We start from the raw sequence: 288,358 nt of genomic DNA, 5'->3' as shown, positions 1-288,358 counted from the left end.
TGTGCCACATAATGTTTAGAATATTTGACTAAAATTTGTTTATATATATGACATGTTTAATAAAAAAATATTCTTGTTCGTTTATGTGGACCACGCGTGCAAATTTTACAGCGGCCATGGCGCAATGCGTGTAAATAGGCCTTATTTCCTGCAGGCAAAGTTTGAAGCCATATTAACGGTGGGGGAAATCCTCTTGAATATTGTCGCTAGGAATAAACACTTCAGAACAAACGCTATTCTTGTAAATTTTTTACGTGTATGAGTAGTTAATGGTTTCTGAAGCTGTATCGGTACAGTGGGGAGTTATCGGCCAATGCAGCATGCTGCATGTCGGTCAGTTCCTACCAAGTAAACCTCAGTTCAGTGGTTCCCAAAGTGTGCGTCAGGTGCACCCTGTAGAGTCCAGATATAAAAATAAATACAGTTACTCTATTAAACTACTTCATTACTGATGCACTGCTCTCGTAGTTAACACATAATTATTATGTGTTATTTGAACCACGGGCGTATATCCCGGAGTAGGTGTGGGGAGCAGGGACCCCGTGGAATTAATAAGCTCCTGACTGAAGGGGCCCGCTTGCTCTTGCAAAACAGTTACTGTGAAACGCGGTGGATGAACGTAAACGTCAAAACCACGTTTTATGGGAAAAATTTCTGTGCATTATGAAGTTTCCTGCTTATTGCACGCACACAGGCAAAGGTATGTGCAGTGTACAACGGACATCCAGAGATGACTTGTTTCGGTTTAAACCCACGCGCACAACTGTCGGCCGAGCGGGCTTCCTTGAGCATCCTACAGATATGCGCCCTTGGTTTGAAATCCACGGGTTCTGCTCGAGCAGTGATGCAGTTCGGCACGGCGCTGTGGTATCAAGCCTGAATGAACACAACGTATTTTTCATTTTATTTTTTTATTGCATAGTATTTTTTCTGTACTATTTTACTTAATTGTTAGTACTTTTTTTTCAGAAGTTTGTGTATGGTGCGCCGGCAATTATTTGTAGGATTTTAAATGCGCCCCCGACTTCAAAACGTTCGAGAGACTCTGTTCTATGCAGTATCTTCGCCGCGGCAAAACACGTGCTGAAGGCAGCGAACACTGATCGACACGAGGTGTTCGAGTCCAGGCGTGGACTTAGAGTCGCCTTCTTCCAGCAGTTGTAACTATTTGCATGCATCGTTTTCCCTAAGCAGTTGCAAAAAAAAAATAGCGTTTTTGTGAATTAAATCCCAGTTCTCACTAAAACGACGTTCAATGTCCGTAACATCGGAAGGCATAGATTTGGTTTGCAATTAAAGGGAATCAACATTTTATTTTATTTTTATAAAGGCAAGGGTCTATTACAAAAGTATATTAATAGGATGAAGAACAACCTAGATGAAAACCTTATGAAAGGAATTGTTGATAAATTTCAAATAGTTTCCAATTTTTGGCACGAATACAATTCATTACTATGATTTTCAAAAGTGAATGTCATCATAAGAATTGATTAAGGCTACAAAAGTCTTATCTAAACTTTACCGAAATTTTTTATTAGGTATCATTTTACAAAATATTTAGTTTGCGCTTCCGATAAAACATTATCTAGGGATGTTCACTAAGGTTATTACAAAAGTGCTAGGTTGAAGCCTGTAGAAATCTAATGAACTATAACTGTTACTTGAGAGATACTAGTTAGAAGTAATCAGACTTATAATAGAACATAGTGTCAGCGACAGGATGATTGTGTTTGCAGCAGGCATTAGGAGAATTTAGTTACTTAAGTGACGACATAGTACCAGTCAAATCGTGGTGAAACTCAACAAAGATGGCTACATAGCTTGAAACCACCCCCACAGTTTGCCATGAAAGCACCTTTGACTTAGGTATATGTCAGTGTCGAGTTGTCTGAGATGAACAAAGAGTAAACTGGAAAGTTTGAAAGCACAAGATGTGATATATCTCCTAAACGAAATATTTGTACGAAATTATAACTACATTACGTACATTTCCAGGCGCTTGACACTATAGCATCGGAAATAAGTGGCAAAAATTCAAATGAACTCATTCAGTTGCCGGCCTCTTATCGTTGAACGGAACAATTCTGGTTCCAAAACCAGCCGAGATTCAGAGTCAGCAGTCTCGAGTCTCGAGCTGTCCGAAGGGACTGGAAAGATGGGAAACATACCGTACTCGGTGGGACTTCGCCCGCAAGAAGGACTTCCAGAATAACCGAACAACGGACAACAGGCCAAGCCTAGAATGGGAGTCAGCATTTCAAAAGTTAGTGGAATATGGTGATAGGAGGATCGTCAAATAATATGGCAGACAAAACGTAACGTGTTCATCAATTCATTTCATTGCTATACTTGACTGATGTTGGATACAAGTGGACTTCGTCTTTCGAGATTAAAAACGTACTCAATGGTGAGTGGACCTTAAGTCCTTGTGGCAAAGGACCTCTGCACTGTAAATAAATCCATTTTAAATTAAATATTCTGTAAACTATTTCAAAAACTTTCTTTTTGCCAAAGTAACTGTTTGTTAAAATTGGCACTGAAATTGGTTAAGCTGGTTTTAGACAGCTTAAAAGATTTTATTTGATAAATTATTTTTGAGTTATGAACATATTTTAAACTAAGTTAACTTAATCACGCATTTGTTAGTTATTCTTTATTAACATTTTAACATCCACGCTCTGAATGAACCAACCATGGTGGCAACCTCTACATGATTGAATTGTAACCGGTTGAATCAGTTTTTTTATCGCATGATCTGCGCCACATTGGTTAGACGCCTAACACATTGGCGGGAGGTTAGTTTTTGTATTGTGGAAACAGTTTTAATTGGCGGTATTTAATGGAAGTGACTGTGTTTAACGACTTACAATCATCAGACGTGGTCAAGCACCATTTCCTAAATGTTTAGAAAGTGACACTTTGATGATAGCGAGGTAAAAAAAATGACTTCAACTACGTCACAGCATGCCATCTCCGGACAATTCCAAAACTCCGTGGTACCGACCAAAAAGAAAAAAAGTCACGTGTTTGTAAATTGTCTTGTGCCACTTTTAGGTAAAATTTAATGTAACTTTAAAATTTTAAATTTGTCATGGAGTTAAAATTTTATCAAATTCTAATATTTTATTGGGAAATTTAATTTTGGGGTGCTTCACCTTTGTTATTTCAAGTATTTCTGCCTGAAAGTTGCATTCTTCACTATGGCACCATCGCTAGGCGTCGGTAGCCTTGGAGTTGTTTAATCACTGCGCTGCGTTCGCACTTCCTGCCGTTCTCTCAGCCCGGCATCGTGCCGCCTTCTCGCCAAATTATTGCCAACGCAGTTTGCACTCTCCTCGCTCCAGTCCTACAGCGCGCTTCCCTTGTCTACTTTCCTGAAGTTCTGCAGCGTCCCGGCTTAGGCACACGTATTATTCCGCTCGGTTTTTTTTCTTTCTTTCTACCAATCATCCACCCCCTTCTCACCCTGAAACATCCCGATTTTGAACCGCACTACGTCCTGGACTACTTTCGCCCTCCAGCGGAAAGACTTTACGTGGTCGGCGCCCTCTGACTCCCGCAAAGACGCATAGAGAACTACTTCTTCCTCCGCCGCGCCAGTCGACCTCCCCGTGCTCGTCGGTGTTCCGTGTTTCCAGCGAGTCATGCAACAATTTGCTTGAATACAATGTAGTCACTTAGCTTCAGGAATCTTTCCCAAAAAACTTCATCCTCCAGCTTAAGTAGTTTAACTGGTTGGCTAGTTTATTTTCGTCGCCTCTTGTGTGTGGATGTGTATGTGTGTTGTGCTCCGCGCCAACATGGCAATTTCATGTGTTCTTGCGCTGCATCTCTGTCTGTTTCCTACATAGATTGAATTTTTCTGTACTTTTTACAAAAGATTCCTTTGGAAACCAGTTGCCAAAAAATAGTTTGTAATACTTCAAGAAGTATATTGTAACTTTGTAAAACACATGGCTATGGTTTATTTTTGCATATATGAAATAAGTTTTTCCAGATAACACGAAAATTTGCGCATAATTTTATATTTTAATTGTTTTTTAATTCAAGCACAATATTTGAACCGTGGAAAAGAAAGTCGGATATTCAACAATTTGACTTAATTTTTTTACCGTGCTTATAAATGTGTGCAGTTAATCCTGGTAAGTTATTCAGGAAACGGGTTATAAATAAATAACTTAAACTATTGGAGGTACTGCGACAATACAAAGCATAAATGCCCGGGTAAGAATTCGAACACTATTTTGCAGGGATACAGTTGATGAGGGTGGAATTTTGAGCCCCGTAACTTGGACAGAAGACCAACCGTCGGAACTTTTAGTTTCGCAGATGGCGTGCCCTCCCGGCAACGCCCCGCGCGGCTAGTGTCATGTGACCTGGAGAGTGTCACGTGATGCGAAGCAGCCACATGACCCAGATATAGTTCCTGCGCCACTATCCCTCCACCCGCCTTTGAACCCTGTTCTGGAAGGCGAAGGCGGTTGGCGCCAAGGAGTATAGATAGCGCTCCCCGCGAGTGATACAGGGCAGACGCCGCCACACTCCGGGAGTGAGGGAAGCTCTCCGCCGTAGAACGTCCCTACGCCGCCTTGACCGTTGCTGCCGCTCTACAGGCTGTCACGCTGCCCGACTGCGCGCCGACTCGACATTCTGGACTTAGGCTCTGAACTGGGTGAGAACCACCTCCCTTATGTTGTGACTTCAGACTTGGCTCAATCGCCTGAAGCAATGGCAGACATCAGGGTGATAGCGTATCACCAAATAAGATAACCCACCTGAAGACTAATTGATGAAACTCGTCGTGAGAGTTCAGGAACTGTTTGGGGCGAATGGTTTTAAGAAACTGGCTCTTTGGATTTGGATGCTATTGGATGGGTTGAATAGCACATAGAACCTAAAAGGTCTCGCCAATTTTACTCACCCGGAGAGTGAAGAGGAAGCGAGTAGAACGAGGTTGCTTGTGCTGAAGGGCATATGTAACAGGAGCAGGCAGCAACGACGTGAAGTGGCAGGCTGGCATGTGACTGTTACCCGAGATGTAGATAATAATCAATCAGCGACAAGTGACATGTGTGTTGATTCCGAGGAACGACTTGCAGTGTTCCTGATACGTGATCGGGAGCGCCGTTGTGTATTTGGTAAGACAGCGGGAGTGAAGGCCCTTGCTAAGAGTGTAACAGGAGCAGCGAAGTGACACTGGCCAACGAGAAGCGGAAGGAGGAGTGTGGCCACGAGCTGTAGTCATCACAGAAGGTGTCCCGTAACTGTTCCTCGCCGTCAGCGAAGCCCGGGCTGAGTGCTGTAAAGGGGGGAAGAGCACTACTCGGCAGACGAGTCCCCGGGAGACGACGATGCACCGCGGGCCCGGAATTGGACGCCATCACACGCATCTCGAGGCGAGTGACTATTGGAACTAGTCCCAACACTTCCAGGGGGATTTTTTAGTTGTTATGTTAGGCGGGCGGGAGTGGACCTGACCCTGCGGGGAAGGTGATTGTCCCCTAAGGTGTCGGAGCTGTTGCCGGCTCTAGTATCCGAGACATGATCCAACAGGTTCACGGAATGGGTGCAAGGATGCGATTAAATAGCCTCTCCGCACCAAGTGGCAATCCTCTGCCTCCACGTGGGCACCGCTGTTGAGGCGAATCGAGGTGACTATTGTTGGGATGGGTTTCCTCAACCTCTGGTCATATCATCGCATTAACTGAAGAGGACAATGCCGGGCGTAATCCTGCCGCAGTGCATCCTCAATTGCATGTATGGGACCTGAAATGGTGAATTGGCTGAATCTGTGGGAACCAGCAGATGCGTTTGAAACCTTTCTGAGGGGTTCGACTGCCGAGCCTCGGCGTTTCGGCCCCAAAGGGCCCCATAGTGAATGGATCAGACCCATGGAAATGGAAGGACCAAGAAGGGCACCGAAGTTTTCGGGTGCACCTGGGCTTAAAAAAAGAGCTGTAAACTTGCTCGACTAGGTGTGATACGTTCCCCTAGTCCAGTGGTCGGGGGAGGTACCGAGGTAACCCCGAGGTCCCTCCAGTCCACGCACGACTGGACTGTCATGTCTAGCCAGGGCTTCCTGCGATCGCAACCGGATGAGTTCAGGCACGTCCGGGCCTTAATCTGCTGAAAATCTGTCGGGCCGAGGTACGGCAGGTCGGAGGGTAACCGAGGAGACGAGGACTTCAAGTGGAGTAACTCTGAAGAGTGGCAGTCGGTTAGCTGCTGGCGAACGGTCTGCCGAATTGACGCCAAGTTGGTAGTAGTACGGGAAGAATCCATGAAATATTGAATGGAGACCCGTTGAGGTTTCCTCTAGACCCAGGATTCTGATTGGGTAGGACTCGTACTTGGTAGTGGTGCTCCGATCGCTTGGAGAAGATTCCAAGGTTTCTCTAGCCCTATGCGGAGTCGACATGGTGAGCGACTACACAGCTCCAGTACTAGCCTGGACAGCTAGTAGAGGTTGTATAGGCCTTTACCGGACCATGGGTTAACAGGGTGTTTTGAGGAGTCCCGGTGTGATTTGGGAGATCGGGGTAGGCTTCAGCAGTGCTGACAAAGTCTAAAGGCTAAGCACACAGCCAGCTGTCTGGTTAGCTGAGGTAGGCAGGGGTCTAATGTGATGACTATGCTGGGTTGCCTTAGTCTGGTCATGGCTGAAGCTCTAACACCTTCCTGATCAAAGGAGGGAGTAATCCCTTGACATATTTGTCTTAATATTACTTGTTCTGGAATGTATAAAAATTGATCTGTAAGCCGATTTCCAATCTACCCTGAAGGGCGCATATTTTGGAGGACAGGTTGAGGGTGCCGGCCATAGGTTGGAACGCAGGTGTTATGTAGCCCTAGCCTCTGGTCATAGCTGAAGCTATAACACCTTTCCCGATAAAAAGGGGGAGCAATCCCTTGTACAGTTCTTTCTCTATTACTGGCTCTGGAATGTATAATACAGATCTGTAAGTCGACTCCCAAACGATCCTAAAAAGGCGCTTATTTGGGAGGAAAAGTAGAGGTTGAGCCAGCCTTCCGGTCGGAAAACACTGTTATGTTTTAGTTGTGTTTATATATGTTGATTTTTTATATTGTACATATGACACAGGAGATTATAGAGTAAATTATGTTTGTTCACGTCTCATATATATTGTGTGTCGCATGCGCAATTTTTTTTCCAATGACTAATGCACCATGTTGTAAGAATAAGCCCCAATTACATATTTTGTCAATTTATATTTAACTTTGACGAGTACTGCTCCTCCAGCACAATGAGCCAAGTTTGCGAAGCGGGTTGTGTTATATTAGGTGCAAAGAGCTCCAGTATTGTTTTCTGGGCTCATATAATGTATGGTAAAGTATTTCATAATTTTGTTATTTTTTTATATTAGCTAATGCTTGTATTTATTTGCGCACTCTTTTGTTGGCAGTTTGTCGTCAGGAAGGAGCGCTCGTGCTTTATACGAGGTGTTCACCGAAGCAAAAGAATGTGTGCTGTTTTTAACACTTTTTTGTGAAATAATTCAGTTGCAAATGTCTGTTAATAAATGTGTGTTTCTCTCAACACAGTTTTTGTGATCGCTTGTTTTATGTAAATGTACAAATTTACAAATATCATAAATATTTCTGTTCCACTAAAAAATATTACAGTGTATGTCTTGAGGACATAATCCAAGCACACATATTTGGTAAGTGGAATCCTTTTATTTGTTTTAAAAATCTATCTCCCCTTAAGTACTTTATGTTCGTAACAGTTTCGAATATTGCGTGTCTGTTTGGTGTTGCGTCTAACCACTGTATTACTCTGTGATGTAGTGGGTTCGGGAGTTAGTTCGTGAGGTACGGGCTCGTGAATACCAGTTCAAATATACCATCAGTAATTCCTTGTGTTACTTTCCGGATGGTGTTCCATCTTCATCAACTTCTATTGAGTCCCGGACTTCATGCCGTCTACACCGTATCCTTATATTCCCAGGCTAAGGGAAATATAATATAATATTCTTTGTTTTAATAACTACGAACACTTAAACTCTCCGATAGGACTTTAAATTTTGAAGAAAAAAAACAATATAAAATTTAAAACGCTAATTAAATTTATATTCACATGTAAAGATACATATTGATTAGTTTCGTTTATTCTATACATTTTCTGTATCCATTATAACTGCTTTATAAATACGTCTATAACTTTAAAAATTGGACAATATCAGATAAAATCGAAAATTTTTACTGTTATTTCTTAAAACCTGATAATATAATTTAAATCTTCCCACAACTAGTTTCAAAAGAATCATAATTAATTTTAAGGTGGTATTGTGAACGCCTTCTCAACATCTGATGTTATGCTAATAGTGAATGTTTTTTTTTTTCAGGGAAGACTACAGTTCACAGGAATGAGAGCCACACCTGAACAGTTCCGAAGCTCTCCAAAGTTTGCCGAACGCTCGTGAAAAATCACCACATCATTGCAAAATTTTAATATTTTATGCTCATAGAGTATTTTAAATAACGCTTATCTAACCTAACCAATCTTTCATTTTCAGTTACGATAACCTAACCTATCCTCCCGAGAAAAAAAAACTATTATTAATTACACTGACCTAACCTAAGAATTTTTCTTCGGTACACTTCGGAACTGTTCAGGATGAGGTTGTGGCGTTCTTCCGTGTGAACTGTGGGTTATAATTTCCCAGTATGGGTCCAAGTTTTGTACCGTGTAAGTACTAATAGTGAAGAGGGGCAACACGCCGCCAAGCGGCGCTGCGCGAGAGTGACGTCAGCGTGCGGACAGCGAGGGCGGGTGGTCGGCGGCGCTGCAGGTCGCGAGCCGAGGAGGACTGGGGCGACCCGCGGCCAGGGCGGAGCGCGGCCTGCCGTCCCACGAGACCAGCGGGACTGCAGAGTGAGTCACTTCGGTGCAACTCAGTTTCATGCCGACAAGAGAACTCGCGCCATCACGTCCGCGCACTCTTAGACATTACAGTACTTTTACAGACATGTCAAAGAAGAATTCGCCTAAAATAAACGAAGATTTCTTCGTAGTTTCAGATAGCCGGATCTTCGTTATAATCTTCGCCGTATTTAAACTTTAGAGCTCCGTTTTCTTATGAACGGGGTAAACACGCACTTGGAAGACATAAGAGGGTTTTCCTGCAAGTAGTCTTTAAAACTTTTTGAAGTTTTGACGATACACAAAGATTATTCTTGTAGATTCATGCTGAAAGTAAGTGAACTAATTGCCCACCAATTTACGAATATCCTTAGATAATTTGAAAACAGCTATCTTAGTAAATATAATATGAAAATTTTTAACAGTGTAGCGCGTTAGATGTTATGTACGCACAGAATCCTCTTTGAAGCTCTTGCAACATTTTTAGCTTATTTAAGAAGAGGAATGTACGAATCATCTAACTTGTTTGACGCTTGTGGAGCTAACGATATTTGGCATGTGAATATGGTTACTACGTGAGTAAACGTGTGGTAACGTATTTTAACGAATACTTGTAGCAGTTGTTTGTGCAAAGTATTAGCAACTGCAAATAATATTTCACGCACTAACTTTTATCATAATGGTTGCTCGTGGTTTTAAATGATTTTGCCCGTACCGGAGGCAGTGTAGTTTTTTTTACCTCGTTTTTATTAATTTGGTTTCTTGTCTGTCTGTTTGTTCGGTACAAATTTGTTTGGTTTTGATGGTAAATGTCCCCGGATTCGTGCCGTTAGGCTACAGGCATAACAGTACAGTGTTGCGGGATGCATAACGTGGTACTTGCAGGCGGTGCCTACATTACCGACTGCTCAATAATGTGGAGGGCGGGGTAATTTCATAAAAAAAAATAAAAATGGGTGCGTGTTCTTATGTACGCGCGTGAGAAGTTATACTTCTTTGGAATCATCAAAAATAGTTTTTAATGGCATGCAAATAATTAATTACAATAAAATAATAAAAGGGCTAGAAAAATATAGTCAACAGTCAATAAAGTTCAGTTTAAAATTGAAAAATTGAATAAATAAAATTGAGAGAATAATAAATATATATGACATAATTTGTACTAAATATTTTAAGATTATTAACTTTAAATATTTTTATTGATTATTTAATATTTAAAAAGAAAATGAATAAATTTAATAATAAATTCAAAAATTTAATTTTATTTTTTTTAAATATTTATTATTTTCTTAATTTAATATTCACTTTTAATTTTTATCATAAAGTTTTCATTAAATTTGTTCATTTATTTTTTTATAAATATTTATTATTTATTTATTATTTATTCAATTTAATGATAATAATTAAAAATTAATATTTTAATTTGATGTTCGATTAAAATTTTTATCACAAATTTTTATTAAATGTTTTCTTAAATTTATTTCTTTATTTTGTAAAAATAAAATAACCAATAATTAATATTTAACATTAATAATTTAATAATATTTAGTATTAATTATATTAAATAATAATATTTTAATTTATATCAATAAATAATACATATGGATAGTTAATATCAATTATATTGGAGCACTTGAAAAAGTATATACATAAGCACAAATTTTTTTACTAATATTTACTAATAGTAAATAATGTAATCAAAATATTCAATTTAAATCACTACTGAATATAATTTATTAGTACATATATAATTCGCACTTAAATGAAACTAAAACACGTGTTGTGAATGTAGAAACTAGAAACATGTGGATAAATATTATAAATATGAAAACAGTGATCAGAGGCGACGAGCGTGCCAAAATGCGCGACTAATAGAGGTTATATTGCTATTTTGTTGGTAGCTTCGCCATCCATTGAAGTCTCCATCGAGGGCGAAACAGCGTTCGTCGTGGTTTCCTGTACAGCCAGCACTACCGGCATTAAAGTATCTTCTGCTGATGGTACCACGTCTGTTGAAGTCTCCTCCAGTGTTGACGTCAGGGTTCCCGTAGTCGATGGTACAACCTCCATCGAGTTCGACGTTAAAGACGGTAAATATGCCATCGAGTTCTCAAGAACAGGTAACTACACGACATATGCACCAGAAGAAACTAACTAGATGATCCTTACACCGTCGACGACAGTAACAAATTGAGCGACCTACAGTCTAGGACTCGCTTATATACTCAAGCCCGATCGATTAATTTGAGGAAACAAACTACTATTATTATCCCCAGCACGCTGAAATTAACTGCCAATAGTTGAATCACGCAGATGTAAGTAAGCACTGGTCCCAGTACACGGAGTGGGCTCCTGTCCTCGACACGCTGGATGCCCCGGATAGCTGAGTGGTGGATCGGCGGGGAGGCTCTTTGTTGTCCATAGTCCTTGAGAATGTCTGCAACATGGCTGGCTGGAACGTTGGGCTCGACATTGTTTTATCGGACGTGGTCTTAACTAAAAAAAAACAGTTCCTAATCTGGAGTCACAATGCCGTGACGGGCCCGACACGACAGGCCAATTTCGTCGTGACGTCAACACGACGAAATACGCGCCCCGACGACCCACAAGAAGTAGATTCTATTTCTCATTTCGCCCTGTCGCTGTCGTGTCGCATGACGGAAAGAAAAAACGGAAACATTACAGAACTAAAATTACAAAATATTTACCTTCTGGTAAATATTTACCTTTGGTAAATATTTATGTTGAAAAACTGAATATCATTTTACGTTTGGGTACACTTTCACATTTGTAGTGTAACTTCAAATGTATTATGTTTATTTTTTATTTTTAGCATAGCTAACTGCGATATTAAATTCTGTCCCTCATCAAAATATGTACATTTTGGTTATTTATATTTAAATAGACGTAATCACACATTGTGCAATATATGACTAAATGTAACATAGTGCAACATAAATTTGCAACATAGTGGTACAACATTTTGATTGTCATATAACATCTATGGTTGTTTAAGTTTTGAGCAGCCATCTTTTTTTCTTGTGATGAAAGTCTGGCAACTTTGAACAATCAGTTACAAGGTAAGAATATTACTTTTATCGCTTTAAAATAAATGTTGTGTATCATTATTTGTACCATGTTTTTGCTCTTGAAAGTCATAAATCACTATAATTATATGAAATTTATTTAATACAGTGGTTATTTAAGTAGGTATCATATGAGATACATTGGGCACTATCAACATTTTCAGTATTTTTAGGTTATAAATACATTTCCTAAATAAATCATTAAACATAATTATAGTTTTCAAATCCCAACTTGTAGATTCAGTCTTTCTCTATTTATAACGTAATCTAAATACGTTTTATTAGAAACCTCTGTATTATACATCAGTACAAGCAAAAATAAATTAAAAAACACAAAAATCAAAACAGATTGTTTATTATTTGTTTGTTATTATCGAAAAATGCTATTCTGATACAATATTCTTTACAGATGAGTGAAATACCACACGAGATTGAAGATGAAGATCTAGAAAATAGTGATGATGATCCAGACTGGTTGCCTAGTAATCAAAACAAGATCATGAATCAGCCAGAAATACTGGCAGATGACGTTACATGCAAGTAATATCCATATAATTTCTTCCTTTTTTATTTTTGTTAGGTCTAAATAATAAATTATGTTTTTGATCTTCCTCAGATGATGATTCCAGTGACGAAGTCTACCAAAGCCCACAACCTGATTTAGGAAGTCGGCATTCTCCAGCAACACAATAGCATGATGTTCAAGGAAACAACAGCAAGAAACCTCCACCCATTTGGGAGTACACACCAGTAGAGCCAGAGCATTTACTATCAAGTACAGATTACTTCCGATATTTTCTTGATAATAATATTCTTTCTTTTTTTTTGCTGATCAATCAAATCTTTACAGCATTCAAAGAGATGCAAACAAGCCTCTGAATACAAATCCAAACGAAATTAAACAGTTTATAGGCCTTTGTATTTACATGTCAATTTATGGTCTTCCAAGGTCACGTTTGTATTGGTCTGCAAAAACAAGTGTAGAAAAAATTCAGAGTGTAATGCCACGAAATCGATGGGAACAATTGAAAAACTAACTTTCAATGATAACTCTAATATTCCTCCAAGAGATGATCCAAATAATGACAGGTTGTTTAAAATTCGTCCTCTGGTTGATTCTTTGAAACAATCTTTCAATGCCTTACCTCTGGATGATCAACAACTGTGTGTAGATGAGCAAATCATACCTTTCAAAGATAAAAGCTCATTGAAGCAGTACACTCCCAAAAAACCGCATAAGTGGGGCTATAAGCTATTTGCTCTGTGAGATTCACATGGAATATTACATGATTTTGACATTTACACGGGTAAAATTTCGCATGTGCCCAATATTCCAGATTTGGGTGCAAGCTCAAATGTGGTACTAAAGTTGACTCAAATTATTCCAAGTAACCGTAAATACCTAGTGTACTTTGATAACTGGTTTGCTTCACCTGCACTTTTTGTTGCCTTAGGCAAAAAAGGAATCGGAGCACTAGGCACAGTCCGGCTAAATATATTTCACGGACTAATGTTTACTCCTCACAAGGAGTTGAAGAAAAAGGGCAGGGGAAGTTTTGAGGAGAAGGAGACAACAATAGAAGGAATCTACCTGAGAGCAGTCAAGTGGTTTGATAACAGAGCAGTTACACTGGTTTCAACATATGACTCTGCTGAGCCTGTGGACACAGTGACACGCTATGATGCAAAGATACGAAGTGAAACAACAGTTCCTCGCCCCAGAATAGTGAATAAATACAACCAGTTCATGGGCGGTGTGGATCTTTTGGATTCCCTTATTACGTACTACAGAATTATGATCAGGTCAAAGAAATATTACTTGAGGTTTTTCTTTCACTTTGTGGATTTAGTTATTGTTACATCATGGCTGTTGTATCGCAAAGACTGCAATGCACAATGGATTGACAAGTAGTTAGTACCAGACCTACTAGAATTAAAGGCAGATGTGGCTGAATCGCTCTGTAAAGAAGGTAAAGACATGAAGAAGCGTGGAAGACAATCACCATCTGGCAATGAGGTTGACAAAAGTTTTCACATCAAAAACAAGAGGGGACCAGCAGCTGCAATTCCAAACTTTGAAACAAGGTGGGATAGCATTGAGCACTGGCCATCTTTCTCAAAAAAAAAAAGAGGCAAAGATGTAAACATCCGACATGTAAAAATTTGTCAAGTGTTGTATGTACTAAGTGTAATGTAAATTTGTGTTTTTCACAGGGACGAAACTGCTTTATGCAATTCCACATGTAATAATGTAGGCATAGTGTGTGTAATATTATGTAAATATAAACTTATGGACCTATTCATTTGAAATGTCAACATTGTAGGACTCCAATAATATTTTGTAATTCTTAGGAATTTGTAAACTTTATTAGGCTGTAGTTAGTTTTCAGCTCTTAAATATAGCTGTTTTGTACATCGTATCTTTTTAGTACCTATATATAATGTAATGAATCTTGTGTATTGTTTTATGTACGAAAAAAATATGTTGTTGACAAAGACAGACCAGGTTTGTACAATTCCCACTTCTAACTAAAGAATGTAAGAATAAAGTAGCTGTATGTAAATTTGTTATTTTTAGTGTGTATCTACTAGTTTTAGTATGAAGTACCATTCATGTGGACTGTCTTTACTGAAATATTATAACAACAATAGAAAATATCAATTCCAGATTTGAAAACTTTACTTCTAAGGAATATTTGTAAATACTGTAAGGGATTTTGATATTTAATGTTTTGGCTGTTGTGTAGCTCTTGTAATGATTTATATTAATTATTTGATTACAAGTAACATTTGTTAAGACAATATTTTTCCTTTCCTTTCCCAACTCACCAAAATTAATACAAACATTTAAGTATTAAAAAAAATGAAGTGAATGCCCATTGTATCACTTGTCATACAAACACTAGTCCAAAAATATTACAAAAATTCATATTAAATAATTAGCTGCTAAACAAAAATAAAACGCCATATTTTTTTTTCAAGTATTTTAATATTGCTGGGCAGCAAGGGGTTAACCGTAACGTCTTATATGGATGCGGTGCCCGTATTATGTACACGGCACATATTTTGGCCTATATGCATGCAGTAAGAAAAAAACTTTAAAATATACAGAAAGTTTTCCATATGACAATTAGTAACAAAAACAATTTTCCATTTATTACTATGTATGAGATTTAAAATTCAAGGTTTTGCAGAAATATAACGGCTTTGAGCAGTATCCTTCGTTACAACCAGGCACAATACAAGAGCGAGCCATGGTTTGTTATCTATAGCTGAATCGGAAGGAAGCCGCTGTAGATACTGTGGCAAGGATTTTGTCATGAGAAGGAATGCTAGACGTCATGAGAAGAATGATTATGCTAGAAACCCACTACGCAACATGTTAAGCTGTAATCGTTGTAGCAGGTTGTTAACACGAATTGACAGCTTAAAAAGACATGGTAGAACATGTAAAGTCAAGACTACTTACGGTACAGAGGACACCGATGGATCCACTAGACTAAATAAGAGTGATCTGCATTATGACAATAATTTTCCTTGTCCTGAGCGTGATGGTATTAGCTCACCCGATCGTGAGGAAGAACATAAATTAAAGGATGCTAATGGCTTCGGGAAGACTGAAACTAATGGAAGTATCAACACCGTGAATAGTGAGAATACATTCAAGCCTATATTCAGTATATCCTCCATTATTTGTAAAAATGATGGACTCCTAAAAAGGAAGCATGAAGACGATAAAGACACTTCGACATCATCGATAGCGAATTCATACGGTAATCTGGGTGAAGAGGATGTCTTCTACAGTGATTGTTACAGTGACTCTGAGGCTGTTGACAAAGGTATAGACTGTGATGAAGCACCTAGAGCTGACAAGATCGAAGAATGTGGCGATGTCTTGAGACCGAAACGATGGAAACTTCGTGTTATAATAAATAAATCTGATAATGCTTATTATGATCACTGGGACGATTGTGATATTAAAAGTATTTATAATAAACAAGCAAGTAAGATGGTGGTAGAAGAGATTGATTACACATCATGGAAAGATCCAAACATATTGGTTGACCGGCTAAGACTTCTACATGGCTCGCTTTGTGCAGGAAACTATCCGTGCATCAAAGAAATATCCTTCATACTCAAAGAACTGAGGAAAGCTGGCTACATACAATAATGGCTTCTTTTACTTGTATTTGTGTAATGTTGAGAAGTAATAAAATATTGAAAGTAAAAATTTAATGTTTTTATTTCTTGTATTCTGATTTCCAACTAAGCCTGTGTGTGTTTACGCTACTGTATGTGTGATCATTACGTTTCCTGTGTGTACTGTGTGTACGTTCCGTTTCCTGTGTGTACTGTGTGTACGTTCCGTTTCCTGTGTGTACTGTGTGTACGTTCCGTTTCCTGTGTGTACTGTGTGTACGTTCCGTTTCCTGTGTGTACTGTGTGTGCGTTCCGTTTCCTGTGTGTACTGTGTGTACGTTCCGTTTCCTGTGTGTACGTTCCGTTTCCTGTGTGTACTGTGTGTACGTTCCGTTTCCTGTGTGTACTGTGTGTACGTTCCGTTTCCTGTGTGTACTGTGTGTACGTTCAGTTTCCTGTGTGTACTGTGTGTACGTTCAGTTTCCTGTGTGTACTGTGTGTACGTTCCATTTCCTGTGTGTACTGTGTGTACGTTTAGTTTCCTGTGTGTACTGTGTGTACGTTCCGTTTCCTGTGTGTACTGTGTGTACGTTCCGTTTCCTGTGTGTACTGTGTGTACGTTTAGTTTCCTGTGTGTACTGTGTGTCCGTTTAGTTTCCTGTGTGTACTGTGTGTACGTTCCGTTTCCTGTGTGTGTACTGTGTGTACGTTCCGTTTCCTGTGTGTGTGTACTGTGTGTACGTTCCGTTTCCTGTGTGTACTGTGTAATCATTACATTTATTGCGTGTAAATTGCATGTATTGCGCGTAGATTGCGTACATTACGTGTTGGAGCTGATGGAGCTGTTGGAGCACTTGCAGCTAATGGTCAATTGAAGCATAGGAGCAAAATGTAGATGGATCTGATGACGTGAATTGTAGCTCTTGGAGCCTGGCGTATATTGGAGAGATCGATTTTTTTTTCCGATCAAATGATCCTCTTTTTTAATTTGTAGATTTGACTCTAGTATTATTGTACATGGTTCTTGATTTGACTAGCGTATTATTCCAATACGGTGCATGTATATAAGCGAGTCCTAGACAGCAGGACGCTCAGTTTGTTTCTGACTACGGTGGTGTAAGGATCACCTAGTTTGTTTCTTCTGGTGCATAAGTCTTGTCAATTAGCTGTTCTTGAGACCTCGATGGCATCTTTACCGTCTTTAACGTTAAACTCGGAGGTTGTACCGTCGACTACGGGAACCTTGACGACAGCTACGATGGAGAATGTGCAGATCCCGTTGGCAACGACGACGTCAACATTGGAGGAGATTTCAACAGATGTGATACCACCATCATCCGAAGTTTCATCATCAGCAATGGATTCTTCAACTAATGAAGAGCGTACATTGCGTCAGTGCAAATACTGTGACGCATCATTTACTATCACCTCAAATGCTCGCAGACATGAGAATAGAGAATGTGCTAAGAACCCTTATCGAAAAATGTTTGGCTGTATTAAGTGTCGCAAGCAATTTACAAGAAATGCTAATTTGCAGCAACACTTGGAGACATGCAAAGGACCTGTTGCGCGGCAGAAAGTAAAGGTATCGGTGCAACAACGATGCATCGATGTGTATAAGAGCATGCCTGGAAATGGTACGTCGGCGACAACGTCAGTATCTGGATCGAGTCTGAAAGGTTCGTCTTCATCACCGCGGTATCCTTGCAGCTACTGTGATACGTCGTTCGCATTTTCCCATGATGCACGAAGACATGAGCGGAGCAAATGCATGAAGAATCCTTCTCGCATGAAGTTTCGCTGTGATGAGTGTTATGAATGGTTTACTCGAATTGATAATTTGCGACGACATTCGAAAAACTGTAAAGGTGAAGTTCGTGCGCCTACTGCTGAACTACCTTCAGAAATTTCGACTCCTCGCTTTAGATTGGAGACTCGTAAGCGTACAAGCAAGAAAACAGATGCGCAGCAACCGATTGCTATGGCATCTGGGCATGGAACTAAACCTAAGACTGTGATCGGTGCTCTGCAGGTGAATGATAATGGCTTCTACTTGGCGCAGTCTGCATTTCGTGGAACATTGAAAGACTACTATTATCTAAATACGTTAGGTGAGTCGAAAGACATTTGTAATTTTCTTGATGATATCAGACAGAACATAATCAATCAGCTTACTGATGACGTAGCAACAAACGGACCTTTGAAATATAACTTGTGGTTGGACTGTATATATGGAAAGCCATATCCGTTTGATGACAAAGAGAAGACGTGTGCATTCAAGACATCGGCAGCAGTAATTTACAGTTCGGACGATGTGAAGCAAACTGTTAAACACGGTATCCAGAAACTTTGTCAAGAAGAGGAGGACTATGTTAGTAAAGGTTCTGGTTGGTCTCTGTCTAGTATAAGCCGATTGGAGCTAAGAATTAGTCATTTCACACCGATGCGGAACTAATGATTATAAGATTGCTGGCTTTTGCAACTGATCCTGTAGTAGAATAGAAATTATGTAATAAATATTATGTTTGTAAAAGAACTTGTGGTGTTTAATTCCTTGAACCTGACACTTTTCTGATATTTAAATTAAATTTATTTTTAGCTTCGTTCAGAGATCGAACCAAGGAAAGGAGCGGATCAAATCAATATGTAAATTAATGAGTGATTTTTTTAATGAATTTTAGAACTTTTCCCGAATTTCTAGCTAAATATTTACGGATTTTCAAGATGGCGGTCAAATTTCAAGATGGCGGGGGCACCTCGGTAATAAATGTTTACTGCACTCTAGCGGGTAAGAATTAAACTAACATGGCGTCAGCGCACTCTAGCCGACGATACAATTATGATGGCTTCCAGCATCGAAGACAAGATGGCGGACATGACGTCATACTAGATGACGATATATATGCTTTGAAAAAAAAGTGGTGGGAGTCAGTCTGCTAGCACCCACCATGGGGGAAGGATCGGTCGCCATTTTTAATTTTTTTTGCTCTCACCGGGTTCGAACCGAGGACTCCGAACTCCGTGTCGTAAATGTATGATTTTTAAATATTTTTTATTAAAGTTTTATTATTTTTTTTTATAAATTTTAAAAAAAATTTCATTAAAATCGGATAATAAATAAAAAAGTTAAAGATGGCGGCTGTAACGAAAATTGCAATGGTGACGTCTTTATTCAAAATGACATATTCCATGATGACGTCAGAGGCTTATCAGAGGCTGTAGACATGGATGCTTAAGCCTCTATATGGACATTTCTAGCCGCTGGGATTTTTAAGGACTAAAAACGGGAAATTTTCCCTCGAAACGGGAATTTTTCCCTCGAAAAGAGAAATTTTTAATTTGTGGAATTTTTTGAGAATTTTTGGCGGAATTTTTTTCCACACAAATGTAAATTTTGAGGAATTTTGGGCAATTTTTGCCCAATTTTGGCGAATTTTGACCCGTTTTGAGGATCAAATTCAAGGTCAAGGTCAAATGTCAAGGTCACAACCATCCAAGATGGCCGCCGTGACGTCACAATCCAATATGGTGGTCGGCACCTCGGCACCTCAGCCTGAAGCCTGCGCCAGTTCCGGCCAAACTATACTACTTAGTAAGTTTAAGAAAGAATTTCGGCTTTAATCTCCAACCCAGACGCTCGTGGTGCGCTGGGGCCGAGATTAAAATTCGTAGAGAATATTTTACGTTTTTATGTCTTCCAGAGCTCAAAATGATATGTTATTGTGGCCCCGGGCACGAAATTTTATTTATAATTCATTAATAATAACACCCCTCGCGATAAACAAAGGAAAATATGTATTAACGAGGGTCTGGTTGCCGCGGAAGCAGGTAGATAGCACGAGTCGTTCGGTTCGCGTCCGTCACCGTAGACGAAAGCACCGTAGGGGAATAATATTATTTCCTTTTAATAATACAATTTTATAACAAATACGCATCCCAAATACACCAAACTTATTTAGAATGTGTTACAATATTTTTTAAAACATTGTTCAAATTATCCCGGGTGTAATTTGTATTATTATGTGTGACTGTAAAAACTATTGTTCGTACAAAATCGTATTTGAAAATTCAACATTACCTTTAAATAACCGTACCGATTGTGCTGAAAATCGGTGGACGATCGTTAAATTACATAATAGTAATAATTCAAACGACGAAAACATGATTGAAAAGTCAAATCAATGGTTGTTCCAATCGAGTGGAAAGAGATGCTGCGCAAGCGTACAATGAGCGTAACGGGACACATCGTAGTGGGACAATGTGCGTTACGGGACACTTTTTCGTGCGTGCAGCCGGATTTCATCGATTTATTAGACGTCACGTCAAAATGTTATTATTTTCTTTTTTATTTTAGTAAGCTTATTATCACGGATGAAATGTTAATTGTCAAACCATTGAAGAGTAAACACCTAAATACCTATCATAAATATTTCGTACTCCTGAAATCTGGAACTCCTGAAAATTCGAAACTCAAAACTGGATATATCACCCCAAATGAGTACAAAAATGTATTGCGCTGTGTAATTACTTTATTTTTCAAAATACCATTGCTTAGGTGCTGGAAACAGATATTTTAATTTAAAATAAGAAAATATAACACTGACTTTAATTCAGAGAAAAGAAAGTTTCTGGGCATGAATAACACTTATAAAAGTTTATCTAGTATATTATATGTATATATATATCAAAGGCGTAAAAGTAAACGTCTAAGAGGTTAGAATACGTGGACTTTGTATTATGAGGAAAATTTTACACTTATGTATATTCTAAGTAGAAGGTACAAGACAGAGCATATATAGCAGACACAACAATTTTGATTCCCAATAAAGCTAAAAAGTGTTGGTTAGGTATCATGATATATAAACATAACATATCTGAATTCCCTTAATCAGGAGACGATACATTTAGCACTACAAATTATAATTTAACATTAATGTAATCTATATTTTTTGGATTTCACACCTGAGATGGTAACAGTGGGGTGTGTTTGGTTTCATTGCGTTAACGGATATCGCTGTCCTCACAAAATCAAGAACTGTTAATTTTTCACACAGGAATACATATTTTTATTTTAAAATCAAGATAAGCCTGTTTTTATGTCCTTGAACACGATAATGATAAAAGCCAAAATTGTATGTTTTGTTTTATTACGACTCTTAGCGGCTAACCTGTTATTTTACTTTTATTACAGTTGAATACTAGGTGGACAATCAACTTTGAAAATTTCATATACATTTGATATACTTCTCGAATCATCATTTTGAAAACTAGTTTATATGTAACGCCAGTGTATTACGAATACAGTTAAGTGTCAGCTAAATAGTGCATTGAAAACGCGTTTAAATGCAAATTATATGTAATGTAAGTAGGTAGTTTAACATTGAAAGTGGTATTTTATTGGTTGCAAAATTCTGTAATTCTCTACCATGTGCGGCTTTTAAACCAGCGGTTTTACTGCTTAGTGTAAGAGAGCTAACGTGTATACTTATGTTCATTGTGATAAAAAAATAAGAAATCTAATGTGAGCAAGTTTTCCAGTACTCACTAGAGATGTGTTAAATCTAACTTCGGTAACGAGCAAATTCATTTGTTCTAATGTTGCAAATTCACTTATAATACGAAACTATGACACGACATTTAACGTAGAATGCTTTAAAATAATACCGAACGTGATAAGTATACGCAAATAGTGCTTTAAACCAAATTTCTCGACGCGAATCACACGTAGTTTCTGCACCCGCCGTTAGAATTTTCTGCAGGATGAGTTACGTCGACTATCGAATCATTCAATTTGCAGACAGAAATTTTAAACCGTATAATAAAACGGTGCCGATAAAAGCGATAAAAGACTTGATAAAATATCAAATGCCGACTATTTTAGACAGAGAATTTTATTAAAATACTGCCCATTAAACAGTTAATACTATAAAGTTTCCCTTTGGTTTTGTGAACTTTGGATCGCGCCATCCGCCATAATGCTATAACCGTGGTTACACATTTCCGTTCCAAGCGAATTCTGTTCCATTTACGAAATTACTCCACCAAATGCCGTAAACCGAGAGCAGAGATGTTACACATCAAAAACTATTGTGATTGCCAAAAAAAAACATTTTGCATGTGTCCACCCTGCCATCTACTGCGTAGCAAACAAACCGCAACTCAAAGCCGTGTGGAATGGGCTAGCGCGCTCTGGTAGTTGGCTCAGCCAGTTCAGTCACCGAGGTGCAAGTCACTCGGCTCATCATCACGACTCATAAGTCACCGGCAGAACTGTCAAATCTGTCAAATCCACGCGATGAAAATGCCCGTGCGTCCATTCTGTTTACGTTTGGTGGTCCGCCTGGTTCGTGGGCATTTTAGCTCGATGCACAGCTTGTCGAATGAACCATAAATCACGGTGCGCGCGAAAGCTTGGACGGACGAGGAGCAATAACATTTCGTCACCTCGGCAATGCGCCTGGGCGCAGAATGCTTCTGACAGCTCCATCGCCGGCCCATGAGGTGGTCGCTGCGCGGCTCGGCTGTGCCTGCCAGGGCGCGCGCTGTGCGGCGCTGCAGGAGAAACCACGCCACTGGGAAACCACTCGATGTATCCGAGTGGTTTCTGTTTCAGAAATTCATTTTTTTTAATGGGCTGAGGGCAGATAAGTGGTTCTGTTACCGTGTTTCGTTTGAAAACTGTATTTTTAGGAAAGTGAAAAGGAGCTAAAACGCGTGTTTCCAGAATACTTTGTAGGCATAAAACACCCACGCACAGTTTCTCGAAAGCACTAAAGGATCTTACATTACACCTTCACCTTCATTTCTCCTCCAAGTTATGTTACGATCAAATTTCATAGTTGACCCATGCACGACAGGAAGACTGCGCGCCAGTCCACACAGCCTTGTGCTTAGAGGCGACACCGCGCTAGAAGCACCATGTTTTCGGAGGCCCGAAGGCCAACGCACCCGCCTTCCGCCCCTCCCAAATGTGCGCCCTTTAAGGATAGATTGGGAGTCTGCTTCCATATCTGTATAGTCCAGGACCCCTTCCTACTGAACTACCAGATCCAGAAAACATGTCCCCTCCACCACTATGGAACCCATAGTGGCTTATTAGGAACCTGTAGACTGAAATCCCCACATGGGGTTATATGCAGGTAAGGGTTCAAGTCAGGCACATTCACAGTCCAGCAAAACCAACACCATAGTATATATATATAAGTCCATTACATGTCCTTTATATGCCATTATATTGATTATATGTCCATTACATGTTATATATATTGATTATATTCCTTATATAGATTATATATCTATTATACACCCATATACAAATTACCGGACATGCTTCAGCGCCTGCTACCCATCAGCCATCCAGGTTTTGCCATAATTAGAGGACCATCCACTGGGGCCAGGTCCCCCATTAGGGCCCTGACTAACCAGTAGGTAGTCAATGATCCTGTGCGTGCTTTATCCAGGAGTACATTGTCCAAGTATCTCAGTAGTAGTTGAATACTACTCCGCTGACAGTTGCAAGGGAGAATGCTCACGGAGCCAGTGGCTCAATTTCGTCTGCCACTTGAAGTCTCACTATGACTCTCCGAGCAAATTCACGGAAGAGAACCCAACTCTCTTTCCGTGCCACCACATTTGCAAGGTCGTAGTCACACCCAATCAGACCCAGGTGGAACTTCAGCTGTTCTAGAAGATCCTCAACTTTTTCACAATCATGCAGCACATGTCTGACATCATCCACTGTGTGGCAGTGCCCACACAGCGGATTCTCTGCTAGACCAAATTGGTGTAATTTGGCCTTGAAGTTACCATGCCCAGTTAGAAGTTGAACCGTGGCCCGCGTCAGTTCTATATGTTTGCACTGAATTCGATCTTGTACATTCGGGAAGATCTCATAGGTATGCCTACCTTTTTCACTTGCTTCCCACTTGCGCTGCCACTGCCCCATGGTCACTTCTCTGAGCCTTATGTGGTCCTCCGGCCTGAGGGTGCCCGCAGCTTTCAGGGCAGCAAGCTGCCCTTTTTCGGCCACGAGCAGATCCAGTGGGATCACCCCAGCGAGAACCTGCAGAGCGTCATTGGATACGGTACGGTAGGCCCCGGTAACCGCAAGAAGGGCAGCACGCTGCGCCGACTGCAGTTTCCTCCTCATGTGTACCAGTCCTGAACGATGCCACCATGCAACTGCACCGTAAGTCATGATTGGGATGAACACCCCCCTATACAGACATGCCAGCGTAGGCGACGATAGGCCCCGGTTGGTCGGGGACAATCCTCGGAGGCGATGAAACATCACCACAGCCTTTTGGGAAACGTACTCTAAATGCTTAGCAAATAAGAGCCGATCATCCAGTAAGACTCCCAGATACTTATGAGTGGTGGTAAATTTTAGGCGCTCACCCCCCAGGCTCACTTGTGGGTAGTGAGCCCAGGCCCCGCTAAACTTGCCCTTTAGCATCATACATCTGGACTTTCCCGATGAGAACCGAAGTTTCACCGAGTCAGCCCAGGATGAAATCTGCACCAAGATCTCATTATACCGCCACTCAAGAGCAGCCCTGGAACAACCTGATACGAGAATAAGTCCATCATCAGCATACCCAAAGATCTCGCAACCCTCAGGCAGCCGGATCCGGAGGAATCCATCGAACAGTATGTTCCACAACAAGGGTCCAAGCACGGAGCCCTGGGGGCAGCCCTTTGACAAAGTCTTTTCTACTTCCGCATTCCGCAATTCCACCACAGCTATGCGGTTGCGAAAGTAGTCACACAACAAGGAGTAGAGGTTCTGAGGACACTCCAGCTCTCTCAGCCGGCAGAGGATCCCCGGCCACCACGCAGTGTCAAAGGCACTGGCGATGTCCAGGAATATCCCCATCAGGTATTTTTCCGTACATCGCCCCACACTGCTGAGGAGGTCATGCAGGGCGGTTTCCGTTCCAACACCCGATCGAAAGCCGTACTGACGGATGTGCAATCCCCCCACTTGCTCAAGGTGGTGGGTAAGCCGCCTGTTAACTAACTTTTCGAGAACTTTCCCCAGGACTGGCAGTAGTGTGAGAGGCCGGTATGATTTTGCATTAGCCGGGTCCTTCCCATCACCTTTGTATAGGGCTCTAAGGATGCCCTTTTTCCAGGTCTTCGGAAATTTACCCTCAGCGAGGGATTTATTGTATAACTGCAATAGTTGTTCTGAAATCCTGGGGTAGACTCTCTTAAGTATTTCTGCCGTTATTTTATCGTGACCAGGGGCTTTTTTGTTTTTCATGCTATTGACTGCATCCGTAAGCTCTTCCCTGTTGAAGGGAGGAGTGTCCTCCGCATGGTATGGTTCTAAGATGTTCATTCTGGTGTGCGTATGCAAGTTGCTCTCTCCGACAAGGGAGTCGTCAGGGAGAAGCATTCCCATCATCTCGACAGAACTCTCCACTATATCCGTGCTGAACTGGTTACCTATGTTCAATCCATGCATCGCACTGGCCACTCGCCGTCTCTGAGCAGCTATTCTGTATACTATTCCCCAGGGGTCCCTGTTACCTTCAGTTTCCACAAAACTTCTCCATGACTCCAGTCTGACTTCCCTTACTCGGTGGTTATATTCATGGCGGAGCTGACGATACCGCCGCGAACCCTCCTCACGATCTGCTCCTTGCAGAGAGGACAGCCGACACCTAGCTGCCCTCAATCGTTTACGTGCACCTTCAAGTTCGCTTGACCACCAGGGATTTCCAACGCGGTTATTTTTGCGTTTCCTCAGCACAGCTTCAGAAGTTTCCTGTATGATCTTTGTAATTGCTTGTGCTCTCTCATCGACTGAGTCAGATTCCAGCCTCTCCTGATACTCCTGCACCTTCTGCAGGAGTACTTCATCAAATTGTTTCCAATTTGTGTCCTTGTGAATGTAACAGGTCCTAGGGACAGTATCAGTAGCAATATTAGTAGGAAAAAGGTCTACATAGAATTGAATCATTCAATGGTCACTTGAGGTATGATCTGTTACCTCCCAATTTGTAATCACTCCCCAGGCACGTTCCGTGCATGCTGTAACATCAATAAATGTCTCGCTTCCTTGGGCCGAGACATATGTGGCCATCCTCCCAGGCTGGTTTACGATATGCAAACCATGTGCCAAGAGAAACCTGTCTACCTCCTCTCCATTCCGATCTACTACAGGTGAGTGCCACAACTCTGATTTAGCATTGGCATCTGCACATAGTATTACTCGCTTATTTCCGATACTTCTAAGTATCCTATCCCAGTGTTCCAGGTGAACTTGGACATCGTCTGAAAACTTGAAGTAGGAGGAGACCAGGTATATCTCTTCTCGTGCAGACCCAGTCAACTGCACCACAATATATTTACCCGAGAGGTGGCCACATACCAGCATATCTAAGGATTCAGACTATTATCGCTGCCTGGGGGTGTTCTCCTATAAATACCTTTCTTCCTGTCAGGCCTGGCAGATTTCCGCCTACAGAGTACGGCTCCTGCACCAACGCAATGTCAATCTTATTTTCACGGCATACAGCTTCAAGCTCAGCCGAGACAACCGAAGAACCCCGCATATTAAGTTGTGCACACCTAACCATAGTCTATGCGAGAAGCCTCTAAGGCGGTCATCTTGACCAGAGTTGGGCATGTGCGGGCAGTAACCTCATGATCAAGATCAGTGAGGTTCTCTCGCTTACAATTGGCACAACAAACCCTCGTGGCCTCGCACTGCTTATTAGAGTGCCCTTCCTTTCCACATCGACCACATGTTTGCGCCTGCTTGCAACTACCGGAAAGATGTCCATATCTCTGACATTTATAACACCTCAGTGGGCTCAGAAAATCTGCAACCCTACAAGAGGTGTAACCCAGATAGATCCTTCCCATAGAGATCATAGTACGTCTAGTTCCTCGATTGCATTGTAAAACCAGATGGACCTCCTCTTTTTTCCTGTCTCCAATCATCCTCCTGATTTTGAAGTCCCGCTTAAATTCCTCACAGGTGCCATCAGCTGCGCTACAATTCTTACTATAGATTGTTTCAGCCACAGCTTCATTTGCCAGGTTTCTTGGCACATCATAAATTATGACCGAAGGAAGAAGCTTCCTTGGTTCATATACTCGCACTTCAGAGGAATCCTTGAGCACAGTTCTTATGTGCTTCAGTGTGGCATCATCTCCGGCTTCAACCAGCACTCCACCTTTGGCGACCGGCCTAATCGCCTTTATCTTGACATCTTTTTTGGTTTTATCCAGACCACCAACCAAGGCTGCTTTGGTTGTTTTACTTGGTGCAAGTGTGTCCACCGGATAGACTACCAACACTTTCTTGACAGGTTGGATGGGAACAGGTCCAGCAGAGGTCTTAACAACTCGGGACGATCCTGGTTGTGATACATTCATCCCCCGGGCTGCAGCTGCATATGAGAGCTGCTGTTCAACTGGAGCCTCAACACATGCCTCACTCCTGCCTTCAAGACGGCCTGCCAGGAAGAGGTTTGTATGGACCATGCGATGTATGATCATCTGGAGTACTTCGACCCTGCTATTTATCTCCAGAGCAACCTCAGGTTGAATAAGATCTTTATTATTCAGAATCTTCGATAGCTCCCCAACTATCGTGTTTGTGGTCAGACCCAGCTGACTCAAACTAAACGGACCTTCCACTATGGTCGCACCCTCCTGAGGTTGATCACATGGCTTTTCAGTGTTCACCATGGCGGGCGGACACTTCGGATCATTGGTAGATAGTCCTCCATCATCGGACTTGCCCTTTAGATGCTTGTCCCTAGGATGAGACTTCCCCTTACCGGTCTTTCCAATACAAACTTTCTTGGAGGCCGTCCTGCTCCTTGTCCCCACATCGTGATCTGATTCTGAGCTCTCTGTGGGGCCCTCCCGCTGAGTGCCACCTTCAGGCGATTTGGAATCCTGGGAATTACGTTTGTAAGCCCGGCCCCTCTTCACCATCCAGTGCCCCGTATGGGCTGGAGCCTCCACAGTTCCAGTTCCTCGGTCAGGCTGGGATGGCATGGCTCTGGGCTCCCTTCCCTCACCAGAGGCCAGTCCCATTTCCTGGGCCAACTGTTCCAAGTTGACCTTAGACCGCGTGGCGCTCATCCACGCGGCCTCACAGATCGCCTCAGCTGCACGCTTAGCCGTGACAGGGAATCCTTTCGGAATTATGGCAGTGATAAGCACTGACTGATAACCCGCCTTCGTTACCACCCTATACCACGAGGAGGTGGTGCTCGATCTGTGTGCGCTTTGCAACAACTTCCGAAAAACACTTTGCCCAATCCGTCAAACACGAAGTTCTAGGAAAGACAAAGCTGCTGCGTGTGGATTTAATCAGGTATCTCCGAAAGCGCTTGTAGAGCAAATAGGAGATACCCGGAGAAAAGAAGCACCAGCGAGCGTCTCACTTATCATCCCGCCTCACTAACACTGTACACCGCTGACTGAGCAGGGCCTCTTACGGTGAGATTAATCCCCGCCATCTTGGATTCCTCCAGTGACAAGGCCGGGTTCAAATATATACACACGTTTACAGGGTTTAGACCCGTCTAATTTCCTTGCTCTTGTGGTGTACTTGAATTGTTCGGAGAAGTGTACACTTGTTGGCCTCAGCAGACGATATAGGTAAGCCAGTTGAAAATTTTGTTTATTATACTGGACGAATCTAAATTTGGCCGGCAAACTACGTATGCAAGTTCATCACGAAAAATAAGTTGAAAAATATGTACGACTTATGATCTAAAGCACTTAAATCGCCTTTGAATTCTAAGCTGAACAACTGGGTTCTTGTAGTTAAAAGAGAAATGGCTTACGATGGAACAATAATCATATTCTAATGTTCAATCGTACAAACTTATACAATGACGTCAAAGCATGTCGTTGACGTAAAATATTTTCATTTAAATAAGTGGTAGTATTATTTCCTATACATTTTGGAGACAGACGCTTTAGAATAATGTGGCTTTTAAAAGCAGATTATTAATATGTGTGTCAAAAATAACGAAAGTTTTTGCTTTTGTTATACCTCTAAAGTATATCGTTTCGAGAAATCCTAATATAATATTAGAACGAAATACGTACTCTAAGGCCTGGCACCTATGCATCACGCACACACTCACCACTACACATGTAGGAGTTGCTCCTAACCAGGGGCATTGATTGTTAAGTGAGGTATGAGCAATTTAAGGTACTTAAAAAAACAATTAATTAATAATAAACCTGAAACAATCACAGACAAAAATTAGTGCACTGACACATCTGCCATATATCAACACTAGAGGAACAAAATGTTTCCACTTTGATTTGTTAATAAATGTTTTCCTTCAAAGAATTTAATAATTGTGTGTGTGTGTGTGTGTGTGTGTGTGTGTGTGTGTGTGTGTGTGTGTGTGTGTGAGGGGGTGTGTGAAATATGCTTCGCTACAATAGGAGATTTGGGTTCGTTTACTGTCTGTTTAGTCTTCAGATTTGGTGTGTTATTGTACTCGGCACAAATGATGAGGGCTTGCGTTAAAGACATACCTATATCATAAGATTATAATTATATAAACTTCTTGTTTTATAAAATCTTTAAATGTATTTTAATAGCATATGTTATATATGGCATGAATAAAGGGGCGTAGTCTAAAACATATATGTCATAAGGTCATAATTATTGTCGATTTTTAATACGTATTTTAATAAAATATGTAATGATATATGATACAAATGAAAGGAATGTATTTTAAAACGTACCTATGCAATTATAACATATATTTATAATTTTTTATTACAATTTTCAGTTGAATGAATTAACTCCACATACATAATAACTTTTAACCAAACTTATTAATTTATTAAAAAACTCGTAAGCATTTAATGATTTCTGAGATATTTTATACAGATAACTCTAAAAGTATTTAATATTTACTAGTGGCATGGTGGCAGAGCGGGTAAAGGCATGTATCTTCGATTTCTAATGCGTAGGTAAAGCATCATCGATTGCGGCTAGTACTTAAAAGGGTGAACACAATTTTGATGAAACAATAAAATAAAATGCTGGCTCCAGTTGCGGCTGTAAACATTCTTTCACTTGAGTGTAGACGAACTTGGTAGTGGTACAGGGCCGGCGCCAGGCCCATGCGGCACATGCGGCCGCATGTGGCGCCACGCGGGCAGTGGCGCCAACGGAGCTATCGGAAAAAAAATTACAAAAAAATTTTAATTTATTTGAGCAAAATAGTTTTATAAATAAATAAACGCCATGAACATGATTATAATTTTATAAAAGCTAGAGTGTTTCTGTTTGCTAATACAGCAATATGCGAGCATCGGTGGTGATGCGATGGCGATGACTCATGTGGTGGTGGTGCGCGCCGCGCGGTGCTTCCCTGCTTTCCTGTCACAACGTGAAGCCCTCCCCACCCTCCTCCCGCTGCCCCCGACCCACCGTAAGTGCCTGCTCACTGCACCGCTCAGTCTCAGTGCTAGTGCTATCTGTCAACTCGACAAGTGAATGCACACGCCACTGTCCAGTTTGATATTATTATTGTGGTGGTATCATGGCGGACAAGAAGAAACCTACGGGTACTTTTTATAGAAAAAGAAAAAAGGACATGGAAAGAGAAAACGAAAAACAGGCGAAAGCAATGAGTAAATTTTTTGTTAGATCTGAAGTTGGCTCTTCCGTAGAGTCTGAGTCTCATAAGAACGACACCGCAGAACAACAAACAATGCAGGTAAGAGAGCAATTATTATATTTATCTGTACTTTTAAACTAAACGAAAAATTAAGTTTTCTCCATCTTACTTACAAATTTTCTCAACTTTTGTTGTGCATTTTCTATGGGATGATTTAGTATCCAACATGTGTTACACGTGTTTCAGGATTCTGATTCCGAGGAAACTTTGGTTATTCCATTACCCAAATCATCTAGACCAACTGTTCAAATTGAATCTGAGAACATCGAACAACATCCACTGCAGGTAAATTTGAATATATTTTAGGTGCTTTTTGTTCAATTGTTTCTATATTTGGTAAGTAGCCGATCATGAAATCGTAGCTTATAGCACACCATTAAGGGAGGATGAACAAAAATTATTTTTTCAAAATTCGTTTTTAACTTTATTATTAATGTTAATCCAAATCAAAAAACGATGTAAAAAAATCACAACAATTTTTATATTATTACACATACTTAAAGTGCTGATTTTGACCCTCTCGGTTTCCGACTAGACTTCTAACAAACATTTACAAACAGCTGTTTTAATAGAGTGGCGGGGGGTTTTGTTTTGTTATTGTGTAGCGCGGGCGAGATGACTGACTTCCCTCCCTGATCGCGAGCAAAGCCTAAAATTGATCCTAACCATATACTTTTTTTTATTTGTAGTTTTACAAGTTACGAATTACGTGCGTTCCCTTGCGTTCCGGCACTCTTGGGAGGTAAGGGAACGCCGTTATGTTGCGTTCCCACTGAAATTAACCACTGTGTTGATGTGTTTTCAGGATTTTCATCTCAAGGAAAACAGGAACGATCTTGACGACTGTGGAGAATGGCCGGCTAAAATCACCGATGACATCCGTCAAGTTCTCGTCGAGAAAGGCCCTGTGCAGGTTAAACATTTTAAATTTCCTGTTGACCATAAATCTGGCAGACGCTTCACAGTTGCCAATTATAAACAAAAATTGTCAAATGGAGAAGAAATCGACAGAGAATGGCTCGTGTACTCAAAATCGAAAAATTCAGTATTTTGTTTCTTTTGTAAACTCTTCAGTAATGAAGTTATATCTGTTTCTGGAACAGAGGGTTACTCTGATTGGCAAAACATGTCAACATTCTTACGCCAACACGAAAAGTCACCTCATCATATAACAGCTGCCATTTCTTATCGAGAACTTTCCCAGAGATTGAAGTCAGGGAAAACCATTGACGACGAAAACCAACGCATCATAAAATCAGAAACAGAGCATTGGTATGAAGTTTTGAAGCGACTTCTTACTGTAGTGCAGTTCTTTGGAGCTCAAGGATTAGCTTTTCGTGGCACTAATGATAAGATTTTCCAAGAAAATAACGGAAACTTTTTGAAACTAGTGGAGCACATTTCCAGATTTGACGCTGTTCTCTCTGAACATCTTCGCAGGATAACTTCGAAAGAAACTCATGTACACTATTTAAGCAAAGAGATACAAAATGAGTTCATAGATGTACTTGCTCGTAAAGTTAATGAATTCATCTTAAGTGAATTGCATAAAGCTACCTACTATTCCATCATTCTTGACTGTACACCTGACGTTAGCCACCAAGAACAGATGACTCGAGTAGTCAGATTTGTTCACGCTATACCAGGAGAAAACGCAATAATCAAAGAATACTTCCTTGGGTTTCTGCAAGCGCTTGATACATCTGGAGAAGGACTAACAGCTCTTTTGTTGGATGAGTTGTCAAAAAGAGGAATAGCTTTAAACAACATGCGAGGCCAGGGGTATGATAACGGGTCTAACATGAAGGGAAAACATGGGGTTCAAAAAAGGATCCTAGACCTCAACCCAAGAGCCTTCTTTGTCCCTTGTGGAAGTCACTCACTAAACCTAGTAGTAAACGACGCTGCTCTTTCCTGTACTGTAGCCGTGAACTTTTTCAGTAACGTTCAAGAGATTTATAACTATTTTTCGGCATCCATCCATAGATGGGACATATTGAAACATCACGTAACAAATTTAACAGTAAAACCTTTAAGTGAAACCCAATGGGAAAGTAGGATTGACGCTCTTGAACCTCTGCGCTACCATATTGATGAAATATACGACGCTGTTTACGCAGCCTCTACTGATGCCAAGATTGATGTTTTTGGAAAAAATACAGCCACTGGTATTGCCAAAAAAATAACAGATTTTCGGTTCCTTTGTTGCTTGATCACATGGTATGAGGTTTTGTTCAAAATAAATTTGGTAAGCAAAACCCTTCAGGCAAAAGAAGTCAACCTGCAGAGTGCCATGACCCTAATTGAAAGCGTAAAGTCGTTTTTGATCAAATTGAGAACAGAAAATGGATTTAATAATGTTGTTACAGACGCAAAGGAGTTGGCTGATACACTCGGAATCAGCTCTGAGTTTCCTAATGAAACGGTAGTAAGGGCAAGAAAGGTTAAACGTCAATTTTTGTATGAAGGTGTCGATGAACCAATTAAGACAGAGACAGGAAAAGATTCTTTCAAAATAAATTTCTTTTTTGTGATTCTCGATACAGCCATCAGTTCATTGTCCGAGAGATTTGATCTTATGCACAACCATAGCCAACATTTCCAATTTCTTTATGACTTGAAAAAATTAGAAAATGGTGAAGAAAAAACTATCAAAGGAAATTGTCAACGTTTGAGCGAAGTACTGATGAAAGAGACATTAACGCAGAAGATCTTTTTAAGGAAATATCAATATTAATTCCAATGTTGTCACAAGAAGAGAGCTCCCCTCACACAACACTGAGCTATCTCACAACAAACAGATTAATAGACATATTTCCAAATGTTTTCATCGCGTTGAGGATTCTACTAACATTACCAATATCAGTGGCCAGTGGAGAAAGGAGCTTCTCAAAACTAAAAAGAATAAAAAACTACCTTCGATCTAGCATTTCACAAGAACGTCTTAGTGGTCTTGCCACATTGGCCATTGAAAATGAAATATTGAACACAATAGATACAGATACGATTTTAAAGGATTTTGCAAAAGCTAAATCAAGAAAGAAAGGTTTTCTGAAGTAGAACACTGCTGATGAACGAGTGTAGTTAGGAAGTTATGAGTATGTTGATGATGATGACCTTATTAATTGTTTTGTTATTGACTGTTCAAGAAACTGTAAATAAAATAAGATAGTTGTATCATAAATTTTTAGTCTTTATTTCCTTTGTTTTTATTACTACAGTAGGCTAGTGTGTATAAGTATATATATATATATATGCGTTTGCACCAATATATGAAGTCACTAATATGTGTGTGTGTGTGTATATATATATATATATATATATATATATATATATATATATAGGCGCCAAATCCAGATCTCGCATGTGCCGAAAAAACTCCTTGCACCGGCCCTGTAGTGGTATGAACTTTCGCCTTGAGTCACGAGCAGGTGTAAGCGGGGTATGCATGAGTTGTCTGATAGTAACGGAGAGTTTGGGAGCTAGTAGTTCGAATCCTCATAGTAAAAGATGGCCGCCGTGACACCACTTCACTATTCACCACGGTTTATTTGAATATCCGAATGCCACCATCCTATATGCATGTGACTATAGTTAAGTGAATATAGGCGAGCTGGAGAAAAGTTCAAACCGGCAGTCGGGAGTATGGTGTTAGATTGCGTAACGGTCTGCGCAACGTTCAAGGGTCTTGAATGATGGTACGTGGTTCAAGGTCATCTAAGATGGCGGCCGGCTCCCAGCTCCCAACGCGCAACCGGGTGCCCCCATACATACATACATACATACATAATACACCTACTCATAGTAGAGGATGTAAATAATACGAATATAATTATCACTAGCTATCCAAAGAAAAAATGACAAATATGATACCAAGGTTGGCGGAGTTGGTAAAATCAAAAACATAGGATATGCATAAAACTGTAAGTTCATTTTGGATTCAGCACTAAGCAGTACACAGCAGTACAATATAAACCAAAACTGATTAGTAATGGCTTCTGTTACAAGTGTAAATTTAACTTAAAAAATTGAAATTCTAAACGTGGGAAAATATTTGTGAGTAGAAGCAGATAGATGCCCCTTTAATCGCCCTAAAATTTCTTGCCTGAGTGGGCCCTAGGAAGCGAGAAAAAGCTCTTAGTAAAGATTTTAAAGTAGAGTTTGAGGTATATTGTTGACTTATTATCTGACAAACCGCCGGCTAGTTTTCAGTAACCACTATTTTCGTTTATTTTATTACGTTTTCATTTGTTTAGTTCTTGCAATATTAAACGATTAATTACAGAATTAAAATATATTTTATATGAATGTATTTATTAATAACATATTAATTATAGTAAAATTTATGTAATTTGTTAATAAATATATTTAAACAGGAATTTTTTTTAATGATACATTTTGTTAAATTGTATTTTTTTGTAGAGCATGGTTTGTGAATTTAATTTTTGTCCTTCAACAGCAACGTTTAACAGACGTTTAGCAAACATGAATTTTTTGTCCTTATATCCCCATTTGATCTTTGTTTAATTCTCTTTTGTGTGTTTAGAGCACATGGCTCTGACAGCTGTTTCTAATCCCCCGTAGTCAGCCTTTTTTCATACAGTTTGCAACAATCGCTACAGTTGTGAACAGTGTCTCTCAACGTGTCTGAAGTCATTTGTCATAAAAACGTATTATTTTATTGGAAAATGGAAACCCAACAAATGGAAATACAACAAATGGAAATCCAACAAATGGAAACCCAACAAATGGAAACCCAGCAAGAATTTTATACTAGGAAAGTGATTAGTGTAAAAACTGGAAACTGAAACTTTTGATGAATATTTATAAAAAAATTATTTACCAGTGCTCTTCATTACGCTTTTTTCAATTTATAAATAAAAAGGCATGATCACGCACTATATTCCTGGGTCTGTGGGTCCTGTATCAATAGCTATGCATGAAGCAATTGCACAGCAGGTTATTGACATTTTTTCTCATCATAATATATGCTCACAAACACGTTTACTTTATGCGGTTATATTTGCAACAGGTTCCTTCTTCAAGTAAAGACGTGAACGACGATGTTTACGATCCTGAGGAACATTTCTCGGCGAGTTTCTTACTTTGGTGTCATTGGCTGATAAGAAGAAAGTCATATGGTTTGCTTATGATCGTCAAAAATGGAAGTTCTCATCAGTAAAATCAAGATTTCCGATCTTGAAAAAAAATATATGATCTTCAATTTCGGACAGAACCTCAAACAAGGTGGAACTATAAATGACAAATCTTTATTTATCGACTCCGAAACAAGGAAAATACTTCAGGATGTCCGATGCTGTTATGAACAAGTGACGACGAGAACATTACAACAATGGGCAATGACGGTCGCATTCCCACATTTCTCAGAAAAATTCAAATTAATTGCTAGTGATACCTGGGTAAAAAGGTTCAAACGCAAACATTTAATAAGGCAGCAATAAATCATCAAAGTCGCCAGCAAAAAATTATGTTGCAACTTTGGAAGTAAAGGTGGCAGCAGCAGAGCAATATTGTATACAGACGAGACATATAATGCCAAAATTCAATCTTGATTATATAATTAACACTGACCAGACAAGATGCCAGTTCGAATTAACGTATAACACGTCACTGGATTGCAAAGGTGCACAGAACTTTTTGGTGCAAACAAACTCAATCTCTCCACACACTTACACAGCGCAGTACAGTTTAGCCAGTTCAAAGAAACTGTTACCCCTTGTATGATTATGTATGCAAGAGCCTGCCAATAAATTTCTTCCTCGAGTTGCTGGTACTCTCAATAAATTAGAAAATAATACAAAAATGTTGTCTTTATTTGCTTCAAGTCAGGAAAACTAACAAAAGAACTTTATGCAATATTCTTGGAAACAACATTAAAGCCATATGTTGCTAACGATAAATTACTTCTGTTGGTGGATTCGTGGAGTGGCCAAGCAGATTTAACATTGTATGTTAAGACATTGATCAATGAGCAAGGTGAAGTAATGTGCACTGTGTAGGTCATTCCACCCAAATGTACTCCTTGTGTTCAACCCTGTAATGCATATTTCTATCGCAAAGTCAAAAATTTAATTATGAGACTATAAAGTGCCTCTGAATTTCTACAACAACAGTAATAGTTATCGTCAAGAGATGATGCAATTAAAATATAGTTAATCGTGCACCTGTTTTCACCCTTTATGATCCTGTATGCTTGGGTTGCATCAAAATTGAAAAGAGGAAATACCTTCATTTCAATACTTGAATGTTGTATGCTTTCCGTTGAATAATATTTCGGAAAAATGTTGTTTAATAAATGCTTTCATGAAATATTTATGGTGGGAACAATATTTATGTTTTAAAAATTTATTTGATGATTATCAACCTAAACAAAATGTAATATTTTTTCCGATAGTAGGTAAATAAAAAGCAGCGTAGATGGTTAATTGCTAGAACTTTTGTAAATGTTACTTTTATTTTAAACTTCATCCGATTACATAATATAACTGTTTATATGTGTTTTAATTCTGTAATTAATAGTTTAATATTTCGAGAAATAAAAAATGAAAAAAGAAAGACCACCGACAGCAGTGGGTGTCGAACCCTAGACGGAGGATTGCCAGACAGCGCGCCGGGTCGTTGCGTCAAGCCACCGACTTGAAGACGCATGAATAGGCCCTCAAACTCTACTTTAAAATCTTTAAAGAGCTTTCTCTCGCTTCCTAGGGCCCACTAAGGCGAGATATTTCAGGACGATGGAAGGGACGCCTGCCTGCTTCTACTCACACAGTTCAAGCCAAATCGGTGAGGCCCGACTCTGACCCTCCCCTTGTGAGTCAAATATTCAGTTAGTGACATGTTAATGAATTGTGAACCAGAGGAATGCCGAAGTAATCACCACCCAGTGCATTTGAATTCCTTGCAAAAACAAATAAGCCTAACTATTCTTAGAGCAGACGACGTTGAGCGATTCAACAACTGAGTGCGGGATGTCCGTGGATCTTCCAGAAAGCAACTGCCACTATTCCACCGTCGTGAAGCAGAGAGCGTCTCAGGACCCGCTCCGGGTCTGACAGCCGCTCGACGCGACCGGAAACCCCCGGTCCCTTACCTAGGACAACGTGCCTCAGCTGGCGACTGCGTCACGGCAGCCCGGATCAATCCCGCCCAGGAGGACTGCGTTCTTCTCAGGGGCAACCAGGCGCAGTTCTCGCGACTAACACGAACCCTCCCCTCTCCCCTAGCGCAGCCTTCACGTGCGTTGTTTTGGAACTCCTATCGACAGACTGTCCTATGCACGCTCCATATGGGTTTGCCATTTACCAACAGCACTAAACCCGTAAATAATTTCCCAGAAACTTATACTTAACGAACCTTTGAACAGGTTTCTGTTTCGTGCAGAACACTTAGTGGTTTTTCTAACTTATAAATGATTCAATTTTCACAATCGATTAAATATTTCAACCATGTGATACGAAATAAGCGCCTTTTTTTTTCAAAACATACTAGAATCGTGCCTATTGGGCGGTTGATCGCAGCACAAAGAACAAACGACGTTTCTGGTTTGTTGTTCGTGTTGGGAGTAAATCGATTGATAGGCTTTTTGCGTTGAAAGTGGTGTTGGGAGGAAATTGAGTAATCTGGTATTTTTTACAGGTATGGATGTTTGGTGAAGCTACTCATTTCATAACTACATTCTGTTTTATTTTTGTGCTGAACTAAATTATAATTGCTTATTTCTGTTGTAGTTATTTTATGCTTTGGATTTTTCAAAACAGATAGGCCCCATACATATTCCTACGTTTACAGCAAAACATTTACATGCAGATTAAATCGAAATTGTTTTGTTACCGTTATAGAACCTCATAATAATCTGTTTGTAAACTTGGGAAGAAAACTATCCTCGTAAAGTTAAACTTTAACATAATACTCTTGGGTTATTCGTACTTCAGTAATGCCTGTATTCATATCGTATTTAAAAATTGTACAGCACATTCTGATCTTAGAAAGACCAATCCATCCGCGGTAAAAGACAAAGTGTACTTTAGATTATTGCTCTTCGATGAACATGACTTTTGAAATATTTTTGGTTATTTGTGTGAATTATTTCAAAACAGAAAGCAAGAAATATTTAGTTAGTTCTTAATTACTTTTAAGTTCTTAATTAAGAGTAATTATATTTCACCATCTCAGCTTGTTGAATATCAGGAACAGACAATATTCTGCGCGTGCCTCTTAATTAACGAAATTTTTCTTGTGCATTCACATTGTACGTTTTTACAGCTAGCAGCCACAACATTAGATTTTCTCACTTATTTACACAATTAATTCTTATACGCTTGAAAACCTTTAAATTGTACAGAAAACCCAATTTTAGTTTTCAAGCTAGTCTATTTAACATAATTCTTCTTCATTATTTATATTTGTTAAATATCATTTTATGTGAATTATTTCTTACCCCATGTGGCATTACAGTTTTTTTTGCTACTGACAAATTTGTCAACCCATGAGAAACATACCTAGGACTGTCTATTGTTAGCATTTCCAAAATTTGTGTTTATGATTACAATATATCTACAGAAACAAACTAGGGGCTTCAAAACATTTGATTAGACAAAATCATGGTTTCCTATCGCCTAGCTTCAGAAAAAAAAATTAAAAATAAATAATGTCTTTTTAAAATTAAAATTACACTGCAAACTGGCGATTAAGAATAACAAAACAACAAAATTTTCTCTTTGTACATATAAATTAAATTATAAAAAAGCCACCTACACGCGAAAAACTTAGTCTTAAGTTACAAACAAGCACAGATAAAATAGTTGTTGTCAAACATGGCAATGTATTAGCAGAAATGTGTGTAAATCATTGAAACAAATCCGTCAAATAATAAAGACAACACAAATAGAAACTCCAGTAATGTCTTTATATCAGTTAAACTATTTCGAAAAACAGTCAATACTTCTTCAGTGTTTTTATTAATAACCTCGCCAATTATTAAAGTGAATAAATAAACCCGAATTAACGATAATTCTTTACTGGTTGCAGCTAACAACACCTCTCTAATGAACATTTAACTATGATCACTTAAGAAACCTTCGTTCATGTGACGCAGCCAGAATATTCGAGCAGTCCGTTGAAAAAAGAAACAAAACTTTGAATTACATGTAGGTACAAACGATCATCTAGAACATATTTATTCACTTGTATCTGGGAGACGTTTTTTCACAGACACATTCCATTCGAACACTTTTAACCGCCACATTAAAGACTGTGATTCAAGTCTGCAGTATATTTTAGTTACTAATGTAATTGGAATGCAGAATTTTCTTTTTACAGATTCAGGTTTGAAAATGATCGGAGAGTAAAATAAAAACTCGTTTAGCGCTCGCGTTTGTGCATCATACACACGCACGCTGGTGATTGTTCAGGAAGTGCAGGTGACTCGAACATTGTCGCCCTGTGAGGCGGATCAATACGGTGTGCGGGAGGAACTTGGTCCTCTCGGTGCTGTAGGTCAGCAACTCGCGCGCGGACTGCCGCATCCTGTTTCAAGGACGAGGATCCTCGCGGGGGAGGGTCCTCGCATCCCCCCACCCCTGCCTTCCCCCCTGATGACTCGGCGCACGCCAGCCCCTGGCACGGCCCGAGCTACACCAGCGCCACGCGGGTTGCGGCGCTTGCGCCCGGAAACACTCACTCCTGCATTCACTCCGCCCTCGCCGGCGCTGACGTGTTCCTCGCTTCCCACCCGGGAGGTTCTGGCGGGACAGCGTGTCCCGTTAGACCGCTTTGCTCGCTTTCCTTCCAGTCCAGCACGTAACAAATATACTGCACCACACCATCGCACAAGTCTTACAGTTTTCAAATGTTTCCCGAAGAAAAATACTAAGCATGCTCTTAAAACTACACTGAAATCTAGTTCTACAGCTTACGCTCTAAGTGACTAAATAATACTACATAGTAGTGAAGCAGAGTCATCTTCAGCAAAGGCCCGTCATTTCAGAAGTGTAGACAGTTACCTTCAGCCGCGTGTACACTGGTGAAGCCCAAACTGAAAACTGTTTTTGTGAAAAGCTGAGAAGACAAAATTGGTGTGACTAACGGTTGCACTTCATGCGATTCAAATAAATAAAGAAGCATTTTATTTACCTTTGCACCCGGTGCGATGCAAAAAGAACTTTTTTTTTGCAGGTTGTGTGCACAATATAAAATGCAGTCAATGTTTAAAAGCTAGGAAGCACAAAAGTGATAAACGAAGGGAAAAAAATGTAAAAAAAAATTATGTCAAAAAAGGGGGAGCTGCGAAATGAAATGAAATCCCACCAGGAGATACTCGGAGCCTGACTCCTGGGGGGGAGGGGGGACTTGGAATATGTTCGTCAGTAGGCCCTACAGCCCCCCCGCTCGCACGCACTTCGCACGCCACTGAGAGTCGAGCCTGGAGTGGGCCGGCGCTGGCCGCCGCGGGAGTTATATAGCGAGGAGCCCTCGTGTCGCGCCACTTGGCCTCGCTGCTACGCCTGAACTGCGGCAACCAGCCCGGCTCGGCATTGCAGAGGACCGGCGAACTCGATATTCCCCCTCCCCCCGGCGGCTCCTCGACGCCTTCACCGACCTGCCCGCCATCTGGCGGCGGTGCGCCGAAATGCGGCGCTGCAGCCGGCCGGTCGATACCTCGGCCTGCGCCGCAACTTCCCCCTTGACGCTCGACCGGCGCGTTTGCTCGCGGGCCGCGGAGAACAGGTCAAGCACGGATAATTCGCCGGGGGGACACGTGGCGGACGTTGCCGAGCGCCGGTGGGCTTATTCAGGGTCATTCATTCCGTCAGTGCTCCACGCATCACACCTCATCGTCTCTACTGACCTCGATGGTCACGAGAAGTTAGGCCCTAGAATATATTTCACTTTTAACACACACACTCACACACACACAGACACACACACACATACACACACACACACACACACATATATATATATATATATATATATATATATATATAAAATATTCACAGGCGCAGTTGAAGAACGAAACAAGTACGATACAAATACTTACCAGAATATGAAGATAAAGGATTCAAACTACATATTTTAGGCCAAAAATATTTTTGAAAAGAAATTTTAAGCCTATAGTTGAGTTAATGTTTTTAATTTTAGTGACGTTTATTTTCCGGTTACATTTTCAAATTTCAGCAAAAAAAAAAATTGTATTTCAATGAAAAACAGGTTGATATATGAAAGTGACAAAAAATTAGTAATGTTCCATGGTAGAAGCTAAACATTTTAAAGTGATTCAGAAGATTTTCATGGACGTACGCCACTGCTAGTTTTAACTGCATATCATAGAGAAAGTGAATTCTGTATGTGCTGTCTATGTTTGTGTTTAACATTTGGCATTGGCTGATTTCGGCTTGTGGTTTCTCTATGACATACAGTTAAAACCAGCGATTGCGTTTGCCCATGAAAATCTTTTGAAGCAAGCTTCCCCATTGCAAGAATCATTCAAAGAACTTTAAACATTTTGAAGTATTGTAGTAGTACACTCATTAAAATAATTTGGATGCACAACTAGTTACTTCCCGTTCGTCTCGCGCGCTCGCTGGGCCCCGTGACGCGCGCCACGAGAACTGCGGGTGGGGGGAGGGGAAAGTGACGCCCGGCCTTGGGGCGGCGCTGCGCCAGCCACGCGCCCCTGACCCACGCCAAGGTCAACGCAGGAGCGTGGGGTGGGCCCCGGAGCGAGCGTCACGTGCGTGGACCCCGCGCCGCCTGGCCGAGGGCTCCCGCGGCAACACCGCCCCGTCAATTGTATTTCAGTTTACCGGGAACATCATTCCAAAAGCTGGGATGGTTGTAGAGCGTTTAGCTACCAGACTTCGGGCTAGAGGAGGCGCATGATTAACTGACAAATATTTTGTAGACTACAAAATGGTCGAGATAAAGCCGAATAGAATTTTTTTTTTACAATATCTACTAATATTCTAAATTTATCCGTTATCAATAATAATATTTTCAATTGAGATATTTATCACTCAGTTTCTAGTGAGTTCGACTACATGCTTGCGTAGAGGTCGTGATCTGTAAGTAGTATACAAATGGGGCTCCGGGCACTGGGTTCTGGGTGAGGAGCTGAGTGTACACCCGCCATCTTGGATTTTGACGTCACGGTGGCCATCTTGGATGACATTGACCTTTGACATTTAATAATTGCCCAAATTTGCATAAAATTCCTCAAAATTCGCCAAAATTTCCATTTTTTTTAAATTCCGCCAAAAAATCTCAAAGCTGACTGAAACAGTTTTTTGTATTTTTTTATTTTTTTGTTTTATTTTTATAATTTTATTATCCATAAATAGTTTCTGTGAATTTTCTGATATCGAAGAAAATGTGTGATGGTTTTCTCCGTGTGCTCCCGATTATACTTGTCAACATTAAGATGGTTTTCTCTGTGTGCTCCTGATTATTCCTGTGGTTTCTCCAAGTGCTTCTGGTTGTTTCTGGAAAACCGAACAATACATGAAGGATTTTTTACTTAATGAGTCATGTCATTTTATTCAGAGTTAAATTTAATTAATTGAATTTGTTACTAAATCATCACTTGTAAAACTTGTATCAGGTGTAATTCAAACGAAAATACCATTACTCAGTCATATAATAATATGCTCTGAGACATATGAGAATCACTAATAAGCAAGACGAAATTCCTTCTCCTTGGTGCATAGCGAAGCCATCCTTCTTTTGCGATCGTTAGTGAGCATCCTGAATCCCACATAAAATAACTAAATAATATTTACCTGTAAGCAGCATGTGGTGTCATCTGTTGACAAGAATCGACACTACTTTAAACAGGTTATTTTGTAGGTATGAGATAAATTAACTTTCGCCACTGAATGGTGCTATTGTAGCCAGTTAGAGACAAGTAGTCTCGTGTCCTGGGAGCTTCGTAGTCCTGCAGCCTCGCAGTATCGTAACCTTGTAGACTCGTAATCGCGTAGTCTCGTAACCTCATGGCTCGTAGTCGCGTAGTCATGATGCATTGGAGCCTCGTAGACTTGTAGCTACGTAACCGAGTAGCCTTGTAAACATATAACATAATGCTTCTGGAGCAGTTGGAGCCAAAGAGAAAATTCCATCCATCGAAGAAAGATGCAGCAATTGGAGCCTTGTAGACTTGTAACTTTGTAGTCAAGTACTCATGTAGACATGTAGTCCTGTAGTCTCGTATCTTCGTAGCATCCTAGTTTTGTAGTCAAATAGCGCTAGGCCTAAGACTATTTGGAGTACAATACTTTTGACGTCATTGATTGTTTGAGTCAAAGACAGTTGGAGAAAATGACTGTTGGAGGTATTGTATCCTAACGTAAAATTAACGAACGCAACCTACTGAGTCGAATGATCGTGAAAATGTGTGTCCTTTTCGTTAGATGTGCTTCCTTTTCGATGAATGTGCTTCCTTTTGTTGATTGTGCTTCCGATTGTGCGTCTTTTCTATGATTGTGCTTCCGATTGTGCGTCCTTTTCTATGATTGTGCTTCCTTTTTTGGTGAATGTGCGTCCTTTTCATTGAATGCTTGAACTGCGTGAACGTTGTGTGGTCATTGCGTACATTGTGTGAACAATGCATGTATTGCGCGTCAATTGCGTGAACATTGCGGCTTCGTACCATTTACTGTGTTTACTGTGTGTAATGTGTGTACTGTGTACTGTGTGTACTGTGTGTACATTGCGTACATTGCGTGTTCATAATATTTGTCGAATTTGCTTCTAATGAAGTTACCTTATTTTTGTGTGCTTTTTTTTAATGTTGTTTTGTCTCGAGTATCATAGTAAAGGTTCTTGTTTTAAATTAATCGATCGGTCGCGGGTATATAAGCGAGTCCTAGACAGTAGGTCGCTCAGTTTGTTACTGTCGTCGACGGTGTAAGGATCACCTAGTTTGTTTCATCTGGTGCATAAGTCGTGTAGTTACCTGTTCTTGAGAACTCGATGGCATCTTTACCGTCTTTAACGTCGAACTCGATGGAGGTTGTACCATCGACTACGGGAACCCTGACGTCAACACTGGAGGAGACTTCAACAGTCGTGGTACCACCAGGAGAAGAAACTTTAATGCCGGTAGTGCTGGCTGTACAGGAAACCACGACGAACGCTGTTTCGCCCTCGATGGAGACTTCAATGAATGGCGAATCGCCAACAACTAACGAACATCGGTGCCGCTACTGTAATAAGATTTTCTCAAACATCAGCAATGCTCGTCGACACGAGAAGAGAGAATGTGCTAAGAATCCTACACGCAACATGTTTGGTTGTGAGAAATGTCATAAGCAGTTTGCCATAAAAAATAATATGAAAACGCACATGAAGACATGTAAAGGTGCTGCTGTGTGGTAGAAAATAAAGGTTACTATACAACAACGATGCATTGATGTTCATAAGAGTATGTCTAGAAATGGTACAACTACGGCAACGTCAGTATCTGGATCAGGTCTGAAAGGTTCGTCTTCATCACCACTGTATCCTTGCAGCTACTGTGATACGTCGTTCGCATTTTCCCATGATGTACGAAGAAATGAGAGGAGTAAATGTACGAAGGATCCTTCTCGCATGAAGTTTCGCTGTGATAACTGTCATGAATGGTTTACTCGATTTGATAGTTTGCGACGACATGCGAAAATATGTAAAGGTGAAGTCCGTGTGCCTACTGCTGAACTACCTGCAGACATTTCGACTCCTCGCTTTAGATTGAAGGCTCGTGAGCGTACAATCAAAAAAACAGATGCGCAGCAACCGATTGCTATGACGACTGAACATGTACCTAAACCTAAGACTGTGTTCGGAGCATTACAAGTGAACGATAATGGTTTCTACTTGGCGCAGACTGCATTTCGTGGAACGTTGAAAGACTACTATTATCTAAATACGTTCGGTGAGTCGAAGGATATTTGTACTTTTCTTGATGATATCAGACAGGACATAATCAATCAGCTTACTGATGACGTAGCAACAAACGGACCATTAAAATATAACTTGTGATTGGACTGTCTATATGGAAAGCCATATCCGTTAGATGAAAAAGTGAAAAAGTGTGCATTCAAGACATCGGCTGCAGTAATTTACAGTTCTAACGATGTGAAGCAAACTGTTAAAGCTCGGTATCCAGAATCTTTGCCAAGAAGAGGAAGACAACGTCAGTAAAGGTTCTGGTTGGTCTATGTATAGTACATACCGATTGGGGCTTAGTATTAGTCATTTCACACCGATGCAGAACTAAATGTTTATGAAATTGTTAACTTTCGCAAGTGTTTATGTAGTAGGATAGAAGATATGTAATAAAACGTATTTTGAAAAAGAACTTGTGCTGTTTTATTTTAGAACCTGTTACTATTATGCTAAATTGATGTTATATTAAATTAATTTTATATCGTCCAGGGATCGAACCAAGTTTCGAATCAATCATTACTTCAATGAGTGAATGTTTTGATGAATTTTGGATTTTTTCCCGAATCTCTAGCTAAATAATTACACGATTCCAAGATGGCACCCAAATGTTAAGATGACGGGTTTCACGGTAATAATAAATGAATACTGCACTCTAGCGGGTTAGAATAAAACTAGCATGATGGTAATGCACTCTATAAGACGAGTACACACACAAGATGGTGTCCTCCAGCAGACGAAAACCAGATGGTGGCAATGTCATCTAGCATGTGGTAGCTCCTGGTAGCATGTACTGAACACAAAATGTCGGATCCATGATGGTCGTCAAGGTCAAAGTCAAATTTCAAGGTCAAAGTCCAATTTCAAGGTCAAGGTCAATTTTCAAGGTCAAGGTAAAATTTCAAGGACAAGGTCAAAGTTAAATGTCAATTTCAAATTGCAAGAATATGTCAAATTTCAAGGTCAAGGTTAAATATAAGGTCAAGGTCAAAGTTCAATGTCAACAGTTGAGATCAAAGGTATGGTGATAAGAAAATTATACTAACATGGCATCAGTACACTTAGCAGACGAAAACAATATGGCGACCTCTAGCGGACGAAGACAAGGTGGCGGACATGACGTCATACCAGTTGACAATATACACCTTGGTATTGGTGGTGTGAAGTATTCTAGGTAGCTTCCATGGAGGAAGGATCTGTCGTTTTTTAAATATTTTTTGCTCTTGGTTTCGAACCATGGACGGGAATCGATCTAATCAATCAGTATTCTAAAAAGGTAATTTTTTGATGAAATTTGAACATTTTTTCATTAAAATCTGATAATAAATATAAATTTTCAAGATGGCATCTTTAACGATAATTGATACAGTGGTGACATAATTCAAAATGTCGAGTGTGACGTAAGACGTTTTTATTACTTTTTATTGAGAAGTTTTTAAATACAGTAATTAATTACTGGTTTACTCTCACCGGAAATCGAACCGACGACCAAATTCTTTTTGTAACTAAACATTTGATGTAGGCAATTTTTAATTTTTTTTTTTTTTTGGAATTTTTCCCGAATTTCTAGCATTGAAATTATGGATTTTCAAGATGGCGGTTTTAACAAAACATGAAACTTTTTAAAAAAAAATTGTTAAAAATTGATTTATTTATTTTATAAATTTTAAAACTTTTTTCATTAAAATCGGATAATATATATAGATTTCCAAGATGGTGGACATTATGTCATACTTGTTGACGATATATATACATTGACATAAGTGGTGGGAGGTTAGTCTGCCAGCGGCTTCCGTGGAGGAAGGATCGGTCGTCATTTTAATTTTTTTTGCCCTCACCGGGTTCGAACCGAGGACTCCGAGCTCCATGACGTAAGTGTAAATTTAATTTTTTTAATATTTTTTTATGATATTTTTTATTATTCAATTTGATTGATTAATTTTTTTATGAATTTTAAAAATTTTCCCGATTTTCTAACATAACAATTACAGTTTTTCAAGATGGCAGCCGTAACGGAAATTGCAACGGTGACGTCATAATCCATGGTGACGTCAGAGGCATATCGGAGGCTGTAGACATGGATGCTTAAGCCTATATATGGACATTTCTAGCCATTGGTATTTTTATTGACTAAAAACGGAAAATTTTCCCACGAAACGGGAATTTTTCTCTTAAACATAATTTTTCAGATTTTTTGGCAGAATTGTTTTCCAAAAAAATGGAAATTTTGGCGAATTTTGAGGAATTTTGGGCAAATTTTGAAGATCAAAGGTCAAGGTCATCCAAGATGGACGCCGTGACGTCAAAATCCAAGATGGCGGGAGTACACTCAGCTCCTCGCCCAGAACCCAGTGCCTGGAGCCCTTATTTGTATACTACTCCTGTACAATATTTTTTTCTAGATCATAATCGAACAATATAACACAATTAAAACTATGTGTTTTTGATGTGTAAACGTCTTAGCTCTTAGTAGACGGCATTTCATAGGAGTGATTTGATGAATGGAACGTAAGTCGATTGGAACGTAAATATGTAAACATTTTCTGCCATCTGTGGAAGTCTCAGAAATCTCGAAAAGATAGCAGGCCCGCGTCATTCATTATTATATATTAACTTTCGCGAACAAGTACTAAGCTTACTGTTGTGCCAACTTAACTTTATAAAAGTACAACTATTCTTTAATAATTTATGCTAAATTTTGTAGACATAAAAATGAAAAATGACAACTTAAAAAATATACATTAAAATTTTGACAATCCTTAGTTAACATTGAAATGAAGAGGCAGGGCAGCGTTCTTCATGCTTTAGAGACACCACAAATTGTTAGCCTACTTATATTCGACGCCATGTTGAATAAAAAATCCTTTTTGAATAATTTTTACTATTAAATCTTAAATGTTTAACCAGCTCAATAAAGTTAATGTTTGTACGGAGTATTTACAGACTGATATCTGTCATACATATTCTTAGTGTTATAATATGTGTTTTAAAAGGTTTCAGATTAATTTTTATTTAATGTATCTATTGAAGTGTAACTTTTGGTTTGAAAAATACTTCATAGATAGTGCCGCATTCGTAATCCTTTAGAGACCCAACAAAATGTTAAATATACTTGACGCCATGTTTTTTCCAAAACAATTTTCCTGGTTAATAAATTATAATAGATATTTTTTAAGTTGCGATTTTGTCTTTTTATGATTATTCAAGATTACAAAATGTATTCCAGGATAGTTTCACTACCATAAAGCTTACTTTGGCATACACATACGCTTAGTACTTACCCTGATGTTCACGAACGTTAATATATACGGGTGCATATTTCAATACGTGGGTCCACAATATTGACGACATCTTCGTGCCTACAGCAGATTCAACGTGAATGCGCACTGGACTTTCAACCTGTTAAATTTCCGTTGTGTAATGCGTGCTTATTTCATTTCATTTCTGGTGCATATAAAAATTACTCCTTCAACGCGCCTAAAGAAGTATAAACCCGAAAACGCAGGCGATGCTAATTATAGTCTAAGGGAAAATGTCACAGGTTCAACATCAATAAGACATGCGACGCGTTCGGTACTCCTGTTGCTTGGCTAGCCCTGGGAAATGAATAGTACCATTTTGTTAAACATAATTATAGTTAGATTTTATAAAGGGGAAACCTTTTCAACGCTTTTTTTTAAATAAAATTTATCATGCTTGGCTTTATTTTAAAGAATACTACTTTAAATTTCGTGTCCGAATTTCGTATTATAAGTTGATTTGCAACATGACCAACATGATAACTCATGAGAACACCGAGGTTAGATGTTTACACATCTCTGGCGAATATCGAAAGACTCGCTCGCAATTTCTTTCTTTTGTGTTTACCATTGACCCTCTAACACTATATTATTGTTTTAAATATGTACTATAAATACGTGAAATAATATGTACACTTAAACACTGGGTTTGATGAAATTTAACTTACGCATATAATGTGCACGGATGCAAAACAGACTATGCTCGGTACGTTTAGTGCTGCAGTGCGATGAGAAAAAAGGGGGAATATGCTAATCACAATCTTTGTCCAAGAGGATTCGGGGTCCCTGTCACCCTGACCTCGGGTATCGGGAGTGCGTTGGAGCAACACCATGTGCCCGCCAACAGACATAACGAACTTTACCCGACAATTAATAAGGGAGGACGGCTGCTTTTAGATTTTAAAATAATAACAGGGTGATGAACAAAGGAAGTCAAAATTACTATTATGGGCCATTACATTCGAAAACCTCTCTTTTGTTAAGTGAAAATAATATTCTTATCTTATGAATCGTCTGCCTATGGTTTTTAGGTTTTTTATTGATCAAACCTAAAAATCGTAGTTTTCCGGACGTCCGCTACGAAGATTACGTTGCGGCCGGATTCGCTTGCATTACTTGAGAAGACTTCAACCATCATTTATCCCCATTGGACGCAAATATCGTAATAGGACAACATGGGAATCTCTGGCCTAATATCAATGGCGAAGCGTGCATTGCTACCAAGCTAATTTTCACTCCACGCAGCAGGATTCCACTAATGTAAATAGTTTCACGCACGTAAAAACGTAGGTACACGCCACACCACCAGGTTCGCTGACATCACTTGTTTCGCGAATTTCCCACCAGTCTCCCATGTTGTTCCTATGACGATGTCTATTGGACGGTTCCTGGACGTGGTGCTGTCGTGGTGTTAGGGTTCAGATCTGCCTTTGCAGCCCCGGGCGCCGCCTCTCCCGTTGTTATGAAACAAGACATAGTTTTGTTTTATCATACTGATCACCCTTAAGGTTGATAACAAGAACACTGCAAACTGCCGTCTCGGGAATCCGAATGATATCATTGATCGCATTGACAGTTCAGTACATGCAGAATGTCCATAAAATAATGTCCCAGAGAAAGTGGTGTATTTTAACAGTTTAATTTAGACTGTTTACAACAAACTATACATCAAATTGAAGTTAAACTAACCTAATTTTTCTCACAAATGTTCAATATGTGCACCTTTAGTTATAAGGCACACATCCAACCTAAAGTCCAATTCTTCCCACACTTTGATTAACACGTCAGGTGTCTGAACTCTGGTAAATCATTAGGTAGCAGCAGAACGTAAACACGATATTTTATCAAGTCCCAAAGTGAAAAAAATCGTATGGTGTTATGTCAGGTGAACGTGGAGGCCAGCGAAAAAGAGCTCTGTCGTCTCCACCGTTACGACCAATCCAACAGCAAGGGACTTCGACGTTCAACCACTCTCGTACAAACAGATTCCAATGGGAAACGCACGTTAAACTGAATTTGCAGATTCCCTCTTAGAAAATTGCAGAACATAAAACTCTTTACGCTCAGGAGTCGCCATTTTGCGCTGCAAGCGATAAAACAACAAAGCAGTACTCGCGCATGCATTTTTCTAAAACTGTTTGAGTTATTTTTTTTAATTGTGACCTTGAACCAAAACTCTACAACATTATTTTGTGGATATATGCTGTAGTTTCCGCTTGAAGGAGCCTTAGTAGTATATATTGGCCGGTCCGAGGACAGGCCTCAGGCGGTGGATTGAGATTGTCGGTCCGCCATCTTGGATTGTGACGTCACGGCGGCCATCTTGCATGGTTGTGACCTTGACCTTTGACCTTGACCTTGAATTTGATCCTCAAAAATCGCCAAAATCCGCCAAAATTGGGCAAAATTTGCCCAAAATTCCTCAAAAATCGCCAAAATTTCCATTTCTGTGGAAAAAAGTTCCGCCAAAAAATCTCAAAAAATTCCACAAATTAAAAATTTCTCATTTCGAGGGAAAAATTTCCCGTTTCGAGGGAAAAATTCCCGTTTTTAGTCCTTAAAAATCCCAGCGGCTGAAAATTCCTAAAACTGGCTTAAGCATCCTTAACTCAAGCCTCAGTTAAGCCATTTCTAGGAATAAGGATACCATGACCGCCATCTTGAATTATGACGTCATCGTTGCAATTTCCGTTACGGCCGCCATCTTTAAATTTATTATCCGATTTTAATGAAAAAAAATTAAAATTCATAAAACAAATTAAATAATAAAATTTTTAATAAAATATTTAAAAAACAAACATTTACGACACGGAGCTCGGAGTCCTCGGTTCGAACCCGACGAGTGCAAAAAAAAAATGGCGACCGATCCTTCCCCCGAGGTGGCTGCAGGCATACTGACTCCCACCACTTTTTATCATCATCTAGTATGACGTCATGGCCGCCATCTTGTCTTCGATGCTGGAAGCCATCATCATTGTATCGTCGGCTAGAGTGCGCCGATGACATGTTAGTTTAATTCGTATCCGCAAGAGTGCAGTAATCATTTATTACTGTGACATCCGCCATCTTGTCATTTGGCCGCCATCTTGAAAATCTGTAATTATTTAGCTAGAAATTCGGGAAAAGTTCCAAAATTCATTAAATAAATCACTCATTAATTTACATATTGATTCGATCGATTCCCGTCCTCGGTTCGATACCCGATCGTTGCAATAATGTTTAATCTTATGTAAAAAAAATAATTTAAATAAACCATGTTCAACATTCTTAAAGAGACTTTAAATCCTCTACTACCACCATCCTATCAGACATCAAGACCACCATATTGGAAATGTGTAATTTTAATGCTAGAGATCCGGGAAAAAGTTCAGAAATCATTAAATAAATTTCCGATCAATATACTGATTAATTAGATCGACTAAGATCCTTGGTACGATCTAGGATGATGCAAAAAAAATTAAATATATCATCAATTTAACATAATAGTAACAGGTTCGAGGAATTAAACACCGCAAGTTCTTTTACAAACATAATATTTATTACATAATTTCTATTCTACTACAGGATCACTTACGAAAGCCAACAATCTTATAATCATTTAGTTCCGCAGCGGTGTGACATGACTAATTCTTAGCTCCAATCGGTTTATACTAGACAGAGTCCAGCCAGAACCTTTACAGACATAGTCCACCTCTTCTTGGCAGAGTTTCTGGATACCGTTTTTAACAGTTTGCTTCACATCGTTAGAACTGTAAATTACTGCAGCAGATGTCTTGAATGCACACTTCTTCACTTCGTCATCGAACGGATATGGCTTTCCATATATACAGTCCAACCACAAGTTATATTTCAAAGGTCCGTTTGTTGCTACATCATCAGTAAGCTGATTGATTATCTTCTGTCTGATATCGTCAAGAAAATTACAAATGTCCTTCGACTCACCGAACGTATTTAGATAATAGTAGTCTTTCAACGTTCCACGAAATGCAGACTGCGCCAAGTAGAAGCCATTATCGTTCACTTGTAATGCTACGAACACAGTCTTAGGTTTAGTTCCATGTTCAGACGTCATAACAATCGGTTGCTGGGCATCTGTTTTTTTGGTTGTACGCTTTCGTGTCTCCAATCTAAAGCGAGGAGTCGAAATGTCGGCAGGTAGTTCAGCAGTAGGAGCACAGACTCCACCTTTACATTTTTTCGCATGATGTCGCAAACTGTCAATTCGAGTAAACCATTTAAGGCACTCATCACATCGAAACTTCATGCGAGAAGGATTCTTCGCGCATTTGCTCCGCTCATGTCTTCGTGCATCATGGTAAAATGCGAACGACGTATCACAGTAGCTGCAAGGATACCGTGGTGATGAAGACGATCCTTTCAGACCCGATCCAGATACAGGCGTTGCAACAGTAGTACCATTTCCAGGCATTCTCTTATGCACATCGATGCATCGTTGTTGCGCCGAAACCTTTACTTTCTGCCGCACAGCAGGACCTTTGCATGCCTTCATGTGCGTTTTCATATTATCTTTTCTGGCAAACTGCTTATGACATTTCTCACAAACAAACATTTTACGATATAGGTTCTTGGCACATTCGCTCCTCTCGTGTCGCCGAGCATTGCTGTTGTTTGAGAAAATCTTGTCACAGTAACAGCACCGATGTTCGCTAGTTGTCAAATCAGCATCCATTGAAGTCTCCATCGAGGTCGTATCGTCGATCGTCGTGGTTTCCTGCACATCCAGCTCAGTAGTCATTAAGCTATCTTCTGCTGGTGGTATCACATCTGTTGAAATCTCCTCCAATGTTGACATCGTCGTCGTTGCCAACGGGATCTGCTCCACCATTGTCGTCGCTGTCGTCAAGGTTCCCGTAGACGATGATACAACGTCCATCGAGTTCGGCGTTAAAGTCGGTAAATATGCCATCGAGTTCTCAAGAACAGGTAATTACGCGACTTATTCACCAGATGAAATAATCTAGGTGATCCTTACACCGTCGACGACAGTAACAAACTGAGCGACCTGCTGTCTAGGACTCGCTTATATACATGCACCGGATGGAATAATACGCAAGTCAAATCAAGAACCACTTACTATAATACCAGAGTCAAAACAACATTAAAAATAGAAGGACCATCAACGAAAAGGCAGCACATTTGGAAGCACCGACAACGAAAAGGCAGCACCGACAACGAAAAGGCAGCACCGACAACGAAAAGGCAGCACATTTGGAAGCACCGACAACGAAAAGGCAGCACCGACAACGAAAAGGCAGCACATTTGGAAGCACCGACAACGAAAAGGCAGCAGCGACAACGAAAAGGCAGCACATTTGGAAGCACCGACAACGAAAAGGCAGCACCGACAACGAAAAGGCAGCACATTTGGAAGCACCGACAACGAAAAGGCAGCACCGACAACGAAAAGGCAGCACATTTGGAAGCACCGACAAAGAAAAGGCAGCACCGCCAACGAAAAGGAAGCACATTTGGAAGCACCGACAAAGAAAAGGCAGCACCGCCAACGAAAAGGAAGCACATTTGGAAGCACCGACAGCGAAAAGGCAGCACATTTGGAAGCACCGACAACGAAAAGGCAGCACCGACAACGAAAAGGCAGCACATTTGGAAGCACCGACAACGAAAAGGCAGCACCGACAACGAAAAGGCAGCACATTTGGAAGCACCGACAACGAAAAGGCAGCACCGACAACGAAAAGGCAGCACATTTGGAAGCACCGACAACGAAAAGGCAGCAGCGACAACGAAAAGGCAGCACATTTGGAAGCACCGACAACGAAAAGGCAGCACCGACAACGAAAAGGCAGCACATTTGGAAGCACCGACAACGAAAAGGCAGCACCGACAACGCAAAGGCAGCACATTTGGAAGCACCGACAAAGAAAAGGCAGCACCGCCAACGAAAAGGAAGCACATTTGGAAGCACCGACAAAGAAAAGGCAGCACCGCCAACGAAAAGGAAGCACATTTGGAAGCACCGACAACGAAAAGGCAGCACATTTGGAAGCACCGACAACGAAAAGGCAGCACCGACAACGAAAAGGCAGCACATTTGGAAGCACCGACAACGAAAAGGCAGCACCGACAACGAAAAGGCAGCACATTTGGAAGCACCGACAAAGAAAAGGCAGCACCGCCAACGAAAAGGAAGCACATTTGGAAGCACCGACAAAGAAAAGGCAGCACCGCCAACGAAAAGGAAGCACATTTGGAAGCACCGACAACGAAAAGGCAGCACCGCCAAAAGAAAAGACAGCACATTTGGAAGCACCGACAACGAAAAGGAAGCACCATCAACGAAAAGGCCGCACCGCCAACGAAAAGGAAGCACATTTGGAAGCACCGGCAAAGAAAAGGCAGCACCGCCCACGAAAAGGAAGCACATTTGGAAGCACCGACAAAGAAAAGGCAGCACCGCCAACGAAAAGGAAGCACATTTGGAAGCACCGACAACGAAAAGGCAGCACCATCGACGAAAAGGAAGCACATTAATTTGTCATTGACTGCAATATTCATTGGTTCCAATATTCATTGGCTCCAATATTCATTGGCTCCAATATTCAATGGCTCCAATATTCATTGACTCCAATATTCATTGGCTCCATCAGTCATTGACACCTACAGTCTTTTGGTTCCAAAAGTCTTTTGGCCCCAAATATATTAGGCTAGAATTCTTCGAGTCTAAGAGACTATGAGACCACATGGCTACGAGTCTAAAATGATCTAGCTGGTTACGAGTTATACATGGCTTGCGAGGCTACAGAGCTACGAAGTTTCTAGTACACAGGTTTACATGACTGCGAGGATACAGGACTACAAGTCTGCAAGAGGCCTTGTAATCTTATAAAATAATGCTGATGGAGCAGTTGGAGCAAAAGAGAAAATTCTGTCGAAGACAGATGCGGTAACTGGAGTCATGTAGACGAGTACCTTCGTAGTCAAGTACTCTTGCAGACTTGTAGTCCTGTATCCTCGCAGTCATGTAAACCTGTGTACTAGAAACTTCGTAGCTCTGTAGCCTCGCAAGCCATGTATAACTCGTAACCAGCTAGATCATTTTAGACTCGTAGCCATGTGGTCTCATAGTCTCTTAGACTCGAGGAATTCTAGCCTAATATATTTGGGGCCAAAAGACTTTTGGAACCAAAAGACTGTAGGTGTCAATGACTGATGGAGCCAATTAATATTGGAGTCAATGAATATTGGAGCCATTGAATATTTGAGCCAATGAATATTGGAGCCAATGAATATTGGAACCAATGAATATTGCAGTCAATGACAAATTAATGTGCTTCCTTTTCGTCGATGGTGCTGCCTTTTCGTTGTCGGTGCTTCCAAATGTGCTTCCTTTTCGTTGGCGGTGCTGCCTTTTCTTTGTCGGTGCTTCCAAATGTGCTTCCTTTTCGTGGGCGGTGCTGCCTTTTCTTTGCCGGTGCTTCCAAATGTGCTTCCTTTTCGTTGGCGGTGCGGCCTTTTCGTTGATGGTGCTTCCTTTTCGTTGTCGGTGCTTCCAAATGTGCTGTCTTTTCTTTTGGCGGTGCTGCCTTTTCGTTGTCGGTGCTTCCAAATGTGCTTCCTTTTCGTTGGCGGTGCTGCCTTTTCTTTGTCGGTGCTTCCAAATGTGCTTCCTTTTCGTTGGCGGTGCTGCCTTTTCTTTGTCGGTGCTTCCAAATGTGCTGCCTTTTAGTTGTCGGTGCTGCCTTTTCGTTGTCGGTGCTTCCAAATGTGCTGCCTTTTCGTTGTCGGTGCTGCCTTTTCGTTGTCGGTGCTTCCAAATGTGCTGCCTTTTCGTTGTCGGTGCTTCCAAATGTGCTTCCTTTTCGTTGGCGGTGCTGCCTTTTCTTTGTCGGTGCTTCCAAATGTGCTTCCTTTTCGTTGGCGGTGCTGCCTTTTCTTTGTCGGTGCTTCCAAATGTGCTGCCTTTTCGTTGTCGGTGCTGCCTTTTCGTTGTCGGTGCTGCCTTTTCGTTGTCGGTGCTTCCAAATGTGCTGCCTTTTCGTTGTCGCTGCTGCCTTTTCGTTGTCGGTGCTTCCAAATGTGCTGCCTTTTCGTTGTCGGTGCTGCCTTTTCGTTGTCGGTGCTTCCAAATGTGCTGCCTTTTCGTTGTCGGTGCTTCCAAATGTGCTGCCTTTTCGTTGTCGGTGCTGCCTTTTCGTTGTCGGTGCTTCCAAATGTGCTGCCTTTTCGCTGTCGGTGCTTCCAAATGTGCTTCCTTTTCGTTGGCGGTGCTGCCTTTTCTTTGTCGGTACTTCCAAATTTGCTGCCTTTTCGTTGTCGGTGCTGCCTTTTTGTTGTCGGTGCTTCCAAATGTGCTGCCTTTTCGTTGTCGGTGCTGCCTTTTCGTTGTCGGTGCTTCCAAATGTGCTGCCTTTTCGTTGTCGGTGCTGCCTTTTCGTTGTCGGTGCTTCCAAATGTGCTGCCTTTTCGTTGTCGCTGCTGCCTTTTCGTTGTCGGTGCTTCCAAATGTGCTGCCTTTTCGTTGTCGGTGCTGCCTTTTCGTTGTCGGTGCTGCCTTTTCGTTGTCGGTGCTTCCAAATGTGCTGCCTTTTCGTTGTCGGTGCTGCCTTTTCGTTGTCGGTGCTTCCAAATGTGCTGCCTTTTCGTTGATGGTCCTTCTATTTTTAATGTTGTTTTGACTCTGGTATTATAGTAAGTGGTTCTTGATTTGACTTGCGTATTATTCCATCCGGTGCATGTATATAAGCGAGTCCTAGACAGCAGGTCGCTCAGTTTGTTACTGTCGTCGACGGTGTAAGGATCACCTAGATTATTTCATCTGGTGAATAAGTCGCGTAATTACCTGTTCTTGAGAACTCGATGGCATATTTACCGACTTTAACGCCGAACTCGATGGACGTTGTATCATCGTCTACGGGAACCTTGACGACAGCGACGACAATGGTGGAGCAGATCCCGTTGGCAACGACGACGATGTCAACATTGGAGGAGATTTCAACAGATGTGATACCACCAGCAGAAGATAGCTTAATGACTACTGAGCTGGATGTGCAGGAAACCACGACGATCGACGATACGACCTCGATGGAGACTTCAATGGATGCTGATTTGACAACTAGCGAACATCGGTGCTGTTACTGTGACAAGATTTTCTCAAACAACAGCAATGCTCGGCGACACGAGAGGAGCGAATGTGCCAAGAACCTATATCGTAAAATGTTTGTTTGTGAGAAATGTCATAAGCAGTTTGCCAGAAAAGATAATATGAAAACGCACATGAAGGCATGCAAAGGTCCTGCTGTGCGGCAGAAAGTAAAGGTTTCGGCGCAACAACGATGCATCGATGTGCATAAGAGAATGCCTGGAAATGGTACTACTGTTGCAACGCCTGTATCTGGATCGGGTCTGAAAGGATCGTCTTCATCACCACGGTATCCTTGCAGCTACTGTGATACGTCGTTCGCATTTTACCATGATGCACGAAGACATGAGCGGAGCAAATGCGCGAAGAATCCTTCTCGCATGAAGTTTCGATGTGATGAGTGCCTTAAATGGTTTACTCGAATTGACAGTTTGCGACATCATGCGAAAAAATGTAAAGGTGGAGTCTGTGCTCCTACTGCTGAACTACCTGCCGACATTTCGACTCCTCGCTTTAGATTGGAGACACGAAAGCGTACAACCAAAAAAACAGATGCCCAGCAACCGATTGTTATGACGTCTGAACATGGAACTAAACCTAAGACTGTGTTCGTAGCATTACAAGTGAACGATAATGGCTTCTACTTGGCGCAGTCTGCATTTCGTGGAACGTTGAAAGACTACTATTATCTAAATACGTTCGGTGAGTCGAAGGACATTTGTAATTTTCTTGACGATATCAGACAGAAGATAATCAATCAGCTTACTGATGATGTAGCAACAAACGGACCTTTGAAATATAACTTGTGGTTGGACTGTATATATGGAAAGCCATATCCGTTCGATGACGAAGTGAAGAAGTGTGCATTCAAGACATCTGCTGCAGTAATTTACAGTTCTAACGATGTGAAGCAAACTGTTAAAAACGGTATCCAGAAACTCTGCCAAGAAGAGGTGGACTATGTCTGTAAAGGTTCTGGCTGGACTCTGTCTAGTATAAACCGATTGGAGCTAAGAATTAGTCATGTCACACCGCTGCGGAACTAAATGATTATAAGATTGTTGGCTTTCGTAAGTGATCCTGTAGTAGAATAGAAATTATGTAATAAATATTATGTTTGTAAAAGAACTTGCGGTGTTTAATTCCTCGAACCTGTTACTATTATGTTAAATTGATGATATATTTAATTTTTTTTGCATCATCCTAGATCGTACCAAGGATCTTAGTCGATCTAATTAATCAGTATATTGATCGGAAATTTATTTAATGATTTCTGAACTTTTTCCCGGATCTCTAGCATTAAAATTACACATTTCCAATATGGTGGTCTTGATGTCTGATAGGATGGTGGTAGTAGAGGATTTAAAGTCTCTTTAAGAATGTTGAACATGGTTTATTTAAATTATTTTTTTTACATAAGATTAAACATTATTGCAACGATCGGGTATCGAACCGAGGACGGGAATCGATCGAATCAATATGTAAATTAATGAGTGATTTATTTAATGAATTTTGGAACTTTTCCCGAATTTCTAGCTAAATAATTACAGATTTTCAAGATGGCGGCCAAATGACAAGATGGCGGATGTCACAGTAATAAATGATTACTGCACTCTTGCGGATACGAATTAAACTAACATGTCATCGGCGCACTCTAGCCGACGATACAATGATGATGGCTTCCAGCATCGAAGACAAGATGGCGGCCATGACGTCATACTAGATGATGATAAAAAGTGGTGGGAGTCAGTATGCCTGCAGCCACCTCGGGGGAAGGATCGGTCGCCATTTTTTTTTTGCACTCGTCGGGTTCGAACCGAGGACTCCGAGCTCCGTGTCGTAAATGTTTGTTTTTTAAATATTTTATTAAAAATTTTATTATTTAATTTGTTTTATGAATTTTAATTTTTTTTTCATTAAAATCGGATAATAAATTTAAAGATGGCGGCCGTAACGGAAATTGCAACGATGACGTCATAATTCAAGATGGCGGTCATGGTATCCTTATTCCTAGAAATGGCTTAACTGAGGCTTGAGTTAAGGATGCTTAAGCCAGTTTTAGGAATTTTCAGCCGCTGGGATTTTTAAGGACTAAAAACGGGAATTTTTCCCTCGAAACGGGAAATTTTTCCCTCGAAATGAGAAATTTTTAATTTGTGGAATTTTTTGAGATTTTTTGGCGGAACTTTTTTCCACATAAATGGAAATTTTGGCGATTTTTGAGGAATTTTGGGCAAATTTTGCCCGATTTGGCGGATTTTGGCGATTTTTGAGGATCAAATTCAAGGTCAAGGTCAAAGGTCAAGGTCACAACCATGCAAGATGGCCGCCGTGACGTCACAATCCAAGATGGCGGACCGACAATCTCAATCCACCGCCTGAGGCCTGTCCTCGGACCGGCCAATATATACTACTAGCCTTGTTTTGGTAACCACTAAGACTTCCTTCCGGGCAAGAAGACCTAACTTTTACTCTCGTCCACACGATCCGCCGGTGACGACTCGCTGCTCTCTAGCGCTCACGAGGTTTCCCGAGACAACCGCGCCTGGGATGCCTGGATCCTCGCCGTCGGCGATGGCCGCTTCGCTCGGCAATATTCATTTTATTTGCCGCCTCACCGTCTCTGTCCACGAGACAACTACTTGTTTAGTTTCTTGTAGTTTTTTGTAATTTTTACTTCTTATATTATTCTGTAATTTTTCTTTTTTCATAATATGAATAATAGAGTTAAAATAACTACCGCACGTAGCAAAAGCTATAAACAAGGAAATAAATAAGTATAACTAATAAATGAATAAAAATGTGTTTTTAATGAACTCCTTTCTTTTAAACACGATGATAACCCACATTCTGTTAGACGTTATTAGACGCTTCGGATGGCGTTCCGGCGCCTGGAAATCTTCGCGGGCCCGTGGTTCGACGCTCGTGCTTTGTTGCACGACCTATCTAAGTTCATTTGTTTGGGATAGGTCTGGGTTAGTGAAGACTAAGTACGTCTCGGGCCGAAGCCTATACGCCTAATCATGCTGGGTTTCATCCTTGCAGAAAGGGTAGCATGCATCATTTGATTTGTTTAATGATTGGCCAGCCATGGCAGCAATTGATGAAATTTACTAGACTATGATTAGTTAAGTTTGCACCAGGGAAAACCTACATAGATACATGGGCTCATTCATGCGGGATAATTTATTGCAAGCATGCCCTCTGGAGTAATATTAGACGCGCCAGCTCGCGATTAATTAACTTAATTAACTCAATAAAAATGTTTTATATGCCTTTAACACCAACTTCCCTCCTAGTTTTAAGTAGGTACACGCTGACTTGTAGCCTGGAGGGCGACGAGTACTGCTGCCCGCCGCCAGAGGCGCCTGCGCCGCTGGTATGCATCCAGACTCGCACTAACTTAATGTGGCTTAAATGTCTGCCCTTGCTTAGTAGTTATTTCTACCCGACCAACTCTTCTCCCTGAACCATCCTTCTGTTTCCCGTAACCATTCTGCTTGCTTAATTCATGACTTTTGCACCCGCATGAAAGAGCCCAGGGTTTACCCTGTGTCTATGCAAGTTTTACCTGGACCCAACTTAACTAGTTATAGTCTAGATCTAAAAGTTAAGGGAGTTAGTCATGGTGCCAATCACTGCCATGGCTGACCAATCCCTGCCTAGCACATGATGCATGCTACCTCTCCTGCAAGGCTAAAACCTTGTATGATTAGAGCGTATAGGCTTCGGCCTGAGACGCACTTAGTCTTCCCAAAGTTAAGTAAAGGAAAAAAATCTGCTTCGCTGTTATTGGCCAAGGTATCGGCCAACCACGGTGCGCGAGGACCGTTTTATGGCGTTTGTCGGGATCATAATTACCGAGAGACGAAATTATGGGTTTTGATGATTTTTGCATTTCTCATACAATTGTTTCGTGATTCGGACAAGAAATCGTATAGTGTTTCCATGTTCGTCTCACGATGCAAATCCTCTACTGGAGAGTACACGCGGACGTCTGTAGCGATTCTAATATATATTTTGTATTCGCTGCAGTTAAATAAGTGTGTTTTGGCTGCAGTTGCTCATACAGGAGCAGCGTAAGTGCTTACTGGTCGGATGGTGGCTTTGTAGAGCAGCAGTCCATTTTGAACTCTTCTGCCGACGTGCCTGCTCATTACCGGGTAGAGTGCACACACACTTCCGTGTGCCTGTCCAGCGTCCAGTGCTAGGGTGGCTTGAGGTGGGGTGTAGAGGTGGGTCGCAGAGTATCAACCTGATACTTTGTCACTGATACGCGCCTGTATCAGGAACGGCAAACGAGTACACTATTCAAGTATCAAGTACTTTAATATCAGTTTAGAATTCGCCTTGAACAACACCACGGCCAATATGTGCAGAACCCGATCGCAGATGACGGTCACTTGGGCGGAGCTTGTAAAAAGGGGAGGGAGGGGCACGACGAATAAGGGATAAAGAAGGGAAAGAATGTAGGGGAGGAAGCGCAGGGGAAGGCGTTGAAGGAGAGGCGCAGAGCGAAATTGTTACAAGTCGTTTTGTTTATTGTCCTACTTCAAAGTACGCTCAGTGCGCAGTGCGTGCTTCTTGCGAAGACTGAAGACTCTAGTTAGTACGCTAATAGCGATACAAGACCAAGGACACTGGTTCTAGATCCATCATCCTTAGGTGATAGATATGTAGATCCACGATCTAGGGAGCAAAGCTAAAACACAGTCTCGTTCAATAATAAAACTAATGAAATTTTAATATTAAAAAGTACATTAATAAAAGATATAATATTTCTATTTGTGCACTTAACAACTATGAAAATGCAAATAAATTCTCAGTTGACCCTAATAACAGATGTAATCAACATATGGACTTTCTTTTTTTGAAAACAATTAGTAACTAGTGTTTTCATACATTAAAAATTTACGATATTATTTAAAATTTAAAATAAAATCAAAACAGATAGGTACATTAGTGAGCATACTATATCAATAGACATTTGAGTTACATCAGGCAGATAGCAGTGCCAATATCGATAAAAAAAACACTTTGCAAGTTCAGTCACTATTTAACAAATAGTATTGCATTATAACTCAGTTTTTGTTTACACAAATTACACTTAGCAAACTCATTATTTTCCGTGAAAAAATTCCACACAAATGAAGTCTTTTTCCTGCACTTATCCATTCCTTATTTCACTATAAAGATACTAACTACAGAGCATGACAGCCCGCAACAATGTAAGTGGTAATAGACGGCCAGGACGAACTGCAGTGAATGTTGAACTGATTGATACTGGCTGTATTTAGGCGGGCATGAGCGTAACAGAGGTAGAGAATTACCGGGCGTGATAAATAATGTATCAGAGACACCGATACCTTTTTACGCTGGTGATGACGGCACGGAGGATGTGTAACCTGTAACGAGAATGCTGATAGCTTGTTGCTTCCTGGGACCGCTACTGCTCTTTCTGATACAAAAGTATCAGATACTTGTAACTAGTACATTACTGTATCAGAATCAGGTTGTAACTGATACCGAAAATTGCTGTAACAACCCACCTCTAGTGGGGTTAGAGGTGGGTCGAAAAGTATCAACCTGATGCTTTGTCACTGATACGTGCCTGTATCAGAAACGGCAAACGAGTACACTTGAAAAGTATCAGGTACTTTAGTATCAGTTCAGAATTCGCCTGGAACAACACCACGGCCAATGTGCGCAGAACCCGATCGCAGATGACGGTCACTTGGGCGGAGCTTGTGAAAGGGGAGGGAGCAGGAACGACGAATAAGGGATAAAGAAGGGAAAGAATGTAGGGGCGGAAGCGCAGGGGAAGGCGTTGAAGGAGAGGCGCAAAGCGAAATTGTTACGAGTCGTTTGGTTATTGTCCCATATCAAAGTACGCTCAGAGCGCAGTGCGTGCACAGACTCGTTCAATAATAAAACTAATGAAATTTTAATATTAAAAAGTACATTAATACAAGATATAATATTTATATTTGTGCACTTAACAGCTATGAAAATGCAAATAAATTCTCAATTGACACTAATAACAGATGTAATCAACATTAGGACTTTTTTTCCGAAAACAATTAGTAACTAGTGTTTTCATACATTAAAAGATTACGATTTTATAAAAAATTAAAAATTAAAAAAAAAAACAGATACGTACATTAGTGAGCATAGTATATCAATGTTTACGTTTCAAATGTTTCTTCAGATTAATCGATGATGATTTATAACTCAGTTTTTGTTTACACAAATTACAATTAGCAAACTCATTATTTTCCGTAAAAAAATTCCACACAAATGAAGTCTTTTTCGTGCACTTATCCATTCCTTATTTCACTATAAAGATACTAACTACAAAGCATGACAGCCCGCAACAATGTACATGGTGATACACGGCCAGGACGAACTGCAGTGAATGTTGAACTGATTGATACTGGCTGTATCAGGCGGGCATGAGAGTAACAGAGGTAGAGAATTACCGGGCGTGATAAATAATGTATCAGATTCTCCTTCCGGTCGCACGGTCTGCGTACGCGGAGCTTGGTTGCTTCCTAGGACCGTCTGATACAGAAGTATCAGAGACTTGTAACTAGGTATCAGGTTGGAACAGATACCGAAAATTGCTGTAACAACCCACCTCTAAGTGGGGTGTGACGTTCTCAGTCGTCACTTGAACAGCTCCTTCAGTCGGTAATCCGCCGTGCAGAGAGAGGCTGGTCTTCTTACTGGACAGGGATCAATGAAGAGGAGGGAGGGATAAGGTCCTTCAGCTATATCCTCAAGAGGCTGCTCCAGGAGGAAAATCCTAGAGCGATAGCCTGGTACAGTACAAGCCAAGCTTATATACAAATCGGGTACAATATCATTACCGTCAATATTTACAGATTTAGCCTTTGTAGCATGTTCCATAAGATGTCACTGACTGTCCTGATCATATGTTAATTTATGACACTCAGGACGCTCCCAACATGAACGGAAGCCTGCTCCTTCCCTGAGTAATGACACAATGAATTCCACTTATTTGCATTCTCCAGCAGACGCCATCAATCGGCGCCGGGTGCATCACCATTTTACAGGATACGAGCTTAGTCATAGAGATTTAGGTAAAAAATATACTGCGGTGTCGGGGCAGCCATGTTTGTTTCAGGGATGAGCATGTAGCACTCGCACAAGGTCACGAATAAGGGTTTCCCCCCTTTTCTTTGGTGGCCGAGGCCAAATGCAGGACACGACAATTTTTATGTTAGAAAATCGGGAAAATTTTTAAAATTTATTAAAAAAAAAAAAATTAACAAAAATTTAATAAAAAAATTATTTTAAAAAATTAAATGTACACTTACGCAATGGAGCTCAGTGTCCTCTGTTAGAACCCGGTGAGGGCAAAAAATTAAATAAAAATGGCGTCTGATCCTTCCCTCACGGTGGCTGCTGGCAGACTGACCCCCACTACTTATGTCAAAGTATATATATATCGTCACCTAGTATGGCGTCATGTCCGCCATCTTGAAAATCCGTCATTTCTATGTTAGAAAATCGGGAAAAATTTAAAAAAATCATTAAAAAATTAATCGATCGAAATGAATAATTAAAATTTAATAAAATATTACTTAAAAAACACTGTTGCAGTCATAGTTACGCACGCCATCTTGGATTATATAAATGTTGCCCTTTTCGTTATGCCCGCCATCTTGGTTTAGTACGATGTCATCGTTACACTTTACGTTACGACCACCATATTGGATCCTATTAATGTTGCAATTATCGTTACGCCCAATACCTTGAAAATCCACAAATTTAATGCTAGAAATTCCGAAAAAATTCCAAAAAAAAAAATTTAAAATTGCCTACTTCAAATGTTTAGTTATTTAAACGATTTCGGTCCTCGGTTCGATTTCCGGCGAGAGTAAACGACTGATCCTTCCTCCATGGAAGCTACCTATACTGACCTCACATCACCAATAACAAGGTATTATATGTCGTCAGCTGGTATGATGTCATGTCCGCCATCTTGTCTTCGTCTGCTGGACATCTTGTTTTCGTCTGCTAGAGTGTGCTGATGAAATGTTAGTACAATTTTCTGGTCACCATACCTATGACCTCGACTGTTGGCATTGGAATTTGACCTTGACCTTGAACTTTGACCCTGAACTTGAAATTTAACCTTGGCCTTGAAATTTGACATTGATATTGAAATTTGACATTGACCTTAAAATTTGACTTTGACCTTGACGACAATCATGGATACGACGTTTTGTGTTCAGTACACACTACCAGGAGCCACCACCTGCTAGAGGACATTGCCACCATCTTGTGTGTGTACTCGAGTTACCATCATTACCATCATACTTGTTTAAGTTTTACCCGCTAGAGTGCAGTCATCATATATTGTTACTGAGGTGTCCACCATCCGAATATTAGGGCGTCATCTTGGAATCGTGTAAATATTTAGCAAGATATTCGAGAAAAAATGCAAAATTAATTAAATAAATTTGCAATTAAATACTTATTGATTCGATCGATTCCTCTCCTTTGATCGATCCCTGGCCGATACAAAAATAAATAAATTTAATGAAAATACCAGAAAAGTGTCAGGTTCGATCAATAAAACACCGCAAGTTCTATCGCAAACATAATATTTATTACATAATTTCTATTCTACTACAGGACCAATTGCGAAAGCCAGCAATCTTATAAATATTTAACCCTGCATAGGCGTGAAATTACTAATTCTTACCTCCAATCGGTATATACAAGACAGAGACCAACCAGAACCTTTGCTGACATAGTCATCCTCTTATTGACAGAGTTTCTGGATACAGTGTTTAACAGTTTGCTTCACATCGTTAGAACTGTAAATTACTGCAGCAGATGTCTTGAATGCACACTTCTTCACTTTTTCATCGAACGGCTATGGCTTTCCATATATAGGCCTACAGTCCAACCACAAGTTATATTTCAAAGGTCCGTTTGTTGCTACGTCATCAGTAAGCTGATTGATTATGTTCTGATATCGTCAAGAAAATTACAAATGTCTTTCGACTCACTAAACGTATTTAGATAATAGTAGTATTTCAATGTTCCACGAAATGCAGACTGTACCAAGTAGAAGCCATTATCGTTTACTTGTAATGCTCCGAACTAAGTCTTAGGTTTATTTTCATGTTCAGATGTCATAGCAATCGGTTGCTGCACTTCGGTTTCCTTGCTTGTATGCTTACGTGTCTCCAATCTAAAGAGAGGAGTCAAAATGTCTGTAGGTAGTTCAGCAGTAGGCGCACAGACTTCACCTTTACATTTTTTCGCATCATGTCGCAAACTGTCAATTCGAGTAAACCATTTAAGGCACTCATAACAGCGAAACTTCATGCGAGAATGATTCTTCTTGCATTTGCTCTGCTCATGTCTTCATGCATCATGGGAAAATACGAACGACGTATCACAGTAGCTAAAAGGATACAGTGGTGATGAAGACGAGCTTTTCAGACCTGATCCAGATACTGGCATTGCCACAGTTGTACCATTTACAGGCATACTCTTATGAACATCAATGCAACGTTGTTGTATAGAAACCTTTACTTTCTGCCGCACAGCAGCACCTTTACAAGTTTTTATATTATCTTTTCTGGAAAACTGCTTATGACATTTCTCACAACCAAACATGTTGCGAGGAGGATTCTTAGCACATTCTCTATTCTCGTGTCGACAAGCATTGCTGATGTTTGAGAAAATCTTGTCGCAGTAACGACATCGATGTTCGTTAGTTGTCGATTCGCCATCCATTGAAGTCTCCATCGAGGGCGAAACAGCGTTCACCGAGGTTTCCTGTACAGCCAGCACTACCGGCATTAAAGTCTCTTCTGCTGATGGTATCTCGACTGTTGAAGTCTCCTCCAGTGTTGACGTCGACGTTGCCAACGGGATCTGCTCCAACATCGTCGTCGCTGACGTCATGGTTCCCGTAGTCGATGGTACAACCTCCATCGATTTCGACGTTAAAACGGTAAAGATGCCATCGAGGTCTCAAGAACAGGTAATTGACACGACTTATGCACCGGAAGAAACAAACTAGGTGATCCTTACACCGTCGATGTCAGTAACAAACTGAGCGACCTGCTGTCTAGGACTCGCTTATATACATGCACCGGATGGAATAATATGCTAGTCAAATCAAGAACCATTCACTATAATACTAGAGTCTAAACAACATTAAAAATAGAAGCCTATTCAACGAAAAAGGCAGCATATTTTGGAAGCACCAGCAACAAAAAGGCAGCACATTTTGGAAGCACCATCAACAGAAAGGCAGCTCATTTTGGAAGCATAATCGAAAGGCAGCACATTTTGGAAGCACCATCAACAAAAAGGCATCTCATTTTGGAAGCACCATCAACAAAAAGGCAGCACAATCATCAAAAAGGAAGCACATTTTGGATGCTCCGTCAATCATAAGGAAGCACATTCTACTATACAAAGTGTCATTTAAAGAAAAGGAGGTACATTCTCACATACATGAAACTCGGTAGGATGCGATCATCAATGATAAGTTAGTATATAATGTCTCCATCAGTCTATGAATCCATCAGTTTTTAGTTTCATAAGTCATTGGCTCCATCAGTCATTGACTCCATCAGCTCCAACTGCTCCAAATGCTCAAAAGCTCCAACAGCTCCAAATGTACATCAGCTCCAAATACTCAAAATGCTCAAAAGCTCCATCAGTTCCAAATGCTCCAACAACTCCAAATGCTCTAATTTCTCCAAATTCTCAATAGCTCCATTAGCTCCAAATGCTCCAACAGATCCAAATGCATTAAAAGCTTCAATGCTCCAAAAGCTTCAATGCTCCAAATGCTCCAACAGCTCAAACAGCTCAAAATGCTCCTACAGCTCCAAATGCTCCAACAGCTCCAAATGCTCCAAAGGTTCATAGCTCCAACAGCTCCAAATGCTCCAACAGCTCCAAATGCTCCAAAGCTCCAAAGCTCCAACAGCTCCAAAGCGTAGTGTGTAATAGCCGGTCCTGAAACTGGCTTCTGGCTGTGGTGTCTGGTATCGGTCCGCCATCTTGGATTGTGATGTCACAGCGGCCATCTTGGATGGGTGTGACCTTGACCTGGGCGGCCATTTTGGATCCGCCATTTTGGATCCGCCATTTTGGATGACGTCATTTTGTTTTCTCGATCATTCCGGCATTTTGTTTTCCGCCATTTTTACTTATGATGTCACCGTTACAATTTCTGTTATGCCCACCATCTTTAACTTTTTTATTTATTATCTGATTTTAATGAAAAAAATATTAAAATTTATAGAAAAATTCAATTAATAACATTTTAATAAAACAATATTCAAAAAACATACATTTATGGCACGGAGCTCTGAGTCCTCGCTCCTCGGTTCGAACCCGGTGAGGGCAAAAAAAAATATAAATGGTGACCGATCTTCCCTCACTGTGGCTGCAGGCAGACTGACCCCCATCACTTTTTACCATGCATATTTATCATTAGGTAGTATGACGTCATTTCCGCCATCTTGAAATTTGGACGCCATCTTGAAAATATTTATTTATTATCCGATTTTAATGAAACAATTTCCAAAGATCATCAAAAAATTAACTTATTAGAATTCTGATTGATTATATCGATTCCCGTCCTTGGTTCGAAACCGGTGAGGGCAAAAAAATTTAAAAAACAGATCCTTTCTCCACAGAAGCCACCTACAGACTGACCTACCACCAGGGGCGGATCCAGCGTTTGATTTCAGGGGGGCGAATGTATGTTTCAAAATTATTTAAAATGGGAGAGTCCGGGGGTCCACCCCACGGAAAAATTATAGATTTTCGCATGCAAAATGGTGGTTTTTTTATAGCGATTTTGTGATTAAAATGTCAAATAAACTTTTGGTATAGTCGGTAAAAATTTTCACAGAAAATTATTTTTTGTAAATGATAAAGTTAACAGAAAATAATAAATAAAATACAATAATTAAAGAATGGGCATAACATTTGTAGTAATAACTAAAATTAAAATATCATGTACATATAATGATTGTACATAACTAGAAGTTGCAAAACAAGTTTTTCTTTATCAATCTCGCAGCCATAATGGATATGCAATAATGCAAGTCAGGTCAGTCTGTCTTCCTTTGTGGTAGATCTCAACCAAGTCTTAAGTCTTCTCAATGTCGAAAATGTTCTCTCTGCCGAAGCGACACTTACGGGTAAGGTGACTAAAATTTTCAGAAGAATGTAGATGCCTGGATACAGCTCCTCGTCATTCGAAGCGAGAACATCGAGAGCTGTGGAGGGTATTGTATTGTTGATTTCTTTCTCACGAGTCCACTTGGCCTCCCATGATCGAACCTCGGCATTAAGTTGTCTTTCCACATATTCTAGCCCATTCACTCCAAGGAGAGAGCCATACTTTGTAGAAATTTTTTTTGACATTTACTTGACTAGAAGAGGAATTTGGTAACAAAGCTGACAGGCTGTGAAGCTGTTGCGTTTCTTCTGAAAACCTATGTTTTAAATGTTCGACAATGTGCTCCAGAATGGGAATGAATACATCTCTTCGGAAATATTCAACAGGGTTCGTTGATAGGTAATTTTGTCTGTGTTTTTTCCTTTTCACAAGTCGAGGAATAGTTATATCTACACCAAGCTCCTGAGCAAGACCATCAGCTTCGTTCAAAAGTTTAGAAAATAGCTATTCGCACTGTGTACATTTTGTATTTAGAACAGAAAGAGTATCTGCCAGAATATCTTGGGCAACCTTAAGTTCTATTGAAGTCTTCTGATATAGTCTACTCAAAGGAAGAGTGTCTCCCAGTATATCAGATAAGCAGATGACTGTGATAATAAATTCACTCTCACAAAGTGCAGTCAAAAAAGTCTTTGCTTTTGTAGTACTTTCAGCATCTTTCCAAGATGCGACACACTCTAAAGCCTGAGCTACTTTCAGAAAAGATGTTCGGAACTGCACAACGCCATCGTGTCTTTCGATCCAACGAGTTTCACACAGTCCAGAGAGTTGGTGACATAAAACTTTCTTGAGTAAAGCTGAGCATTTTTATGATGCAGTGAAGAACGAGATTATCGTTTTCATTGTTGCAATAGTATTTTGAACTGCTTGGACGCTGGAAGATTTTGATATGACCAAATTAAGAGCGTGATTGTGACATGGACAGTGAACAGCATTCACAGCTTCTCGCCTGACTTCAGCCACAGCACCACGAATTTCTGACACCATGACACTGCACCCAATCTGTGGATATGCTAACACAATGGCTTAGGTCAAGACAGTGATGCTTTAGAGCAGAAAGTACTACTTGCCAATATATTTGCCACTTACAGTTGGTTCATATACTTCATCATGGTTCTTGTCCTCACTGTTCACAAATTGTCGAACATTTAAAAATTGTAAAAAATCTTCGTGCACTGGATCTTTGTGTACATACATCTAAACAAGTGTTAACTGGGACTCGTGAAGCATCAGTAGTTTCGTCGAACATGATGCTACTTTCACTGAACACTGTCCTGTCACTGACTATACAGTAGGTTACTGCCGAGAAGGCAAGGCAGTCATCTGTTGGCGCGGCATATAGTTGTGGAAGGGGGGGGGGGGAGGGTTGGTTGTGGTCCCACTGCAACTCTCCTCACTCCACCCTCCACTCCAGTAACGGGACAGCCCAGCTTGTCGCCCGCCACCAGTGGCGGATCCAGGATTTTGGTTTGGGAGGGGCTTGACCCAGCTGAGGCTAGGTTTTATCAAGGCAAACACTAGAACAATAGTGGACCCAGATGCTTTTGGAGGGGGCTTGAGCCCCTTAGCCCCCCTCTGGATCCGCTACTGCCCGCCACCCCCTTCCAACATTCCAAGTCACGCTTTTCCCTTGAGCTCAGGAGAGCTGAAAAGATGAAGGATGAAGGAAACATGCGCAGAGTGAAGTTACTCTGAGTCAATGTGGCACACAGCTATCAATATTTCGGTTTCAGGTAAGACATTGCGCGGGTCTTTATGTATTTGGCTACATCGATTTTGATTCCCTGGGTGAAGAGGGGGGGGGGGGCGATCGCCCCTATCGCCCCCCCTTGGATCCGCGCCTGCCTACCACCAATACCAAGGTATATATCGTCAGCTGGTATGATGTCATGTCCGCCATCTTGTCTTCGTCCACTGGAGACCATCATCTTGTTTTCGTCTGCTAGAGTGTGCTGACGACATGTTAGTATAATTTACTGTTCACCATACCTTTAACCTTGTCTGTTGGCATTGAACTTTGACCTTGAAATTTGACCTTGACTTTGAATTTTATCTTGGCCTTGAAATTTGACCTTGTCCTTGATATTTGACTTTGACCTTGACATACGTCATGGATCCGTCATTTTATGTTCAGTACATGCTACCAGGAGCTACCACCTGTTAGTTGTCATTGCCACCATCTTGTTTTCGTCTGCTGGAGGACACCATCTTGTGTGTACTCGTCTTACCATCATGCTAATTTTATTTTAACCTGCTACAGTGCAGTAATCATTTATTATTACTGAGGTGCCAGCCATCTTTAAATTTGGGCGCCATATTGAAATCATGTAATTATTTAGCTGGCAATGTGAGAAAAATTCAAAAAGTCTCCAAAAAAATCAATTATTAATTTACAAATCGAATCGATAGATTCCTGTCCACGGTTCGATTCTTGACCAGCGACAGTTGTAACTAATTATTAAATAAATTTTAGATTCTGTTTTCCATTACCTTTCGCGGAGTTTATTAATCATTAACCCTACGAAAAACAACTCAAGTCAATATACCTGACCAATGAAATTAAATACACTACTGATTAGCCTCACATGAAAGTCTAATTTTTCAATAATATGAATAACCTATAAGCCGTTCATGTACAAAGCCACACATACAGGACAATTAATTGTCTTCAGACCACAAGACTGGGTCATGTCAATATCAGACATATAGACCATGAACTCAGTACACACAGGAAAACGGAATGTACACACAGGAAAACGGAATGTACACGCAGGAAAACAGAATGTACACGCAGGAAAACGGAACGTACACACAGGAAAAAGGAATGTACACGCTTGAAATTGGAACATACACACAGGAAAACGGAATGTACACGCAGGAAAAGGAACGTACACACAGGAAACGGAATGATCACAAATACAGTAACGGAAACACATGCTTAGTTGGAAATCAGAATACGAGAAATAAAACGTACTTTTTTAAATATAAATAATTCATTTATTTTTCAATAGTACACACATGACAGTTAAACAAATTATTATTGTACGTAGCCAGCTTTCCACAGTTCTTTAAGTATGATCGATACTTCCTCGATATGCGAGTAGTTTCCTCTACGAACAGATGCCACCATCAGTCTTAGTTGGTCAACCAATATGTTTGGATCTTTCCAAGATGTGTAATCAATCTCTTCTGCTACCATCTTCCTTGCACGTTTATAATAAATATTATTATCTCCGGTATCTTCCGTTTTATCGTCAACCACAAGGTCACTTTCGTCATCGAGCCAGTGATTATCACAAGCTTGATCAGGATAATTTATTTTATTATGTCGTTATCATCGTTTTGGTCTCAGTCCACCATCACAGTCTTTGATATTGCCTGCTTTAGCTGCTTCAGCACAGTCTTCGATCACGCCACCAGCTTCAGAGTCACTGTAGCAATCACCGTAGAAGGCATCGTCTTCACTTCGTCTTAAGAATTCGTTATCGTTTATGTCGAAGTGTCTTCATAGTCTTCATACTTCCTTTTTACAAAGTATGGTGGATCTACTGAATATCGGCTTGAATGAATTCTCACTTTTCACGGTGTTGTTACTTCCATTCGTTTCAGTCTTCTCGAAGCCATCAGCATCCTTCAATTTATGTTCTTCGTACGATCGGGTGAGCTAATACCATCACGCTCAGGACAAGGAAAGTTATTTTCGTAATGCAGATCACTCTTCTTTAGTCTAGTGGATCCATCGAAGTCCTCTATGCCGTAAGTGGACTTGCCTTTACATGTTCTACCATGTCTTTTTAAGCTGTCAATTCACGTTAACCAGATACACCGATTACAGCTTATCATTTTGCGTAGTGGTTTTTAACACAATCATTCTTTTCATACCGTTTAGCATTCTTTCTCAAGGTAAACACCTTGCTACAGTATCTACACTGATGTGTTGATACAGCTACAGACATCGAAGGCTCCAGAAGGCACCAATTGCTCCTACAGCATTTTGTTTCAACAGCACCAACGATATTTGGCTAGAATGCTACGAGGTCCCAAGACATCACGACTACGCGACTACGAGCCATGAGGTTACGAGACTACGTGACTACGAATCTTCAAGTTTACGAGACTGCATGACTAAAAGACCACGTGGCTACGAAACTACATGTCTATGAAGCTACAAGGATACAAGTCTCCTCGGCTCCAAATGACTGCAAGTCGACATGGCTACAAGACCACTTGGATACAAAGCTTCAATTCTACAAGTCTACAAGTCTCCACCAACTACCTTCGAGTGTATAAAGCACCAACTACTCCAGCAGCATTATGTTATAATATTACATGACTACTTGTTTACGTAGCTACAAGTCTACGAGGCTCCAATGCTTCATGACTACGAGACTACGAGCCATGAGGTTACAAGACTACGCGATTGCGAGTCTTCAAGGTTACGTGATCGCGAAGCTATAGGACTACGAAGCTTCCAGATCACATGGTTACGAGTCAGCATGGCTAAAAGACCGCGTGGCTACGAAACTACATGGCTCTAACCAGTGGCGTAGCCAGGATTTGTGTATGGGGGGTGTTAAGAAGCATGGGGCCCCCCCGCCCCCATATTAAAGCGGGGGGTTCGGGGGCCCTCCCCCGGGAAAATTTGGATTTTAAGGTGTAAAATAGTGCTATTATAGCAGTTTTCGGTACTTAAATTTAAATATTGTAATGGTAAAATTTTTATTAATTTTAATATGAAATTTGTTTGAGTGATGGATAAGAAATTAATTAAAGATTTGGTGCTAAGGGGGGGGTTTGAACCCCTAAAACCCCCCCCTGGCTACGCCCCTGGCTCTAACTGACTACAATAGCACCATTCAATGGTGAGAGTTAATTTATCTCATGCAAAATAACCTTTTTAAAGTAGTGTCGATTATTGTCAACAGATGACACCACATGTTGCTTACAGGTAAATATTATTTATTTTTTTTATGCAGGATGCGGGATGCTCACTAATATTCGCAATAGAAGGATGGCTTCGCTAGTCACCAAGGAGAAGGAAGTTCGTCTTGCATTTTAGTGCTTCACAGATGTCTCATGGTATATTATTTGACTGAGTATCTGAATAAAATTACCTGTCTTAACCACCAAGTTCAATGCAGTTTGTCTCAAAGCATATTATTTGACTGAGTAATGGTTGTTTGTTTTTTGAATTCCACCTGGTAAAAATATTGTAAGTGTCAATTTATTTGCAGAATTTCACTAATTAAATGTAACTATGAATAAAATGACATGACTCATTAGGTAAAAAATCCATCATGCAGAGAGCGGTATCTCAGAATAGAGAGAAGCACTTGAAGAAACCACAGGGATAATCAGAAGCACACGGAGAATACCACCACAATATTGACAAGAATAATCAGGAGCACTCGGAGAAAACCATAAGATGTCTAGCCAGGAATAATCAGAAGCATTTGGAGAAAACCATCAAAATATTAACAAGAATAATCGGGAGCAAACACAGAAAACCACCATAATATTGACAAGGATAATCAGATGCACTCGGAGAAAACCACCTCACGCTTTCTTTGATATCATAAAATTACAGGGAAAAAAATATTTAGTAAAAATAAATAATAAAAAATTTAAAATGAAAAAAAAAATACAAAAATACATAAAATTCTGGCTTGTACTAGAACTATATCTTTGCTCAACAATGAGAAGTTCACAAGCTAGCAGAAACTTTTTATGTATTTTTTGTAATTTTTTTTTGTTTTTAATTTTTTATTAATTTTTTTTTATTTTTAATTTTTTTAAAAATTTTATGATATCAAAGAAAACGTGTGGCGGTTTTCTCCGAGTGCTTCTGATTAACCTGGTCAATATTATGGTGGTTTTCTCCGTGTGCTCCCGATTATTCTTGTTAATATTTTGATAGTTTTCTCCAAATGCTTCTGATTATTCCTGGCTAGACTCCTGATGGTTTTCTCCGAGTGCTCCTGATTATTCTTATCAATATTTTGATGGTTTTTTCCGTGTGCTTGCGATCATTCCTGTGGTTTCGGTCAAAGGTCAAGGTCACACCCATCCAATATGGCCACCGTGACGTCACAATCCAAGATGGCGGACCGTGAGAAATCTGAGAAGCACTAACAGGAAGGACGAACTTCCTTCTCCTTGGAGACTAGCAAAGCCATCCTTTTTATGCGATCGATAGTGAGCATCCCGCATCCCGCATAAAAGAAATAAATAATATTTACCTGCGAGCAACATGTGGCGTCATCTGTTGTTGAAAAGCGGAACAACTTGCAACAAGTACCTTTGCATGAGATAAATTAACTCTCACCACTGAATGGTGGATGCTATTTTAGTCAGTTAGAGACATGAGGTTTCGTAGCCACGCGGCCAATTAGTCAAGCAGTCTCGTAACCATGTGTTCTGTAAGCTTCATAGACCTATAGCCTCGCGATCATGTAACCTTGAAGATTTGCAATCGCATAGTCTCGTAACCTCATGGCTCGTAGTCTCGTAGTCATGATGCATTGGAGTCTCGTTGACTTGAAACTACGTAAGCAAGTAGCCTTGTAATCTTATAACTTAAAGCTGATGGTGCAGTTGGAGCAAAAGAGAAAATTCCGTCGAAGAAATATACGGCAATTGGAGCCTTGTAGACGAGTAGCTTTGTAGTCAAGAACTCATGCAGACTTAAAGTCCTGTATCCTCGCAGTCACGTAAACTTGTGTTCTAGAAGCTTCGTAGCTCTGTAGCCTTGCAGTCTCGTAAACTTGAAGATTTGTAGTCGCATAGTCTCGTAACCTCATGGCTCGTAGTCGCGTAGTCATGATGTCTTGGGACCTCGTAGAATTGTAGCTATGTAGCCAAGTAGCCTCGTAGACTTGTAGCTACGTAAACAAGTAGTCATGCAATCTAATAACATAATGATGCTGGAGTAGTTGGAGCCGAGTAGACTTGTATTCTTGTAGCTTCAAAGACATGTAGTTTCGTAGCCACGCGGTCTTTTAGCCATGCAGTCTCGTATAACTCAAAACCAGCTAGATTCTTTTAGACTCGTAGCCTTGTGGCCTCATAGTCTCTTAGACTCGTAGAATTCTAGCCAAATATATTTGGAGTTGATGAAACAAAAGACAGTTGGAGCCAATGACTGTAGGAGCCAATGACTGATGGAGTCACTAGACTGATGGAATCAATAGACTGATGGAACGAATGACTATTGGAGCCAATGAATATTGGCGCCAATGAATATTGGAGCCAATGAATATTGGAACCAATGAATAATGGAACCAATGAATATTGGAACCAATGAATATTGGAACCAATGAATATTGGAGCCAATGACAAATGTGCTGCCTTTTCGATGATGGTGCTGCCTTTTCGTTGTCGGTGCTTCCAAATGTGCTGCCTTTTCATTGTCGGTGCTTCCAAATGTGCTGCCTTTTCGTTGGCGGTGCTTCCAAATGTGCTGCCTTTTCTTTGACAGTGCTTCCAAATGAGCTGCCTTTTCGTTGTCGGTGCTTCAAAATGTGCTGCCTTTTCGTTGTCGGTGCTTCCTTTTTGCTGATGGTGCTTTCAAATGTGCTGCCTTTTCGATGATGGTGCTGCCTTTTCGTTGTCGGTGCTTTCAAATGTGCTGCCTTTTCGTTGTCGGTGCTTCCAAATGTGCTGCCTTTTCGTTGTCGGTGCTTCCAAATGTGCTGCCTTTTCGTTGACGGTGCTTCCAAATGTGCTGTCTTTTCGTTGACGGTGCTTCCAATTGAACTGCCTTTTCGTTGGCGGTGCTTCCAAATGTGCTGCCTTTTCGTTGTCGGTGCTTCCAAATGTGCTGCCTTTTCGTTGACGGTGCTTCCAAATGTGCTGTCTTTTCGTTGACGGTGCTTCCAATTGAACTGCCTTTTCGTTGGCGGTGCTTCCAAATGTGCTGCCTTTTCGTTGACGGTGCTTCCAAATGAGCTGCCTTTTCGTTGTCGGTGCTTCCAAATGTGCTCCCTTTTCGTTGTCGGTGCTTCCAAATGTGCTGCCTTTTCGTTGTCGGTGCTTCCTTTTTGTTGACGGTGCTTCCAAAAGTGCAGCCTTTTCGTTGTCGGAGCTTCCAAATGTGCTGCCTTTTCGTTGTCTATGCTTCCAAATGTGCTGCTTTTTCGTTGGCGGTGCTTCCAAATGTGCTGCCTTTTCGTTGACGGTGCTTCCAAATGAACTGCCTTTTCGTTGGCGGTGCTTCCAAATGTGCTGCCTTTTCGTTGTCGGTGCTTCCAAATGTGCTGCCTTTTCGTTGTCGGTGCTTCCAAATTAGCTGCCTTTTCGTTGGCGGTGCTTCCAAATGTGCTGCCTTTTCGTTGGCGGTGCTTTCAAATGTGCTGCCTTTTTGTTGACGGTGCGTCCAAAATGTGGTGCCTTTTTGATGGTGCTTCTAGTTTTAATGTTGTTTTGACTCTAGTATTATAGTAAATTGTTCTTGATTTGACTAGCGTATTATTCCTTCCGGTACATATATAAAGCGAGTCCTAGACAGCAGGTCGCTAAGTTTGTTACTGTCGTCGACGGTGTAAGGATCACCTAGTTTATTCATCTGGTGCATAAGTCGCGTAATTACCTGTTCTTGCGAACTCGATGGCATCTTTACCGACTTTAACATCGAACTCGATGGACCATCGTCTACGGTAACCTTGACGTCAGCGACGACGATGGAGGAGCAGATCCCGTTGGCAACGACGACGTCAACATTGGAGGAGATTTCCACAGATGTGATACCACCAGCAGAAGAGAGCTTAATGACTACAGAGCTGGTTGTGCAGGAAACCACGACGATCCACGATACGACCTCGATGGATACTTCAATGGATGCTGATTTGACAACAACTAACGAACATCGGTGCTGTTACTGCGACAAGATTTTCTCAAACAACAGCAATGCAATAGACCAATACTTATTGGCGGGCTAAGAGATGGAAAGAAATGGAAAGGAATGAACTGTGACATTAAGTGCTGAGATGGCTGCCTTATTATGATGTGCAAATGTATAACAAAAGGCCACCGAGTCAACCACAAAAAAAGACACAATTCTTATCATTCAACAAAATGAAGTAACCACAACTGTTTCATTGCATTTTCTAGATAATTTTTTTGCCTATAGGATTATTCCACGTATCACAATATCACAACCGCATATGAAATTCCGAATCCAGATCCAGTCCAGAGGACTAATGTTTCATTAGCAACTCGCTGCTTTGTTTGGAAGTTTCATACATAAAATTGCAAATGAGCAAAGAACTCTTACCAAATTTAAAATTGTGGGGTTCAGCTTCAAAAAGAAGCACCGACGTGCTTCTCAACTTAGTTGTACCCTCAAGCTGTTTTTCCACTGACATGAAGGCTCCACACTGTAGGGGACCGCATCTCTTTGGCAGGAGTTTTAAACGTCCTAATGATTTAACAGTTAGGGCACAGGCCACGAAGAAAATAAAACTTCCACAGCACCAATGTTAAGATCGTAGCCTGTTAAAGGCAAGATAAAAGCATGCTGAATAATAAAATGTGTATTTTTCACCCCACAATTTAAAAATAAATCTGAGCAATGACATTGCACATCTACCCTCTCCTCCTCCTAGATCCTTTATATCAACTAGGGATTGGCCAATAGAATCCTCAAAGCCTCAAATACCATCAATTCCTTAGTATTCAAAGGATTTAATACTCGAGGAAACATTTGAAGAAAAATAATAGAACAAGTAAAGTAAATTATAAATTCAACACTGATAACCTCTGAAGTTTACGTCAATATTTTTCTTCACACCTTTCCTATTACCAAAATATTGTACTTTTTACATGTAATTAATAATTAAGATTTCAATATGTATTGATTCTGGAAATTTAGTGCATGAATAAAACATTAAATGGGTTAAATGTTTCAAAACCATAATTAGGTAATATTTTTCATTTCTTGTATATTATTTTATTTTTGACCCTCGAGAATTAGATTTGGATTTGAGGGGTATATTTAAGTACTTTTTTGGATTTGAATTGGCGATTCAGATTCGAGAAAATTGGGATTTGACCAATCACTAATACCAACACATTCTACAGTCACAGCTATGAACAGTATTTGTGAGTGTAGTATAGTAAAGAACAATTATTTTGTGAACAATTCCAATTCCTAAAAAATTGTTACTACGTAATTTTTTTTCATTTATGAACTTTTTAAAGCAGAGTTATTTGATAGCAGGGAGAGGCATAGGACTTACAAACCGTTCATTGTGTGCAATTGTGCAGATGGACGTCTAATGGTTTAATGGTTACGTGTAATTTATTTATTTACTGAGTGGTGTCAGGCACTTGCTTCGTTTCCTCCTGTTTCCCACCAGAGGCAGCAAACGTGTCGCCTTGTGCTCTCCGACCCTGGGTCCTGCAGCCGACAACGTGATGCAACCTAGGCACTCGCTCCACTGGTCGCAGACTGTCGTTACTGTCATTTCTTGATAATGCCAATGTGTATTGTATCATTTGCGCTCACAATAAACATGAGCAGAAACGATGAACAAGAGCTGAAACAAATATGCTCCAAGTCGACCATGTTAGTTTAAATTGTAGAGATTGCAACACACTCAGTGACCAATAATGTGAGATGCTTTAAGAGCTCGTGCCATTACTCTGTCATCCTAATACTAGTATCTCTGTGCAACCACCTTCGAACTAGTAATATTTTTATATTTTATCATTTTCGCTGGGAGCTCTCTAGATCTTTATAGATATTTTTTATGGTTCCCTAGGAATGTACTCTTATATTTCTCTACTTTTGAAACTCTGAATTCATTAATAAACTTTTTTGTATTGTATGATTTTTTCCAACCAATATTTACTTTAGTGAACATAACTCACAATGATGAAGTATTTGTGTAATGAAGATTATTTTGAGCTATTTAAAATAAATTACAAATACATAAATGTACTTTTACAATTTTTATCATTCTATATATATTTATTTTGGTACTTGCTGTCAATGAATTAATTGCACAATGTTATTTTATGAGTTAAGCTACATAGTACGTAGTTGTTTAATGTATTACAACTTAGATGCATAGTCAGCTTGAGATACACAAATGCAAAGTTACACACTACTAATACATACCACAAGTATAGTGTATTTAATAACATCTTGGACATACAATACAAATATATGTACAAATGTGTGCCAACATAGCCTTAATAAACCATAGTAGAAACTCAAGAGGAGGTTATGTTCCTCATCTGTCTGACAGCAGCGACGAGGCGAGGAGAACAGCCAGAGCTCTTGGCCTGATATTCCTCTGGGGATAGTCTGAGTAATGTTACCAACTGCTGCAAGTGTTCAGTCAGCGACATGCCCAGGTCTTCCAAAACATTACCCAGGTAATCTGCAATATTCACACAATGCTCAGAATTTGTTTCTTCAGCAGAAGCTTACTCTATCATAAAACTATTTAATAATAATAATACAAATTTTATTAAAACACAGTTGTACTTAACTAATCTTGCAAGTTACAGTTTCAAATAGGCCTGTGCGAATACCAGTTTTTTTTATGCGAAGTGAATATCAAATTTAATTTTTAAAATATTTGCACAGTTGAATCAAATTGTGACTATTGTTCTCAGTGAAGCTGTATTACATTTATTTTACAAAATACAGGATTGAAATATTGCAATGTTTGAACTGATATAGTGATTGACCAATGGAGCCCTATATATAACAAAATTCAATAAAAATTATGAAATAATCATGACATGATTAATATAAATATTAATATTAAGCATTCATAAAAGCACATGGAGTGGCTTTTTCTTTTAAGTAACCAACTTTATTCAAGCAAAAATATACAACACAAAAAAAACTAAAAATTTTCATGAGCAAATCTTAGGCTTCCAATGTTTTAAAGCTTTGCAACGAATGCGAAGCTTCACAGACACGAAGCTTTGCATCACAATCGAAGCTTCAATAAAACGAATAGTAAATTTCCTGGTCGAGTCAAAACAAATATTGAAAAAAAAAAGCATCAATTGATTCACTTAGATGAAGCTTTGCACAGGCCTAGATTCAACCATTCGTAAAATAATTTTTCAAGGCTTATTTTGAGTTACCATGGCTGAAAATAATAATCATAAGAACCTGTTAAGTAGTAACAAATAAACTGTTAAAACTTCTCCAAACATGTGAGTGAGTCAAAATACAATAAAACTGTATCACACACTCACACTAATTAACTTAAATAAATGAAGTGAAAAAGAATTGTATCTTCATTTTTACAGGTCATGGAACATTAGTCACTTTGACAAGCAGTTTTATTTCATGCCACATATACAAAATTGCTGGAAAGTTTTTCTGCCAGCCAGTACGAAGTGCATGTGAACCTCTAGTTGTTGACAAATATATTGACAATTGTGGCACCACAGTAGTTCTAACATGTACGTACCTTTTTTCCCGGATGAATGTTTAGTTATTGTCTCCAACCTTCTAAGTTGCAATGGTGTTATGTACATGATAGACTTGTGCATATTTCCGGGATTACCTGTGTATGTACACCATGTAGTGATATAATTTAGGGAACTTTTAACATTATAAGTGTACTCAAGATTATCACCTGCCTGTTGTATGAATCAAGTTTCAAGGTTGTGTTTCTGTTGGTAGTACAGATATTACCATAGTAATAACACCTTTTTGCATGTGTGAATTTTCTTTTGCAAAGTATAACATGTGGAGGAATGTTTTTATCTGGACTTGACACTCGACTGTTGCATAGAAACTTTATCTCGTTACTGTAAAAGGTTGCTGACCCGGCCACAGGTTAGAATCAGCTGATGATGATATATGTAAAAGGAATAACTATATAATTTTTTTTATTCTCACATCATGCTTTCTTAGCAACAAATTTAAGTAGCTGGTAGAAGCTAAGTTTGTTGTAGTAAAAATGCCAAATGAACGGTCCTCTTCCATATACATATATATTTTACAAATTTTCATCTTGCACTTTGTGCTTTGCAGTCTAATCATGATAAACCAAATTTTTAGTTTAAAACCTCCTGAGTTCTTGATATATCTGCGTACTCTGTGTGCATACAGAGTGCCGCCCAGGGGGAAGAGGGAAGGAGATCCAGATATAATTTCTCGTGAGCAGTAATCACGAAGTTGGATGGTGTGTAAACAAAACCACCGAAAATGACACTTGTGGTACTTCATTCAAAGAATGATTTCAATTTAAAGATAAGGTTCTGTCCAAACATAAGATTTCACACATTAATACACACAGTTTGTAATTTCATTTTGATATCCTGGGCGAAAGGTAAGTTCATAAATACTAGCTGGAACATCATTATGGATTTTTTGATACTACTCCATGTTCTTCACACGTATTTTTGTACATATAAAATATACTTTTAATGACATTAAGTATTCACTATTTGAGTTGAGGTAATTGATAAAGGAAGTCCATAAACTAGTGATTTTTTCTTTCAACTTTGCTCAATAGTTTGGAAGCGGATGCAATTTCCATGTTTAGCTCAGGGATTAAGACTTCCCTAAGAAACTAGATGCACCAGTGCATGTTCAGAAAAAAATGTGCCACATAAATTTCTACTTGGATCCTGAGGATGGAATGTTCCATGAAGTCATGAAAATGAAATTACTATACTATTAATGAATGGGATTGCACCAGCAATACCTTGGTTTCAATTTTCAAAATGGTTTTGCTACTACTTAGCAAATAACATGGTAGGTTTGTTATTTTATAGAAGGATGTGCAACAGATTTTCAAAAGCCCTCTTTGAATTGATACCAAGAGGGCCACTTCGTGAGCAGTGAATTGGTATTCAAGTGGTTTAGAGTCCAATATAATCTTGACGATCACATCCCCTAAATCTTATGTTCATTACTGTGTGACGTACAACCCTAAAAAACAAATTTAAAAAATAATTTTAAGAGTGCAATTGTTCAACAAGCCTGAATATATCACTTTTCCAGCTAATATTAACACTGAAATTCTTGAAAAGTGTTTTCGTTCAATCAAGAAGGTGGTAAATCACCAAAAATCTTGCCTTAATTTGTTTTTAGTCGATACAGGTGGACTATTTACTGGCTGCAAAGAATAATTATGCAGTTGTGACAGGAATGACGCACACCTATGTCGGTGGCAAGCTGCTTGCAGGCGCCGGGCGACAGCTCGCAGATGCCCAGGATGCTGTCGCAGTACGTGTGGCAGGTGCCTCTCGCCACGTCCCCCAGCAGCCAGTCCGCCAGCCCCCCCTCCGCGTCCGCGCACTCCCGCAGCGCCAGCGACAGCGAGGGGTTGTCCCGCAGCAGGAACGGCTCCAAGTGCTGAGGGAGCGTCATCAGGTACTGGCCGATCTGGACAGCCATGCATCCCGCTGCTGGTCCACCCTCGCAACTCTACCTCCATCGAACAAACTGTACTCTCAAATAAGGAAAAAAACTCTCGGCTCTACCATTTTTAGTGCAATCATGTAAACCATGTTACAATCCAAACCTCTGGCTAACTCAATGGTCCCATGCAATTGTTGTTATTATTATAATTATAATTATTATTATTATTATTATTATTATTATTATTATTATCATCCTCCCGTCACTTACAGAAACACTGCTTCAGGAATTAGGTAAAAAGTACTTTTAATGGCTTTACCAAATTAAATAAAATAAATCATTATTCATTAGTAGAAAACTCGAGAAATTGTAACTTACTAATTTGCGAAAAATTACCAAACACTTTTAAAAAGAGGGAAGTGTTTTTTAATGAAAGTTATATATTTTTTCAAGTCTTTTTGACTCACAAATTACTCATGAATTACTTTGTAAGTGATATTATTAATGAATTTCCATATCTATTCAAGAATATCCATGAATTTTTAATTATTTTGTTTTTCCTTTAATCATAAAACAGATATACATGAACACACAATAACTATGGTATGTCAAACCATAGATATGGTACACTGTCAGAAAATACACAGAATTCAATGTTAAAATACACTATACCCAACGTTATGGTACGTGACAGCATAAAATTATTACCGTTGCCACAACCGTAGTGCTTAAGCAGCAGTGGGAGACCGAGATAATATAGTTATCTCAGTTTCAGACAACTAGCATTTTAAAAATGAAATATTTCACTTGTAAAATGGGATCAAAATTAACTCCCATCACTGGTGTATGGCAGAAACCACCTTTAAGTAGGAAGAATCGATAACCAATTATCTTGGAGGCCCATGCTGATTCAGCACTAAAGAAAAAAAATACTTTGTTCTATCCACTCACCCTTACTCTTTAAAGCCTGGAGATAAGATCACGTAAATAGAGATGGATTATCATGGAACAGAGTTTTTACAATAGCAGGCAGCTGGAGACAGACCCACACAGATTAGCTCGGCAATGCTGAAAGCTCTTTCATTCATGTTGCTCCATTTATGTTCCAAATACATTAAAAATTGTTTCAAGTACAAGAAAATCTAGTGTTCTATTATTACTTTATGGGTTTATTTTTATTATACATGTAAATAATGCTCGTGCTATAATCTCCAAGCATTATTTTGTTCAAATTAATTATTTTGTAATCATGAAATTCTTTATGATTGGTTGCCATTTGTTAAAGTTTCCCTGCAATATGAAAGCAGCAGACGTGATAGTGAAATGTATCGGGTGATCCGTCTCCAGTTCTGTGTCATTGTAGAACGGACCTAAAAGCCTTCAAGGGCATGGCAAGGTAAGAAAGAGGTTACGATCGTTATTGGTACTTTACACTGCCTATCTCACTTCTCCAGCACTGGCCAGCCAAGTTTTTTCATTACTCCCACCACCTTCTCCTATAGAAAATGTTTCCCTTCATATGCCTTCTTGAACTGCCTGTACCCACCATGCTCAGTTCCACCCAAATCAACTACATTTTTTTCCAACCATAGATTTCCAAACCAAACTACCCTATGACAATAATAATTCCAGTATTCTAAGGGGCTGGGTTAGAGTCAGGTTTTGCAAGACAAGGGTTCTTTCATTATTTCATGGATATAATTATCTACTTACTTTTATTAAATAAGTATTAAATTAGTTTCTCTGAAAATATTTTATTACGTTTAGGATTTTTTTATTTTTATTTAATTTATTAACTTATATAAATTTATTACTCACTTAAATTAACACAGCCTTTAGTGTGGTATGTATGTCTTTTTAACCAAAAAAATTTATTTTTGACCCAAGAATTTTTTCAATTTTACCCAAGAATTTTGGTTTATGTCACCTAATAATGTTAAGATTTACTTGTCAATACATTTCAAGGTTTCATTAGTAATACTTAAAATTATGAACAAATGTAAAATATGAGCATAAAACCATGGCCAACATACATACTAATACCTCTACAATAGATTCTACTATATATTTGCAATAAACCAAAAAAAATCTTACCAAGTATTGAATCTGATCAAAAAACATATAAATGATTTACAAAAGTGTTTTATAATGTTATGAATGTGAGCAAGGCCGGGACACGTGCAGGTGCAGAGCCGGCTGGTGGCTGCCGCAACATGATATGCGCCGCGCGCGCCTGGAAGATTACAAGGATTGTCGCTTTCCCACCTCCTTCCCACCACTCCACGCACGGTGCCCTGCCTTTGACACGTAACTGACACCTGACAGCAGCGGAGTTACGCGAGCCGCCGACACGTGTTTCGAGAGATTTCTGCCGTCGGGTCGGCACGGAATGACGCGACTGGCCCCAGCCGCGCTCGTGATATCTGGAAAGCGCCTGGGCTGATATAAAAGCCGGGTGACGCCGGCAGAGAGAGAGAGAGTCAGTTCAGAGTTCAGACGGGAGCTTTCCCGCGGTGGAGTTCTCGGGACGATAGTGCCGCGGGTGCGGCAGAGTGACGAAGTCCTTGGACGAAGGTTCCAGGGCAGGAAGTGAGTGAGTTCAGTGGAGTCGGGAGTTTTCCTGTGGCGGAGTTCTGAGCGAAGTTCCGAGCAAGGCGTCGAGTGGATCCTCGGCGAAGGCAAGTGCGTCGGCGGCGACGGAGTGTGGCGAGGTGTGCTGCGGCGAGAGTTGCGCCAGGGGTGCGGCCCAGCGAGGTGTGCGGTGTGTGAAAACGAGTGACTGGGGAAGCAACATTTTTTGAGTGCAATTGATTATTTGGCAATTTTTTTAGATTAATTGTAAGTGACATAAGTAGTGGCAATAAATAAAACTGTAATGTAATAAAATCTTTAATTGGGCTATCCTTTACAAACCTGCGGAAAATCGTAACAATACGTTAGGATAACCATACCTACGCTACAACCATAAAAAATTAATTTCATTCACATGACCTGGTAATAATTTCTTATCAATATTTAAAAATACTATGGGGTTCACTGACACTAATAGTCAAAGTGTTACAATGTAGGGTTTTACATGACACAATTATACAAAGAGGCTAACTGCGACGTTGCGACAAAGATTATGTACAGAAGGCTCCAAACAAAGTGAATATTCACCTGTGCTCTTCAACTTGAGTCATGCCAGGGGTCAGATCAAACTCACTATCCTCCCCACACAAGCATGACGTGTTATTGATCATGTTCCTCGAGGACCAACTAATGTTCACATAGCCTGTCTGTATCAGGACAAACTTCTGTCACTTTGTGATCACACATGTTTTGAGTAAATGACTAAACCACAAAAGGGAACATTCACAGAAATTATGCTACTTGTAATGCTTATTCAAACATATGTACAGCCCACTGTAAAGAAATAAAGAGTAAAGATACAAAAAATATATACACAAAAAATAGAATCGACCCCTTTTCAAATATAAAGGTGTGTGACTCTTTCTAAACTAATTTTGAAAAAGCTGCATACATAAACTATTTTGAAGACCAAAGCATATTCAATATTAAGGCTTTTCCAATACTAATTTATAATTCCATATCATCTGCTTCTGGGTCAACATTTACAATTATTGTTCACATTATATGAATAAATAGATGAAACACAATTCTTAATAAATATGTAGGGAAAATTGATTTAATTATTAAATAAATTAAAAGCTAGATTATTGAATCATTGTGCATCACTTATTTATTAGATACACAATATAATTTTGGTTTGCTTTTACATGGTAAAATAGTTCCTATGTAAGTTTTGTATTTACTAGTACGTCAGTTGGGGTGAAGGTGACCAGATTTCATCGTCATAATGAATTTTTGCTAACAAATTTTAATATGTTTATTTATCTAACTATGTACGTGTATAGATCTATACTTGTTTTCTGAAATGCTGTCATTGAAAGAAAAAATTACTAATATTTTAATTATGTTTTTAATTTTTTATGTAATTGGTCATGTTCACCCCCAGTGGTGTGAATGTGACCATTAACTTTATTTTCATTGTAATTTTCACCTTGCTAGTATTAGGGTTAAGTTGACTACATTATATGTAAGAGAAACACCAAAAAAATATTTTGAGAAAAAAAATTCTTATTTTGAATTTTTACTCTTTAATAAAAAATATATAAACAATTTAGAACAAAATAAAGTGTTATTTATTTAGACTGCCAATAATGAAAACTCAAGTGAACAGATTTATTTACCCACCTATCAATAGTTAAGGTGACTTCACTTAAACTACTTGTGCGCAAAACTGGAAAATAATTGAATTGATATTTTACAAACATTATCATTTAGGCTATTCCAGAATATGACTGATGGTTATTTCCTAAAATAGAGGAACCTACAAGTTATGAAAACAGCCAATAACCAAAAAATATATTTTTATTAGTATAATAAAACATTTAACTGATATGTGAAGTAAACCTTACAATAATAGAAAAAATAGACCAAACAACGACAGGTAAGCTACTGAAAATAACAATTTAAACTATATGTTAGTAAACATTGAACTGCATTACCATTCTAGTTCATTCTGCTATCACTTTTTCTTGGAACACATAATGGCCTCGTTTGTTTAGTTTATAAGAGGAGGCAGAACTGTTTTCTGAATTAGACACTTCTCAACATAAATTACTAGACATTGGGGTGAACATGACCATGTGGTCATCTTCACCCCAAAATGCTAAATAAACTGCACAGTTTCAATAAAATTAGTTTACCTTAGAAATTTTTATTTATTTGGCAATTTTTATTATTTACTTATTCTTCTATCCTCTCAAATCAGCAAACATAGCAATTTTATTTGCAATTATTTTTTTATTATACCCGGCAGCAATAAAGTATTAAACAACAATATTAATCATAACAAATAGTTCTTGGTTTTTATTTGTTTCTAAATTTCTGTCTAAAATTGTAATTTCAGTCCCAAAATCACATCTTTTAAGAGAAACTCTCCTAGATTTTAAAACATAACCACATAATTTTTTATCTTCATTGCCTGGATTGTGTCAGGCCAACAAAACAAATTTCATAAAAATGGTCAACTTCACCCCACTGGTCAACTTCACCCCAACTGACGGTAGTTAAAATATTTCTGCTTTACTGTACTTGTTTGTTGGGACTAGTTTATAAAATGAAACACACTCATTTTCCACTAGCTATTTGCAACATACATCGCAGAGCTAGCAGCAATATGCTGTATAAAAAAATATGTGACAGCGCCGCCAATAATTTTAACATTCATCTAAATCTCGTACTCTGTATTCTACATAGTTTAAATTCCTGGATATTGTGACAAAGTAGCCAATTTATTTTTAATGATTAAAAACAAATTCATTTGAAATACGTAATATTTTCCTTTATAAATCAGAATTATATAACAATTAAATTTTTGTTTCATTACTTCACTTTCTTCAATTTAAATAATTTTCAAGAAGCATAATCTTAACGGGCTGGGACAGGTGTTTCTCCAGTTGTGATTGATGAGACACAAGAGGTGGACTACTTCCTGGCGGCTGACAAGGGGTGAGAAGAGAATGTCTGTCGCACCAAAGAAGATCCAAGTCGATGGGAAATTATTGTTCAGCACTGACCAAATTTACTAACCTTAAAACTCCAGGTGAGAATTAAAATTCCCATAAATTCTTTAACCCTTTATAACAGAACAGCTTTCCCTTTTTTTCTCTCAGACATAGAAATTAAATTAAACAGAAACAAAGAATTTCGAGGAGTGGCGCTAAGTTGTAATGGTTGAGGAAATGAGTGGAGGAATAGTTCTTTGTCCTTGCAGTAGTCAGGCACGATGTCACATCACCGGCCAGCCATCCTGCCTGCTTAGCTCGGCCTGCTGCCAGCTAGCGTGCGTGAGCAGGACAGCTTTTGGCGGCGTTGCGCATCATTTTGTCGCAAAATACTGCAACACTTACGAAATATCTGAATGTTTAGTAAATATTCGTAAAACATTTACTTAAGTAAGATTTTGAAACAAAGCAATAATGCCAATTATTTAAAATAAAAAAAAATTGAGCAGGTATTTTTTTGTTACCTCTGACACTTGTGCTATTCAATATGTGCATAGACAGTGGGTCACCTGGGTGATGTACTCCTGGGGCACGAAGCTGAAGTCGGGCAGGTCCGGGGCAACAGGGAGCGGCTGCTTGCTCCATGCGGGCGCCAACTGCACCAGCTCCAGCTGGGCAGATATGGGGGCGAAGATCACTTGGTAGGTGGCGAGGTGCACGTCTCGGCACAGCTTCCGCAGAGCCTCCATCGGCTCCAGGAGCAGCATCTCCTCCCCTGCACGGCATCACGGCAGGTCGTCCCCCTCCAGCATCCTTCTGGCTCTCACAGACGGCCATGTTGGGGTCGTCAGAGACGATGTGGGGTCACGAGATGAGAATGCAGCATCGAAGGAATGAACCTCGGTGGTGGACCCCGCCAAGAAACAAACCCGATCGTCTCGGTGGAAGGCCCGTGATCTGACAACTTGACCATTGCATGCTGCTTTGATTTTGAAGAAATATAGGTTTTCTTAGTTTATTTAACCATATCTAATTTTTTTTTGGACGTGAAACGTCTAGTAAATCGATGAACGCCAGCTGCACTGACGAAAAAGTGTCCAGTAATGCACATTGTCCCACTACGATGTGTCCCATTACGCTCATTGTCTTCCGCAGCAACCAGGCACTCGTTAATACATATTTTCCTTTGTTTATCGCGAGGGGCGTTATTATTAATGAATTAAAATAAAATTTCGTGCCCGGGCCCACAATTGCATATCATTTTGAGTACTGGAAGACATAAAAACGTAAAATATTCTCGACAAATTTTAATCTCGGCCCCAGCGTCTGGGTTGGAGATTAAAGCCAAAATTCTTTCTTAAACTTACTAATACTTATTTTATTAACTGCAAGGGCATTTTTTTTTAAATTATACGTTTAATTTCACGATGAACAAACTTCGTCATTAAATGTGTAATTGCAAAAAAGCGTAAAACATTCTCGACGATCTTGAAGTTAGTATAAACATGGCGGCCTACTAGCAGCAGACAATATATTTTAAATTTCCCGCCTACCATTTTAAGAAATAAACATGGCGGACTACGTACGTTTTTAAAACTTCCACAACACAAAACAAAATTTTTATAAGCATATATACAACATCTGAAATTATTATTTCCAAGATGGCCTCGTGGCCGTGCGATTAGCATCGCTGACTACCAATCCAAAGGTTGACGGATTGAATCCCTGCCGCCGCGATACCTCCCATTTTTGTACTTGTAAAAATAAATACGGCGCGCACGACACTACAAAAGTAATAAACATATTTGAATTAATGAGTGCAAATAAAAGTAAAGTTATCAATTAAATTGTAGATTTCATTTCACTCCTTCTTTGTATCCATACAAAATAGTGATAATTCAATAAAAATTATTCAATTTTATTCACAAAAGTATGCAGAGGTAGATTTTATCATACAAAAAATAGAAAAATTAAAAAAAAAATACTTCCTCAAAGAATAACATATTTTTAATGCCTAAATTGTTTGGTTGCAAAAACCTATTATGGCTCAGTCTCAGGCCCAATAGGATATTTCATTTTCTTCTGGATCAATCATTTCATCAATGTTTTGTTATGACATCATGTTAAAATATTGTCTGTAAACCAACTTTACAGGCAACATTTTTTTTTTTTTTTCAATATTTTCGATAATAAACCCAAATATTCATACATCACACTGCCAGCAATGGTACCTACGAATAACAAATATTTTCAGGAGCCATGCTTGGAACGTACTTTTTATTTCATTATAACTATCATAAGCCTAAATGCATTACGTAAAAAAGTGACTAGTAGGCATGCATTGAGCAAGGCAAAGATATTACTTCGTAAAAATTAAAAAAAATTTGCTAACATATTAAATATTATTCTTATGTATGTAAATTAATACAAACCAACTAATTTTGGCAGCCACCAATTTCAATTTTTTTTTGTTTATTTAACGTTTAGCTGAAAAAAAAATGGTATTGTTCTCAATATGCTGTAAATGTAACTGTGTGTATAAAGAGTGATAGGAAGCCAAAAAAACCTGCACAAACTCCAATGCCACTAAATGTTCATGTGATGAGCACATCAAGACAGGAGAAGGGGTTAGTCAAGAAGTTGCCTCTTGGCTGATATTGTTCCTGCTCAGTTGTCTGGGGGTCCGAGTTACACGATCCAATTTATGGAATAGCTTCTACGTCACAACTTTAAATCTGGTATTAAAAAGAATACACCACTGCGGGGGCAAGCATGGGAGATGTAGTTTACAATGCTGTGACACATCTCAGAGAAATTTTGACGTACTGTGTCACTGAAACAACTAGTGCTTCAACAAGGGTTCAATATCAACAATAGAATGAAATCTGACAGAGGGAAAAGGGAATGAGCAAAACCAGTTTTGACAACCTCAGGTAAAGAAGAAAACAGAACACAGGAAAGTAAATTAAAGATCTCAGAGAAAAATTGGTAAGTTTTATTCTCTAAAAGAATCAGTCCCAAAATTAAAAAAGTTATGTAAGGCTTTACAAGAAGAAAGCGATTTAATCTGCAGAAAAATACTTGAGTAATTGGATGCTAGGTTTTCGCAGGGAAAAATTTCAAAGCAAAGAGAAATATTTTGGTTCAAAGCCTGGTTTAGTTGTTAGGAGAGAGATTATCTCGAAAAAATACAAATACATGGATTTCGTAAGACTGGTGGAAATGTAGTTATGTTGACAAATTCATGTTCACGCAGCGATATATCTTGTCAGCACTCAAACATGGAAAATGACATGACAAAAACCATTACTGCCAAATTTCTGTGGGGAAAAAAATGTTATAGTGTTCAGTTGAACAAAAACCTAAAGCATCATACCTAAACAAGGCATTCAAAACTGTTTGACTACCAACAATAATGAATATAAATTTTTTTGTTTTAACTATAAAGTGTACAAACAAAAAATTTGTTTGTTATAATTTTTATTGTTCACGTACAGTTTCGAAGTGGTATATATGGATACTTGGATACTTAAGCACTTCGGTAAAATATTGATGGAGTTATAATTTTTAAGCTTTGCCATTAATTATACTTTGTATACATGTTTGTGGGTTAGAAAATGAATTGAAACATATATTTAGTTTCCTGCCATATCATTATGTAAAACATTAAAATAATAAACTACATGAAACCCTGAGATACATAACATTTTTCAACAGGAATCTTAAAATGCTCAAATGTGACAAAGTTACCTAACAGGTGATCAAATAAGTTCCTGAGTTATGTGAAACTGACTCAATCTCAACAGTTGGTTCCCACCCCTCTCCTGGCTTGCCACGGGATGGGAAGGTAGTCGATATGCACAGGGAAATCTAAGACCCTTTTTTTTATTTTTTGTCTCATTATACCAAAGCATGGGCATGTTCCAACATTTTCAGTTTATAGGCAGTGTTTTATTTTCCAACAGTTGACTTAACTGTATATAGGCTATACATAAGTATAATTTAAATACTAAATACGTATATGCTCAGAGATAAAAAAAATGGCAGGTTTGCTTGCAGGCTGGATTCCCCCTGCCTCAAAACAGCAGCAACATCTACACTACACAATAAATGATTTAAAATTAATGATTGTATTTGATGAAAGGAATATAGTGGAAAACTTTTTAAGTATGTTCTTGATAAAATAAACAGAGAAATCTGAAAGCTGATCCATATTTCCGAATGGTGTACTGTAATAAGAAACATTATGATTTTTTTTTCCAACTTATATCCATTCTTATTAATAATTTTTTATCAAAATTGAATGGGCGGATTATTTACGGCGATGAAAATATTTGTAATGTATAATGTTCATCAATTAACTCTTCACAATTTAAGTAGCATAATTGTAGCATAGTATTTGTGCAACTTTCACCGATTCGAACCACTTACTAATCCTGCACTTAGTACGTCTGCACATTTGAATTAGTTTAAGGAATCTTGTATATCAGAGCTATCCAATTTCACTGCAGAACTGATGTCCAAAATAATTCAGCATACAGTGCTTGTCATACTGTGAATTTTTACAGCTAACTCCTTAAGTTTAATACTTTACAGATGGTGTGTGAGAACGAATGAAGGAATGAATGAATTTCATCTGGGTTTTATCAATCAGTTTGGTTACGGTTTTGTTTAAGATCAAAACCCTCAGTTTTTTATTCGAATTCAAGTTATTCTTAGGTGCTAAACTAAAAATATAGATGGGGTTTGTAGATTTTCTTGGGTCATTAAATGGTAGTTAAAAATAATTCAATAACATAGAAAAGAACAGTACACTCTTGGCACCAGCTTAAAAAATTTTAGCTTTTAAGTATTTTTAAGCTAACCTCAAACCATTGAATACGCCAATCATTTCTGGCTTCCAAATCCTGACAGTAAAAGATACATTCTCATGTTTTACTTTTAAGGCTATCTGCACTAACTTGTATATTATTATTACAATTATTATGTAGTTTGTTCTTTATAGTATACAGCTGTAAAATACTTTGTTTTATAAAGCATGATTGCATGTTTTCTTTATATAGACATTTTTATGACTTTTCTCAAGGTACACGTTTTCTCCCACCTTTTAACGCTCCATTCTTATCTTGTTTCTTTTCATAATGTCTAATGACCTTGATATAACAAGACGTTCAGTGAAAACGAAACATTAAGACTATACCTGTGCAGCTTCCCGATTTTTCATTTCCAGTTTCGGTTTCTTTGAAATTCACGAACAGAAACTGACTTTGAAAATTTTCTGTTTCTGTCATTTTTGTACGTTTCTGTTTCTTTGCAGTTTGTGATTTCAAAATTAAATCGGGAAGCTGCACAGATCTAGTCTTAATGTTTTGTTTACATCGAACGTCTTGTTACATCAAGGTCATTTAGAAATTATGAAAAGAAATAAGATAAGAATGGAGCGTTGACGGGTGGGGGAAAACTGGCACCTTGAGAAAACATCACAAAAATGTCCTCCGTGTTTCTCACTTAGAGAAAATCCATGTTTAAAGCTGCCAGGAGACAAAGCCAGATCGCCTAGGTGGGAGGCAAGTGATCCGACCACTGAACCCCCAGTAAAGATGGTACTGAAGAAGGGGTGGAAAAATAAAATGTTAAGGGACAGAGAATGTAGGATACTCCAATCCTAGTCAGGGGTGCAACAACAGGGGGGATGCAAGGGTATTTTGCCCCCCATCTGAAACCTTGAAGTGGGGGCAAACGGTGGCAAAGAAAGTGCTGTGTAATCAATTTTTAGATAATACAACTGTTTAAATAGCACCATTTTCCACCTTGAAAAACAAATTTTCCCGGGGAGGGGGGGGGGAACCCCCCGCTTCAAAAGGGGGGATCGATGATTCTTTATAAAAAGGCATATTGCCCCCCCTTTGGAAATGTAGTTGTTGCGCCCCTGATCCTAGTGTAAGCGGCGGGGAGACTAGCAGTCCGAGGGCCAGCGACCTTCCTGCACGGTGGCGACGAAGGACTCGAACTCCTTGCGGCCGGCCGGGCTCAGCAGCAGGCACTTGTAGCGCGTGAAGGGGTTCCTCTCCTGCTGCAACTTGCGGGACGAGTCGAGGATGCTGTGGGCCAGCTCAGCCTCCAGCTGCTTGACTCGCCCCAGGAGCTCCCCTGCAGGCAGGCACACTCGTCTTCACGCATTTCCATCCGACACCTGCGCTACTAGCTGGAGAACTCCCCGTTGCCCACGCTTCATGCAGGGTGTAGGGTTTCTTTTAAGGGTAAGCATTAGGTTATTCTTTTTCAGAATCTCCTCTTTGTTCGCTCCAAGGTCAATGGTGCAAAATTTTACCCAGCTCGAATAAAACCACACATTTTATTTGGATGGAAAACATTCAACCAAACTAACATTATTATTCATATTATATGTATTTATAAGCTTCAGGGTATACCTATAATGTTTTTCGCTTGTCTGTTCAGAGCATAAGAAGATGTTGACAGTAAATTTCTTCTTATTTTGAATGTCAAGCATGCAAAATTTCTTTAAGCTCAGAGTATAATATTGTAGATTTGTAAAAAAAAAAACCAATCCACAGAAACTCCTTTTATTTTTTTCTATATAGATAGAAATATTGAGTGATGTGACACAGTGATGATTAGAGCCCAGATTTTATGGTGTTAAAAAAAGCCAATTTTGTCACTAAAAATAGTGGATTTAATCTTTATTGTCATTAAAAATTAAAAACACATGTAATAATAAGAATAAATTCCTGTGTGAAGCTTCTAGCTTCTACTAAGCGAATCAATTGCAGCTTTTTTAATATTTCAATATGACTATATCAGGAAATTTGCTATTAATTTTATTTTACGCTTCGTTGTGATGCAAAGCTTCGTGTCTGATGCAAAGCTTTGCATTTGTTGCAAAGCTTTACAACAATTGAAACATAAGATTTTCTCATGAAAATACATATTTGGTTTTATTTTGTGTTGTACAAGTTTTGCTTGAAACAATAAAAAGAAGGCGCTCAGTTTGCTTTTACGAATGCTCACTATTAATATTACTCATTGCTATTTCATAATTTTATTGAATGATGATATGTATAGGTTCCAATTGATTAATAACATAAACATTTCAAACATTACACATGTTTTATGATAATTTTTATACTTCAATCCTGAATTTTTTAAATTAGTGTAATACAGCTTCGTCAAGAAAAATAATAGCAATTTGATTCACTTCACAAGTATTTTAAACAATCTTTTGTTAATAATGCTTCAACAATTCATGGTAAGACACTTAAAAATGTGTAAATAAAAAAAAATCTGCTATATACATATTATATTGATGAGAGTAAAATAAACAATAAATTACTTCAAAAATACTCAATATTAATTTGTAAAGTTTCTTAGACCATGAGAAATTTACAAATATGAAAATAAAAAGTAAAGCTTAAAATTTTTTTTAATGTAACTTCAAGAGCCAAGATTTCATGGTTTTATATTTTGACAAGTTATGTAATTTTTATTTTTCAATTATTGTGCATTAATATTAAAAATTACACAAATATCAAAACAATAAATGGTGTTATTGGAACCACAAGACTCGAGTAACATTTTAAGCAGTTAAAAAATATTGACTGATGGTAAGATTTAATTTTAATTTTTGATACCACTCACACATTTTCCAATTTAAAAATATTACTTTTTGTGACTGTCTTATTATTTCAATTCTATTTATATGAGTAAAAAAATCAGTAAGATACAATATAAAAACCAGTATTGGGTCAAATCCCAATTTTCAAGAATCCAAATCATGAATTTAATACCAAAAAGTACCTTGAATACACCTCTCAAATCCGAATATAGTTCTCAAGGGTCAAAAATAATATACAAGATAATTAAAAATATTAACTATGGTATTGAAATATCCAACCCTTTAAATGTTTTTCTTGCAAATTAAAGTTTCCCAAATTAATATATATTGAAATTTTATTCATATATTACATGTTAAAAGCATATCATCTTGGGGAACGGTAACAGGATAAGTATGAAGAAAAAAAATTGACCTATTAAAATTTAGAGGTTATCAGTGATGAATTTTTTAATTTACTTTATTTCCTCTAATATTTTTGTATGAATCTTTTTCCTCAAATAACGAATACACCTATCCCTCACTTAGCACGTCTTCAGATTGCGCAGATTCATTTAGCGCGATGTTAATTTTACTGCCCCAGTCTTGAATAGCACGTCTCTAAATTTCAGTTAACACGAAATCTCCGCAGGCAAAAGAAAAAAAATTCCGGCACGATGCCACGAAGTCTGTTTCAACTTCTGTAAACAACAGATGTGCCGTGGGATACAGTCAGCCAAACAAGGGGAGAAGAGATGTGCACGCAGGTCTGACTACGCTATCAACTGTTGTACAAACAACAGCTATGGCAAGTTAAATTGCGGCTATGGAGTGTAAAGGACCAAATGTTTTTACGTCCGTGTGTATGCCGCCGTGCTGTACCGTTGTCGCCAGGCCACAGACCTGGCCTTGCTGAACTCAGTCTAGCCAGTGGTAGGGAATTCACTCAAACAAAAGAAAAGTCTACCCATTCAGATGCCGGTAACTGTATGTGCTTGATCACTCATAAATGCATCGTGTTCAAGTATTAGAGACAAAACTAGAAGTATTACGGCACGCAGATTGACATGAAGGCAACACTTATGTTGGTCGCACTTTAGTTTTAAGCAAGTCAACTGTGCGAACAATCGTACGAAATGATTCTTATTTTCTTATCAAAAGTTTATATAAGTCTGATGCTGTTGGTTGTACTAGCGGGAATATATTTGACATTAGATATCCGAACAGAAATTAACAGATGATACACATGGAAAAGATTGTTAAATTAATGATGACATGAAAAAAAATCATCATTGGCCTGACAGGATTGGTGTGAACCAGGTGGTGATACGCGAATAAGCACTTTAATTTTTGAAAAATAAAATGTAACCATCCGGACAGTAATATCGGTTTCACTGTCAGTAAAGGATTTTTGGAAAGGTACACAACGTGATTTGAAGGTCACGCCCGGGCGGGCAAGTCAGCCAGCCGACTGACGATAAAGTACATAACCACGTATCGTTATGCGGTGTCGTATTTTTCATACAAAGTGTGATGGTAGGCATATAAAGATTAATGGTGTGGCATATTTATAGTTGAGTGTTATTCTACGCATTTATATTAAGTAAAATATATTTTCCTACACAATTTTGGAACACAATACCGGTGAATAAATTAGCCTTGCTATTTATTGAAATGAAACTGATGCTTCAGAATACATGATTTGAAATAACACAAGCATTTTTAGGAACAAATTAGTTGTTCTAAGTGAGGGATAGGTGTATTGAGTCCTTTGAAAACTATGGATTTGATGTGAATTTTGCTAATTTTGTGTTTTCCTTTGTATTTTGATGCTAAGCAGTGTATTGACTTCCATTTCTGTTTTATTTTGGTTTCATCGCTATTCACCAAGTAATCTAGCTTCTAATGATAAGTAGGGACAAGATTATATTGTGAATTGCGATAAAATGTAAATAACACCAAAAAGCATGTCAATGCATATAACACTGAAACTCAAGTTAATAAACCACAAAGCACTGAGATGCAATTAAAATTAATAAACTTATCAACATTTTAAACGGAAACTTAACTCAATTGATAAATATCCAATCTTTTAAATATTAAATTCAATAAAATAATTTATTTAGCATGAAGTTTGTGCCCCATTTTATAAGAAAAAAATTGAAAAATGTTTACTTCTTTTTAATCTTGCAACTATTAATTTTTACACAACGACATTGGTACATTTTTCAAACACAAAAATAATTAACAATTTATTTTATGTGTTTCGAATAGTTAAAAATGCTTATTACATATCATTATATTCTATAAGTGCATTATGTATCAGTCATAATTACACTGTTTTGGAGTAATTAGTATCATGGAACAATTAAGTGTCATATTTGTTTAGTAAATTGCTATCTTTTTTAATAAACATATTTCATAAAAAGAAACCATTACACCAAAATATACTGTTTTAAAAACGAAATTGGCCTGAAAATAAAACCATAAAATGTTGTCTCTAGTGATAAGACATAAGATAACAAACTGATTTCTCTAAATCACTCCAGGCAATGCCGGGACAGTTCCTTATGCCAAACAGGTCGTGGTCTCTCCCAAAATCCTTGATTTATAATGTGAGATTTTTATCTCACAACCTTGCTGTCAACGAGGCATTAAACAGAATAAATAAGCCTACTGACTCACAACTCACCTTTATTTTTTAAAAAAAAAAAACTAGGATTGACTGATCAAAAATGAGACACTCACGGCAGAGGTGAACGGGTATTAGCTTTGAAAATTTTACACTTGTAGTTTAGTTATTCCATACCTGCTTGCCTTGTATCTTAGTTTATTACATATCACTATGTGAATACAACACCTGAACCACCAATATTTAAACATAAGTTAAGAGATACCCTTAAAAATAAATAACAGTATTAGTCCTTACAGAAAATATGAACTAACTCACCCATTAAGTTGTAAAATACTGTAAAATTATATATTTGAATTTTTTTTTTGAAGTTATATTTTTTTAAGCTTGTGAGAGTGAATTTTCAAGATGCGTGTACACCATGCAACGAAATTTTCACAGGATGAAAAAAAGCTACATACATATAAATAAAAATTAAATATGTGCTATGAAATCTTATACTTTAGTGGATTGATATTAAATTTTGGTCCATATAATTAAAAACTTTTATTATTGTGAATATTAGTGAAAGAAATTGTGTTTATAAATATTTACATTGTGTAGAAGTGAGAATATGTTCCCATATGCATAATTTATTTGCATTATAAATTAATATATTTTTTAAATAATTATTATTAATATTAATAAATTAGAATACACATTCAGCATATTCATTTTCATAATTAATTAAAAATAATCTTGATGGTTTAACTAAATTAAATAATAAATTTTATACACATGTTTATATAATTATTGAATACTGAGTATTTATTTAAATTTTTTAATTTGATTGAATTTATTCTCTACCAACCGTAAGTATGTATAACTTCTAACACACGTACATAAGTACATGCACCCATCATTTATACTAGGCCTAGCCAGGCACAACATTTATCAACACATTTCCATTCTTATTGTGTAGTTTGTTGTTTGTTTTTGTTTTAATCTTACGTCACATTAACAATAATGTTACCAGAAGGGAATGGATACCAAAGAATTTTACAAAATTAGGTAACAGGATGAATCAGATATGACCTATGGATAAGGCGACGGTAAAAAATCCATGAATGATTTCAGAGAACCATAAAAAAAAAAACTGACTTCAATTAAATGGCTGGCATTGGTGCATCCAAAGGGGGGCATAGCGGCATCACGCCCCCCCCCCCCCCCCCCCCGGAAACAGAATAGTTTTTAAATTTTCTTCTAATTACTTATTATAGTTTACAAAACTTACTTGTATTATTTTACTGTGGTGCTATAAATAACAGGACGTTTTCGAACCACAAATAAAATATCCTAAATATTTCAATTCTTAACGTACTAAAATTGTATTAGAAAATTTAATTTGGCCCTCTCCTGACCATCATCTGGATCTTCCCATGATGGCTGGACTGGTAATGGATCCCAGACACTTATGAATGTGAGTCCAATGTTTCACACTAAACTACCTGGCTTGGCATATTGTAGAGCAATGACATGATCCTGGTCCCTCTTGTTTCATACATGACATTTATGTTATCAACAACAGCAGAAATATCATCAATCTGCACATTTGTAAATTGTTTATGGAGTTAATTTATTGCCAAATCAATAGTTTCCCATTTTTTCACAGGCAAGATGATGGGGAATAATTTCACAAAGTAACGCACAGAGGAAATTTTGTCCATTTTCAATTCCCTTCAATCGTGCCACTTCTGCATGTTTTAAAACTTCACTCTTAAAAGGAAACTTATTAATCATGTAATCACATGCAGTAATAAAATATTTCCTTACTGAGCTGTAGAACACATGTTTCTCTTTGCTAACGAACACATTTATTAAAATTGTTGTGCGACTTCCTAGTTGTTGTTGTTCTTATATTTCTTGACATGTTCTATGCCATTTGTGCAAATGTCTGTATGGTCACATGGACGAAAATAAATAAAATAAAATAAATAGATGGAAAACACCGCTAAACAAGTAAAATAAATTTAATTACTCGTCCATTTTCGAATTTGTGTAAGGTATATAGTAGACACCTGCGAGTACTCGAAATTCGAGTTTCGAGTCGAGTTTTTTAGTAATACTCGAACTCGAGCTCGTGGCTTTTCAACAACTCGAAATTCGAGCGAGCTTTTCTTGCACTCTACCTATAGAAAAAAAAAGACTCTCATTATAAGGGAATAAAAGTCTTACAACACTATTATCCTTTACTTTATAATGTAACATGATCGACCGTATACATGAACACATCATTTTTACGTACCCGGGATTTACGAATTTCCGTGATGAATTTTTTTTACTTCAATAATTTTCCGCATAGTTTTAATGTATCACTTTCCTGCTTTATGCGGAAGTATTTCCCGCTTTATGCGGAAACATTTCCCGCATTTTACTGTAAAAAGCGTTTAAATTGTCCGGGGTCTCATCATTTACGCCATAAAATGTGTGATATAAAGTCCCGTTTAAAATTTTTATGAAAGTTCCTGCCAGTAATGGCGCACGTAATTATAAATATGAAGAAAAGACAAATGAACAACAACTTACGAAGAAATATGGATGATGTACCATAACTACAGTACAATTCCAATAGTTATCTTAAGATAATTACCATAAAAAGAACTAACGATTCTTTGTGGATACCATAACTACTGCAGAAGCATGATAGTTACCACATTTGCACTATAGTTGCCGTAATAACCGAGATGTGTATTTACCGTGATGGTAATGTATTTATTTAGGACATATTAAAAAAAAAGGATGTTAAATCTTGATATGTACGGTTGGCACATGTTGCTAAGAAATAATGCGATCTGAAAGAATGCAGTACTACTACGAAAAGTGAAAAGGGTACTAGTGGATTTTTAGGTTATGGCAGTCTCTTTCGTTTTTCAGTAATATCGGCCGAAAATTAACAAGAGTATTGGAAGTTGGCAGAAATGCCGATTCAACTAAATATTGGCAAAATCGGCTTCTTCAGTACAGCTCTACATTTGATGACATGAGTAAACATATTTCAGACTACAGGACATTGAAAAAGACTTTAATTTCCATGTAGGTTTATTGTGCGTAAGTTTTTTTTGCAAGTGTAAATTGAATTAAGTAAAATGCTTCTATTTTTATTACTTTAAATTGATTAAACTTAATGACAAGTTACAGATATTTGACACTAATTTCGAGGTTAAACAATTTGGTAAATATGTAGAGTAACGGTATATGCGAAAAAAAATGCTAAAAATCCGAAAATACTTTTATTCTATGCTCTTTCACTTCCTCTTTTCAAATCAACCGGCGGAGATAAGAAATTCCAAATACTTTAGGAGATATAGAATTTTTTAATTTTGCAATACAACACCTGTACAACCATTAGACCGACGCCATTTTTGTTATTTTGCCGTGTGTTCGTGAATGCGTAATAAATAAAATGGTCGATTAGGTCAGGTCAGTTACATTATTAATACTTTCAAACTAAGCGGACATAAAAAATAATGTGAATTAATTTCAATGGTTCTTTAGTTTTAAAGTATTTATAATGTAACTGACCTGACCTAACAAACCCGGACAATATCAAAATAAAAAATAAAACTTTAAAATTAGAAACGTTAAAAACCCACCTAAGTTGGAGGCGGGTACATTTCCTTTGCCATTAGAAGGAAATGATGTAGTCGTTCACCTACGTCGCGATACCTCCGACGGATTAATAAATAAATAAATAATCACGTATTGGTTCATTTGAATACTGGCCAATCACGGAACTGTCACGTGACAAAATTGTCCAATAAGAAACATAATAGATACTCGTAAACCAGAAACAATGGTGATCGCCGCATGAATACCCAGGTATTGTGATGAAAATTAAAAAATTCGATATTCCTAAAGTATTTAGAATTTCTTATCTCCGCCGGTTGATTTGAAAAGAGGAAGTGAAAGAGCATAGAATAAAAGTATTTTCGGAATTTTAGCATTTTTTTTCCGCATATACCGCGACTCTACATATTTACCAACAATTTTACTAAAGCATTCCAGCCACACAGGTTGCCAGCGAGAGATGCTTCTCATCTGCTGTAAACACCATCTCCAATCGTAGAGCTAATTTAACTCCTGAACGTGCAGAACAAATTATTTTTCTGCATGATAGATTGAAGAACAGAATTTAATACTCTATGACAATCTCTCTCAGAATTTTTGTGCCGAAAAGTGGAAATGTTGAAACAATGTGAATGTACTTTTCAAACAACATGATTTTTGGTGCTCAGTTAGTTGAAGCTCAGTAAGGACTCCAGAAAAATTGACAAGGATGAAATTATTCCAAAGTTATGTTACATTTACACAAACATATACGTACTTGTAAACTGTGGTTATGTTAGTTGGATGATATCAGTTACTAATGAACCAATGGAAACAGGTTAGATTCAATGGAAAACATGTTTTTTTTCCTAGCAGTGCAAATTATAAAAGCACTCTGTAAATAGTTACCCAAAATTAATAAGCCCACTTCATTTTAATACTTTATTCAAACATTATACCTACTAAGTTTAAGGTAAAAATAATTTCCCAAAAGTGTAACTGTATCACAAAAGCTCAAGCTTCGAGAACTTTCAAGTAGGCTCGCTCGAGCTTGGCTCAAAGTAAAATTCTTAGGCTCGCAGACCTCTAATGTAGGTCTATCTATTTAGTAGGCTAACAATGATAATGGTTTCTTTTTTTATTTCCATATTTTTCTCAAAAGTTCTCACATTTTATTACTCCATCACAGTAAATTTATGTGCAATAAACTGAAAAAAAAAAAACTCGAACTCGACTCGATACTCGCGAGTATTTTAGCAAACTCGCTCGAGCTCGACTCGAAGTGAAAATCTTCTGCTCGCAGAAGCCTAGTATATAGGAAATATAAAAGAACATAACAATTAAAACTTTTCGGAATACTTCTACGCAATTATTTACCACTTGCTACATTCCACCATGTTTTGAAACTAGAGCTGAGTGGCGTTTGTTTTCCAAAAGGACAAGTACCGTATTTACTCGAATAATCGTCGCCATTGCATAACAGTCGCACCTATTGTTTGAGGTAATGAATTTGGTATTTTAAGATTCTCCCCATAATCGTCGCACCCTAATTTATTGACGGCGACTGAGGCGCGAGGCGCGAATGGAACAGCCATAAACACAATGGAACAGCCTGCTTTCATGTGGCGTGTGGCGCGATCGGAACAGCCGTAAACACAATGGAACAGCCTGATTTCATTCGCGTGTGGCGCTTATCATTGGTCCAACCTTGAGCGGCATGTCCTAATTGGCCGTGTGGGAGGAAGGAATGTGTGTGGAAGATAAGATGCTGTGATGCCATTGTTTTATCTCATTTGCATTGGAGTGGAAAGTACCGGTAATTGCAGAGTTTGAGAAAGTTCATTTTGTGAAAATATGGGTAAATACAATTCGTATACTGCCACTTTCAAGTTGCGCGTAATCGCATTTGCAGAAGAGCACGGAAATCGGGCCATGGAAAGAGACTTTTCAGTAAGTAAAAAACTTGTTCGTGACTGGCGAAAACAAAACGACAATTTGAATAACAAGTGACGACAGCGGCGACTAAGATGACGTTGACGTCCCGGCAAATGAATCTAATGCATCAGAATCTAGTTCAGACAATGAATAGATAAACTTGGTGAGTGTTCAGACTGAATGTGTTTTATAAATATATTTTGTTTATTGATTTTTTCGCAATTTTGTGTTTATTCTATATTTTTATTTTGCCAAACTTCTTGTAACCAAAAGTTGTTTTGTTTATTTTGCACCTATTGTAAATAACTATTGCATATAGGTACCATGTACCTAGATATTAACTTCTTTAATTTAGCATTTTGAAACGATTTACTAAAAAATATTTCTTAAAAAAAATTTTTTTTTAATTTTTTCTCACATAATGGTCGCACCTCACTTTTTTGCATTAAATTTGGTAAAATTGCTGCGACGATTATGCAAGTAAATACGGTAAATTAATTTTTGATTTGTCGGAAAGAGCCAATGAGAATGACAATGTCAAGAACAAAGATGCTTCTTTGTTTGGCATCCACGTCCATGCTTGTTGTCTCTCTCATACAGACCTCGTCTTTACAAACTCAAAATTACCAGTTCAGCGAATTTCTAAATTTATTAAAAAAGTTTTGAAATCCGTAAAAAAAAATCTAGGCTCCATAAAACCGTAAAACAACGCCTCTATCCATAAATGTTATGGTTAATACGTAAAAGTTGGCAGATATGCCCGTGTGTGTCAGTCTATATATATCAATAAAAAAAGTAGCTAAATGCGGCAGGAAATTAAAGTTTCATGACTTCCTGGAGCATTACTGCTTATTTTGGGAAATTTTCACGACTTTCTTGAGTAGCCCTCCAGTTTAATTTCATGACTTCCTTTACCTGCGGACACCCTGTAGCCAGAACTCAACAGACAGCCCACTGCAATGAGCAGAGATGCACGACAGACAGCGACAGGAAGCAAGGCGTGAGGACTGACCGACAGTCTGCAGCAGGGTGAGACACATCTGGAACAGCCCCCAGTCCTCCTGCTGCCTCTTGCTCTGCTGCAGTCGGCGCAACGTCACACGGTACTGGTCCAGGTAGCTGCCCAGGAACACCTGCACGCACGCTGTCCGTACAGCACTCGCAACCACCCTGCATCACGTGCAACGTGTCTGGGTTCTTAGCAACATCTACTATATTGTATCAGATCAAAACAAGGAGCACATTATGTAAATCCATTTGTTGCACGGTATTTCCGTAACGCTTGAAATGCATTACAGGTTTATCAAACATTTTGACGAAGACAGTGAATATAAAACTAAACCTGACAATGTTTATGCAGGATATGTAAAAAAAAAAAATCACTTTCTGCAGTAATTAGGTATAAAAAAAAGTTACATCAACTATGGAAAAATGTGTCTCACAAGATTATTTATTAGAGTACATCTTTAAAATGCTCAAAATGGGACAGTTAAAATAATTTAACAGATAACCTAGCTGATGTTTGTAGCAAGTTTTTAGTTCATTGAGGCTATTCACTAATACTAAACTGTTATTAGTTGTTTATAAATACAAGATTTTATTTAACAATTTATTTTTGGCATAATTTAAGTTTAATACACAAGAGCATGGCAAATTTTGGTGTAACAAGATAAAACATATCTCACTAGTACATACCAATATAGTGTAATTTTAACTGCAATATGAGCTATATTGTATATTTATTAAATTTAATATTTTTAATATGCATTTCTGGGAGTAATATTTACTCAAAATTATTGGTAAGCAGGTTTGTGATACATACCACTATCCACTATTAGCAGTGTAAACATAAGTCAGTACAAGACATAACAAAACAATTACAGTAAAAATCTGTTATAACTACTGATGGGCCAATCAAATCCTCAAATAACATCAAATCTTTAATATTCGAAGGTTTCGATATTCAAACAAAAAGATTTGAAGAAAATTATTAGAGGAAATAAAAGAAAATTAAATATTTCAAAACTGATAACCTCTGAAGTTTACTAGGTCAATATTTTTTCTTAATACTGTTACGAACGCCAGCAGGGCCGGAGCTGGCTGGCGGCCCCGCGCGGCCACTGACGTCACGTGGCTGCCGCTGACGTGAGACATGCAACGTACACCTGGCGGATTACAAGGGTCGTTGCTTCCCCCCGTCCTCTCCTCCGCTCCACGTGCGGCGCCCTGCCTCGGCGCCGTCACCTGGCACCAATTGGGAATCCCGCTTGCCATCACACGAGCTGCCGATGCATTTCTCGATGCTTCGGGCGTCGGGTCGGCCCGGGATGACGCGGCCTGTCACGTCAACATTTCTCGACGTTTTCAAGTGTCGGGTCGGCACAGGATGACACGACTAGCCCCAGCCATGCTCGTAACTTCTGGAAGGGCACGAGGCCCTATATAAGACCGAGATGCCGGCCTCCGCAACAGTTTTCCGGGGTGAGGGTCTGGGTGACAGTTTTTGGAGCGAGAGAGTTTCTCGGCGATAGTTGGGTGGCGAGAGTGCCGCGAGTGCGGCGAGAGTTCTGAGCAAAGCTTCGAGCAGATCCTGAGCGAAGCTTCGAGCAGATCGTGAGCGAAGCTTCGAGCAGATCCTGAGCGAAGCTTCGAGGAGATCCTCGGCGAAGGGAAGTGCGACGGCGGCGATAGAGTTCCACGACGGAGGTCCACGAGGGGTGTTGCAGCGAGAGTTGCGCGAGAGGTGCGGCCCAGTGAGGTGTGTGGTGTGTAAAAACCAAGTGACTGGGGGATAAATATTTTTAAGTGTAATTGATTACTAGGCATTTTTAGAAGATTATTTGTTAGTGATGTAAATATTGGCAGTCAATAAAACTGTGCAATAAAATCTTTAATTGGACTGTCCATTTACGAACCCAGTAGTTTTCCCACAACGATTATTTTTTTAATAATCGTAACAATACTTATCCTGTTACCATACCTACTCCAAGATGTAGTGCTTTTAACATGTAACATATACATAAAATTACATGTATTGATTCTGAAAACTTAGTTTGCGAGAAAAACATTTAAAGGATTGAATGTTTCAATACCATGGTTAATATTTTTTTCATTGATTGTATATTTTTTTATCTTTGACCCTTGAGAACTAGATTCACATTTGAGGGATATATTCAAGGCACTCTTTGGAATTTTTGGGATTCAAATTCAAGATTTGGATTTTAAAATTGGAATTTGACCCATCACAAGGGGAAGAAAGAAAAAATGTTAAATACATAATACATATTTTATAAGTTCGAATATTTTCAGTATCTCTGTTCTATTTTACTAAATTGTTTAATATTAACATTGCAGAAAAATTTATAAAGAATTTTAAAAATATTATAACTGATATTTATTATAATCATTTTTTTTTAACTTTTACTTTTTTTTTTTAACTTTTACTCAACTTCCAATGCTATTGGCAGCATGTAATAAAACTTAAAAGTGCCGGTTAAAGATATATGCATCTATTGAAATTATATGTCTACTGTATTTTATCTAAAATCTAATAATTTTATAATTTTAAAGCATATTTTACAATGTTAAAACAGAATATATTAAATGGTGAAAATATTACCAAAGTAATTAATGTATTTTTCCCGTGAAAAAAAAAAAAATTGGGACTGTAAAATATTGGTGTTAAAAACAGGAACTTGTTTATGAATATAGATATCTGCAGGAATCTCAAAACAGGGTTATTTGATTTTAATAAATCATAATCAAAAAATTATAGTTGATAAGTACTAAACTAAAGAGTTAATGATATTCATAAGTTTTTAAATGTTCAAGAGTTTCCATGCAAAAAGTTTAATGGTTTGTGAAAAAAAATTATAATTATATCCATAACCTCATTTTGTAATCATAAATGTTAAACTGTATTTATAGTTAATTATTCTAAAATATTGGAATAAATAAAAAAATAAATATACCTTCTCAAATAATATCAAAAAGATTCTTGTACTAAATTTATAAAAATTATTTGTATTAAAAAAAAGCAGGTAAAATAATAGAAAGCTCACACATTTTTCTTCATATTACATGATGAGAATAGCATTCCATTGATTGATTGTAAGCAAATGTTGGACACTTGCAGAGGAAATAGAAAATTAGTAGAGCTGGGCGGGATCCCGATTTTTCGGGAAATTTCGGGAATGAATTTTTCCCATAATTATTCGGGAAAGTAATATTTCCCGAAAATGTATATTGATAATTTTTCCGATAAAATCACTGCATAACCTATCTTTAGGTATCTTCGTAACGGAACATATCAGTTTTCTGTGATTACAGTAGAACCTCATTTTTATGTACCCAAGATATACGAATTTGCATAATTAACATATTTTTTTACTGGCACCGTCATTTTCCCTATAGTTTTAATGCATTATTATCCAGTTTTATGCGAAGCATTTCCCGCATTAACATTGCATTAGCGCTCCATTTTATAGCAAACCGTGAGACAAGTTTAGATGGAACAATAAAAGTAAAGCGAATAGTGTGAACTTTATTTAGTTTACGTTACTACGTGTGTTTGTGGCCACGGCAATTTCTCAGCTTCGTTTGCCATTGTAAATATTTTTTTTTGTGCCACTTGCCAAGGTGTACCATACGGCCATGAGTAAAACGTTTGGTGATGTGAACGTATCAAATTCTTGTAAATATGGCGTCTTCGTGCATGTTCGGATGTTCGTTTTAACAAATAAGAAATATTGCAGAAAGACGTTGGCGACACCGATGTATATTACATCTAAATGTATTTAAACGTTTATAAATTTGGTGTTTAGGACAAACGAAGGCAAAAGCAAAGATAGGTGTTGAGCGAAACTGTGGCGAAATGATACTTCTAAATACAGTAAAACCTCCATTAACGAATATTCTATTTAACGAAAAACCCCATACAACGAAATAAAATTTTGGTCCCGCCGAACCGCCATAAGATCAATGCTGTTTTAACCTCTAAATACCGAATTTTATTTGTTCCGAAATAGCGAAATTCCCTTTACAACGAACTGCCGCTATTGAAAAACACGCAAAAATAAACATCTCCTACAAGACATCCGTTTTTTGCATTCACTGCTTAAAAATACGTGCGTATAACCTTAAAATAATAAGCAACATCGCGGAAGATGGAGATGCAGTTCCAGGTAGGAGAGAAAAATGTACGGCTGATTGCGGTGTACCGGCCACCAGGGCAAGGGGATGAAGCCATACGGGAGGTGCAGGACAGGTTGGACATGCTAGGGGAAGGCAAGTGGGTGATAGTGGCGGGGGATCTGAACATGCCAGGGGTGGCATGGGAAAAGGGGCCAGAGGGGATGGGGTCAAGGGAACAGAGATGGGCATCTCAACTGGCAAACAGAGGACTGGAGCAGGTGGTGACTGAAAGCACCAGAAAAGGTGCCAGGAGAGGAGAGCAGGATGACGGGAACCTGTTGGATGTGGTACTTGTGAGACCAATGGAGGCGGTCAGGGGAAGTGTGGTAATGGAGGGCATTAGTGACCACAGGATCCCAGTAGTGGAGTTAGACGTGGGCTGGAGGGAGAAAAGGGTAAGGAGGGGAAACGTGGTAAACTGTTGGGGTAAGGCTGATAGAGTGGGGGCAGAGGCATTCCTGAAGGGGGAATACAGTAGATGGGTAGATATAGAGGACCTCGAAGGTAGATGGGCTGCCTTAAGAAATATTCTGCTGCAGATGGCTACACGTTTTGTACCTCAGAGGAGGGTAGGCCAAGGAGGTGACCCTCCCTACTATGGAAGGGAGTTGAAAGTGTTGAAAAGGAAATGTAGGAGGCTGCATGCGAGGGCAAGGAAGCTTGGGGGAGAGGAGATAGAGGCGGAAATGAAGGCGCTTGGGAAGGAACTAGAGAGGAAATCGCGGGAAGCAAGGGATGCTTACATGGAACAGCTGATGGGGGAAGGGGGGACAGTAAATGGGACGGAGCTCTACAGATACATAAGAAGAGTGAAGGGTGAGGAGGGAATAGGGGTTCTCAGAGGAGGAGGGGGGCAGGAATATACAGAGGACAGGGAAAAGGCAGACTTACTGCAGGAGCAATATCTGGCAGTATTTACAAAGGGGGAGGCATGGGAGGGTAAAGAGGACGACAGTTTAATGGGCAGGAAGGCCTTTGAGCTGCGACTGACAGATGTAATTAAGGTGATCAGGAGGTTGAAAGGGAGAAAGGCAGCTGGGCCAGATGGTATAGGGAATAGTCATTTGAAGTTGGGTGATAGGGAGATTGGGAAGTACCTGTTGGAGGTTTTCAAGCAGTCTCTGGAGGAGGGGAAACTACCAATGGAATGGAAGGAGGCAGTGGTAGTTCCCATCTACAAGGGGGGAAATGATAAGGCGGAGCCAGGAAGTTACAGGCCGGTCAGTTTGACGTCCTGTGTAGGAAAAGTGATGGAGAGGTTGGTAGGAAGGTACGTAAAGGGGGAAATGGAAGATCTGGGGTGGGTGGATAACAGGCAGCATGGATTCAGGATGGGGTTTTCATGCGAGACCCAGATGGCTGGGCTGTTGGAAGACCTGGTGGAAGCGGTGGACGGGGGGAAGCAGATAGATGCAATCTTTATAGATTTTGAAAAGGCGTTTGATAAGGTCCCCCATAGGAGGTTAATGGAAAAGGTTGAGTTGCTGGTGAGGGATGGAAGGGTGGTAAACTGGGTGGGTGATTTCCTGAGGAATAGAAGACAAAGAGTGAGAGTGGGTGAGGAAAGCTCCGAGGAGGGGGAAGTGACGTCGGGGGTGCCACAGGGGAGTGTGCTGGGGCCTCTGTTGTTCACAATTATGATAAACGATCTGGGGGAGGGCATGAAAGCCAGATGGAGGCTATTTGCAGATGACTGTGTAGTGTATGAGGTTGTGGGGGAAGGGGGATGTTTAGCAGAGGACTTGATAAGGTTGGAGCAATGGACGGAGAAAAATGGAATGTCCTTGAATGTTGGTAAGACAAAAGTTGTCAGATTTACAAAGAGGAGGAAAGTCACACGAAATGTATATTACTGGAAGGGGCAGGAGATAAGAGAGGCAGCAGGATATAAGTACCTGGGGGTGACACTGAAAAATGACCTAGGATGGGCGGAGCACATAGAGGGGGTGGTCAGGAGGGGAAGGCAGGCGCTGGGGTTGCTTGGTAGGACCCTGCAGGGAGCTGGGAGGAGGACAAAGGAGAAGGCATACTCCACATTGGTCAGGCCAATGTTGGAGTATGCGGCGGCGGTCTGGGACCCCTACCTGGTGACTGAGGTGAAGGAGCTGGAAGGGGTGCAGCGCAGAGCGGCTAGGTGGGTGATGGGAATGTGGAGAAGGAGGGAGGGGCAGGATGGGAAACTGCATAGCCCAACGGAAATGATTAAGGAGTTGGGGTGGGAAACGTTACAGAGGAGAAGAAGAGTGGAAAGGTTGGTCAGGATGTTCAAGGTGCTGAAGGGGGAAGGGGGATGGGGGCAATTGGGAAGCAAAGTACATAGAGGGGAGTACAGAGGACGAAGAGACCACAGATGTAAGCTCCAGAGGGTGTGGAGGCGGACAGAGAGAGGGCGGAACACCTTCCTGGTGAGGACGGGGAGGGAGTGGAATGGGCTGGGGGAGGAAATGGTGGAGGTCAGGGATGGGAGGGAGCTGAGGAGAAAGCTGATGGAAGGGGGGGGGGGGAGAGGGGAGTGAGTGGGAGTTCTTGCCACCGGGTGAAAGCCCAATTGCAGGTTAATAAGTAATAATAATAATAATAAATAAACAAAGCATCATGGATAACACACATCGTGTATACATGCCACACTTTGTTCAAAATGGCGGGTACATTTAGTGCTAGTGGCGGAAACCTCTCGTACCATCGCTCTGGCAAGACGAACAACTAGTGTATTTTGCGTTTCTATGGTTAAAGATGCGCACACGCAAATATTTTTAACTATGGTGTAGTACAATTTCCGTTTTTTCAGTTTTCACTGTTGTTTATTTATTTCCACACGTAGTTACGGAAATCAACACGTTACTACTGTAAATGAATTCTAATCCTAAAAAGCGGCGACAGATTAACGTTAAAATAAAATTAGAAATTTTAAATGCAGTTGATGAAAGTGTAAAAAAAAGTGATATAGCTAAACGTTTCGACATCCCGGCGTCTACACTTTCGACCATATTATCCAACCGGGAACAGATCGAAAACAACGCTTCTCTGGTAGGGACAAATCGAAAACGTGTGAAAGTATGTAAAAATGATGATTTGGACAAGATACTTTTTGACTTGTTAATGGAGGCTAGGGCATCAAACATCAACAAAGGCATGCCAGGAAGCACTGGGGATGGGAATTGATAATTTCCAAGCATCAAATGGTTGGCCATTAAACAAGTGTATTCTATGTACTTTTTCATGTTTAATTCCTCATATCGTATTAAACATTCAGAAAGACAGTTCTAGCCATTTATGTGAAGCTTTATGGTGACTAGAAATATATCGTGCGAAACCTCCATTTAACAAACCCCTTTACAACAAACACTACAAATTTTGGTCCCTTGAGATTTGTTAAATAGAGGTTTCACTGTATTTACATACCGTAAATTTTGTCACAGATGCTGTTCCACACACAAAGCCGAGCGCCAGAGATTCAGGTTCCTTTCTCTACAGAACACGATATTCGATGTATTTTAATCCGGTTTTAAATGCATTGTGATAATATCTGTGTTGGCGAGTATTTTAGTGTGAAGTTGTTTACATAAGGTGTGTGTTTACGTACGTGAATTTCATAATGGAAAGTTGTCACACCAAATTAAAAACTCCAATCTGGTCTTTGTACCAAAAATTGCCAGATAATGTGTATGCACAGTGTAAACAATGCAAAAAGGTTTTAAAAACCAATTTTGGTAGCACATCTGGGTTGCTTCGACATCTCATGCAACATCCAAATTTGAAAAAAGAACTTGAACAGATAGAAGCAACACAGAAAGGCGGAAATATTGGGGAAAAAACAATAGAACCAACAAAGAAGCAACTTCGCTTAGACGAAGCTTACAAATGGCCTTCAACACATGAAAGGGCCATTTCGCTGACGAACTGTATTGAGGAATGGATAGCTGAAGCTATGTTGCCATACAGTACAGTGGAAAGTTATAAATTTCATAAAGTCCTTAAAATAGCTCAACCACTTTATTCAGTGCCATCTCGTAACACTTTTTCAAGAAGAGTAATACCTGAACTGTACAACAAAACAATGGCAAAAATGTCCAAACATATTGCCAATGCAGTAAGTTTATCCAAAATTGCTTCTTTATCATTCACTTGTGATTTGTGGACATCTGCTAGCAACGAAGCATTCATGTCGCTGACATGTCATTTTATTGAAGATTTCGACATGAAGAAGTACTGTTTAGGGTGTTACAGCTTTCCTGGTGGACACACTGGTGACGCAATTAGTGAGAAACTAGTAGAGTGCTTCAATGAATGGGACTTAGAAAATGCAGGGGACAAAGTGGACATGTACATTGTGAGTGATAATGGACGAAACCTTAAGTTGGGACTTTCACAATGCAAACTTAAGTTTACGCAGCTGCAGTGCTTTGCACATACACTGCAGCTTGTATTGCAAGATGCTGTTAAAGTAACATGTGAGATCAAAGAGGTACTGAAAAAGTCACGTTCGATTGTTGGACGATACAAACACAGTGCGCGAGCAACTGAACAGTTGCATCAAATTCAAGAACTAGATCTGCCGGTACTAAACTTGATTCAAGTCTGTCAGACAAGATGTAATTCAGAGTTTTTAATGCTGAAGAGATTGTTTGACAACAAGATACCTCTTTATCGTCACTTACCAACACTGAAAATGGATAATCTGCAGTTGAGTGAATGGAACCTTATTGACTCTTACATTAATATATTGCAACCATTGTATGATGCTACAACCCAACTTTGTGGTCAACGTTCACCATCAGCATCAATTGTCATTCCGGTCATTTTTTCTCTAAAAAAATGTCTGAAGGCCTACATCAACACCAATGCAAAACAGGGATGGGAGTTTGCAAATTAGGTACTTCTGGCTCTGCAAGCAGGATTTCCATGCTATGATCGAAAAGAGCCATACTATACTGCAATGTTAGTAGACCAGAGGTTTAATTCCAATGGAAGAAAAACTTTTGGAACGTAACCACCTGGATAAAAATTTATGTTCATTCGGATTAATCACTACGTCAACACATTTCAAAGATTTCATAGATAAATTTAGAAAACAAACCTCGTAAACATATAAATGATGATTATATTACCAACACGCCAGTCTAAACATTCATACTTCAAAAACAAAATTCTGACATTTGTTACAGAAATGTCATGCTACTCAATGGAAATAGAAAATCATTTTAGTCGAAAATCTGTCGCCCTTGCGAATACGGTCGCGCTGATGTCACAGATGTGCTCAACGTAACTGGCTAAGAAATTATCTTATTTGCATGGTGTCCATGAGTTTCAGCGGAGAGCAGCCCACCTTGACGGCGTAGAGCAGGCCGGAGTAGCCGCAGCCCTCCGTGAACCGGAGGCACCTCCTGCCGGCCTCGGAGACATGCAGCATCGCCCGCGGGATGGACTGCCCCAGGCCCTGCACCGTGTCCACCAGCTCCTCCTTGCGACACTCCAGGGCGGCCAGCTGCCGCGACAGCACCGCCTGCTCCAGGAGAGCGTACTTGGACACGTACGGGATGAACGGGAAGAAGACGGCCTCCGCCAGGGGCAGCATCGCCTCCTGGCTGACTGCTCTGCCTGCGACAACCGCGGGCACATCCCTCTCCCGAAGGCTGCACCGGCCATGTGATGACGTCAACAACACACACATTTCAAGGACAAAGAAAGTGGAGCAAAATGTGTGGGAGAGGAGTAAGGACATCAACCGCATGGCTGCAGCACAGCAGTTGGAAAATCACTGAACTAAATACATATTAATGTAGCGACTATTATACTGTAAACTCATGCAAAAACCAATAATTCTTAAGACAGCATTTTTAACTATTCCTTTAAAATTAAGAATTTTTATGAAGTTGTCTAATGAAAAACTTGCTAGGACGTAGGAGCTGGCAAGGAAGAATGGATGGGCTGAGGTGAGAGGGCAGTGTATCAGCGACTGCATGAGGATGAAGAAGGAAACCTCGAATAAACCTCCAAATCACAACTCCTACACATGTTCGACAGTGATTTTTAAGTGAGCCCAATCAAACTCTGGCAAACGTGTCGCATCTAGGAGACTAACATATGTTTTCTCAGTGCTAAAAAATGATGAAATAACAACATTAAATGATGCTTGGTATTTTATTTATACATCAATGAGCCTTTATGGAACTGTTTTCATTTATCATTTTATATTTCTTAACGCTGTAAAAATGTAAGAAAAACACACAGTCATCTTTATATATATGTGTGTGTATGTGTGTGTGTGTATACACACACACACACACACACACAATTTTAGTATGACAACACCTGACTCAAAAAAAATTTCTACTGTATCATACTTAAAAGGACGTATGACAGAAGAATAATGGTTTACAAATACATACCTATAAAACGACATACATAATAGCATCATTTTCAAATAATAAAATTTCAAAGCATTTTTCCAAAGTAATGGTATCAGTATTATTATAAATGAAACTTCACATTGATTCTTTACATTATTCTGGGAAATTCTTATGAACCATACTTTACTACTTGTAACAGTGTACCCTTGGAATAACTACTTTGTATTGTATAATGATCATACTTTTGTATTTAAAAAAATTTCTTAGCATTATAACACCTATGTAATTTGTAGTAACACTTGAAACACTTTGTATTAACGAGAGTTTTGTATTAACAGGGTTTTTATTAATGAGGTTTCACTCAATTTCACAGTACTTTTTTTTGGTGTATTATATAATTTAACTTTAACATATTAATTGTTATTTAAGTTCTCATCCTAAGATAAAGGAGTGGGTAAATGCTAAAATGAGCATAAAAATCATAATTTACCTGATTCAAATAATACTTATTGCTATTGAGCCAGTATAAATTTTTAGTAAGCACATGTCAAAATTTTGGCAACCCTGACAAGAAACCATAGCAGACTCGCCAGGACTTGGGACCAAAGAGAATCCTTGGACTGTGAAATTAACAAAATAAACAGAGCCGGATATATATGCTATGAATTAATGCAATGTTATATATTTAATAATTAGATGTTACATTTCAAGTTATTTTGGACTGTTCGCATACACAACATATTTAAAGACATTTTATTGTTTTCCTTTTTAGCCAATTTAGTTTTTAAAACATGTGATTTCTGCATTTAAGTATTTATTTTTATGATTTTTATTGTTAAAAAGTATTCAATAACTAATACATACCCCCAATATGTTCCTTTACACATATTTCACCAAAAGAATATAATTTTGACTGTGATACGTGATGCATTTTTTACAATAAAATAATGTGTAATATAAACGTTTAGGACAGAATTATATGGACGAATAAAAACTAATTGGCAAGCATTTTTTTGTTTAAAAAACATTCAAACGTCAGAAATATAAAGCGGAGTTAGTGAGGTATACAAGATGAAACAAAGTAAAATTTGTTTTTTATGTAAATTTTGGTTTATATAATATGGTTTAAAATTCATGCTAAATTAATGACATTCACTGAATTGAAAATATTAAAAGTTTACACTTTCATAACTTAAATTATGTTTTGTTTGAATACTGATTAACTTCACAATTATCGTTGCATTTTGGTTTTATATGGTGTACAGACATTCTTTTCAGTGTTATTGTAGTTCAATCACAATTCACCATAAAATATTTTCCTTATTGATTCCAGTATGTGAATAAACATTGAACACATGTCTCTAACGTTCCGACACGTAAGGGCAAATGCACACAGGGGTACGGAGGCACGCACAATAAGAACACACCTTGTGCCGTGGACTCTACGGCCACTTGCAAGTTGGTCGCGAAGCCCTTGGTCAGCTCTTTGAGCCTGATCAAGTAGAAGAGCTGGTCCGCGTGTTGCTTCAAGGCTGCGTCGATGCAGACGTTCAGGCTCGGCTCCAGGCTCCCCAGCGTGTCTGCGTACAGCTCGAGGAGCGTGCCAATGGGAGACACACCAGAGAACACCTGTGCGCCCCACTTCACCTGTGGACAGTTCACCACACTCACAAGGGGAAGCTACAACGTTCGGATCACTGATTTCATTCAAATGCTGTACTCTTTTAGTAGTCCAATAGGACAACATAATGTGCAGCAAGCTTGGGTGTTTCTGAGAAAATCGCAAGAGAAGTTATACACATTGAATAAGTACCGGTGCGTTTAGACCATCAATGCGAAATGGCGGTGGTTGAGTTGTTGGCGTTCAAGCTCCGTAATTGCTGGATCTCTGGATCGAGTCCTACTCATAGGTATTTTTTAATTCATATTTTTTTTCAACACTGGTTATATTCTTTCATATATATTACAACAAAGGTAATATATTGAAAAAATATGTGTATTTGCATGAAATTTTATTGAATTTACAATTTTTTTTTGTCTTGTTCACTAGTGCTTATTATAACAAATATATTTATACTTAACAACAAGTAAACGACTAACATAAACACATAAAGTTTTGCTGGAAATGTATACCTGTAGTAATTTGCAACATTCCTTATACCTATGATTGAGTAAGGTACTTGGAACTGCTTTGTACCTGGTTGCTTCGACCTGCAGAAACAGATTTGATGTGAAAGGACAAGGGAAGGGATGGGCCTGGAAATCCCAAGTCAAACATCGATAAATAAAGTTCTAACATAAATAATGTGTTTCAATAATACAATGAGTTACAACTTGTCAGAATATAAGGGTAAAGTATAATTAATCGTCGGATGTGCGTTTGACATTACAATTTTCAGGATAATATTTGTCATACAGACAAGGAAAACATAAATTAAAACAGCATCTGCTACATTCAATGAATGCAATCTTCCCACATACACAAGGAATCATCAGAGTTTCTTTCGAAAAACAAATCTCAATATTCTGAAAAATCTCTCTTTTCTCTGAGCATTTGGATGCAAACCATATGTAATGCAACATTTCCGTGAATATCGGTGCTGATAATAGGTGATGTAAGATGGAATGTATTTCAATATAATCTTTACGAAAAGTAATTTCTAGTTCGTTTTCAATCAAATATACACAATTTTGAATTCGCTTGATAAAGTTTTCAACTAGTGTATAGAATAAACGTTGCACAGTTGGCAAATCAGAGTACATTTCAGGGGTATGACTTAAACCATGCCAGTCCCAAGACCATCGTAGTCAGTAAATATTTCATCATACAAACCAGGATTCGCGTTTGACTCTCCCAAGAATTTATTATTAACAACAAATTTTCATTTTCCACCTAAGGCATGACTCTGTTAAAAACAAATTTTAGAGCTGTGTAGTAAGTTTCCCACATTTTGAACATGTTACCGACATTTGGAAGGCCTTTCATTAAATTCGCAACAGTTTTTTTTAACCCTTGGACCAAACTTTCCCATGGCTTCTTGCAAACACAAAAACACTTTCGGTAATAATTCACCAGACAGTGTCATCACCTATTGTGCCGTGTATGAGTGTGTTAACTTTAACAAACATGGTTTCTGAATTTTTTTCGGTTAGAGTTCTGTCATAGGTTGACTGGTATTGGCAACCTGTCTGGTCGGTATTAATCACAAATGTTTTGTAAAAATTTGCGATGACTGCCTTCATCTGCAGTTGAAACTTTCTTACGGATTTGAGTGTTTCTTCCAAAGTCACAGATTCCTTGTTACTCACATATCTTTCTCTGCCGAATTCTGTGCCGTTGTTTGAATTTTTTCACAATGAAAATAATGCTTTAAAGATAAATTCCTTTGATTGAAAATGGCCTGCAGCAGCCCATGCCCACTGCTGAAGGTTCCTTGTCGTCACCTAAAAAGTAAAATCCAAGTGTCATGTCATTATCATAATTTATTCTTCAAATAGGGTTATTTAAGATTTAATTTAAAGAAAAAAGTTAGATGAAAAACAATATAAATGTAGACTCACTTGCTGATAATTTATGCAAGCCTCCTCGAGGTAGCCATAGGACCACGAATAAATTATGGAATATTTATAGATCGTTGTCCCCCCACCACCCGATTTTATGTTCCATTTCTTCAAATTGTCCTTCCTTTTTAAACTTTGAGATTCTTTTATTTGGAGAGTTTGTAGCTTCCACATGGGATGTTCTTTTGCCAGTCTCACTACTTTTATTTTTGTCTCCAACAGAACGTATCCAGTTTTGGTTTTCTGTTCGGCTGGATTATACTCCTCATCATTGGATAAATCTCCTTCAACTTCATGGAATAGATCATCTTCATCTACTTCGTCGAAATGAATGTCAGTAATAAGTATTTTTTCGCCTAACATTACGTCGGTAGACTGATATATAGAAGAATATCACAGTACATGAACCCATCTTTTAACTGTCTTTTGCAACTGCATTATGCATTGAATGTTCATGAAAATTCATAATTCACAGTAGTCAAATAATTGTGTCACCTCCATTTTTACAGTAAAAATTTAAATTTTGTGATATTCAAAGCATCTGCATGTACACTATTCGTTCTTGCTAAATGAGCAAGGTCTCATCGCTACGCGAGTTAACTGCCGAATGGGGCCTGTTCAAGTGCATCAGCCCTATACGAATAGAATCCAGGTGCAAGCCTATCCCTCCTCTTGTCCTTTCACATCTGTTTCTGCAAGTCGTTGTGTCCAGGTACAAAGCAGTTCCGGGCACCTTACCCGATCGCAGGTATGAGAAATGTCACAAATTACGACAGGCATATATTTTCAGCAAAACTTGTGTTTATGTTAGTCGTTTAATTGTTGATAATTATAAAATAATATTTGTTACAATAATAAGCATTAATGAACAGACAAAAATAATTATATATTCAATAAAAGTTCATGCAAATACACATATTTTTCCAGAATATTACCTTTGATTTAATATATATGAAAGAATAACACCAGTGTTGAAAAAAATATGAATTAAAAAATACATATGAGTAAGACTCGATCCAGAAATCCAACGATTATGGAGCTAGAACGCTAACAACTCAACCACTGCCATTTCATTGATGGTCACAACTCAACGGTACTTATTCAATGTTCTTTCGATTTTCTCAAAAACGCCCAAGTAGTACACCTTACTACTTGCACATTATGTTGTCCTAATGGACTACTAAAAGTGTACAAAGTTTGAAAAAAATCCGTAATCCGGACATCATAGCTTTCCCTTGTCAGTAAGCATATGTAATTAGGGACAATATTAGTAGGTACATGGTGAAATGTGATAAAACTGAAATAACACCGAAAAGTATTTCATAACACCGCATGCAAGTTAATACACAATATAGCATTGAGATTCCAGTTATATCATGGTATTAAGTAGCATTTAACTAAATTTTAATTCATAAAAAGGTAATCTTTAAATGTTTGAAAATCAAGGACTATCGTTATTTCTAGACAAATAATTGTACCAAAGTGCATGGATCTGAAAAATTAATTTAATTTGTTTTATTGTGAATCTCTTATTGAATCACTTCTAAACCTCAAATGCTCGCTAATTTATTTTTAATGTTTTGAAATTTGAATATAGGTATCTCTTTAACCAATTTATTAAAAATGATGTTATGGTAAAAATGCAGCATGTCATTTTTACTACTATTCCGGTGGAGTAAGTATTACAAAACAGCATTTATAAAAATTAAAATTAAAACAATAACACCAATATCTCCTGTTTTAAAAACAAAATTGGACTAACAATAAAACCATAAAATCTTGTCTCCATGTATCTACCCCAAAATCAATTCTGGAAAACTGTCACTAGCAGGTGTTGACGTCTGTTTGTGCCTGATGACGGGAACTGATCTCAGGTCCTAAAAAGTAGCAATTGTTGTGTCTTAGGTAGCCTACTGTGTTTGTGTGTGCTGTCATCATTGTTGTGTCCAGAATAACAGTTTAGTCACATCGCTGGGTTTGCAGGTGCGTCTCTGTGTCTGTTTGTCACTGTGTTGTCCAAGGTTGTTAATCTGTAATTTCTGTTATTGTTGTAACTGTCTCATTGTTGTCAACCCACTGTGTTTGTCTGTGCTGAGACATTTTTTTCTATTTCCTTCCACGGAATTCTATGTATATAAATTTTGACATCAGGTGATTTTGGTTTGTTTTCTGTGTGTTAGTGTATTCATCTTTTTTGTCCGTTACGAAGATTAATCTAAGACATACAACAGCAATGGTGTATGTCCAAAAAAAAAACATTTTACATCAATCATCCTCAGTTCAAGAAACATTCGAAGAAATTAATACTAGAACAGTAGGTACAATTCCCGTAAATATTTTTCTGTTTCCTCAAGAGTTTTACAAAAAGTTATCATTATCCTTTATAGTTTTACAAACACAAGGCACTCCAGATTATGAGGGAACTGTGCCTTCTGCAAGAAAGCCGGAAGGGGATATGACACTTCAATGTTTCATGAATCTTATTTAAATAAAACAGTAACAATTTGACTGAGTCATGATGCACTTTAACAATATAATAATATGTAATAACTAATAAGCATATATAAATACTCGAAATAAAAATAAATTGGGAAGTATTTAAGTGTGTGAAAAATGTACCAATACTGTAATAATGTAAAAATGAGTTACCAATAAAAGCTGTAAAATCAAATAATGAAAGAGTTATGCAATCTATTTACAAACACATTTCGCTACAATCTTAATTCTCAATAAATTACATACCGTTTTTACTCGCGTAAAGGCCCCGCCCGCGTATAAGCCCCCCTCCTTGTTTTGTAAACATTTTTGAGAAAAAATTTAAAAACGTGTTTTTCTGGGTTTATCTGAGGGCAGGGCAGCTTGGCATGCATCAAACAACAAGCCATGTATTGTGAGCAGCGGGAGGTGATTTTGTAAGCGGCAGTGATACAGAGACTGGTATTATAGTTTGTCCGTTCTCAGTAGGACCGTTGTGAGGCATGCCAGACTTAAGCAGTTAGTCCTATCTCAAACGACATAAAGATAAAGAAAGCTGGACTGGCGAGCTGCCGCTGTGTTGTCGGAGAAGAAGAGGGGAAGTGAAGGAGGAAGGGAAGTGGGTCAAGGATTCTAACACTCCTTTGTCTGGTTGGCTGGCTAGCTGGCAGGAGGGAGGTTAAGCCACGCCTCTGACTCTCTCTCCTCCTGCCAAAGCGCTGCCTCTGCCTCTCCCCCCTGCGGAGTCGTTGCCTCTCTCTCCCTCCTGCCGCGTCGCTGCCTCCCCCGTCTTCCTCATTCGAACAAAGACGCACAACTTGAAAAAAAAATCTATATTTTCCTCCAAATTCGCGTATAGGCCCCCTCCCCTTTTTTGGAGTCAAAATTTTGGAAAAAAAGGGGGGCCTTTACGCGAGTAAATACGGTACATTGAATTCACTTTATTAAAAGAGAATTTTTTTTTAAATCAAATTTTGATTAAAAATGCTGATTAAGTTCATAATTTTAGTTCCATTTCAGTGCTTTACGGTGTACTGACATGCTTTTTGACGTTATCTTGTTTTATTGCAATTCTCCATACAATCTTGTCCCTAACCCTGTTAACACCCATGCAAATTAAGTCATGAAATAAAAGTGTTTAGTAAAAACTATAATCAAAGCACTGATATATTTTTTAACATCCATGTTTAATGAATGCTGGTTGAGAACATGTAGTTTTGTAACAAAACATACAAAGCATGAATGGTGAAAATCAATTTTGTTCCCTAATTGATAAATCACATTTTACCTTATTTTTACATTACAGATACTGCTATAAACTTGAAATACATAAATTTTTGTCAATTTTTTTTATCTGAGTAACTGGAACTTAGATGTATATAATCCAATATATTATTTTAAAAATCTAGTTTTGACAGTACTTAAAATGACACTGCTTTCTTGAAAACAACATTAGGAAATAGTTTATTGTCTTAAATGTTTAATACTTAACTATCTTCAAAAATAAAACCAATTAGTGATAAACCATTAAAAAAAAATCAGGCTAAAAATAAAAACATAAAAATCTTGTCTACACATGGAACAGTAGAAGGAAAAATTGGAGTACCAATGTCTGTTTTATTCTCCTGACCCAGAGAACACCACAAACATCATGCAATGTATAACTAAATATAATGTATTTAAATATTTTTGTGTATGCCAAGTCACTTACTTCTATACAGTATCTGTATGAGGTGAACATGCTGTGCCGCCAATTAGTATTTTTTGGCTCAATTCTAGATTTGAATTTTTGAAAAATAATGTTGCCAGTCATTTTATGCTGCAAGAATTTAAACTTGTTCAGCCCACTATACACACCCATTTAATCTTTGGCAAGAATTTAAACTTGTTCAGCCCACTATACACACCCATTTAATCTTTGTCAGGCTAGTTCCCCAAGTCGTTCCCAGCGCCTCATCTGAAACTTTGCAGATATAGCACCTTGCCTCATTTTTCCCTGTGCTCCGCGTCTGAATCCTTTTCGCAACTCGGCAGCGTCCTGGCCTGCCCATTGTTACCCTTCCGTGAACTACTTCTTGTGAAGTTGTATGTCTTCCTTCTCTGGCCCTAATACGTCCATGATTAACCTGCCTCGACCTTTCGCACTACTTTCGGCTTTCTGCGCACTAATACACAATGTTTCCCGCGTCCCTCTGCCACCGCCATGACGATACAGAGTGAATCCTTCGAGACAGACGCAGCCACCGTGTTCGTCTGAGTTCTCTTGTTGTACAAGTGTGAGTGCTGGATGTGAATCAAGATGTAGTCATTCCAGGATGGAATAAGTTCCCAAATTTTATTTATTTTTATTATGTAGTTAGTTTGCTGGCATCCTTTTTTTTTTTTTAATCTTCAAGTATGTAAAACCACACTTCTAAACTTGAACACTAACATGTTCCAACATCTTCCCGTCATGTCTTGACGACATGTTTTCTACCCACATAATTGATAAGTGGAACTTCAATTTTCATAATGTCTTTATCGACCCTTTTTGTAACATAACGACTTGCGTCTGTTTTCTGTGCCTTTTATATTTGATGATTATATGCTGCATTATTTTGTTGTGCAGTGGGTTCGTGAATATTACGATTTTCAAGATTTCACGATTTTCAAGTTTTTCAACTCTTTTCTACTGCATTCCAGAGGAAGTCCTCTCAATGCACAGCTTCCGGGACATCTCCTGAGCTCCTGTTTAAGGGAAGCACATTTTTTATATTAAAATATCTGAGGAGCACTGAAAAGTTGATACTTATGAATATTTAAAATCAATAATTTATTATATTACAATTTTCTTATTTTAAGTACATTTTGTACAAAGGGCCCTTTATTTCTATTCATTGCTTGATAATGTTGATAATTCAATGTAGTGTTAAAATGCTTATAATATATCCCAAAATAAAAGACCAGCAAAATACATAGTACAGTGAAACCTCGTTTATTCGTTCCCGCATTGTAGAATTTCCTAGTTTTATTGTTCAATGTCCATGGTTCCGAAAAAATCCCGCAAGAACAATGTTAAAAAAATCCCGTTTCCATTGTTTACGAATATTTTTTAACCCGGTTTAACAGGTTGAACTTTACAGGCTTTTTACCGATTTCACATTCAAATTCCCGAGAAATATTCCAGTTTACGCGTGTCTACACGACACGCAATACCAATATTTACATATGGCGGCCATTACTAAAAGAAAACGAATAAAGTGAGCATGACGCTGTTGCTTACAGGTTCACCAAACTTCGATAAAACAACAGACGAAAGCTAACGCTCGCACAATAGTTCTTGCTTTGTGCGATAATCGACACAACAATATAACCGTGGTCGATATACTGTACATACTAGCCCAACGTAAACACGTTTCTATTTAGCGACAGTGAAATCCTGCGAGAAACATAGACGAAATTGTTCATCCTAGCGTTTCCGTGGCCGGCCGTATATGCGCGAGATTTTCTTTGTTTACAGTAAATTAGCTTTACGCATTTAACTCTAATGCACGTGTGAAATTTGTAAACGTTCATTGATATGTATCGGCCTACAAAAGAGGTTAAAACCATTAAAGAGCGTTTAGAAATTATAAATGCTGTTGAAAAAAATCCAGGCGAAAAACGGGTTGATTTGGCAAAGCGCTATGGTATTCCTCCATCGACTCTTAATTCTATCTTCGCTAGAAGAAATGAGATTCGGAAACAAGCAAGTCAGTTCGGCCAGTCTTCAAAAAAACGGAAAATGGCAAGACAGTCAAAATACAATGAGCTTGAGAAAGTTTTGTTTTCTTGGTTCCAGCAAGTTCGGGCATCAAACATCCCAGTGGATGGCACACTGATCAAAGAAAAGGCTCTTCAAATAGCTTTACGACTTGGAGTTGAAAACTTCACAGCTTCCAATGGGTGGATTTGTAGATTCAAGGAACGACATGGGCTTGCCTACAAACAATTGTCTGGAGAAAGTGCTGTAGTAAATAAAGATACTACTGAGCAGTGGCTGGAACAACTTCCACAGTTATTAGATGGATATTCTCCAAGGGACATCTACAATGCTGATGAGACAGGGCTGTTCTTCAACTGTATCCCCGACAAAACCCTTTCATTAAAAGGTGAATCTTGCCATGGAGGAAAGCAATCGCAAGAAAGAATAACTGTGTTGTTATGTGCAAATAGTGATGGAAGTGACAAAAGGAAACCCATTGTAGTGGGAAAATCAGCAAAGCCAAGGTGTTTTAAAAATGTTAAAACACTGCCAGTTACATACCACGCCAATAAAAAGGCATGGGTAACTGCTGATATTTTTAGATCATTTTTGTGTGAACTAGACTCCAGCATGGGCACTTACTGTCGCAAAATCATTCTGTTTGTGGACAACTGCGCAGCTCACCCGAAGGACATGTCTTTTTTACGAAATGTGCGAGTAGTCTTCTACCCTGTAAACTGCACTAGTGTGTTGCAGCCATTGGATGCAGGAGTAATAAAGTGCTTCAAGCAACAATACAGAAAAATGCTTGTGCGGAAGGCAGTGGGTCTGCTAGATGCCAGAGAGGAGAAGTCAGGTAAACCATTGAAAATCAATGTGTTCCAGGCCATCCACTATTTGTCAGTTTCGTGGAAAAACATAACAGCGACAACAATTTCCCACTGCTTCCAGAAATGTGGCATTGGAAAGGTAATTTCACCAGTTGATGAAATTGTGACGGAGAGTGACAAGGAGTTCGAAAAAGATTGGGAAAAGCTGGGTGAAGATGTTGGCTTCGAAACCTACTACAGTCTGGATGATGATCTTGCTACGTGTGGTGAGGTGAGCATTGAGATGTTGTGTAGCGATGCTCAAGGACAAAAGGAAGAAAGTGAAGAAGAAGCAAATGAAGATGATGGAGAAGAGGTACCCTCATTCTCGGAAGCACTAGCTGCTTTCGACAAAGTGAAGGCATTTTGCTATGCACAGAAGCTCGGAGATTTGGAAGAAGACAGAATTTCAATGATGCAAACCTTGCTGTTCAGTCTTAAAAGAAGTTCTGATACCAAGCAAACAAAAATACAAGACTTCTTCACTAAAAAATAAGTGTCAAGGAGGATGTGAGACTTGTGTTAGTTACAGTTCATTTGTACATTATTTCCCCCTTTTATTTGATTTAAATAAGTGGATTTCTTATTGTACATTGTATTAGTAATAACAAACTTGTGATTACCAACACCAAAAATATTTTGCTGCATAAAAACTCATCTTATAATTTCTCTGCATTATAAATAAGAAAGAAGTGTGCATCTTATAACATGTGGTGAGTATGTACCTTTTAAATTTTGAATAATACATACGTAATTACTTGCTTAAAACATACAAATTTGAAGTTTATTTTGTTTTGTTCATTTAAAAAAATTAAGGAAGTATAATTTTCCAATATTGATAGTATATATACAGTGTGCTGCTGGTGTCAGTTCATGGAAATACCTAACTGATTCACTGAAAGTTTTTGCAATAGTACATACATTGTGCATTTGGTAACTTTAGAGTGTGTTCCCACATTGTAGGATTTCCTGGATTATCCGTTTTTTACTCATGGTCCATTGGAAAACGGATAATCAGGGTTTCACTGTAAAACGTATATAAAGTTGTTTTTATTTTTATTTATTTAACTGCAAATCCTTGGTCTTTATAAATTCTTAGATTCTCTAGGTGCTTTTGTAAAGCCTATCTCAACATCAATTGATTTGCATTTGTTAATTAATTCTTATTTTTCAATGTGCTTCAGACCATAATCTGATATTTATGTAACTATATTTATCACACCCAATGTGTACGCAATACTTGAGCATAATAACGGAGTACAGTAAATATAAACAATGAAAAACATGCAATCTGAGGATCTGGCAGCTAGGAGCGAGCGAGCGCTACCTGATCGTGCCAGTTGGACAGCAGCGAGTCGTAGAGCTTGGCCATCCAGTCGGTGAGTCCCTCGTCCTGCTCGAGCTCCACGATGCCACGCCACTGCTTCACGAGCACGCCCTTCTGGCACTTGTGGTAGTACTTGAGCAGCTGCGGCAGGCGGTCCATGGCCGAGAATATCCGCACGAACATCCGCGACTCGTCTGCCCAAAAAAACCAGCACCGTGTCACGACACTGCACACCGGGCTGGAGCGGGTTCACGAGGTTAATCAAAGTCTTTTGGATGCCCTGCCCTTCGTTTATCCAGCAAAAGGTACAAATAATAGACACAAGATTTTATGGTTTGATTTTTGTAGATTAATCTAGTTTTTTAAATAGAGGATTTCAGTTTTTTTTATATTAAATTTATGAATGCTTTTTTTTTAATTATGAATATGGTGCAATATTAAACACATAATACAATAAAATATTTTCCAATGCTGATTTCACTTTAAAAAGTTTTCCTGAAAAAAAAAAAAAAAACATTTTTTTAAAAATAAACCCACACAATTAAAAAAGGCAAGAATTTGTATATTTTAAGTATACACAAAAATCTGTAATGTAAAAACCATGTGTGTATTCAACTGAATTAAAACAAAGGAATTAAGTATTAGAATTTGGATGATAAATAATTAAAATGTCAGCGATTTTGAGTATGGTTTCATTTGAATTCAGTTGTATTAACTTACATTTTGGTATCACATGGTATAGTAACTTGCTTTTCAATGTTATATTATTTCACTTTTATCGCAATTCACCATAAAATCTTGTCCCTACCAAATATTATAAATTAGGGGACTTTAACGACTCATATCAAAACATCCATGCGATAGACAGTGTGTCTGTACTAAACCATGGAGCTAATCGCAAACGCTCCCACTAAGGTGACTTGAATTGTCCAAGATTACTTGCAGTCCTTTCAAGTAACAAATAAATAAACTAATATATTTCAAACTCCTACAAAAAGAAATCAAGGAAAAAAACTTAAGATTTCCTCAGGTTATATGTCACCACGAAGGCCTAAACATAGACTTCCAAGTCATTGTCAATTCTGGTACTAGCATCTGGCTTGCTCACAACAACTACCAACATGCTCTCAAAGCCACAGCTAACTGGTTGTTATGAGGAGGGCAAGCTATATATAGCCTAGTAGCCAAAGAAGCGACACTACGGACTGTATCACGAGCACGCTAGCGACAGTTCCAATCCAGGGCAGTGCACCACAAAATTGTAAGACAATCGTGCACTCTTTACAAGAATGGGGTCTGCTGTTTTTGGTCATCCCCCTGCCACCATCACCCCGAGGTGCCGCATCAAGACACGTAGACGACCCGGTGCTCGAGAGCATCGGGTCGCTGGGTGCAGTCACTGAGCAAGATAGTTCTGCCCCGGGCATTGAACCCTGGATGGGGACGTAACTAGACTAGTTTCCACCCGAGACAAGAACTCATCTTGCCGCCCCAGCCCCCTTCCTTTCAAATCAAAAAAACCAAAAACCTTCCTTCCTGACAACACCTTATATCGCTACCCATTTTAATTCCACTACCATAAATATGTTTTATTCCATTTAGATGGTAAAAACATAGATTTATTTGCAGTCATTTCATTTTTAACACACTGTGAGTACGGTAGTATACAAAAAATACCTGTTTTTAACAATCTGACAATATACATGTACACCTATCCCTCACTTAGCACGACTAATTCATTCATAAAATTGCTCCTGTTATTCGAAATTGCGTATTCTGAAGCATTAGTTTCCATAAATAGCAAGGCTAATTTATTTAATGTGTTCCAAAATTTTGTAGGAAAATATACTTTACGTAATATAAATGCGTTGAATAACACTCAACTATAAATATGTCACACCATTTATCTTTATATGCCTCCCATTTGTGCCGACAACTAGTAGTTTTGGCACAATTTCAGATTTGAATTTTTTTTTCAACTTAAATAATGTCTCCAAGCATTCCTCTGCTGCATGAACTTAAACTTGTTCCTCCTTCTGTACACTCCCATCCAACCTTTGTCAGACTCGTCTCCCCTAATTTTCCCAGCAGCTACTATTCAATGACCCAGCAGGACGATCCCATTAATCCCGCCTTGGCGCATGGACGTCTCCTGTAATTCGTCCCTGATTCGTGACGAGAACTGCTAAGGCCTGCGAACTCTCAAGACCGGGCAGTTTCTAGACCTTGCCTGACACCAGCACTTCTTGGCATGATTGCGAATCATCTTCGCCAAAGTATAGTCACGCCTACAGGTCTTGTAGACTACCTTTCCCTCTGGCATCGCAGTTTTAAACTCCTCCCCTTCCAGGTTTTACTGGGAACACCGCCCCAAGGTTTTGATCGGCCGGTAACCCCAGCCAGGCGCCACCTCTCCCCAAGGCCACGGCCGTAGTACATGAAGTACATACTCATGCCACCTAGCTGTAATTTTGCGAATCTCTTCCCCTGAGAGTTTGAAAAACCCACGTAACACCTGCCCTCTGGCGTCTCCCGCAGTAACCAATACTGTAGTTTCTCTCTAAGCCACCAGAGCGCTGGCTCAGTCCTCTCCATAAGCCTCAATGCTGTTACCAGCGACCCGCGCAAGACGATCTTTACTCAGTTCAGCCACACCTCGGTGGGTCGCGCTGACATCGGGCAGTACCAACAACTTCGAGGTATCGAAGTCTACCTTTCCTCGACAAGCACCTCGGTAATGTTCGGAACCGAAGCCTCCCCACCTTTCTTTCATTAACATCGCTTATAATTACGAGTCTCGGCCGTCTCTAACTTACTGCACTGTGCGCCGCGTTTCAGGACTGACTGCATAGAATGGACATCATCGGGACGCCACGTCGTTCCTCTGAAGATGTGATCAGATTAGCCAAGGGATTTTTCCCAACATAGTAGCGTTTAGGCGTTAGTCAGTCCACGTAATTATAGCTAAAGTAGTAATGTATTAGTCATCGTAGATAATATATTTTCTTTGAGAATCATGGATTTTCTGCGTCGCGCTCGCCTGGTCAATCATCGGACAGACCCTGGAAGACATCACCCTGTTTGACAGGGACCGAGTAACAGGGTTCAAGTGCCACTAGTACTCGTGCCAGAGTACCAGTGCCAGGCACCGAACACCGGACCCGGGTACTTTGCCAAGGACCAGATCCGTCTACATGGGGCGGATCGCCCAGGGCCTCTGACGTCTCATCAGCTGCCCCCAAATCATCCCTCAATCTCCGAAACGCCAGCATTGCAATTTTTTTAATAACCTTTTTTGAACTAGCATCCAGCTACGACTTATTTTCTACTTGAAATCAAGAACTTTACTACGATTATTTAAAATGTTTAATTGAAACCAATTTTCTTAAATTTGTGTGAATTCTATAATAAGGGCCGGCTCATTCTTGTATTAATGTAATCTTAATCCCATGTATATGCTTTCTTTGAATTAAATCACATGTTGTATTTATATATTATGACAAATAAAAATAACCAAAAGCAAAATAAAAACAGAGAAACCAACGCCTGGACGAAATCATTGTTTTACCTTCTGGAACTAAAAGATCCACTCGTTCCTCTCAGTCATCACGTGAGAGTAACGAGGCGGAGCAGACATTGCACTTTGTATGATAAATACGACACCACGTAACGGGAGATACGTGGTTATGTATTTTATCGTCAGTCGGCTGGCTGACTTGCCCGCCCGGGCGTGACCTTCAACTCATGTCGCGTACCTTTCCAAACCATCCTTTACTGACAGTGAAACCGATATTACTGTCCGGAAAATTACATTTTAATTTTTAAAATTAATTAAAGTGCTTATTCACGTATCACAGCCTGGTTCACACCAATCCTGGCAGGCCAATGATGATTTTTTTCATTGCAACATTCATTTAACATTTTATACGTGAGTCATCAGTTCATTTCTGTTCCGGTATATAATGACAAATATATTCCCACTAGTACAACCAACAGCATCAGACTTACATAAACTTTTGGTAAGAGTCCTTAGTTCGTACGATTGTGCGCACAGCTGACTTGCTTAAAACTAAAGTGCGACCAACATAAGCGTTGCCTTCATGTCAATCTGCGTGCCGTAATACTTCTTGTTTTGTCTCAAATACAATGCATTATGAGTGATCAAGCACGTACAGTTACCGGCAGCTGAATGGGCAGATGTTGCTTTTGTTTGAGTGAATTCCCTGCCACTGGCTAGACTGTGTTCACGGCCCAGTTTGTGGCCAGGCGACAACGGTATGGCACGGCGGCATATGCACGGACGTAAAAACATTTGGTCCTTTACACTCCATAGGAGCAATTTAACTTGCCATGCTGATGTTTGTACAAAAGCCAATAGCACAGGCCGACCTGCGCGCGTATCTCTTCCCCCCTTGTTTGGCTACCTGTATCCCACGGCACTTCTGTTGTTTACAGAATTTGAAACAGACTTTGTAGTGTGCTCAACTTTTTTATTTTTTTTTTTTATTTTTTGCCTGCCGAGATTTTGTGCTAACTAAAATTTACAGGCGTGCTATTCAAGACTGGGGCAGTAAAATTCACATTGTGCTAAATGAATCCGTGCAATCTGAAGCCATGCTAAATGAATCCGCGCCATCTGAAGCCATGCTAAGTGAGGGATAGGAGTATATATCCTTCAAATTAAATAATTCAGTTAATCTGCCCACCAACATTATTTTGTGTTCTAACACTACAATATTCAAGTAAATATTTATAGCAAAAATTACTCTGCCAGTTTAGTCTGTATTTATTTGCAAGTTTTTATTACGTTTCTAGAACAATGCGTATCGTGTTGATAAAAGGAAGGCTGAGAGACCGGTGCACAGCGATGTCAATTTTTTAGACTTTTTTTCAGTACTGAGACGTTCTGGTGCATTCTGTATGTATTTCTTATGATGGTTAAATAGGCAGATGCTCAAACCCAAGGGAAAAGGTAAAATTATCACGTTTTTGCACCAGACAATCAGAAAGATGTATGTATGTGATTTTTCATATTTTATTTTTTTGCAAGAAAAGACTTGTACATGGGTAAAAGAAAAATTATATTTAACAAAAGTCAATAATTAAATTTTAAAAATAATATTAATACTCTATGTTATGTATATAAACAGTATGATCAACAAAACAATTTTCAAACTTCCAATTTTACTTGTTTAAGAAAATGCATTGCCAGTTCCCCCTTTCCCTTTTTCTTATTAAACTTCTTTATAATGGTTCCATGTGTATTCCTCTCTTTTTCATTTAAACTGTATTTTGAATCTGTTTTTCTCATCTCCTATTAAGTGTGAAATAAAAAAAGTTTCACTACATGTTAAAATTTGATTACAAAAAAATTCTAAATTTGTAAATATTGTGATATTTAATTTGAATTTTAAAAAAATTTAACAAAAGCACATGAAAACTTACATGTCTTATACAAAATAGGTCCAAAACAAAAAACTCACTCACTGATGCAGATTGCTACTCAGTCCTGTGTCTTCACGATGTCCCTAGCAACTTCTCGTCTAGGTACAAAAACTCATGGGACGAGGGTAAAGAAATTTGTATACTGTTGTGTCCTTGTGAAAGCTGTGTTGAGATTGGTTGGTGATGCCACCCTTGGGGTGGTAAGTACGTAGTTGCATGTAACCTCTTTAGTCGTCGTTCAAGTGCTGTGCCGGCAGGTCACGCCATTCAGTGGCTCGCAAAAAACTTTTCAAGAGAGCCTAGGGCAAATAATTTCATGTCTGGGTGCTAAGTTTTAAATTTTTTTTTTCTTCAAGGTTTGGACATTTTAATTATAAATCAGGCCCCAGAAGTGCGGCGCAGGTGGGTGGATCAGTTAGAATGCACTACAGCTCAAAATTAGACAAGATACTATAGAGGTATTTGAGAAGCCCTCAATAGAAATGAATTTTACGTTTATTATTTTACTTCTTACCTCTATGACTTTGTCTTAGTCCTGTTATGAATTATATTTACCAGTATTGTATCTCTATGGTCAGGTCAATTTGGTTTTACTCTTTAAGTATTTTCATGTTTTATCTAAGTAATAATTTTATGAAATGTCTTTGCAAACATTTGTTAAACGGCGACGAATAGGAAATGAGCTTACACCTTTTAATATTGTTTTTGGGTCATTACTGAGGAAAGAGTATATGTGATTGGACGCTCGACTGCGCATAGATTTTATTTAAAGAATTTAGTATTTCCAGTGTGATTTCGGAGAGTGTTCAATAGAGAAAGCTTTGACTGTTTGAAACAAATTGGAACTTGAGTTTCTGTTCTACTATCATGGGAGAAGGATTAGAGAGAAAGAGCTCCGTGATTTAGTCATAAATGAATGTAAGAATATCACGTAAAACATTGGTACGACGACTGAATAGCTAGAATCTACGTGAAATTGATGATTTTATAATAAATACCGGAACTACACAATGAAGAAGAGGTAGTTACCGATGTTCGAAGATCTACTAAAGAATCGACGACGACGATAAGTTTTGACTAACAGCATAAATAGAACTGGATCAACGACGAATTAAGAAGAAAAGAAGAAAAGGACTATCAATCTTCGAGATGGAAGGAGTTCGACAGCGGTAGACGGCATCGTAGACGGTGTACCGGAGGACATCATCCTTCTAGACGACTCCAGGTGACCGACGCCAGTCCTGCTGGAGTACCAGCAGCACGAGAGGAGGTGCATCGAGACGGAGACCCAACCAGCGACATCGGAGGAAAGTGAGATCTAACCAGCAACATCGGAGGAGAGACAGGGGTTCGGAGAGGTTTTCCACAGCCTCTTGGTATTGTAACGACGCGACGAGGTTTGTTTGCCCCATCCCCGAATTAACAAGAACAGCGAGAAGTTACCTGTCCTATTTTAATGGCAAGATATCTTAAACTATGATGTTTACGATCAAGACCTAATTTGAAACTCGCAAAACAACTTAATACTACTTAACTACGTAAAGACTTGTAGCTTGTACGTACTGGACCTGGTTAACTGACATTGATCAGTAATATGTACGATATCAAAGTTAAAATCTGTTAAAGTCATTAATTGTCTTGAATGTTTAAAGAATAGCCCCAGGTCCAGAAGTCTTGAGAAGTCTTGAGACAGTTTGATCTACCGAAAGAGACTGAGCTAGTAAAAACAAAGAAAAGACTAATTTGCCAGTTAAAATGTGTTTCAATAATATTTAAAATATTGACTGATAACCAAAATATTATTCAGTGATACAATTACGTAAAACGTAATTAGTTCTGAAAGACATTTAAGTATAACGGATATTGAAATTTTGTTTAATGAAAAACCTATTTAAACATGAATAATTGTCTCAAAGGTATTTGTATGTTGCTTGCTAATCATTGACTCTGTCACTTTTCATGTTACAGTTGGATATGTTGCAAAAGAGTATTGTCACCCATACAACCATGATTTTGACCCTAGTAAAAAGTTAAATTTTCATTATATTTTATTTTTCCGATTGATAACCATACTTACATATCATGTGTATGTTAAACCAGATAGACAGAAATATTTAGCTTGGATTGTCTTGAAAGAATAATTAGTTTTTATTACACTGAGATCAGCAGTCATAGAGAAGTTAATGCTTTTAAACACACTACTTATATTTGTTGATTTTAAGGTCAGAATACTTACACCAAAGAGAAGGAGACATACTGCTAAGGAATTATACGACATTTTATTGTTTGGTATTCACACTGAGTCAAACGACACCAGTACATACAACTTGAGAATAATTTATTTTCACTATCAACATAACAAGACATATTTTAGTTAATATTCTGTAGAGGTTAGTAGTTGTGCTACATACACAATCACAGCACTAGTACTTTATAGAGTTTTCACGGCGCCCAACTAGACCACATTTTACATTATAGATATTGGCATTTTAGGAAATATACTCCATAGAGTAATTCTGAAAACACTTCAGAATTTTGGCGCACAACGTGTAAGCCAACGTTAGGGACTATTTTATGATTTTTTTTTGAACAACTCAAGACACTTTGAAAAATACAGACAGTAATTTTATTTTGTCAAGATGACAGACACAGGTAGGAAGTCATATTTTTTGAGAGGTAGCAATGACACTTCTGACTCTAGTCCTGAACGAGAACCTAGAGAAGTAGTACCAGAACAGCACATCGAGACTACTGGTATGGAGTCACAGCAGGAAATGGAGTTGGGTCATTCGCCGCCGACACCAACTGTTACCCTAGATGCACTGTTCCAGTTCATGAATAAGGAGAAATTAGAACGGGAGCGTAAAGAACAGGAGGAGAAACTAGAACGGGAACGGGAGAAACAAGAACGGGAGCGTAAAGAACAGGAGGAGAAACTAGAACGGGAACGGGAGAAACAAGAACGGGAGCGTAAAGAACAGGAGGAGAAACTAGAACGGGAACGGGAGAAACAAGAACGTGAGCGTATAGAACAGGAGGAGAAGTTAGAAAGGGAACAAAAGGAGCGAGAAAACGCCGAAAGACTAGACAATTTAGTGCAAGTCTTAAATAACACTTTAGGCAGGATTGCAGATGAAACAGCAGAAATCAGGCATGACTTAACTGAAACACAGCACGAGATGCAACAGAAGTTTTCCAGTGTACACACTCGTATTGAAGGTGTAGAAATATTCAGTAAACGCACTGACGATAAAGTAGTACACTTAAGCGAGCGTCTAACAGGAAGGTTAGATATGGTAGAGGCGAAAATAGGGGAAATAGAAAGAGAATCCAGACACATCGCAACATTCTCGCCCCAACTAACGACTCACCACACTAGCGAATGTAATACCGACAAGGAAGACACGCCGGTAAACAAATCGATAACGATAGAAGCCGAGCGAAATCCCGCGAATATTAGTACTGCAATTATGTCAGCAGATCCGGTACTTACACTACACCACCCTTCTAAGAAATGGTTGGATGACGTTCCAACATATTCAGGGAAAAGTAATGAAAACCCTCGAAGATTCTTAAATCAGTTTGGAGAATATTGCCACACATTTAAGTTAACAGACGCAGAAAAATTGAAATGCGTTAGCCACTGCTTGAAAAACACGGCATATTATTGGTGGGAGTTGGCGAAAGATTCGGTACACGCATACGAATCGTTTCAGAAAGCTTTCATATCCCAATTTTGGAATACTCGTATCCAAAGCAATTTGCGAATACAGTTGCATTCTGAAAAATTCGAAAATCGTAAATTTCAAAATTTAGAGGCGCATATCAGCGATATGTACGAGAGAACTCGTTATCTTGATTGCCGTATGGAAGACGAAGAGTTTATTGCCATGATAATTTCGCAATTACCACTCAATTATCAATTACAACTTAGTGGACGGCAATACAGTAATATTGTAGATTTCAAGGAACAACTGTTAACGTATGAACGACTCGTTAAGCTCGATAAAACGGTAACGCACAAAGAAACTAACGAGCGCAAGAACACGAACCAACAGACACCGTTATACAATAACTGGCGTAACCGAAATGAAGGGCAGAACAGCGGACACAAACAACCTCAAATTCACACACTGAACGTTGAAAACTGCGGAAGTAATTGGTATCACAATGGATATCGAGGTCAGCGATATGGTAACGGATTTTATAAACCACAGTACTATCGTCGTAGAAACGAGAAGCGACAAGACAGACGCGAAAATGAATCACAGTGGAAGAATAAACGTCAGGAGGGGACAGTTAATTTCAGAGAGAATTCAGGCGAAAATCGAACAATGAAAGAACGATCGGCAGATTACAATAATCATTCTGGAGGTCAGTACAGAATAAATGCACAAACGTTTGTACCGTCTGCAAAAGGGAACAGCTTTAGCACCACCATTCTCGACGCGCGACAAGGAGAAAGAAATTCATATTCTATAGCGCCAAGTCACGAGCAAAGCAACACGGAATGGCCGCGCATGCAATCTAGCAGAAACCCAGACACAAACCAAGGAGGTAGTAACACATTTTTGATTTCACCGAATGCAAATAATGGATTTGCTAATTTGTCACAAGAGCAAATTAGAGGATTTAAGGACAGTGCGGTAAACTAATTAGGGATGGCGAAAACCAGCTCCGCACGTCAGTCCCTAATTGTAAGTTAGACGGGGCTAGTATAAAATTGGATCCCGACGCAAATGACAAGAATAATTGTCGAAGCATACACACCATTATGTTCAAAGAAAACGAGCGTGAATTTTTACTCAGCGAGCCCACAGAAACCGAAGTTCAAGCGAAACAAGCACTATGTCCGGAGATATCGTTAACTTTAAACGGAGTTAAAGTGCCTGTACTATTAGACAGCGGCGCAGAGATATCCTGCATCAGCGAAGACTGCGTAGCCATGATAGAGAGCACCGGAATATCATTACCGAGAATGCCAGTACCGAGTTTAAAGATTCTAGGAGTTACATCAAGGGCTAGTCCCATCATTAATCGTCAGACCTTATTGGAAGTAGAAGGGTTAGGTAGCACCAAGTACATTAATGTATTAATCGTAAAAGGATTGGCCAAACCAGTAATTTTCGGGGTAGACTTTCTAACTAGCCATAAAATAATTTTGAATTTTGCAAGTTGGATGGTAACTGCTATGGATGACACAGAAAATACGAAAACTACTGAAAATTGGGAAGTTTCGGAAAAATGCATTTTGAATAATACTGTACACAGTTCTACCAGTGTTACTCCATATGAAGCGTTAACAGGAAAAAGATCATTGATAATACCGTCATCGTTACTACCGAGACATCACGATGAAGCTCTGGCCGCAGAAGATAAAGAATTAGTCGAGATACAGAAGGAAACTGAAGAGTTGGTCGCAGCCAAGTTGACATCCACGGCGGATCTTCGGAGAAAATACCAGAAAGATTCCAGCAAGATGAGTTTTAATTGTGGAGATTTAGTACTCAAGAGAACGAATCCAGTAAGCCAATTTTGGAAGTACGTTACTAAGAAGCTATTTCTACTCTTCGATGGACCATATATGATCACGAAGATTATTAGAAGTAACTGTTACGAACTGTCTGACATTAAAACGAAACAAGTAATAGGACACTATAATATAACGCAGTTGAGGAAATATTACACTCCTGTAGAATAGTATACACTGTTACACATATGTCCGTTTGAAGACATATATCGGTGACAATACTCTATGTTTGCAAGTAAGTATGTAAATAAGGTCAATAATATGAAATGTAAATTTTCTGCAAATAATTAGAATATAGATGAGATGTTTGTATGATGAGAAATGGTCCTAAGACCTATATCAGAGTATAGTTCGTTAGTCACATTTCTGAAGGGGACTATTCTATAGAGGTATTTGAGAAGCCCTCAATAGAAATGAATTTTACGTTTATTATTTTACTTCTTACCTCTATGACTTTGTCTTAGTCCTGTTATGAATTATATTTACCAGTATTGTATCTCTATGGTCAGGTCAATTTGGTTTTACTCTTTAAGTATTTTCATGTTTTATCTAAGTAATAATTTTATGAAATGTCTTTGCAAACATTTGTTAAACGGCGACGAATAGGAAATGAGCTTACACCTTTTAATATTGTTTTTGGGTCATTACTGAGGAAAGAGTATATGTGATTGGACGCTCGACTGCGCATAGATTTTATTTAAAGAATTTAGTATTTCCAGTGTGATTTCGGAGAGTGTTCAATAGAGAAAGCTTTGACTGTTTGAAACAAATTGGAACTTGAGTTTCTGTTCTACTATCATGGGAGAAGGATTAGAGAGAAAGAGCTCCGTGATTTAGTCATAAATGAATGTAAGAATATCACGTAAAACATTGGTACGACGACTGAATAGCTAGAATCTACGTGAAATTGATGATTTTATAATAAATACCGGAACTACACAATGAAGAAGAGGTAGTTACCGATGTTCGAAGATCTACTAAAGAATCGACGACGACGATAAGTTTTGACTAACAGCATAAATAGAACTGGATCAACGACGAATTAAGAAGAAAAGAAGAAAAGGACTATCAATCTTCGAGATGGAAGGAGTTCGACAGCGGTAGACGGCATCGTAGACGGTGTACCGGAGGACATCATCCTTCTAGACGACTCCAGGTGACCGACGCCAGTCCTGCTGGAGTACCAGCAGCACGAGAGGAGGTGCATCGAGACGGAGACCCAACCAGCGACATCGGAGGAAAGTGAGATCTAACCAGCAACATCGGAGGAGAGACAGGGGTTCGGAGAGGTTTTCCACAGCCTCTTGGTATTGTAACGACGCGACGAGGTTTGTTTGCCCCATCCCCGAATTAACAAGAACAGCGAGAAGTTACCTGTCCTATTTTAATGGCAAGATATCTTAAACTATGATGTTTACGATCAAGACCTAATTTGAAACTCGCAAAACAACTTAATACTACTTAACTACGTAAAGACTTGTAGCTTGTACGTACTGGACCTGGTTAACTGACATTGATCAGTAATATGTACGATATCAAAGTTAAAATCTGTTAAAGTCATTAATTGTCTTGAATGTTTAAAGAATAGCCCCAGGTCCAGAAGTCTTGAGAAGTCTTGAGACAGTTTGATCTACCGAAAGAGACTGAGCTAGTAAAAACAAAGAAAAGACTAATTTGCCAGTTAAAATGTGTTTCAATAATATTTAAAATATTGACTGATAACCAAAATATTATTCAGTGATACAATTACGTAAAACGTAATTAGTTCTGAAAGACATTTAAGTATAACGGATATTGAAATTTTGTTTAATGAAAAACCTATTTAAACATGAATAATTGTCTCAAAGGTATTTGTATGTTGCTTGCTAATCATTGACTCTGTCACTTTTCATGTTACAGTTGGATATGTTGCAAAAGAGTATTGTCACCCATACAACCATGATTTTGACCCTAGTAAAAAGTTAAATTTTCATTATATTTTATTTTTCCGATTGATAACCATACTTACATATCATGTGTATGTTAAACCAGATAGACAGAAATATTTAGCTTGGATTGTCTTGAAAGAATAATTAGTTTTTATTACACTGAGATCAGCAGTCATAGAGAAGTTAATGCTTTTAAACACACTACTTATATTTGTTGATTTTAAGGTCAGAATACTTACACCAAAGAGAAGGAGACATACTGCTAAGGAATTATACGACATTTTATTGTTTGGTATTCACACTGAGTCAAACGACACCAGTACATACAACTTGAGAATAATTTATTTTCACTATCAACATAACAAGACATATTTTAGTTAATATTCTGTAGAGGTTAGTAGTTGTGCTACATACACAATCACAGCACTAGTACTTTATAGAGTTTTCACGGCGCCCAACTAGACCACATTTTACATTATAGATATTGGCATTTTAGGAAATATACTCCATAGAGTAATTCTGAAAACACTTCAATACTGTGAACTAGTTAATCAAACAATTACCAAATGCAGGATACGTATAGACTTGCACCCTTTTATTTCATATTCAAGCATCTTGGTTCCTTGATTTTTCTATTCCCTTCACTCCCATGTTCATCCTCTGGCTGCTACGTTAGCCTATCACAATTATATTTTCTAATTAAAACATCTATAATTTTAAATTAACACACTATTTAGACATTTCATTCCATTAAGAAATAATCTACAACTTTTAAATTAACATAAGATAAAATTATTCATTCCATTAATTAATATAGTTAAACAATTATTAATGTAGTGAAATAAATATAAAATTTTAAATATTTTATTAATCCTGTATGCATTAACTGATAAATTTCAAAAAATGAAAAGAAAAAAAAAAGAAAAAAACAATCTCATAAATGCCCAAGTTTTCAATGAAACCTGCTTTGTTACACCTCATGACCATGACTGCAGTCTAAACTTTTTATTATTATGAAACCTTTTTTTTTTTCCAGTATGTGTAAGATAAGTGTGCCTTTTGTTTGCTGTTTAACCCAAAATACTAAAATACTTATACTTTTTATGTAATTAGATTAACTATAAAAAAAGTGCAGAATTACAGCAGTTGCAAATCCTGCAGTTCTTCCAAAATCCATGTAAGCAGTCTCAGTACTTACATATTACAGCTCAGTGAAATTTTCTTAATCATTCTGGTACACAGTTAATGGTTAGAAAAAAAAAAGGTTTTTATAGTGGTTTGTCAGTCCTGAACACTAAGGGAAAATTCTCCACAAATGTAATATGCTTGACCCAGCCAAGAAGGGACTATAGGACTCTTGGCCCATCAGTACTGTGTCCCAAAGGTGTTGAATACTAGTTGACTCGACACTACTGTTTGCAGTGATGTGTCAACACACTTTCTCTCAAATACAAATACTATCAAATACGATTCTTAAAAGAATGCCTTGAATCTGAATCTAGATCTTAACAAAGGGCCGGAATAAAATAAATTATTACATGCAAAGTTGACCCGATCAAACATAACTCAACTCTGTAATAATTCATAACACTTGAATCGGCAGATACGAGAGACATTTTTTAAATTTTGAGGTGTCTTTCGCACTCGACATTTAATATGAGCTGTTGATTAAATAAAAGAGTTCTCCACTGTGTTTTGATTTATCCTTTGGCAGAACTAGCAAACTACATACCAAATACAGTTCCAGTTATTACACAAGCTTCGTCACTCGATCAAAACCGATGGTGAAATTCCACAATTAACTCGTAAATGTGGTACACTAAATTTCTTGACCTATGTCTCATGCATGATGATCTTTACCTCTGGCTTATGCCAATGTATTGTGTTCAATTTCTAATTGAAAAATAACCACAAAAATTCAAAAAATAGATTCGAACAAATGACTCTACTCTGACCAGTAGGCGTTAAAATATCCATCTCACAATCCAGTCAAGTTACTAATGACACAACCAGACGGTACGGGGATTGAGTAGTCCAACTACTAGTTGGACAACATGATGACCTATGCTTAACAAAGGGTGAGGCAGTCACATAGTCCAACTGACCAATCACCCCTTTACAGGGTCAACTTGACAAGGCTAGCAATGTTTCATGAGTCTCTGGACAGAAAATTTAACAAAAATGAATGATTCTTCTTGATTCGCTGTGAAAATAAACTGCAGCTAAATTTTCACTCTTAACAATGCCACAGTGCACATACGGTACTTTCAAATATTTCTGAGTGACAAAATTCCAAGAATCGTAAGCGATTATTAATACTGACACACAAAGAACAAGAGAAGATAAAAATGCAAAAAAAAGTAAATTAAACATTATCTTTACCTATCCAACATACAAAATGGATAATTATTTTTGAGTATGACTTTTTAGGATAAATAAACAAAATACCTCCAATGACTAGGTATGCTTAATATTAGATGAAACCTGATTACAAAAAAAAATTTGAATACTTTAGTAGCAGCTTAACATACATTCCCAGCTAAATGAGGTGGTTATCATTAGGGTGGTTATGAAACATTACAAAATATAAGAGAGAAAATACAAAAAATTAAGTTTTGAAAGAAAAAAAATTCAGCCAATAAATATTTTTAATTTTTTTTTTAAATAAAAAATTTTATTTAATTATTTTCAGTTTAAGGACATCAACTATTTCATTTTGTGTCACAAATGTTGCCAGCAGCTGGCAGAAAATACAAACTCTTTTTTGACAGCTTCTGTAGGAATAAAATAATGTAGCCATTGTCAAATAAAAAGGTGTTAGTGTATGAATTTCTGAATTTTCCTGCCTCACATATTTTTCTTAGAATCTTCTTCCTCCAATATCAAATTTTCTGAATACTATTTGATGATGAATACTACTTGAATATTATTTGATGGTGCCGGAGGATCTGATTGGCCCAGGAAGAACAATGCCACGTACCGACAGAGCCAGTGGTGAAGGCTTGCACCAGGAGTGGGCTGGCCATGGCTTCCAGCCGGTTCTTCAGGCCCTCCAGCTGCAGCTTGCGGTCCTCGTAGTCCGGGACGCTGGCGAGGATCTGCAGCGACTGCTGCATGCTCGTCAGCTTGCGGGCGATGCTCTCTATGTCCCCCGACTCAAACACCTGGCGGCAGCAAGCAACACATATCCTTGGATCACTGACGCTCCGTGCAGGGGTTGATCCTTCTACCTATACTCACCCCACGGTTGCTACAAGCTTTGAATTAAAAAACTCCCAGACTTTTCCATTTTACAAAAAGTCATTCAGTGGTATGGTACTCTAATCCAGACTTTCCTGACCTTCCAGAAACTAATAATTCCACAGCCCATTTGGTGTTGCTTTCTTGGGGAAAAAGAGGTTGTAAATTCCATTAAAATGTTACATTAACAAAATTAGTGTGTGAAAACCATGTTTCCAATTTTTCTTTTTTCTGTTCTAGCCACAATGTCCGATAATTACCCTATTTTGCTTTATTACAAAAAAAGTGCAGATTTCACATTTTATCATGCAAAAACCAGAATTTTCATTTTTCGCATATATTTCGCAAAATTGAAAAATCCCAATCCCAATGAATAAAGCTATTCGAAATCAACTTCCAAGTTTCATGCAGCACTTTGTAAGTGAGGATAACTTATAAAGTGCTGCATGAAACTTCCAACCAGCAAGGGCATCAGGACCAGAAAACAGTTCATAGGCAGCCAAGTCTCTTCCTCCATTCTTGTCATGAAAACAATGACTTGTCCACTCAGAGACAAGTACGTCTGGCTCACCTCCTCCAGGTCTGCCGCGAGCACCGTCCAGTTGTCCGCCTCATGGAGGGCTTGTTTCGCAGACTGCAACTCTGTCTTGATCTGATCAATGTGCTCCAGCGTCGCGATGGACTGGCCTGTGTCTTGCTCCACCTGGTGGCCAATCACAACACACGCATGACCACAGGGTTGTTCCAAATAAGCTGTTACATTCCAGGTTGACCTGGCAATACAACCCAAAACAATAACAAAGTTGTAGATATGTAAAGATAGTATTTTTTTTTTAAGTTTGATAAAGTTTTTATTTAGAACAAAAAAAAAGTTTTTAAACTTCTTTTATTTATAACGTTAAAAAAAATTGAACTCGCATACCATACCATACACAAATCAGTCCTCTGGTCAAAGTTTATAAACCGGAAAAGTTTTTATACTGGTCGCATTACAAAACATACCAACACAGATCCAATTGTTCTTCAGAGCTTCCTGTCGCTCGATATTAAAAAAATAACATACAAGTCCCTGGGTTAAATTCACTTAACCAGGCACACATTTTCCCACGGAAACTTTCCCGGGTGGGTGACGACGGTCACCCTGGGCTGATGCCGACGCCTGTAGTCAAATTTCCAGTAAATAAATCCAAACTTTATAAAAAAAAGTTACTCTTCTGCCTGGCCCCGACCAACAGGCATGAAATGATCTATTCGGAAATATATTTCATGTTTATAGTGAGCTACTACGGCCGCACGTTGCTACAATCGAGCTACAACCGACTCACCACACAGTTACCTCACTTTTCAAAGCCAAAACAAAGGGAGGCAACACTGTGGACTAACTGACCAATCACAATACAGAATTCAATACCTGACAATATAGGGAAGGTACTGAAAAAAAATGTTTCTCTCTAAAAGTCTTAAGAGACACATCACATCACATCAAGATTCGCTCTGATTGGCTAGCGAGACTGCGCCCAGCGAAAGTTCCATTTTACTGCTGCGCAGTCATGCGTCCACATGCTGGGTTTTTCCAACAACGCACTAACTTGATGCGTGAAAAATAACCTGCAGGCGACAGTTTGTCGCACCCGGTTCTTCCTTTCTTTGAAAACCTTCTAGAATATTCTCGAATGTTACAGTCTTACTACCCAGACGATACTTTAATATTTAAGATTTAACAAAACGTAATTAATACACATTTTAATTTTAAGTAATTCAGTAACAAAATAACAATAAAACACACTACATTCAGCTCTGAAGTGCCTATGCATAATAAAAGAAACATTAATAAAAATTATTATAAAATTATCAAAAAACCTTAACATAAAACATTCTTAGTCAAGTATTATTGGTAGTAAGGGGCGAATTCTGCAATTTTACAAAGCTTAGGACCTCCCATCAGTTCTCACAGGTGACATCATCTCTCCCGTGGCTTAAAAATTCTGTGAGCGTGCACGAGGATATGCAGTACCCAATTTTCATGGCCAACATTTTCCGCAGCTACAAACACGAAAAATGCCACTGACTAATCAGCAACACGGATTTTCGCCAAAAAATGAAACGGCGAGACAACTTATTTTTCATTCAATAGATAAAGGGGCTGGCATATGTGTCCTGGCAATAGGACCACTCATTACCAAAACGCCGATAAATAGCACAAGGGTAGAATCTTTGAGTTCATGCTAGGATTGAAATATAAAATCACATTTAACATGCATAAAAACACTGAAATAAAAACTTACATTATTTTATAAAATTATTTACTAAAAATTTAACAAAAGTTATTTTGCGGATTCAAATTAAAGGATACTACTCCGTTAATGGGCTGAGCTACACAGGGACCACATACACAACGAGGTCAGGAACCAGATACAAAGTGAGGAAGTGTTCCTGACCTTTGCTATCTCACTCTTCACCAGCTGCATCTTCTCGCGCAGCAACATGGCTTCCTGCTGGAGCACCTCTGTGTCTCTCATGATGCGTGGCAGGCTCTGCAGCACCTGTGCGTGGGCAGAGCACCATCATCACTACCCCAGCACCTTGCACAACCACAACCCGCAAACATACTGCATGTTATTTACAGTTTTGAATTAACCATATTTATCTAGTATTTGTCGTACATGTCTTTAGTATTGGAATATTATGATTAAATTCCTAAAATTTTTGTCTTCCTAAAACCTGGAAAAACTTAAGAATACAGAATTTTGTAAATATGTAAATTTTTAATAGTTTTATGTATGACATCCTAAAACTAAAAAGTTTTATGTCAAGATTTTGTATAAGAGTTTAATTCAAAACTGTAAACCATTGGCAAACATGATCTCAGTTCATACTAGTATTGAAATAAAAATTGGTCTTTTAACATTATTGAAGCAGAGATAACTAACATAACCAATTAATTTATGATAACAGGGATCCAATCTCTTACGCTAAAAAATATCCCTAAGTTTTCCCAGGTTTCCCTGTCCTACAAAACATTTTATCCCTGTCTCATCTAGCAATCTTGCAAGATAACATAAATACATTACAAATACTTATCGAAACACATTTCAACCACACATAACATGTATTATTGTAAGTATTATTTGGTTGTTTTAGCAACACTAGTTTTATTTAATTATGTTTAGAACTTTATTTATTTATTTAATTTTTTAAAACTATATTTTATACTCATGGCAAATTTTGTTCAGAATATTTAAGGTTGGCAATCTTTTGGAAAAGACTCTGGAATGGACTAGAAGCTCTGACGTCAACGACGATTTATTAAAGTTTTTGTCATTATTTTAAATTTTTTATTTAAGTTTTAAATTGTCATGTTTCTGTTTTTATTATTAGTGGGAGCGTAGACACTTTAAAGTAATTCTATTTATAAATTTACATGTATGACCATGAACAAGGTTTGACAGCAGGCAGTCTAGGCAAGGTCACAGCCGTGCACGCCAGCTGTTTAACGCATACTGGAACAATACCTCAAAGTGTACTTCGAAGAGGTTCCAGTGAGTCTGTGACTTACGTCCTTTAAACCTGAATGAGAAAAACACGTAATAATGTTTACTACAGTGGCGTTGAAGTGTGTTGGTGATTGTGCAACAAAGTTTTCACGTTGTGAGCAATGCGAATTTTGGCCGCTGGAATAGTGAAACTGCCATGCTTTGTGACGGTTGGCAAGTGGTTCGGCGAAAGCTACGTGAACGGTTTTGGGCGTGCTTACGCCTTTTTCAACGCCCATAATTTTGGGCATGAGTAACAATTGCTCACGCAAATGGAGTATCCAAGTCAACTGAACAAACTTGCAAATTAGTCTCGCCTCATTCCCTGTTTGGCAAGCTGAACGCAGTCGCAACACTACGACGACAATTAATTCTATTTAGTGAGAAATTCAAGGGCTTTTTTTTTTTTTTGGAGTTTGGTAAAATAATCAAAAATTTGCTGTTTGAAAGAAGTCCTGCAGGTGTGAAAGTGTGATAGGGCATGACAGACTATTATACTGGATGCAATTTTAAAATACTTTTTAAAAATCATTAGAGCAAATTTGTTGAAAAAGAAAGTACTTACATTTTAGGGCCTACGCTCACACGTGTAATTAACAGTAAAAGTTTTAGTCAATTTTTTTATTTATGTTTTTGTGATGAAATAAACTGAAAATTTATCATGAAATATAATTTTTATATTTATTTGTATTTATCTTTGTAACTTATATTTAAGTTTAAAATAATTTTTAAATAACTTTTTAAACAAAAAAAGAAACATTATTGCCATTTTTTATTTTGTGTGTAGATGCCTTTTGTCATACAGATTTATTTACTTTTTAATTGCTTTTAAATGCCCAGGAAGTTATTCCGTATTTTTATCTTTTATGTTACTATCACGCCACTTAAACTATCTGCTTTTTGAGATTTGAACAGCAATTATTTGTTTTGGGCTCACACCCTTTTGTTGTCGGAGCTTTACTTAATGCTCAGGCAGCCTTTAATTACTTTTAAATTTAAATCTTACGATGCCTCTGAGGAATGACGCACGCCTAGTGCGAGTGTGGGGACAAAAGTCACTCGCTTTTAGTACAGCACCGACTTTCACCCTGCAGCTGTGCTGTGTTTTCGGTGATGTGCTCCCTACCCTTGAGTGAGTATCTCTGGGTATGCACAAGGATGAGTCCCGAAAATTTACTAAAGGCCTTGCCAGACATGTTTCACCCTCATTATAGTCATTTGTTACCTTGTGATTTAATGTGCAGACGACAATGTGCACGTTGCGGACATTGAAGATGGGTATGTCTATGCGAAATGGGATGAAAATACCATGTAATTCCTGTCTCCCCTCTCTATTTTTTGGTAAAATTTGGTTTGGCTAACCAACTAAAATTTTGTTTGGCTGTAACATGGTTTTTTGTTTAGCTGTTCTGCTTGTAAATTTCCCTTGCCTAATCTTTGCATTTTTTGCATCCCAAAACGTCCCAACGTCAACTCGCATCTGTTTGTACACCTGTTTGTTTTTAATGTAACTTTCCCTTCTGTTCACTGAACAGCGATAACGGCATTCAACCATGTCCAAGGACCTGAATGTCCTTGTCATTCTGGTTGATTTTTCTTAGGATTGGTATTCATCATTGTGTTGTCATTAGTAATGATATCTCTTTCCTGAGTCACTTAAGGCACAACCATGTAATCATTTGTTATTGCCTTACTTTAAATAACATAATGTATTTACTGATGCATTACTTCTTAACCGTGGTCACGGCCAAGGCCACAAACACGTGTTATTTTAGCTGAATATATCTTTCTTGGTACCTGGTTGAAGGGTACTGTATAGCCGAAAAATTTAAATAAGTTAAAGCCTTCTCTGGCTTAAAGCCCTGTTATTCATTTGCACTTATCTTTGATCTTTAAAATCCGTGTGAAATATACATTTACAGGTGTAAAAAAAGCACGCGAATTTAAATTTGAGGGTTTCAGGAATTAATCTATCAACTGAGAGGATGCACGATTGCAGCGCACTAACGTTCAAATCAAATGTAATTTGTGTCGCGCAAGAGGGGGAATTGGGGGGGGTTTACTTGTGACCACCAAGGGCAGGCAGGCAAGGAATGAAGTACTAATGGGAGTAACATGTGAGCCTCAAGGAAACAAAATTGCCATTCCATGAAGTCTAAAACATTTCTGACAGTGATATGAATTGCTTTGTTGAGAAGCCAACTTAGTAATGATGCAGCTCCCAAAGCTACCCTAAGAGCATGTCAAGTGTATGTTCACTCTTTAGCTATTCTGTTATTAATGGGAAATGGAAAGAACAAGTGATTTTTACTGAAACATGGCAGTGACTATTCAGTAAGAATATAGTTACCATTTCAGGAAAGATAATGAACATCTAAAATTATGAAAACATTTTTTTTTTTGTTAAAAATGTTATTTTCAAAGTACTCCTACACAATGAAAAAGTGAATGAGTCTCTACTCCATAATTCACTACCTTTAAGTGCCACAGATTGATCTACTTTGATTGTAACATAATTTGGATTCAAATAACCACACATCATTCACATACAGTAATAAATAGTTTTTTTTTTTAAGAAATTGTTTTATTCTGCTTGAAAATCAATGTAGCTATCTTCATCCAAGCTAAATGTACTCGATGTCTCCCAGCACAATATGAAATCATTTTCATACTGCACTTGAGGTGCACTGTTAACTTATAATCTGACGGTAGTACTGAAAGACAGTACCTACTTATTTTAATAATAATAACAAGTCTGAGTGACTTTAGCTCTAAGGAAGTACAGACTACCATAGCGATGCTGGATGCAAATTACACTCACTATAATTAAAAATTACTTGTCATGTAAAACATTCCACGTGTCTTACAACAATTTTCGTATTAATTGCTATGAGGTAGATCAACTTACTCGGTAACTAAGCCACTACAGTCAGAATAACAAAACCAATGAGTATTTAAAGATTCTAAGGGTAAGAGGAGATGGAGCCAAGAGGGTTGCTACACGCTTGGAATTATAAAATTTCCTGACTTTACCAGGTTTACCAGACCTGAATTGACAAGTTAACAAATGGTGTCTATGCTTTTCCCAGTGAAAGAGGTAATATACTCTCCAGTTTAGGGTAAGAAGCCTGCGATTTTTCGAAAAGAAAGAAAATCTACCAAATTTCATATTGTTTAACATTTTACCAACTGCTTTCTGTGCCTGGTGATTGGCAAAAACTGTGTTTCACTTTCACTTTTATCACAATAAAAAAAAAAAATCCCAGAAACAGTAGGTAATTTCCCCGACTAGACCTGGTTTCATACACCTGTAGCAACCCTGGGCAAGATTACGACCGGAGCAGGTTCACCAAACAAGAGCTGGAACGCTGGCAACCTGCTGACTGGTGTCCTCGAGCGCACTGTTCACCTGCTGCACGTACAGCTGCAGCTTCATCACCAGCGACGACACGAAGGCCTGGAACAACAGCAGCACAAAGCTCACCCTGCTCCAGCGGCCCAGCTCAACGTGGGGAACACTTTACTCTCCACGGAGCTCATGCTGCATCTGTGTTCAGATACCATTCCACACAACTCGACCACCAGTGGCGAAAACAACTTCAAATATTTGGGAGGGCGAAATGACCGGAGGGTTTGGAGAGTGGAGGAGTGGTTTATTTAATATCGCTCAGTTTAGTGACTGTAGACACTGCAAATTAATAAATAAAATTAACGGCCACTAAAGAAGTTGCAATTTTAATTCATTTTTGACATCTTAAGTCATCAAAACTATGAATAGTAAAGAGAAAAAATAAAAATGTTTCCAAAGGAAATTACATATAATAGTTTAATTCAAAATGGTTCACCAACTGCAAGATAAGGAGTTCATGAACTCCACCAAGTGCCTATTGTGGTGTGCCTACATACATACACACACACCCACGCACACACATACTACATCACACACACACAAACAAAAACACAAATACACACAAATACAAAAAAACACAAAACAAACACACACACATGCACACACACAAAAAAAACACACATGCACACACAAAAAAACCACAACCATACACATGCACGCACATGAAAAAACACATACATGAACACAAAAAACAAAAGCACACATACACACACACACAGAGGCAGATATTGGAAAACAATGAAGTTGAATTTTAATGTCGGTCGACAAAATCATTCAAGATAATTAGGGGGTGAAACAATTAGATGAAACAGAAACTACATGTATTAGCAGGAGAAGCAGAAACTAAAAACAAAATGCTAATGCATCTACCAGAATTGTATCCTAAAAATCTATCATTCCCACCAACAAAAGGAAAGAATTTGAAAGCAAACAGCAGGTATAGTTGTTTAATCCCCCACCCCCCAACCCCCGACATAAAATTCTGCATACTCTCTTAACATCTGCCATGTTTCCATTTTGCAAAAAAAAATACAGGTTATAAATGAACCCGTATCACCTAAATGTGCGGCATGTGATTGTTCCTTTAAAAAAATATACAGCAGGACTTGGAGCGAATGTCCAAAACATCTGTAATTGTATTCAAAAAGACCATTGCCAAATGTGGCTTATGATTTTTGGAACGATGTAAGTGGATACGTTACAAGAGTCAGAATCACAGTCCACCAAGACACTAGTACAAACAGACAGTTTCACGGAGAGAGATTCATTACCCAAAGACTGAGAAACTAGTCCGATCCTGCAAGCTAGCATGGTGGAAGAAAGGTCCTTACTGATAATAGAGGTCTGCGCTACAGCCTCATGGTAATACTGAATTGGAGGGGATCCCACCAACTAGGATCCAGTGAAGCACGGGCTAAGTAGAGAAGACAGTGCAGTTCCTGCACCATAATAAGACAAAGAGATACCTAAATGATAACAATTATATTCCCAAAATTTTTCATTCGACTCAGAAATTATTTCAGTCCTCGCATGTTTCAAAACCTTTAGTTAGATATAATTATCCCAGAACCAATACACAACTTTTCAATGATACCTACGCAATTTATTCTGATAAAAGGCCCACTGTGATACCTAATTAACACTGAGAGATTAACTCACATCACGATTCTCCTGTGCTTCTGTAGATCTGAATGTTTTGTTGATCCATTCCTTTACCTCGAAGTTGTCTTCGGAGAAAGCGGCCACGTCCTAAATAAATAAAAAATAAATAAAATCTATTCACTTGTGTAACTGTTATAAATCCATGGACAAATACTGCAATATACTTAAATATACTTTAAATATGTCTTTATTAATTGTTGAAGCCATATGTATAATGTGTGTAAAAATAATTAAATAATTTATATCAAAATTTTAAATAATCAACTAGGTAAAGCATTCTAGATATGTCTTTACATGCTGTAAGTTGTTCAGTTCCTACTCCCATAAACATAAGTGCTTCAAATTGCAACAGTTTAGCTGCACTAAAATTATGCCCTCATGATAGCCAAATAATTAAAAACTTCTTTCTAGATCTCGGTTATTTTTACTTAAGGTACTTTATAATTTTGCAATGTTTTCATGTTGACTATAAATATTGAAAAAAACTAATTTCATACAGTTTTCACTAAAGAAAAAGGTTGATAATATTCACATTGGTGGGCAACGAATGAAAAGAATGTTTAACTCTAAATTTTAAGTATTCTGAATGAAGAACACTTAAAATAGAAGTGTTAGATCGTACTTGGACACATTTCACAATGACGTAGTATCTACAATGACACACACACAAATACAGAGCAGTATAGTTTAGCTCGGCAATACAGCAAAAAACATTTCAAATAAAAGTATATCTCGTTTTTAAAAAAGAATTTTTGGCATACAGCATTGCTGGCTGTTTTGATTTTTGATCATTGTTCTGTCTAGCCAATAAAATCATGCTCTTCTTTGTTAACTGATTATTCGCATTCTGAGAGTTTAACTGGATGCTGATACTGTGTTTTTTTCATAATCAGCATCAAAAGTGCTTTTTATCTGTTAAACTTGAAATTTTCCCTAGGTTTTGAAGTGAAACTTCTTTGCTGCATGGGCTTCATATTTTAGGCGTTATGAAAATTCTGATCGCATGGAGGAAATAGTTGTGGGGGAACTGGAAGAGTAGAGTGCATAAGGTCAGCTGTGATGCCACTCCAAAGCATGAAGGGGAGGGATAGGTAAGTAACGTAGCATTTTATATGCTGGTTGTAACGGCCGGAAGAGGAGCTGGCAGGGGAGAGGTAGAAATGACGCAGCAGTGATGCTAGTTTTTGTTTAGTCTTTTTTTATTTGCTTTCATACCTGCATACTTACTTTTCTCAATTATTATCTGTTCAATAAAAAAAATTACTAATAATTTATTATATGGGTATACCTAATAAACAAGAAGTTTCACTTCTGTCGCACGTGTACGTCATACACAAACATATTTTTTTTAATGATAAAATTTGAGATTGATTGGTAAATACTATTGAAGTCTTTGATGCTGAGTATTGACTGAATTTTCAATTAACTTTCTGAAATATCATTGCTAAACTGTTTTTCTTGGCAACTGTGACATATCAAGTAAAAGTGCATATAAATTAAAATTAAACATTTCAAATCAATCTTCCCCAATGCAAAAAACATTCAAAAAACCAAAGATTATCTAAAGTTATGTAATATTTTGTGGTTTATTTGAATTTTATGTATGAACATCCTGACCCATGTTCAGTTCTGGTACTTTAAAGTTGATTTAATTGCTCAGAACCGTAAAATTTAATGATGTGGTTTGTGTTTTGTTACGTCTCAGTGCGTTGTTGAATCCGCAGACGGATAGCAAAATATAAATATTGCGGATCCGAGAATTATTTTTTTTTTTTTTTGTTATTGTGGAATAGGTCTAATAAAGGAAATGTCAGACAAGATGAATGAGACGAAAGAACGTTTCTTTTATGTTTTTACATGGCCATAATGGAAGGATAGAATCTCAGTACAATCTATCCTTATGCGGACGTAACTACCAAACATTTAGGACTCAATAATTACTCAAATAAGAGCTAATGTACAACGTACCATTTTCTATACACTACAATAATTTTCGTGATAACATAAAACTACAACTGATGATCACGATTCATGTTCAACAGAAAACATTATAATAAAACATTTATAACAATTAGTGATTTTAAATTGTAGGTTAAACTTTTAAGTTAAATTAAATGTTTTTAATGGTCTACCAACAATACATTATCGAAGATCGGAAGCATGCCAACATGTAAGCCAAGACCACCAACTGTTAAGTACTACTTGAGTTAAAAAAAAAAACATAGAAAAAAGTTAATTGGTACATATTTACCAACGACCTAGGGCCGGTCTTACCATCCTCTGGGCAAACTTCCAGGTAGCTACCCTGCGGATAAGCTACCCGGACTCTTTACCCGATGGTCCTGTCTTACCATCCCATTTACACCTCCGTGTAGCTAACTGGAACTTGCCCTGTGGATAGCGAGGATGTGTGTTAGGTTGGTATATTATTGACAGAGATATTGGAGAAACGATGATTGTGATTGGCCCTCAGATTTTTATTTTATCTTGCTAAACATTAGAGTACCGAAGGCTTAGTGTATTTACATTTTGATTAAAATTCGCCCGGTAATTTGGGAATATAAACAAACACTTGTCAAGGAGAAGAGGTTACGGTAGTTTTAAATTTGTAGAAGGAATCTTGGTAGAAATGGCCAAGGTTAACGTTCCTGGTAGAAGCAGAGGAAATAATTTTACAAATGAAGAAAAACAATATTTAATAGACTTGGCGGTTTCTTACAAGCATATTTTAGAAAATAAAAAAACGGACAGTGTTACCTGGAAAGATAAGGTCAAAGCTTGGGACAAAATCGCCGGAAAATTCAATGCAGTTGTAGGTGGTGATGGTCCTGCAAGGTCAGCGAAATCGCTTCGCAGCAAATATGAATGTACCAAAAAAGAAATTCGCAAGAAACATGCGTTTCACAAACGCGAAATGATGACAACTGGAGGTGGGCCATACACGCCTATCACAAAAGACGACCCTTCTGAAGAAAAGTTGAAAGCTGTTATTGCTATGAGTGTGGTGGGACTTGATAGTAATTTCGACAACGACTGTGGTAAGTAATATTTTATGTATTCAGGCCTATTCGTTATTTCACTACTAGACTAGGGCTACATTATTAGTGCACTGTTCTGGTACCTACTTATTATGGAATCCGTCAATCTTACAAATTATAATACATGATACACACACTATATATATATATATATATATATATATATATATATATATATATATATATCACATTTTGCATGATGCATATTAACATTGTTTTATTCATAAAACAATACCGGAATAATAGTGGTAAAATGTGGCAAATATTTGCAAACGCAAAACATGGCAATATGCAGACAGGCATTGATAATAGTAAGATCCAGCTAAATAATCATTTTTTGAAAATGTAATACATAAGGACTCTGCAAATTATTAATTTAATTATTTTTTTATAACATTTTAAAGCCTCAAAAATTGTTCTGTGCACTGTATGAATGTGTTATTTGATCAATAAATAAGCTCTTGTATCCAAGTAAAGAGGTAGGTCTATGTTTTTTTTTTTTTTTTAATTTATAGGCAATACAAAAGCAGCATTTTGTAATGTCTTCTTTCTAACCGCTTTGAATATTGGTAGGCCTACTAAGAATTGAGCAATGCACTTATCCTACAGCTTCATACTGCTCTCTGTTGCCTATAAATCATGGCTGCATGCATAGTCACCACTTTCAACTATATAAATACCTATTTCTGTAGTTTTTTTCATCTGTTACAAGTTATCATGTTTACTTGTTCATTTATCTTGCAATTTTGCAATTAAGATATTTTGGTTCCTATTTCATGTGTGTTTATTGATATAAGCAAATGTTTGTCGCAGATCCTGGTCCATCAAGTGTGATCTGTGTATCACCACCAAGTATGAAGTCATCAGCTGTTGAAAATGAGAACAATAGTTGCTATGTTGTGGTATGTAACTAAGTTATTACAAAAAATTAATTTTAACTTAATGTGCTGGGGCGGTGAAACCATTGTGCCAGGGAGGTCGTATTACCCCCTATTAATCTGCTAAAATGGTCATGTTCTCAAAAGGTACTTATACAAAATTATACATTACGCATAGAATAAATATGTGTATAAAACACTATTTACCATACCTAACGTGCTTTGTACTCCAGTTTGTGCTTTGATCATGTGCAATGCATACAAAAAATCATTTTAAATTTTGACCCTTTAATGATGAATATCTCCCACCCCTGATTGTGTGTGATATTTACAAAATATTTTCTTTCATAACACCCACATTATAAACATCTCTTTTGTCACAGGAAATAATGCCAGGTGATGGTGGTGATGATGATGATGATGATGAAACTGATGGTGCTGCACAGACCGAGTTGGGCGAGCTGCCAAAAAATAAAGTACAGGAACACAAGTGGATAACAGCTATAAACAGACAGAAGCAGTCATCACCGCCAACCATTACTGCTCACACTCAAAATATGCAAACTGTTACTGTACAGGAACAGGAGATATTGGCTTCTCCCACATCATCAAAAGGCAAGTATCAAAACCTTTGTTTTTAAAATGATATTCTGCTGTATGAAAAAATTCACACATTGTTTTGTAGCCTGTTATTTTTAAATGGACAGATTTATTTATTCATACAGCCTTTTTGTCTAGTACATACTGAAATTAGAATGTTTAATATTTGCTTAAACATAATTACATCAAGTTACATTAAAACATTAAGATTTAAGATTTGTTATAATACACATCTGTTAGTACTAGTTTTAATATACTAATTAATAGCCTAGCGGCATTTATTTTGCTTTTGTCTTAAATAATTACAGGAAGGTAATTTTTACATTATACTTCAAAAACCTTATTAAAAAGGATTCATATTTAAATATTTAATTAAAAAATTTAGTGTCTGTAGATATGTAATATTCATAAATGCACATACAAAATGTGAGTCAGTTTATAGAAATATAATAGGTCTCTAAAAGAAGTAGCTTTGCTATGCATAACACATATAACAAACTCCCACCACAAAATTATTACATAAGGCCAGCTAGAAATTAATTGTTTTTAATTAGTTATTAAGGTATTTTTCCACAGAGTAAATTGCCAATAAGTAGCATTTTATTGTTTTTTTGAATTGTTTAAAATTATCAATTTCTGTCTACCAGTAACTTATCAGACTTAGCTATGTGGTACCAGTTTTCTGTCCTAAGTAATGTATCATAAAGATATTTCAACAGGTAAAGTTTGTTTGTCTGAAAACATTTACGACTGTTAACAACAAATATATGTGGTTCTATGCTAGAAAGAAAGAAATTTAAAAAGTTATCTTCATTACAAATCACAAAAATAAATCATACTTGCTTATCAATAAATGTTGGCTTCATTACTTCTCAGTCACAAATTGCAGAACAAGGACAAACTGCATACTGGTACATGTATTGAAAAGATACAGTTTATGCTCACTCTGTTAGCTGAGAGTGATATTCAGTAAATAATAAAGAGGTTCATTGATGTATTGTAATAAAATCTGGTAGTGGGGATATATATAGTACTAGTTAAAATCCATAAAGTTACAAGCTAGTGTTTCATTTTTTTTTAAATTAATTTATTACCAAGAATGTTTTTGTTGATTTTGCTAACCAATAAAAATGCTGGGGAACAGAGATATTGTTTTCTCAGCAGTAGTAAATAACACACGCTGCTACATAGGTGGTAGGCCTATACATAAGGCTCCTGTGATGTGACAAAATTATACATTAAAACCACATTTTAGTATGGATTGTATGGAGTGTTTGTTTACAGATTGTACACTTATGTTAAAAATACATTCTTTGCATCTTGTATTTTAAAGTAATGAGGATGTTTTCATTATTTCTAGGCAAATATCTTGGAGATGCACAACTAGCATACAGGAGAAGACGAAATACAAAGAAAGTGCAGTCTTCTGGAAGCATGACAATGAAAAAATTTGAAGATTTGGCAGAGCATAAAACCAGCTTAGTAGAATTGCAGAAGGAAGTACTACAGCAGACTCTAATCCATCAAAAAGAGAAGCACGAAATGGAAATAGCATTGCTAAAAATTAAGCTGGCTGTTGAAGAAAGGAAACTAGCATCACTACATTAATCCACCGTATTCTTTGAATACAATTTCTTTCAACGTTGTTAAAATATATATGTTATAGAAGTAAAAGTAAAGTAGTTTTTACATGTCAAGTTGAAATGATTGTCAAAAAGCAAAAATAAATGCTTAGTGTGATTATGCAGATATGTAGCAACATCCAATTCAAAATTGATGCACAAATATTTTGTCTCCAGTACAAATTACATTTATATTAAAAAATATATCTTTAACTATTGCTGTAATTGGTAGTATTTTTATTCCTGCAGAAAGTACTTATTAGTGGCACAAGAAACTTAAAATCACTCCTTACAAAGGCACCTGAAACAATATGAGTACACACTATACTGAATTATCTTGACCAATTTTTTTTATTCTCATGCATCTTTATCTTACACATTCATCATATACATTAACAACCACAAATTATTTTTTTGAATCATAGGCCTACTTGCTTTTAACATTTGCCAGCAACTTATATTAACGTAAATTTTAAAAAAAATTATTTATCAAATTTCTGCGCAATATGTCATTGCCAGCCATGACTGCCGCTTCATCATTCCACTGATGGTCTTGTGGAACTTGCTGTACAAGATCAGGGTCGTCTGGTGGCTGCTCTTCTGCGGCATCCAATGCAATGTTGTGCAGAATAGCTACAGCCACAACAACAGCTTGGGCAACTGGCAAAGACAACCTCATCCCCAAACTTAAAATGGGAAACCTTCGCTTCAAAACACCATATTGTCTTTCAACAACATTACGTGTACGAATGTGTGCTTCATTGTACCTGTTTTCTGCAGGAGTTTCTGGATGAAGAAGAGGTGTCAACAAATAAACCCTATTTTCATAACCACTGTCTCCAAGCAGAATTCCACTGCGAAAGTTTCCATTCTCAAACTGATGGCAGAGGTTTGAATTATTGAAAACTGTCTGATCATGTGTTGCACCTGGCCAACGAGCAACAATGTCACAGATTTTCAGGTGGGCATCTGACACCGTCTGAACATTTAAGGAAAAATACCCTTTCCTATTCCTGAAGTACTCAGCATTTTGACCACCTGTAAAAAATTAAATAGTAGTGCAACGAATATAAATCACATCCATTTATAAATATATTTTACTATATGCAAAATGTATTACAAAGTTTCATTATTCAAAAGTAGGACTACAATCACACCAATACCTAATAAGTAGGGACTGGAAAAATTCGCGGTTTCAATGACCACTAGGATAGACTCCACGATTCTCTATGTACTCGGGCAACTACTATCACCTGGTCATTGGCTACCGACTCGGGACACCTGTTTACTGCGATTCTTATGATTTGATACTACTTTTGTTGAGTGTTTGGCATTGGCTCAGACTTCTTCAGGTAAATTGCGGTCCAATCACTGACGTAGCATTAAGCTAAACGAGTTTGGATTCCAGCCTGTCTCAAAAGGAATCCGCAAATTTTTCCGGTCTCTTACTAATAAGCACTGAGAGCTATGATACTTTAATTTTCATGTGAAGGGATATGCAAAGAATGAAGAAGCAATATATGTAATTTGATCACATAAATTAATACAAATTTATTAACTGCAGAATGTTACAAGAGAAAATCAAATGACATAACATACATATTCTTGGCTCTGTATAAGCTACTTTTAACCGGTGCGCCAGCTGCATTTTAGTGACATTAAGAACTTACGCCCTGAACAGATGAGCTATAATTCTACCAATTGCTGCCCCAAACATTGCTTTTTTAAAGCTGCGATTTTTGTTTAAAAAAAGGCTTTGTTCATGTACGTGATCATTAAACATTTTTTGACATGCAGTTATTGATATACATATTTATGATTCACATAACATGCAAGTTTAATTAGAATTTTCTTTCTCTTTAAGACAATTCTTGTCAAATGAAACTACCGCTGTAATTCACACTGTGACCATAGTTTCTGTTTACCAAGTGCAACAAAGGGGGGCAGCAAAACGTGCAAAAAAAACTAAAGCTCATGTATACGCAAACATATGCCCTATTATAGTGAAACATGATTTTTAAAAAATACCCACCTGGGGACTGAAGTCTTACATGTGTGCAATCAATAGCACCAATTACTTTTGGAAACTGGGCCATTTCGTAGAAATTTGTCTGAGCATTTCTTATTTCTTGCACAGTCGATGGCATCCTAATATATACAGGTCTCAATGAAGCAATTCCAAAAGTCACTTCTTTAATTATTCTAGAAGCTGTTGCTTTACTGACACCTACGAAATCGCCAACACTGGATAGCATTGTTCCCAGGGCATAAAATCGCAGTGTCAGCAACAGTTTGTTCAGTGGCGAGACTGCATGATTTCTGGGGGAAAAGCAACAAGATGACAAACTGTTGTTTACATGTAGGTTAGGACACTGGGGTAGGAATACAAAAAGGCTCTTTGAAAATTCAGAACAGCCAAAATAAAGCACATTCTGAATGTAATTTACAAAATAAAAGCAGAAATATTTTATTGAAGCGATGTTGACAATGTAAACATTATGCAGATGTTATGGTCCGATATAACCTATAAACATATAATTTTCATTCAATTTTACAGAGTATATAGCATAAGCATATATTTGTAATGTAAAAACAAATGCATTTTTCTTTTGGTAAAAGCAATCACCTGTCTGTTCGCGATCTAATCAGTGGTTCAAGCTCTTCCAACAAGTGCAGAACTGTATCTTTACTTAGCCTGAATCTCGCTGAAAACTCTTTATCGTTCCATTGGTTCAAATGGTCTGGTCTTTCTCTAAAATTACGTGGACCTCTTGCTAAAGCATTGATTACTTCAATGATCTCTTCATCGTCATCGTCTCCAAAAATCTCACCAACATTATTGACGACATCGACGACACCTGCTTCGGCCATTTCGATAAACGAGTGAAGAAAATTACAGTCCGTGCACCACGTTTTTGCAAATGAACACAAACACATTGCAATAAACGCGCTACGATGTGGCGCACAGATTATATAGTTATCTGCCGGGTAGCGATTTACCCAGAGCTTCAACCTCCCGGTAAAATTGACAATTATTTATCTTCCGGGTACGCCTACTCATAGATGGTAAGACGCATTTTGTAATTTGCCAAGGAGATAAATTTTACCCGGACCTTGCCAAGGGATGGTAAGACCGGCCCCTAGTCGTTGATATTTACCCTGTTTGTAGTTATCTTCCTTGATACATACTGTCCTCGCTGAATTAATTTAAATCATAATAATTCATCAAGCAATTTCTCTTTAAATTTTATTTGCAAAAATAAACTATTTCCGTTTATAATATTGTCCATTGCTTTTCAAATAGTGACGTCGACCCAAGTGCCGCCCTGGCTTCCTACAGGCCTTTATGATGCGCGGACGCCCCTCTTGACAGTTACGCATGTGCGGGGCAGTGTAGCCATGGGAAAGGGTGGGGGCAGGCAAGGAGCGGGCGCGCGGCGCAGCAGTCGGCCGCGAGCGAGCGGAGCGAGTGGTTTTGCGAGTGTGCGAGGCGGAGTTGGGAGGACACGGCCACATGGCTTGAACCCCTCTACCCCAGAATAGCCGGAGCACCTAGTACGCCACAGGGGCTCAGCCTGGATGACGAAAAGTGGCACACAACTAGTGTGGACACAATCTTTACCCAGTGCAACATACAAAAGTGCATAATTGCAGTGGCGTACAGAGTCATAGAATGGGCCGTTAACCATGCAGGAAACAGGGTGGCATGTTGCGGCAGTGGACGCGGCAGGGTGGCGCGACAACGGACGATAACGCGTCCCGTCCCACGCCGGGATCAGATCGCGCGGCGAGATAGCGAGCCACGGGAGGAGTGTCATACAACAGTGTCGAGTGTCGCCGAGGCTTCGTGTACAAACTTATAGCTCGGGGGATAATATTTGAGCACGCCGATGGGCTCTGCTGTATCAGGTGAAGAGTGTCACCATGGACTCCGATGTGAAAGGGCTGGAAGGGGAAGGCAGGTGCGAGTGGTGTGGACTGGTTTTTACCGCGAAACCGGAAGGCGCGAAACCCGAGGACATTGAAGTGGGCACCTTTCCATGAAACACGACAGCGAAACAGACAAACATAGGAAAGTCACGGACAATGCCACGGTCTTTCACGAATAGTGATGCGAGTGACGGAGAGCGCATTCTTGTTGCCAGAATTTTCGGGAGAAGTGCACGAGTGTCCACGGTCGTTCCTAGGTGCGTGTCAGGACAGATTAGCGAGGGTGCCATGGGACAATTTGGTGTCCAGAGTGAGTGGACAACTGCGGGGTCGCGCACGGACTTGGTAGACAGACACCGGAGATTACCTCACAGACTGGGAGGAATTTAGCGGACATTTGAGAGGCGTTTCGACGGGCCACAGTCGCCGGCCAGCTGTCATCAGCAGCTGTACTGCACGCCACAGGAAGACTGTATAAGCTGCCGTCACCCGACCTATGTGAAAGGCCCGGGGGGTACCTGACGGGCGCTACAGGGGTCGCGGTGCTCTTGTTGTCCGGAGGGGCGCCAGGCTAGCGGGCTGCTAGGCCGTTGGTGTTGCGTCGTGGGTACTCTGCCCCCGCGTGTCCCGCCAGGTACACGGCTTGAATCTACCCTGAATGGCTCTCCCTTGATTGTGAAGGCCGTTCGGCCGTGTGGAGGACGGGAGACTCCGGAAAATTAGTATACACGAGTTGGTGAGAATTACCTTTAATCTAGTCCCGCTACAAAACACTCTCACCAACACTTGGCGACGTCTAGCCGTTACACAATTAACACAGAAAAAACATAACACTATGCGACACTAATGGTTACCGCGGCAGTCTCGCGGGACGCGGGTCGATGCTCGCTGGAGACGGCCAGCGCCGAACATTAACAGGTGCAGGGCTCCTAAATTCGGCGAAACACTTACGTGAGTGATACGATCTGCAGCGCGGTATCACGATGAAGACGGTCGGGATAGGCCCGGTTCCGTAAAATACGCGCCGATTCGACGTGGGCAGCTTATGAATTAATAAGAGGTTTAAATTTAAATATTTAGTGCAGAATAAAATGATCACAGAAAGAAAACTTGGATGCTGCCCACGGACACACGTCTGTTCCCGGCGCGGAGTGGTTCGAGACTGCCGGACATGGCCGCCTTGCAAGGAAGTGAAACTTTCTCTTCTTTGTGAGTCGGCGTCAAAAAACTTATATTAACTTAATTTGCTCTATTATAAGCTAAAAACACGTTCCAGGTGCTCAATTAAAAGGTAGCACCTGGTAATTGTTTTCTTAAGGCTTAACAACTGTTTTATAGTAGTATTTAATTATTTGAATTGTGGCATCAAGTTGGCGACTGTAAATTTATCAACATATTGTCTAACTGTTAGCTGTTTTAGTTGGATTTCTTCTAATCTGACACAATCATAGTCACGGGCATTTTAATTAAGGCCAGTGGCCGCGGTGACTGTTAATGAGGTTTGTTGTCTATTGAGGTCACGCCCGGGGCGCTCGCCTGACTCAATCCGTCTGGGCAAGGGGCGCGCTCCGAAAACGGTACTGGCGGTGCGGAGCACAGGCTCAAAGGCCTCAGTCGCAGTGTGGGCAGCTGGGCCGGGAGGCGGCGTTGCGGCGCGTGAGGTGCTGGCGCAGGCGGACGCCGCCTTGGTCGCTGCGTGAGCAGCTGGGCCGGGAGGCGGCGCCGCGGCGCGTGAGGTGCTGGCGCAGGTGGATGCCGCCTCAGGCGCTGCGTGGGCAGCTGGGCCGGGAGGCGGCACCACTGCGCGTGAGGTGTCGGCGCAGGCGGACACCGCCTCGGTCGCTGCGTGGGCAGCTGGGCCGGGAGGCGGCGCCGCAGCGCATGGAGTGTCGGTGCAGGCGGACACCGCCTCGGTCGCTGCGTGGGCAGCTGGGCCGGGAGGCAGCGCCGCTACGCGTGATGTGTGGGGTGGCGTGACGAGACTGCCCAGGATGTACTCGGCCAGGTGGGCCGGGGGTCGGCGCTCCCGTCGGAGGCGCTCTCGCGGGCTACTCTCTGCGGGGTTCGTCGGGCCTTGCCGTTCGTAGGGCTGGCGTTCCCGCTCGGGTATCAGCGCCGGGCTGGGTATGCTCCGCCCCGGGGTGGTGTTCAGGATGAACTCCCGCAGCCTCGCTGGTCTGCGTCGCGTCCGGCGAGCGGTGCTGGGCCGTGAGGACGCGCTGCTCCAGGTCGGCCTCGGTACTGGGAGGGTCTTCGGTCCCTTCTACGCCGAGCGTGAGGCGGGTGCAGGTAGGGTGTCCGTCGGCAGTCGTGCTGGTGTGGGATGGAGGCAGGATTTCGTCCCACTCCTCCTCGTCCAGCACCTCCCGTCTGCCATCTGGCTCGCGCGAGAGCAGGTCGGGGAGCTGATTTTCCGCGCCTGGCACGTGCTCGACCGTAAAGTCGAACGACTGTAGGAGCAGCGCCCAGCGAATCAGCTTCCCCTTCCTCCCCTGCATGGTGTGGAGCCATGTGAGGCAGCGGCTGTCTGTGCAGAGGGTGAAATGCCTGCCCTCCAGGTGTGGACGATATTTCTTCACGGCCCACACCACCGCCAAGCACTCCTGTTCATTGCTGTGGTACCGCCTCTCTGCCGCGCCGAACTTCGCGCTGGCGTAGTCCACCACCTGCCGTTCTCCGTGGTCGTTCACCTGGTACAGCATGGCTCCGGTTCCCAGGGCGCTTGCGTCCGTCTAGAGGACGAGTGGGCACTCGGGGTCGATGCGGGCCAGTGTGTGGCACCAGGTGAACGCGATCTTGACGGCCTCGAATGCCGTCTGGGCGGGCGAGTCCCAGTGGTAGCGGACTTGGGGCGACAACAGGTCCGTCAGAGGCGCAATGACTTGTGAAAAATTCGGAATATAGTTCCAGAGTCAGTTCAGCAGCCCGATGAAGCGCTGCAGTTGCTTCCGGGTGCGTGGGACTTCTGCCATCGCGATCTTCTGGAGGTGACCTAGTTTGGGGTGGTTCCCTTCCGCGTTGACCACGTGGCCCAGGAAGTCGACCTCGGCGGCTCCGAGATGGCATTTGGCTGGGTTGGCTGTCAGGTGGTTTGTGGCCAACCGCTCAATCACCAAGGCCAGATGGCGGCAGTGGTCCTCCCAGGTGTCTGAGTACACTATGACGTCGTCCAGGTATGCTAGAGCGAACTGCCCGATGTAGCCCTCCAGCACACGGGTCATCATGCACTGGAAGGTGGACGGGACGCACTTTAGGCCGAACAGCATGGCTCTGAACTGGAAACTCCGGTTGTCTGGCACCGTGAACGCCGTCTTCTCCCGGTCCCCGCGTCGTATGGGCACTTGCCAGTACCCGGACTTCAGGTCCAAGGTGCTGAAGACCTGGGCCCTTCCCAAGCCGGCTACGGCGGCCTCGACGCTAATCTGGGGGGGCGGGGCGCTGACGGTCACGGCATTTAACGGCCGGAAGTCCACACAGAATCGGCTTGTCCCGTCTTTCTTGTTGGCCAGCACAATGCACGCAATGTACCGGCTGTGGGACGGCTCGATGACTCCGTCGTGCAGCATCTCGTCCACCTGCTCCTGGATGATTCGCTGCTCGCGAAACCTGTAGCCGCGGGGCGGGTCGAACACTGGGTCATCAGTCAGGGTGGGGATGCAGTGTTCGGTGACGGTGGTCCGCCTCAAGGTTCCATCCACGGCAAACACTTCGGGTCGGGCGGCGAGGACCTTATTTACCTCAGCCTGGTAGGAGGGGGGGACGTCGTGGCGCACGTCCGCCAGGGTCAGCACCGCGTCCTGTCGGGGGGGCGTCTGTCCTAGCGCGTACACCACGTACCTCTCTGCTCTTCCCAGGTTGTGGCGGGGGGGTCCTAGCTCCAAGACCGCATCTTGCTGGACCAACCAGGGGAGTCCTAGCACCACCTCCTCACACAAGTCTTGCACGACTACTGCGGACACACTACTGTTTAATTCCTGCGTACTCACCACGATCTCAGCATGCCCCAGCATCCGCCCGGTGTGTGTGGTGGTAGCCAGGCGCAGCTCGCCGCTGCCCGGACGCAACGCGCCTGCGGGCACGAAAGCGGGGCGTACGAACACGTCGCTCGCTCTGGTGTCGACGAGCGCGGCAGCTGGCCGGCCGTTCACCTCCACAGGGATGCGGAACAGGTTGTCCCGCGGGCGGCCCAGCTGTCCCAAGGTCGGGAGGGCGCGCACCCCGCCAGGCGCAGGGTTGATGGTCTGTGCGGGGGGAGGGGGCTCTAATCCCGGTCCCCCCGGGGGTCGTTTCCCGACTGGGCTGGGCTGGTGCGCTGTGGCGGAGGTGGTACCTCGTGCGTCTCCTGGCGCGGCGGTGTGGCGGGTTGCGCCGCCCGGAATCCCCGCGGGCACTCGCTGTGCCAGTGACGTTCGCCACGTGGGCATCCCAAGCGACACAGGGGGACTTGCTCCCGTGCTCCGGCGTCTCGCGGTCGCTCCGCTCGCCAAGTTGGCGGCGCCTCGATGGCTCGTAGTCCTCGGTGTTGGTGTGAGGGTGAGTTTCGTAGTGCGGCGTTCCGTCGGGCTTCTGGTGGGCTGTCACCCCCTCGAGTGCTCGTGGTCGGGTGCGCTTGCAGGCTCTCTGGAAGTTACGTTCCGTCTCGCGTGATTCCTGCACGTACTCCGCTACACCGCCGGTGTGGCAGCGACGCAGGAAGGGCTGCAGCTCGTCCCTCACTAAGCCCGTGATAATGGGCAGTGCCCCGGACAGGGGGGTGCCGGGCGAGATGCGGCGAAACAATTGGAGTTTAGTGGCGATGAACGCCTCCACTGCCTCGCTGTCCTTCTGCCGAGCCCCATAGAATGAGGCGGAACACTCGACGAGGGGCGATCCTGTGTCGAACCGGTGTCGGAACGTGTCCGTGAACTCGCCCCATGGCATGGCAAACCGGCCCCACATGCTCCACCAGCTCCGAGCAGTCCCTCGCAGCTGCTCGCTGACCCGCTCGGCCCACTCCGATTGGTGCGTCCGGCACCCGGTCAGGTGCGCCTCGCACTGCGTCAGGAATTCCCCTGGGTCCTCGTGCGGGGCTCCGGCGAACTCTGGCAGAGTCGCTCTGCGCGGCGGCAGGGCTCGTGCCAGGTCTTCCAGGCCGGGCCACACGCACTTGGCCTCGGTGATGTCCAGCGCGTGCGTCGCGTGGCCAGGGTGCGAGCTCCAGTCGCTGGCGTGGGTGGTTGGGGGGGCGGTAATGGCCGGGGTGGTACGGCTCGGTAGGGGTGTGTGGTCCACCGGTGGTGTTCGTGCCTGTAATTCCGTCTCCGTGCTGTTGTGCCACGGTTCTATGAGCGCTTCGACCTTGATTGCCGGCAAGTTGTAATCCGGTGCGCATTTTCATGTCTGTAGAGGGTTCGCTTTCCCCGTTACCAGGTCCCTGCCCTGTCGCCAGTAGCAGACTTGACAGGTGTTCATCTTGAGTCTGTCTGCCATTGCGTCGCGCGGCGCGTCGGTGTTGACAGTCGCTTCGTGCGCGCACGTGGCTCTGTTTACAAACAGCCTTCCGATGAATGAAGAGGGGTGAGGGGGGTTGGCGCGCGCGCTGATTCGGGCCGCTGGCCGAGAGGCGCCCGGACAGCCGCACAAAAGGGAGAGCCGAGACTGGCCATTGCGACGAGGGGATGCGGTTAGCCGTGTGTAGCAGCGGCCGAGAGCGCCCGGACAGCCGCACAAAGCGGGGAGCACGAGGATGTGAAGGTAGATGAATGGTGGGGGGGGGGTGCGGGCGAGGATGTTCGCTGAAGGCCCAAAGAGGAGTGGTGGGGGTGAAAGTGAAAGTTGGCGAGGGTCGGCGCGGGCGGTGACGCGCGCTTCAGGGTGGTCCCTTTGTCGCTGCCCTTCTGTGTGCCAAATTCCACTGCGAGCGTCCAAAATGGCCGTCTTCTGTCCCCTTTGTCTGATTTTCGGCTGTAGTTATGCCCAACGCAAGGGCGCCATTTGCCGTCACCCGACCTATGTGAAAGGCCCCGGGGGTACCTGATGGGCGCTACGGGCGTCGCGGTGCTCTTGTTGTCCGGAGGGGCGCCAGGCTAGCGGGCTGCTAGGCCGTTGGTGTTGGGTCGTGGGTACTCTGCCCCCGCGTGCCCCACCAGGTACACGGCTTGAATCTACCCTGAATGGCTCTCCCTTGATTGTGAAGGCCGTTCGGCCGTGTGGAGGACGGGAGACTCCGGAAAATTAGTATACACGAGTTGGTGAGAATTACCTTTAATCTAGTCCCGCTACAAAACACTCTCACCAACACTTGGCGACGTCTAGCCGTTACACAATTAACACAGAAAAAACATAACACTATGCGACACTAATGGTTACCGCGGCAGTCTCGCGGGACGCGGGTCGATGCTCGCTGGAGACGGCCAGCGCCGAACATTAACAGGTGCAGGGCTCCTAAATTCGGCGAAACACTTACGTGAGTGATACGATCTGCAGCGCGGTATCACGATGAAGACGGTCGGGATAGGCCCGGTTCCGTAAAATACGCGCCGATTCGACGTGGGCAGCTTATGAATTAATAAGAGGTTTAAATTTAAATATTTAGTGCAGAATAAAATGATCACAGAAAGAAAACTTGGATGCTGCCCACGGACACACGTCTGTTCCTGGCGCGGAGTGGTTCGAGACTGCCGGACATGGCCGCCTCGCAAGGAAGTGAAACTTTCTCTTCTTTGTGAGTTGGCGTCAAAAAACTTATATTAACTTAATTTGCTCTATTATAAGCTAAAAACACGTTCCAGGTGCTCAATTAAAAGGTAGCACCTGGTAATTGTGTGCTTAAGGCTTAACAACTGTTTTATAGTAGTATTTAATTATTTGAATTGTGTCATCAAGTTGGCGACTGTAAATTTATCAACATATTGTCTCACTGTTAGCTGTTTTAGTTGGATTTCTTCTAATCTGACACGATCATAGTCACGGGCATTTTAATTAAGGCCAGTGGCCGCGGTGACTGTTAATGAGGTTTGTTGTCTATTGAGGTCACGCCCGGGGCGCTCGCCTGACTCAATCCGTCTGGGCAAGGGGCGCGCTCCGAAAACGGTACTGGCGGTACGGAGCACGGGCTCAAAGGCCATGGTCGGTACGACGTCAAAGCGTCGAAGCCTTTATTCACAGTAAACTGCGTCTCTATCGCCGTTTGGACACTGGGAGGCAACCATGCGAGATACTGTCACTCATCTGCGAGCAGCTGTCACCGGACTTGAGACCATTCCTGCGGGGCGCAACCGAATTGGAGCTGTCCGAGTTTGTCGAGCGGGCAAGGGAGATTGAAGGCGACTTGCGTGCCATACGGGCAGTGAGGACGCCGTCACTCCCGAGACACGAGGCACATGTTCAGTGGCAGGTGGCACCAGAGGATACCTTGGCAGTGGTGCCCTACGTGCCTCAGCCTCCCCCACGTCACTTAAGGCCGCAACTCGAGGCCAGACCGGACCAAGCGGCACGGCAGGACGAGTGCCGTGCGGACAGAAGCACGAGTGACATCAGGCCCTGTGGTGTCGCTATTGCCCCTCTGAGCAATAACACTGGCATGCGGACTGTCCGACACGGGAGCAGGTATGGAGGAAGATGGAGGTCGAAGGATGCCTGCGGGAAAACTTCCAGTAGGGGGCAGTGATCTAGCCGTCCACTGTCCCCAACACACCCGCCCGACTGACTAGCACCAGCTACCACTGGTGAACCGGGGGAAAGGTTGCCGACTAGCAACTCCATCCAGACTCATAGAGGATAGGAACGACCAGCCAGCGGACGTCAGCAATGTGCCAACACCGGCGGCCACCTGCATCACATCACCTGCAGGCACGGCCGTACCCACCTGGTCGCCCAATGCCCCAAAAGACCCTGCGACGAGTAGAGGCGCACCTGCCTGCCTTGAAAATCTGGGTGACGACGAGGCCACGCTGCACCGAGTCCCGGTGCTCCTGAACGGGCACCCTGTAAATGCCCTGGTGGACACGGCGGCGAGTCACTCGTACATCTGCGCCAATCTGGTGTCGGATGGGGACCTGGAGCCATACAATGGGACCATCCTACTGGCCACCGAGGGGACAAGCGCACCCACTGCTGGGTGCACCCAGGTACCCATCGACATATGTGACCAGTCTAGTCAGACGAGTGCCCTGGTCGTCCAAAGACTCCGAGATGAGCATATCCTGGGCCTACCATGGTTGGTCCAGGAGGATGCCACCATCGACATCTGGCAAGGTAGGTTGCACATGGGTCGCCAGGGCCGTCTCATGGTGTATGGTGTGGGTCGAGTGGTTCCCGCCCTTCCCTCCAATCCGGTAGGACTGGAAGACATTGTCAATGACGTGCCCCCTGAGTACATCACCCTGTTCGAGGACGTGCTGTCGCAGCATCCCCAAGTCTTTGCCGCCACGGACATGCTGAGACGAACGACGATGGCAGAGCACTCTATCCTGACCCGGCACCATCAACCTGTCTTCGTGAAGCCCCATAGTTTTGGACCTGTCGCGCGGAAAGCCATACAGGAGCAGATTGCGGAGATGCTCACGGATGGGGTGATAGAGCCTGATGAATTCCCCTATAATAGCCGAGTGGTTATGGCCACCAAGAAAGACGGTTCTCTCGACTTCTGTATGAACCTTAAGCCCATTAACTCGGTAACTATCCCTGAACCCCCACCCCTCATAAACATTGCAGATGCCCTTGCGGGGATGGAGGTTGCCACCATTTTCACATCATTGGACCTAAAGAGCAGCTACTGGCAGGTCCCAGTCAAACCCGAGGACCACCCCAAAACAGCCTTCACCGCCCCGGATGGCCGCAGATTCCAGTACTGTGCCATGCCATTCGGGCTGATGAAAGCCTCCACATCGTTTCAGATTATGATGGTCCATGTCCTGGACGGGTTCGTGGGCGAATTCGTCATGGACTACCTGGACGACGTGATCGTCTGGTCCAAGTCATGGGGGGACCACACGCGACATCTCGCCATGGTCGTCGAGCAGGTGGCCAGGCATGGCCTAACATGTGTGCCCCGTAAGTGCCACATCGAGGCGGCAGAGCTCCGATACTTGGGATATATTGTCAATGCGGAGGGCTGCCGGCCGCTGCCAGAGCACTTGGACCTGATAGAGACTAAACCCGCCCCACGCACGAGGAAGGAATTGTAGCACCTCATGGGCCTCTTGAATTGGCTGCGCTCCTTCGTCCCGTAATTCGCGACGGTGACTGCCCCTATCACATACATACTCTCGCCCAAAACGAAGTACAGGTGCACCGCAGAGGCAGGCAGCGCCCTGGCTGCCGTCAAATGCCTGTTCTGGGACAGTCACGTCCTCTCACGTATAGCACCAGGGGAGCCCATGTACCTGCAGATGGACCAAGCAAGGTGGACATGGGGGCGGTGCTATACCAGGTCGGCCCCGATGGGGAGTGGAGAGTGTTGGAGTACACCAGCTACAAATTCGGGCCGGCTGCGAGGAATTATGATGTAAATGAGCAGGAATGCTTGGTGGTAATGTGGGCGGTCAGCCGCTACAGGCACTACCTCGAATGCAAGGAGTTCACCCTGAGAACGAACAACCAATATCTCAGATGGCTGAATACCATGCAGGGGCGTAAGTCCAAATTTACTAGGTGGGTCATGGGTCATAACCCTCCAGAACTACGCCTTTCAAGTTGAGCATGTGCTGGGGAAGGCGAACCAGCTCGCTGATGAGCTTTCCCGACACCCTGACTCGACCAATGTGTACAAGGATTAAGGGTCCTGGGGACCTGGTTCCCCCTCAGGGCCATTCATCCTCCATAGGGGAGTCGTCCGGGTGTGCGGCCCTGTATACGGTGACACATCAGCCTAAGAACCCCAGTCCCAAAGAAGTAGACACCCTAGCCGACCTCATCAGTGCGTTTCAGTAGGTGCAGTGGGGAGATGCTGCCACCAAGGATGCTATGGAGGTGTGTGGCACCCAGGTGTTGCCATACCAGAGGGTGGTCGACGGGATCCTGCAAAGTAGGGCACCTGCAGACATGGAGTCATGGCGAATCTATGCTCCAGAGGGGGATCGAGCTGCCATCCTCGCATACTTCCACAAACACCAGCTTGCGGGGCACCCAGGAGCGGAGCAGATAGCCGAGGCACTGCACACCAAATTCCACTGGTCGGGGGTGACCCGGAATGTCAGGGAGTACGTGGGGAGGTGTCTTCACTGTCAGCACGGCAAGGCCAGGATGTCGGATGGCGAGGAACAGTAGCATCCCAGATGACCCCAGTACCCCTTCCACACCATAGCAATAGAACTTATAGGCCCTTATCCCTGGATCAAACAGGGGAAAAGATTCCTTGTAGGTGTCACAGACCTGTTCACCAGGTGGATGGAGGCCTACCCCGTCTCCAATGTCCGTTCAGGCATGCTGATAGCCCTGTTGGAAGGGGAGGTCTACCCCCGGTTTGGTTACCCGGCAGTGGTCTTAAGCGACAATGGCTGCCAGTTCACAGGAGCCAGGTGGATGCAGGCATGTCGAAGGTGAGGGGTATACCACCACACTACCCCCACATACCACACAATGGCGAACCCAACCGAGAGACGGAACCAGGAGATCAAGGCGCAGCTCCGTCTCCGGTTGGGTGAGGACCACAGCAAGTGGGACACGCATATTCCGGCCATCCTGTACTGCTTGAGACTTCGGACGAGTACGGTCACAGGGTACACGCCAGCAGAACTAGTTGAAGGTCAGAACTTGGCACTGCCGGGCGAGTGCTGCATCGTAGCGGCTGCTATGGCAGGCGGGTGGGGCGAGTCACTGCGGGTGGAGCTGGCAGGGAAACAGGAGCAAGCCAGGCTGTGGCAGGAGACCTACCTCCACCAGCACACACCACAGACGGGCAGGCCGCCGCCCGCACTGACGCCCGGCGAGCAGGTGAATGTGCGCCAACATCCCCTGTCATCAGGCACCAAGAAGTCCTGCATGGGGTTGGTGCCAAAATGGGCGGGGCCCTGACTGGTTCTGTGTCAGGCAGGACCTACGTCCAAGCGGTAGACCGGCAAAGATACACCGGGAAGACCTGCGATGCATGACGGACACAGAGGTGGACACAGTGCTGTACAGAGGGGAGGACATGCCACCAACTGTACCGACATCTCATTCTGCAGAAACCAGGACTCCAAAATCGCGTAGGGGGGGACGTCCGCATGCCCTTAGGGAGGCTGGGGACACCCGAACGGACCCGTCGCCCACTTGCATAGACATTGCGGAACACATGGACTTGTCGGATGCGGCCCCATTTGACACCACACCAGATATGACACCAACCGACGCAACAACGGACTCGACATCCACGGCTGCGGGAGTGGGAGTGTCCAGTAGGACCAGAGGGGAGGGGGCATGTCAGGTGCCTCATGCCCAGGACTTTTGGCAGGGCCTGGAAGCGACCCTGGACTACCTGGAGACGGGATGTTGAGGAGGGGCTACCAGCAACGGGGGATGGCGGGAGTAATGGGAGCCATCAGTGGCAGAGCCCAGAGACAATGAGTGTGAGGGGCGGGTAGCTGAGGTGCCTCTTCGCCTTCAGAGCCCCTGGACAGGAACGAACGAGTCCTGGGTGATTGTCGTGGGGCCGGACTCGGAGGACAAAGGGGAGGAGTCCGAGGAAGGACAGGGCCACCCGCATACAATCTCTGAGAATGGCATCGACATCTCCGAGTGCAACCTGTCGGATGGCGAGAGGAATCTAAGGGACGAGGAGGGGTACTACCCGAAGCCAGAGAGGCAGCAGGTCGTAAGCGAGTGTATCGCCGACGACCCGACCCCCACACTGTTTGACTGGTATTCGCAGGCGACACCCACCCCTAGGGCACGGCCGCCATCTATGGTACTCAACTCGCAGGCAGCACCCCCAAGGTCAGCGGGGAGCAAACCCGACCCTTCAGGACATCCCTTAAGGTCACGTAGGATCCCTATTACATGAGCGATTATGTGTGTTCTACCCTAACCATGCTAGTATGCCACGACAAGCCGAGACCCAGGTGCAGTGTTAAGGCGTATTTACACCTGTGCAACATTTCGTGCGCCTCAGAGGCATTCGACTGTTGCGCGCAGTCGCAAGGAGGAGCATGCAACAATGTGAGGAGAGGCATGCCACAGATATGTGCGCACGGCCCCTCCCGCACAGAGGCAGGTAGGTGCAAGTGTCTCCCCATTTCAGACGTGGAGACACTTGCAACAGTCGTGCATCTTGTGTGGTTGTCCGATGTATAGCTTGGTTCAGAGTGATTTCGTTGCATGTGTTAAAAATGAAACAAATTTGAATTTGGCAGAGGATTACCATGCATTTCTGTGTTTGTGGATGTCTACGTGCGCCGATTACAAAGACAGGAAAAACCGTTGTGATGCTCTACAGAATCTAAAAGACAAATACGCAATGGCGACAACAAAAGCAGTTCTCAACAAAATAAAAAGCTTGCGGTCGTACTTTCGCCGAGTACACAATGAGTATTTGTCAAAGAAGAACAGTAGTGCCGGCACTGCAGATGTACCGAAACCGTCCTATTTTCTCTACGATTCATTTTTTTTCATTTTAGATGGATATGAGATAAGGCCTGGAATAGAAATGTTTGCGCTGGTAAGTAGGTAATTTTATTATGTGAATAATACACGAATATAAAGTTGAGTGCACATGTTAAAGTTTAACAATTATAAATTTGCAAACATATATAATGGAATAATGATTACAGAAATTGCTATTTGCAATAATATACAGTGTTGACGTTCATAACCATTATACATTGTTGAAGACCATAAACATAATGGTGTACAACTACTTAAAATAAGGTATTTTACTGAATCTGAGATAACTAAAAATCATTTGTGAACTCATAACTATATATATTACGTTTGTATTTCATTGTTTGTGTACACTTTTTATATGTACAAATTTTTTTTGGACATTTAAATGAACCAATCTTGCCACGAAACACGACTCTGATTACTAACGAAATATTTCGTGAAATTGTCTCGGGAAACTCGAGCATCAGCTCTCGCATGTCGAGGAATGGTTTTTATGTTTGTCAGTCCGGAAGTCGATCCAACATCAACTCTCCACCTACCTCGTACTACACTTCCGTGTGTTGTATTTTCACAATCCACATAGCCAGGCGGGCAGTATAGGTGTGAAGAGGTTGAACTTCTACGAAGAAAGTTGTATAAACACATACATGTGAGAAAATTCTCCACACACTAGCTAAAACTTTTAATCATTGTAGTTTAATATATATATTTTTTAAATGATTACAACTACAGTATTGGATGCATTTTGATATTAAATCCAATGATGTTATAAAACATTCAGAAATTTTTACAGTAATCATTCGTATACACAACAGTTGTAGTATTACCACACAGGGCTGTGGACTGACTAAGGAGCAACTGTACAGGAGCCATACACTTTATTTGCATAGTAGGTAGATATTACATATTTATAATTTTACATGGGCTACTCAAGGGACTATGTGGAAGTGTAAAAAGTAGTCTAAATAAAACAAGATGCAAGGCACTGCAGTTAAAAAAATTGTGAATTGTTCTTACAAACTACTTACCATAGAAATTAAACAAAAAAAATACATTTTTCTGTTCATTTTAGTATTATGCATGGAGTTGGTAATTGTAAGGAATCTGCATAGTGTAGTTGAAGTCGCTTTCTATATTCGCCATCAATATTCTTTGCCCAAAACATTGTGTAAATACCGCTCAATAATGGTTAGTATTTTTAAAAAGTTACTTTCACAAAAATGTTTTTAACTGTTTCACAATGCAAACACTAGGTAAACTTTAGCCCTTTGTTGCCTGATGGTACTTTCCAGTACTAGTAGTTTCACAGTTAATTTCTCTATAACTGATGGTTGAGAAATATTTTCCTGCCTGGTGGCACTTCAGAGTACTATGTTTTTGATGCAAATTTTCTATTGCTGTAGTTGATGGTCTTGTGAGAGGTATATCTATGGTAAGGTGCATATATTTTTTCAAATGTTTGAAATGCTATCCAAAATATTTTTTTTGGGTGAAATTGAGGGACCTGGTATTGTTCTAATGTCGTAAACCTGTGCACATATGTTTTCTTTAGTGACTCATGTCCAACTACTCACCAAATTACCAATAGTTACTTTGTGAGACACACATATGTGTTTGGTTCTTGCAAGTACCAACAGGCTATAGGTGTTCTGATTGTACAGGGACACATAACCTCATGGTTTGGACAGGTTATGTGTTATTGTTTTAGTTTTGGGTAGTCAATTTGTCACACATGTTGCTGAGTTTATTTTAAGTTGTTAAGATGTCTGAATTACCAATTAAACGTGTAAAAAAATTCACTTAAGAGCAAGTTTTGAAAATATTAGAAGATATTCCCCTGGACAATAGTGAAATTACTGACATTGAAGAATATGATGAAGAGGATGTTATTCTGAGTCCCTGTACAGAAACATTCGATGATGTTTTTGAAAGAGATCTTTCAGAAATCCATGGCGAAATAGCTTGTGAGCAGCCAGACAATGCTAGTAGGTTTTGAAGATGGTGAAGTGGAACCATCGCAAAGCAATGGACAAAAATAACTTGGAAATGAAAACAGAAGATGGAAGAAATGTGACCTTAGCACAACAGTTCCAGATTACAGACTTTTGTATGACATTTCTGAATCGAAATTTGGTCACTGTAAGTCAGCGACAGATATATTTTGTAAAATGTTTGCACCTGCAGTGGAAAACATAGTGTTTCAAAGTAATCTTTTAGCTACACAAAAGAACAAAACTCTAAATTTGAAGAACCATGAGGGTAAATATGTACAGTCGCGGTAGATGCCAAAAAAAATGCTAAAAATCCGAAAACACTTTTATTCTGTGCTCTTTCACTTCCTCTTTTCAAATCAACCGGCGGAGATAAGACATTCCAACTACTTTCGGAGATATCAAATTTTTTAATTTTCATCACAATACCTGCGTATTCATGCGGAAAAAAATGCTAACAATCCGAAAATACTTTTATTCTATGCTATTTCATTTCCTCTTTTCAAATCAACCGGCGGAGATAAGAAATTCCAAATACTTTATGAGATATCGAATTTTTTAATTTAGCAATACAATGCCCGTTTAACCCTTCGAACGTCGCCATTTTTTATTTTGACGTGTGTTAGTGAATGCGTAATAAATAAAATGGTCGATTAGGTCAGGTCAGTTACATTATAAATACTTTCAAACTAAGCGGACATTAAAAATAATGTGAATTTAATTTAATGGTTCTTTAGTTTTAAATTATTTATAATGTAACTGACCTGACCTAACAAAACCCGGACAAATGATGAACATTAACAACTCACGTAATTTTTTTTTACTTATTACTTGCGCAACAATATACAAATAAAAAAATAATACTTTAAAATTAGAAACGTTAAAAACTCACCTAAGTTGGAGGCGGGTACATTTCCTTTGCCACTATAAGGAAATGATGTAGTCTTTCACGGCAGAAGTTGACCGATTAATGAAACATCGTATTGAACAATAAATGAATAAATAATCAAGTATTGGTTCATTTGAATACTGACCAATCACGGAATAAATAATCACCTATTGGTTCATTTGAATACTGGCCAATCACGGAACAGTCACGTGACAAAATTGTCCAATAAGAAATATGATACTCGTAATCAAGAAACCTTATTATCTATGACAAGAAACAATGGTGATCGCCGCATACTACGCAGGTATTGTGATGAAAATTAAAAAATTCGATATCTCCTAAAGTATTTGGAATTTCTTACCTCCGCCGGTTGATTTGAAAAGAGGAAGTGAAAGAGCACAGAATAAAAGTATTTTCAGATTTTTAGCATTTTTTTTTGGCATCTACCGCGACTCTACATATGATGAAATTTAAAAATTTGATATCTCCTAAAGTATTTGGAATTTTTACCTCCGCCGGTTGATTTGAAAGGAGGAAGTGAAAGGGCACAGAATAAAAGTATTTTCAGATTTTTAGCATTTTTTTTGGCATCTACCGCGACTGTACATATTTACCACCATGAGCTTTTGGAATTTGTAGGAATTAATTTCTTTATGGGATACCACAAATTACCTTCATGGAGACGTTATTGGAGTACAAGTGAAGACCTTGAAATCCCTTTAGTGCGGAAAACAATGAGTCGGGACCGATTCGACTTCATTTTGAGTTGTTTACATGTGAATGACAACACACAAATACCTGAAAACAATTCTGACAAACTTTTCAAGATACGGCCTCTCATTTCCACTCTGAATTCTACTTTTCCAGAAGCATACAGTGGTAGGAGAGAACTAAGTGTCGATGAGTCAATGATATTATTCAAAGGCAGAAGTAGTCTGAAGCAATATAATCCAATGTAGCCTGTGAAGAGAGGTTACAAGTTGTGGTGCATATCAGATATGAAAGCGTATGTTCTAAATTTTGACATGTATCAGGGTAAAAATGAAGTGCTAGCAGAAGAATTTGCAGGGTATGGACTCGGGGAAAGGGTTGTTCTACAGCTTACTAAGGGATTTTGGCGTACGGACCGGAAAGTGTTTTTTGACAATTTCTTTACGTCCCTGCCATTTCTCGAAAGATTGAAAGAAGAGGGCACACTTGCTTGTGGGACTATTCGTTCAAACCGCAAAGGACTACCACAAAACTTTGGCGATGGTGGTAGTATGAAAAGAGGTGACTTTGATCATAGGGTTTCTTCAACAGACAGTACAGTCTTTCAGTGGAAGGATAATAAACTGGTAATGCTTGCATCAAATTTCCATGGGAACGAAGTAACAACTGTATCCAGAAAGCTGAAGGATGGATCACGTATTCCTGTGACTTGCCCTGTTCTGGTGGACGACTACAACAAGCATATGGGAGGAGTCGATCATGCTGATCGTCTTCACTCTGTTTATGGGTTGGGTCGTAGGTCTAAGAAGTGGTGGCACCGTCTTTTCTGGGGTATGCTGGAAATTCTGTTTGTGAACTCATATGTAGTATATTGCAGTTTATTTGAAAAAAACTACACTATTAGAGTTCAGACCAAGTGTTTCTCTTGGCCTGATGAACAAAATTGGTATGCCAACTGCAGGCAAAAGCCCACGAGAGAGAAACCCAACTAACAAGAACAGCACTACAAAGAGGAGAAAATCCGAGTATTCTGTGACAAAAGATGTTCGTCTTGGCAATCTTGGCAGCCACTTTGTAAAATTTGTTGAAAACCGCGGAAGGTGTGAAGTGTGTTCGAAAAACCAGATCCAGTCAAGGCCTTATTCTAAGTGCACTGCATGCATGCAGAGTATTCCTTTGTTGCAATGATAAAAAGGACTGTTTTTCTGTGTACCATGATGTGGCCTTTGATTGAATGTTCAATTTCCAAAAATCCTTTTTTTTAATCTATTTTATTGTATTTCTTATGGTACGGTACTAAGTGGATTTTTTTTTAAAGTATTAAGTTATATGCTCTATTTTACTTGTTATTAGATTATAAATTACATTGGTTTGTTTATAGTAGATATTTTTCATACTTGTATATGTTGGGTAAACAATACTTTTTAGTTACATAGTCCCTGTCGGTAATGAGGAGTACCACTTCATAAAAGTAATCATAGACATAATTGAAAAATTTGAAAAAATATGTGTTATTTGAAGACTTATTTATTACAAAAAACATAAAAACTTTCATTATTTTAGCTGTTTACTGCTGTCAGGCAACAAAGGGTTAGTCAATATTTTGGGCACCTAACCAATATGGTGGAACAATATAGCTGAAGAAAAAATGGCTTCACTCACTAACCATGTAATCATGCAGACATGACCACCCCCTGGCTCAATGGAAATTTTTCCCCTATGCAAGTGGCTGAATGCCAGAAAATGACCCTACTGATAAGTTTCCAGTAAATGCCTCATTTGTTTTGAGCTGGATAATGCCCCATTTGTCTTGAGCTTACACCCTTGGCTTTGCTGATAGGCACAAGCCATAAGAGCATAAGGGAAGCTTGAAGGGCCTTAACGACCATCACTTCCCTTATTCTCAGTTGCAATTGGACACGCATGACAGCGAGCAGTAACCAAGAGGGTCAAGATGGGTTGCTGTAGTTATCAGCACCTCGCTGTCAGATCTTGGAATGCAGCACAGTGTATGACGGTGGTAGATTGCAGCAGGTATGCAGACCTAAAGATATTGTATTCCCAGAACTTCTAAGTGCAGTTTACTAGAAGTCATTTAGGTGCCAATATACAGAAACTGTACCAGAGATTCATTTATGACAGCCTCCTAGAAGTGTTTTCTGCAGAGTAGTACTAACACTGCTGTATCTGCCTCATCACTGTGCAAGAGGCTGTGCAGTGCTGCAGTTGGGTACAAGTTGTCATGGTGTTTTTTTTTTCCTGAACATCTCCCCTCGCTTTGGGTTTAGCAAAACACCATTGAAAGTCCTAGGCATGAGACAGAAGAGATGAGATAAGAGAAATCCTTCTGAATGTCCAGGCTTTACTGTATTTTCGGTCAATCCCTATTCTGGCCCTGTAGTTCCAAATACTCTAATTGCACTTTTAGCAACTGGATTATGAAGGCAGTGTCTGGGCACCAGTAGAAGGCAGTGCTATGGCTGCTGTCATACTCACAGCCAAGGAGCCTCGAGGCCAGAAGCATGGTGGAAGGGTGAGTATGTGTGAGAGGATGAAACGCTTTCTTTCAGATGCATTCGGAGAGCTTCGGGAACGCTTCGTGCTTAACCCCCTTCTCAGGCCAAAGTGAGGTGACACAGCTACTGCACCAGTGCAGCAGGTTGCCAGCTTCCAGGTTCTGGCATGATTCTGCTTCCGGGCGAGGAAACCAACATCAGAGCCCTTTGACTCTGGCACAGGCAAGCAACAGGTTTATAAAGTAAAAAAAAATAGTACCTACTATGAGGGATACACTAATTAACTCACTTCACTCATTTATGCCAACATATTTGACAGTCACTCTTTTATATTCTATGAATGTTTGTTCTCTACCCTAACAGCAGCCAACTCTTATTAATAAATGACAAAAATTTGTCATTACCCGAAAAATGGAAATAACTGAGCTGTAGAGACTTAAATGTAATATGCCTATGGTATTGATTAGGTAATTTAGTAATGCTGAAGTGTACAAATGACTAGCTAATGTTAAGTCATATTGCTATTTATCATTTAAATTTTTTACACTGACAAATTTCATCAGACAGCAGACACAATAAAATTGGTTCTCAATTTATTTTAGTTTTTATAGAACAATGAATTTAAAAGATTTTTCTCCACTCAGTTATACTTGCTGCACATTTCAGTAAAAACAATATCAACAATTTTCTGAAGAATTCCTCCAAAGAACGAAGCTGGACACTTCGAAATTGCTTCTTGAAAGCAGGATGCACTGTTCTTCAGGTTACTGCAAGAGAAGGCATAGAAAATAAAATATGAAGCATTGCAACAAGTGTGTCAAATTTGACTGATTTGTGATACACAGCTATGGTGGAACCACACTAATATAAAACCTGAAAAGAACCATACTTTTTGCACTCTATCGCAGCACAAAACAAGTCATTCCCATGTTAATGAATGTCAATGTACCTATACATTAGTTATATTATTATGATTTTTAACAGTTGGTTGGCTGAAATTTAAATATTGATCACTAAACCATTATTCTTACTAAAACTATAAAACTACTCAATAAATATTTATATATCATTCGGCTTGCTCACTAATTAAGGTGAACTGTATAAAAAATTGTAACACATCAATGTAATGCCATATACTGCATGAATTAGCAGTGTGAAAGCAATACATAAGTAACGTATACACACATACTGATGCCAACCGAATCAGAATATTGAATCGATGAACAGTTGCGAGGATCATGCCATCAGAACCAAGATATTAACTTGGATACGTTATTATAGAACTTTTACTACATTATCAATTGGTAGACAAAACAATAACAAGCTTGTAGTGAAAGTAGACTCTTGCTTGCTGTAGGCCCCACAACAATGGGTGCCACTGAAACAGTTCTCTGTTTATGCTGCTACTCCTAGCTTGTGGTAGCCACTGTAATAAACCTCCTTGCTATTGTATTGATGTGTTCTCATGGGGTTCTTGGCGCCTACCCTCGTTGCAACAAATACCAGGACCGCTACTGCTGGATGGTCTGCCCAGACTGATAGTCCAGCGAGCACGTCACTGCCCTGGGTTACTGTATGGAGAGTAATTATAAAAAGGAAATTTAGTGGTGTTACGTGAATAGTGGAAATTTGCTTATAAATGAAATAATAATAATTAAAAAAACATATGATTTTAATGGTTCTTAAATATTGGTGCGAAGTTATGTTTAAAATGAGATTAATTGAGAAACAACCAAGGTGTCAAATCTAGGTGTCGGAAATGACGTCACTAGAACACGTTGAATATCCTGCCGGGTCTAGCTATCCGTAGTCGGAGGCTTGAGGCTCTCTTCACAGGACCTCCAGGTGGTCTGCTGCTACACTGGAACTCTGGATGCTGTAATGCTGTAATTAGCGAACTACAGAGGTGCTGAGGTCGCCGGGTATCAGCTGAAGACTCGACATCCCTCTCGTCCTGGAAAGTCTGGTCTAATTCTGGATTGGTCTCACCAATCTTCGTGGTCGAATCTCAGCTGGCGATGCCCCTCAGATGTCTGGAACCACTACGAGACGAAAACGGGACCGACGCGGAAGTTGGCACTCGAAGTCGCCGATACTCCCTATCTAGGATTTATTTAATCCAGATATAATTCTCTCAACTCGTAGAGAGGAGAATGCTAAGCAGGACACGATCGCGGATGACGCAAAATCTTCTATTTCTCGGGCGGCAACCAAGGCTTTGGTTCGCCCCAGCCCGAGAAACGTCTTCTTTCCGCAAGATGGCGATGGCGTCTCCCTTCTTCCTCCTAATATCTATTTACTCGCCGTCCCTAGCAACCAAGGAGCTATCGATATCAGTAAACAGAATAAGCAGCATAGTGAAATAAAAACGTGGATGTTGGAGTGTAAAAGAATCGAACTAAGACCAAATGAATAAAGTTTCCAAGGAATAATTCTTAGAAGACCCTGAAGTTGAAAGTATGTCGTCTATGGTAATAAGATGTGTCATATTTGTTAAGCCTTGGTTGTCCTCTTTACAATCAAAACAATTAAATACATAATATTCGCTCATGGAATATACAATTAATATCACAATCATAATAAAAATAATAATATATAACTGTAAACAGTTGTACTGGTTACAGTAGTCAACAGAATAAAATTTATGTAAAATATTAAGGTTAGGTGCATCTGCCTTGCATCGTACGTGTGTACTCCGTTTACTTGCCATATTTGAAGTAACGGCCATTTAAAGAACCTTAAATTTACATGTTCATGAATATAATATCTTACATAATACATTTACTATTTATAATACTATTACATCGTCCACCAGCACTTAAAATTCGGTTAGGAAAATTGAAAAGCCAAATTTAGCTCTTGCTGTATGAACACACATTATACATTTACAAAAAGAAAATAACAGTTTCTTACCTGTGGAAAGTTAATCCACCACAACTGCTGAATCTATTAGTGCAACCAAAAGCTGCACAAACTTTCACCATCACGTGTATTCAGCGAAAAATTAAAACGGTGCCATTCAAAACAATGTAAGTATTCACGTTTTTGACACCACTAGGTCTATACTTGTTTTTCAACATCGTCTGCTTGGTGCTTCATGTTTGATTCCAGGGGCCCGTTTCACGAATGTACAAATCTTGTTCGCAACAATTGTGTGTAACAAGTACTTATTACTACAAGTTGTCAGCAACAAGTGTTTCACGTATCTTTGGAAATCTTGTTGGTGACAAGACTTGTCCGTAAACCGTAACAATTCTTGTTACCAATAGGGATGCAAACGATACATTGATGTTTTGAAAACATCGATGTATCGTTCATGAAACATCGATGTTAGCATCGATGTTTTGAAAAGCGATACATCGCCGATGCATCGACGATAAAGGCCAAAAACATCGACATTGTTCATCATTAAAATTGCCCTAGTTTTTTATAATAATTTGGCTATCATTTCGTGAATATTTATTGAATATATAAAAAACATTATGATACAACATTTAGTTTTTAAGATACAATTTTTTTAACTGTCTATACTTACTATAAAAACCTACATTTTTAAGTAAGTATCACAAATGTTGTAAATACTGAACTATTTGGTTGATTTCAGTATCAATTTTTTTCCAGTACTTAAGATGTGTAAAACCATTTTGAAAAAATAAATACCGTTAAAAAAATTTGTTTGAACAAGAATTTTCTTTTAAATTTATACAAATATAGGGAAAAAGCAGCGAGACTTTATGGACAATTTCATAGCTTGTTGTACATACAAGCTATTGGTATCTACCGATACGGTCTCGCTAGCTCTAATGAGAAAATTAATGTAACATTTTAAACCTGCACATACACTTCATGCTTTTTCCCTATTTTTTTTCAATTAAAAATAAATTGTGTAAAAAAATAGTTATTTTTAAAATGATTTTAGACTTCTTAAAATACTGGGAAAAAAATGATAAGGATACCAACCAAAATGGTTTAGCATTTACAACATGTATTTAAACTTAAAAATGTAAGTTTTATAAGTATCGAAAATTAAAAAACAAAGTTTCTTGAAAACTAGATGATGTATCGCAATGGTTTTTGGATAGATAGATCTCTCATGATCTTTACTATTTACAATATATTCATGAAATAACTAAAAACATAAAAAAACAAGGCTGTCCGGGCACACACACGGTGCGCAGAGCTTCAGGAAAAACGTGATATGAAAACTACTCAAGATATCCGAGTGGGGTCTGTTTACGAAAAGCATTTGAGTGTTCGCTGAATGCCGAAAGGTACTTTTGAATTCGGATTAAGCAGAGGTGCCCACCCCCCCCAAACACCATGACTCACCCCCCTAACCCACTAACTTAATGATGCCCCCCCCCCCCCCCTTCGGAATTTTTTGTGCCATTTTCTCAATGATTTTATAATATTATACTTTTTTAGTATTATATTTTGTCACATTTTGCATTAATTAAAACTAATTTTCTAATAACTTTGGTCATATGCGTGTGTGCACTTATTGTCGAAGCGGGGATAGGGACCATCCTGAACCGACAGATGCCAAACTGCTTTTGTTGAGGAAAGTGCGGGGTTGCCAATTTGATATACAAGATCCCTTCAATTATCAAAGCACCAGAAACGTATTTTCACATTAGAAGCTATAAGTATGTAAATGAGATATATATTTTCTCGTCTTTTGACAACCGCCCCCCCCCCCCCCCCCTGAAATTTTAATGACGCAGTCTGCGTCGTTACCCCCCCCTTGTGGGCACCCCTGGGTTAAGTTTTTAAACTGTGTTTTTAGTAGAGTGAAAATGGCTAAAAGGCGTGTTTTCGGAGTAATTTTTAGGCATAAAACAACCGATACAGAATCTTGAAACCACTTAAGGGCAGTGCAGTGCACCTTTATCTTCATTTCTCCGCTATATAATGTTACGGTCACCGCTCAACTTTCACAGCTATCTTGTGACGACGAGAAGACTGCGCGCCAGTCCAGAGGAGACACCGCGCTAGAAGCACCAGCGAGCGTCGCGTTTATCATCCCGCCTCACTAACACACATAAACCCCGAACAGATGGCCAGTTTTACATACATTTAAATTACGGACATGCCCTTTTAATGTTTACCTTTATTTCTGCCAAAGTTGTGAAGTTGTAGTCATTTAAATTTTTACACAACTCTTTGAAGTTTAATGAGAGCTGGTCAAGTAGTTCATGCGGATTTTAAAGTTTTTGGTAGCAGACTTTGCTTTTAATACATGTTTTTGTTCTGCATGAGACACGACTGTAAATGGGTTGTGGATATTGTGGTCAGGAACCTGTAGTAGGTATGGTTTTAGGCTACATACTATAGTTTAAATCATTTTGGCATGTTTTTCCTGATATTTAAAAACATCGGTTAAAACATCGATGTATCGGTTGTCAGAACGATGATTTTTTGACATCGATGCTTTTTCGCTTGAACATCGATGTTCGTGATATCGATGTTTTTAAGAGCGATTTTGCATCCCTAGTTACCAACTAGACTTGTCCGCAACAAGTGTTGTCGGTAACAAGTTTAAACATAACCTATAGTCAGAAGTACATTCGCATCATAAAAATGTCTAAAAATTTTGCAGTCACTAATAAGATTCTTATCCTACAAGAAATTAGAGATAAGAAGGAGACACTGTTTGGACCATTTTCTTGTACCTTAACAAAGGAAATGAAAACATCATGCTGGAAAGAAATTCATACTCAATGTGGCAGTTTGGGGTTTGTTGCAGGCGTGGCAGCTGATAAAGAATGGACTTACACTCGTGATGTATTGTGGCAGAACCTAAAGAAATCAACAATGTTATGTTTGTATATTTATTTGTGTAGTATTTACATAAAATTACAGACTCAGAATTATAATAAGCCCTCTAATTGTCTTACTTTGGCATACAAGTTGAAGTCCCAGCTAAGTGACCCAAATTCTGAAAACATTAAAATGATAATTGAATTAAATTCAGTCAAAGTTTTCCTCTTGATCATTTCCAGTTATTATTAATTGTCTTATTTTGTGTAACCTTCAAACTAAAATTTTACTATGTTTTAAACTAAAGATATAAGATGTTTCGAAACTAACCACTTGTTAAAATGGTAAAATGCTAAAATGCTTTAAGTATCGCAACGCCCTATTAGAGAATGATAGAAAAAATGTGTCAGGAAGTAAAAAAAAATTTTGCGACTTTTTTTCCTTACAAACTACATTTGTGTAACTATGTAAACTATCAGTGTTACATAAAAAACAATGATTGACTATACCAGGATAAATAATTAGTTTTTATCATGTTTGTTAATAGAATATTTGCCAGTCAGAATTTTATTCAGATTCAGTTGACTGTGACACAGAAACATATCTACATGCTGCCCCTCTCAACATCTTAAGTTAGTGCTACCACCATGACACATATCTCAGCCGATCAAAGGTACACTTTTTCATTTTGCAGAGGTGGGTGCCTCTTGTTTCCTCAATGAGTCGAGCCCACTTCCTGCCATCAAGGAAAAAGCCTCCCCTAGGCTGTTGCAGCAGAACCTCAGAGCATGGCAAAACATTCCCAGCCACGCCTGGCTGTGAAAAAATCTCTCAGCAATAACAGGGTTGCTGTGCCATTGTTAAACCGGCTAACAGCAAGTTACCTGTGCTACATTAACAATTTTTAGAGTCTGTAGCCAAGTGTAATTGTCACTTACTGGAAGCGGCACCACAACATTGTGAAGTGTTCATTTGAATGGATGGTCATTTTCTGTTCCCACACCATTATTTACTCTGTTAAAATTATAACATAAAATAATTTATGCAGTTATCATTAAAAATAATAAATTTATGGATTTTTAAATACTTTGTGGAGGAACCTTCTAGTAGTTTTAGTTTGTAATCAATAGGCCCCACTAGGAGTGCCAAATAAATATGTGCGGCTACTTTCGTGCTGCTTAGTAGGCTCCACACACACACTAAAACGTTGGGCTGAATAAAACTGTGTAATAAATTAGATTTCTTAATTATGTGACTCTTCACTGGTAATGTTGATATAAGGTAAGTCACAGTTAGGTGTTACTTGATTGATTTGGAACATACATAAATATACACTGGAGTAGGTGAAATTACAAATGACACAACACAACACTTTGAATATTATATATAGAATTATTTTATTCCCAATGTAAAACTATTTAAAAATTTCAATCTTATTAATATATTTAATTATTATTCATATCCAAAACAACAACCTAACTTAACGGTGACATCATAGTAATTCAATAAAAGTTCAATTACCAGGAGTTATGTTGCGCACATTTAAATATTTTCAAAAGTCTTAATTCGGGTTCGTTGACACTACACAGTTTTTAATTAATGTTTTTAGGGAACTTAAATCAAATTACCTCGGCTAGATAGGTTCAAAAAGTTCATCGGCAGAGCTCAGAGCCTCTCTCTATACTACCACTGAGTCTGTTAATTAAATGTGTAAATTCGTAAAATTTATGTCCAAGTATTATTTAAATCCTCTATAAAGTCAATTTAAATCATAAAATCAATGTTTATAATAAATTTCGGCGACGATGTGACGTAAAAACGGGAGTTTCGTGATTCGTGCATAAGATTAGGGCACAAAAATCTGGGCACTTTTGTTACTCACGTTATTCACTCCTATAATATTTATCTTTTTAGATAAATCCTATTTAAATGTTCTGAACTCCCTAATGTTCATAATTATCATCCACTATCCGGGATGCCTGATGCTAGATAGCTAATTTTCAGGATTTAAAATCGCCGACATCACGAAGTTGCCGCTCATTCAGCTGGCCATTGTAGAACTCTCTTTCTTACTAGTTTCCTCAAAATAACCAGTAAGACTCACTTTTAAATGGTGGCCCGTGATTGGCCAAAAGGACCGTTTCAGTCTCCTAATTTCTTACCGAAAACGTAAACTCCGAACGCAACAATTGCGCGGATAACAAAATTTCACTTAAAATTTAAATACATAAATATTAAAACAGTAATTTACATAATAAAATTACGGCGTTAATTTTACCGTTTACAGTTTTCAAGTCCATTAGTCCTTAGAGGGGTATCAACAATACCTCGTTCAAATAGTCCGGTAAAAATCCAAAGAATCACTTTTCCATAGACATACATAATCAAATATTGCCGTTTCTGAAAATAAATAATATTATACATAGAGCAAACAAAAATAAAATAAATCGTAAATAATAATAAATAATTAAACTGTCAAAACAAACATGTTGCAGTACAGATTTTGCCGCCCTTGTCAATTACATTGAACAGTGCTCTTTGACCTGTTCAAAACGGTGCAATGTGATTGGCACTTCCCTTTCTCCGTCGCACAATACACAACACTCTTCGTTGCCTAGCAACGCGCGCACCAAACGACAAACAAAAAAAACAACTTGAGAGAGACTACCTCTCCTCCTCGATTCGTTTTTTACCGTTGCGCAACTGAAAATCGCGCCTTTTTAAACACTTTTCATCGGGTCGTCGCTGCTAACAGACCTGCGCGAAGAAGTTCACGGATTTTGCAGTGCAAAATCTTCGAAGGCTGGAACTGCTGCTGCTCTCCGACCGCTTCTGCCTTGAGCCGCTCCTGTTGAGAAGGACTCGGGAGGACTTACTTACTGTGAGTATGATTCACTAAAGGGATTCGAAGGGGTGCAATGTACACGTGAGTCAACAATAGGACGTTCTCCAGGTCACGTCACGGCAGTGGGTCAACGTCCACCTGCGGTGATGACTGCATCCTTGCTGCGACTCCTCCTTCCTGCAGCGGACAGCGGCGTCGAGACGGCGCCTGTCCTCAAAACGACCAACAAACCTGGCCTGGTTCACCACGCGTCGACGGGGTCTGGCGTGGGGCGATGATGCTGTACCAGTCAGCACGGCATCTGGCACTGCAGCTGACGTCATCAACTGCTGATGTGGCAGCATCCAGCCGCCCTGCCTCACGACTACGCGCGAGACGGCGTCGTGGCGTTTGCGGTGCTGATTGCGTGGGGCGAGGTCACCACTTCCCACAAGGAAGCACTCGTCTATTCCCATCACTGTTAGGTACACAATCGTTGCGAACCGCACTATGTCTAGCTCACTCTGGTGTAACCTTCGCACCTGACTTAAGTATAGGTGTCCGGGTCTTAACCGAATAACTTAATCACTATGTGCGTACTTGTACTCTTGCAAATACAAGTGTCTGCAGGCAATACAACTTGTGTACTTGTCGCGGAACACTATGACGTCACCGTTAAAACAAAAATATCTTAAATTAACCTTAAAATTCCTAGCTTAACATATAACATTCACATTATTAACATCATTGTTAGAAAAAAAAAAAAAATACAATTAATTATTAAATCTCAATTCTTGCATAACAATGCATGGTTATCAATAAACAATAAATTCAATATTAGGATTTTGCTTGCTACTAACATATCACATTGTTAGTTCGTACTTGATTAATATGCATCACAGTGCATTTGCTTGTTTGTGTTCTCATTTCATGAGATTTCATACATTTCACCAAACATATCATTATAGCATATCATTATTGAATATCAAACATCACATGTTTTGCTTTTCATTATAACATATTGATAGCTAACATAATTTATATTCATTACTCAATGTTTGTAACTCACATGTTTACATTTCATTATTAAAAATATTTGCATTTAACTATAGCATATTTGGCTTGCAATTTACATTTGCATTTTAAAACACTTGTTAACATTTTCATCAAAGAATATATATCATATCATGTACCGATTAACAATTAATAGTTCATTGTTATGTTTACATAGTACATACTAGCAATTGATCATAAAACATATCATTTACATATAACTATATATATAATAACATTTACACATCATAACATTTACATTTCATTATGTTTACAGGTTGTACAATCAAAATTTCATAGTGTTTTTTTACACATTGTTTACATTATCATCTCACTATACAGAGAAGTCGTTGGTTTACACAATTATCAACTTAGTGATTTTTTCAATTTCAGTCTGCTGTGCTCAACTCAACAGCTGTAGAGGCTTTATCTTCCTCTTCTCATCTTTTATTAATGTTGTTTTCATCCCGTAGCGGTCTCGCTGGGTTGAATAAGTGTTCACATTTCATCTCATCTTGGTTACTATCAGTAACATGAGTCTTGTAATCTACTGAGGTTCCTGACTTCAGTGTAGCTAAGGTTCCTTTACCAATCAGCTGTTTCACAAACATGCTGTATCAGGATAGCTTTCAACACATGGTATCACATGTTCAATATTTTTTTCATTTCTTTTTAAGAAAATTTTCTTGCTTTTTCAATTTTAAAACTTCTGTTAGGCGAAGTTGCTTGTGGACACTTGTTTGCCGGAGCACCTTCACTTCTCGCGACAAAGGGCTTAGATCCTGAGTTTTTCAGATCCACATGCTTCGCTATTCTTCACATCATTCGAAGAATACTACTCAAGCAACTATGACAGTGCTGCGAGTGAATAGTGTTGAGACGACGTAATTTTCTTGTATAGGGGCTCCTCCCAATAAATCCTTAAAAATCATCGATTTCAAATTTCAGTGTTTTCATTTCATAGAACATCAGTACCTTGACATCCAAAGTTTAATAAACTAAATGTTTCAGCTAAATCTGATTGGATTTGTATGCGAAATGAGTGCATACTTTTCTAATCTGCATTCTGGGTAGAATGCAATCCTAAAGATCATTCTTTTCCATAAATTCATCCCAGAAATGGTAAAAAAAATAGTGAAGTTTTAAAATTTTAGTGAGTTCTTCTATAAATATTAGAAAATTTAGTGATTTTCTATTTTCATCATCAACATAACTACGCCTATTGGATAACTCAGCATCATCAATAAATCAAGGTAACCTGCATTATATTATTCTGCTTGTAGTTGCGAAGTGTTATGTGCTTTTAGAGATGCTTTGCATGCCAGTGTTTACATATGTTTACACAGCAGGATGGGGTATCATACCACATAGTTACATCGACACTAAATAAGCTTAATTTCTTCTCGTTTGTTAGTACACAGTACATACAGCTTCACATAGGTATAGGCTAGTCTAATGTTAAAATATATGTCTTAGTGACATTTGAGTTCATACTCATACGAGGGATTGTGCAAGCCAACTGATACATAAATACAATACACATTGTTCACTGGTAGCTTCACAGGCTACAATAACATCTGTATGGGTGGCATTTCACTTCACCTCAAATACAGCAATATAGCGGGAATTACACTTCCGCATAACCACAGGGTAAATATCTGCATAGGTGGCATTTCACTTCACCTTTACGCAGAAACAAGCGGGAATTACACCTCCGCTTAACATTACAATTTACAGTGGCTGCATTACGCCTCACATGGCGTACTAGATCACATAATCACAGTGACATACACTTACTCCTCTGTACAGTTCAGATCCTTGGTCTGAAACTTACACATAGACTGCTCTCAGCTGTTTATGGTACTATACCTTGTACCATCACGAGGCATTCACAGCTTAGGTCGGTACTGCTTACATAGTAGTAGGGCTCTTGTATTCCCTTAGCTGCGTTATATTATAACGGCCTACTGGTCGGCCTGTTGCTGGCTCTGCTAGTGCATAGCAATTCTCTTGTACTATGTCTGTGATGACATAAGGACCTTCAAATAACAAAAACAATTTCTTGGTTACATGTTCCCAGGCCTTGCTTACTGGAGTTGTTTTCTTCAGTACCTGGTCTCCAATTTTAAATTTTGCCAATTTTGATGCTGGTTTCCTCCTGCGTCTGATGTCAGCTTCTGCTGTCAACTTCCTCTTCACTAGAGCTTCTACCTCTTCTCCTGTAGGTAGTTTTTCTTCATTAGGGGTTTGTTCACATCGGGGTAAATACTTCGGGTTGATCGCCGCCGATCTATTCAGGCTCATGGCTTCTCCAGGGGTAACTCCAATAGACCCATGTACAGTATGGTTAATAATGCACTCTACATATGGCAACTTATCTCGCCATGATTGCTGCGAGTTATGGCATAGCGTACGTAACAGACTCCCTATTGACTTCATGAGTCTCTCCACAGGGTTACTTTGTGGATGTCGTACACTGATAGTTGTAGGTATTGCACCTAATTTCCTGACTCCTGTTTGCCACAAATCACTGGTAAACTGGGTACCTCTGTCTGACAATACCACTTTAGGTAAACCAATTTCTTCAACGAAAGTTTTTAATTTTTGCATAACTGCTTTTGCAGTTTGGTTCACAATTGCATATAATTTTGTGAATTTTGTGAAAACATCTTGCATCACAAAAACATACTTAACACCTCCCTTTGACTGGGGTAGGGGGCCAAATAAATCAACTGATAATAATTCCAATGGTGCTGTTGGAATGATTGGCTGCAATTCTCCATGCAGGTGTTGTCCAGGTGGTTTCACCTTCTGACATAGGTCACAGGCACTCGTGACCTTACTTACATAGCGTGACATGTTAGGCCAATACACTTGCCTCTTTAATGCTTCAATGAGCTTCTTGCTCCCTACATGTCCCAAGGCTACATGTAGTTCCCAGGTGATTGGTTGCATCAAATCAGCTGGTATCACTGGTTTCCAGTGATCTTCGAAAATGCCTCTCTTCCTTGACTGGGCAAACAAAACATTTTCTGCTGACAAGCAGAAATGTTGGTGAATTTTATTGTCAGCTGACTGCTTCTGCAGCTGGTTGATAGTGTTTTTGCAGTACTCATCTGCCTGTTGTTTACATTTTATATCCTTCAGGATATCTCGGAGTTTAGGGTTGGTTTTGAATATCTCTGTGGATACTGGTGCCACTAAAAATTCCTTCTGTCGTTTTGATGTAGATGGTGAACTTTCTTGTAGTTCATGCAGGCGACTTAGGTAATCTGCAGTGGTGTTGGCAGATCCCTTGATATGATGTATATGAATATCATATTCCTGCAGTAGCAAAAACCATCTCGTAAGGCGGCTACCAAATAACTTGCCTGCCTTAAGGCATGTTAACGCCTGGTGATCTGTTAACAATTTCACTGTTTCTCCAAGTAGCAGATCCCTGTACTTCTGGAGTGCCCATATAATGGCCAGAGCCTCTCGCTCTGTAACAGTGTAATTTCTCTCTGCTTTGTTGAGAGTACGACTAGCCATTGCTACAGTCTTTTCAACTCCATTTTCCTCCTGTGCAAGCTTACATCCTAGGGCTGTGTCAGAGGCATCTGTGTATAACAGAAATTCCTTCCCTTGGGTTGGATGGTAGATGACGTGTTCAGTCAGGAACAAGTTTTTCAGGCTGAGGAAGGCTTGCTCGTGCTCTTCACTCCACATCCATGCCTGCCCTTTCTTCAATAGGCTGAACAGCGGAACTGCACACTGTGCAACTTGGTTGGAGTATATCCTGTAAAACCCAATTATTCCAAGAAACGCTCTCAGCTGTTTCACGTTCCTCGGTGTAGGAAATTCCTGAATGTTCTGCAGCTTGTCTGGGGCTGTCTTAATGCCTTCAGGTGTGAGGATGTGACCTAGAAAGGGTAATTCCTCTCTGCAGAAAACAGATTTTCTAATTTTCACAGTCATGCCTGCCTCTTGCAGTTTGTGCAGTACAGTGGCAACATGCTGCATGTGCTCTTCAAAACTTGATGATGTTATCAATATGTCGTCGACATATGCCCTTGCAAATCCCTGACACTCGGGTCCTAAGGTTGCGTCTAGACATCTCGTAAAGTCAGCCACTGCGTTACACAGTCCAAATGGCATAACTGTAAATACATACTGTTGATTCCTGAAGAGAAATGATGTATATTGGCAGGAATTAGGTTCTAATGGTATCTGCCAATAGCCTGACGACAGATCCATGGTTGTGAGATACTTCACACCTTGATACAATCTTAAAATTTCTGCCGTTTGTATAGGACTTTCCCTGTCCTTGACTGTAATTTTGTTGAGCTCCCTAGCGTCGAGACACAGTCTTACTGTCCCGTCTCGTTTACTCACACAAACAATGGGGTTAGCATAGGGGCTTGCTTCTCTCCTGATTACATTCCAATCAATCATAAGTTGTAGGTAGGCTGTGGCTTCCTGAACGTACTTCACCGGAATGGGATAGCATTTGCGGTGGTACGGTGCCTCCTCATTTATCTTAATTTTAGCTTGGTAGAATCTGTTTCTGCCTGGCTTGTCAGAGAATACTGACTGAAAATTGGCCAGTACACCAAACAGTTGTTGCAGCTGACTGGGTGATACACTCTTCACCTCCTGTAGTGACTGTCTTATGTCTTCAAGTGATGCCTGAAGTTGCTCACTTGCTTGTGCATTGTATATGTGCCTGTGCATAGGTTCACTGTACAATATTCCTACAAAATTTTCTCTCACATGCCACTTGCCTGTGAGTGTGACTGGGGTTTCACAGTCATTTGAATGAATTTCACATAGTTTAAAATCTATCACTACACCAAATTGTGATAGAAAGTCGGTGCCTATTATTAGCGGTTTTGCTAGGCCTTTCACAACTAGTGCAGTCATGTCTTTTGGTCTGCCTAGGCCGTGTACTGTTATCAGTACCTGTCTGTTTACAATAGGGCTTGCCCTTGATGTCACTCCAATTATTTTGAGTGCTGGTACTGGTATCTTGGGTAGTATTATAACTTGGTGCTCGAGGTAGTTCACCAACTCCTCACTGATACACGTGACTTCAGCGCCACTGTCAATTAATGCATCCACATTGCATTCTTCAATTTTTAATGTCACATGTGGACAAACTGTACAAACTTGATGAACCCTATTTTCATCATTTTCATTATATAGAAAGTCCCTTTCACTTTCTCTTAGCATAACAGTGCATATAAATTTATCGTAGCTGATGCAGCCGTAAATTGGAGTTTTGTCGTTTTGTACCCCTGAGCCTGAATAGTGGGTTTCTGTTCGGGGCGATCCAACTGAAACCCGTTCTAGTTTAACGTGCCCTGGTTGGCACGTCCACCTGGAACACGTTGTTGTTGTTCGTTGTGGTTCCAATTACTTGGTCCTGCGACGCTGGACACTGCAGCCTTGAACTCGGCTGCTACCGGGTTCACTTCCCCTCTCTGGTAGTATGCAGCTTGATGTCCTGGATGCTGCGCCTGGAATGGTGGCGGAAACGTTGCGTTCTGGTAGCGTTTGTTTCCAGAGAACTGGCTATTCTGGGCATTGCCGCCATGATTCTCTGTCGTCTGGGGGGAATAATGGTGAGGTGGCATTCGGGTTTCTTCGTGCCGGCCCTGGTATCGAGGTTCTTCCATCTTGCGGTACTTCCTCGCGTACTCTCTCTCGTCTTCAGACGAGGATCTTGGGCGTCGGTCACGGGACTCCCTGGGAGGCCGTACTTCAGGCGAGTAGGAGCGGCGGCGGTTGTCGTTGCGGTCGTCCTTCCTCTTGCGCTGGTACATCTCTTCGTCGCTATGATAGTTCCTCGTATTTGACCACCAGGTCTTCCTCTTGTTGTAGGGGCCTTTGCGTTGGCTCGCAGCATAACGGCCATACGAGCTTTGCTCCCTGCCCTTGGGTTGCCACGTCATAGTGTGGACAGCTGCCTGACGGTTGTCCCTTGGCTTGTTGTCCCTGTTTTGCCAGTAGTTATTCAGGGGTGGCTGGCGGTTTTGCTGAGGCACCCTCTCGTGGTCCTCCTTAGGTGCTGGCGTCCTGTCCATTTTCTCCAGCTTGTCGTAGTTCAGGAGCCTCTCTCTGAACTCTGTGACGTCTCGGTAAGTCAGGCCGGACAACTGCTTTTGGTAGCGCAGCGGCAACTGAGTGAGTATTGCCGCTACGAACTCCTCGTCCGTCATGGGCAAGTCGAGGTATCTAGTTTTCTCAAACATTGTTGAGAGGTGGGCCTCCAGCGTTGTGCCCTTCCTGGGGTCATACCTCTCAGTATGGAGCTGGGCACGCAGATTGCTCTGAATCCGCAGACTCCAATACTGCTGGCGGAACATGGCCTGGAAGTGATTGTAGCTACTGGTGGTTGCACTCAGCATTTCCCACCAGTAGAAAGCCTGCCCTTTCAAAGCACTGTTGAGGCACTTTAGTACCTCAGTCTCGCTGAGATTGAACGTGGCCGCATATTCCTCAAAACGTTTCAGGAACCGTATAGGGTTCTCAGTAACCCTTCCTGAAAACGTGGGCATGGCCTCTGCCCAATGCTTGGCCGGGTGGTGGATCAGAGTGGCAGGGTCCATACTCGACGTGTTCACAAACGTCCTGCTACCTGGTCGGTGAGTGATGGGGGTCACGTGTGGCTGTTCCTGGGGCTGGTGCTCAGTGTAGCACTCGGTGCCGCCCTGTCGTTTGCTTGTGGTAGGCAGTGTGGGAACAGTGGGTCCATGGCACTCGCTTGCCTGGGCCTGGCCTATACTACCAGCTGATGCAGCTGTAGGACTTGGTTGAACAGACAGATTTTCAAACCTGTCCCTCAGCGTAGCTGTGGCCACCTCAATATCGCTGAGCCTGCTCTCCAGGTGTTGGATGTGCTCACGCACCTCTTCCCTGGCGTTGGCCTGCCCTCGGTGCTCGTTGGCCATCATGTTCCTCAGGGACGTGACGTGGGATTCCAACCCATCTACCCTGCAGTTGTACTGGGAGACCTGTTCGGCTATCTGTTGGATCTCCTCGTGTTGTTGTGCGAGTCTAACCTCGATGCTATGCTCGAGATTCCTGATGCTGTCACTGGTTTGATCTAACTTAGCAGTAAGATTAGTATTGTTACGTTCCAGCTCAGTCTTCAATTCAGCAGTAAGATTGGTGTTGTTTTGTTTCATTTCTGCATTGTTTTGCAGCAGAATCTTCATCAGTGACTCTAGTGTCACTGGTGGTGTTGTAGGATTACTGTCCTGGGGTGTAGCTGTGTGGATGACAGTGTCATTCACGTTTGCCTGCTCTATGATTAGGGGAGATGTGGGCCGCCCTAACCTCTCCTCACAGGTGACTACAGGCGAATTCCCTGCAGATGATGAAGGATTCGACTCACTGCTTGAGGTTTGTGCAGTAGCATACTCCTCACCTACACTTCGTGATCTTTCTCTAAGAAAGTATTTGTTTTGTTCGTCTGCCATAATAGTGTGCAATGAAACAATTGACCAGATAATATTTTACACAAATAGTGCACTTGCACTCAGTACTTGGCTGGTACAGAATTTACACACAAAAATGTTGAGGTGTCCCTTAACCTCAAAATCGGCCCCACCGTATGGGCTCCAAATTAGTCTGTGGGGGAACTTCCTTACTACTCAGGCCCCACTAGGGTAGCCAAATTAGTATGTGGAGGAACCTTCTAGTAGTTTTAGTTTGTAATCAATAGGCCCCACTAGGAGTGCCAAATAAATATGTGCGGCTACTTTCGTGCTGCTTAGTAGGCTCCACACACACACTAAAACGTTGGGCTGAATAAAACTGTGTAATAAATTAGATTTCTTAATTATGTGACTCTTCACTGGTAATGTTGATATAAGGTAAGTCACAGTTAGGGGTTACTTGATTGATTTGGAACATACATAAATATACACTGGAGTAGGTGAAATTACAAATGACACAACACAACACTTTGAATATTATATATAGAATTATTTTATTCCCAATGTAAAACTATTTCAAAATTTCAATCTTATTAATATATTTAATTATTATTCATATCCAAAACAACAACCTAACTTAACGGTGACATCATAGTAATTCAATAAAAGTTCAATTACCAGGAGTTATGTTGCGCACATTTAAATATTTTCAAAAGTCTTAATTCGGGTTCGTTGACACTACACAGTTTTTAATTAATGTTTTTAGGGAACTTAAATCAAATTACCTCGGCTAGATAGGTTCAAAAAGTTCATCGGCAGAGCTCAGAGCCTCTCTCTATAGTACCACTGAGTCTGTTAATTAAATGTGTAAATTCGTAAAATTTATGTCCAAGTATTATTTAAATCCTCTATAAAGTCAATTTAAATCATAAAATCAATGTTTATAATAAATTTCGGCGACGATGTGACGTAAAAACGGGAGTTTCGTGATTCGTGCATAAGATTAGGGCACAAAAATCTGGGCACTTTTGTTACTCACGTTATTCACTCCTATAATATTTATCTTTTTAGATAAATCCTATTTAAATGTTCTGAACTCCCTAATGTTCATAATTATCATCCACTATCCGGGATGCCTGATGCTAGATAGCTAATTTTCAGGATTTAAAATCGCCGACATCACGAAGTTGCTGCTCATTCAGCTGGCCATTGTAGAACTCTCTTTCTTACTAGTTTCCTCAAAATAACCAGTAAGACTCACTTTTAAATGGTGGCCCGTGATTGGCCAAAAGGACCGTTTCAGTCTCCTAATTTCTTACCGAAAACGTAAACTCCGAACGCAACAATTGCGCGGATAACAAAATTTCACTTAAAATTTAAATACATAAATATTAAAACAGTAATTTACATAATAAAATTACGGCGTTAATTTTACCGTTTACAGTTTTCAAGTCCATTAGTCCTTAGAGGGGTATCAACAATACCTCGTTCAAATAGTCCGGTAAAAATCCAAAGAATCACTTTTCCATAGACATACATAATCAAATATTGCCGTTTTTGAAAATAAATAATATTATACATAGAGCAAACAAAAATAAAATAAATCGTAAATAATAATAAATAATTAAACTGTCAAAACAAACATGTTGCAGTACAACTTGCCTGATCTAATCTCCATTGACACCATTTCCTGAACTGTTTAGACACATTATATGTCAAATAATCCAATTATTTATCTTGAAATGTCCACCTTGTAATTTTTTTTTTGCTAATGTAATATGGAAAACTTATCTTAAGATAAAAAAAACACACACACACCTGCATTTCTCCTTGCTTCCTGTTAAGTCAGGCAAAATCCTGACAATTTTTACATCCTCTGGAAACTCAAACAAGCTGAGTTGCAACAGGCACTTTTCAAACGTTGCATGGTTCTTGCTAAGACATTCCATTCCAGAATATACATCTGTTAAAATACAGGCATTACAGTAATTAATTTACACTTTTCGGTTGACAAATTTTTGAACTTCCAACTAGGGTACATTACTTTGATCATCCATCACTAGTTTGCGGTCCATGCTGCTGTTCAACGATTCAGTCCCACAAGCGTTTTTCTAGCAAAATTTGCCAACCAGTTCAACCAGAGGCATCACCCGCTATATTTTTACTAGCAAAACAAATAACAATCATATAATGATAACAGTAATATATAATAACATTTTTACAAGTAGCCATATGGCACAGCAATATTCAAGTATCTTTTGTCGAACTTATCTGTCTCATGGCTGTGAGTTCTGCTAAGTTAACATTCAGATGACAGATGAACTATAAGCACAAAGGAAAAAAAAAGTCTGTCAATATATTATGATGTGTAAAACCTTCAATAATAGTGTTCAATAAGTAACCAATAACAAAGCAAAAATCTACTCTTCTTGCCAATAGATCAATATCAATTCATGCCTATCAAAATGCCACCATCAAAGAAAGGAACGAGTATTAGTCAGAAAACCCCTTCAGCTAAAACATACAAAAGCTATCTGGGTGTTGGAAACAACTGAATAACGGGAGTTTCATTTGCATCAGGAGTGTATGAAAGCTTTCATGTCCAGGGCACGAGAAATTTAAATTGAGCTTCGTCTACAGCTAGAGCCTTGTGACTCTTGTTGTATGCTACTCTGACTCACGAGGTGGGAGTTAGGAAGTGGCCTCTACTCCCCTATGCCCTTTCTAGACAGAGTCAAGGCAACTACAAATGCGCCTTAGGATGAAAATCCTAATGGTACCAATGGTGAGCCAAAATGTGAGTTGAAGATAGCAGAAACCAACTTATCTCACAGGAATCTTTGTTCTATCAAGGGACTGAGAGACCAACTTAAGCATGAATGAATGAATGAACGAATGAATCAAGTACGGCGTATCGTCTTGTCGGTATCAGGGTCATTCGAGACGAGAGATGAAGCATTGACGAAATGAACGGGTGGGAGAGACAGGAGTAACACAAAAAAAATTCTGGGTTGGCTGTACTTTGGACTACAGCCAAAAGGGGTTACTTTCATGAATGTCCATCACGCTGAACGAGAATGCTGTGTATGAAATAAATAAAATAATTTAACAATATTGATGTTGCTTTACTTTTTGAAGTGAATTCGATGAATGTCTTATTTGACTGTTGGGTGGCCACGCCAGAAAAAATTGCGACACTAAACCACGACAAACCTGGTTTATCACGACGAACTCAAACCATCATTCACAATCACTGGCTCCATATCAACATCAGAATCATCAGAGAGCATATCCACGTCCATTACCAAACAATTTTCTGCATTCCCCGTCGCTTCTCGCGACGTAACGGCTGAGGCTCGCTCAAGTGTAAATTTCGCGCCTCGTTCGGGGGCTCGTTTTGCCGCATTGGCTCATTTCTCTCTGCTACTTTTTGCCCTATTCGATACCTACGACACTTCTCTGCATTTTTAATTGCTTCTGCTCCGGCGATTTAGTTTATTTTCTTTCTTTTCTCCAAGATAACTTGTTTTCGCTTAGGCATTTTGTGATTAATAGCTTCAAAACCAAAGTTAGTACCGTTATAGTTATTTCACTCAACTAGCACCACTCAGTGCTGTTTTATGAGCAACTTTAAGTTTAAATAAAGCAAATAAATTACTTTTGAAGTTACAGCTCTCACTGACTTAAATTTAATGCTCCGCACCAATCTCATTACGTCATCACTGCAAATACATAAAGATCATGAGTCAAGTCTGCTCTACTAAGTTATTGACGTCCCTCGGCTTCTGGTCCCCGATTCCCCGTTTACGTAATAGTCCTGTTGTGCCCGTTCTGCTCTCGTCGGTGAGGTGTGGGTCCAGGCCGACGTGGCCGGGACCGGGAAATACGGGACCTGGAGGGAGAGTGAGGTGAGGAGGAAGAATGGTAGGCAGTACCATGGATAACTCAATGTTAACAGTTCTACGAGCCCCTTTTACTGTAGTTTTCAGAGCCTGCCGCAGCCTGGCGGATCCGTCGCGGAATGAGCGCCCTTCCCACGACGACCCGGACTCCCGGAAGACCGTCCTGTCCGTTAACACGTCCCGACACTGACTACAAATTTACCCACGTAACAATGTCCCCGATTAAAGTTGCTCCACAAAGATGCGCGACACGTGCGCGGTCCGTTACGTAAAGAGTCTCGTGATGACGGCGAAGGTTCGGCGGTTCGTGACTACGCTTACGCGTTCTAGGACGTTCGCCTGGTGATGTAACTCGTAAAACTCGTAAACTCAACAGGGTGAGCGACTCGGCGGATGCAGCTCAGCTGCCACGACAACCTGTGAAGTTATCCTGTCGTCGGACCACGAGCTCAGAAGACGCGCCTCGCGAGCATCGCGGAGCGGCATGCACGTCCGTGCCTGATTGAGCCCTGAGAAACACTGCCCTTCCCCGCCCGCCAGCGGGCCAAGGCCCGCGGGCCGCGGAGGAGGGGAGGAGAAATCGGCCGGCGTGGGAGAGGCCCCCCCTTGCGACGCGCCAGGCTGCGATTACATACTAGCACTGCGAAACATTTGAGAAAATTACAAGATTATTTACACAACTTAGCGAGACGTTAATCAAAAGTAAATTTACACAAGAATTAATAAATTACGATTACATTATTTACACACTTATTGATGTTCGCGACCATTTGAAAAATACATAAAGCAGAATTATTTGTAACACAAAAGAAGCTCACTGGCATGCTAGGGCGCACGCGGGTGCGTCCCTGGCCGTCGCACTACACAGATGGTGCACTGGGGGGACAGACTCCCTCAGGCCCACGTCGGTGGCCAGGTACGGCCTCTGCATCTGGGAGGGTACGACGACTGTCGTCAATATATTTACTTCAATTCTGTAGCTTTCACAGTTTACGAGTGACACCCAACTTAAGATTAAACATTTATTCATATTCCTGTTGGAAATTCATGTCAAAAACCCATCTGCACGCCGCAATATCCACCATGTTTCCCACTTGCGAATAAACCTGGTGCAGCCCTGCTGGCAATCAAGCACACACTGGCTTGATGAGAGGTGAGTGATCTGATCAACTGGAGCAGTCTGGAAGGAGTTGTACTTATGCATGATGGGAAGCATTGGAGCGGCGAATGTTCTGGGCACTTAGGGGAGGTCCAGGCCAGGTAAGGGGTGTTTGCCATGGAGTCTGTTATTTTAACAGGCTGGCCACACAAATCTTTAGTAAATATGCCCTGAAACTCCCTGACCAAAATTTAAAATTTCCCTGACTTTTTTATAATAACTAACCAATTTTGAAATTTTCTGAAACAATTAGAAAAACACTATTTCTACAAAAACATCAATAAAATTTAAAAAAAGTTAGTTTTTCCATCTGTTGTATTGAGTTATTTAGTACTCACCGGTAGCTTGAGAAAAAATGCTGTCAGAACAAAGTAAGTTTGTCAGATATTTGCTTATGTTCAATAGGATCTGCTTGCTCTCCTTCTCGACATCATCCAAGCATGGTGTTACAGACGACAGAAATTTTTCCCCGCAGTCTAGTACTGCATGGCCCATGCTAAAAACAAACATTGTTTGCACAAAACATTACAAATCATAAGGCGGAAAACTTGCAATTTAACATGTGAACAGGTGTGGTCATGGAACAATCACACAGTTCCTTCCATAAATAAGCTGCAATCACCAGGATATAACACAATGTAAGAACACGTAATCGTAACACTACTATGCAGGTTTTCGTAAGAAATTTTCAAAGCTTTCCTGCAAAGCTTTGCCTTGTGCATAAGGTGCTAAGTGCTAACTAATTTGCTTTATTTTAATGCAAGTCCATTCCCTTAGCAGAATATAAGTGATTGTATTATTTCTGTTGTCTTGTAGACAATACACAGAGGTAGATAATGAACATATTAGCAGCACTATGAGACATCCTGTGAAAAACAGGTCTGTTACAATGTAAAAACATGTATAATAAATTCCCTGTTCCTTGCAATCAACAGCTACCTACGTATCACACCAAAAACGTACAACAAAAAACAATGAAGTCAATAGCTTCTACTGAATCATTATTTCTTTACTGCTAAAATCTCTACTAGGAGAGAGTTGCTACAGTGAATGAAGTGTCCATAAATACTTTTTTCTTCTTCATAAGAACTGTATAGGATTCTCATGTAAGAGTTTAAATTAATTTTGCATTTTGACATTCCAGCAACCCTATAAAATGAGATTTAAAAAAAGTAGTTGGTGCTGGCATCAAAATCACGACAAATATTTGTGAGAAAGTGTACTACACGCCCAAGCCAACTGTGGTCCCGGGAAAAATGTGAACTACCCAAGGTCAGACGGACCCCTCCCTCCGCCGTCCACCCTTCCGCCACACTTTCCCCTCCCTTTCCCTAGTCCGACTCAATGGTCGAAGTGCGTCATGTCGCGGGTGGGACGGCAAGTAGAGTTGTCACCATAAGTCACGACAAAGTGCGCGGATACGTATCGCTGTTGAAGTATTTCACGGATCCTTTGAAAGCGGAGCAAGGTTTCGAAGCGTGCGTGACTGTAATTTAACGTGTTATTTTTGAAAGATTTGTGCAATGGGAGTGCATGACTTGATGTAAGCTTTTGGACATACGCCATTGCTTAGCACATGTATGTCTGTAGAAGAAAACTACAAAAAAACACAAATGACAAAAAACACAATTTAAGCAAAAAATTGCTGTTGTCAGGATTTAACGCCACACAATACTCCACAACAGGAATATGGTCAACAAACAAAGAAAAACAAAGAAAAATGGACTAACAGTACGAAAAAAAACCACAAATGATGACAGCACAAAAATACCGAACCCGAAAAATTCAGCACAACAGTTGAAACGAGACAGAAACACAGCAAAACGAAAAGACGAAACAAACACAATAGTTTTCCAAAAAATAATAAACAAAAGAGAAACGAAAAAAAAAAAACCACAAATGATGACAGCACAAAATATTGAACCCAAAACAATTCAGCACAACAGTCAAAATGAGACAAAAACACGACCAAACGAAAAGATGAAACAAACAACAGTTTTCTAAAACAGAAACTAGCGACGTTTCGGGAACTGCTATCTGCTCCCGTCCTCAGGCAGAGACGCACCTGTGCTTCCATACCATGTGCGTCTCTGCCTGAGGACGGGAGCAGATAGCAGTTCCCGAAACGTCGCTTGTTTCTGTTTTAGAAAACTGTTGTGTTTGTTTCGTCTTTTCGTTTGGTTGTGTTTTTGTCTCATTTTGACTGTTGTGCTGAATTGTTTGGGTTCAATATTTTGTGCTGTCATCATTTGTGGGGGTTTTTTCGTTTCTATTTTGTTTATTATTTTTTGGAAAACTATTGTGTTTGTTTCGTCTTTTCGTTTTTTGTGTTTCTGTCTCGTTTCAATTGTTGTGCTGAATTTTTTGGGTTCGGTATTTTTGTGCTGTCATCATTTGTGGTTTTTTTTTTCGTTCTGTTAGTCCATTTTTCTTTGTTTTTCTTTGTTTGTTGACCATATTCCTGTTGTGGAGTATTGCGTGGCGTTAAATCCTGACAACAGCAATTTTTTGCTTAATTTGTGTTTTTTGTCATTTGTGTTTTTTTGTAGTTTTCTTCTACAGACATACATGTGCTAAGCAATGGCGTATGTCCAAAAGCTTACATCAAGTCAATATAACATGTATTGACAAATGGCATCGGGCAGTACAACAAAACAAAAAACTATACATAGCCAGTTACATAGCCGGTTACTTTTCCAGATGGGTGCAAGACAAGCTTATTCCAAATCTGCCTGCTAATTCGTTGGTTGTAATGGATAATGCCCCTTATCATTCCGTCCAGTTAAATAAGCCACCAACAGCCGGTACAAGAAAACAAGATATCATCCAATGGTTACAGAACAACAACATTCCGCATGACAATGATATGACAAAATGTGAACTCCTCCAGCTCGTTCGTGGTCGAAGTCCACCTCCCAGGTTTTGCATAGATGAGATGTTAGAAGAATATGGGCATGAAGTAATAAGATTACCACCATACCACTGTGAGCTTAATGCTATTACGTATGGAACATTGTGAAACCACGTGTTGCTGAAAAAAATGTCGCTCAATCATCACGTACCATTGAAAACATCACAACAGAAGCAATCAATAGCGTCACCAAAGAAGAATGGCAAAATGCTATTTTACATGTAAAACATACAAAAGCAGAGTACTGGACAGGTGACTGTCTAATAGAGCACGAAATTGAGAAAATTGTTGTTAACTTTGGCGAGTCCAGCTCAGACAGTGAATGGGACTTTTCGGACAACAGCAGCACATATTCCAATGGTAACATATCAGGAATTGAAGAACTAAATGGCTGAGTGGGTGTTTGTTACGTGCACTATGCACGAAACTGTGTTGAAATGTTTCTTGCATTCTTTTTTCATTAATTAATCACACAAACAATATTTTCTTTGATTATAGGCATATGTATACCGACATGTATGTTAAATATGGTGCTAAGTAAAATAATTATTATAACACAAACGGTACAATGTGATGCTGTGACACACTTTGGTACACACTGTGACATCTTCGTAGACACTGTGTTTCGCTGTTTCTTACAACTGTACCTTCACCTTATCACAACATTTCTTACTGCACGACTGCGCTTCATGGCCATCGTTGCGTACACTTATGAACGCATGTGTATACTCCTTGCTTCCACAGCTAACGGTATTCCCCTACTGCCAACCCCTCCTCATTCCCCACCCCTCTCTCACTGCGACACTAGCGCTCCCGTCACTCCCCTCCACGGGATCACAGTTGGCTTGGGCGTGTAGTAGTTGTGTGTATACTGCCTGCTAAACAAACACTGGGGTTTCATTGTAAATCAACATATTAAAATGGTTTAACTTACTTGCAGAATGTTGAACCGATGCGTTGAATACCTTGGCTTTGAAGTTGCATTAACCTAGTTCCATTAATGTGAGAGAGGACGCAATCCGTCAGTTCACTACTAGCGTACTGTTGACATGGAAATAAAAATATAAAAAAAATTATTATTTTGTCACTGTTCATTGTAGTAGAATTCAAATACAGTAAGTCCTCTATTTACGTCGTACCGATTTACGTCGTTTCGGATTAACGTCGCTAATGTTTGAGTACTCATGTTTCAATTTAAGTTGTCGCCGATTCACAATAACGTCGTTTACAATGACCGTAAATCTTTATTTTAACCAAAACACTGTATATAATTCGTTTATAATTCTTTGTTTCCTTCGGTAGTTAATTTATGCTATGTAGCGTAAGTTACACGTTCATCGCCTTATCTTATCATACATCATGAGGGACGCTTCCTGCTCTCCGCTGCTCTCCGCGCGGTGATGCAATACTACCAGCCCGCCCGCTCGGCCACCCACGTATCTCGCACGTAGAAGTGTTATCTACTTCCCGCAACGACACAGCATTTTCTCCTACCCCTTCCGGCCGACCTTGGGCCGTGGCCGGCCGGTGGCATGAAACATGGCTCATTTTGCGTCGTTTCTATTTACGTTGCGGTTTTCAGGAACGTAACCCCGACGTAAACCGAGGACTTACTGTACAGTAAATCTCTGTTAAAAAGTTAATCAAGGTACTTAGAAATTTAAACTTATTAAAAGGGTAAAATGAAAATTTTATGTAAAACAGCTATTAGAAGAAGATTTTCTTAAGGGCATTTTTTTAAAGAGGGTTTTACCATAACTAATATCTAAGAAACACTCATTTTAAAATAAAAGTTTTCAGGAGGAAAACTACTATATGTATAATGTAATGAAAGAATGTGGTTTTATACTAAAAAAAGTCTTTAATAACAATGATAAACAAAGTAGAATTTCCAATACATCACAATACCTTAGCTTGGTTAAAATTAGTTTCATTCCGTTGGCACTTGTCCATGAACATCTTCAGAGCCTCGGTGGCATTGGTGACATTAATTGCATAAACAGACATGTCACCAAATTCTGGAAATGTGTAGTAAGTAATTCTACTCGACACGTTTGTGGTTTCTGCCAGGCCTTCAAGACTTGCAGCTCCTGTAATCATCAGCTATACATATTTTGTCGCAAAAAAAGACAAACATGTATAAACAACAATGTAATATGACTTTCGAAGGAATGGGTGTTGGTCTAATTCCAATGGGTGCCAACCCAAACGAAAGTCTGCCAGTCAGGCATTCTCAGTGTAGCTTAACAAAGTGAATGATTACAGGAATGCATGATTTTGGGTGTATGTCTATGTGCCCGACAATAATTGTAAGCAAAATAAATTGTTACAGTCCAATAAGTTCAACACTTAAATGGCCCATTAGTACTTGCTTGCTTTATAAAACATAACATATATTACTAAATTATTTTACTATAAGTCACTGAATGACCCATCAGTTCATAAATTTGCAAATTTTTTATATGAGGCTTCAAAAGGAAAGTACTTTAAGTGGCCACAAAATTTGTACTTCAATGTGTCGTGCATCCTGTACATCAAACCTATCCAGTAGTTCAGACATTGGGACCGTGGACAGGTGCCAACATTACCTGCCAGAGCCAATTAAATGGCTTGCCAGACATAACGACACCCGTGGATCACGTATGTACCGCCTGGCGGGTGGTCGCAGCAAGTAGACGCAGTAGCCAGAACCAACAGTGGACTCTGGACTCTCCTCTTGTCAACACGCATGCATCCCAGTGAGGAACACGACACGCACTGAGACCAAGACGTCTGTGCTCTCTGTGCTTCTGCCCCCGGTGTCAATTCAAATAAGTACGGTGACACTCGGGACCTCATTAAAGTCGGGCGGCACCTCATATGTTATGATTTGTTTTTTACATGACATTAAAAAATTGGTATTGAGAGGATATTACTTGACAACTAATAACTAGGGACAAGATGTAATAGCTTTATTTTTAGGCTAGTTGCATTATTAAAAACGGAGATTATGGTGTTATTGTGTTATTTTTTATGTATTCAGTTTATTCTTAAGGGGATTGGTGCAGGACAAAAAACAGTCATTCGTCAGAATTTGTTGGAAATGAGCTTAAGTGTTTTATAAATGCTTGTTTATTACTACTGCACGGCCAGCTAGCACGTATATAAGCTAGCGGGTGAGATTTGGCAAGTTAGTGGCGAGAGAGTTTCCGTGGGGGGAGGTTGTCGAAGATTGCAGCTCTGAGGCCTGCCATCTAGCGGGAATCTTTCGAAGGTCTTCCACAATATCGCCTTTCTCTCTCTCTCTCTCTCTCTCTCTCTCTCTCTCTCTCCAACACGGACACCCAACCAGCTCTTATCTTCGCTTCCCATTTCACACTATCCTTCATTCTCGGATCAGGTAGCCGCCCTTCCCCGCGTAGACTTTCGTGTTACTCCAGTAAACCAAGACAACCTTTGAAAAATTTGTCCAAAGCTGAATTTTTGTACTGTGGTAGAGTTGACTATGCTTAATAACATACCGAAAGTTTACCGCTGTAGACCTTGTGCGTTATCACCGAAAATTTGCATTTAAGTCCTAGTGACAGCAACTTGCATCAGTCCATTAAAATGCTACCCATTTATACAGTTTTTAATTTTGACTGTCCGTAAACTTACCAAAATAATCTAGAAACTGTAATACACCCATTAATGTTAGAAATTTTTTTTTTTAATATTTCAGATATGATATAAAGCGATTAATTCACGACATATATTTTTTTTATATTTGCCACCCAGATAAAAATACGATTTACACCGATTTGAAGAGCCCAATGCGAAAAAATGTCTAAATAAATGTTTTTAATTATACTTTCAGCTTTAATATAGTATATTTATAAAGAGTCTAGCATAATTAGTTGCCTCATTAAAGCTGCCCGAGCGTTGCAGTGTACTGCGGCCGGCGGGCTTTGAAACACGCTGCGTACTGCGACACTTAATAAACTTGGTCTTATTTAGGGATTACTTAAAATATATTTAATGCATATGATAGGGTGTATTCATGTTACATCTATTTAGATATTCATATTCTTTTTTCTTATATGAATGATTTTTGATACAATAAAATTAACAATAAACAATTTCTGCTTGGAACTTGTAAATCAAAATTCTAGAGGACCTCTGGTTTTATATACGTGTGTTCGTATTTTGTTACAAAAATTTTATTATTAAAAATTATTTTAATACCAACAAATATAATTATTTTTTATTTCTAATACATTAAGTATATTATTTTAGATCAGATCTGTGCAAAATTTTAATGTAGCCTATATTATAAAATATATATATATTTAATTGTATGAAATTAGTTTACTACATAACAGTTGAAGAAAACGATACACCGTAAATGTGCTTATTGAGTTTTGTCACTTTTATAACATAATTCGTATGATAATATTATTTTTTTTCCAGAAAATAAATAAAACATAAGTTGTGTTGTAAAATATATTGATAGAATTACATATTTAGTAATTTTTTTCTAAGTTAATTCATTGGAGTGCTGCGCCTAGCTTACTTCGGTGAATTTCTATTGGCAAAGAGCGGTGGTGGATGTTTTTGCAAGAGTTTGGCCGTATTTTATGACCCCACCTGTGAGAGGGTGTTCGTCCCAGAAATCCTAATGGTCAAGGAAAATAGCCTTTCTCTGTGGTCACGTACGGGTCTGCTACTCGCGCAATATCGTCAGTTTATCACAACTTTCCGGGAAGTTCTATTGTTATTTATTTATAATTTAGAAATTAAAGAGTCGATCATACTAATATTTTTACCTAAGCAAATCGCATCCTGGAAGATTTTTATCTACGTTTGCAGCAAAAATCACTTGCAGTTAGGAAACTTTTATTCTTTCAGAGTAAAATTCAGTCTGGAATTACCATACATTAAAAACCTTAGTTTTCTGGAGCAAAAAACGTCCCAGCACGAGCGACTTTAACACTGCTGCACACACACTACGCAGCTTGAAATACATCAGTGGTCAGACTATTGTACCAGACACTCAAAATATACACATTTAAACTTTACAAAAAAAACACAGACAATATTTATAAAGTGATTTTGACGCTACGCTCAACAAATTTATGTAACATGTAGTCAAATTTCTATAAAAAAAATATATATATTTCTTACCTTTTATGATTAAAATTACCAATTTAATAATAGGACGTTTAAACTTTGAGGTGTTTATCACAGTTACCATGTAGGACATTCTTTTATATTACTTTGGTGCCATAATGAGAACCGGCTTAAAAAAGTATAAAGTTATTAAATTTACGAAACATTTTTGTGGATCATTGTAGAAATTATCATTAAGGACTCAACTGCTCATTATTGGTGTGATCACAAGGTTTCATCGGTAAACTTTTGACGTGTTACTAAGAAATGTTAATTCTAATACTGTACAAAATTTTTGCTTTGGGATAATTTTCCATGTATTAAAAATTTTTGTTTCTTAACAGCGAAATTCGTCCCGACCCGAGCCTACTTCGACAACCTCGCAGTAGTATACACTACGCAGCTCGGATCGCTTTAGTGGTCAGACTAATTGTATGAGACACTTAAAAAATATACCAATTTAAAGATGAATAAATATGCAACAACGTTTACTCTAAGCGATTTCCACGTTGGGCTCTTTAAGTTTATGTAAGATGTATTTATATTTCCTTAAAATTGAATGAAAGTGAATTCGTTAACTTTAATGATTTAAAAGGTCTATTTTATAGAAACATGTTTAAACTTTGTGCTTTTTATCACTATCCTCAGATGGGGCAATGTTTCTAGATTATTTTAGGTTCCATACTGACGGTCTACTCCATAAACTGCATTTGCAATATCCATTATTGTGGATCGTTGCAAAAAATTGTCATTTTGGACTTAACTGCTCGTTTTTGGTGTGACGCACAAGGTTTGCGGCAGTACTTAAACTTTTGACGTGTTACTAAGAAATGTTCACTCTACTACTGTACAAATTTTCGGCTTTGGGATAATTTTCCATGTATTAAAAACCTTTGTTTCTTCACAGCGAAATTAGTCCCGACCCGAGCCTACTTCGACAACCTCGCAGTAGTAAACACTACGCGGCTCGGATCGCTTTAGTGGTCGGACACATTGTACCAGGCTCTCAACAAATAAACTAATTTAAAATGTAAGAACTAAATCGTGATCGTAAAATGGCCGCCATGGTGATTTGCGAATTTATGGAGAAATAAAAGCAGTTAAAATCTTATGTAGTTTCCAAGAGACATTATTACATCACCAATCATCTAAAGTAACAGGTTTACAAAATTTCAACATATTCAGTAACTAGTCAGTTTTTTCAAATGTGTTAGTATTAACAATCTGGACCATATCTAGTCGGTGAGGTGTGTATTGTTACAGACTATCTGTATTCTGGTATTTGGATTTTGAAGCTACTTAATGATTCGCTTTCAATGTCTATTAAAATATACTTAATGCTAATTGCAGGAATATTTCTACTCGATTTCAAAATTATAATTCCTGAAAATTTGTAGTGGACACATTTCAATGTAACACTTATTGATTTTCGAGTTATGTTGAGGTTTCGCATGCCACTTCGTGTACACGAGATGGCCCCTGCTCTGGTAACAATGAGTCATCACAACCGGTGCCGTCTGTACGAGCGTCTTCACAAGTTATCCTGAAATATGTTCTTAAATAATAATTCAAGTGAATTCTTAAAATCCTACACACCTTATCTTAAGTGTCGTAAATGAATCGTTATATTTTGTAAATCCATATAATATAGGAGCCAACATGGCGCGAAGCGATGGACGCGATACGAATAATATTTTTTTTTTTTTTACCAACCACTACATCAGTAAATATTTGTGGTTTCCATTCGCTATGAATTCAAGCATGTAACATGTGTACTGCTTCTTCAATTCGGCCACAGTAAAATGGGAGGCTCTGAATCACTGAAAACTCCTCATCCAAATCAACGATGAATCACAGGCATTACAACAAACAGTTATCACAAGTCAAGTAGCCAATGAGCAGGTGACATTTTTCTAGTCCGTAGAGGATTTTTGAGACTATCCTACAGGTCAATGGCAACGCGCTCTTACGCGCATGGTTAATACCCCGCATGAGTAGAGTGTAAAGGCGTAAGCCTGAGACACATCTAGGTCCTCATCTAACCGCGCACACTTAGATTTAACTCAGGATAGGGTGAAAAATATTTACTAATTTTGCAGTCCTAACAGTCACCAACGAATAGCCAGCAAAAATACATAAATAAGCTCACGAATATTGTTCGTGAATGAAGGCGAAGCTGATACTTTGGAAACGTTACCAGCAGATATTAAATGATGTTTAACTATTTTTTACGTTGCTTACTGCTTAAAACTGCATTCATGTAAACTGATTTTGTGTGAGACTATGTTGAGTGTTTTCTGCTACACTTAGTTTTCTGAAAAAAAGTCTATTGTGGCTTAATAAACTTGTTAACATTGATGCCTGCCATAAAAAAAAAATTCAAACGTAATTATACGGATACATGTTGAGTATAGTTTATGAATGGTTCACGCATTGCTGGAAAAAAAAACATGTTTACAATTTTACACATCTTTTTGCTGTCGCATCGCGTCCATCGCGTTGTACATACTCAACTCTGAAAAATAAATATATGGTAAAAAAAGCTATAATAAAATAATCTCTTATCTTTCTTTATTCTTTTTTCAAAGCGCTGTAATGGCTTTCGATAGTTTTGTTCTTTTGTGTACTCTGCTTGGTGGAGGTTTCTTCTGCATTTTATTCCTGAATATATCTTACGCTTGCAACAAAAAACATCTAGCTAAATCACTGTGCTAAATAACAATAGAGAATAACCATTCAATTATACGCCGAGCTAAACCAAACACGTTCTCTTATCTACTGAAAATGAGTACGTTGACCTTCATATCAGTTTCCCGCGAAATCCCGTCTCCCCTTCGTAAACAGCAGACAGCTGTGGCAGAGTGGGAACGAGCTGCAAAAAGTTTGGAAAACTGTCGCAAGGTGTCACTACTGTCCAGCGCGCTCCATAATTCCTCGTATCCGAGCTTGCACGCGGCTCAAATTTCTACAGCTACGTTTTTACTTTAGTTCCGACTGCAATAAGCTAAAGACTAAAATAAAGTCAATCATTCAGCCGACATATGTGTAGGCGTTTGAATTACAAATGAAAACGCGAATGTTATTAAATTCGCAAATGAATATCACGCAATTTCGTAGCAGCTCAGTTATTAAAATTCAAATTGTAAATACGTTAAATTAATAATGATTACATATAAAATAATGTTCACAGTCACATCTCCCGTGTCTGAAAATTTATCTGCGAAAGTTTTACCACTGAATTCTTTATAGTTTTTTAATAAAGCTTGAATTAAAAAAATTCCCGAAAATCAGCAATAACTTAATTAAAATAAAAAAATAAAAAATTAAATTTTACACCAGAATGGTTCAAATCTTCTCTAGCAGCTGAATCATTAACAAATATATTGTTTTTTTTAATACGATGCTGGTGCACCAATCCCCTTAAAGATTACATATTATTAAACTAATATGACACTTGGATGTTTCGTTATACTTATTTCACCAAAACAGTTTCATTTAAATTGATATATTATGCACTTTATACAATGTAGTATTGTAATAAGTATGTCTAACTACTAGGAATAATAAAAATAAATGAATAAGTGTTTGACAAGTGTTTGGAAAATGCACCAATGCCATAATGTAAAAATGAGTTATCAGTAACAGATGTCAAATCATAAAGTAAATTTTTTTCTCAATCTATTTAGTGAACATGTTTTGGTAGGTACAATCTTCCTGCTAAATAAATTACATTAATTTAATTTACTATACATTTTAGATGAAAAAAAAGCTTATTGATTACATGATTTTAGTTACATTTTAGTGTTATACAGTCTACTGACATGCTTTTCAGTGTTATCGCAATTCACCTTTTAATCTTGTCCTTATAACACAATGTAGTGCTGAATTCAGTTATCATAGTAAGTAGTGGAGAGGTTAAACAATAAACATCCAGAAAACACATTTGGGAGAAAACATGAAACTATAAAGAATTGAGATTACATAAATAAATAGAGATACACCTAGCTATTATTAAAGCCTAGAGAAAACAGTAGAATTTTATTTTTCAAATCAAAACATAAAAACATTATTTACAAAAATGTTTGGAGTTATTCATTAAAAAAATAATTAAAAAAATATAATTTGTAATATATATATATATACATACCCTAACAATGAAAAATCAGTTGGCTACACATTCTATCATTGGCAGAAGCATACTTAGTGGTACACCTACCTATCCCTCACTTAGCACAACTAATTCGTTCCTAAAAATGCTCGTGTTATTTCAAATCGCGTATTCTGAAGCATTAGTTTCCATAAATAGCAAGGCTAATTCAGTTAATGTGTTCCAAAATCATGAAGGAAAATATACTTTACGTAATATAAATGCATAGAATAACACTCAACTATAAATATGTCACACCAATTATCTTTATATGCCTCCCATCACACTTTGTATGACAAATACGATACCGCGTAACGGGAGATACATGGTTATGTACTTTATCGTCAGTCGGCTGGCTGACTTGCCCGCCCTGGCGTAACCAACTCACGTCACATACCTTTCCAAACTATCTTTTACTGACAGTGAAACCGATATTACTGTCCGGATAGTTAAAATTTAAATTTTTCAAAAATTAAAGTGCTTATTTGCGTATCACCACCTGCTTCACACCAATCCTGTCTGGCCAATGATTATTTTTTTCATTGCAACATTCAATTAACAACCTTTTCCACGTAAACTATCTGTTCATTTCTGTTCCTATATCTAATGTCAAATATATTCCCGCTAGTACAACCAACAGCATCAGACTTATATAAAATTTTGGTAAGAGTCCTTATTTTGTACGATTGTGCACACAATTGACTCGCTTAAAACTAAAGTGAGACCAACATAAGCATGGCATTCATGACAATCTGCGTGCCATAATACTTCTAGTTTTGTCTCAAATACTTGAACACGATGCATTTTGAGTGATCAAGCACATACAGTTACCGGCAGCTGAATGGGCAGACGTTGCTTTTGTTTGAGTGAATTCCCTGCCACTGGCTAGACTTAAATCACAGTACGGTACGGTGGCATACGCGCCAACGTAAAAACATTTGGTCCATTACACTCCATAGCCGCAATTTAACTTGCCATAGCTGATGTTTGTACAACAGCCGATAGCGTAGACAGACCTGCGCGCGCACCTCTTCTCCCCTTGTTTGGCTAACTGTAGTCCACGGCACTTCTGTTGTTTACAGAAATTTAAACGGACTTTGTGGCGTCGTGCCAGACTTTTTTTTTGCCTGCCGAGATTTCGTGCTAACTAAAGTTTACAGACGTGCTATTCAATACTGGGGCAGTAAAATTTACATCGCGCTAAATGAATCCGCGCAATCTGAAGACGTGCTAAGTGAGGGATAGGTGTATTAAATATTTCTGTGATCATAACTACAAACAGTTGTGTGACTTTTTGCCACTACAACAGTACACTTAGTATATATTAAGTGACAAAACCCAAAAGGCAGGAGAGCATCATGTGAAATTTACAGAATCAACCCTTAAATAACATAAACTACTAGAAAATGAATTAACCAGCATGGAGTGAAAAACTAAGCTGAGATTAATTCATATAATTATTTCCTTGATCTTAATCACACACAGTTCGAACCTTTGCCTTAGAAAAGAATTTCAATCTTTTGAGTAAATTGTGAGAGAGTCTGCTTTTCCGTTAAATAGATTATTAAATTCCAAACATTGTTTTTTGAACATTACCGACCTTCCTTTATTTACCCTGAAAACAGAGTTTGAAAATTACTAATGGTTTCTGAGCAATTACTGTAAACAGAAGGTAGTCTGCGCAAGTACATAGCTGTCGCCATGTTGTGCTTTATTAGTGTAGCAGAGACTGTTTTTCACGAGAGATTGGCCTGATTGTTGTTAACGTCCTAATTTGACCTTGATAACAGCTTCAACGTGATCCTGTAGTTCTCTAGAGATTCTTAAGAATATAGCAGGGTCAAGGCTGTTTTCAAAAAGACTGGGATGTTTCATGTCAGTACGTTACAGCCAGGGCCAAGACTTTTCCACTCTAATTGGTTTACCAACATAATTGTGCCTAATGTTTAGTTAATTATTGACCGCAAATTATCACTACATGTGAAAATGCAAAAACACGCAGGGGCCACATGAGGCAGCAAGATATTATCAGAGCCTCAGCGGCTACTAACATTCATTATGAGACTACGTAATTGCCTTTTAAAAATTAAACACATATTCTGTTTAAAATTTATTCTCAAGCATGCTGAAGTCACTAACTGCTAAGTGCTGAAGTATATACTGTGTTAGTTGTATATATGTTGTATAAAGATTACCTGCAGCTGCAAACAGCAAAAAGGCGATGACCAACATGTTTTCCTTTTGGTTATTTATGTCTATAAAATATTCTTTCTGGCATAAACTGTCAATAGAACAAAAATAAAATAAAAAATATTTCCAATATAAATTTCTTTCTTTAAGTCATAGAGAAAAACTGTGATAGGTTTTGCTTTTACAAGGAGATTTGACATAAATTATTTTCAACTAAAAGGAAAAAAAATCTTGCTGAATTATTCCTTGCATATTATTATTGTTATTGTGCCAGTAATTTCAAAATTCTTCAGATGATTACAATAGGTTTGAACATTAAAAATTGTACAATAGCCGAATGCTGTACAAAATGCCTCCATATAGCTTTAATCTCCATCATTCTTCATCATTTTTTACAGCATTAAAAAATATTGAAATTTGATTGAACAGATAATACACCAGCCACTATGTGTCCATCTCCTAAAACTGCATTTCAGTTTTCCGATGACAGCACTAATACTGAATTCTCTTCAAGTATTTACATCAGTAGTGACCAACTAATGAAGGGGAGCTGATGTAATGTCAGTGTAACAAAAGTTCACTTACATTAATGATGTTTACAGTTTTCAGGGTTTTTTTTTACGTATTACAAGTTATGGTATTTAATTTGTGCATTTAATTGTTTCAGTAGCAGCAAATGCTTATATAAATAATTTTTGTAAATGCTACAAGAAAAAACAAATAATAAGTTCAGGGTGAGTTTTAAGAAAGAGTAATAAATGTAATGTCATTCAGGATGTTATGTAGTTTTTGTTTTATTTTGGTCACTAAGGCAGGATGTTTGATAGCCACAGCAAGTGGTGTAGTGCATCATAAATTAAAACAGTAGGGAAATTAGTGCACCACTTTTATATATTTCCAGTTTCAGGAAAATCAGTGTCTGTAAATTTTGACTGTGTATGTGTAATCATTTCTTGAATAACAGCATGCAGTCTTGATGCTTAGTAGGTAATTAATTTGTTGCAAAAGAGAAAAATTAGTTAATTAGTATCACCATCAGAATGTTACAGCAATTAATTACATATACCAGCCAAAATAATTAATCTGATACATTTTAGTCAAACTATCTCACTGCTACAGTTTGTGTAACAACTTATCTGGGTGCTTAGCAAAACACGATGATAGATATATTGGATAAATAATTGACATCAATCGTGTAGTTGTTCTTAACTTTATTTTGTATAAAATATTCACAGTATTTCAATAAAGTTTATTCAGGAGCCCACAGCTTGAACGTTCTGTCGTACGATGATGTTGCGATGTACTGAGAATCTGGAGAGATATCCACACACATCACTTTTCCATCATGTCCAGATAGAGTTTTCAACGGCTGCCATGTCTTGTTGGACCACACCTGCAATACAGAATGCAGAGTTATGATTTAGTTCACCTACGTTAAAATGTTGCCATTTCCCAAATTCATGCTTTGAAATTACATCATACTGGGCTACACTAAAATTAATCTACTTCAATTTGAGGGAAAAATACACATCAACTTAATACTATTTTTTTTTGTTATAACTTTAAAATGTTTTACGTAAGAAGTTTAAAGTCAAAACCTTTTCCTGCTTAATCACATTATTATACCTTTGATATATAAACTTATATAATTCAACCCTTTTCAAAAACCTATTTGACAGTGTTTGACTGTCATTTGAAACAATAAATTTCTTTGAGAAGTTTTTTGAGTATCAAATTTTGTTCTCCATAATGGTTGTTTTACCCTCACTTCAGTCTGCAAGCACACATTTACACACTCATCCAAAAGGTGGTCACAGGATGGGAGATACAAAACACTTGACTGTTGGCAGGTTTGGTCTCACAACAAAATGAAAGTTTTGTAATGAAGCATATTACATACATGATGATGATGATGATGAGTTGTTTTACACATTACTGGGTGTTGTGAGCACATGCAATGCCACGGTGTGAAATCCGTTATGGCCCTGCGTTTGCCAAGGCGCATGATACTGCGATAGCCTTCCATGGGATGAAGATGAAAGGGACATCACAAACACCCAGTCTTGAACCCAGGGAGAAGGTTTGTAGATTACCTCCCCGGCCGGGAATCGAACCCGGACACCTTGGCCCATAAGCCAGACATGCTAGCCGCAAGACCAAGTGGGCGGCCACATACATATTGTTGCGATTTATAATGTAGGGAAAACTGAGTTCGTAAGGGATAGCCCTATTAGGTGTTTTCACAGTTTTATTAATTACTAATATTCACATTAATAATAAATAATTTTACTTAAAAATGTCAAATCACAAATCACTGGCACTTAAAAAAAATATATATCCTTAAGTCACTCAATGTCTGTTCAGTTCCGCAGTTTGCACTCCTCACTGGAGCTAGGCTCAACAGTGGTTCGCTCCTTACCTCGTGCCTGTCTACACACACAGTTGCATGTCACTCAGTCGCCGCACTCTGTTACTTAAATAATCTGTGGCGCCCTTCTCGAACCGACGAGAGCAGCCGTGATGAGTTGCATTATTCCAGGCCGACCCGACGCTCACACTCATGCGGCGGCTTGCGGAATTCCCAAGGCCGCTCAGCCATAGATAACGGCGCTGAAGCAGGACGATGCACTGGGGTCGGAGGGGGGAGGGAAGTAAGGACGACCCTTGTAATCCGGCCAAGCATGCGTGGCATGCCTTATGTTAATGTTGAATGGTGTGTGATGTCAGTGGCCATGCGGGACTGCCAGCTTGTTTCTAACCTGGAATCGCTGTCTGGTCTCTCGCGTTCATAACAATATTATACCATGTTGTTTCTTGAAGGAAAATAATTATTGTGAAATTCATGTATTGCATTTAATTCTGGAATTTCTATACCATAATTGTCATATTTGCTGCTTCCTAACCACTTTACAACATGTGTTACTCTTATTGTCATTAGGTAAAGTTAACGGCAAAATAAATAATATTATAATTTAATACCATAGTTACTGTAATACTACTGTATTATCAGACTAACTGAAACTGTTTATTATTGTTTTACGTTCGAGGTTAATACCGCTTCCCGATACTTTCGGCAGTGTTTTGTTTTGTTCCACGCATGGCGGCGCGCGCATCTCGTGCTGTATCGTCATGACAACTGCTAAAATAAATAATCGCGCGGCGTTCGGAACAGCTTTAACGAGCCTATGCTTGATTGATATTGACATTTCATTGGCTTCATTAAAAAGGACGCTAACGTGTCGCGGCCGTGATTGGCCCTTTTCAATTAACAATTTAATTTCGGCAAGAGAGAAGAGAAAGAGTGGAAAATGACGCCATTTAGTGCGTGTGGTAGTGTATTCCCTCTGGGAATATTTCGTTCGTGGCAATGCTAATTTCGGCGTTATTGATCTGGAAATTACGTCAAAATACTGGGCAATGTTAATTGACGCCCTGTAATTGAATGCAGAAGAATCGCATTCAATTCACGTGAGTGACGGAGTATTTTACGAACGACTTTAATCATCCCGAGTTAAGGTATGGTCTGCATCATCGCTATATATTAAAATTGGCGTAAATTTTACCGTCAACATACGCGAACTATAATTATATAAACTTTGGATTATCATAAAATTAGTAGAACATTGACTTTCGGCGATTAACAGCAAATTTACTCACATTAGCACAAACTATATGTACACAAGTCCAGAAGTCTTTTGGTTAGGCGTTTCATGCTCGAGCAAGCCGGAGCAAAACCCCAAAACTTTTACTCAGTGAACAATTTCAGGAACTTTATTTATTTTGTATTTTATTCAAGAGTCAGGTTATCTACGACATCCCATAGACTTTATTTAATATTTGCTTGTTTGGTTATTATTTCCATGACTCGAGGTTTCTCATTATGATTAAAACAATAAAATAAGTTTTTTGTGTTATTTTGTTGTTAATTCTTGATGACCTCTGGCGCCCTAGTATTAAGTCCTGGAATAACGTTCTGAGTAATTAAAAATGGAAAATCTTAGTTTCATCACGTACACGTTTGTGTACAGAAGGGAATAAGAGACACAACATTTTTTTTTCTGGCGCACGAACTGTGGGGCCGATAGTGTGCATATTTGTATTGTGTTCTTATGTTGTAAGTTATAAGTAAATATGGAAACTAGGGGAAGGAGTAGACGTGTCAGTCAGGACAGCTCCAGGGACAGCAGTGTGGAGTCTACACACTCTGTAGATGTGTCTGTTCCCACATCACCTAGCCAAGTACCTAACACAGATTTTGTTACCCCAGTAACACAGGCTGGAGCGGCTATAGTGGATGTGACACAACCCCAAGCTACCACCACACCACACACACACTTACCTGCATTGCCAGCTGCAGTAAGTAATGAAACAAGTGCTAGCTTGCTCATCATGCTGCAGAGCATGTGGCAGGAGGTGAAAGCTAACCACAAACAACAACAAGCTAGTTTAGAAAAACAGAGTACTAGGCTACAAGAACAGAGTACTAGGCTACAAGAACAGAGTACTAGGCTAGAAGAACAGAATGCTAGGTTGGAGGAAAATCTCAATAGCACTAAAGATAGCATTAAACAACAACTGGAAATCATAGATAGCACCCTTAAAAGTGAAATGGGTGAAGTAAAAAGTAGTGTGGCTGCTATTTCTGTGCGGTTGGCAGAACACGAAAGCTACACTGATACACAGTTGCAGCTAATACAACAGCAGTGCAGTAGTACTACAACTAGGTTAGCAACAGAGTTAAATACCCAGACCAGCCAGCTGAATGACAGGTTAAATCAATTAGCTGAGCAAGCTGCTCAGAACAGCTGTGGCCTGGAACAAATTCAATCCACATGCCAGACCATGATTGAAAATGTGGTAATCAATCACACCACAGACATGAGGGAGCATGTGGACACATTAGTGAAAAGGCAGACAGAGTTTTCAATGGACATAGAGCAGCAGGTAGGCAAGCTACAAGAGAAGGTATTGCAGTTGAGGGTAGACAATCTTACTCGCACCTCCAGTCACCATGTAGCATTGGCCCCAGCCCTGAACACCAATGCCAATGAAATCCTCAGTAGCTGTGATTCACCGCAAGTTGAGCAACCTGAGCTCCCAATCACACGCTCCAACCCCGCTAACACACACACCACCTTGGATCCCGTTGCAGTGATGCACCACCCGGCACGCCAATGGTCAGAGGCGATGCCTAGGTTCTCTGCCCATGAAGGAGAGAATCCAATGAGATTCATTCGACGTTTCGAGGAATACGCTGACATGTTCAGGCTAAGTGATACTGAACGCCTGAAATGCATGGCAACTGCACTGAGGGACCATGCGTATTACTGGTGGGAGGTATTACAAAGTACCATCACTTCCTACCAAGAATTCAAAAGCCATTTCAAACAGCAGTTTTGGAATGTGAAAATACAGGGAACATTGAGAGCACGCCTGCATACCGAGCGGTATGATAGCAAGAAGAACCGAACTCTGGAGACACACTTGTCTCAAATGTTCGAGAGGACGCGCTACCTCGAACCAGAGATGGGTGATATTGAGTTCATGGCGATGGTGACCTCCCAGCTACCCATCAAGTACCAAGTACATTTGACAGGGCGTAGCTTCAACAATATCACAGAGTTCCGCGAACAGGTCCTCGCTTTCGACCGGCTGGAGCGGCTGTCCAGGAACAACAATAGTGAGGTGGAGAAAGACCTCAAGCCAGCACATCAGAAGGCAGCCCCACTCTACACACCCTGGCAGCGTGGTAACGACGGCGGCAAGGCCAACGTGCACTGCACGTCATGGCAGCCTGCGAAACAGTACCGGACAGGGAAGTGGAAGACCAGGAGGGAATTCCAACCTCAACATCAAGGAAACCGCCAGCCGAAGAAACCCTACACCCACAACCAAAACCAGTGGTGGGGAAAGCATTACCGTCCTGAAGATCCAAATGGAAGGCCACCCAGGTGGGAGTACAGGAGTTACTCTAACCGTCAGCCGCCCAACAATATGCAACAGCATATGTTGCATCCCCCTGTAGCAGACACCGCTCCTGTGAATCAATCACCAGCGAGTTTCTCTACACTCAACCATCCTCCAACCACATTGTATCCCATGCAGCGAGGATATTTTGCTCGGCAGCAGCCGATCCCACCCAACTGCACAGGAACGCAGCCTCAGCCGACTGCGAGTTGCAGCTACACACAAGCTGTAACTGAAAACAATACGAACTCGTCAAACTAGAGAGGGTTGGTGACGTAACACCCCGATCACCAGACCCTATACAGAGCAAAGGGGGTAATATTGTTATGCCAAGTTACAATTGTTTGCCATACCGATCTATGTTAGCCACAGTCTTACTGAAAGAAAGCGAACGGGAATTCCTTAGCCAAGAGTACAGTGAGGACACCATAACACAGTTCTCTACCGTGTGTCCTGAGGTACAACTAATCATTAATGATCAAACAGTTACTGTTCTCCTCGATAGTGGAGCAGAAATATCCTGCGTGAATGAAGAGTTTGTCAAACACCTAGAACAAATAGGGCAGAAAACTTACATTATGCCAGTTCCTGCTATTAAGATAATAGGTGCCACATCTCGTTCCAGTCCTGTTGTCAACAGACAGATTCTACTGCAGATCAAGGGTGTAGGTGAGGTTAAACACATCACTGCATTGATAGTGAGAGGATTAGCCAAAACACTCATCCTAGGAACTGATTTCCTTACACGCTATGGTGTGACACTGGACTTTGATAACCTAACAGTCTCGTCCAATGAAAATAAGTTACCTACAACTGTAACTATTGGACAATGGAAGTTGCAGTGTAATTACGCTAGTCGAGTGCCCAGAGAATCATTTTACCAGCATGTTTTCAATGTTGACATCAAGGAAGACCTAATCGCATCTGTCGAAGAACTCACTAAAGCAGTTCAAGGTATTTCGACAGTACAGCCAAGGCAGATACAGATGCTATACAACTTGTTGTGCCAACACCGCAATGTTTTCAGCGACAAGCCAGGGTACAACAAATTCTACCAAGCCAAGATAGTAGTACGTCAAGAGGAGCCCTTCCATAGGAAAACTTATCCTATTCCAGCAAAGTATCTGAACGAAGCCACGGAATATTTACAACTGATGCTGGATTGGAATGTCATCAAGCGTGAAGCCAGTCCATATGCCAATCCTGTGGTATGCGTGAGGAAGAAGGATGGATCGGTGCGCCTATGTCTGGATGCACGTGAACTGAATCGAATCACAGTGAAGGACAGAGAGAGTCCTACCCAGACCAACGAGATCCTAAGGCTTTACCAAGGAGTAAAATATTTGACTACTCTAGACTTATCTGCTGGATATTGGCAAATACCTCTACAGCCTGAGTCATGCCAATACACTGCATTTCTCTTTCGCAATCAACAGTACACTTTTCAGGTGCTACCATTTGGTTTATGCAATGCGGTGGCAGAATTTTCAAGATGCTTGTCAGCCACATTGGGACCTGAATGCCAGTCATTTGCCAAAGCATATGTAGATGACATTCTCATCACATCAACAACTTTCGAAGAGCATTTAGAACATATCAACATTGTACTATCCAAATTACAGGAATCTGGAATGACAGTGAAAATAAGAAAATCTTTGTTTTGCAGAGAGGAACTTCCGTTCTTAGGGCATATCCTAACACCAACTGGAATCAAGACTGCACCTGACAAACTGAAAGCTATTCAAGAGTTTCCAGCACCTACCAATGTGAAGCAACTACGAACCTTCCTAGGTGTTGTAGGTTTCTACAGGAACTATAGTAACCAGGTAGCAGGAGTAGCCATACCTTTGTTTGCATTGTTCAAGAAGGATTGTACGTGGAAGTGGGGCGAAGAAGAACAACTGACCTTTGAAAAGCTGAAACAAATATTTCTAAAAGAACATGTCATATCACATCCAGTTCAAGGACGTGAATTTTTGTTATACACTGATGCATCCAACCGAGCATTAGGCTGCAAATTGGCACAACTAGACAACGACGGCATTGAGAAGACAGTATCCATGGCCAGTCGAACATTAAATTCTGCTGAACAAAATTACACAGTAACAGAAAAGGAGGCACTTGCAATTGTTTGGTCCCTACAAAAGTTTAGAGACTTACTGCTAGGAGAGAAAATCAAACTCCTGACAGACCATCAGGCGTTAACATGCCTCAAGGCTGGAAAAATGTTTGGCCAAAGATTAACAAGATGGTACCTGCTGATGCAGGAATATGACATTGAGATCAGTCATATTAAAGGCTCTAATAATGTTGTAGCAGACTACCTTAGCAGAATTACACCAGATGGAGCGGCAGATGTGTCAACATCCAACAGAAACAAGGAATTTCTGGTAACAGCTGTGAGTGTAGAGTCCCTCTGGAAAAACAACAAACAACTGAAGAAGATGCTGCAAGACATAAAAACACTGCAAGAGACAGATCCTATCTGTGAAGAACTTAGGAAGAAGTTAGCATCCAGTGATCTTACGCACAAGATACACAGATACTTCTGTACATCATCTGATGGTACCCTGTTCCATCATAGGGAGAAAGCAGACACTTTCGAAGACCACTGGAAGCCTATAGTGCCAGTGTCGCTGCAGAATAAAATTACATGGCAACTACACCTAAGTCTGGGACATGCAGGATCCAGTAAAGTATATGGAGCTATCCGTCGGCAGCTGTATTGGAACAACATGTCAAGAAGCATAGCCAAGGTGACTGCTTCGTGCTTGCTATGTCAACAAGCAAAGCATGCACCCGAGAAACTACATGGCGAGTTACAAGCCATACTACCTAGCAGACCGCTAGCACAGCTATCAGTAGATTTGTTTGGTCCTTTACCTAAATCCAAGGCAGGAGTACAATATGTGTTTGTAATCCTAGACATTTACAGTAAATACACCAAATTGTACCCTATTGTAAATGCTAATGCTAAGACCGTACTCGCAAAGATGAAGGATTTTGTGGAAACTGTAGGAAAACCTACTGTGGTGCTATCTGACAGGGGTACACAATTCTCCAGTGATATCTGGCGAGAAGGGATTAGGAAGTTGAACATTGTACCAACAACATCTTCCATTAGACACCCTCAGTCAAACCCCGTGGAACGTCAGATGAGATCAATTGGCAATATGCTACGTATATATTGCCACGACAAGCAACAGTCATGGCGAGATCAAATTAAATTTATTGAGTGTGTACTGAATCACACAATTCACTCGTCTATTGGCATAACCCCCCATGAAGCCCTATGCTCTGTAAGATCGGAGGTGTTACCACCGAAATTAATACCGGAATGCGACAAACCAGAACAAGACATGGAGAGGCCAACTCAGGAAGAAATTGAAGAACTGGTACGAGATAAATTAACAAGAGAAGCCGACCTTAGGAAGAAAAGGAAGCCAGCATCCAGGATCAGTAAATTCACTGTAGGAGACTTAGTTCTACGCCGTACAGCACCAACTAGTAACAAGTGGGCACATCTAGCGAAGAAACTATTTTTATTGTACTCAGGTCCCTACAAAGTAGTAGCTGTGGAGAAATGTAACTGCTACACTCTACAGGACCCTGATACAGGAAAAATTGTAGGAAATTACAATTTGAGTCAGCTTAGGCCTTACAAAACACCTGTGGTGAATTAGAACACCAAATATGTACCATTATTACTTGTGTTATGCTAAAAAATCATTGTATTGTTTATGTTACTAAGGAAATTTAATTATATATATCCTCATGAGTTGATAGAGGTAATCCAGGTGTATAGGTACCTCATTGCTTCGATATGGTAATTTATATTCGAAGAATTAGGGTGTTTGTCAGTTGATGATTTTATTCCAACTGATATTTGTGCTTGGAGCATATGTGTTGCCTGAGCGTTGGTTTGGTACATTGTCCTAGAGGGACATACCAAATATTATGTACTGTGTGTACAGTTACTGTGTTGAGACACAGTTATTATCACCCTATTAGTCGAGTTCGACCATATTAGCAATGGATATACACGTGAGGTTTAAATAAAATTTGGCATAAGATGTGTACAAACACTATGTGACATATTACAATGTATAACAAATGCAACACACAACTAAATACTACATATAATTAATGGCCTAAAGATTAGTTGACTAATATCCTACTAAATGAACACACTTGTTGGTATGAGTACTTACAGTTTGATCCAGGCTACTGCCTTGCCCCTACCTATGCTTCTTCATCGTCTAGTAGTTAATAATGCACTTTAATTGGGTTCCCACAGGACACCCGAAACTATAAGTGGATATCAACTTCATCCACACTCTTATGAATAGGATGTAAAAACACTCCACTTTATATTGAGAAAAGAAGAAATGAAAGATAAAGAATTTTAAAGATTGTCTTTAATGAACAGCTTTAAAAACATAAACACTATACACTAGCACTCAATCAATAATATTTATCTTGAGGTTATTGTCATTATTTCATAGCTGAGAAGCAAATAATGTCTCTTCTTGTAAATAAGTGTAGCTATTGTATAACATGTGATGAAGGAAAATATTCACATATGATATGTGAGAAGCATATTAAATATGCTAATATGTTATTGAAAGCCCAATATTATTGACAAGTATCAATTAAGAAATTGAATGGAATTATTTACTAGGTGATGGTATTATGTTGATAATATCAATAAATAGTAAATCTATAAAATATATTTTATTTATTCATCACCTACAATAAAGGTAAACAATAACCTGTTGTTGTTATTGCAAAGTACTATGCAATGTTATTGTTGCAAATACTGTTTATTTATGCATTACCTTATTATTTAACAGAGTTATTATGTGTTCAATTAATGTTTATATTTATTATTAAGTTGTTATGAATTATTAAGTTTATGAGTTTGAGGAATCTCGAGTCATTTAATTTATGTTAGATTAGGGGAGCAAGAGGAGAAGAGGGGTTAGTGATAGCATGAGGCACGATCACAGGACGCTGTATATTCATATTGCGCAAGTGATAAGAACTGTTATAGGACGTGTGATTAACGTGTGTGTGTCTTCTGATTGCCGACGAACTGAACGAGTTTTGTTGCGGTCCCCTTTGACACCGTCTGCAGCAGTAGATGCAGCTGCAGCAGCAGCAGCAGCAGCAGCAGTAGTCCAAGGCACATGTAGAGTCATGTGTTGGACATTTGACTCAGCAGCTCGTACCAGTTGGTACGACCCCAGCGAACACGCCGCAGACCCGGTGGGTCCGCATCAGCACGACACCACAGCATCCATCGTGATGTCATTGGTGACATCAGGTGATGCGATCATCGATGAACAGCACACTGGTCCAGCAGTCTTCACGACGTCGATCGCCTACAACAGTGTATTGTTGGCTGAACCGCCATCCCAGCACTGTGGTTTACACCGCAGTAGACCTCTCAGCTCAGCTGTCACTTACCATGTATGGAGATTGGTGAGCCTTCTTCTACATCCTTGCTTCGCCTAATCAGGTAACTGATATTCCACAACATGTAGACAGATCATGTTTACAAACAACAGTGCGACTGTCCAGCCTACGAAGAGTAGTGTCGTTTGGCAAGAGAATAACGTTTTTCAACTTTCATCGCAATGTTGCCAACTTGTGAAGTAACCAGTTCCAGTTATTAGTTTTACGATCTAAATTGAATTTAACTTTTTGGACAGTGAAATATAAAATTATATCGGGAGCGGCACTGTAATACTACTGTATTATCAGACTAACTGAAACTGTTTATTATTGTTTTACGTTCGAGGTTAATACCGCTTCCCGATACTTTCGGCAGTGTTTTGTTTTGTTCCACGCATGGCGGCGCGCGCATCTCGTGCTGTATCGTCATGACAACTGCTAAAATAAATAATCGCGCGGCGTTCGGAACAGCTTTAACGAGCCTATGCTTGATTGATATTGACATTTCATTGGCTTCATTAAAAAGGACGCTAACGTGTCGCGGCCGTGATTGGCCCTTTTCAATTAACAATTTAATTTCGGCAAGAGAGAAGAGAAAGAGTGGAAAATGACGCCATTTAGTGCGTGTGGTAGTGTATTCCCTCTGGGAATATTTCGTTCGTGGCGATGCTAATTTCGGCGTTATTGATCTGGAAATTACGTCAAAATACTGGGCAATGTTAATTGACGCCCTGTAATTGAATGCAGAAGAATCGCATTCAATTCACGTGAGTGACGGAGTATTTTACGAACGACTTTAATCATCCCGAGTTAAGGTATGGTCTGCATCATCGCTATATATTAAAATTGGCGTAAATTTTACCGTCAACATACGCGAACTATAATTATATAAACTTTGGATTATCATAAAATTAGTAGAACATTGACTTTCGGCGATTAACAGCAAATTTACTCACATTAGCACAAACTATATGTACACAAGTCCAGAAGTCTTTTGGTTAGGCGTTTCATGCTCGAGCAAGCCGGAGCAAAACCCCAAAACTTTTACTCAGTGAACAATTTCAGGAACTTTATTTATTTTGTATTTTATTCAAGAGTCAGGTTATCTACGACATCCCATAGACTTTATTTAATATTTGCTTGTTTGGTTATTATTTCCATGACTCGAGGTTTCTCATTATGATTAAAACAATAAAATAAGTTTTTTGTGTTATTTTGTTGTTAATTCTTGATGACCTCTGGCGCCCTAGTATTAAGTCCTGGAATAACGTTCTGAGTAATTAAAAATGGAAAATCTTAGTTTCATCACGTACACGTTTGTGTACATTACCAACAAGGTTTTAAGTTCCAACACAAGAATAAATGCTGGAAATAATTGTAATTCATACAGATATAAACTTTAAAAATGAAAGGAATTGAAAAAAAAAATTAGAGCTGGGATGATGCAATGGTTCTTCGATTCAAATTCCATGATTTCCCTCATTACCAGGTATCCTTATTTTACTCCCTTTCTGAATGAAATTATATAAATTAAAGCTGAAGGAAAAACTAAGCTTGTCAGCGTTGTTGCTGATGGTCGTTCGGTTCTTTGCACTGCGTTTGCTGCCGTAAAATAAATAATTTGACCTTTCCACTCACACAACATTATCCTGGTGGTTCATGTGGAAATCTTAAAGCATTGTGGTTGACAAAAAGTGCTCATTGTTCCAAAGTCGACCGATACATCTGTGGCGAAATTGACTGTTGGATCATATCTGAACGCCAAACGTTTATGTTGTAATGTCATGCTTGGCAGTCTGTTTTGTCACCATTCCAAATTATTTTGTGTGTAAGCTCCAACTGAGCCAGTTGAACTCGACTGTATCCGTTGTTCTGGAGTCATTATGGATTGCACTTGAGAAATTATAATTCAATTTTCTTCCAAACAGTGTCCACGCTCTTCGTCAGTTCATTTATTCAACGATCACGTAGTTGACTTGCATTGCGCATACGGCAACCTATATTTTATGCCTCTCTTGTGGCATTTATATCAATTAACTATGAACTGTAATCAAATGAATGTTCCTATTTGATCATTTTAATGGTTATGTTATGGTATGAAAACTGTGAAGGTTTTGAATGCACCACAGATATGATAACCACTGATTAAACACTGAAATACTTAATGTGGAATTTGTTGTTATGAAAACCTGTGACAGCAGAACTCTCAAACTAAACAAATTTTTCAGAGTTTTTCTGTGGATTTTTCAAAAAAAATTTTTTCCATACAAATCTAGTCTTGACAATTACAAACACAAGAACGCAAAAAAAAATGTACAACCATATTGGTTGAGCATTTATTAATTGAGGATCTTTCATAATTACTGCAATTAATTATAGACAACCCCCCCTCCCTCCCCCCACCAAACACACACACACACATCCTCCCACCCACAACCCACCTAAATTAATAAAGGAATAAAATACAATAGTAAATAGCAATGAAAAGTTTTAATACATAAATCTTATTTTTCATTTCAGTGACTTTAACAGGGTGACTACTCAAAACCTAAAACCAAATTCTTGGATCTTTCCAGGTTTTACAGAAATTCGTATTTACTCGCATAACGTCCGCAGTAGTTTGGCTACATTTTTGACAAAAAAAATGGGGTGCGGACATTATGAGGTGAAGTCCGAAAAAAAAAAAAATTTCCTCAAAATTTTACATATTTTGTGTAGAGTAAAAAAATTGTTCTCTCATAATTAGTTTACTAGTACCCTGATTTTACACATGCTCACGGTTCCGCGGATTGCATTAGTAAAATCGCTGCTTCGTAAAATTGGCACCCTTCCCTCGGCCCAGTTAAAAAATATTAACGGCAACACACTACTTCGCAGAGCGCTGGTGACTGGCGACCCTCCGCAGCGGACGTGAGAAAAGTGACAGGTGTCGAGATAATTGGGTGCCGGCGATTAGTGGAAGACACCACTCATTTTTTTTCTTCTTCTCTCACTCGCGTGTGCGCTCTTACGTTCAGAAGCCGCAGCCAGCCTACACAAAATAAACGCTTTGCGTGAAAAGATATTTTTTAAATCTTTCATTGAGATGGCCACTAACGGCACGGGGCAGATGTCTAATGTCTGCATTAGCCGGCGCCGGCGAGCCTCCCTCCCTGTCCCTTGCCCACTGTGTGTATAAAAAAGTTACCAGCAGACGTCTGTGCATGCGAGTCCCCTCCTGCCCTGCTTGACTGAGGCGGGGGAAGGAGTGCAGAGCGTGGAAAAGGCTGAGCAGGAATTTTTAACAAAAACAAAGCAGAGCATTGTCTTCCTGACATGTAAGAATTTATGTTTGTCCATTCTGTTACTGCTGACTTTTATTTACCGTTTCACCACGCTACAAACCCTCTCAGCGACCACTCCGGAGAAATGAACAACTCAAGGTCAAAGCATTGTTGACAGCGTCGGTAAATTTCCATCCCGTTACTGTGCCTTTCAGGGGTGGCCAAGGTTGCTTTGTCTGGTGCGGACTTACTGCGGATTTGAAAACATTCCATCTCAAGTATTTAAAAAGAAATTTGCAGACATTATGCGATGGCGGACATTATGCGATTAAATACAGTAATTTTAAATTTTCCAGAATGCTTAACTCATTTTCTACCCAATTTATATGTATTCTTTGTAATAATACATTACACTTCAAAATATAAAGTAAAAAATTACTACACCTGCACAAATGTGTAATGTTTTTCTCCAAAAAACACACACTAGAATAATTTGTCAAACCAAAGAAAAACTTAGAAACAAAGTATAAATTATTATGTAGTTCCAATTATGTAAAATAATATAAAATCCAATCAATTCTGTTAAAATGAATGTATAAAGAGCACTGAGATATATATATTGTTAGCAAGAAAAGCATTTCAATTCAAAAATTCACAGTTTTTTAAACCTTTCAGTTCATCATCCATTTTACTGGCTTCAGCACAAGCTTCTTCAAGCATTTTACACTTTTTGGCTTCCAGTTCCTTCACAGCCAAATCGCTAAGCTTGCGACGACAAAATTCATCTAACTGGGCTGATACTGCTGTTCTGCGTTCCTGCTGGGCTTCTGTAAAGCGAGCATTTGCATTGTGTGCTGCATGGAGGATAGGCTTTGTAAGTGGCACCAACTGAATACCACTTAGATAGCTGACAGCATCATACACACGTCTGTGAGCTATGAGAGTTTCTTCTTTTATGTTGTCTATAAGACAATCTGCATTTACAGAAAATCCTATCTGAACACTTGCATAACCGTGTGTGTAACAACCATTAAAATCAGGTTAATTCAGCCACTGATCCTGAAAGCAAGACTTCCCTGTGTGACCTGGTTTGGCCATTTTCAAATGCTAGTCTCGGTATAAAACATTCACCAACACTGAATATGAACTTCTAACATATCAATATCAATAATTAAAATTATCTAACAGAAACATTAACTTGACACATCACAACATGATATACAAAAACATTGAGCTTGTAACATAACATCCCGATATTTTTTACACACTTGACATGTCCATTTGTTACTTCAAAAGTTTTACGTTTGTGATGTAGAGCAGTAACAAGTTACGTTATAACAAAATTAATTAATCCAACTTCAGTTCACTTCGAAGCCTGCCTATGTAAACATACCAAAATAAAATTCTGAATTGCACATCTTTCCACATAAATGTATATTGCACAAAAATATATTATGTAGTATATCAGATGAGTGTTGCCTACTGTTGACATGTTAAAGTTAACAGTAAAACAAGCATTAGGCATTATAAAACCAACATTTATTAGCTAAAACATATCCTGTATGAGAATTTCAAAATCAGAAATCATCAACGATAAGTATTAAGAAAATTGAGATTTTGCATAGTAAACTATCTAAATTCATTATGCTCTGGCGTCAGCTTCTAAAAGCGTTTGTCTGAGTGTCACAAATGTAAACATAAATGTTGTCGGATTGCTGATTATGCTTCGGTCTGCAAATGCTGACCCTATCATGATGTTTTTCATCTTAAAAATAAATATTTACATCGCAATCCATAACTATTAAATATATTTTCCATATTGAAGTCAATTTCATACGTGCATAATCAAAGTCTTTGTTAATTGTTAGACGATAATTAAAGTATATTTGAAGAATAGCAAATATCCCGAGGGGTGAATAAATTCCTGGGTGCTTCCCACATTTTTCCTGAAGCAAAATATTCCTGGGTAATTCCAGGTTTTCCCGAATTCCCCAAACCAACTGTCACCCTGCTATAAAATAATATTAATATTAGTTTGAATTTCAAAAAATTACACAAACAGCAACAGCTGGCCTTACCTTCACTGTGTTGTCATACGAAGACGTGACGATGAAATGACCACCCTCACGCTGGTATCTGACATTTGAGATCAGATTCATGTGAGCCGGAATTGTGTACAAACACGTCCGTCTTCGCAGGTCCCATATCTTGCACATGTTGTCTTCACTTCCCGTGGCTATGTGGTACCTGCAAGTAACGCACACATTCAACATGACACTACACTACCGTTTGTGTGGTTCACAGCACTGACATCATCACTCACACATACATTCAACCTAGTCTTCACACATTTCAAGTGTGTCTGAATTACGAGCAAATGGGGGTTATCCAACTCATACTAAATAAAACACCAATCTTCTTCAAAATTATTTATTTATTGCCCAGCTGATGAGCAATATTCATTTGAATCAAGTGTTTCGAGTTGTTACAAAGTTTGTTCCATGTTTTGCACATCAAGACCGAGTAAGAAGTAGAAAGAAGAAAGAAGAAGAAAGAAAAAGAAAAGAGTTGGAAAGAGAAAAGAAGATACTAAGAAATTCAATCTGAGAAAGTAAATTCATGTAACAACAGTTTGGTTTAAAATCCTAAACTATTTTTGCCTGAAAGACACACAGCCAATGCTAGCAATTATTCAAAATAAATTAATTAATTACTGCATAAAATATAAAAGGAAGAGGTATATGGTGCCTGAGAGCCTCTACATTGTGCAAGGCAATTAAAAAATTAGGTACACCGCTAGACATTGCTTTTAGAGTTTGGTTAGGTTTTCAAAAAAAAAAAAAAAATTGAAGACTGTGGTTGAAATAAATTAATAAAACAAAGAAGAATAAAATTAAAATTAGTAACTTTAAAAAGGAATGAAGAGTGGTCCAGCAAGAATCCAGCCGGTAATTTTCAGAAGATTTGAGATATAGATATATACATAGTTGTGTTGAACTCTAGAGTTGAAGTCTTATTACAACTGTGTATTTCATGACAAGAACACAACTTCTGGGCCCCACCTACCTGGAAACCCATACAGTGTGCATACAAACATGATTTGAAAACTGCTCAACATATCCGAGTGGTGTCAGTTTACAAAAACCATTTATCAATGCTTTGAGGCCGGATAAGTAGTTCTGTTTCCATATTTCATTTTTAAACTGTATTTTCAGGAGTGAAAAGGGCTAAAACTTGTGTTGTCAGAATAATTTTAGACATGAAACGCCTGGTACAGATTCTTGAAAGCACTCAAGGGACTTGCATTATGGCTTTATCTTCGTTTCCTCACCATTTTATGGTTATGCTCAAATCTCAGTTGCCTTATCCACGACAAGAAGACTGCGTGCAAGTTCAAAGCCTTGCATTTAGAGGGGATACTGCACTACAAGCCCCAGCAAGTGTAGCACTCATCATCCCACCTCACTAACACAGATACACCCCCGACTAAGCACAGCCCTTAAGCTGGCACAAAAAATTTAATTTTATTAAGGGTCTATGAAAATAATTAAAATTGTCTACAACACAATTTTCCTTCACCTTATCAATATTCTAAATTGTTCTTTTGATGAAGTATGCAATCATTAAAATAGCTTACCCATTTGGGGAGAAATCTACCCCATAAACAGCCTTCAAGTGGCCCTCCATGAACATGATGCAACGCCCAGTACGCAAGTCCCACACACGGGCAAAAGCATCCAAACCACTGCAACAAAAACACAAAAGTTGACCATCAAAGTACAATACCACCCCCAAAATTAGAACAGTTCCTCAATAAATTAATTGATTCTTTCTTTGAGCATGTTCCTCTGGCTGTTATTACCAAAGACATTCTCACTACATTTTAGGCACATACTACACCTTTTCTGTCAGTTACACCTACCAAAGAAACAGTTTTTTATTGAATGAAGTTGTCTCTTTATGAACTAAGGGTCAAGAATTCAAGTTTTTTCTATGCACTTTCACTTAAATAGATAACAGAAAAATTTTTTTAAATAAAAGTTTTATAATGTTTGCCTAAATCACAACTAATCCATTCCATCCAATACTGATTGCATTATTACTAGTGATGGGTCGAATCCCAAGTTTATTGAATCTGAATCTCGAATCTCAATCGCAAAGAGTGCCTCGAATCAATTCCTCGAATCTGAATCCTGGTTTCAGGGGTCAAAATGAAATAATGGGCAATAATAAAATTTTTAATGAAGATAAAATGCTTTTTCATAGCACTTGTTTGTTGCTGAGATTGTTAGCAAAATTTTAAATTCATTATTTCTAATGATTTTACAGTATTTGATATATCGCTACCTTATACCCACCAACCCATTTAACAATAAAACATTATATTTATAGCTAACTTAAATTTGATAGAATGGTAAACTACTTGTATCTCAATGCCATTATTTGAAAACATGCCAGAAAATTCAGATAAAACCTTTCAAGGTCCCCTTCCTTAAATAAAAAATAATTACATATTGTTTTTACAAAATAAGTTTTGCGTTTCAGAAACTACCTATCTCAAAAAATATACGTAAGATCATCTCTTTGACATTCTAAATTCAACCAAACAATTAAAATAACTTAATATTGAATCATTAAAACACATGGTAGAAACTAAATGAAGCAGTACACCAACTCTATCTTTTGGTACAAAAAGGGCAGAACCTACACAATTTCTATATGTTGTAATAACAACTATAGTAAATGAAAACATGGGGACGGGGCAAACGTTAAACGTTAAATACCTTGTAACATATCTTCTATACCATTAAAAAAAAAAGTTAAGTGTAAACAAACAATATGGTAGATGGTGGGTGATCATCATATACCGGGAAACCACGTATTTTTCCATTTGAAAAACAAAATTTTTGTGTTAAGTATATTGGAAGAAATTAACGTAAGCCCAGGTATAAATATAAAATGTGTTGCAGCATTTACTGTAAACAAAGCCATCCTTTATTTTTTCCACATTCTAAATAACCACAGATAAATAGATACAAGACGTTCAAACACCACACAAAGAGCAACTTACCGCACTTGTGGCGTTCAAAGATAAAAAAATTCTACTTCATTCAAGATATATCTAAATACTTTGTTACTGAAATTTGTTTCCATATCTATGACCTTCCACATGATGTTTTCAGAAATGGCACTGATCAACTCACATAAACAGCTGTGTTCCGTGCAAAACTTTGTTTTCCAAAAACAAAATTTAGAAATTTTGGGGTTGAATAAAAAAAAATTGTTGGTTTCCGCAAATTTCGCGCTTCACTGTATTTTTGTATCTCTATTGGCAACCTATACATTTATATTCATTTCATGACCTAAGTTTTACGAATGAGTACACTATATGTATTTAATTAACTTATAAATATAAATTAAAAGAATATTTTGAGGAACGGTGTTATATTAAGTACAAAGATAAACATAAATAAGCCTAGTAAACTTAAGTGTTTGCCTATGTTGAATTTCTTAATTTACTATTTTTACTCCAATATTTTTCTTAGAATCTTTATCTCGAATCTCAAATCTTTTGAATAGTGGACATTCTGTGGGATTCAAGGATTCGACTGGCCCATCCCTAATGATTACGTATCAAACTAGTAGTCCGAAAAGGCACATTAAAAAATTTCATAAATTGTATACGTAATCAAATCATTACTTGCAGTGTAGTATGAAAAATCAAACTCAGACTTTTAAGATTTTACATAAGCTTACCAAAAGCAAAACTACAATATGAAGTTTGCATAAAATAATTTTTACTGCAAAGAAATTTTTTAGCAGTATTTTGCAAGCAGCTTGCATTTATTTCAAAAGGATTCATACTGTGTGGATAAATTCTTGAATGAATACTGTAACTATACCTTTGACAATCTATGTATTTAAACTAGTATCTTATTCCAAGAAGAAATTATTCAAAAATCCAAGTCCACAAAAATCTGTAATAAAATTTCTCTGACTTGTCCCTGATCAAGAGTTGAAATTTTCCTGCCTACTTTTTAAAAATAATTTTCCTATTTTGCAAATTTCTGAAAGAAATTAGAAAAATACAGCCCACACCATACCCATAGCTGGCCTAGAATTACATATTAAAAGTACAGTGGAATCTCAGTACTAAGTACTTACAGGGACCTCAAGTTTTTGTACTTAGTACTGAAAGTACTTAGTACTGAAACATACATACATATCATCTTTACAAAGAGAAAAAAAAAATTAAAAAATACAAAAATAGCGATATTGTAAGATACATTATTTTTTAGCCAACATCTGACTTCAGTTTAAACATTGGTGTGTATGTATAATTTAAGTTTAGTTACTTTTAAAAAATGTGTTATTTCAGTTTGTTTTTGAGCTTGAATGATGCTCTGTTGAACTAAATGTTCTATCTCATATTATGTCTTCGCAACTGCGACTTGCTTTTTTCCTTTGTCTAGTTCTCTGAGTATTTCCACTTTTTCCTTAAGCGTGAATTGCTTTCGTTTCTTTTTATCTCCATTTATCTCATTTTGCAGCACAAATACAATGCGGTGTCTAAATAACGTAACCTGAAAATAAACTCAACAATAACAATAAAATATCCCGGCACAGACGTCAAACAGTATATTAGCGTAGCATAACACTATTGTCTAAATAATTAATACTACTCTCAAAATTCCATGTTTCGATGTATCGAATGGTGTTGTGTTGCTCACGTCGCATACTACGTATGGTATATCTATGGTAGTGCGCGCAACTGTTTGTAACTTTGTTTTCAGGGTTTAGAGGTTAGATAATACGTTGTGGTGGTATTTGTGTATGTTTGTTCTACAACATTAATCATTTAGCTGGAAATTTATTTACCAGTTTAAGTAAATTTTGGTGTAGTAATGCCACGCTACGAGTAGAATTTATACGTTATAGTGAAAATATGATACTTTAAACTGAAACCATTTTGCATGGTGAAGATACGATTTTTGGCGGGGACTTAAAAAAAATACGTTAAAGTGAAATATACTTTATAATGAGGTACGTTGTACCGGTATTCTACTGTATGTACAATCTCTTGGGAAACGGTAACAGGATAGTTATGAAGAATAACACAAAAGACTTAATGAACTTCAGATTTGTCAATGTTGAAACTACGTACATTTCTTCCAATACTTTCCCTGTCAACTTTTCCCTTGAATCTGAAATGCTCATTGAATGATATTCAAGCGAGCAGGCTGGTCGTCTCACCCCGTGGCGCACACGGCGCCGTCGTCCTGGAAGGAGATGCAGTACACGGGCTTGCAGTGCCCCTCCTGATGCAGCACCTCCTCACCCTGCTCCAGGTCCCACAGCCGCCAAGAGGAGTCGAAGCAGCACGTTCCCAGGAAACGGCCCGAGGGGTGGAACGCGAGCCGCGACACCCTGTGCGGGGCGTGGCCCTCCACGTCCGCCAGCGGATCGGAGCTGAACCAGAACGTGCACGACTGCTTTAGGTCCGGTGCACGCGACAAACATCATGCATGCTCTCTCTCACTCTCACTTTGTATAGAAATGCATCGTTAAGTAATTTACTGTGGTTTCACGTCAAAAGACGACGAGGTTATGAAACGAAATACACAAGTAAGGGAATGGGAGGAGGAATTGAACCCTATTCAATAGTGCGGAACAAAACCATCCCACCATTCGACTGGAGTGATTTCAGGAAACTATCAAAAACCAAAATCAACAGTAAATGGACTGAGATTCGAACCTTAGTTCTCCCAAATGTAAGCCCAAGTTAGTTAAGTTGTGCTACCTCGTCACCAATCTCTCACTTAGCACGACTAATGCGTTCCTAAAAATGTATTTTTTGAAATCACGAATTCTGAAGCATTAGTCTCTCTAAATAGCAGGGCAATATTCTTTACGCAATATAAATGCGTAGAATAACACTCACAATAATAATGTCACACCATTTATCTTTATAAACCTACCATTGAATACTTTGTATCACAAATACGCACTGCTTAATGGGAGATAGATGGTTATGTAGACATACTTATCTTCAGTCGGCTGGTTGGCTTGCACGCCCGGACGTGATCTTCAGCTCACGTAGTGTACCTTTCCAAGAACATTACAAACCATCCTTTGCTGGCAATGAAACTGATATTACTGTCCAGATAATTAGATTTTAATTTTTCAAAAATTGAAGTGTTTATTCGCATATCCCACTTGGTTCACACCAATCCTGTCAGGCCTGTGTGTTTTTTTTTCATTGCACCATTAATTTAACAACCTTTTCCATGTGAATCATATGTTCATTTCTGTTCCGGTATCTAATGTCAAATATATTCCCGCTAGTAAAACCAAACAGCATCAAACTTGTATGAACGTTTGATAGAGTCCTTTATTTCATACGATTGTGCGCAAAGTTGACTTGCTTAAAACTAAAGTGCGACCGTCATAAGTGTGGCCTTCATGACAGTCTGCACGTCGTAATACTTCTAGTTTTATCTCAAATACTTGAACACCATGTATTACACTCTAATTTGGATGCCATGATTCCAATATGATTCCAACTGCAGGTGATTGTGCATGTACAGTTACTGGCAGACAATAGGCAGACATTGCTTTGTGTTGCGTGAATGCGAGTTCCTGCCACTGACTAGACTTAAGTTCATCATGGCTCGGTCTGTGGCCGAGCGACAACAGTACGGCCTGGCAGCATATGTATTTGGTCCTTTACAGTCAATAGTCACAACTGAACTTGCCATAGCTGATGTTTGTACAACAGGATAGCGTAGTCAGACCTGCGCGTGCATCTCTTCCCCCCTCGTATTGCTAACTGTTTGGACTTGTAAATATTGTGTGCAATTTAGTGTATAGTGTTTGAAACATTTGAATTTTTAACTTCCCACGCTGCTTGCTAGCAGCGCCAAGTTTTTCAAGTTGGCTGCCTGCCAAGATGGGTAACCCTGCAGCTTCCGGCAACGAAGCAACAGTTGTTGTTCAACCATCAGGGCAGTAAGTTGTGCTATCGTGCACGTTTGCTGTCAATCAAGTTGTTTGCAAGTGCATCGTCATTAATTGTGTCGTTTTATCGTACGTCTCTAGGCAAAACGTTTGGCCCTCCGGGCCGGATAGTTCCGGTTTTTTCTAGTGTTGTTTGAAACGTGTTTTGTGTGCGCGTGGTAAACAATCACACTTCGTTCATGTTATTTCGTGCGCTATGCTTTCGTTATTTAAATTATTTTCATGGTCAAGATCTCTTCGGCAACGTGTTTTAGAAGAAATTCGCAGAGATTTAGTGATCTAAGAAACTGTTACATATTCTTTGTTTCCCTGGAATATATTTTGTGTTGGGGTTATGTTGTATTATTTCTCGGCGTCTGCTGATGTTTTTCGTTGCGTTAGGTGTTTTGCTGGATATAAATTCTGATTTGCTGTGTCTAACCTTGGTTATATTGGTCTTCGTTGTGTTTATTTCTTTGTTGTCATGCCTTTTTGGTTATTTCGACCTTTGCTTCTGTGAGTGACCATGGCAGATATAGGCTCGGCACTCGTGCGTATCCGCCTAGCAGAGGCTCGGCTCAAACATGCCGTCGACCTGTCTCAAAGTGTTGTTGACGAAGCTTCTAAGCAAGGCTTGCTTCGGGCCACAGTTCGTGATCCACCCCAAGTCCGTGATAAGTTCGAGGCGGATTTTGTGGTTCTTGGGGCAACACAAAATTCTGACATCGATCTCTCAGAACTGACGGCACGTATGGACGACTTCAAAGAAAAATATTTTGAAGTCATGGCGACGGTAAGTGCTCTGGAGGGGTGTTCGATGGAGAGCTCGACATCGTCAAAGCCCAAGGTGAGCAATTCTATGGTGGCTTCACCAAAAATTACGCTTCCAATTTTGAGGGTAACATTAAACATTGGCCTAACTTCTCCAACCTATTTTGCACTCTTGTTGCTAACAACAGTGACCTTTCATCTGTTGAGAAACTGGCTTATCTGAAGACTGCTCTCTGGTGAACCCCTCAGCATGATTCAGGCCTAGCCCATGTCTGAAGTATACTTTGATGTGGCTTGGAAACTTCTTGTTGGTAGGTACCAGAACAAGAGGCTCATTGTGTCTGTTGTCTGTGCATGTGGAGGCTTTACTTCAAGCACCCTCTGCATGAGCTGTCTCTCCCAAGGCATTGCGCCAACTGTTGAACACTGTTACAGAGAATGTGTCTGCTCTTAAGGCCTTGTCTGTCCCTGTAGACCAGTGGGATCTGATGCTGCTGCCCATTCTATGCAAATGTTTGGATACTGCCTTACAAACACAATGGGAAATTACATTAACAGACGAGTTTCCCACTCTTAGTAGTTTCACATCGTTTCTTGAAAAACATTGTCGTGCTCATGAGGCTGTGATAGCTTCTCTTGTGTAGTGACATTCATGTGGTTAGGTCATGCCCTATCTTCTCGCAGGGTAGCCCCAAGGAACGATATACAATAGTAAAGGAGCATAAGTTGTGTCTGAATTGTCTTTCCCCATCATATCGATCAAATTGGTGCCCCTCTAAATCATCATGTCATAATTGTAAGGCACGTCACCATTCCATGCTGCATTTTGGGGGTCAGCGATCAGATGAAGACTCCATCCCATCCAACTCAGACAAGGAACCACCATCATCTGACTCTAATCCTGCCACTGTTGCAGTATCTGCTGCTAAACATACCTCAACAACAACAATATTATTGTCAACTGCTCAAGTACAGATTTTCTATCGTTTCTGGTGTGCCTTGTGTTGTACGTGCTTTGCTAGACACTGCCAGTCAAGCTAGCTTTATCACCGAACAGTGCCTACAAAAGCTCCGGCTGGTTCGCAGACAGGCCCATCTTCCCATACATGGATTGTCCAGTACACCTGTGAATGTGGCTAAATCCTCCACATCAGTTGTCATCTCCCCAGTGGGCAATCCAGATAATCAGTTTGCCCTGGATGTATTTGTGTTACCGCGCATTACCAATAACTTGCCGAGTGCCAAACTCTCATTGGATGTGTGTCGATCAGTGCCTCATCTGAAGCTTGCTGATCCTTCTTTCGAAATCCCTGGTCCTGTTGACCTAATTATTGGTGCTGACTTATTTCCTCTTCTCGTGACTGGAGGCAAGATTGAAGGGTCTTCAGTGGCTCTCGAGTCTGTTTTGGGATGGAAGGTGGAAGCCAAACTTGGGTCGTTACCACAACGCCGGAATACCACAACGCCGAACGTACAATAACCCCGAATGCCTAATTGACCGCAACGCCGACAGCTAGAAAACTGCTGTGTACCACAACGCCGAAATACAGTAACGCCGAAAAATGTTGCTGCGGGAAGAGGGGGCCACAGGAGCAAAATGAAAAACAACTGAATGAATTTGTGTGTGTTTCTTAAATGTATCTTAACGCCGAACCTTTGTGGCAGTCCTACAATGACATTTTTCGGCGTTAATGTATTTCGGCATTGTGGTAATTCGGCGTTGTGGTACACAGCAGTTTTCTAGCTGTCTGCATTGTAGTCAATTTGGCATTCGGCGTTATTGTATATTTGGCGTTGTGGTATTTCGGCATTGTGGTGCGTCCCTGCCAAACTTCCACCATCCCGCCTGGCATTGTAATTTGTCACATTGTTCACTTCTTACCCTCCATTAGATGATGTCGTACGAAAGTTCTGGGAAATTGAAGAATTCCCACGTGTAAAACACAAGTCTCCTGAGGATGTTTGTTGCGAAACCAGGTTTGCCGAAACTCATGTCCGAAATGAAGAAGGCCGATATAGTGTGTCCCTGCCATTTCGCCACTGGAGACCTGAGTTCGGCACCTCTAGACCCCAAGCTATAAATAGGTTGATGTGCCTAGAGAGACGCTTGAAAGGTGACTCAGAGTTCATGGAAGACTATCTTGCCACGGGTCACATGGAAAAGGTTCCAGATGATCAGATTAATGTGACGCCAGCATATTATATCCCCTACCATTGTGTCGTGAAGCCGAAGAGCTCAACCACAAAGCTGCGGGTAGTGTTTGATGCGTCTGCTAAGAGCTCATCCGGTGTCTCATTGAATGACACAGTGCTAACCGGCTCCAAGCTGCAAAGAGACATTTTTGACCTACTGTTGAACTTTCAGCTACATGCCTTTGTGTTTACGGAAGATGTTAAACAAATGTACCGTCAAATATCTGTTCTGCCCCAACACCAGGACTACCAACGCATTGTTTGGCGCTTCTGTGATTCGGAACCTGTGCAGGATTATCGATTGAAGACGGTGACGTATGGCGTCTCCTCAGCTCCGTTCTTGGCCCTTCGAACTCTTCAACAACTGGCGGTCGATGAGAAAGACCACTTTCCAGCTGCCTCAAGAGTTTTGCAATCCGATGTGTATGTTGATGATGTGGTTACCAGTTCTCACTCTCTTGAATCTGCTCTGGCCATCCAAAAGGACCTTCGAGCTCTTCTTGCCAAAGGGGGCTTCAAGTTGAGGAAGTTCATGAGCAACTATTCAGCGCTCATAGACTGGCTTCCGTCTGAAGATGTTGGTATGCCCCAATCATTTTATCTGGATCCTGAGAGTCAAGTTGTGGTCAAAGTCTTAGGACTTCAATGGAACCCAGTTTCAGACACCTTCTCCTATGTAATCCGAGGCCACTCGAGTCTTGTTACGAAGAGGAGCATCCTTGCCAACGTAGCCAGAATATTTGATCCTCTAGGATGGCTTACTCCACTCTTAATGTTTGCAAAGCATCTATTGCAACTGTTGTGGGTGAGGTCCATTGACTGGGATGATCACCTCCCCCCTGATCTTGTTTGTCAGTGGGATCATTTTAGTCGGGAGCTCCTCGGTTGTCCTCCATTGCTGTCTCTCGGTTCATTAAGGGTCCAGAAGGCTCTACCTATCAGCTGCATGGTTTCTGTGATAGTTCTGAGATTGGTTATGCGGCCGTGGTGTACCTGCGCGTAGTGTGCCCGGATGATTGAACCATCATTCGTCTGCTGATAAGTAAATCCAAGGTTGCACCAGTCAAAAGCCAAACCTTACCTCGCCTGGAGCTTTGTGGAGCACTACTGTTGGCTTGTGTGCTCAACCATGTGATTGAGACTTACCAAGAAGTTTTGCCCGTATCTTCCATCACAGCCTGGACAGACTCACAAGTGGTTTTAGCATGGATTAACTCTTTTCCTCATCAGTTGAAGACTTTTGTAGCTAACCGGGTAACCGAACTCCAAGAACTTACCTGTCCCAGTTGGTGGAAACACGTACCGTCTGAGTTCAATCCTGCTGACTGTGCCTCTCGTGGTCTCTTCCCTCTTCAACTATTGGATCATCACTTGTGGTGGACTGGTCCACCGTGGTTAATAGAGTCACCCGGACAGTGGCCTTCCCAGTCACCAGATGCAGTGGAAGTGGATCCCGCCATGATGGAGAAGAAGACTGTCACCTTGACCACTGTAACGTTCTCTCATGATCTTGGCCAGTTGGCAACGCGATTCAGTCGACTAACCAGGCTTCTGCGTGTCACGTGCTGTTTATTGCGCTTTGCCCACAATTGTCGCGTGTCACTGAAAGAGCGCAAGACTGACAATATGTCTCCTGATGAGCTGAATAAGGCTTTACAGTTTTGGCTCTTCTGGGTACAATCACATTATTTCAAAGAGGATATAAGTGCTCTGAAGAAGGGACAGTGCATTTCCCCTCAGATTCGCAAACTAGCACCCTTTCTTGATGACAGTGGCCTGATAAGGGTAGGTGGTCGTTTAGCTCACTCCAGTGTTCCTTTTGAGCAGAAGCAACCGGCGCTGCTTCCAAAATCTCATCATTTGACTGATCTCATTATTAATCACTATCATGAAAAGAAATATCATCCTGGAGTTCAGACACTTAGAGGAATTCTTAGAGAACAAATCTGGATTCTTGCAGATAAGGATGCCATCTCTCGCTGCTTGCGTCACTGTGTTTCATGTTTCAAGCAAAGACCAGTAGCAAGCACACCTCTCATGGGCTATCTTCCCACTATGAGAGTGCAACAGGTTAAACCATTTGCCAAAGTAGGAGTTGACTATGCTGGTCCTTTTATGGTTAAACTTGGTCGGGTCCGTGGGGCAAAGGTTTTGAAGGCTTACCTTTGTATTTTTTTTCTGCTGCGCTACAAAGGCCGTTCATGCAGAACTAGCTTCAGACCTGTCCACTGATACCTTTATTGGAGCCTACAAACGTTTTCTTGCCAGGCGTGAGAGAACATCTGATATCTACAGTGATTGTGGGACCAACTTTGTCGGAACTCACAATTGTCTTAAGGAACTTAAGCAACTTCTGTCGTCGGCACCACACCAGCAGGCTGTCACTGATGCGTTGTCCCAGCTCGGTGTCATGTGGCACTTCAATCCTCCTGCTGCTCCCCATTTTGGTGGTTTGTGGGAGGCCGGGGTAAAGACATTCAAGACTCACTTAAGTAAAGTTATTGGTGAGCAAGTGCTCACATTTGAAGAGCTTTACACCCTTCTAGTGCAGGTGGAAGCTACATTGAAATCGAGACCACTGTGCCTTTTGAGTTCTGATCCCAATGACATCAGTGCTCTAACCCTGGAGCCACTGGTCACATTACCAGAGCCTAACTTGAGGGATGTACGGCTAAACCGCCTTCAACGTTGGCAACTTGTGGAATGCCTCCAACAGGACTTTTGGCATCGTTGGCACAGGGATTACTTACACACGCTCCAACAGCGGCAGAAATGGAATGAGCAGGGAGTTAGTCCCACTGCCAACCAACTTGTGCTCCTGAAAGAAGACAGACTCCCACCTCTGCAGTGGTGCTTGGGGCACATCGTTGAGCTCTACCCTGGGAAAGATGGTGTTGCCAGAGTGGCTACTATCCAGACTTCTAGTGGAACTTTGAAGCGTCCTGTGGTGAAGCTCTGCCCGCTACCGGGACATTTCAGTGCGGGCGGTAATTTTTGGACTTGTAAATATTGTGTGCAATTTAGTGTATAGTGTTTGAAACATTTGAATTTTTAACTTCCCGTGCTGCTTGCTAGCAGCGCCAAGTTTTTCAAGTTGGCTGCCTGCCAAGGTGGGTAGCCCTGCAGCTTCCGGCAACGAAGAAACAGTTGTTGTTCAACCATCATGGCGGTAAGTTGTGCTACCATGCACGTTTGCTGCCAATCGAGTTGTTTGCAAGTGCATCGTCATTAATTGTGTCGTTTTATCTGGATTTTACAGTCTCTAGACAAAACACTAACTGTATGCCATGGCACATCTGTTATTTACCAAGTTGAAGCAGACTTTGTGGTGTCATACCAGACATTTTTTTTTGCCTGTGGCAATTTCATGCTAACTGAAATTTACAAGACATAATATTCAAGACTGGGGCAGTAAAATTAACATTGCACTAAATGAATTCACGCAATTTGAAGATGTGCTAAGTGAGGAATTGGTGTACTTAGTAACATCTAAGAATGTAAATCTCATAGTGCCATCAATGTTGGTGGAAAATATTTATTACAGGGATGTAAAGCTCACTTAATAGATTTAAAAAAAAAAAAAAAAAAAAAAATGCACAGACAGAGAGTTCCTTACCCTAAACACCTATTCATTCACTGAAGCTTTAAGAAGGCCCCTGTAATATAAAGAGCATGGCAATGGGCTAAACTAATGGCTTAGCATTGTGTGATTACTGTTATTCTTTAAACAAACAATAATCAATGAATAGGCTTATAGTTTCCTCAACATCAAGATCATTACTCTTTAGAGATGAATAAAGGTGATGAGACCAGATGAGAAAGAAGCATTGAAAAGATGAATGGGTGGGGGAACCAGGAGTACAGAGAAAATCCACCAGCTCAGACAAAATCCCCCTGTTTCCCACTTGCAAAAAATTAAGGTTCAACTCAACCGGGAATAACACCTGGATCACCTTGGAATGCAAGTGACTAACCAATCAACCACTATGGCTCCCTATGAAATGAAAGTTTAAATAGATGTAGTTCGACAACTTATATTAAAATGAAATGAAAACAAAAATATCTTTGTTTTGGTTCTGTTTCGCACACCATGATGATATTGTTTTTCATTTTCTTATCATCACTTTTATTTTCGGGCTATTACTGTAAAATTTCACATAATTCTCCCTTGCATTCGTACCTCTGTTAAAATTACCTCAACAGATATTAAGTAACTAAGTGTAATATAATGTGTGTAAAAAGTTACAGAAGTGATAATAATTACAAACACATGCGTGACTTTTTACACCCATTATATTTCACTTGTTGGATATCTGTTGAAAATATTAAATAAAGAACAAGAGATGCAAGGGAGGAATGTTAGATTTACATAAATAGCCTTAAAATATTAGTAATGATGAGAAACTGTAAATAATCAGATTGGCATGTATGGCAGAGCCCTAAGGTTCACCTCTGTTTGTTTTCATAATCATAACTGAACAGTATGTTTTTGTATGGAATTATAAATGTTTAACAAAATTTTAGTTTAAAACAGATATAAAACTGATTAAATGCATGTAAAAAAAATTAAAATTAAAAATTAAATGAGATCTAAATAAAAATGTTATTAATTTGTGTCAATGATGCAATTTTTTTAAGATAAATCTTTGAAACAATTATGAACTGTCACAAAACTGAAATTAAAAGTAAACATTATTTCACATGTGAAGTTGGCCACTTTTTAGATGATTTAGAAGTAATGTTGATTTGTTGCTGTCTTATATGTAAGATATCCTTTTATTTTTTATGTAACAATTAAAGTCACATCATATTTTAGTAATTTTTACATCTAAAGTCATCCTAAAATTGACATTGATTTATACTTGAAATTCTCATTTATTCTAGGTTTGGCTTACATTTGAAGATGTTTATATTTGATGTTAACATAAATGTTAGGTCATCTTGCATTCAATATTGTATTCAAGATAGTATTATGTTCATTATCAACTTAAATTTGAGGTTGTATTACATTCAATATCGCCAAACTAACATGGGGAGGGTTGTCAGGCATAGAAATATATCATTGGTTGTTCACTATAAGCATGGAAACCACCAAGTGAAAGGGGCACGCAGACCCAGCAAGGTAGTCAAGTGATTAGAACACTCGCCTCGTACCAAGGTGACCGTGGTTCGATTCCCAGCGGGTTCGAACCCAGGTTTACGCAAGTGCAAAATGTGGCGAACGTTGCCTTGGTCTATGGGTTTTCTTGGGGTAATCCCGTTTCCCCTCACACATTCATTCTGTCGCTGCTCCATATTCATCTCGTCTAACCTCACACATTCTTCAGGCTGGCCGGAACAACAGTTCTGTCCCACAGGTAGGGCAGTCAGTTCCTACGAGTGTCAGCCCTATTTCATGCATATAGACCCTGCCTCAGGCAAGAAACTACATATCGATTTTCATTTTATTCCCTATGAATGCACCAAGTTATTAATGTTTTTACGTACAGTACATTTCAGCTAGCTCATCTAAACATTTTGGAATCGACTTCTGACAGTTATTTCTACCAAGGACTGCACAAAATTTGACTTAGAAAGATAGCCTGTCTGACAGCATGTAAGAACAAGAAAGTTCAATATTTGTTTTCGTGACTGACAAAAAACAATTAACAAGGATTCAAAAGTATTCAGATTAACTGGAATTATAAAGATACGTACTTATGTGAAATTAAAAGAAGCCTGTTGGGACAAAAATTTTGACACTTTGTTTTAGAACAATTTTGTATTAAATAAGGTATTGCAAAATTAGTTTAATCACAATCTCTATATCATTTCTAAAGAAAATTCACAACAGTGTACATACATTTTTTGTACAGATTAAAATTCTATCTGATTCAAAGAACTGTTTTTTTACTGTGCTACTCTAATTGACAATTACAACAGCAAAGTGCACCGAAGTGTCAGAAGTTACCTACAAAGAGACATAATGTTTATATGCAATACTTTCGAAAATGTTTTCGCCATCCTACAATAAATGAAGAAAATGGCATCAGTTTAATTTTAGTTGAAATTTCCCACTGTTTCTTTCCATCATTATGTGAAATTTATTTTTTAATATGTGTAGGTAACTGTTTTTACTGGAAAATAAACAACCCATAAGCTATTTAAACATACAATTTTTAATGCTGAAACACACTAAGCTCTTTCTATGTTTATAAGAAGACGCTGCGAATACTTCGGGGGAAAAAATTACATATTCCGTGTAATCTGTATGGACTGTGAAAACACATTGTATAATGAGAGTTTTGTGATGGGAAGGTATTTATAAACCATGTATCACTGTATTACGTTGTTTACAAGGGCAGTTTCGTTTGTAAATTATATACGAACAGCACTTGCAGCTGGCACGGTTAATGTGATGAATGGATATAGATGTAGGAATAAATTAGTGACAGATTCAATAAAGTTGGTTAGTTCTGAAATCCTTCCCATGTACCAAACACATCACAAACTCAGCTCAAAAAAGTGACTCAGGCGAAACAAGAAACGTCGGCAGACTGACCTGCTCAAGTTCCACAGCTTGACAGAGCCGTCGAACGCGCAAGAGGCCAAGGCACAAACCCGCTCGTTTTCGTTCGCCATGGCATGAGGATGCCACACAATGGCCCCCACGTTGCAGTTGTGACCCTGCAGATTCATCACGGGGTCACAGTTTGGGATGTTCCAAAGTCGGCAGTGGCCACTCCTAGCGCGCACACATACAAACATCTCATCAGCACCTTGGGAACACAACATGCTTTGTTCAACCAGCTAAATAGACCTAACACCATTGCTTCAACAATTATTAAACAATCATACATAACACATAGATAATACATTCATTATATTTTGCCATTTTTACATCACTGCTAATTATGTAAGTACAATAATACTATGAGTACATAGCCTCAAACATTAACTCCACAAGAGCCCTGTTTCAATACTTCATATTCTGTTACTGATTCTCATAATACTTGATACAATGGTACTGTGCCCCAATTAGTAATTTTGGCACAATTTTAAATTTGAATTTTAAAACAATAATTTACCAGTCTTTTTGCGGCAAAAAAAAACTTAAAATTTTCCGCCTCCTGTACACTCCCATTTAATCTTTGTCAGGCCAGGCTCCCCAATCTGTTCCTAGAGGGAGATCTAATTTTTGCCAACCATCTAATGACCCAGCAAGTGCGCTCGTTTTATCTGTGCCTTGGTGCACATCAGTCATCTGTAATTCTCCTCCAAGCCGTGACAAGAAGTGCTATGTTCTGCAATCTATTACAGCCAGCCTTACACGAGAGATTTCAGGCACACCCGCGGGTCGTCTTAAACACCTCCCCGGCACGATTCGGGCCCCAGCCGAAAGTATTTCCCACTGGCAGCAGCACATTTCCCATCCCCCCCTCCCCTTACAGCCTTTCCAGGGAACCAGGCCCAGTTCAACTGAGGCGTGTGCCCCGCCTTGCGTGAGTTTAAATTTGTTTTGCTATAATTCTGTTGCTGTCATTTAGGACATACGTATTTCTTTCTTTAGCTCTAGTTGCCCCTTAGTTGTAATGCCTACTGAGCAGTAGTTTGTGTTTAGTCTGTTTTTATTATACTGTGTTCATATTCATTTGGGTAATCTAATTTGCACAGACATGTGGGAAAATATTTATTACACTCGTACCACATGTAAGAGACTTGGGCTGGGTTGCAGTACCTGAGTGAACACAAATGACAGTTGGCAATGGTCAGTACTTTTTGGAAGAGTTGGCAGTAAGTGTCGTGTGACGCATAGCGCGAGTGCGCTGCTGGCGGCTGTGACGTCAATGACGGGCACCGAGACGAGTGTGTGGGCCGACGCGCGGGAGTTAAGACTTGGGCGCGATCCGCGATGGGAGTGAATGCCCGGGAGCACGGGAGCGAGTTACCGGACTGCGTGTGTGGTCGCTGAGGATGAAGCGGAAGGAGTCGTGTGCGAGGCGCACGCGACCCAGACGGCTGCAAGCACACCCAACGGGGCCTCAGCTGGGGCCTTTCGACAACTGCAAACTACGAGAGATTCAAATAAGGTCGTCGCCATTTGCCCACCCCTCGACTCATCTTTAACGCACTCCCATGCAATATTACGAGTCGCCTCTGAATGATTCGGTCTCCGAACTTTGATCGTTTAAATGATTTAGTGATATTTCTACATTGACTTTAACTTTTGCGGAGTTGATTAGCTGCAAGATTAATTTTCACGAAAAACGAAAATAAGAGAACTCATAATGCTAAATACTGGAAGTTTTGTTTAAATCTTTTAATTTCTCCACTTCAGCTTTTTATCGTTAATAACGAGCTCAACCCATTTAAACTTGCAATAGACAATCAAAGGCCTTTCAGACTTTGCATTTCCGTAAAAAATCTTGGTACGAGTGCAACCCACGGACTTGGGCTCTATCTTTGAACGTACTGTAATATCTTTTTTTGTAACTGTTGTAAATCATTTTGTATTCAGACGTGTAAGATCAGGCGTGTAAAACCGCTGCTTTTTATGATGTCAAGCTTTTGTTTGAAAATAAAGGTATCGCAGTCGGAATCCAAGAACAAGTCATTTAGCCCAGGAAAAGAAGGTTTTATGTCGGGAAAAATTAGAGAGAAGCTGATATTTTCGCAAGTGTTAGGACCTAACTAGATGTATATTTTCCCAAAAGTCCCCACCCCTCCCCTTTGTGCTTCCCCCCCTACCCACCCTTAAACATCCGATTTGCAAGCATTTGGATTACCCTTCATATCTCCGTTGTTATTTATCGCAGTCAAATTTTCTTTATACAGTTTTATTACTTATGTTATTATCTACAATAAAGTTATGTATAGTTTTGTTCTAAGATTAGCAGTTAACAAGATATTAGCTGAGGAATGTCAATTTTTACAATTTTATGTTAAGTTTGTTAAGAATATTTAAGTTTAAAATTTTATTTTGGGACATTTTCACGAAACACTTAAGATAAAAAGTGTAGAATGATTCTTTAGCTTTCCAACGGTATTAATTTTTCATATTTTGGATGACGATAACATGTGTATAACACTAGGTTATGCGAGGAAGGCGCTGCATTTTGATCTACCCTTGGTGCGTGCTGCAGTGGGTGGCCTCAGGAGGCTAAACAACAGGCTTACTATCAAGAGCGAGGGAGCTGGCGTGTTGAGTCATAGAAATGTCCCTAACCACCAACGACCATAAATTTCTTAAGACATGTTTACTGCCTTGAGTAATCCGTCTTCCAGAGACTAGTTCTTGGAGTGGATTTGAAGTGTGCGGTAACGTTCTAGCGTGTATGTGCGTGATTTTCTAAAACTTCCGCTTACTCTACGTCACATAATAACGTGAAGTACTAGAAAGTACGGTGTTAATTTTTGATAACTGAAGAAATTTTGCAACAGCTTCTCGCAAATCTAAGAAGGTAAGAATGTTTTCAATAACAAAAGCTAAGTATTATTGTAATAAAAAACCACTTCTTCCCGTGGGCTGTTGCTATTCAGTGGTTATAGTGCTGTTCTCCTACCAAGACGATTTGGGTTTGGTTCCCGGATAGGACCACACCTTTTTTTTTCATTTGTACCACTGCATGTTCGGCTGTCGATTTTTTTCCCCTTCTTCGGAGCCTTGTGCTATCCTCCACCCTAGCACTCCGGCCCTGCTTCATTCGCATATTAGCATCGATTGTAAATGCTTCACGTCTTAAGATCCACCAGGACATCTTATAAAATATTTTTACACAGAAGACTATATGTCGGCTTTATTGAAGTTTTCTTACTTTTTAAATTTGTCACGGAAATGTGATTTCTATTGCAACACAAATATCAAACACCGTTAGGCCTATTGATGTGTGTGTCAATACACTGTTTTTTGAAGTTCAGGAAATTAATAGATCATATAACTTAAATATTTTTACATATTTGTGTGAGATTTGTAGTAAAATCTTTTTAAAAATGTAATTATAAACTGATTCAATTCAACATCGTAACTATTTATCGTAATGTTTTTTATGGTTCTTCAGAATACCAAACTTACATTTTAAGTAAATAAGTATACTATTAAAATGCGCATTTGTCAGTCTATGGTAACTTTTTACTATTCGAAAATTGCAAATCAACAACTTTCTAAGTGATGCGTATGTTTCAGGATTGAATCTACCTACCATGTTATAACAAGAATTCACACTAACCAAAATTGAAATGGAACATTTAAGTATACTTTGTATTCTATGCGGTAAAGATACGGAAGGAGATACTGTTGTTGTTACAAAAGGGTTGAAGACAATAACAGAAGCAAGCATTCTACGAAAGGATGGGCTCCACAAGAACTTGAAAGAAAAGTCAAGTGTTCGAGTACACAAATCGTGTAGGCAAAACTATACCAGACCATCACGTATTAAAGCTGCAACTACATCATCACTAAGTCCTGCTGTATGTATTCCTTCAACATTATCGCCTGTTTTGCGAAGTGTAGGAAATAATTTTGACTACAAAAAAGATTGCATTTTTTTGTGGGGAAGAGGCAATTGTCGATTCTAAGATTGCTTTGTATCGTAGGAAAAAAGTTCGTATGGTAGCAACATTTGAAATTAAAGATAGTTTGTTGCAGAGATGTGAAGATCGGAGTGATGAATGGGGAGATCAAGTGAAAGCATTCATTTTAAATGTAAGTGACCTTGTAGCCCCAGAAGCACGACACCATAAAAACTGTCATGACACTTTTTAAAAGACAAACCCAAGTGAAGGATTTGTAGGCAGACCGATGACGGATAAAGAATATGTTTTAATGTTGTGCAGTTACATTGAACAAAGCGATGAATGCCAATATTCAATTCAAGAGTTGCAAGATATAATGGCATGCATTTCAGGGGGAAAATATACATATTCCGACAAACACCTGAAAAATCTTCTTCTAGAACACTTTAAAGAACGCCGCATTATGGTATCTAATGTTTCAGGTAGAAAGAACATTGTGTGTTTGTCTGATACTGTCCATAAAATTATTGAGACCTGGTACAAAGAAATAGATAGGAACCTAGAAACGGAAAAACTTAGGATAGTATTGGCTGCAGCTGACATCATTAAAAAAGATATTCAAAAGAAGGCATATGATCATGAAACATATCCAGGTACCAATGACATTACATGTGGAGGAGAACATTTAATACCAAATACATTAGCAGCTTTCACACAAAGAGTTACGAAAAAGAAAAACGTTTCAGAGTTTGAAATGGTAGACAGAAAATGTGTAGTCATAAACCATGCTATTATATCAGCTGTAAGACTCAGATCATTTTTGTTACCACTTCACATTGGCTTAGCTCTGAAACTACATCGTTTATATGGATCTAAGCATCTTATCAACATGCTATATTCTATCGGTATTTGTGCTTCCAATTACGAAGCTTCCGTGTACATTAATACTCTCATAAATTCAGGATCACTAAATGTCAATGAAGATGCTTTCATACAGCATGATTTTGATAATGCTCATGTCAATGTTCGAACACTGGATGGCGTCAACACGTTTCATGCAATGGGCGGGGTCCAAACTATTACCCCAGATTCTAGTTTTGAAACTCAAGTAAAGGTTGCAAGGAAATCTTCTGGAACATTTAATCCAGAATGCATTAGGATACGATCTTACCCAAAGAAAAAAGCCCACAACGGACTTAGTAGCATTACTGTGAAAGACTACAACGAAATAAAAGCTGAGCTGAAAAATTCAGACTTCACAGTAGCAACCATGTTTCCTCTAAACTCTATTTGGCTTTCTGGAATGAATGCCCAACCAGGATGGAATGGTTTCATGAACCTCATTAACAGCAGAAGGTTAAAAAGTGACTCAACATATGTCATGGCTCTTCCATTTATAAATTTGGATAAGTGTGTAAGAGAAGCTGGAGGCGAGAGAAACGTACGTAAGCCAATTACCACATCTAAACCTTTTGCACCAAACAATCTGTTGAACATAGTGTCATGTTCATGTAAATCTGCATGTGGGAACTATTGTGGATGTCGAAAGACAGGTTTACATTGCTCAGCTATGTGTGAACACTGCAATGGTCTTTCGTGTAACAATGCAACAGCCATAGATGAAGATGAAGATGCAATTTATGATGTATAATTATGTATGTAGGCGTTGAGTCAAAAACGTTATGAATAGATCTGTTTGTAAAATACATTGAAGTACTTTTGTTGTAAGTAGAATTTTTCTATACAAATTAAATAGCATGATGTGTAAATAATAGCAAAGTTTGGAAGTGAAAAATGCACATAAAGAAGTGAATAATTCAGTAAATGTTACAACAGCTTGAAGTGGGTGGGTGGGTGGGCCGTGATGCTGTGGATTATACTGATTGCTCTTTATCACATACTGTGGATAAGCAGTCATGTATTTTAGTTCACAGCTGCCGGTTGTTGCCAGTCCGGAACACGGCGGGTCCATAGGTGGTGGGTAATTGAACGATCCTATGTGGGTTAGGGTTGAAGCCCCCCCCCGAACCAAAACTGGCAAAAATAATATAAAAATTAAACCAACTTTGTTTCTGTATTCTGAACTAAAATTGTATATATAATTTATTTAGAATAATTAGGAAGAATTACAAGTAACGTTTAAGGCCAGCTGAGCGAGATTGAATAGGGTGCGGCAGATTCCTTTTAAGTCCGGGTTGCGAGAGGTGAGTTCTTGGTTTACTTACGGCCCTCTACTTCATGTTATCTTCATCCAAAATATGAAAAATTAATACCGTTGGAAAGCTAAAGAATCATTCTACACTTTTCATCTTAAGTGTTTCGTGAAAATGTCCCAAAATAAAATTTTAAACTTAAATATTCTTAACAAACTTAACATAAAATTGTAAAAATTGACATTCCTCAGCTAATATCTATTTAACTGCTAATCTTAGAACAAAACTATACATAACTTTATTGTAGATAATAATATAAGGAATAAAACGATATATAGAAAATTTGACTACTATAAATAACAACGGAGATATGAAGGGTAATCCAAATGCTTGCAAATCGGATGTTTAAGGGTGGGTAGGGGGGGGGAAGCACAAAGGGGAGGGGTGGGGACTTTTGGGAAAATACACCTCTTTTTGGGTCCTAACACCTGCCAAAAGTTCAGCTTGTCTCTAATTTTTCCCGACATTTATGCATTTTTTCCTTACATTTCCTGGGCTAATTGTAAGTTGTTACTAAACCCTGTAGGGCCTAACGTTGTGCGAATTATTCTTATAATATTCTCCGCTAATGTTTGTTTTACTCTGCTTGTTTGCATGGGTGTAGACAGCGCATTTAATTGGTCGCTTTTTGTGAGATTACAGCTGGTCTACACCCAATATTTAAGTTGAGGCCCACCCTGTGGGGTGGTTTAAAGCCTCACAACGGCCGGCCACCAACCCCGGCCTGTCTCGAGGCCACGACACCAGTCTCCGAATATATCACATCTGACCTCTCGTGGCACCCACACACCCCCACACACTTGATGAGAAAAAGTGAGATAACATTTAGCAAGATAGCCAAATGCCATTATTTATAAATGAAAAGTCAAAAACTTGAAAACAGGTAGTTGTGCAATTTTGATAACATTATGTCAGGCAAACAGATTTTATTTGTTAAATGTATAAGCATTCAGTCCCAAAACTTGGAACAAAAAATTTTGCTCTCTCTTGCTTAATGTAATTAGACCTTAAGTGAACTGTACAATTTTAGCAGTTATATGTTGTATACATTTTGCAAAAGCAGCTTAATTTTAATAAATCCAAGCAGATGATCTATTCACCTCAGAAGAGGCATCTTGTTGACATAATATGGAGTGGAGGGAGAGAGGGGACATAGTAGTCTTTCTTTACAGGATAAGCAGCTCGTAGCAATTCATTTTTGATGATACAGTCAACTCTTGATTATCCATGGTAATGAAGGGGGCCGAGGCTACGGATAACCCAAAACGCCATATAATACACTTTAACCATTTTTTTACCGCGCAATGTAAACAAAAACTGTCAGTCCCCACCCCCTTATCGTGTAAACGACCACGGCCGCAACGGAAGGCAATCGGAAGTACGGTAATGTGTTACAGTGAATAATACTAGTAACTTATGTACTATTATGTGCCAGCAAATATTGTAATAGGATAATATGGGAAACTCCGGCCAATTAGCATTGGCGAAGCGCGAGACACCAGACTGCAGCGCATTCTAGCGGCGTGGACTGAAGAAAGCCCCGCGTAATTCAATTTTACGTGCATATTAAAGGCAACATGTTTACACAATTAAGTGCTGTTTTTACCAAAACTAGAAATTCAAACACATTTAATGATATTATTCATACAGAACTGTTCTCAGGCTTTATTTAAAGGTATGTGTCAAAGATAGATATGTAATTATGTGCAAAATATAATCTATCAAAATAACTGAACAAGTAGTAGGCCTATGTAGTATCTAATTGGTTTTCCAGCTGTTTTATTTTTAAGGAAACAAGAACAACTAGTTTTAGTAACGGAAGTAAATTGTATGTATGAAATTAATTTCTCACCTGAAAATGTGACTGCATTTTAAATAAAAATCCTTAATTAAACCGGGAGAAACTGCTTCAAACAAATCATGTTACAAGAATAGTAAGGAATTATAATAAATAATTACTTTATAATAAGAGACAAAAATATAAAACAAAGAGGTTAAAATTGTGAATGCGCGAAACGCGAAACACTGCGTTGGGTCCGCTGGAAATCTGAAAAAAAAAAAGACTTTGAGCAGTTAGTAACGTTGTAATTTTTGCAGCCAAACACCACACAAATATTTCCGGCCATTCTGAATTACTGTTCACATAATAATGTGTTTATTTATTCGCAAATATAACCATCATCTTATAGCACCAAACACACTACAATACCTTTTACCGCCGTTTCCAAAGCGTAGGTTCAGTCCACGCCGCCAGGTTCGCTGAACAACATGTCTCGCATTTTTTTTGTCAGTTTCCCATATTATCCTATTACAATATTTGGTGCCAGTATACATACGTACAGTATTAGTATATCATTATATGAAATTGTACGTACTAATTTATGCAATTGTTCAATATCTTTGTAGTTATGTAAGAAAAAAATATAACAGATGCAATAAAACAAACAAACAAACTGTGTGGGGTAGATACATAATGCACTTTCACATCTCATTACTGTCAAATAAACATTACATAGACAATCATTTTACTTAAGTTTGGTGCACACATGGCAATTTTCTGTTGACTTTCCGGCCGTTTGGAATAAGAAATGAGGTACAGTCGAGTACATTTAAGTAAAATGCTTCAGGCGAAAAAATCTCGGCCTATTAGCCCACGTGTTTGTCTTGAGTATGTTTATACAAATGCATATAGTCGTATACGTATGTCGGTATGTGCATAGGAATATGTAATGTAAACAATAATTGAGGAAAGATAAAATGTTAATTTATAGACATTCTGAAGCATTAAAAAACACGCAAAAATACTCACACATCTTAAACACACAAACATTCTTTAGACCTACACAAATACAATTGGCAAATATGTAAACATAAATGCATGTATATAGGTGTAGTAGGGGTACATTCTACTGTACAGCTGTTATGTACACTAAACAATACAGCCTACTTTGATTTTAAAAAATCTGTAATAGACTTTTGTTTTTGCGATGTGCTATCTTTTCTTCTAATCGCCCTACGAATGTTTGTTAAGGTAAGTTTGTCTGACAATAGTGTATCATCTTCCTGCTCTAAATAATCCAGCAAATTATCAGCCCATTCCAGAGCTACTGAGTGTAATACGCTTCTGTGGAAGCAGGTCACCATCACTATCGTCAGGAGCACTGTCATCTGTTTCTCGTGTGTGACCTTGGGCGCGTCGCACTATCTCTGTGTTGCTCAACATCTCGTAGCCTGGCAGAGTACAGTCCACTTCAATCCATTCGGTTATGCAATCACTGTCAACATTCTCGCACCCTTCCATGCGACGTAAAGAAGACGCTAACTTCTCTGCGGAATATTCGTCATCCTCAAACCCTGTGAAATCTTCAATTTCAATGTCAGGGAAAATTTTCTTCCATGATTTAGTGATGGTTATACACTAGATTAAATTCCATGCTTTTGAAATTTCATAAATAGCATCCAGTACAGTTAACTTCATCCAGAATGTCTTGAGATCAGCACCCTCGTTGATGTGTCGCCTAAGAAGACTGCCCCGGTGCAGTTTCTTCATTGTTGCAATAACCCCTTGATCCATGGGTTGAACGAGAGACGTCACATTAGGTGTCATATATTTAACGAATATTTGCCCATCGTCTGAATTCAAAACTTCTGCACCAGGATGTGATGGCACATTGTCTAGTAGCAACACAGCTTTGAGTGGTAGGCCTTTTGATTGTAAGTGCTTCCGCACTTGTGGCACAAAACTGTGATCAAACCAAGTTTTAAAAATTTGTCGATCCATCCATGCACCTTTTTGATTAAAATATGAGACAGGCAAATTTGTTTTCTCAGTCCCTTTGAAAGAGCGTGGTTTTTTTTGCCTTGCCTATTACACAGAGTTTTACTTTGTGAGCGCCGGTAGCATTTGCGGAACACATGGCCGTCAATTGTTCTTTGCTGGACTTGTGGCCCGGTGCACTACGCTCTGCTTCAAAAGCTAGTGTCCTGGAAGGAAGGCATTTCCAATACAAACCCGTCTCGTCTGCATTATAGATTTGTTCAGGCTGTAAATTTTCCGTTTCAATAAATTCTTCAAATTCTTTACAAAAATCTCTTGCTGCTGATGTATCAGCACTTAACTTCTCACCCTGAATCACAATTTCTCATATGCCGTGGCGCTGTTTAAACCTGGTTAACCAACCCGAGGAAGCATTGAATTCTCCCTCCATCCCAAGATCTTCAAAAAACTTCTTTGCTTGTTCTGCACAAATTACACCGGACACTTGAGTACCTTCGGCTCTTTTCTGACTAAACCATTCAAACATAGCTTTATCGAGTTCTTCGTACGTTGCTGTTTTCATAGTTTTCCTCTTCTTCATCGCGCTCATAGTCTGAAGCACTTATATAGGCAATTATGTTAGCTTTGTTACTTCGCAAATCCCGTATTGTAGATTCCCCAATACCATACATCTTTGAAATCTGGCTAACCGAAGTACCAGCTTCCAGTTTATTTAACACCTGCAGTTTTTGTTCAATTGTTAAAACAACTCATTTAGGTTTGGAAGTAGACATCTTGCGCGCACGACTGATGAAACTCAATAGTGACTGCGACTGTACAGCCGATAAGACAGCGCTGCGCCAGCCAGATGACTCACGGGAGAGGGGTAGGAATCGGAGCACGTAAACAAAACAGCGTTGCCACACCGCGCGCCACAGCAGTCTGCGCGACCAAAAAGTTACTATCTGTTTAAAATTATTCTTTCTTAAAAAAAACTGCCGGTTAAGCCGCAAATCGGATAATCCGCCGTCAGATAATCGGGAGTTGACTGTATTTATCATTTATGGCTTTATTTTTAGATTTAAAAGTAGGTACATATGCAATAGCAATAAGAAAAGCTTAGCATGCTTTTTTATGTCTACAGTGCATGCGTGCTTGTGCCAAAGTTGGTGTTCTTTGTGAGAGGTGACCTTTTTTTTGGGAAATCAGGCACAAAAGGATAATTTGCTAAGCTGTCACATAAGTATCACCCACATATTTACTACGCACATTTTTCACCAGATTTATAGAAGTACATTTATACAAACCAGCAATTAGCTTTAAAACAAAAGTATGCACAAAAAAAACTAGTGCCTATAAAATAACAGGAATCTCACAAAACGCTGTTTGTTAATAATTCCTGACATTTCCTGAACCATGGGGTAACTCCTGACACATCTCGTTGCTAAGCAATGATAAAATAGGTCCTCATCAATTTTTCTCCAAGATAAAAATTATCATTTGAACTTTTTTTTATCCCCTGGGACAGTATTTTTCTTGTCCATATAATAAAGTGAAATTCCTGACAAAGACATATCATCCAATAAATTCATGACATTCAATGAAACTTTTCATATTCTTCACTATCCTGAATGCTTGCCAGCAAGCCAAAAGGCTTGTCAGTATTTTCATGATTGTAGTCATGGAAGGTTAGTGAATGCTCATTAAGTATCATACAAACTAACATTAATCAGCCACCATCAAAGTATTTTACACTTATGGAATTAACTTCACACTAAAGATAAGGACACTTAAATTTACTGAGAGGTAAAATAAATTAATTTACACAGTAATATCATTTTTTAACAAGTATAAAATGCAAAAGCAAGTTTCATTAACGTCAATGTTCAAAATAAAAATAAATAAAATAATATAAAATTTTCTCCAATTATCGTTCAGACAAACTATCAGAGAGAGAAAAAAATCAAAGTATTTAGTCAAACTAACGTTTTAACAATAATACATAATACTGTATTTACCTGACTAAAATGTGATGACTTTTATCAAAACTGCTGAAACTGAAAGTGAGGGTTGCAGTATAATCGCAAACCTACATCTTTGCTGCTGGAAGTATGTTTTGAAACGGCGCGGTGAGACAACTGTGTCCAGGTAACGGCCGGAGCCAGCAATGTGGCCAAACCGTGAAGTAACAGTGCTACTAGTCAGCGCTTGGGTTAGTATTAGAAGTGATTGTTGTTTGTTTGGTTGCTTGTGCTTTGTAGGAAAGTTAATTTTTTTTATAAAATGGATACTGTAAAGAGGTGTGAGAGTTCACAATTTAAAATGTAAAAAAACTGAGACAAAGTTATGATGCTAACTTTAAGATTATAGTGGAAAATCACACAATTCAAACCAACAACTACTAAGCTGCTCGTTACTGAAAGCAACGTGCGTAATTGGAGGCTGGATTTGGTTTGTCTCAAGAATACAAATGGTTCGAGAAAAGCACTCAGAAGGCCTAAAAAAGGACGGTTCTCTTTTAAACCCAGGTGGTAAATTTCATCAAAGAGAAGAGAGGAGACAAAATTCTAATTTCACGAGATGTAATAAAATTAAAAGCCCAAGATATTGCTCGTGAATTGAACATTCATGGACTAGCTTCAAGGCAAATACTGGTTGGTTCATAAGAATGATGCGCCATTGCTGTTTTTGTTTGCAGTGCAGAACACAACTAGCGCAAAACCTGCCAAAATATTTCGAAAAGAAATTTATTAAATTTCAGCACTATCTGATTGGTTTGCGTAAACAACACAGTTATTTGTAGCCTACAGACAAATTGGAAACGCTGACGAAACGGCGGTGCATTTAGACATGCCCAGCAACAGAACCATTGAAACAAAAAGGCATTATGACTGTTACCGTGCGCACGACTGGAAATGAGAAGCTACGAGTCACGGTGATGTTATCTGTTTTGGCAGACGGCAGGAAACTGCCACCATTCAATATCTTAAAAAAAGGAAAACTCTTCCGTTTCTGCCGGACGTAATCATTCGTTGTCAAGAAAAAGGCTGGATGACGAGTGATTTAATACAAGAATGGTTACGAATGGTGTGGAATCGGCGCCCAGATGAACTTCAGAAGAAAAGAGGCATGTTGATCCTTAATGCATTTTGGGGACATCTGACACCTGAGGTTAAAACTACATAAAATAATTTTAACACAGACTTGGTTGTTATACCAGCTGGAATGACATGCCAGCTACAAGTTCTCGATGTTGTAAACAACCCATTTAAGGACCACCTTCGGAAACAGTATAGTGATTGGCTGCTTACGGGTGACTAATTCTCTGACACCGACTGGGAAAATTAAGAAATCATCAGTTCTACAGCTAGCAATATGGATTTCTACAGCCTCTGCTTTAAGAAGTGTTGCTTTTCAAATGCCATGAATGGCACTGAAGACGATCTGTGCTGGCAAGATGAAGATAAAGTCAGTGTCAGCAGTAGCAGAAGTATTGCAGACACTGACAGTGAATAATTATTCTTACCAGCATCATAACAAACTCTGTTAATATACTATATAAAATAAGTGTTAATGTAAATACAAAAATAAAAAATTTATATTGGCCTAGGTATGTTTAACTATTTAAATTTAATTACATATTAATTTATTTTTTAATTAAGTGATTTGTCTTTTAACTGTGATTTCATCTGCATAATTTTGTAATTTACCTATGATCTCTTCTCCAAACATTCTTTTTCCAAGACTCTCAATCGAAAAGTTTGGGGTCGCATTATATTCAGAGTCGCAATAACCTCGGGTAAATACAGGATTTTATGAAAAAAAAGTTACTATTTGTATTTTTAAATTTCAGAGAGTAAAGACAAATAACTACCCGGTAGACAATTTGCACTGTAAAAATTACTAAAGAAATTGTAGTTCGAAAGGAATAATAAAATTAATATTTTGGTTTATACTGTATGTATGTGGCTAGTTGTATAGATTAAAAAGTTCCAGTCAAACAGCCTACAGAGATTTTTCCTAGGAGGCGTGGAGCTACTACAGAACCATCAGTTGAGAAGCAAGAGCCAAGAGTGGTACACGAGGAAGGAAAACATACCAAGAAGCAGTGGCGAGCATCTTTGAGTCTGGGCTGAACTGGCAGAAGGAGATTGGCCTGTTGTCCCCGATCTGACTGCAGAAGATGGTCGTGGCCTGCAGCTTCTTCTGCAGCTCCTGCCGGTGGGCCGTCCTCGTGGCCTCTGGCTGCTGCCTCTCCAGGCGAGACTTCTCCAAGCGGAGTTTCGCCCGTGGCAACGAGTACTCTACGCCACCCACATCAATACAATGCTTCAGAAACATTTCAGCTTTCATCCACTCTAGCAAGCTGTTTTTATAACTCACATATGGACAGTCATTAAAAAACATATTTTTTTGTGAGAAGTCAAGCACATTTGTGTACATCAACGTGAATATTTTTTTGAAATCCCAAAAACAGACATTTCTTAAAAAACTCTCAAAACTATGCAATTGCTGTTCACATAAATTCTATTTGTGTATTACTTCCACAAGACTTCAAACTAAAATTGTCATAGAAAACCAACAGACACAAACTGACCAACTGATCAAAATTACTGCTCAATAAATTCGTAAAAAGTTATTTTGTAAAATATACTGGACTTCTTTTAGTTTTCTGAAAACTTGGTTCTTAAGGGGGAAAGACCCAAATTTGTTTATTTCTGATTTTTTATTGCTTCCCTTCAAAATGGTATTACGTAATAAGAAATTGTAATGAAAACTTAATAGTTAGTGAGTTAAAGTTTTTTTTATAACCTCTTGAAGTACGAATGTCATGAACTAATACATAAAATGAACTAATTATTGTTATGGAAAAAGTTTTGTATATGAAAACTATCGAGTTACATCATTTATAAAATTTTTGTAAGAAAATATGTGCAAGGTCTGAAAAACAATAAGGCTAAGTTTTGCTTATAAATAAAAATTATAACATTTTACTTAAAACTAAATTACTAATACAATCATGAAATACCTGCAACTATGTGCTTATATAACAAATGATCTACCTACTCTATAATATTGTTACGAACTAGAGCAAGGCTGGGACACGTGCAGGTGCAGAGCTGGCTGGCGACTGCCGCAACATGATATGAGCCGCGCGCGCCTGGAAGATAACAAGGATTGACGCTTTCCCCCCTCCTTCCCACCACTCCCCGCGCAGAGCCCTGCCTTTGACACGTAACTGAAACCTGACAGCTGCGAAGTTACGCGAGCCGCCAACATGTGTTTCGAGAGATTTCTACCGTCGGGTCGGCGCTGAATGACGCGACTGGACCCGGCCACGCTCGCAAGTTCTGGAAATTGCGGCTGATAGATAAAACGAGGACGGCGGCCTCGAGGGAGTCAGTGTAGTTCAGAGAGAGAGAGAGAGTTCAGGCGGCAGCCTTCCCGCGGCGGAGCTTCTGGGGCGATAGTGCCGCGGGTGCGGCGGAGTCCCGAGCGAAGTTCCGAGTGAGGCATCGAGTGGTATCTCGGCGAAGGGTAAGTGCGACGGCGGAGGACCATGAGGGGTGCTGCGGCGAGAGTTGTGCCAGAGGTGCGGCCCAGCGAGGCGTGTGGATTGTGAGTAACGAGTGACTGGAGGAAGCAACATTTTTAAGTGCAATTGATTAATTGGCATTTTTAGATTATTAGCTAGTAATGTAAATAAATAGTGGCAATAAAAAAAACTGTGTGTGATAAAAATCTTTAATTGGGCTATCCTTTACGAACCCGCAGTAAATCATAAAAATATACAATATTCATTCAGATCTGAACTATAAAGTGAATGTCTAGAATTCCAGAACATAGTGAATGCAACCCGCTTCTCGGGGTGACCATTTGGTGATGTGAGGTGGTCTGCACGGGTCGTATTCCCTCGCGAGCTTTCAGGTAGACATATGGCTGGTGCGGCCTCCGCTAAATCCCAAACTGGTTCCATGCTAGTTGCGTCGTTTGTGTTTTCTTTCTTCACTCGAGTTCATGTGAACAAGGTATTGTTAAAATGAACAAGATGAAAAATATTTAAAGCTTAGAATACTTCGAGCTGTCAGCTAGTTACAAAAAGGCATATTAAAATGTTTACTGTACTTTCATGCCTGTTGTGCACACCAAATTTTAAACATACACCTACAGACTAAGAGGTCACGTGATCGATTTGCTTGTAATGTAGTTCATTGACTTTCTGCTTGAATATCCAAAAGATTATTATTGCTGGGAACTGACAAAACCACTTGAAAAACCTGGTTCCCAGATCAGAATATCTATCACTGCAAAATTTGGTTTTTCACCTTATAATTTATATTATATAAAAAAATATTTTTTTCAGAGTTCTTTCAATCACTACTCACAATCACTTCAGATTTACAAACTACTAAAAACAACAGTGTTGCACATAAAACTTACTTTTCCATCACCCCTCATGCAACACTACTATTCTTTTGTTTTTCTCCAAGATGTGAAAGTTTACTGAAAAATGCATAAAAGCTATGATAACCATCACCTTGTAAAAGGTGGTACACAAAGCAACAGATGGTCTTTAGCCTTGCGGCAGCAGGCGCAACACCACTCCAGTGTACCCCTATCGCTGGAGTAACTCTCGCAACAGGCTGCCAACCCACCCACTGCCGGCTATTGAACGCAACCTGGGCAGCTTTTGATGAAGTGTGTAATTTCATTACTCACTAAGATTAAAAATATTGCTGAGTTAACAATTTATACACACATTAAATACATTTATCAAGTAATTTTATTTATTAAAATTTACACCAATAATAAATAAAAAAAATGGACACAAAATGCAATTCTTGTTCTTCCACTTAAATGGCCACTAAAATGTTTGCTTCACACATTATTTTTAAGTAACCATGTTAAAATGAAATAATTAAATTTTACTTTTGCATCATATGCAGATATTGAAATATTGAAATGACAATTTTGCTAACTCACTTGCTATCCACAGTCTTGAAACACGAAGAGACTCTGGTCCCTCGTGGTACCAAGTCGACTCCTGATCTTTTTCCTGCTGTATCCTCTCTTCCTCTTCTTCTTGCTTTTTCTTTATGGCATCCTCACCTAATCTTCAAACAGATGAGAAATAGAAAGTAAAAGCTATGTCAGTGACATATTATTATTAGGGATGGGCCAATAAAATATTTAACATTTGAAAGATTTTATATTTGAGAAAAAAGTTTTAAAGAAAAATATTGGAGGAAATGTATTAAATTAAAACATCATACTTAGGGCTCTTTCACACGGAGAGCCGTGCGGCTCGCACTCGCGAGCGGGAGCTTTTTCCGCTCCTACCTTCCACTCTTTCACACAGGGAGCCTTTTTGGCTAGGGTGCTAGCCATTGCGTAGTCGCAAGTAAGCATTGGCATGGATCGTACACGTGCCGTGACCATGTATCTTCTTTACCGTAGGCGACGTCTATGACGACAAAAACACGGATGTACCAAAACGTATTGGGTACATCCTATTAATCAAAGGCGCAATGAAACAGGTGTTTTTGCCTCAATCGAAAACGGAACTCTTGAACTTCCGACCGAGAAATGTCTTCCTGGTGCAATGGGACTTCAACTACCTCATGTTTTCATCGCTGATGAAGCTTTCGGGTTGCACAGAAAATTGTTGAGACCCTTTGGAGGACGACATCTTTCAGTTGAAAAGAGAGTATTCAACTACCGTTTAAGTAGGGCAAGACGTTTTGCAGAATGCTGATTTGGAATCTTATCAAACAAATGGTGAATCCTTGATCGGGCAATCAATGTGCAGCCAGATTTCGCTGTAGACATTGTCAAATGTTGTATTGTACTCCATAATTTTGTTCGTGACAGAGATGGTTTTGCATTCGAAGACACTATGACAATTATAGGACTGGAGGATGTACAACAGCAACAAGGAGTGCGAGGAACTTTGTCCGCCAACAATGTCAGAAATGCGTTCTGCAATTATTTCATGTCACCTGTTGGTGCTGTACCATGGCACATGAATGCAATTTAATTCTGTAATGCAAAAATGTCAGAAATAATTTCTGTGGTACTTTGCAGTGCAACATTTTTATTATTATTTTTTATTTTTTTATTTTATTTGTAGGTACCTGTCCAGTAACAAGATATGTAAAATGTAAACAGAAACAAACAGTACATTAAATAAAAAGAAACACAAAAATTGATGTAGCTTCATATTTGAGTTCTTATTTTACTTGGCTGGTGCACTGCCGTGCATTTAGACTCAAAGTTTATTTTATAAATATGTATGTGTATATTAAATATATTTACATAAATACGTAAATACAATTTAAATTAATATGTGTTTTCCTTTCAAGTTACCGTATTTCTTTTTCTCAGGCCCGGACAATGTTTCAAATTCTCCGTTGATTTCTTCACACACTTCCCTCCAATTTCTATCCACTTCAATCTGGTCCTTGTATATCTCGGTACTTTTGTACCAAAGGGTGGGCCGGATACGCACTGAATTAATTAAGAACTCAACATCAACATCCATCTTGAAAGCAAGAGACTGAGGAGCAAGAGCTATAGTCGCCCTTCGTGTGAATGCCCCCACTCCTCCCTTTGCATTTCGGGGATGAAGCGCGACCCCCGTCCACAGCGCACGGCTCGCGATGCGCGAACCCGGCTCGAGATGCACGAGCCTTGCCGGCCCTCGCTCGCGCGCCCTGAAGGCCCGCACTCCCCGTGTGAAAGCTCCAGTTTCACTCTCTGCATTTCAGTCTCGCGCGCCTCGCTCCCGCTCGCGAGTGCGAGCCGCACGGCTCTCCGTGTGAAAGAGGTCTTACAGTTGGTCCTATTGCCAATCCCCATTATATTTTGTGCTTTAAGTGTGTAATTTTATGAGTAAATTTAATATATGTATTGGTTTTCGAAACTTAGTTTGTGAAATGAACATTTAAAGGGTTGAATGTTTCAGCACCATTGTTGGTGTACTTTATTTCTTGGACTTCATTTTATTTTTGACCCTTGACACCTAGATTGGGATTTGAGAGGTATATTCAAGTTACTGCTTGTTTTTCAAATTAAATATATTTATTTGAGGAAATTGTTAATCAACCCATCACTAATTATTATTTTTTTAATATTTTAATAATTACATTTATACACATAAATACATATATGTATACTACTGTATAAACAGGATTGCTACAAGCTTGGAATTCCTAAATTTCCAGACTTTTCCTGGTTTTTGCTATTGACTCACCTAAAACTATCGAATGCAGGCTATCAAACTTGTATGCAAACTTGCGCAAAAAAGTTTTTCCATCCCTTGTGTTTACAGTAAAAAGCATAGGATTTTTAAGGAAAGGTAAATCAACTGAATTTTGTGATATTAAACATTTTAGTATTTTTTAAGATGCCTAAATTCCTGCAGAAGTTGTATTTTCCATTTAATATTTCGGTTACAAGAAATAATTTCAGAAATATTTTAAGATATCCCTGACTTTTCCCTGTTTTCTACACCTGCAGCAACCCTGATACAGCAATGTTCATCTGCACCTCTTGGATATTTCTATAATTATCTGTAATTGCATGCAGGCGCTGCTTGCTTCTAAACACGGTTCACTGGCTTCGTGGCATGTATAAGCCAGAGGTGACTCTCAGAATCCAGACAGTGGTGAGGTCAGCTCAAATTGTACATGTCTTCCCGAGGTAAAATTGTTTAATAAAATGGTGCTGACTTAACACCATTTATCTTATAGTGGATCCAAATACAAAAACATTCTGTCTCCTACAGCTCAAAGGTAGTCAGTAATAACTTATATACTATACTACAATTCTGTATTATTCAAAGAGTGCACAAAGCAACATCCAACCAGATACATATAATCTGAAATTCACCATCACAAAGGCTCCACAAACTGCAGAATGAATTATAACGAAGCAACATAAGAGTGCACGTAACCTCACGTGCACATATTGCACAGGAATCAGCACATACTTGGCCAGCAGATCCCTGAGTCGACTGCGTCTGTCTGCTGGTCCTTCCCCGAACAAGCAGATTGGCTCCCCGAGCTGCCGCAGGTTCTTCTTCACCTCCTCGTCATCGGTGGACACGTTTATCTGACGTGCACGCTTGCGCCTCTCAAACTCCTCCAGCAAGGCCTGCCTGTCTCTGTGCATCTCTTCCTCCAGCTCCATGTATTCTGCAATTCAAAAAATTAAGAGCACTTGTAAGTCAGTACACATGATAGAAGTGAAACTTCTTTGGCAATTCAAACCTTGACTAGTAACTATATCGTAAGAGGTAAAACTGCAGAGAGAGAGAGAGAGAGAGAGAGAGAGAGAGAGTGTGTGAGAGAGAGTGAGAGAGAGTGTGAGAGAGAGTGAGAGAGAGCGAGAGTGAGCGAGAGAGAGAGTGAGCGAGAGAGAGAGAGAAAGCGAGAGCGAGAGAGAGCGATAGAGAGCGAGAGAGAGAGAGAGAGAGAGAGAGAGAGAAAGAGAGAGAAAAGACAATTTTCTAAATAAAAATTAATTAAAATAGTATTATTCACTTCAAAATAAGCTCGAACCCTGTTGAGTTTCCCCCAGCCCAAATACTCCCTTACTAGATGCCAGCAAGTCGGGTGGCGTCAGGCACAGGCAGGTCCCTAAAGCTGCGACCCGCCTATCCATGCAGCATGGCAGGGTCCAACCTGAGCCGCATGTCACCACGTGGAGCCCACTCAAGGCATCGCGGCCTGATAAATTCTCTGCACCACCAGCAATATATTCTCCATTCTTCTAGCGTCAGAAATCATCTCACTACAATGTTTCACGAAAATGTTGCATTAAAATTTGGCTTTGAAATTTTACTCCCATCGTGCCCAAAGAAGTTTCACTTCTCTAACATAAATACTCAACTAAACATTAACTAATTAAACATTGGCTGCAGTTGCACAAAGCAAATAGTCACTACTACTATTACTAAGGCTAGTTCTACGTATGGTTGAACCAGAAACTGCTATCTTATCAACGAGTTTGGTACAGAGAAAATAACGGCCACTGGGGTGCACTGGAGATCGGTATGTGTGTTATGTTTGCTGTAGTAATTCAAAATATTGTTGCACAGTAATTGTATTAGTATTTTTAACAATTTTTAAGTACAGTACTGGTTTGAACCCTGGTAAGGCATAGATGTGTAGTGTATGGAGAAACTTTCTTTAGAGCAAAGTTTTATAAAAACTTCAGAACATTCAGGTTTGCAACCAGTTACACCAGCAGTAGTTAATATGGGACACATGTTTTTAATTTAGAATAATCTTTCTACATAATATATAAAAGTTTAACAACATATAAATCATTTTAACTTCTTGATATTCAATGGGAGATGTTCATTCATTAACATACTCTGAAATTGGGGATGATCACTGTATTATCAAAAACTTTAATTCCAAGACATTGTGATTCTGTTAAACATTTAAGTGAAGGGGAAAAAAATTATACTGTTGTAATTATAAACCTTCTAGCAGAAAATCAATTAAACTTACTAAGAACCCTGCTTTTAACTATTTTAAACAATAAAATTACAGAAATAGTCCTATAGTAGTTGCATAAAGCACTTCAAAGAGAACTACACATCCCCAATACATTTTGCATGAAGCGTTGACGGAGCACTTAATGTGTGTGCCATTGTTACCCTTGGACTTCTTGCGCCGGTTTAAAATTTTAATAATAATTAGGGAGCTAGACCAAATACATACCCTAAAAATTAAAAACAATGCTGCAACAGGTCTAACTATTTTTTTTCCATAGCATCAACTAGAAAAAAGTGTTACCTAGAAATACAATACCAAATTCATTCCATTCCTTTTTTTTTTTAACATTTTGTCTTGCTTAAATACTAATTATCGTTGTATAAAAGGATTTTAGGTTTTCGTATTGCATTTATACCAGATCAAATTCATTTTATTAATGGATGAATTACTACCCAACATATGCTTTCAAATTTAAAATTGGTTAAAACGTTTATAAAATTAAAAGTATAATAGTTCACAAAATTAATAAATAAAGTTCACATTAAAATGGAATATGTAATACTTTGCAAGCTATTGGAATTATTCAGCTTTATACTGACAGTGGAAAGTTGTAAATGCACTTTGATAAAATCATTTTATTCCATATATGCTTGTCAAGTGAAATGTAAAGTCAACTATAAATTCTCTAATTTTTCGAAGAAGAAAAAAAAAACCCTACTGAAAACACGAATTGTGCGACTCTCTCATGTTACATGTTAGGTGATGCTAGGAGTTAATGCATTCTTGGAGACAACGAAACGTATTAACAATCAACATTTATCAACTCATTATAAAGATCTACCAAATATAATAACAGGAAACCATCAGATTAAGCCACAAGACTCAACTGAAAAAGGACATAGCATGCATCTGAAGTTAAAAATTTACTGGCACTTAGTAAGCATGTATTTTTGGCAGCAAAAAGAATTGGCAAATGCAATTCTATTTATATCACATCATCCTTGAGATGTTGGTCTACTTAACTAATTTATTTTTAATTAGTAAAATGTCTAATTGTCTTCACAAAAGGACAATGAAAATGGATATTAAGTGTTCACGTCACTAAAACATGGTTGGCACTCAGATTAAAAAAAAAAATTTCAGTGAGAATATAAGAAAACTTGGGCCTTAAGGCCCCGAAAAATTTTTTTTTGAAAAAATAAAAATAAGATGGGAAAGTTATGGAAAAAATAACATTACCAGGCAAGGGAGGCATTTGAAAGCAAACTAAACTTGCATGCGCGTATCAAGGTGTGTGGTGTAATCATTTCACATCCTTCGTTGAAGCAAGAAGAACAATATTTTTTTTTAGAATCGCCTAACTATTCCTGGGATTCCATAATTTGTTTATTTTTCCAGAGTTTTGCTGGTTTGCAGCTACCTTAGTCACACAGAAAATATTTGTTTCCTAAATTTTTAGATGATATTTAATATGTTATGATCACACATGCAAATAGCAGTCTCATTATAAAACATTATTAAAAATTAATTTTAAAATTATTATTATTTTTTTACATAATTTTAACCAAGAAACATGTACAAGTAGGCAACAATACCAAAACTAATTACACCTTAAAAAATTGCTAATCCTTAAAAAGAAACATTAGTATAACTTAAATTAGCAACAAAACATACAAACACTCCATGTTTATCCATTTCAACACATGATGCAGCAATTTCTGCTGAATTTTTTCAAGAATTTGCTTATAAAATATGTACACGTATCACGACATAAAAAGCAAACCATCAATCATCTAGATAAATCTGTGACAGGAAAAACATGGACTGTTTGTAGCACTGATTTGGGAAAATATTTTGACAGACGGATGAAGTCATGTTGTAAATTGCTTGGCTAGCTGTGTGGCGTTGGACGAAAGAGTGACGGATGGAGGTATTTCTGGCTTTACACTATCCTCTAGTGGTCTTCGTGCAGTAAGGGTCTAACAGACAAACCTGGGATCATGTAATTTCGAAGAGCTTGATGGAAATGATGTTTGCAATTTGTCAAAGTCTTATGCAATAACTTTGTGTATATTCTACCTTTTCTCGAGAATTCTAATATTTAAGTTTTTATATTTATACTTATCATAATTGTGCCCTAATTCTGTTTTTAACTTTAAAACTTATAAGAAAATTTGATGGCAAGTGACATCACATAAACATCATCACTTCCTTCATGGAATTGGATGGCAACTGCTTTTCATCAAATGTTTTAGTAAAGAAACTGCTGTAAATATTCTTCAATATTGAATTTTTTCAACCAAGCAGAATACACATGACTAGCAACTGCATATGTATTGAAATATAAATTTTTAAGGAAATAAACTGAATTGCACAGATAATTGTGATTTTATATTATGTATGAATGGAATTTATATTCCACACTATGTATTTTTCTACAATATTTATTATGTATGCAAACAAATATTCAACCAGAACTTTAATGGTGAACTTCTTTGTAAAAATTTTGGTAGTCACAAGTTTTCTGAGTAGTTTACTGTGCTGATAATTTTAGTGAAAGTTGTGGTATATTATTTATTGCTGATATTACATATATTTATTGCTATATAGAAATAAAATCAACTTAAAAAATAATTAAAATTGGTTTACTCTTTAAAAATGCTCTTGTGGTGATAGCTTTGACAATGTGAGACATTATTTTGAGACACCTTCAAACCAATTCAAATAGTCTTGAATGAAACCATGTGAAACAAACATACTTGATTAAAACTGAAATTTAATAGAAATTAATTGATGACAAATTTCTAATGTTTAGTTTGGAGGATTTGATACAGTTAACATCCACTGAGTGAACCGGGACTGAGGCACTTACCATCCGAGATATTGATGTGTCCAGCCATATCAGCGCCAGACGTGACTGTGGCCGGGAGGCCATCGACATCCTTTTCACCGGCTGCAATCGCAGCCAATCTAGCTCTCTCCTGCTCCTCCAGGGACCCATAATGCACTGTGTTCTGCTTCTTGATGTAGATGAAGTCATCATCATCAGACATTACTGAAAGTCTACAAACAATAAGTGAAATTTCTATATAATTACTTGTAGTTACTGTTTTCGAACATTATTCAACAAACAAAAATATTGTTGTTTGTTACAATTTTATTCTATATTTAGAATAATTTAATAGATCAAATGTAGTAGGTAAAGTCCCGCTTATCTAAACTAATTTGGATCGGGACCTGTTCGGAATACCATTTGATCCGATTAGCCAAATTATCAAAATAATGCAACAGCATGTATTAAAATACATTATCATTAGTTCTCCTGTTTACTACTAAGACCTCTCACAGGCTGTGCAACATCGCCTGCCGATATCACCTACACTACACAACTTATTACAATTTAAGCTTTATATGCAAGGGTAAACAAGTATTTGTGACGTTTAAAGACTTTTCAATAATATTGGATTGGATTTTAAAAGAGTTGCAGTAGAGGAGAGGGTTATGGAACTTAAAATTGTGGTATTTAAAATTTGTAATCCTTCGCTGTTGCAAGCATGTATTTTTTAAGTACCTTAGGAATTTGTTTTTACCTTCAAATGTCAAACCCTCACCACTCTGTAACAGTGGAGTTCACACACTGTCTTCAGAGTTTTACACCTCTTGGTAAAAATCAAGGAGATTGGCACATCTGAAAAAAAAATTGTTTATTTACATCATAACATTTTTCTGATAATTCTGTAAATCATTATTGCAATATTTAACAACTATGCCGGTAATTATAGTTTTGATAATTGTTAGCTTCACTACTTGTAAAATACAGTAAAAACATGTTAACACATGGTTAGGTTAGCTACATTAGTTACATATTCATATTCATTATTTAAAAGATTTTATTAATGTAGCTAATCCAACCAAACAAAACATTCTTTTTACAAGAATAAGAAACACTTGTAAAAATCTAATAAACATATAGTAGGTATTAATGAAATCAAACACCAATTAAAGATTTGCAATTTTACAGAATCATTATAAAAAAATTGTGAGGAACTGAAAAATTAATTTTTTTTTATGTACCTAAAGAAGCTTCCCTCCAAAAACAAATTGAAAATTCCTAAATGCTTATTTATTTTATTTCCTTACATGTGTTATATGCATTTCAGACATGTAGCCTAAGGAAGTAAAAAAATTAGCACTTTGGAATTATTATTTTTTTTTCTTGGAAGGAGGCTTTTTGTAAAAATTTTAGACTAGCTGCTTTCCGCAGAAAAAAATTCTAAAAATGTGTTTTTTTTATCAGTACTACATGTTCGATTTATCCTGAAAACAGAGTTTGAATATTCCTAAAGGAGTGTAAGGAAAATGTTTTTAAGTGGTGTATTCATTGTCAGTGAATCATTACAACCATGTTAACTATTTGTGTGTATCTGTTTAGGTTAGCAACATTAAAATCATGGTAAAATTCTTAAATTACTGCTTTTCCGTATATATCTATTCACTAAATTCCTATTGGTTTCTGAGAAATTACCACTTAGGCAGTGAAGCAGCCATAGCCATGTTGTGCTTTAGCGTAGCAACTTAAAGATTCATATCAGTCCATTCCACGGCCCGCACCGTTCCGAAGTTCACCGAAGTTAGCCGATCATACGTGCAACTTGAGAAGCTCATTTTATATCAAATGTACAAGAAAGATGTTAATATTATCTTTCATAGACTTAAGTGATAGAGAAATTAGAGAATTGTGACCTACATTTAGAATACCTACCTTCAGGCGTAATCCCACGGGTGGTAACTTCGCACCACCGGTCGTTCGACCGAGTGCGGTGCCTTAGTGCAATTGTAAAAATATGTAAGTAAAACATTTGAATAAATTTCCTTTCAAAATCTTGTTTCAATTATTTCAATTATACATAATTATTAAAAAATAAAATATACTCCTAAAATATTTTTGATGAGTTCAATTTATATTTATACTATACAGACATTAATTTAACCTAATTGTTTTTCGAAGTTTGGTGCTTTGATAGCAGATGTGTTCTTAATAACTTTGAAACTATAATTTAGTTGCCTATGCTTAGTTTTATGCTGCTTTGATTGATTGATTGCACCAACCAAAAGGCTTAACATTTTCAGGTAATGTTTGGCAGATTTAAAACATAGACTACCTAAGTATTCATGTTGTCACCATTGTGAGACTCACATAAATTTTTTACGCAGTTACTAGTTTAATAGTTTCTAGACCCAAAATCACTATAAACTTTTTGATACTTAACAGTTTAAAATAAAGAGTTAGGTAAACATATACTGAATTAACACATAATTAAGTTTCAATTAATTACAAAATTGTTCCCTTTACGGAGTGGGAATGAGGTGTATTAGATTTTATAGCAAAAAAAAATCATAGAATACAAGTCAAGTGGCTTATTATAAGAATTAAAAATCTTCAAGTTTGGTATAATTTCTTACAACAGAAAAAACACTAAATTATTTTAATATAAAATTTGACATATGTTGGTTATTATTATACCTTTCTAAATATAGTAATGAAACAAATTTGTTTAAAAGTTTTGTTATAATGCTAACTAAGTAATAGCTCAAGGGGTGGAAAAAAATATAAGTTTTTGGATAGCCAATTTTTTTATTCTATAATTAGGCCCTATAGCAAATCCATTTGAAGAAATTTAAAACTTCCTAAATCTTTGTTCTTAACTTTTTGATGCAACCTATTACTATTGGTAAAAGTGACCAAACTAATGTTCACTTAGAAAATTATCCAGCCCCTTCAAAAAGGTTTTAAAACTTGTTTGTGTTACCAAATTCTACTGTCGTTAAATTTTGATAACTGCTATCTCTACTGTACAGAGTGAATAACAATTAATAATTATATGCTACGGGAGTAAGGTATGTTCTTATCACAGGAGTTTTAACTTATGACACTTATAAGAACATAACTTTACCGGAATAATGTAAAGCTTTTAGTACTGTCATTATTATTGAAAAGTATTGGATAAAGCATACAAAACTATATATATATATATATAAAACTTTTATTAGTGTATAGGTACTTAAGCCTGCCCCACACGACACCCATTTCCTTAGCAGTTTTCATGTAATTTTTATGCTAGCGCGCCTGCTCCCGTGTGGGTAACATTTCAGCACCCTTCCAAGGGGTCTGGCTCTGGGTATAAAAGTTTTCATAACCGAAGTCTTAGCCAAAACCGTAATAGAACGTGTTCTATTTTTCTGCTATACCCACGAGCTGGAGCCGTCAAGATGGCAGACCCACGTGTTGCAATATAACCCCGTATATAGTCTGTATTGTCAACATTAAGGGACGTAACAAATGTAATGGTATGCCAAATGAAACTTTATAATAGTAAAACTACTATGGATTATACTTGTTAAGCTGAAATTGCCACAGAAAGAAGTAATCGGAAATTTTAAAATACGTTATAAAAATACGTTGCATTCTATATTACCCATTATCTCCTATCACATTCGTAGAAGTTGCAGTAGCGTAGTGGCGAAGGGCACGATGGCAGAAGGGTGATTTTGAATGTGGTTCGAATCCTCATCAGTCCAATTTTTTTTTTAGTTTTTTTTAAATAACAGATCATTAAATTGTACGTACTGTGCTTTCTGCAAATATAAATTATTAGAATTAATTTATGATATAATATTATTAACTACATTTAGGTGTCTCAGTCCATTGATTTTATTCATAGTACAGTAAACTCTCGCCAGTCCGTGGCCCGAGAATCCGAAGTTCTCAGAAATCCGGGGTATTTCCGAAGTGACATGATCGTTACTGTTTAGATGTATGTATCACTATTCTCAGTGGATGATAAGAGCGACGCTCACTGATATTTATAGCGCGGTAAAAGGCTCTGAACTGGCGTGCAGTCATCTCGTTCCCGTCAGATAACGGTGAAATTTGAGCGGTGACCGTAACATTATATGGCGGGAAAATAAAGATAAAGGTGTAATGCCTTTTCCTCTGGTGCTTTCAAGAAATGTTTTAACGGTTTTTTACACCTAAAACTTCAAAACCATGCCTTTTAGCCATTTTAACTCCTCTTAATCCGATATAAAAAAAACAGTTGGGCATTAGCAAATTCTTAAATGCTTTTCGTAAACAGACTCCAGTCGGATATTTAGAGTAGGTTGGAAATCACGTAGGTTTTCCTGAAGCTCTGGGCACCGTGTGTCAGTGTGTGAAACATGTTGCCAGTGACAAGTTTCCTAGCTGTGCGCGGCACACGACTGTAGTTGTCATGCGTCACACGCCGGGAATGCTGGCCGGAGGGAAGGTGAGTATAGTTCATTTGCGGTAAAAATAAATACTCTAACCGCCCTGCTAAATTTTTCCATTAAAGAAATTTTGAAGTTTCAGAGATTTTCCAGCAGAAATAATGTTCTGTAACTAACAAACAAATTGTATCAAAAAATTAACGGTAAATGGCTGCCGTGGGGGGCCTTAAAAATTGTTCATTTTACCGGGAATGGACTATACAACCTGGCTTTCGTCGCATGCAGTGTGGAGTAGGGGAGGAAGGATGTTGACAGTTTCACACGCAGAAAATGGCTAGACGGCTGGAGAGAGGGAGAGAGATGGTTTGTTGTCTGGGAGGGAGAGGTAAGCCGTATGACGTCATGCATCCGCTGCCTTTGCAGCCGCCAGCCTGTCTAGACGAGATTCTCGCACTCCCACTTACGTCGCACAAGCTACTGCTGCCGTGTTTTTAAACGGACTGTCCAATTTTTTTTCTCTTCTTATACGAACATTAGTAAGTGCACTATAAACCAACACAAAATATATGCTGCATGTTAAATAATAGCTTTGTATAAGCTTTTATTGTGAGTTTTACCATTTTTTCCCCGATTATTTTTGTTTTGTGCCAAAATTTCAGATTTTTTGATGGTTCTAGTGTACAATTAACTAATGATTTTTTTTTTTATTTCTCCCGTTTCTCTTTAGTTTAACTGGACTGGCCGTGTGTCTGTGAGGGAGTGGCCTTGAGTCTCTTGCCAGCTACGTATCGCTTCTCTCTCCCGCCCCTCCTAAATTCACTTCCCCTTATCAAGGGGCTTCCCGTTTCAGCGCACGCCACATTGCTACGCCTAGCTCTTTCACATCAAAGTGCGACTTCGGGTGCCATTAATTTAATTTAAGATGACTTTAAATTACTTTTTACACAATTTACTACCAACTTGAACAAATGGGTGTGTTAAATTTAATCAGGCCAGGCTGTAAATTTTCAGGAAAAAAAATTTCTCGGGTGCTTCATTTACTATGAATGGACTATACTGGTATTGCTTACGTACCATTCTGTTAACTTCTCAAGTGTCTTGTTTATTATGACGTCCTGTGGTAGTATTACATGTTCATTGACTACCATCTTATCTTTTAGAATTTTTTTTTGTATTTTAATGAAAATTTTTCAAAAATCCGAAGTTTTCAAAAATCCGAAGGTCATAAATCCCCGACACCCACGGATTTGCGAGAGTTTACTGTACTACGTAACTAGATTTATTTTTACTTTTAAAAAAGTAAAGTAAAATCACATGTTCACAAATAATTTAAACCAAAAGTTAATTTTATAATTAAAACGCCAACGTTTATTAAGAAACGAGTGTCCATAAATTAATAATGAATAAACTGATACTTCATAGCGACACACCTGTGAGGGTAAAAAAGAACATGCAAAATGTTTTTCTTCACCTAAGATATAAATTTATTACGCGGTATGTGCGTGTTTATTTGTCTCACTGGGTTACAAAAAATATTAGTTACAATTCCTCTAATTATGTAGTTAAATATATAAGTAATCAATAAATCTTATATATAACATATATGAATCGGTAGCATTTTTTTACTATTACAATGAAATTAGCTTGATTAACTGTATAATTAAATAAATATTATAATTTAAACTGTACATAAACTACATTTAGTAAACCCAATGTCCCTTGTATCATTAAAATTTATATATTTTTAGATTTTGAAATTAACCTACAACTTAAAAATATATTTGTAATTCCAAAATTGCTCTTAATTTGTTTTTAAATACTAGACCAATTTTGTTATTTATTTGCAAATGAAAAATGTAAGATAAAATATCAAATAATATTTCCGCAAGTTACATAATTTTTAACACAAACAGGTGTAACTTTCACTTTTTTTTCAGTATTTTGATAAGTTGACTACGACAGGTTTATCCTCCCCTGATATGTTTGCTTTGGTCGGCAAATGCGTTGGCTGGTTTTCTGTTAGCATTCTAGGTATTGTGTGTATGGAGTTAAGAAATCTTTCTGCGGTTCTGCTATACAAATTTTTATGAAAATTTTTATACCCATGGGTATAACAGAAGTTATAGGAGAAAATGGGCATCGTGTGGGGTGGGCTTTAGTAATTAACAAGTAACTCACGTAAATTGCTGTATCTTGCATTGCCACATCATCTGCCTGCACATACAGAAGAAAAAATCTTCAGCTTTGGACTAAAATAAAGCTACTAAAATAGTACACTTTCAAAGTAATTTTGAAAGTTTTCTATAAATTATAATAAAAGCCACAATACTTTGGGACAGTCCACTAGCTACTTTCCTGCAAAATACATTGTTTAGACCAAAATCGCTCAGTTTTAATAAAAATAATTGTAAAAATCTAGTTGTTACTTTTTTCTAGAGTGATTAATTTTTATTTCTGATAAAGTTTCTAGTCATTTGCTTTGATGTTTTTAAAGTTATCATAAACAATATATAAATAAATAAATATTTCAATGGACATTTTAAAATAAATAATCCTTCAAATTTTCTCCTGAATAAAAATAACAAAGCAAATTTGAATTAAAATTTATAAATTAATCTTGCACAAAACAAACTGTAAAGCTAGGACAAACAATATTTACTCAGCGTCTGTAATGCACACTCCATTAGCTATTAACAATATACTCACAAACGATCAAATCATTTACTGACAAACTGCTAATAATCTTGCATCATGTTGTGTACGCATAAACAGTATAGGTAGTTCAAAAAAGATAGAAAAAATTTTCTTTCAAATTAACGTTCAGTCCTGTCTTAGTTTTAATTTTATTAGTTTACTTAATGTGTTCTTAAAAATATAATGGTGCCAAATATATTTTGGTATTTCACATTTAAGATGTAGCTATCCTAACTAATCAAACGTTCACATGATTTCACAGTATTTTTTAAGACACTATACTAGCCCAACTAATCGTCCACATTGTTTTGAAGTATTTTTAAAGTAGCTAACCTAACCTATTCAACTATTTTCACAATTTAACTCAAATTGTAGAAACCATATACACACACAGACACACATAGGAAAGGAAAAAATCGCAGCGGCCGTATCAATTCACATGTATTGTAATGTAATCTATTGATGGTGATTTCTCAGAGTCGAAAAAAATTATTTTCAAAATTTAATTATTTCTTCACAGAAAAGCTATGCTGCAGGAATATTACCACATAACCAATCACCCACAATATTTGAAAAAAGTAGTTAACCTAACAGACCATTCTCACGATATCACAAATTCATCATATTTACACTGAACATGCATGAATGTGGCCACAGAATCGAGTGTTGTCAATTTTTGGGTTGCCCACATGAGAAAGCAAAAAATAGAGACAGCTGTCAATCCCCAGGTATTATAATGTAATCTATTATTGGTGATTTTTCCGAAACCAACAGGAATTTGGAAACACTGTTTTCACGGTAAATTGAGGTAAGTCTTAAGTGTTCAAAAAAAAAGTATTTTTTTTAAGAATTTTATTATTTAAGGCAAAAAGCTGTGTAAAAAACGTTACTTAAATTATTTTAATTTTTTTGAATGATTAATATAGATGTAAAATGAAGCTAATTTAAAGTCACAGTACTTTTAATGTACCTAACACAACTTAACTAGGTAAATATTTACTTGGGCGGTATTTCCGGAAAAAAATGTTAAAAATCCGAAAATACCTTTATTTTATGCTCTTCAACTTCCTCTTTTCATTAAAAGCGGCAGAGATTAGAAATTCCAAATACTTAAGGAGATATCGAATTTTTAAATTTCTTCATATGTAGTTGAGCGGTATTTGCGAAAAAAAATGTTAAAAATTCGAAAATACCTTTATTATATGCTCTTCAAATTCCCCTTTTCATTAAAAGCGGCGGAGATTAGAAATTCCAAATACTTTAGGAGATATCGAATTTTTAAATTTCAGCACAAAACCAGCGCATTCCTGTGGCGTGCGTGCACCATTGTTTCTTGTTTACGTACGAGTATCTATTTTTTTTATTGGATAATGATGTCACGTGATTGTTCATGATAGGCCAGAATTCAAATGAACTAATACGTGATTATTTAGTTCAATTATTGTTTAAAACGGTGTTTAATTACCGCCTCCAACTTAGGTGAGTTTTTAACGTTTCTAATTTTAAAGTCTTATTTGTTATTTTGATATTGTTGCGCAAGTAATAAGTAACAAAATAATTTACGTGAGTTGTTACTGTACATCCTTTGTTACGGGTTTGTTAGGTAAGGTCAGTTACATTATAAATAATTTAAAACTAAAGAATAATTAAAATTAATTCACATTATTTTTAATATCACCTTAGTTTGAAAGTATTTATAATGTAACTGACCTGACTTAATCGACCATTTTAGTTTACTGTTCACCCTCTGTCCGGGTTTGTTTGGTCAGGTCAGTTACATTATAAATATTTTAAAACTAAACAGCCATTAAAATTAATTCACAAAATAATTTTTAATGTCGGCTTAGTTTGAAAGTATTAATAATGTAACTGACCTGACCTAATCAACCATTTTATTAATTAGGCATTAACAAACACACGGCAAAATAAAAAAAATGGCGTCGGTCGAATGATAAACACAGGTCTTGTATGCAAAATAAGAACTGCGATATCTCCTAAAGTATTTGGAATTTCTTATCTCCGCCGCTTTTAATGAAAAGAGGAAGTTGAAGAGCGTCTAATAAAGGTATTTTCGGATTTTTAAAAAAATTTTTCGCAAATACCGCTGAACTACATATTTACCCTTAACTATTTTCGAGATATAGCCTAACGGTATGTTTACATACTTAAACTAACTTAACTCCAACTAACGGAAAATTGTGAAAAATGTATCAAGAGGAAAAAAAATCATTTCTGTATTTTTCAAATTTCTGATACGGAAAATACTCTCCTGTGACATTTAAGCCACAATCGTCAAAACCGGCGAAAGATTACCGCTAAATTTTATGCGGTTTTAATAAAGCTTGTCAAGTTGAGTAGGGAATATAAAGTTACTGTGCTCAGTTTAAGCCGAGAAGTATTTAAACCCATGTATATACAAAAGTACACTTACAAGTTGTGATTATAGCGATTTCTGGAGACACAAACACAAAAAAAAACCAAAGTAAACAACTTGTAGGGAACAAACTCTAGCATAGACCACTGAATACAGAGGGAAGAAAAAAGACAAAAGGAGGTGGCCAGAACTATAGCAGGGGAAAAAACTTGCCACTAGCGCCAATACTTAGCGACCTGGTTGGACCTCAAACTAAACTGGCTGTAAGCGAAAATCCTATATGAGATACCCGGCCGTGCACTGCTGTCTATAACATGGCCGGTTTTATGACCTCCGGCTAAAGTTCCGGCTAAAATTTAACCGCAGGCTAGCTCTTATTTCGGTTTTATGACTCCCTGTTAACGTCTACCTTCCAGTTAAAGTTCCGGCTAACCTAGCGGGTGGATGAACCGGCCGCTAGCTGCTTAACCGGAGGCTAAGCAACAGCAAATAAAATGGCGATGTATCAGGCCAGGTTAGTTGTTGATAGTGATGATGACTATTTGAGGAATTCTATTGAATATTTGCAGGATACGATGGAATAATTTATTACTAAACATAAAATGCTTCGCCGTATTCGTCAAAGTTTTATTAAAAATTACATGGCATGAAAGTGTAGTCACGCTTTTCTATTCTCGTCGAGTCGTGTATTATTATTTGACTTTAATTGATCACGAAGTACATAAACGTATGCTATGTATATAAACTTAAATGTTCCTGCTTAAGAATATGTGTAAATAAGTGAATTTTAAAATTGCAAAACGAGGGTTATTATTACCTATAAAATGCGTGTTTTCGTGGAAGTTGTATCTGTGAATTTTTATTCGTAATACAGTGGACATATGCCGGGAATGAAATGCACTTCATACGACTTCAGACGTGGTTCTAATTCAATGAATACAATTGAATGTGAAAATAAATGTTACCCAATTATCCCTTCCCTATCTTACAAACCATTAGGTACTTATTATCTACCTGCCACGCAAGTGCAAAACGAAAACAGCACTGGAATTATTCTGTTTACCGTATCAAAGTTTATCCCTTGATCCTATCGGCATGACCCTTTATATGTTGGTCTTGTTTTACATTATACTTGCTGTTTTAATTTAGAATGTTGAAAAATCCTGTACATAACACAAAATACCTAACATATCACGATGCAAACAAATGTCAGGTCTTGTAAAAATATATTTCTTTCGTATACATTTTACAATCATAATTATTTCCCCAGTGAATATATCTAGGATCTCTGGACCTACTAAATTAAAACAGCAAGCATCCTATACCACAAACTAATTCCATCAGGATCGGATTAATTTGGATATGTGATACGAAACTATTAGTACAAAAATGAAACCTACACCAGTGAAATGAAAATCGACAAGTATTTTCCCGAAACGGGGTCTATATTATTTGATTATGAAAGAAATTTATGAAAGAAATAAGTGTTCTCTAGCAAAAATTGTCATCCCTATTTATTTGTTGGTATAGAATTACTTCGTTAGTTTTGGCTTAATATATAACCTAACAAAATCATGTGTTTCAATACAAGAGTAAAGTTGAAAACACACGGTTTTGAATCGTAAATTGTAATTTTATGGTTTAATACAAAGCAGGTTAGACGTCAAAGTAATTTTTGGTTAATTTAATTATATCTGTTGCAAGATAAAGTTCGCGGCATATTTCTTTACTGCAGCTGTAAACATTCCGAATCACAATACAAACAGCTGACAAACATTCTACCAGAAAAAATAACTGTCTTGCAACAAAAGTTACCAAATTTCGTTTTATTTCATTACCAACACAACCATTATTACACCACACGC

The 288,358-nt window shown here is 39.0% G+C and overlaps 6 protein-coding genes across 10 annotated transcripts in view; 1 reads left to right on the top strand and 5 right to left on the bottom strand.

Annotated features, from left to right (window-relative positions):
• Nucleotides 1–41,324, bottom strand: part of LOC134530915 (uncharacterized) — a 153,667-nt gene extending 112,343 nt beyond the window's left edge. The window contains exon 1 of one of the 2 annotated variants that reach the window (XM_063366228.1): nucleotides 40,947–41,324. The gene's annotated coding sequence lies outside the window, so the exon portion shown is untranslated. The remainder of the gene's footprint in view (nucleotides 1–40,946) is intronic. The other variant, XM_063366227.1, reaches the window with a different exon arrangement.
• Nucleotides 41,325–81,522: 40,198 nt separating this feature from the next.
• Nucleotides 81,523–156,742, bottom strand: LOC134530912 (conserved oligomeric Golgi complex subunit 7). Of its 2 annotated transcripts, none has more exons than XM_063366222.1 (14): nucleotides 156,683–156,742; nucleotides 154,329–154,418; nucleotides 152,637–152,717; nucleotides 148,166–148,270; nucleotides 146,299–146,430; nucleotides 145,468–145,651; nucleotides 129,585–129,778; nucleotides 119,056–119,275; nucleotides 116,605–116,876; nucleotides 107,098–107,218; nucleotides 96,304–96,474; nucleotides 90,894–91,099; nucleotides 84,550–84,775; nucleotides 81,523–81,794 (listed from the first exon to the last, which is right to left on the bottom strand). In XM_063366222.1, exons 1-14 carry the CDS (start codon nucleotides 156,683–156,685, stop codon nucleotides 81,625–81,627), a joined length of 2,175 nt encoding a protein of 724 aa, XP_063222292.1. In that variant the 5' UTR covers nucleotides 156,686–156,742; the 3' UTR covers nucleotides 81,523–81,624. The 2 variants fall into 2 exon arrangements, with proteins under 2 accessions (XP_063222292.1, XP_063222293.1); XM_063366223.1 differs by lacking the exon at nucleotides 156,683–156,742 and adding an exon at nucleotides 156,300–156,551.
• LOC134530914 (uncharacterized) lies at nucleotides 156,644–160,455 on the top strand. Its single transcript, XM_063366226.1, has 4 exons — nucleotides 156,644–157,369; nucleotides 158,183–158,271; nucleotides 158,631–158,862; nucleotides 160,208–160,455. The coding sequence occupies exons 1-4, from the start codon at nucleotides 156,961–156,963 to the stop codon at nucleotides 160,453–160,455; spliced, it is 978 nt and encodes a 325-aa protein (XP_063222296.1). The 5' UTR covers nucleotides 156,644–156,960.
• A 346-nt stretch (nucleotides 160,456–160,801) lies between these two features.
• Nucleotides 160,802–163,514, bottom strand: LOC134530913 (putative nuclease HARBI1). Its single transcript, XM_063366225.1, has 3 exons — nucleotides 163,096–163,514; nucleotides 162,502–162,788; nucleotides 160,802–161,507 (listed from the first exon to the last, which is right to left on the bottom strand). The coding sequence occupies exons 1-3, from the start codon at nucleotides 163,404–163,406 to the stop codon at nucleotides 160,942–160,944; spliced, it is 1,164 nt and encodes a 387-aa protein (XP_063222295.1). The 5' UTR covers nucleotides 163,407–163,514; the 3' UTR covers nucleotides 160,802–160,941.
• A 20,129-nt stretch (nucleotides 163,515–183,643) lies between these two features.
• Nucleotides 183,644–219,744, bottom strand: LOC134530918 (uncharacterized). Of its 2 annotated transcripts, XM_063366231.1 has the most exons (6): nucleotides 219,567–219,744; nucleotides 210,006–210,187; nucleotides 209,032–209,138; nucleotides 205,525–205,682; nucleotides 201,944–202,088; nucleotides 183,644–183,834 (listed from the first exon to the last, which is right to left on the bottom strand). In XM_063366231.1, exons 1-6 carry the CDS (start codon nucleotides 219,601–219,603, stop codon nucleotides 183,708–183,710), a joined length of 756 nt encoding a protein of 251 aa, XP_063222301.1. In that variant the 5' UTR covers nucleotides 219,604–219,744; the 3' UTR covers nucleotides 183,644–183,707. The 2 variants fall into 2 exon arrangements, 1 of the variants encoding a protein (XP_063222301.1); XR_010074893.1 differs by lacking the exon at nucleotides 201,944–202,088 and having other exon boundaries at nucleotides 219,567–219,738.
• Nucleotides 219,745–220,755: 1,011 nt separating this feature from the next.
• Nucleotides 220,756–286,741, bottom strand: LOC134530916 (U4/U6 small nuclear ribonucleoprotein Prp4). 2 transcript variants are annotated; one of them, XM_063366229.1, is made up of 12 exons: nucleotides 286,551–286,741; nucleotides 283,604–283,639; nucleotides 277,768–277,865; nucleotides 277,050–277,240; nucleotides 272,662–272,866; nucleotides 269,655–269,785; nucleotides 266,770–266,974; nucleotides 252,751–252,933; nucleotides 241,503–241,718; nucleotides 237,886–237,993; nucleotides 236,327–236,495; nucleotides 220,756–220,954 (listed from the first exon to the last, which is right to left on the bottom strand). In XM_063366229.1, exons 4-12 carry the CDS (start codon nucleotides 277,228–277,230, stop codon nucleotides 220,811–220,813), a joined length of 1,542 nt encoding a protein of 513 aa, XP_063222299.1. In that variant the 5' UTR covers nucleotides 277,231–277,240; nucleotides 277,768–277,865; nucleotides 283,604–283,639; nucleotides 286,551–286,741; the 3' UTR covers nucleotides 220,756–220,810. The 2 variants fall into 2 exon arrangements, with proteins under 2 accessions (XP_063222299.1, XP_063222300.1); XM_063366230.1 differs by lacking the exon at nucleotides 283,604–283,639.
• Between the last annotated feature and the right edge of the window lie 1,617 nt (nucleotides 286,742–288,358).

Source organism: Bacillus rossius, chromosome 3 (genome assembly GCF_032445375.1).
Source record: "Bacillus rossius redtenbacheri isolate Brsri chromosome 3, Brsri_v3, whole genome shotgun sequence".
NCBI classification, from domain to species: domain Eukaryota; kingdom Metazoa; phylum Arthropoda; class Insecta; order Phasmatodea; family Bacillidae; genus Bacillus; species Bacillus rossius.
This window is presented reverse-complemented; position numbering and strand designations above follow the sequence as displayed.

What these genes read in the sequence shown, in the direction of transcription:
- LOC134530912 (XM_063366222.1), bottom strand. An exon ending in GCCTGCTCTACGCCGTCAAG is followed by an intron (nt 107,219 to 116,604) that starts GTGGGCTGCTCT and finishes GCGTGCGTGCAG; the next exon opens with GTGTTCCTGGGCAGCTACCT. An exon ending in GCAGCTTGCCACCGACATAG is followed by an intron (nt 81,795 to 84,549) that starts GTGTGCGTCATT and finishes TGAATATTGCAG; the next exon opens with ATTACCTGGGTAATGTTTTG.
- LOC134530916 (XM_063366229.1), bottom strand. Translation starts at nt 277,230, where the DNA reads ATGTCTGATGATGATGACTTCATCTACATCAAGAAGCAGAACACAGTG. An exon ending in AAGCTGTGGAACTTGAGCAG is followed by an intron (nt 241,719 to 252,750) that starts GTCAGTCTGCCG and finishes GTTCTGGTTCAG; the next exon opens with CTCCGATCCGCTGGCGGACG. An exon ending in GGCGCCGTGTGCGCCACGGG is followed by an intron (nt 237,994 to 241,502) that starts GTGAGACGACCA and finishes TTTTTGTTGCAG; the next exon opens with TGGTTTGGATGCTTTTGCCC.
- LOC134530914 (XM_063366226.1), top strand. Translation starts at nt 156,961, where the DNA reads ATGGCCAAGGTTAACGTTCCTGGTAGAAGCAGAGGAAATAATTTTACA. An exon ending in ACAATAGTTGCTATGTTGTG is followed by an intron (nt 158,272 to 158,630) that starts GTATGTAACTAA and finishes CTTTTGTCACAG; the next exon opens with GAAATAATGCCAGGTGATGG. An exon ending in TTCTCCCACATCATCAAAAG is followed by an intron (nt 158,863 to 160,207) that starts GCAAGTATCAAA and finishes CATTATTTCTAG; the next exon opens with GCAAATATCTTGGAGATGCA.
- LOC134530913 (XM_063366225.1), bottom strand. Translation starts at nt 163,406, where the DNA reads ATGTGTTTGTGTTCATTTGCAAAAACGTGGTGCACGGACTGTAATTTT. An exon ending in ATTAGATCGCGAACAGACAG is followed by an intron (nt 162,789 to 163,095) that starts GTGATTGCTTTT and finishes CTTTTCCCCCAG; the next exon opens with AAATCATGCAGTCTCGCCAC. An exon ending in TGTAAGACTTCAGTCCCCAG is followed by an intron (nt 161,508 to 162,501) that starts GTGGGTATTTTT and finishes AATTTTTTACAG; the next exon opens with GTGGTCAAAATGCTGAGTAC.
- LOC134530918 (XM_063366231.1), bottom strand. Translation starts at nt 219,603, where the DNA reads ATGTTGGTCATCGCCTTTTTGCTGTTTGCAGCTGCAG. An exon ending in TTTGCTGTTTGCAGCTGCAG is followed by an intron (nt 210,188 to 219,566) that starts GTAATCTTTATA and finishes TGATGATTACAG; the next exon opens with GAGCTGCAAGTCTTGAAGGC. An exon ending in GGAAGCAAGGAGAAATGCAG is followed by an intron (nt 183,835 to 201,943) that starts GTGTGTGTGTGT and finishes CTTCTCTTGCAG; the next exon opens with TAACCTGAAGAACAGTGCAT.